This window comes from Moschus berezovskii, chromosome 9, assembly GCF_049115385.1.
Source record: "Moschus berezovskii isolate FMDL1 chromosome 9, NW_MosBer_1.0, whole genome shotgun sequence".
NCBI lineage: Eukaryota > Metazoa > Chordata > Mammalia > Artiodactyla > Moschidae > Moschus > Moschus berezovskii.
In genome coordinates this window covers 44,202,144-44,415,000 of record NC_142468.1, presented here as the reverse complement: position 1 = coordinate 44,415,000, position 212,857 = coordinate 44,202,144, and the positions used below count along the sequence as shown (strand labels likewise).

The 212,857-nt window shown below is 37.2% G+C and overlaps 2 protein-coding genes and 1 pseudogene across 4 annotated transcripts; all 3 read left to right on the top strand.

Moving 5' to 3' along the window:
* Positions 1–5,609: 5,609 nt before the first annotated feature.
* On the top strand, positions 5,610–76,945 carry SPPL2A (signal peptide peptidase like 2A). 3 transcript variants are annotated; one of them, XM_055435612.2, is made up of 16 exons: positions 5,610–6,027; positions 35,558–35,673; positions 35,984–36,166; positions 37,101–37,190; positions 37,660–37,793; positions 41,508–41,659; positions 46,125–46,221; positions 47,003–47,104; positions 49,162–49,243; positions 49,778–49,852; positions 53,528–53,584; positions 53,778–53,831; positions 54,274–54,376; positions 58,925–58,999; positions 60,726–60,886; positions 73,329–76,945. In XM_055435612.2, the coding sequence occupies exons 1-16, from the start codon at positions 5,625–5,627 to the stop codon at positions 73,401–73,403; spliced, it is 1,959 nt and encodes a 652-aa protein (XP_055291587.2). In that variant the 5' UTR covers positions 5,610–5,624; the 3' UTR covers positions 73,404–76,945. The 3 variants fall into 3 exon arrangements, with proteins under 3 accessions (XP_055291587.2, XP_055291588.2, XP_088695730.1); XM_088839604.1 differs by having other exon boundaries at positions 5,813–6,027; positions 35,554–35,673; XM_055435613.2 differs by lacking the exon at positions 53,778–53,831.
* A 15,610-nt stretch (positions 76,946–92,555) lies between these two features.
* TRPM7 (transient receptor potential cation channel subfamily M member 7) lies at positions 92,556–197,531 on the top strand. Its single transcript, XM_055437479.2, has 39 exons — positions 92,556–92,687; positions 109,921–110,000; positions 114,646–114,684; positions 116,518–116,716; positions 118,972–119,185; positions 121,521–121,645; positions 122,431–122,602; positions 123,754–123,928; positions 125,218–125,341; positions 125,763–125,835; positions 127,612–127,712; positions 140,483–140,617; positions 143,009–143,062; positions 146,169–146,309; positions 146,603–146,737; positions 147,309–147,589; positions 148,625–148,853; positions 149,941–150,096; positions 150,174–150,317; positions 154,716–154,844; positions 156,413–156,691; positions 161,034–161,208; positions 164,747–164,873; positions 165,929–166,113; positions 166,767–166,899; positions 167,573–168,288; positions 171,379–171,446; positions 173,688–173,784; positions 175,715–175,785; positions 176,956–176,990; positions 178,814–178,839; positions 182,957–183,007; positions 183,096–183,161; positions 183,779–184,062; positions 184,183–184,265; positions 184,418–184,623; positions 187,442–187,493; positions 187,595–187,701; positions 196,042–197,531. The coding sequence occupies exons 1-39, from the start codon at positions 92,685–92,687 to the stop codon at positions 196,170–196,172; spliced, it is 5,601 nt and encodes a 1,866-aa protein (XP_055293454.1). The 5' UTR covers positions 92,556–92,684; the 3' UTR covers positions 196,173–197,531.
* Positions 197,532–205,758: 8,227 nt separating this feature from the next.
* Positions 205,759–206,561, top strand: LOC148776441 (large ribosomal subunit protein mL42 pseudogene; annotated as a pseudogene).
* The last annotated feature ends 6,296 nt before the right edge of the window (positions 206,562–212,857 follow it).

The following is a 212,857-nucleotide window of genomic DNA, read 5'->3' as shown; positions in this document are numbered from 1 at the left end:
TGTGCGTATATAACATAAATATATTACCACCACCACACTCAGTTACTGGCTTGAAATTAGGTATTTAAGTCCTCAACTCGGTTCCTTTTTTTCCTCAAAATTAATTTGGGTACTCTAGTTCTTCTATATTTCCATATAAATTTGTAATTGACATCCTATTTCAACAACCACCACCACAATCACCCAGCTGTGATTTTGACTAGAACTGCATTATTTCTAAAGGTAAGTTTAGAAAGAACTGACATTTAACAGCATTTTTATTTTTCCAATCCACCAGCATCATATAGCTCCCTATTTAACATTTCACAGTGATGTTTTATAGTTTCTGATGTTTCAGTCTTGCTCATCTTTGCCAATTTATCCCTAAGTATTTGATATTTTTTGATGCTATATAAATGGTACTTTCTATTTCAATTTCTAAATATTTATTTCTAGCATAAAGAAATACGCTTAAAAAATAAGAAAAAAAAATAAACACAGTTGAGTTTTTTATTATTGATATTATAGTGTTGATATGGTGAGGTACATTGATTAATTTACAAAGAATGATTAGGTATATTGAATTAATCTTGCATTTTTTGCATGAGTCTTAATTAGAAATAAAGTATCATTCTTTCTATTGCTGGACTCAATTTGCTAAAATTGTGTTAAGGTTTTTCGCACCTATGTTCATAAAGCATATTGGTCTATAGTTTTCTTTTAACATCTTTCTCGTTTGGGTATTAGGGTATGCTGGATTCAAAATATGAACTGGGAAGTATTACCCCCTCTTCAAGTTTTTTAAAGTGTTTGCATAGAATTGATATTATTTCTTCCTCAAATGTTTGGCAAAGTTCACTGTTGAAGCCACATGAGACTGAAGTTTTCTTTGTGGGAGGGCTTTTGATGACAAATTCAATTTTTTAAAAAGATCTATTTCTTTTTGAGTAGTTTGTTTTTCAATGAGTTTCCCTATTTCACTTAAGTGGTCAAACTTATTGGTATAAAGTTGTTTATAATATTTACATGTTATCCTTTTAATGTTTTTAGTATCGTTAGTAATATTCCTTTTATCATTCCTGATAATTTGGATCTTCCATATTTTAGTTTTTTCAACTCATCGGTTTTCTCAAAAAGCCGGTCATTTGGCTTCACTAATTCTCCCATTTTTGGTTTGTCTCTTTGTTTACCATTTTGTTGATTTCTGCTGAGATATTTTAATTTCCTTTCTTCTGCTCACCTTAGATTTAATTTGCTCTTCTTTTCTAGTTTATTAAAATAGAAGTTTAGGTCATTGATTTTAAATGTTTATCAGTTCAGTTCAGTCACTCAGTCATGTCCAACTCTTTGCGATCCCATGAATCACAGCACACCAGGCCTCCCTGTCCATCACCAACTCCTGGAGTTCACTCAAACTCATGTCCACAGAGTCAGTGATGCCATCCAGCCATCTCATTCTCTGTCATCCCCTTCTCCTCCTGCCCCCAATCCCTCCCAGCATCAGACTCTTTTCCAGTGAGTCAACTCTTCGCATGAGGTGGCCAAAGTATTGGAGCTTCAGCTTTAACATCAGTCCTTCCAATGAACACCCAGGACTGATCTCCTTTAGGATGGACTGGTTGGATCTTCTTGCTGTCCAAGGGACTCTCAAGAGTCTTCTCCAACACCACAGTTCAAAGGCAACAATTCTTCGGCGCGGAGCTTACCATTTTATTATAAGTGCTACAAATTTCTTTTAAGCGCCCCACAACTTTCGGCATGTCATGTTTACATTTTCCTTTAGTTCACAATATTGTCTTAATTCCTTGTGATTTCTTCTTTGGTTCATGGGTAATTTAGAAAAGTGTGGTTATCTTCTAATTATTTGAAAATCTTCACAGTATCTTTCTGTTATTAATTTCTAATCTAATTATGTATAGGCAAAGAACACACTTAGATTATTTCGAACTTTACTGAGATTTGTTTTATGACCAAATGGTTCCATGTAGACTTGAAAATCATATGTGTTATGCATATATTGGGTGCAGTGTTTTATAAATGCCAAGTAGGTCAAATTGGTTAATAAAGTTGACCAAGTCTTCTGTATTTACTGATTTTCTGCCTACTCATTCTTTCAGTTATTGAGAGAGAGGGTTGAAATCTTTAACAATAATCGTGGATGTGTCCATTTATTTCTTTCAGTTTGTTTAGTACTGGAGAACAGTGTTTGCTTTTTAATTTTACACCTGATTCTAATATGCAGGCAGCTGTAAGGGGTGTTGCTCCATAACCAATAGTTCTCAAACTTCAACATGCGTCAGAATCGCTTAGGGTGCTTATTAAAACATGGATGGCTAGGCCCTTCTCTCAGTCTCTGATTCTGCAGGTCTGGATGAATTCACATTTCTCACAGTTCCCAGGTAGTGTTGATACTGTGTTCAAGTTGATATTGCCTCAAATGTTCAAGAGGCCATGTTTTGAAATCACCGAAGAAGCCAAAGTTTCTCAACCTTATATTCAAATTAGAACCACCTGAGGAGTTTTAAAAATTATGATATACAGGCTACATCCTGACCAATTAAATATAAGATCTGCATGGGGTAAGGGGAGTCGTGGGACTCAGACATCAGTATCCTTTAAAGCTCTCCTGTGTGATTCTATTAAAAATAATCAAGATTGAGAATCACTGTGTGTGTGTTAGTCGCTCAGTTGTGTCAGACTGTTTGCGACCCCACTGACTGTAGCCCACCAGGCTTCTCTATCCATGGAAATCTCCAGGCAAGAATACTGGAGTGAATTGCCATTTCCTTCTCCAGGGGATCTTCCTGACCCAGAGATCCAACCCGGGTCTCCTGCATTGCAGGGAGATTTTTTTACCATCTGAGCCACAGGGAAGCCCTGAGAATCATTGCTATACTACAGCAATGATCTAGATTGCCCAGGGAAGTCTTTGGGGCTCATGACCAAAATGTCATCAATGCCCTCTGAGTAAAAAACACTGTGGAAGTACCAGGAAATTACAGGTTGTATGAATGATCTCTAGTGAAGTAGGGTAGGAGACAGTGTTAGCTCCTCCTCCTTTGCTTCACCTAGAACATTTGTAAAATGGGACCTATAGTTCCTGTCCATTTCCTAGAACACAGAAAGATTCTGACGACCAATAGCATTCTATCTTTTGTCATTGGGAAAAAAATTTTTATTAGTTCAATATATTTTGAAATTAAAACAATCTTTAATTAATGATATTTATTTTCCATAATGAGTTTTTATACATAGTTTATTTAGAGAAGAAAAATATTGACTAAAATTTCTCCAACATAACTTTAATCCTACCTGACACTTCCAAGGAAGTTAACTGTGTAACAGAGGTATACTCCAAATCCTTTAACAGTCATTCCAATAGTAAAGTTATTAACTCTTTTTAAATTTCCATTAACCCTTCCATTTTCCTTCATCATGCACAGGGACTTTGACCAACGAGAAAAAATTCTGGCAGAAGAATTATGACAAACAGTGCTAGCACTGCAATAGCACAGCCTTCTATTTTTTTCTCCTCCTCTCCTACTTTTTTATTTAAAAAAAAAATGGAGTAATTACAGCCAAATTACAAATCCTGTAATTTTTACAATACTTATATGAGACAGTCAGACAGGTTTTACTGTCCATATCTTTCAGCTGAAAAAAACTGAAGCAGGTAAAAGAGAGACTGCACAAGAACTAGCCTATACCACAGGTTCTTTGAATGCAGGTACAAAATTTTCCCCAACTGAGAGGAAAGAAAAATGGCATAACTCCAGACAGGAAAACCAGAGATTTTCAGATAGCCTCGGGAGCCACTCTGGAGATTCATCAGGCAAAGGGCCATTATGGGCAGAAGGGAATATTTAGAGATGAAGTCATCTAATCATAGTCATTTTGCAAAAGGGAAATCTGACTTGCCCTAGACAGCTAGAAAATGTGAAGAGACTCAGATTGACAGACAGGAGACCTGAGTTCCGGCCTCACTGTGCCACTAAGTCTCAGACTTAGCCATTAACCTACAGATATTTGCAAAAGAATGTCCTACAAACATTTCAAACTCAAGTTGAAAATTATTTTTTCCTCCTCTCCCATCCCCAGTCTCTTCCACCTCTTGTGATGATCATCTCAATAAAAGACCCAAGGCAGGGTCCTGAGAACCATCCCTCTCCTCATCTCCCATGTCCCCTCAGTTACACCAAATCCTGACTGGAGTCTTGGATCCACCACCTCCTTCTCCTTTCCAGTTCTTCTGCCACTTCTGTCTCAATTCAGGCCCTCACTACCCCTACCTGGGTTAGGTTATTGGTGGTGGTGGTGGTGGTGGTTTAGTTGCTAAGTTGTGTCCAACTCTTGTGACCCCACGCACTGTAGCCTGCCAGGCTCCTTTGTTGTCTAACAGTTCTCCTGGCTCCTACTATTGCCCTGTTTCAATCCATCTGCCACTCTGTCTGCCACCACAGTGAGCTTTTAAACAGAAATTGTCCATCACTGCACTTTCTACCACCAACTAGCTGAAGCCTAAAATTCCAAGCAGGATTCTCCCATCTATTTGTGATGTGGCCTCTGCCTTCTTCTCTCACTTCATCTATCATCACCCATAACTTCAGCCAAGCCTGAGTTTTGCAGTTCTTCCAATGTCACCTTTGGCTTTGACACTAATGGTTCACTCTTCCTGGAAGTCTCCCCCTTCCCCTACCCATTGCCTGGCTAAAATTAACTCAGCCTTCTAGACTCAGCTTAAGTTGAAATTTTTCCTGGCACCCCTTTAAGTGTTCCTTTGATACTCCCATAGCATCTTGTGCAAACAAAAGAGTCATTAGTCACCTTGAACTATTTGCTCACACATCTCTGTCCTTCCCTAAACCCTGAGCTGTGGGATGGCAGGGACAGCACTGTATTCAGTGTTTGGTGTTGAATATTCATCCAACAAATGTCTGAGGACCAACTTTATGCCAAATGTTGTAATGGATAGAAGACCGAACAAATCAAAGATACTCCTTTCTATCAAATGGGAATCAATATCATAAATAAATGAAGAAGTAAATAAGAGAATGCAAGAGTGAAAAGTGCTATGCAGAGAATTTAAATAAATCATGCAATATGACAGTGACACTTTAGATTATGTCAAGAAGTTCCGTCTGAGAAAGTGACATTGAAGCTGCTAAGTGAATGCCAGAGTGGGTATTCAGAGAGAAGAGCATTCCAGCTGGGAGAACTACCAGTACAAAGACCAAAAGAAATAAAGGGGGCCCACGCGGCTTAAAGCAAGCATGGGAAAAATCATGAAGATGGGGTCACAGAAGAAGGCAGGGACGATGTTATATAAACGTCCTCCTAGTAGAGTTTTGATTTTGTTCCAAGTGTGACTAGGAGTGACATGATCTGATTTACATTTTCAAAAAGATCTCTCCAGGGCAGCTGGGTGGATAATGGTCTGTGGGGAGTGGAAACTGAAACCAGTTTGGAGGAGAGAAACATCAGTGGCCTGGATCACAGCGATTTGGGAGAGGGTGACCCGATTTGGGACATAGCATGAGAGTGCCTAGGACTGCGGAAGAGCAGAAGAATTAAGACTCAGCATGTAGGAGTCTGGCTCGAACACCTGGGTAGTTACTGGGGAAGAGAACAGACGCTCCGCGGCTTCAATGAAGAAGGCCTTGAAAAAGTCCCTTCGCCTGCCCGGACTTGGGAACAGTTCAGGTCAGGCAGCTGGAGAGAGACACACCCAGACACGCTGCCTATGCCCGCCAGCGTCGGGAAGCTCCGAGCCCGGCGGGAGGCGCGCGCCGCCGCGGACTCCACACGCCCCGCGGGGGTTTCCGCGTCCTCCGGGCGGGGCCGGAAGAGGAAGTCGGCGCTGCCTCGGCGGCCCCGCTCCAGGTCCAGCCTGTCCCGCCCGGCCACCGAGGCAGCGGCGCGACGGGATCCGGAGCCTGCCCCGCGGAGCCTCGCCGCGCCGCCCGGCGCCTGCCCGTCAGTCCGATGGGTCGGCAGACGCCGCTGCCCCGCGCCGCGGCCGCCCTGCTCTGGGGTTTCCTGCTCCCTCTGGTAAGCGGGGCGGGAGGGCTCTCCTGCCTCCCCGGGGCGGGGCCCGGCCCCCTCCGCCTCCTCCCCTCCCAGCCTCCCCCACCCCGACCCTGCTCCCGGTCGGCCTCCCTTCTCCGTCTCCTGCGCGGCCTGCCGGGTTTTTTGTCTTTCTTCCCCTGACTTACTCGCCACTCCCCCTCCTTCCAGCCCCCATTCGCGTCGTTTGAGATCTCCCAATTGGAGAAGGAAATGGCAACCCACTCCAGTGTTCTTGCCTGGAGAAACCCAGGGACGGGGGAGCCTGGTGGGCTGCCGTCTGTGGGGTCACACAGAGTCGGACACGACTGAAGTGACTTAGCAGCAGCAGCAGTACCTATCCCAGAGAAAGCTATCTGCCCAGCCCCTAATACTATTTTGACCTTGATGCTTCTCTGTAGGTTTTCGCCGTTCCAGGCTATTTTTAATTGACCTCTGATTTTATTGTCCAGCCTTTCCCGCGCCTCAAGCCCTAACTCTGAAAGAAGGAAAAATAGTATAGACTGATGCCTGGATGTTTAGCGGTTCAAAGACTGCGCTTTAGTTTAGTTGCTCTTCCAACAGATTCCTCCGCCCCCCGCCCCTCCATTGTTTCTGCTTCTTCATAGGGTTCATTTAATTTCATTCTGGGGTTTTTTGGTAATATAATAATTCAAAATAATTTTTTAAAGAACACACCGGAGTAATTCTTTTAGTGGTTTTCAGTTCTCTGCCTAGTTTAAAGGCAAGGAGAGCCAGTTAAGTAACAGTAACAAATATGTGTCCTCAAGTTTGTTTTAATAATTAGAGAAACGCTAGGAAAGGTTGGGGGCGGGAGGAGAAGGGGACGACAGAGAATGAGATGGCTGGATGGCATCACCGACTCTGTGGACATGAGTTTGAGTGAACTCCGGGAGTTGGTGATGGACAGGGAGGCCTGGCGTGCTGTGATTCATGGGGTCGCGAAGAGTCGGACACGACTGAGCGACTGAACTGAACTGAATAATGTCTTAAAATACAACACCAAGTAGTTGGAGCTTCAGTATGTGGTTGGGCAGGGCACCGGTGTTTTCTGTTTCGGTTTTTGTTTCTTGTAGATTTCCCGCAGGGAGTTTCAAGTTGGAAGCTTTTATGAGCTTTATGTAGAATTGCTGTGGTGTATGTCTGTCTAGTTCTTTCCATTAGAATGTGTAACTTTTCTGAAATAGTGTATTTTGCTTACTCTCCAGTTTAAAAAATTACTACTATTCAGTGTGAAAGTGTCTTTAACATTTATTGAAAAACCAGATTTAGAGCCCGAAGTGTCCTTGGTGTTTTCTTAACTGCTGGGCAGTATTAGGAACATGAGTGAGGGAGTGTATCTAAAAATTGTTAGGGATGGCATGTGGGGAGTAGGATGTAAAGAGAATAACAAAGTAGTAGTGTTGGTCTGAATCTTTGAGATGTTGTTTACTTTGTAATTAGACGTGTCCAAAAGTTAATTCAAATAGTATGTATATACACATAAAACTATAACCTAGGTATGAAATTTTTTAGTGGTTTTGCACTCATTTTTATTCGAACTTCTTAAACTAATTATAAAAATATATACATGTGTATAAATTCCCACCTATCCTTTCTGAATACAAATTAATAATTAAACTAATAGTAAGTACATCTGTTGCTCATAAACTCACATTGAAATTCTTTTTTAATTAGTTTATTTTAGTAGAATAATTACTTTACAGTATTGTGATGGTTTTTGCCATACATCAACATGAGTCAGCCACAGGTATACAGGTGTTGCCCCCACCCTGAACCCCCCTCCCTAAAATTCTTACTAAACTCACATCAAAATTCTTATTAAAAGCTTGAATGCCTCTCACAAGAAAAACGTAAACAAGCTTTTCATTTAATTTCAAGTGCTTCACAAGTCTAAAAGTTTGTCCCAGTTCTAAATTGTAGCTAGTTTGTCTCTCCCATATTCCAGATGTTATTCTTTTCATATTACATATATGTATTTTGTCATATTTCAGTATATTAACCTTTGAGTTCAGTACTCTCTGGTTGCAGGGTGGTTATGGGGACTTCATAACATTCTTTTACTCCACAAATAGTGTACACCTCTTATATATATGCAAGGAGCTCTGCTGGTAACTGTAATAAACTTGACAGTATGTTTTTAAGTTGAAAAGATCTGTTTTAGTGCCAACTAGTAGTATTGATTTTCTGTTTTCTTATTTATTTCTCAGTGGATTTGTTTTCTTCTTCACTTTTTCTTCCTTTGATTTCCTGAAATGATCTCTTGTTCCTTTCCTTTTCTGAGGAACTCAAATAAATCTCACATCCTTTTTCTCAACAGGGAGCTCTCTCTTCTGTTTGCTGGATACCTAGTTCCTTTTCTTCTCTACTTTAACTTTAATTGTTGTTATTTTAACCATTTTCTCCCTGATGCCTTTGTTTACTCCTCTTCCGGACTTTTACAGCTCTGGTGGCCTCTCTTGAGTTCATTTGAATGAATGATGCCAGCTTAATAATTTCTTCTTTCTGGGCTTTTGAAGCTGGCCCAATGGGGCGTTTTTTCTCTTGGTCCTGTTAGAACAGGGTCATCATCCTCTTCTAGAAGCAGCACTTCATCTCCCCAAAGTGTCATATCTTTGTAGAAGAGGCAGAGGGTTTAGTATTGGAAAGGCCCTTCAACATCTGAATGACCTTACTGTGTGTCTTGCTCAAGCTACAGCACGTCTGGCTGTTTTAATGACTTCTAAACCCGTTAAACATTTGAGTCTAGACATGAAAAGAGTGCCTGGCAGGTAGTTAATTCTCTCTTGTCTTTGCCATAATTCCATATTCCAACATCCATTGCTAGCCCTGACTGTCTCAAAGTTCTGTTTCAAAGAGAATGAGTGAAATGTAGCCCGGATCTGTTTTCTAAAATTGTTTGAAAGTTCTCTGAAGAATCCTGAGTCTTTCTCATAGTGTCTTATAAAAGTTCTGTTCATGTTTTCATTACTTCAAATACTTTGAAGTGTCGTATTGATCTTGGGTGGTCTCAGCCTGCAGTAACTTGAGGCAGGATCTCCATTCCTGGCCAGAAATGGAGGTTGGTCAGCAGAGAGTGCTGCTGCTAGACCTGCACTAGGGAGAGTCCTACCACAAGACCACCAGAGCCAGGGGCCAGTGGCAAGGCCCTGTCCTGTCAGCTGTGTACAAATGAATTTCCACATAGAAACGGAAAGTGGTGAAACAAGTGAATTGTTTACTAGGAGGAAAAGGGTACCTGGACACACAGGCGGGCTGAGAGTGTCATGCCCTCGTGGTGGTTTGAAGCAATTTTATGGGGCATTTCTTTTGGGTTTCCTTTGGCTAATTATCTTGCTTTCCCTGGTTCTGAGTCTGTATTTGGTATATCTCAGGGTCCTCCCATGTGTCCATGTGCATCTCTTAGCCAAGCTGTTGCTGCTAAGTCGCTTCAGTCATGTCCAACTCTGTGCGACCACATAGACGGCAGCTCACCAGGCTCTGCTGTCCCTGGGATTCTCCAGGAAAAAACATGAGTGGGTTGCCATTTCCTTCTCCAATGCATGAAAGTGAAAGTGAAGTCGCTCAATCGTGTCCGACCCTTAGCGACCCCATGGACTGCAGCCCACCAGGCTCCTCCGTCCATGGGAGTTTCCAGGCAAGAGTACTAGAGTGGGTTGCCATTGCCTTCTCCACTTAACCAAGCTGGATTCTAGCAAAGTGGCCTATGGGTAGTTGACATCACTTAAAATGGGGTAGTGGCCCCTCCCTTTTTGACCTCCAAAGAGCCTTTCTGCACATGTGTTGTCACAGAAGTCTCCTTGACTTCGAGAAAGCGGAATATGGGATCTTTAATTCTTATCTAGGTAGGTCCCAGCCTCCTCAGTCATCCTGATTTTATGGAGTTTCTGTCCACAGGGGAGAAACTATTCAGGCGGGACCCATCTGTCTCCTTCCTGAAGTGATCATCAGGATCTCTCACAGAAAACTCTCTTGCTGTAATCTTCCTTCCTTTGATATATTATACCAACTCAAAGAATCTTCTTTAATCCCTTCTCTGTCAACTTCCTAAGGAAAGTAGTTGTGTTCTGAAGGGAATGGCAATCCACTCCAGTATTCTTGCCTGGAGAATTCCATGGACAGAGAAGCCTGGTGGGCTACAGTCCAGGGGTTCGCAAAGAGTCGGACACGACTGAGCGACTAACATACATACAACATACATACCCAACCTATCAGAGACATGCTTAGCTGCTGCAATGAGCTGAATTGTGTCATCCCAAAGTGCTGGAGAAGACTCTTGAGAGTCCCTTGGACTGCAAGGAGATCCACCCAGTCCATTCTAAAGGAGATCAATCCTGGGTGTTCATTGGAAGGACTGATGCTAAAGCTGAAACTCCAATACTTTGGCCACCTCATGCAATGAGTTGACTCACTGGAAAAGACTCTGATGCTGGGAGTGATTGGGGGTGGGAGGAGACGGGGACGACAGAGAATGAGATGGCTGGATGGCATCACCAACTCGATGGACATGAGTTTGAGTGAACTCCGGGAGTTGGTGATGGGCAGGGAGGCCTGGCGTGCTGTGATTCATGGGGTCGCAAAGAGTCGGAGACGACTGAGCGACTGAACTGAACTGAAAGTTCATATGTTGAAGCACCAACACCCAGTGTTGATAGTATTTGGAGACGGGACCTTTGGGAGATAATTAGGTTTAGATGAGGTCAGAGAGTAGGTTTCTTGTGATGGTGTTGGTGCCCTTATGAGAGAAGACACCAGGAAGCTCACTGTCCCTGCATTTCCAGAATATAGCACCTACACATACATCTCCTTAGCATCTCAAAATAATCCTGAGAGGAGTTTCCGGAAGATTACAATTTGTCCTCGACCATATAGAAAGTCACCAAAAAGAGGACTAGAACCCGGGCTTTCTAGACATCTTTATATATTTTTCCGCTAAGTTATTTTTGTTTTGTTTATCAAAAATAGATCACAGGACTGATTGAATAAATTTGTGAATTTATTTTCATAAAAAAGGTCTAAAGATAGGAGGAGTCATGTTTATTATCTGTGTAATCATTTTTTATGATTACATTTAAATTTTATTAAAAATTTCCCTGCAGTTGAATCTGTTATTAGAAATCTAGACCATAAAGTCTTCAGGTGTGGACACTTACCCCAAAATACTAAGTAAAAAAAAAAAAAAATTGATTACCTGTAGGCCAGAAATTGCCAAACATTACCATGTCTTGTGGACTTAAATCAGCTTGATTTATGGTTGGCCTTTTAGGCATTTGAGTTTATGAATTCTAGTATAAATCATAGTTTCTATAATAGTTAAGTAGTAATATTACTTAAGGAAAACCAAGGAGAATTCTGGATCTAGGTAACAAATAGGATAATAGCCCCATGAAAGAGAAGTTTTACCTGACTGATCCTCTGCTGTCTCCCACAACACCTCATAGACTGCAGAGTATTGAATGGATGAAATGGTTACTTTGTTACTTCCCTGCCCCCTGGTACATCTTAGCCTGTTACATGTCCCCAGATTCTGCAAGTCTAAGGAATGGTTCTGGGAATCTGCTTTCCCCATGGTGGCACACAGACTTTTCTGATTCTCTGTAAATCTCTGTTGGGTGCCCAAGCTTCCATTGAGCCACTGATTAAGTAATTAAGATTTCACGTCATCTCTGAGGACCTTGGGCTACTCAGTTTCAGTGCATCATTTCCATAAACCTTGAATCCTGGAAGTAGTGGAAAGAACATAAGATTGTCTTGATGATAGGATTTATTAGGGAGGAAAGAGGCATAATAGTGAGTTAGAACATTACTTAGATCTGACTTTGGAACATCTATCATTCAGACACATAACCTCAATTCTGCCTTTCCTGCAGAGGTCATTTCAACTCTTACTGTATTGCTGTTAACCTGAAACTCATAATCTGTGTAAAGAGAGAGTAGTTTGTAAAGAAAATGATACCTTCTACATTGCTTTGATATAAGGGTAATGTGTGGATGACTATTATTCCTGAGCATTTAACATTCAGTGATTACATTGTAACTTTTCATCTTTTGGTTTAGAAATAAAATTTTTTTTAAATTGCTAGTTCTCATTTTAAATAAATTCTGTTTCTTAGCAAAACTTGCTTCAAAACTCCAGCCCTCATATGCAGTATCTAAAATTAGAGGAATAGTTTAATTTGTAGATTTTATGAAGAAAGATTGCAGGGGGAGTTAATGTAAGAGTTAGTCACATTCACACATTGTTCTTTCAAACCAGAGGATTAAGTATGTCTAATCGATAGCAAAACAAATAATGTGAAACAGGTTTAATTGACAGACCGTGGAGGTGGGTGGGGGAGTTGGGATCCAGTGATACACATGCATAAGATTTTTGAGTGAACTTGTGGGTGAAATGGTGGAACTGCTGGCCAAAACATGAGCATTGACTCTACCAGCGTACTGCAGTTATAATGAAACTTTGACCTCTTAAGAAAATTCCTGGGAGGACCCCAGTAACATCTGGAAACCTGGTGAGTTTCACTGCTGTACATGATGAGATCTGTAACCACATACTCTGTAGACAACATCAGAGCATCACTTGGAAGCTTGTTAGAAATGCATAATCATCACCTCCTCCTAAGACCTGCTGGATCAGAATTTGATTTTAATAGGACATTAAATTCAGGAAGCACTGATCTATAATAAAGGATAGGAAATTGCTGCCCAGATTACAGCATAATCTTTAGGCAAAAAGAATCATGCTTGACTAATCTGTTAAGTCTTTTTGTTGTTATTGTTCACTCCCTAAATTGTGTCTGACACTTTGTGACCCCCATGGACTGCAGCATGCCAGGCTTCCCTGTCCTTCATTATCTCCCAGAGTTTGCTAAAGTTCATGTCTACTGAGTCAGTGATGCCTCCACCCATCTCGTTCTTTGTTGTCCCCTTCTCCTCTTTGCTTCAGTCTTTCCCAGCAAAAGGATCTTTTCTAATGAGTCGGCTCTTCGCATCAGGTGGCCAAAGTATTGGAGCTTCAGTATCAGTCCTTCCAATGACTGCTGCTGCTGCTGCTAAGTCACTTAGTTGTGTCCAACTCTGTGCGACCCCATAGATGGCAGCTGACCAGGCTCCGCCGTCCCTGGGATTCTCCAGGCAAGAACACTGGAGTGGGTTGCCATTTCCTTCTCCAATGTGTGAAAGTGAAAAGTGAAGGTGAAGTCGCTCAGTCATGTCTGACTAGTAGCGATCCCATGGACTGCAGCCTACCAGGCTCCTGTGTCCATGCGATTTTCTAGGCAAGAGTACTGGAGTGGCTTGCCATTGCCTTCTCCGTTCCAATGACTATTCAGGGTTTATTTTCTTTAGGATTGACTGTTTAGATCTCCTGCTGTCCAAGAGACTCTCAAGAATCTTCTCCAATACCACAGTTCAAAAGCATCAGTTCTTTAGCACTTAGCCTTCCTTATAGTCCAACTCTCAACATCCGTACATGACTACTGGAAAAACCATAGCTTTGACTATACAGAACTTTGCAAAGTGACATCTTTGCTTTTTAATGTGCTGTCTATTTTTGTCATAGCTTTTCTTTCAAAGAGCAAGTGTCTTTAATTTCTTGACTGCAGTCTCTGTCCCCACTGATTTTGGAGCCCAAGAAAATAAAAGTTGTCACTATTTCCACTTTTTCCCCATCTGTTTGTGTGAAGTGATGGGACTGGATGCCATGATCTTCATTTTCTGAATGTTGAGTTTCAAGCCAGCTTTTTCACTCTGCTCTTTAACTCTCATCAAGAGGCTCTTTAGTTCCTCTTTGCTTTCTACCATTAGAGTGGTATCATCTGGATATCTGATGATATTTCTCCCAGCAATGATTCCACCTTGTGCTTCATCCAGCCTGGCATTTCGCGTGATGTATTTTACATATAAGTTAAATAATCAGGGTGACGATCAGATTAGTCAAGCATGATTCTTTTTGCCTAGAGATTATGCTCTAATCTGGGCAGCAATTTCTTATCCTTTATTATAGATCAGTGCTTCCTGAATTTAATGTTCTATAAAAATCAAATTCTGATCCAGTAGATCTTAGGAGCAGGCCAAGACAAGGAGTACAGCCTTGATGTACTCCTGTCCCAATTTGGAACCAGTCTGTTTTTCCATATCTGGTCCTAAATTGTTGCTTCTCAACCTGCATACAGTTTTCTCAGGAGGCAGATAAAGTGGTGTGGTATCCCCATCTCTTGAAGGATTTTCCAGTTTTTTGTGATCACAGAGTCAAAGACTTTATCACAGTCATTGAAGCAGATGTTTTTCCAGAATTCCCTTGCTTTTTCTATGATCCAGTGGATGTTGGAAATTTGATCTCTGGTTCCTCTTCCTTTTCTAAATTCAACTTGTACATCTAGAAGTTCTTGGTTCACGTACCATTGAAGCCTAGCTTGAAGGATTTTGAGCATTACCTTGCTAGCATGTGAAATGAGTGCATATTTTGCAGTAGTTTGAATATTCTGTGACTTGCCCTTCTTTGGGATTGAAATGAAAACTGACCTTTTCCAGTCCTGTGGCCACTGCTGAGTTTTCCAAATTTGCTGGCATATTGAGTGCAGCACTTTTAACAGTATCATCTCTTAGGATTTGAAATAGTTCAGCTGGAATTCCATCACCTCCACTAGCTTTGTTCATAGGCTTTTTAAGGGAATTAAATATATACAAGAGTAAAAGTTAACACTGTATTTTTCAGAGCTTGATCTTGATCAAGTGAAAATGGACCAATTGGCAAACCGAAAAGATGGCATGGATTCATGGTGGTGTAAATTTTTAGCTAGAGAATTGTTGTTTTGAAAGGAACGTGTAAAGACTTAAATTTGGAAAGTAGGTCCAATGCTGCTAGATGCCTTTTGAAGGAGAAAGATAGAAGGCAAACCAAATCTGTGAAATGCAGTCAAAGAAGAATCCTCGAACTGTGCTGTTAACTTGGACAGGAATAGAAGGGCCTGTGTCCTAGATTAATATTGGGCTGGTGAGTCAACATCAGGAGACCTTGTGAACAGAGGCCAGGAATACAAATGCCTGTGCTTGGGACTACCAAGAGATTGGAGTATAAAGCATGGACGTAGCCTCAAGAGACAGGGACATGAAGGTCAGCGCAAGACCGACTCAGTGTAAATACACAGATGAAGTACAGCTCTTTCTATATGTCCTTTTGTTTAAGGTCTGATTGGTCTGGGAAAATGGGGAGATAGTGTACCTGCAAGATGTGAGTATAGTGTACTCCATTACAGTTGGGTTATTTTTTTAGACTTTCAGTAATCATTTGACACTTGTCATACCAAAAGTTATTTAGGAGAAAAATGGTCAAAATAGGCAACTATAACATTAAGATAGACTTGGTCTTCCCTGGTGGTCTAGTGGTTAAGAATCCACCTGCCAGTGCAGGAGACATGGGTTCAATCCCTGGTCCAGAAAGATCCCACGTGCCATGGAGCAGCCGAGCCTGTGCACCACAACTGCTGAGCCAGTGCTGTAAATCCTGCAAGCCTACTGAGCCCACGCCCCCTAGAGCCTGTGCTCCACAACAGGTGAAGCCACTGCAGTGAGAAGCCCGAGCACTGCAATGAAGAGTAGCCCCCACTCACTAGAGAAAACCCACAAGCAGCAACAAAGACCCAGTGCAACCAATTAAAAATAAAGAGTTAAACACTGTTTTGAAAAGGTGATATGGAATATGATTGAAGTCAAGTGATCTGGATAAAGTAAATTTGGCAATGTTCATGAACAACAGACATCCCATGAAGTTTTATGTGCGATAAATTTGAATCAGGAGAACAGGAAGTACTGCTTTACTGGTTCACACTGTGGTCTAGTAAACTTGTTTCCCTTGCACCTGAGCTCGAGCAAGATGTGGAATATAAAGACATGGATGTGAGATTGATGATTCAACAGCCATGAAGAACACTTGACTCCACTACTGATGGTTGTAAGAGCTGTCATTAAGACGGAAGGTTTGGGGTGAGCATTTAGGAGCACTTGTCATAGGGAAAGGAATTCCATGAAACTCTAGAGTCCTAGAAGTGGGGTTACTTGGAAGAGTATAAGGAGAGCTGGACTGTAAAAGCAGAGCACCAAAGAATTGATGCCTTCAAACTATGATGCTGGAGAAGACTCCTGAAAGTTCCTTGGACAGGAGGGAGATGAAACCAGTCAATCCTAAGGGATCAACCCTGAATAGTCATTGGAAGGACTGATGCTGAAGCTCCAATACTTTGGCTATCTGATGCGAAGAACTGACTCATTGGAAAAGACCCTAATGCTGGGAAAGATTGAGGGCAGAAAGAGAAGAGGGCATCAGAGGATGAGATGGCTGTATAGTATTAATGATGCAATGGACATAAACTTGGGCAAGCTTTGGGAGATGGCGAGGGACAGGGAGACCTGACGTACTGCAGTCCATGGGGTCACAAAGAGTCATGCTTGACCGGGTGACTGAACAACAGCAGCAAGGAAAAGATAAGTTCGAGTTTGGGATATTTAGGATGTGGGAGGAACTAGTTGGGTATTAGAGAAATTTGAGTAGTGGTAGGAGACCCATTTCCAGTATCATGGCAGAAAGGGAGTTAACAGCTAATTCAGAGATATATGTGGCCAATATTAATACTGGAGGGGGATCTAGCTGCCTGAAGGCACTTGAAGGACAGCAGAGTTGAAAGATGGCTGGTCTGGGTTTTAGAGAGCTCTGTTCTAATCTGGCCCCCAAGACCACTTGATTTTGATCATTTTGGACCTGTTTGAGCTATGAAATAAAGGGACTAGATTTTGTTACCCTAAATCCCTTCAAGCTCTTGATTCTAAGCTTTTTACTAAGAGGATATTTTCATTACTGGTTGAAAATATAAACATTTTTTAAGAGTTGCATAAAGTCACAGAAGACCAGCCCACAATTGATTACAAAGGAAAATTCAGATGTTTTGAAGCAGTCTCTAACTGGCAATATGTAAAGGAAGGTATCCTTCCACCATAGGGTCTTTCTCAGGTGATCTAGTACTAGCACGGGTGGACCACAAATCTCACCTGATTTGGTATTTGTAATGTTTGAAGGGACACTGTGTTTCAGGCCTGTATGCTTCCCAACGTATTTGGCCGACAGTGATGTGGGTTCTGCCAGTTGTCCCTTGAACTACGTGGTTTTGAACTGTGTGTGTCTGCTTATATTTGGATTTTTTTTTAACTTGGATTTTTTTCTCAATACGTATACTATGCTTGTGATCTACAGTTGGTTGAATTTGTGTGGAAGCAAATCTGTGGGATATGAACATACCTGGATTTCGTTATCTGTCCTGGAACCAATCTCCCTCAGTTACTGAGGGAGGGCTGCACTCTTCTTCCCTTATTGCTTTTGCTGCTCAAGGTTGAGTCAATACAGCAGCAGCAGCAGGATCACCTGGGTGGTTGTTAGAAATGCAGAATCTCAGATTCCACCCAGAACCACTGAATCAGAATCTGCATTTTAATATGATAACTAAATAATTTGTATGCACATTAAATCTTGAGAAGCACCATCCACATAGCTTTGGTTTTGTGATTGTTGTTGTTGTTTAGTCACTAAGTCCTATCTTTGACTCTTTTTGCAACCTTTTGGACTGTGTAACTCACCAGGCTCCTCTGTCTAGGCAAGAATAGTGGAGTGGGTTGCCATTTCCTTTTCCATACAGCTGTGGTACTCAAACTTTAACAAGCGTCAAAATTTCCAGAAGGGCTTATTAAAAGTAAACTTCTCAGTGTTTCTGATTCAGTAGATCTGGAATAGGGTCCAGGAATTTGCATTTCCAGCACCCTGAAGTGAAAAGTGAAAAGTATTAGTTGCTTGGTTGTGTCCGACTCTGCAACACCATGGGCTCCAGTCCACCAGGTTCCTCTGTCCATGAAAATTCTCCAGGCAAGAATACTAGAGTGGGTAGCCATTTCCTTCTCCAGGAGATCTTCCTGACCCAGGAACTGAACCTAAGTCTCCCACGTTACAGGTGAATTCTTTACCATTTGAGCCACCAGTGAAGCCCTTCCAACAGCCTAGGAACTACTGAAGCTTTTACTGGAGACTCTGTCTTTAATCATATTCTGTTTGTGATTATCTGTTTCAGGTTTGTTTTTAATCTTCCCAACAAGACTATAATTGCTTATTTAGTGTTTCTTTGGGTGAGGGGGCAGCTTTATTGAGGTATAATTTATATACCAAAAAATTCACCCACTTAAAGTGAATGGTTCAGTAGCTTTTAATATATTTACAGATAGGTGCAACCATTACTACAGTCAATGTTAAAACATTGACATCACCTCAAAAAGAAACCAAATAGGTAGAGCACAGAGGATTTTTAAGATAGTGAAACTATTTCTTTTTCCATGTGATAGTGTAATGGTGGATGCATGTCATTGTACATTTGTCAAAACCTATAGAATATAAAACACCAGTTCAGTTCAGTCGGCCAGTCGTGTCTGACACTGCGACTCCATGGCAGCACACCAGACTTCCCTGTCCGTCACCAACTCCCGGAGCTTACTCAAACTCATGTCTATCATGTTGGTGATGCCATCCAACTGTCTCATCCTCTGTCGTCTCCTTCTCCTCCCACCTGCAGTCTTTCCCAGCATCAGGATCTTTTCCAGTGAGTCAGTTCTTCGCATCAGTATTGGATGTTTCAGCTTCAACATCAGTCTTTCCAATGAATATTCAGGACTGATTTCCTTTAGGATGGACTGGTTGGATCTCCTTGCAGTCCCAGGGATTCTCAAGAGTCTTCACCAACACCACAGTTCAAAAGCATCAATTCTTCAGTGCAAAGCTTTCTTTATAGTCCAACTCTCACATCCATATGTGACTACTTAGGAAAACTGTAGCTTTGCTATGAAAAACCATTACTACAGTCAATATTAAAACATTGACATCACCTCAAAAAGAAACCGAAAAGGTAGAGCACAGAGCATATTTAGGACAGTGAAATTATTTCTTTTTCCATGTGATACTGTAATGCTGGATACATGTCATTATATATTTGTCAAAACCAATAGAATATAAAACACCAGGGGAGACTGTAAATGTAAACTATGGACTTTGGGTGTAACAAATTGTCAGTGTAGATTCATAGATGGTAACAAATGTTAATAACAGAGGTTGGAGGGAGGCTATGAGTTTGTGTGGTAAGCAAAGATGTAGGAATACCATACTTCCTGCTCAGTTTTGCTGTGACCCTAAAGGTGATCTGAAAAATAAAGTCCATTTTAAAAAAAGGAAGAAAGAAAGAAACTTCATATTCTGTAGCTGCTGCTGCTGCTGCTAAGTCACTTCAGTCGTGTCTGACTCTGTGTGACCCCATAGACGGAAGCCCACCAGGCTCCCCCGTCCCTGGGATTCTCCAGGCAAGAACACTGGAGTGGGTTGCCATTTCCTTCTCCAATGTGTGAAAGTGAAAAGTGAAAGTGAAGTCGCTTAGTCATGTCCGACCCTTAGCGACCCCATGGACTGCAGCCTACCAGGCTCCTCCATCCATGGGATTTTCTAGGCAAGAGTACTGGAGTGGCTTGCCATTGCCTTCTCCGATTCTGTAGCTATCAGTCCCATGCTCACCTTCTACCAAGCCCTGCTGCTGCTGCTAAGTCGCTTCAGTCGTGTTCAACTCTGTGCGACCCCATAGATGGCAGGCCACCAGGCTCCCCCTTCCCTGGGATTCTCCAGGCAAGAACACTGGAGTGTGTTGCCATTTCCTTCTCCAATGCATGAAAGTGAAAAGTGAAAGTGAAGTCACTCAGTCATGTCCCTACCAAGCCCTAAACAACCACTAATCATCTTGTATTTCTCCTGCATGGTATAAGTACATAGCAAGGTGCTAGATATATTATTAATAATAACAGTTACTGTTTATTATGAACTTAATATGTGTTAACAGTTGCACGATCTAACTTAATCATTGTGACAGCTCTGTGAGATCTGGACATTTTTGTCATATCAAAGCTGAAGAGGGAATTCCCTGGCAGTCCAGTGGTCAGGACTTGGTGCTTTCACTGCCAGGGCCCATGTTCAGTCCCTGGTTGGGGAACTAACATCGCTCAAGCCATGCACCGCACCCCCCCGCCACCAACAACCTAATGATGACACCCAGAACAGGTTAAATGACTTGTAACATAGCCAGTAAATGGTGAACTGCCATTCTATCCCAGACCTATACTTCCAAAAACACATGGAATCTATTGTTGATAAACTGAATATTCAAAGCTGTATAATCTCTATGAGAAACTTTACTGAGCTATTAAAATGTAGTGGAAATGCTTAAGTTATTTGGGTATATCAGCTTGTTCAAGAAATTTACTGCACGTTCCATAACCAATACTAACTATTCTACAATTATGTGTGGGTATACTTTCCTCTCTTATACTAATCTTCCACTAAAATTTGTATTTTGCCTTAGTAATTCCTGTATCACTGAGTTTTGCTTATGTCAATAGTAGTTTTCTACCATCATAGGAAGATTGTAGTCCCTCTGTAGCAATAAATGTTACTCATAGTTAGACATCTTTGTATTTTCTTATACTTTTAAGCTTTTTAAAAAATCCATTAGCTTTTGTAATTATAAAAGTAATGCTGAATATCATACATATTTTTACATACATACATACTACACCATATTTTGTGTAAAAGGAAATAGTGTATATGTATCAATATGGAAAATCTGACATATAAAATTTAAATTTTATGGCTTAAAGTCTTAAATATAAGACATGATACTTTAATACTCTTATGAAGAGCACATAGACAAAACATTCTCTGACATAAACTATACCAATGTTTTCTTTGGTCAGTCTCCCAGGGCAATAGAAATAAAAGCAAAAACAGACAAACAGGATCTGACAAACTTATAAACTTTTGTACAGCAAAGGAAACCATAAACAAAATGAAAAGATGAACCTATGGACTGGGAAAAAGTATTTGCAAATTAAGTGACCTGCAGAGGTTTAATTTCCAAAATATACAAATAGCTCATGCAGCTCAGAAACATTAAACAACCCAATTGAAAAATGGGCAGAAAAGCTAAACAAAGAATACGTGTAGGCTACATGATGAGGAACGGTGGGCTGGAAGAAGGACAAGCTGGAATCAAGATTGCCAGGAGAAATATCAATAACCTCAGATATGCAGATGACACCACCCTTATGGCAGAAAGTGAAGAGGAACTAAAAAACCTCTTGATGAAAGTGAAAGAGGAGAGTGAAAGTGTTGGCTTGAAGCTCAACATTCAGAAAGCAAAGATCATGGCATCTGGTCCCATCACTTCATGGGAAATAGATGGGGAAACAGTGGAAACAGTGTCAGACTTTATTTTTTTGGGCTCCAAAATCACTGCAGATGCTGATAGCAGCCATGAAATGAAAAGACGCTTACTCCTTGGAAGGAAAGTTATGACCAACCTTGATAGTATATTGAAAAGCAGAGAGATTACTTTGCCGACAAAGGTCCATCTAGCCAAGGCTATGGTTTTTCCCGTGGTCATGTATGGATGTGAGAGTTGGACTGTGAAGAAAGCTGATCGCCGAAGAATGGATGCTTTTGAACTGTGGTGCTGGAGAAGACTCTTGAGAGTCCCTTGTACTGCAAGGAGATCCAACCGGTCCATTCTAAAGGAGATCAATCCTGGGTGTTCATTGGAAGGACTGATGCTAAAGCTGAAACTGCAATACTTTGGCCACCTCATGCGATGAGTTGACTTACTGGAAAAGACTCTGATGCTGGGAGAGGTTGGGGGCGGGAGGAGAAGGGGACGACAGAGAATGAGATGGCTGGATGGCATCACTGACTCTGTGGACATGAGTTTGAGTGAACTCCGGGAGTTGGTGATGGACAGGGAGGCCTGGCGTGCTGTGATTCATGGGGTCGCGGAGAGTCGGACACGACTGAGCGACTGAACTGAACTGAACTGAACATACAATCACATGAAAAGATGCTCAGCATTGCTAGTTATTAGAGAACCGCCAATCAAAACTACAGTGAGGTACCTTTTTATCCCAGTCAGAATGACCATCATTAAAAAGTCTACAGATAGCAAATACTGGAGGGGATGTGGAGAAAGGGGAACCCTCCTACACTGTTGTTAGGAATGTAAATTGGTGCAACCACTATGGAAAACAGCATGGAGGTTCCTCAAAAAACTAAAAATAGAGTTGCTATATGATCTTGCAATCCCACTCCTGGACATATATCCGGAGAAAACTATGATTCAAAAAGATACATGCAACCCAATATTCATAGCAGCACTATTTACAGTAGCCAAGACATGGAAGCAGCCTAAATGTTCATTCACAGATGAATGGATAAAGATGTGGTACATATAAACAACAGAATACTACTCAGCCATGATAGATTGAAGCAGTGCCACTCTATCAGGTGGACCTAGAGATTATACTAATTAAGTCAAAAAGAGAAAGACAGATACCATATGATATCACGTACATGTGGAATCTAAAATATGACAAAAATGAATTTTTATCTATGACACAGAAACAGACTCACAGACATAGAGAATAGACTTGCTTAGCAGAAGGGGTGTCAAGGAGGAAAGGACTGGGAGTTTGTAATTAGCAGATGCAAACTACTATTTATAGGATGGACCACAAAGTCTTGTTGTATAGCACAGGGAACTATATTCAATATCCTCTAATAAATCATAATGAAAAAAAATGTATATATGTAGAACTGAATCACTTTACTGTACAGTAGAAATTAACTCAGTGTTGTAAATCAATTATACTTCAATAAAATAAATTTTTAAAAATAAATTTTAGAAAAGCTACACAGTAATATATATAGTATGATCCCATATGTGTAAAACAAACAATGTATATCTTTGAGATCTGTCTATCTTTCTGTCTTAAATATTCATAGATAGTATCTGGAAAGACATAAGAAAAGCCATTAAGGGGTGACTGTGGACAGGATGGCAAGAGAGGGATTTCATACCTTTTTGTTTTCTTTGATTGTGTTTTCCTTTTTAAATTTTCTCTTTCCAGTCTTTTTACATCTTCATCCTTGCTTTTGTTTTGCTCTTATTTTGTTTTTTAAACAGGCTAGTGTGTCTCTCTCTCTGTCATTCTTTAAGTTTACATAAATGTAAAGGTCCGTCTAGTCAAGGCTATGGTTTTTCCAGTGGTCATGTATGGATGTAAGAGTTAGACTGTGAAGAAAGCTGAGCGCTGAAGAATTGATGCTTTTGAACTGTGGTGCTGGAGAAGACTCTTGAGAGTCCCTTGGACTGCAAGGAGATCCAACCAGTCCATCCTAAAGGAGATCGGTCCTGGGTGTTCATTGGAAGGACTGATGCTGAGGCTGAAACTCCAATACTTTGGCCACCTCATGCGAATAGTTGACTCATTGGAAAAGACCCTGATGCTGGGAGGGATTGAGGGCAGGAGGAGAAGGGGACAACAGAGGATGAGATGACTGGATGGCATCACCGACTTGATGGACATGAGTTTGGGTGAACTTCAGGAGCTGGTGATGGACAGGGAGGCCTGGTATGCTGCGATTAATGGGGTCGCAAAGAGTCGGACACGACTGAGCAACTGAACTGAACTGAACAGGTACATGTAGGGAGCTTTATTTTTATGAAAATAGGAAACATTGTAAATATCTTTCTGGAATTTGCTTTTCTCACTATGGATATGTATTTCTACAAGTAGATCAAGTTCTATCTTTTTGAAGCTGTGTACAATACATACCATAATGTAATGGATCCGTATCTGTAGAAGATGTTGTTTTTTGTTTTTGCTATAACAGATAATATTTCAGTGAATATCCCTGTACATTTATCTTTCTACAATCTTATGCATTGTGTGATAATAATACAACTGTAGGATATGAATCAGAGAATTATATATATTAAAAACATTTGATTGGGGGGTGGGAGGAAGGCTCAAGAGAGAGGGAATATATATGCACATGTAGCTGATTCACTTTGCTGTAATGCAGAAACTAAACAACATTGTAAAACAACTATACTCCAATAAAAAAAGTTTGATAGATATTGCCAGTAGTCTGTTGTAAAGGTTATACCACTTCAGCAGCCTTAGACACAGTTAAAACCAAGTCCGTCAGTTCAGTCCCTTAATCGTGTCCGACTCTTTGCCACCCCATGGACTGCAGCACGCAAGGCTTATCTGTCCATCACCAACTCCTGGAGCTTGCTCAGACTCATGGCCATTGAGTTGGTGATGCCATCCAACCATTTTATCCTCTGTCGTGTCCTTCTGCTTTCATTCTTTCCCAGCATCAGGGTCTTTTCCAGTGAGTCAGTTCTTCACATCAGATGGCTAAAATATTGGAGTTTCAACTTCAGCATCAGTCCTTCCAATGAATATTCAGGACTGATTTCCTTTAGGATTGACTGGTTGGCTCTCTTTGCTGTACAAAGGACTCTCAAGAGTCTTCTCCAACAGCACAGTTCAAAAACATGAATTCTTCAGCCCTCAGCTTTCTTTATGGTCCAACTCTCACATCCATTCATGACTACTGAGAAAAATAATAGCTTTGACTAGTCGACAAAGTAATGTCTCTGCTTTTTAATAAGCTGTCTAGGTTGGTTATAACTTTCCTTCCAAGGAGCAAGCATCTTTTAATTTCATGGCTGCAGTCACCATCTGCAATGATTTTGGAGCCCCCCAAAATAAAGTCTGTCATGGTTTCTATTGTTTCCCCATCTATTTGTCATGAAATGATGGGACCAGATGCCATGATCTTAGTTTTTTGAGTGCTGAGTTTTAAGCCAACTTTTTCACTCTCCTCTTTCACTTTCATCAAGAGGCTCTTCAGTTCCTCTTTGCTTTCTGCCATTAGGGTGGTGTCATCTGCATATTTGAGGTTATTGATGTTTCTCCCTGCAATCTTGATTCCTGCTTGTGCTTCATCCAGCCTGGCATTTCATATGATGTATGATGTACTCTGCATGTAAGTTAAATAAGCAGGGTGACAGTATACAGCCTTGACATACTCCTTTCCTTATTTGGAAGCAGTCGGTTGTTCCATGTCCAGTTCTAACTGTTGCTTCTTGACCTTCATACAGATTTCTCAGGAGGGAGGTCAGGTGCTCTGGCATTTCCATCTCTCTTTAAGAATTTTCCACAGTTTGTTGTGATCCACACCATCATAGGCTTTGGCATAGTCAATAAAGCCGAAGTAGATGTTTTTTTGGAACTCTCTTGCTTTTTCGATGATCCAACAGATGTTGGCAATTTGATCTCTGGTTCCTCTGCCTTTTCTAAATCTAGCTTGAACATTTGGAAGTTCTCAGTTCATGCACTGTTGAAGCCTGCCTTGGAGAATTTTAAGCATTACTTTACTAGCGTGTGAGATGAGTGCAATTGTGCGGTAGTTTGAACATTCTTTGGCATTGCCTTTCTTTGGGATTGGAATGAAAACTAACCTTTTCCAGTCCTGAGGCCACTGCTGAATTTTTCCAAATTTGCTGGCATATTGAGTGCAGCACTTTCACAGCATCATCTTTTAGGATTTGAAATAGCTTAACTGGAAGTCCATCACCTCCACTAGCTTTGTTTGTAGTGATGCTTCCTAAGGCCCACTTGACTTCACATTCCAGGATGTCTAGCTGTAGGTAGGTGATCACACCATCGTGGTTATCTGGGTCATGAAGGTCTTTTTGTATAGTTCTTCTGTGTATTCTTGCCACCTCCTCTTAATATCTTCTGTTTCTGTTAGGTCCATACTGTTTCTGTCCTTTATTGACCCTGATGCTTGGAAAGAGTGAAGGCAGGAGGAAAAGGGGATGACAGAGGATATGATGATTGGATGGCATCACTGACTCGATGGACATGAGTTTGATAAGCTCCAGGAGTTGGTGATGGACAGGGAAGCCTGGCCTGCTGCAGTCCATGGGGTCACAAAGAGTCAGACACGACTGAGCAACTGAACTGAACTTGCATGAAATGTTCCCTTGGTATCTCTGATTTTCTTGAAGAAATCTCTAAGTCTTTCCCATTCAATTGTTTTCCTCTACGTCTTTGCATTGTTCACTAAGGAAGGCTTTCGTGTCTCTCCTTGGTATTCTTTGGAACTGTGCATTCAGATAGGTGTATCTTTTCTTTTCTCCTTTGCCTTTAGCTTCTTTTTCTTTTTCCTTTTTCACTTGCTTTTGGTTAAAACCAAATCCTGATTTAAATACAGTTCAGTTCAGTTCAGTCGCTTAGTCGTGTCCGACTCTCAGCGACCCCATGAATCGCAGCACGCCAGGCCTCCCTGTCCATCACCAGCTCCCGGAGTACACTCAAACTCATGTCCACAGAGTCGGTGATGCCATCCAGCCATCTCATTCTCCGTCGTCCCCTTCTCCTCCCGCCCCCAACCTTTCCCAGCATCAGAGTCTTTTCCAGTGAGTCAACTCGTCGCATGAGGTGGCCAAAGTATTGCAGTTTCAGCTTCAGCATCAGTCCCTCCAATGAACACCCAGGATTGATCTCCTTTAGAATGGACTGGTTGGATCTCCTTGCAGTATAAGGGACTCTCAAGAGTCTTCTCCAACACCACAGTTCAAAAGCATCGATTCTTCGGCGATCAGCTTTCTTCACAGTCCAACTCTCACAGCCATACATGACCACGGGAAAAACCATTGCCTTGACTACACGGACCTTGGTTGGCAAAGTAATGTCTCTGCTTTTTAATATACTATCTAGGTTGGTCATAACTTTCCTTCCAAGGAGCAAGCGTCTTTTAATTTCATGGCTGCAATCAGCATCTGCAGTGATTTTGGAGCCCAAAAAAATAAAGTCTGACACTGTTTCCACTGTTTTTCCATCTATTTCCCATGAAGTGATGGGACCAGATGCCATGATCTTTGTTTTCTGAATGTTGAGCTTCAAGCCAACCTTTTCACTCTCCTCTTTCACTTTCATCAAGAGGCTTTTGAGTTCCTCTTCACTTTCTGCCATAAGGGTGGTGTCATCTGCATATCTGAGGTTATTGATATTTCTCCCAGCAATCTTGATTCCAGCTTGTGCTTCTTCCAGCCCAGCATTCCTCATGATGTACTCTGCATATAAGTTAAATAAGAAAGGTGACAGTATACAACCTTGACGTACACCTTTTCCTATTTGGAACCAGTCTGTTGTTCCATGTCCAGTTCTAACTGTTGCTTCCTGACCTGCATATTCCAAAAGGAGCTTAGGAGAATTACTGGTTCTGATCTGTGACAGGTAAAGGTTAAAAAATTCAGCCTAGAAACAAGGAAGTCCTCAAAGACTAATGGGGTCTTGTCTAAAGGATACAAAGAGGAAGGTGGAAGAGGCCATATTTGCAAACTGACCAAATTGGGCATAACTTGAACATCAAAAAATTCCAAACAATAGATTCAGTAAGAATTTAACGGAAGATGAAAAAATCCTTAACAAAATTCTAGCAATCAGAATCCAAGAACACATTAAGAAGATCATACATCATGACCAAGTGGGCTTTATCCCAGGAATGCAAGGATTCTTCAATATCCGCAAATCAGTCAACGTAATACACCACATTAACAAACTGAAAAATAAAAATCATATGATTATCTCAATAGATGCAGAGAAAGCCTTCGACAAAATTCAACATCCATTTATGATAAAAACCCTCCAGAAAGTGGGAATAGAAGGGACATACCTCAACATAATAAAAGCTATATATGACAAACCCACAGCAAACATTATCCTCAACGGTGAAAAACTGAAAGCATTTCCCCTAAAGTCAGGAACAAGACAAGGGTGCCCACTCTCACCACTACTATTCAACATAGTTCTGGAAGTTCTGGCTACAGCAATCAGAGCAGAAAAAGACATAAAAGGAATACAAATTGGAAAAGACGAAGTAAAACTTTTACTGTTCGCTGATGACATGATCCTCTACACAGAAAACCCTAAAGACTCTACCAGAAAACTACTAGAGCTAATCGATGGTTACAGTAAAGTTGCAGGATATAAAATCAATACACAGAAATCCCTTGCATTCCTATACACTAATAATGAGAAAATAGAGAAATTAAGGAAACTATTCCATTCACTGTTGCAACGAAAAGAATTAAATACTTAGGAATATATCTACCTAAGGAAACAAAAGACTTGTACATAGAAAACTATAAAACACTAGTGAAAGTAATCAAAGAGGACACTAATAGATGGAGAAATATACCATGTTCATGGATTGGAAGAAGAAATATTGTAAAAATCAGTATACTACCCAAAGTAATTTATACATTCAGTGCAATCCCTATCAAGCTACCAATGATTTTTTCACAGAACTAGAACAAACAATCTCACAATTTGTATGGAAATACAAAAAACTTCGAATAGCCAAAGCAATCTTGAGGAAGAAGAATGGAACTGGGGGAATTAACCTGCTGGACTTCAGGCTCTACTACAAAGCCACAGTCATTAAGACAGTATGGTACTGGCATAAAGACAGAAATATAGATCAATGGAACAAAATAGAAAGCCCAGAGATAAATCCACGCACCTATGGATACTTTATCTTTGACAAAGGAGGCAAGAATATAAAATGGAGAAAAGACAGTCTCTTTAACAAGTGGTGCTGGGAAAACTGGTCAGCCACTTGTAAAAGAATGAAACTAGAACACTTCCTAACACCATACACCAAAATAAACTCAAAATGGATTAGAGAGCTAAATGTAAGACCAGAAACTATAAAACTCCTCGAGGAGAACGTAGGCAAAACACTCTCCGACATAAATCACAGCAGGATCCTCCAAGACCCACCTCCCAGAATATTGGAAATAAAAGCAAAAATAAACAAATTGGACCTAATTAAAATCAAAAGCTTCTGCACAGCAAAGGAAACGATAAGTAAGGTGAAAAGACACCTTCAAAATGGGAGAAAATAATAGCAAATGAAGCAACTGATAAAGGATTAATCTCCAAAATATACAAGCAGCTCCTGCAGCTCAATTCCAGAAAAATAAATGACCCAATCAAAAAATGGGCCAAAGAACTAAACAGACATTTCTCCAAAGAAGACATAAAGATGGCTAACAAACACATGAAAAAATGCTCAACATCCCTCATAATCAGAGAAATGCAAATCAAAACCACAATGAGATACCATTTCACACCAGTCAGAATGGCTGCTATCCAAAAGTCTCAGTTCAGTTCAGTTCAGTCGCTCAGTCGTGTCCGATTCTCTGCGACCCCATGAATCACAGCACACCAGGCCTCCCTGTCCATCACCAACTCCCGGAGTTCACTCAAACTCATGTCCACAGAGTTGGTGATGCTATCCAGCCATCTCATTCTCTGTCGTCCCCTTCTCCTCCCGCCCCCAACCTTTCCCAGCATAAGAGTCTTTTCCAGTGAGTCAACTCGTCGCATGAGGTAGCCAAAGTATTGCAGTTTCAGCTTTAGCATCAGTCCTTCCAGTGAACACCCAGGATTGATCTCTTTTAGAATGGACTGGTTGGATCTCCTTGCAGTACAAGGGACTCTCAAGAGTCTTTTTCAACACCACAGTTCAAAAGCATCAATTCTTCAGTGATCAGCTTTCTTCACAGTCCAACTCTCACATCCATACATGACCACAGGAAAAACCATAGCCTTGACTAGACGGACCTTTGTTGGCAAAGTAATGTCTCTGCTTTTTAATATACTATCTAGGTTGGTCATAACTTTCCTTCCAAGGAGTAAGCGTCTTTTAATTTCATGGCTGCAATCAGCATCTGCAGTGATTTTGGAGCCCAAAAAAATAAAGTCTGACACTGTTTCCACTGTTTTTCCATCTATTTCCCATGAAGTGATGGGACCAGATGCCATGATCTTTGTTTTCTGAATGTTGAGCTTCAAGCCAACCTTTTCACTCTCCTCTTTCACTTTATCAAGAGGCTTTTGAGTTCCTCTTCACTTTCTGCCATAAGGGTAGTGTCATCTGCATATCTGAGGTTATTGATATTTCTCCCAGCAATCTTGATTGCAGCTTGTGCTTCTTCCAGCCCAGCGTTCCTCATGATGTACTCTGCATAGAAGTTAAATAAGCAAGGTGACAATATACAGCCTTGACCTACTCCTTTTCCTTTTTGGAACAAGTCTGTTGTTCCATGTACAGTTCTGACCGTTGCTTCCTGACCTGCATACAGGTTTCTCAAGAGGCAGGTCAGGTGGTCTGGTGTGCCCATCTCTTTCAGAATGTTCCACAGTTTATTGTGATCGACACAGTCAAAGGCTTTGGCATAGTCAATGAAGCAGAAATAGATGTTTTTCTGGAACTCTCTTGCTTTCTCCATGATCCAGCGGATGTTGGCAATTTGATCTCTGGTTCCTCTGACTTTTCTAAAACCTGCATGAACATCTGGGAGTTCACAGTTCACATATTGCTGAAGCCTGGCTTGGAGAATTTTGAGCATGACTTTACTAGCGTGTGAGATGAGTGCAATTGTGCGGTAGTTTGAGCATTCTTTGGCATTGCCTTTCTTTGGGATTGGAATGAAGACTGACCTTTTCCAGTCCTGTGGCCACTGCTGAGTTTTCCAAATTTGCTGGCATATTGAGTGCAGCACTTTCACAGCATCATCTTTCAAGATTTGAAATAGCTCAACTGGAATTCCATCACCTCCACTAGCTTAGTTCGTAGTGATGCTTTCTAAGGCCCACTTGACTTCACATTCCAAAATGTCTGGCTCTAGGTCAGTGATCACGTTATCGTGACTATCTTGGTCGTGAAGATCTTTTTTGTACAGTTCTGTGTATTCTTGCCATCTCTTCTTAATATCTTCTGCTTCTGTTAGGTCCATACCATTTCTGTCCTTTATTGAGCCCATCTTTGCATGAAATGTTCCCTTGGAATCTCTAATCTTCTTGAAGGGATCTCCTGTTTTTCCTATTCTGTTGTTTTCCTCTATTTCTTTGCATCGATCGCTGAGGAAGTCTTTCTTATCTCTCCTTGCTATTCTTTGGAACTCTGCATTCAGATGCTTATATCTTTCCCTTTCTCCTTTGCTTTTCGCTTCTCTTCTTTTCACAGCTATTTGTAAGGCCACCTCAGACAGCCATTTTGCTTTTTTGCATTTCTTTTCCATGGGGATGGTCTTGGTCCCTGTCTCCTGTACAATGTCACGAACCTCTGTCCAGAGTTCATCAGGCACTCTATCAGATCTAGTCCCTTAAATCTATTTCTCACTTCCACTGTATAATCATAAGGGATTTGATTTAGGTCATATCTGAATGGTCTAGTGGTTTTCCCTACTTTCTTCAATTTAAGTCTGAATTTGGCAATAAGGAGTTCATGATCTGAGCCACAGTCAGCTCCTGGTCTTGTTTTTGCTAACTGTATACAGCTTCTCCATCTTTGGCTGCAAAGAATATAATCAGTCTGATTTCGGTGTTGATCATCTGTTGATGTCCATGTGTAGAGTCTTCTCTTGTGTTGTTGGAAGAGGGTGTTTGCTATGACCAGTGCGTTCTCTTGACAAAACCCTATTAGCCTTTGCCCTGCTTCATTCCGTGCTCCAAGACCAAATTTGCCTGTTACTCCAGGTGTTTCTTGACTTCCTACTTTTGCATTCCAGTCCCCTATAATGAAAAGGACATCTTTTTTGGGTGTTAGTTCTAAAAGGTCTTGTAGAACCGTTCAACTTCGGCTTCTTCAGCTTTACTGGTTGGGGCATAGGCCTGGATTACTGTAATATTGAATGGTTTGCCTTGGAAACGAACAGAAATCATTCTGTCGTTTTTAAGACTGCATCCAAGTACTGCATTTCGGACTCTTTTGTTGACCATAATGGCTACTCCATTTCTTCTAAGGGATTCCTGCCCACAATAGTAGATACAATGGTCATCTGAGTTAAATTCACCCATTCCAGTCCATTTTAGTTCACTGATTCCTAGAATGTCTATGTTCACTCTTGCCATCTCCTGTTTGACCACTTCCAATTTGCCTTGATTCATGGACCTAACATTCCAGGTTCCTATGCAATATTGCTCTTTACAGCACCAGACCTTGCTTCTATCACCAGTCACATCCACAACTGGTTATTGGTTTTGCTTTTGCTCCATCCCTTCATTCCTTCTAGAGTTACTTCTCCACTGATCTCCAGTAGCATACTGGGCACCTACTTACCTGGGGAATTCCTCATTCACTATCCTATCATTTTGCCTTTTGATACTGTTCATGGGGTTCTCAAGGCAAGTATACTGAAGTGGTTTGCCATTCCCTTCTCCAGTGGACCACATTCGGCTGTGGTCCATGTGATCAGATTAGCTAGTTTCCTGTGATTATGATTTCAGTGTGTCTGCGCTCTGATGCCCCCTCGCAATACCTACCATCTTATTTGGGTTTCTCTCACCTTGGGCGTGGGATATCTCTTCACAGCTGCTCCAAGAAAGTTCAGCCGCTGCACCTTACCTTGGATGAGGGGTATCTCCTCAAGACCGCCCCCCTGACCTTGAACGTGGAGTAGCTCCTCTCTGCCCTCCTGCGCCCGCACAGCCACCACCTATTGGACATGGGGGAGCTCCTCTCGGCCGCCGGCCCTGCCCTCAGGGGTGGGGTAGCTCCTCTCAGCCGCGCCTCTTTGCGTGGTAGGTTGCTCTGGGCCGGCTTCTCTCGCATCTGCGCCGCCGGGGCCGGCTTGTCTCTCACGTCTGCGCCGCCGGGGCCGGCTTGTCTGTCGCGTCTGCGCCGCCAGGGCCGGCTTGTCTGTCGCGTCTGCGCCGCCGGGGCCGGCGTCTACATGCAATAAATGCTGAAGAGGGTGTGGAGAGAAGGGAACCCTCTTATACTGTTGGTGGGAATGCAAACTAGTACACCCACTATGGAGAACAGTGTGGAGATTCCTCAAAAAACTGGAAATAGAACTGCCATATGATCCAGCAATCGCACTCCTGGACATACACACCGAGGAAACCAGAATTGAAAGAGACACATGTACTCCAATGTTCATTGCAGCACTGTTTATAATAGCCAGGACATGGAAGCAACCTAGATGTCCATCTGCAGACGAATGGATAAGAAAGCTTTGGTACATATACACAATGGAGTATTACTCAGCCATTAAAAAGAATGCATTTGAATCAGTTCTAATGAGGTGGGTGAAACTGGAACCTATTATACATAGTGAAGTAAGCCAGAAAGAAAAGCACCAATACAGTATCAGTTCAGTTCAGTTCAGTCGCTCGTCGTGTCCGACTCTCTGCAACCCCATGTATCACAGCACGCCAGGCCTCCCTGTCCATCACCAACTCCTTGAGTTCACTCAAACTCATGTCCACAGAGTCGGTGATGCCATCCAGCCATCTCATTCTCTGTCGTCCCCTTCTCCTCCCGCCCCCAACCTTTCCTAGCATCAGAGTCTTTTCCAGTGAGTCAACTCGTCGCATGAGGTGGCCAAAGTATTGCAGTTTCAGCTTTAGCGTCAGTCCTTCCAATGAACACCCAGGATTGATCTCCTTTAGAATGGACTGGTTGGATCTCCTTGCAGTCCAAGGGACTCTCAAGAGTCTTCTCCAACACCACAGTTCAAAAGCATCAATTCTTCGGCGATCAGCTTTCTTCACAGTCCAACTCTCACATCCATACATGACCACGGGAAAAACCATAGCCTTGACTAGAGGGACCTTTGTTGATAAAGTAATGTCTCTGCTTTTTAATATGCTATCAAGGTTGGTCATAACTTTCTACTAACGGATATATATGGAATTTAGAAAGATGCAAATGGTAACCCTGTATACAAGACAGCAAAAGAGACACAGATGTATAGAACAGTCTTTGGGACTCTGTGGGAGAGGTTGAGGGTGGGATGATTTGGGAGAATGGCATTGAAACATGTATGTTGTCATATGTGAAACGAATCACCAGTTCAGGGTCGATGCATGTTACAGGATGCTCGGGGCTGGTGTGCGGGGATGACCCAGAGGAAGGATAAAGGGAGGAGGGAGGTGGGAGGGGGGTTCAGGAGGGGGAACTCATGTACACCCGGGGCGGATTCATGTCAATGTATGGCAAAACCAACCAATATAATATTGTAAAATAATTAGTCTCCAATAAAAAATAAATAAAAATAAAATAATAAAAAAAAAGAATTTAACAGATCAGTCCACTTCTGCTGTCAGAATCCATTCATAGCCACCAAGTATTTAGCTGAATGAAAACTGCATTTCTTTTTTCCAGAAATAATTTCCTTATGTAACATTTTATGTAATCTGATGGCATGTTTGAAGAATTCCCTACACTTGCTTAGATCCATAAGCTAATGAAGTCCCAAGTATGCCAGAAAGCCCTCAAATCCCAAATGTTCACAGGAGATTTTAGGTAGGAGAGCATGGATTAGAGTATTTCTGTTTTTCTTAGATATTTAGATTGACTTCTGTGTAATTACCAAAATACAAATTTACAAAATTAGTAGATCAAAAATGGTCAAATGTCAGTGCATGCTTTAGTGGCAGAGGCTTAGTAGTACACCATCTTTAACTGCCAAACAGTCTTTTTTCTCCCTTTAGTTGTAGCGTAAGATTTTCTCAAAGGAGAGAGGAAGGATCTGGATTGATCCAAGTTTAAAGGGAATTGTGATGCGGAGTAGTATTCTAGTTATCTTGGACTCTTTCTTCATATCATAGGCTCCACTCCCACCCTCCCTGCCCCCGTGTACTGTGGTTATTCTTTTTAGTCACTTATTACCTCTTGTCCCTCTTCTTTCTCTGTAGTGGGAAATGAGGCATAAGGAAAGAACATTCTTCTAGATATTCTTTTTTCACTTTAAACTCTAGATTGGTCTTTTTGAATAGATTTTTTGCAGGGTCTTGAAAACTTGAGATTTCTAGTTTCTCTGGTTCATTTCCAAAGACAGCACTTAGAAGTTTACCCTACAATGCAGGAGACATGTGGAAGATCCCACATGCCACAGGGTAACTAAGCCCCTGCACCACACCTACTGAGCCCATGTGTGGCAACTACTAAAGCCTGCATCCCTCAAGCCTGTGCTCTGTCACAAGAGAAGCCACCGAACGAGAAGCCCACCCATTGCAACTAGAGAGTAGCTCCAGCTTGCCACAACTGCAGAAAAGCCTGCCCAGCGACAGAGACCTAGCACAGCCAAAAATAAAAGGAAAAAAAAATTTTTTTTAAAGTTTACCCTAGTAACTCATAGAATATGGAAGGTAAAATAGGTTAAGGGATTTCAGGTGCATTGTCTTTTATAGAATATGAATAATGAAATAATAACTCATAAGAGATTAGGAAGTAAAGTTTCAGGGTGTGAAGGGAGTATCTAAGTTATAACATCATAACAAGATTCCTCCCTGGGATATGGCCCTTATAAGAAGGGCCATTAAGAAAGTGACTTCCTTAAAGAATGTTGTCTGAGCAACCATGTACAGTTTTACTATTTCCTCAAAGAAGAAGAAGTTCATTGGAGGACCTTACCCCTTAAGGAAATGTGGTCAAACCTGTGTATAAATAGCTTTATTAAAATCGTTGGTTCTTGGCAAGCTGAATCATTGCCACTGTGAAAATTATTGTTTGTGTCCTAGACAGCTGCTCATGAAGCAATCCTCCATGCCTCTGGAAATGGCACGCCTTCACCATCTAAGGACTACTGCATGCTATATAACCCTCACTGGACATCTCTTCCAAGTACCTTAGAAAATGCAGTAAGTAAATCACAGTTTCTATTTATTTATAACAAAATATTGAATGGTGAGAATGAGTGGTTATAATATTTCAGTGTGTAACCTAATTATAACATTACAATTAATAAATATTCATTGCTTTTGCTTTAGTATTTTTCTCTTTATGAGAAAACAAGTTAGAAGATTAAGAAATACCTACCTCAAAGCCTGATTGTCATCAAATGTTTCTAATTTAAAGGAACTTTGTGTTAAACCAATGTTGATACCCTCTTTGAATGCCTTTAGGGTGAAATATGATATATATAATATTAAAGATGTTTCTTCTTTCCAGACTTCCACTAGTTTGATGAATCTGACTACCACACCACTCTGCAACGTTTCTGATATTCCTCCTGATGGAATAAAGAACAAAGCAGTTGTGGTACAGTGGGGAACCTGCCATTTTCTTGAAAAAGCCAAAATTGCACAAACAGGAGGTGCTGAAGCTTTGTTGGTTGCCAATAACAGTGTCCTAGTAAGTTATTAAACTATAATAACTTCTTTTGAGTTCTTGATATCAAATTTTACAGAAACTGAACTATATTCTTTGTGTGTCGTTTGGGGCTGAGTGTTTTGGGGGTTTTTTTGGTTTTGTTTTAAGTTTTTTATTGGGATGTAGCTGATAAACAAGGTTGTGGTAGATTCTGAACAGTGAAGGGTCAGTTCAATTCAGTCGCTCAGTCATGTCTGACTCTTTGCGACCCCATGAATAGCAGCACCCCAGGCTTCCCTGTCCATCACCAACTCCCAGAGCCTACTCAAACTCATGTCCATCACGTCAGTGATGCCATCCAACCATCTCATCATCTGTCATCCCCTTCTCCTGCCCTCAATCTTTCCCAGCATCAGGGTCTTTTCCAATGAGTCGGTTCTTCACATCAGGTGGCCAAAGTATTGGAGTTTCAGCTTCAGCATCAGTCCTTCCAATGAATATACAGGACTGATTCCTTTAAGATTGACTGATTGGGGTCTCAGTCATACATATACATGTATCCATTCTCTCCCAAATTCCCCTCTCATTTAAGCTGCCATATAACATTAAGTAGGGTTCTCTGTGCTATAGGGACTGAGTTTTGAGTAATCTGATGGTAGTATTCTTAAACATTCTGGTTATAATAGGTATTTAATTGGAAAATTTTGTTTCTTTTCCCCTCCTAAAATAGACAAGATATGTTAGGAACGTGTGTGTGTGTGTGTGTGTGTGTGTGTGTGTGTAAAATATCAGTTTAAACTTATGCTGAAAAGATTCCAGTTTGAATCCTTTTTAATATTATAATATTAAGAAAGAAAACATGAAACATTGTTTTATAACTTTAAAAAGATATTTGTATTTAATGAATAATTTGTACTTTATTCTGTAAATACACTAGTAGTTCATAAGTTTTCATAGTATGTTTTTTTTCTTTTAGTTTCCTCCCTCAGGGAACAAATCTGAATTTCTTGATGTGAAAATATTGATTGCATTTATAAACCACAAAGACTTTAAAGATATGAAGCAGGTAAATTAATAATTATCTGTTAGATAAAGTTTATAAATAGTACAATTTTGAACTTTAAACCACTGATATTTAAATTATTATATATGTTCAATTTGCTAGTAAGATGGAACTTGCTAGTCTTATTCAAGTCTTATTCAACCCCTCCCCATTTAGCACAAGGTGTTTCAGAGTCTTGATGTTTGAGAGGATATTTCTTTGTTTCGACCTTTTTAAAATCTTTGTATCATGTCATTTATCTTAATCTTAAATCCTTGAACAAAATGTCAATGTGTGAAACACCACACTTTGCTTTTAATAAAGCAAACCTCATTATTTTGATGAGACAATATTATGTTGTCAAAATAATTCTGTTATTCTTGACTGTCTTATATATCCTGTCCATTCCAGAATGAAATTGGGATATTGGTGCCATACTCTATAGTAAAAAGAAAATGAATTCCAGTGTATTAACTGTTATTTTGCATTTCAGACTCTCGGAGATAACATTGTTGTGAAAATGTATTCTCCATCGTGGCCTAACTTTGACTATACTATGGTGGTTATTTTTGTAATTGCTGTATTCACAGTGGCATTAGGAGGATACTGGAGCGGGCTAATTGAATTGTAAGCTTAATTAAACTTCATTGTTTTTAAGATAAGTGGTTAAAAAATTATTGTCTTTGATCATTTTATCATGTAACAACACTTAAAGTTCTACTTGTTCTCAGAATATAGTGCTGACAACGTTAGATTGCAGGTTTGTGCTCACATAGATCTTTAACTTTTCACTGAGAAGAAAGGAGTTGTAGGTTCCTCTTGTTCTTCTGCTGGCAAGGAAACATTGAAATTTCACCAAAGGCTCTTAAAATGTTATATTACCGCACCCAGAAAAGGTGGAGATACTTAGCATCCTAATGTACCTATTCGCTTAGATTGGAAGAAAATTCCTTAATTGAATCATTACAGTGTGACCTCACCATTCTATTCAGTGCTTTAGGAGTTGGATATTAATTCTCATGTCCATATTTTAAATATAGAAATTTCAAAGGTCGTGAAGTTTGGATTTGTCTATTTAATAACAACCTAAACCCAGTGTTCTTACAGTTATGTACCTTTTGCTGTAGATTAAAGCAGGCAGTGTAGTTTAGAAGAATCGATTCATTTTCATAACTGAGTAAAAAATTGTGCTCAAAGCATATTATTTTGTGCATAAAGGACAATATGTTCACCTTGTGAATTGATCTATAGATTCCACTAAAAAGGGCTTATCTGACGCCAGCTAAAGCTAATCTTACCTGTAATTTCTTAAAATACTAAAATTTGATTGACTTACAGTAAATCTAACAAGCATAAATTCCTAGAGTATTGAGCTTAAAATATTTTACATATTTGGAAAACACATTTCAGCATGTGTTAGTCACATGTCTTCACATAAGTAAGCATTATATTTTTCACTATTAATCTTTATAATGCCTAGTATGGAAGATCTCCAAAATCATTTTCTAGATCATATGGTAAAATGTTATAATTTCTGAAAAGCTACTGATTCATTGAAAATGTTTTTCCATTTAATATAGATTCTCACTGTACTTACATTATTGTAAATTGTTTCTTTTCTAGAGTAGTGCTGCTCAAGCTGTAATGTGAATACAAACTGTCTTGAGATCTCATTCAGTTCAGTTCAGTTGCTCAGTCATGTCCGACTCTTTGTGATCCCATGAACCGCAGCACGCCAGGCCTCCCTGTCCATCACCAACTCCCGGTGTCCACCCAAACCCATGTCCATTAAAAATTTTAAAAATTCAGATTTAGTAGGCTTGGGGTGAATGCTGAGATTCTGCATTTTTTAACAAACTGGTCCATGGACTTTGAGTTAGCAAGGCAAGCTTAATGTACCTGTCAGGACAGGCTCCTCCTCAAGAAAATTGGAGGTGGGAGAGCAGTACATACAAGTTGACTTAATCATAAAACATGATGATGGAGAAAAACAAAAAAATGTACTGCCTTCAGTAACTAGGTTGGGAGAAGAGATATCTTTTACCTGCAGAGTTAAGGATTTTGAAATTGAAGTGACCGATTCTAAAAGTAGGATAAAGATAGGAAAAACTAAGTGTGTATGTTGTGGGTGGGAGTGACAGTATAGACAAAGAGTTTTAATCAATGATAAAATGGGAAAAGTTTCATAAAAAGTAGAATTATTGATATAAGAACCGTTTACAACAGCATGGCTGGATTTTGAGGGTATTACTTATGCTAAATGAAATAAGTCAGACAAAGATAAATACCAGAACATCTCATTTATGTGTGGAATTTTTAAAAAAATGAACTCATACATGCAGAGGACAGATTGGTGATTACCAGAGGTGGGAAGGTGGAGGGTGGGAAAAGATGGGTGAAGGTGCTCAAAAGGTACGGACTTCCAGTTATAAAATAATTAAGTCCTGGTGATGTCCAACATAGTGACAATAGTTAATGATTCTGTCCTGCATATTTGAAAGTTGCTAATAAAGTAGTTCTTAAAAGTTCTCATCACAAGAAAAAAAAATTTTTTAATTATGTGCTGGCGGGTGTGAACTAAACTTATTGTGGTAATCATTTTGCAATATATACAATTATCAAATCATTGTGTAGTACACCTGAAATTAATGTTATATGTCTTCTATATCTTAATTTTAAAAAATAACACAGGAACAATTATTTAGCAAGTAAAGAGAGTTAGACTGAAATAGAAGGGAAAAGAGAATATGGCTCAGGGAAGGAAAAGTTTACCAGAACAGGACCTCATAACCCAGAATTAACCTGCCAAATGAAAGATGTACTTTATGCAAAAAGGAAAAATGCCTAGATTCCATATAAAGACTTTTCAGTAGAGAGTTAAACTCCTGTTATAATGAGCCCTCATATAACTGGTGAAGAAGAAAATGGCAGCCTACTCCAGTATTCTTTCCTGGAAAATCCCAGGGATAGAGGAGCCTGGCAGACTACAGCCCATGGGGTGTCAAAGAAGTCAGACGCAACTGAGCAACTGAGCATGCATGCATATGACTGGTCCTAATCATAAACTCAAGATGGCAGGAAAGAAAGCTTAGCTTCCTATTGCCTGTGGCTCTTGACCTGATTTGAATACAGTTTTTTATAAAAAGATGAGTTGTATTATTTTAACATGATATAAACCTAGAATATATTTTCCTTCAATAAATTACCTGCTATAAACTGAATATGAATATATACCCTTTTGGTTATTGTGCCTTATGTGGGTTCTGTGATAGAAATGTCCTTAAATAAATGTTTGCAATGGATACTGTGTGTTCCTCCTCAAACCTTCTCCCTGCTCCATTCCCAGGCAGCCTCCCTAGAGTCACAGATGCGTAGAATAGTAACCATCCTGATACGCAGTTTTCTGATAAGAAAGTGGCATGTTGATAAATAAGCAGTTTAGCAAATGTACAGGTTGATAGAAATAAATCTTTTTTTTTTAACCTAAAGTTTATATTTAGCCCAGACCTGCTGAAAAGGATCAGGATATATGAAAAAGAAACAGGGAACACCATTTTACACTTGATCTTAACCTAAAGGCCAAGAAGCGATCGGGAATACCATTTTAGTAGTCCAGAGTTGAAGGGACTGGTGCTGGAAGAGTACGTTAGTGGCTTCTGTATAACTGGGAAGAGACAAGATGACAGAACAGAAGCTGACTGTTCAATAAAAGAAGCTTGTGACCCTTTCCTCTTCAGCTCCTGTGTCAGCCTTTCACTAGTTGTGTGACCCCAGAATGGGTATTGGGAGAATTAGAAACAATGTTTTGCTACCTTAAATCAAGGTAGGACAAAGCTATGTCTTGAACTTCTTTTGAATCCTTCATAATATGTTGATGAGCACCAAACAGACTTAACGGTAAATACTGAGCTGACTGATAGAATAAGTTAGTGTTTTACATTGAAGAGAAACTAAAAGTAGTTTACTATCTGCAAGTTGGTAATATTAAGTGTATAAAAAGAATTGGTTTTTATTTGAAACATTACGTCAGTGTAGTTTCCAAATTAGATAATATAAACATCACCAAAAACATTAATTTTTTATGTAGTAAATGTCTTCTGTTTCAACAGTTTTGTCTCCAGAAAAAATTAGTTTCATAAGTTAGTGGTTAATAACACACCAACTCTGAAGGGTAGAGTTATAGAGTTTTTACTTCTAGATTAAGTATTTCTTCATGGTTTATAAGTTTTTAAGTATATTAACTTTGTAATCAGAAACAACTTTAAGTTAGTATTACAGATAGATTTTTTAAATTTCTGTACTTGGCAGAGATTGCTGAAGTTTCTGTGTGTGTTTATGCAGGGAAAACATGAAGGCAATGACAAACACTGAAGATAGGGAAATGAGGAAAAAGAAGGAAGAATACTTTACTTTTAGTCCGCTAACAGTTATAATATTTGTGGTCATCTGCTGTATTATGATGGTCTTACTTTATTTCTTCTACAAATGGTTGGGTAAGAAATCATTTTTTATTTGCTACTTTTTAGCGTATAATCTTTTCATTTACTTTGCCAAATTTATCTTTTCCTTTAAGGCATTCAACTGGAAAACTTAAGTGAATAATTAAAAAGTGATATTAACTTTTTAAACTGTCAAAAGTGTTAGGTCCCTATTACTCTGGGATTAAAAAAAAATTCTGATTTAAAATATGCTGTTACTCAAAATAAGAACACTTCTTCATGGACAACCTGAAAGAATTGCTACGGTCCCCAGGTTTTCCTCTCTGCAGACAAAGCATAATAGACTGGTATCTAAGGAGCAGACTAAGGATTTCTTGATAGCTATATACAGTTATATGAAATCTAATAGAAGATTATTAAAATTATGAATTTATTGCTTCTGTTTACTCCTAAAGTGTGATTGGTCCTTTCTGTCAGTTTGCAAATCAAAATGTTGTAGTATTGCTTAAATTTTGTTTTACTTGTGTGAACATTTAAGATCATACTACATCTAAAAACACACAGGTACTTGCTTGTAGTCTAGAGAGTAAATGATACTTTTTCCTTTAGGAGGGAAGGGGTCATGGCTTGCCCATCCCCTGAACACTCTAGTTAGTGTTCTGATAAGATGGAAATTTGCCATTTGTGGCCAACAAGTAGCAGAAAGAGAAGGGAGCCCAGGGAAAAAGAGAGTGTGCCTAATGAGAATTAACAAAAATCCTTTGTGAAAACCACCACAGGCTACAAAATGTTTCTTTAGAGAATAACAGTGTAAGTTTCTGGAGTAGAAAACTGAAGCCTCTGGTTAGTTTGACCTTAGTTTTCAATTTCTCCTCTCCTATGGTAGCAGTTTTAAAACTATACTTATATATATTTCCAATTAGAAAAAATTATTCTTGGAATATCACTCATATTTCAATATGTTGTTGGGAGAGTGGATACTAGTGTGGTATTTGTATTATGTCGTCATTGCACAGCTAATTTTTCTGTTTTAAATTCTCAGCCTTCAATTGTGTGTCTGACCCTCAGTTGATATATTTAGTGGTCTTTGATAGAACAAAGAGATTTCTCTACTTTATCCTAAAGCACGTTTTAGTTTTTGGTAAGGGATTTCCTTAAACTCATCACTATTTAAAAATTGACCCTGTTGTAACTGTAATTTTCAGTGTAGGAGGAGGAAGATCATTAAACCTCATGGTTATCCCGTGACATGGGGTCTAATTATGACTCTGACAATGGTGTGTGATATTGTGAAATTTAATATACTTTCAAATGGTTCCTTATGGCTAAAATTGATGCCATTTCTTAATATGTTCAATGTATTAAATTGCTAAGATTCTCCATGCCATTTTATGTTAAGTCATGCTCAAGAAAATAACTAAAGATAGTTATATTTACCAAATTCTGTCTTATGCCAAATCATTTTCTTAGGTATAGTAGGACACTAAAACTCTGGTATGGCTTCCACAGCATGACTTCCACTAGAGTTTAAAATCTTGGTTTGGAGATCTTTGGTGGATGACTAAACAAACTCAGCTTGGCAATCTTTGATTATCAATCTTACTACTTAGATTGTCATATATATGCAATAATAACAAATAATAAGCAAATGAAAAAATAATTTGTCCAAGATCACCAATTAGAAAGTGGTTAATTTACTGCCCCTTATTTAGTGTCTCTAGTTTGCTGTCTTTTCTCACATACAAAACAAAGTTACAGTTTTCTGAAATCTAGTGGAATTTGCAAAATTCAGTAAAAATGTGTATTTCCGTTGTAAAATTTCGAGAAATTTCATGAAGCAATACTTTTAGAGCATAATAATTTCTTCCTGTTTTTAACAACAGCAAGATCAAATGTTTTTAATTTTAAGTAATTTTCAACCAAGTATAGCTGATATAGAAAAACATTTGTGAATTTTAATACCTTAACATCATATCTAGACAATGAGGTTTGTTTAAGTGGATTTGGTTTTACCACATATAAAGTTATTAGAGATGAATTTCCCATAGGAAAATATAGACATCATGATTAATGATGATTGGGAGTGATTGGGGGCGGGAGGAGACAGGGACGACAGAGAATGAGATGGCTGGATGGCATCACCGACTCGATGGACATGAGTTTGAGTGAACTCTGGGAGTTGGTGATGGACAGGGAGGCCTGGCGTGCTGTGATTCATGGGGTTGCAGAGTCGGACACGACTGAGCAACTGAACTGAACTGAATGATGATTAATCATCAGTCATTAATCATGATTAATAATGATTAATCACCATCTAAAGTAGGTGGAAATTCTCACCTTTAAGCTTTTTAAAAATATTTTAGGGACACATGTATACCTATGGCCGATTCATGTTGATATATGGCTAAAACCACCACAATATTGTAAAATATTTATCCTTCAATTAAAGTAAATAAATTTTTTAAAAAGTAAAACATTTCCACTAAAAACATAAATAAAAAGTATTTTAAGTGGTTTATTAATTCTTCCATTTAAATACAAATGTCTACAACTCACTTCATAGGCATCTTTAACAAACATGTGACTGAATCATTGAATGATAAAATGCACAGCTACTAACATAAATCCTAGCAATGTTTTCTTAGGTCAGTCTCTGAAGGCGAAAGAAATAATAGCAAAAATAAACAAATGGGACCTAATAAAACAAAGCTTTTACATAGCAAAGGAAACCATAAACAAAACTGAAAGACAGCCTATAAACTGGAAGTAAATATTTGCAAAAGATGCAACCAACAGGGGTTAATATCTAAAATACACAAACAGCTCATACAATTCAATATAAAAAAAACAAACAACCCAATCAGAAAAAGGGCAGAAGACCTAAATAGACATTTCTCCAAAGACAACATACAAATGGCCTATAGGCACATGAGAAGATGCTCAACATCACTGAGTATTAGAGAAATGCAGATCAAAACTACATGAGGTTTCATCTCACACCTCTCAGAATGGCCATCTTCAAAAAATCTACAAATAATAAAATTTTTGAGAGGGTGTGGAGAAAAGGGGACCCTCCTATCACTGTTGGTGGGAATATAAATTGGTGTGGCCACTATGGAAAACAGTATAGAGGTTCCTTAAAAACTAAAAATAGAGCTAATGTATTATCCAGCAATTCCACTTCTGTGTATTTATTCCAAGAAAACAAAAAACTAAATAGAACATATATATACATCCTTGTGTTCATTAGGGGCTTCCCTGGTGGCTCACACAGTAAAGAATCTGCCTGTGTTGCAGGAGACACAGGTTCAATCCCTGGGTTGGGAAAATTTCCTGGAGTAGGAAATGGCAACCCACTCCAGTATTCTTGCCTGGAGCATTCCATGGACAGAGTAGCCTGGTGGGCTACAGTCCACGGGGTCACAAAGAGTTGGAGACAACTGAGCAGCTAATACTTTCTTTCTACTTCTGTGTTCATTGTGGCATTATTTACAATAGCCAAATTATGGAAGCAACCTAAATGCCCATCAATAGCTGAATGGGTAAAGAAGGTATGAGATATATATATAATGGAATATTACTCAGTCATTAAAAAACAATGAAATAATGCTATTTTTGCAGTAACGTGGGTGAACCTAAAGATTATTGTGCTAAGTTAACTCAGACAGAAAGGCAAATATGATATCATGTATGTGGAATCTAAAAAATAATATAGATCAGTTTATTTACAAATTAGAAAGACAGACATAGAAATTTACAATTAAAGGAGAAAGGGAAGGAAAAAGTAGCAGTATAGGATTAACAGATATACCCCACTATCTATTATAAAGATAAACAGTGGGTATTATATAGCACAGGGAACTACATTTAGTATCTTGTAATAGCCTATAATTGGAGAAGGCAATGGCAAGCCACTCCAGTACTCTTGCCTAGAAAATCCCATGGATGGAGGAGCCTGGTAGGCCGCAGTCCGTGGGGTCGCTAAGGGTCGGTCATGACTGAGTGACTTCATTTTCACTTTTCACTTTCACACATTGGAGAAGGAAATGGCAACCCACTCCCGTGTTCTTGCCTGGAGAATCCCAGGGATGGGGGAGCCTGGTGGGCTTCTGTCTATGGGGTCACACAGAGTCGGACACGACTGAAGTGACTTAGCAGCAGCAGCAATAGCCTATAATGGAAAAGAATCTGAAGCTGTACACCTGAAACTAATTCAGTATTATAAATCGACTGTAATGGTAACATTTTTTTAAAAAGAAAAAAAATTGCAGAGCTAGCTTCAGCCCATAAAGAAATCCTAGTAGTGTGTAGTAGAACTGAAACAACACATGAAATACCACCCTTAAAGCTCAAGATCTAATTATGTTCAGTCTGGTAACCAATTCAGATTATGATATGGTCACTGCATTGAAAGAATAAGAAAGCTAAAGAGCCAATATGAACTGTATAAAAGTGTTCTTACCATGTTTCCTTATTGTGTTTCCTCTGTTCTCATATAATTTGGTGTCTTTTTTTCTAGTTTATGTTATGATAGCAATTTTCTGCATAGCATCAGCGATGAGTCTGTACAACTGTCTTGCTGCACTAGTTCGTAAGATACAGTGTGGACAATGCACGTATGTATCTCTTGTGAGGAAGCCCATAATATTGGTTTTTGTAATTTAAAACAATAAAAGGAAAAATAGGAGCTTTGTTGTAAACCTGTGAAGTCCAATATACATGTTGCTATTTTAATTAAAAATAATTAAAATTAAATAAAATTTAAAAAAAAATAAAAAAATAAAAATCAAATTTAAAATTCACTTGCCCAGTCCCATTTTGTTTATTTTTCTCTGGTAGCAACGATGTGTTACATGGAGCCATCAAACCTCCTTCTGGCCTCCCTTGTGATTGATGGCATGTGTTTGTAGAATGGATAGCTGAGGTTTGCAGATAGCTGGACAGGAATCACCTTTGATTTAAAATGTATGTGGCCCCATAATGATGGAGACCCTGTTCTGTAATCAGCTGAGCTAGTTCCAATAAAGTTAAGCAGGTTTGAATCCACTTTGTGCCTGTCTTTTCACTGATAATAAAGTTAGCTATTTTAAAATGCAAAAATAGATAAAATTAAAAATTCACTTGCCCAGTCCCATTAGCCACGTTTCAAGTGCTAAATAACCACATGTGGCTAATGGCTGTGGTATTGGACAGCACAGATATAGAGCATTTTCATCAACAGTTCTATTGAACTGGTGAATATTTTATTATGTATCATTCATTGTAGTTAAAGTCAAGGCTTTAAAATTGAGGTTTCAAAAACTTTCTTCTCACTGTGGCAAACATTCATTTGTTACATTAAGTGAACATTGTATTTCATCTTTAGGGTAAATTAATGTATTTCAAACTGTCTTTTAGGTTTACCTGTCGTGGCAAGAGCATTGAAGTGAGACTTATTTTTCTCTCTGGACTGTGCATAGCAGTAGCTGTTGTTTGGGCTGTATTTCGAAATGAAGATAGGTATGAATACTCATTGTATTTCCTTTTAGGTTAGACTAAGGATGGGTTGTTTCATATCTTGCCTTGATAATTGTTCATTATGGATTTTTTTCCCCCCAGAACATCCTAGTCTTGAAACATGCTAAATACTAAAATAAAGAAATCTTGTGCTAATGGATTTGAGGTTGTCTAGAGAAGGAAATATAAACTAGGATTTAAACATCTAAACTGAAATAGGCTCCAAAAATACACTTGTTTATGGTATAGCCACACAGTGAAGTTCAATGCAGCTGTCAAGAATGAAGATTTCTGTGAATTGATATGCAGTGATTTCCAGGATATATTTTTAACTGAAAAAAGCCAAATATGCAAGAATATCTAGTATATGCTACCTTTCATGTGAGAAAGAAAGAAATATAAGATAATATATAGGTTTCTGTCTATTTGCAGGAAGGATAACCAGAAATAATTTTAACAGTTTATTAATAAAATTATTAAAACCCCAAAGGATTTAATGGCCCAAAATTTGGGAGGAGAGTTCATACAATTGTAGGCAGCCCCAAGTATGATAATCAGTTGGTAATTATTCATGTTAGTTGTCAATTACTGGTCGAGTTTGATATTTAGCTCTCATTTCCTTTATGCTTTAGCTATCTGGATGTATATTAACATCGTATCCTTTGTTATGAGCTACCTTTCTAAAAAAAGACATGTTAAAATCAAAGATTAAGGATAAATATGTACTTTTGTCTGATATACTTTCTTCTGAAGCAGGCTTTCAACTTTTTCCTAGTTCAGTATTATTGATTATTCTTAATTCAGTCGCTCAGTTGTGTCCGAGTCTTTGCAACCTGTGAACCGCAGCACACCAGGCCTCCCTGTCCATCACCAACTCCCGGAGTCCACTCAAACCCATGTCCATCGAGTGTATGATGCCATCCAATCATCTCATCCTCTGTCGCCCCCTTCTCCTCCTGCCCTCAAACTTTCCCAGCATCAGGGTCTTTTCCAATGAGTCAACTCTTCGCATCAGGTGGCCAAAGTATTAGAGTTTCAGCTTCAACATCAGACCTTTCAATGAACACCCAGGACTGATGTCCTTTAGGATGGGACTGGTTGGATCTCCTCGCAGTCCAAGGGACTCTCAAGAGTCTTCTCCAACACCACAGTTCAAAAGCATCAATTCTTTGGCTCTCAACTTTCTTGATAGTCCAACTCTCACATCCATACATGACCACTGGAAAAACCATAGCCGGGAGTTGGTGATGGACAGGGAGGCCTGGCGTGCTGTGATTCATGGGGTCGCGGAGAGTCGGACACGACTGAGCAACTGAACTGACTAGACAGACCTTTGTTGGCAAAGTAATGTCTCTGCTTTTTAACATGCTGTTTAGGTTGGTCATAACTTTCCTTCCAAGGAGTAAGCGTCTTTTAATTTCATGGCTGCAATCACCATCTGCAGTGATTTTGGAGCCCAGAAAAATAGTCAGCCACTGTGTCCACTGTTTCCCCATCTATCTGCCATGAAGTGATGGGACTGGATGCCATGATCTTAGTTTTCTGAATGCTGAAGTTTAAGCTAACTTTTTCACTCTCCTCTTTCACTTCATCAAGAAGCTCTTTAGTTCATCTTCACTTTCTGCCATAAGGGTGGTGTCATCTGCATATCTGAGGTTATTGATATTTCTCGCGGCAGTTTTGATTCCAGCTTCCTTCAGCCCAGCGTTTCTCATGATGTACTCTGCATATAAGTTAAAAAAGCAGGGTGTCATCTGCATATCTGAGGTTATTGATATTTCTCGCGGCAGTTTTGATTCCAGCTTCCTTCAGCCCAGCGTTTCTCATGATGTACTCTGCATATAAGTTAAAAAAGCAGGGTGACAATATACAGCCTTGACTATTCTACTCGAACAATAAAATATGGAGACTGTAACAGGTTTTTCTGTTGTTACAACTGCTACTTAATAGTTGAATAGTCAAATCATAGCAATTGAACAGTATTGCTTTAGTGATATGTTTCTTTTGAAATGTTCCACTTAAAAATAACTGAGTAAAACAATAATTTATTTTGATTTTAGGTGGGCTTGGATTTTACAGGATATCTTGGGGATTGCTTTCTGTCTGAATTTAATTAAAACACTGAAGTTACCCAACTTCAAGGTAAAGTAGACTACTTTGCTAGCTAAAGTATTGTTTTCTTTTTAAAACAACTTTATTAAGGTATAATTTACATATAATTAAATGCACCTATTTTAAATGTACAAATTATTGAAACTTTACAAATATGTAACTTTGTAACCACTCTCCCAATCAATTATAAAATATTTCTTACCTCATCAGAAGCTCTATCATGCCCTTTATCAATCAGTCCTAATCCCCATCCCAGGAAACCACTAATTTTCTACATAAAATATTTTTACTCATTCACATAGTATGCCATATTCATATAATCCGTAGAAGACTAAAATAAGGAAGAATATTTCTTTGCTTCAGTGATTCTTTTTTAAAAGAGTGGGTTGAAGCAGATAAAATTTTAGTGATTTATAGAATAAAACTACAAATAGTAATAAACATTAAATGCCTTAAAAAATAGTGTTTAAATGTATGTTACATGTTTATTTGTATTTGTAAAATAGTATCTCTTAATTTAAATATGAGAGGTTTGACCTTTAAATTTGTTTCTTTCTTCAACAGTCATGTGTGATACTTCTAGGCCTTCTCCTCCTCTATGATGTATTTTTTGTTTTCATAACACCATTCATCACAAAGGTATGATATTTTTTAAATGCATAGGAAACATACTAAATGATTAGAATCTTAAATATGTTCTTAGAGTATTTATTTTCCAGATATTTACCATTGACTGGGTTCTAATTTTCTTAAGAGAATTGTCATTGAAATTGGCCTTTTAATAGAGGATATTTTTAAGGCTTTACACCATTTTGCTTAAAAAAAAATGCCTCCTGATTGATGTAAACATGAGAATATCTATAAATTTTCTTCCTACACATTTTAAAGTAACTTTTCTTCCTATTATAAAACAATAGATATTTGCTGTAGATAATACAGACAGCAAAAAAGAATGAAAAGATGTCATTGCTTCTTTCATTTCTGTAACCCTAGTGTGAGACTAAGAAAGAGCCCAACACTGGAAGTCTAGAGACCTAAAGTGTAGATCTGTAACTTTATAACCCTGAGCTGCTAGTCACGTAGCCCTCAGTTTCCTAATCATTTGAGTGAGGGAGTATTGCTAGCATTCTATCCTCTGTTTCCATCAGTAGAATTATTTTGGTTGTTTCTGCCAGAATCCAACTTTTCTATATGAAAGAGGTCCCATCTATTCAGAATATGTGCGAAGGCCAGGGAGGGCCTGTCCTCAGGAGAAACTAGACCCAGGGGCACATACTCTTCCTTCCTGCTTCTGTCCACCTTTTCATTATCTCAGGCTGTCTTTTTCCATGAGGTTAGAATCGTAGCAACTTGAAACTCCTAGTTCATCTATTCCCAGCTATACCACTAGCTCCTCAATAAAATCATGGTGCTTAGAATAAGGGAGAGGTGCTGGGTGAGTGTGGTAGTCCTTCATTATTGGCCCAGTTTTTCTACCTTGTCCCTATTCCTATCTCATGAATGTTATTAATTATTGCTTAATTCTTCTACCTTGTCCCTATTCCTATCTCATGAATATATTACTAATTATTGCTTAATTCTTCTACTTTTCCCACTTTGAGTCTCACTTTCTAACTTTATATCATTTTTTTATCCTTTGTCACTTTCATATATTTAGTATTTTATAATGACTGCTTTTTCCCCTAGTAGTTCTTTGTTCTTTAACCTCTGCTGTCTGTGAAATATCTGCATTTCTGATATTGGCTATGATGGCATAAGACAAACATATGCAGGGGGAGCTAAAATTGCAACTAGGTAACAAATGTAGTTAACTGTCCTAAAATACTAGTACCTTTCCATGCTTTAATGGCGAACCATGTGGCTCATTGACTTAATTTGCAATGGTAACCTAAAAAAGCATAGAACTAGTATTAGGAATTATAGCAAAAGCTGTTAATTTACTAAAGCGTATTTTGAAGTTTGGTCTAAACTTGTTCTGGCTTGTGTCAATTTATTTGGTTTAAAAATGTTTCTATAAGTCACTCCATCACAGATCTCATAATGAAAATAAAGCACTCTCTCTGCAAAACCATTCCCATAGGTTAATGGGTAGTCAAACCATATGACTACCCATTTAGGCTTCTCTGGTGGCTCACACGATAAAGAATCTGCCTGCAATGCAAGAGTCCAAGGTTTGATTCCTGGGTCGGGAACATCCCCTGGAGAAGGAAATGGCAACCCACTCCAGTATTCTTGCCTGGAGAATTCCATGGGCAAGAGGAACCTGACGGGTTACAGTTCACTGGGTTGCAAAGAGTTGGACATGACTAAGTGATTAACACTTTCATATCATATGACACTTGCATTGCACAGTGAACATAAAAGCTATAACTAAACTCTTTTCTAAAAATAAAATTTCCATTATGTTTTAACACTAGTATCACTTTATAAATGCCAAACTTGTCTGCCAGCAAACTGTGTCCATTCTGTACACATAAAAATGTCAAGATTTTAAAGGTATATATGGTAATAGTAAAGGTGTCTTTGAGTCTTCTTTCTTCTGTGCTTAGGGAATTTTTCTTCTTTTTTTCCATTTTTGATCCCACTGACTAGAAATGTGACTTCTAGTAATCTGATCCAATGGAAAAGATTGACGTGTTCTTTGGAGTTCATTCTTGTAGAGTTACCTTAACACTGTCTTCTCAGTCTGGTTTGTTAGGCAAATCAAAATGAAAATCAGATAAATGATTTCTGATTTTTGTGGTTTTCACTGAAAATATCAAGAATTAAATATTAGACATTCTAAATAACTTCTTGACCCTGGTATTAGTAGATTTTTAATGAGTTGGCAGGGCAGGTAGCCATAGGAGTACAGGTAGTAAGAACCTGTCTTTTTTTTTCCTTCATCTATCACCATACTTGGTATAGTGTCTTGCAAACAGTAGTTTCTCAGGTAGATATCTTTGAATGTATGAGAGGATGTCAGTAATGGTCTTCAGTTAAATGTTTTAAATAACAATTTGAAAATGAACCAAAATAAGCTCTTTATCTGGAAATTGAATCACATCATGGGAGTTTCCTGTAAACAACTGTATTTAATATTAGTTTATTTTCATAAATTCTTGTGATTTAACCCTTCTGTAACCCAAAGCTTAACATGAGGAAAAGATTTCTGTAGCCAAGGAACTTATTCTTTTTTCTACTCAACTCAGGTATCAGTGAAATCCTCTTGAAAATAAACTCAAGTAATTTATTCTATGCTCCCCACCCACATGGAAAATAGTATAGCTAATCAATAAAATTCTCCTAAAAATTCAGCATTTGTTTATCTTCCCATGACCTGTTTGGGGCATTATTTTAAGTGTAAGATGGGTGCTCATATAGTCTTAGCTTGCTGCATTTAAATGTTTCCCCTCTCCCCAGTAGACTTTACTGTCAGGAGAGAACTTTTTAATGAATTTCTCACACAGCCCACATAAAAAGACCTTAGACATGCACAGGGAAAAAATTCTGCTAAGGTTAATGTTTTGATTGGTGCATTAAGAGCAGGCAAAGCTGAAATTGGGCGAGAGTCAGGATAGAGAAATGTTCTCAAGTTCTTTAGGGCTTGATCTTTTCAAATTTGGCTTCATTGTTATTGTGATGAGTAGACAGAAGGTTAAATGTATATTTAAATAATGTCATCAATTTATTACAAATCTGTATATAAAAAAAATTCAATATTTTCTGTCCCTGTTCATTGTTATTGCTAAAAATGACTAATGACACATAGTATATGGCATAATATAAGTAAAAGCACTTAAAATGTGTAGCCCATAGAAGAAATGCTAGATGTTAGTTGTCAGTATAAATCAGTGCTCAAACCTTCAGTTGAATAATTTTTGTGTGGCTTATCTTAAGTTTCTCTTATTTGTTGAGCTCTAATAAAGTGGAGTAGCATGCTAGGTGAAATTTTTTTTAGATAACTCCAATTTTTGCTATCTTCGGAGACCATTTTAGGGAAAAAATCAGTCTACAGATGACTTTCCATCAGCTTACGGTAGGCCATAGCCATGGCAGTAGATCATGAATGTGTGTGTGTGTCCGACTCTTTGCAACCCCAAGGACTGGGGCCCACCAGGCTCCTCTGTCCGTGGGATTTCCCAGGCAAGAATACTGGAGTGGGTTGCCATTTCCTTCTCCAGGGGATCTTGCCGACCCATGTCTCTCGAGCCTGCTGCATTGGCAGTCAGGCTCTTTACCGCTAGCGCCACCTGAGAAGCCCTAGGTCATGAATACTGGAAGATTGTTCACTTTAAGTGATTGAACAATTTCTTTTACCTTTCTTAATTTTAGAATGGTGAGAGTATCATGGTTGAACTTGCAGCTGGACCTTTTGGAAATAATGAAAAGGTAGGGGTGGCAATTAAGTACAGATGACTGCCAGTGTATTTGTGTGTCCAGTTAATAATTTTGCCTTCCTGTGTAAGTCATTGGTCATGTAGTGCATGTTAAGGTATTGTAAAGCTTTGTTTCTCACAAAATATAGCCCTTTTGTTAGTTATTCTAAATTATTAAATACCTATTGACTTGGGTTTCATCCTAGAATGATGGAAACTTGGTGGAAGCCACTGCTCAACCATCAGCTCCCCATGAGAAAGTAAGGATTGTATTTCAGATATGTTCACTGGACTTTAAATCATACCCTCTCAGACAAGACTCTTCTTTGGGGAAAAAAATCCAGATTGTAAAAAAAAAAAAAAAAATCTTTCAAGACCTGAGTCCTCTGTTTTTGGTAAAAAGAAAAGAAAAAATGTTAGATATGGGGATACTGGATTAATACTCTTAACCCTACATGTGTGTTGGGTTTTGTTTTTCCATAACTACATATCTATGTCTTTTAAGCTATACATTCAGAGTATATATATGTTTAATTTATGTTCTCTGATTTCACGCTTTCTTTCCCCTCATATTTCTAAAATGTTAATTTTAAAACATTAAGTTATTCTAACGTCAATCCTTCCCTTTCTTAAAATGTGGGTAAAGATTCCTAAGAGGTTTATTGGTGGTCTCTCTCTCTCTTTTTTTTTTTGTAATTACAGTTACCAGTAGTCATCAGGGTACCAAAACTGGCCTATTTCTCAGTAATGAGTGTGTGTCTCATGCCAGTTTCAATATTGGGTTTTGGAGACATCATTGTACCAGGTAAGCAGTTGTTTGTAACAATTTGAATGAAAATAGACTGATGATTTATAATTGTCAGATGTGCAGTATCAGATATCAAATGTTAAAAGTTACCTACTCTTTAAGTATTTCTGCTAATGCTAGAGCTGGGATCAGTGACAGGAATGGAGAAAAAGTGTTTTGATGGGTACAAGATAAAGCCCAGATAGTAACAACCAAAGTATATCTCCCATGGCTCAAAAAATGCCTTAGAAGCAGTAACTAGAAGCAATTTGACCTCTTCCCCAAGAAAGTATATCATAAATCCCCTTTAAAAGTTGAGTTTAATAATGCCAAATATATTATAATTTCTGTTACTTATGTTTTAAAACCATAGTTATTTGTTTAAATTATTTGAACTAAGCAAGGTTGTGATATAGAGGAAAATAACATAGAACAACAGCGTGTAGGGCACTATAATACCAAAAAAATACAATGTGTGGTGGAATTGATTGCCTTCTCCTAGAATGTCTGCTCTGACAGTTACTGCAGTATCTTCTTCACTAGGCTACCTATAGAATAAACTTAATCCCAGCCCAGGAATAATATAGTATTCAGTTCAGTTCAGTCGCTCAGTCGTGTCCGACTCTTTGCGACCCCATGAACCACAGAAAGCCAGGCCTCCCTGTCCATCACCAACTCCCAGAGTCCAACCAAACCCATGTCCATTGAGTCGATGATGCCATCCAACCGTCTCATCCTCTGTTGTCCCCTTCTCTTCCTGTCCTCAATCTTTCCCAGCATCAGCATCTTTTCCAATGAGTCAACTCTTCGCATGAGGTGGCCAGAGTATTGGAGTTTCAGCATCAGCATCAGTCCTTCCAATGAACACCCAGGACTGATCTCCTTTAGGAAGGACTGGTTGGATCTCCTTGCAGTCGAAGGGACTCTCAAGAGTCTTCTCCAACACCACAGTTCAAAAGCATCAATTCTTCGGTACTCAGCTTTCTTGATAGTCCAACTCTCACATCCATACATGACCACTGGAAAAACTATAGCCTTGACTAGACAGACCTTTATTGGCGAAGTAATGTCTCTGCTTTTTAATATGCTGTTTAGGTTGGTCATAACTTTCCTTCCAAGGAGCAAGTGTCTTTTAATTTCATGGCTGCAGTCACCATCTGCAGTGATATTTGAGCCCCCCAAAATAAAGTCAGCCCCTGTTTCCACTGTTTCCCCATTTATCTGCCATGAAGTGATGGGACTGGATGCCATGATCTTAGTTTTCTGAATGTTGAGCTTCAAGCCAATTTTTTCACTCTCCTCTTTCACTTTCATCAAGAGACTCTTTAGTTCTTCAATTTCTGCCATAAGGGTGGTGTCATCTGCATATCTGAGGTTATTGATATTTCTCCCGGCAATCTTGATTTCAGCTTGTGCTTCCTTCAGCCCAGCGTTTCTCATGATGTACTCTGAATATAAGTTAAATAAGCAGGATGACAAGAGATAGCCTTGACATACTCCTTTTCCTATTTGGAACCAGTCTGTTGTTCCATGACCAGTTCTAACTGTTGCTTCCTGACCTGCATACAGGTTTCTCAAGAGGCAGGTCAGGTGGTCTGGTGTGCCCATCTCTTTCAGAATTTTCCACAGTTTATTGTGTTCCACACAATCAAAGGCTTTGACATAGTCAGTAAAGCAGAAATAGATGTTTTTCTGGAACTCTCTTGCTTTTTCGATGATCCAGTGGATGTTGACAATTTGATCTCTGGTTCTGCCTTTTCTAAAACCAGCTTGAACATCTGCAAGTTCACGGTTCACGTATTGCTGAAAGCCTGACTTGGAGAATTTTAAGCATTACTTTACTAGCGTGTGAGATGAGTGCAATTGTGCGGTAGTTTGAGCATTCTTTGGCATTGCCTTTCTTTGGGATTGGAATGAAAACTGGCCTTTTCCAGTCCTGTGGCCACTACTGAGTTTTCCAAATTTGCTGGCATATTGAGTGCAGCACTTTCACAGCATCATCTTTTAGGATTTGAAATAGCTCAACTGGAATTCCATCACCTCCACTAGCTTTGTTCATAGTGATGCTTCCTAAGGCCCACTTGACTTCACATTCCAGGATGTCTGGCTCTAAGTGAGTGATCATACCATCGTGATTATCTTGGTTGTGAAGATCTTTTTTGTACAGTTCTTCTGTGTATTCTTGCCACCTCTTCTTAATATCTTCTGCTTCTGTTAGGTCCCTACTATTTATGTCCTTTATCGAGCCCATCTTTGCATGAAATGTTCCCTTGGTATCTCTAATTTTCTTGAAGAGATCTCTAGTCTTTCCCATTCTATTGTTTTCCTCTATTTCTTTGTATTGATCACTGAGGAAGACTTTCTTATTTCTCCTTGCTATTTTTTGGAACTCTACATTCAAATGGATATATCTTTCCTTTTCTCTTTGCTTTTCACTTCCCTTCTTTTCACAGCTATTTGCAAGGCCTACTCAGACAACCATTTTGCTTTTTTGCATTTCTTTTTCTTGGAAATAGTCTTGATTCCTGTCTCCTGTACAATGTCATGAACCTCCCATAGTTCATCAGGCACTCTATCTATCAGATCTAGTCCCTTAAATCTATTTCTCACTTTGACTATATAGTCGTAAGGGATTTGATTTAGGTCATACCTGAATGGTCTAGTGGTTTTCTCCACTTTCTTCAATTTCAGTCTGAATTTACCAATAAGGAGTTCATGATCTGAGCCACAGTCAGCTCCCAGTCTTGTTTTTGCTGACTATATAGAGCTTCTCCATCTTTGGCTGCAAAGAATATAATCAGTCTGATTTCGGTGTTGACCATCTGGTGATGTCCATGTGTAGAGTTTTCTCTTGTGTTGTTGGAAGAGGGTGTTTGCTATGACCAGTGCGTTCTCTTAGCAGAACCTTAGCAGAACCAAATATTAGCCTTTGGCCTGCTTCATTCTGTACTCCAAGGCCAAATTTGCCTGTTACTCCAGGTGTTTCCTAACTTCCTACTTTTGCATTCTAAAATAGTATAGAAGTAATTAATAATGTTTCTCAGTCAACTGGTAGTGTGTCCTTCCTCACTTTTCTTACTGTCCCCTTGTGTACTGATGGGCTGTGCCTAGGTAAAGAGTACTGGCTCTTCTAAAAAACCCCTGCCACTGACATAGTAAAGCTAGATAGAGAAACAAATAGTGTTGCCATGTGAGGTGCATGGCCAAGTCCAGTGTAGCAGCTCTCTTAGGCCAGTGAGTCTCCTTTCATGTAATTGATAAAGTAGGGAATGCTTTCTATTAAGTAACCTTAAAGTTCTGAATATGTTTAAACTTACCCTTCTCTTTACCAGTCCCGCACCATGTGTTATTAAAAGCACATAGCACAGAACTGGTAAAAACAATGTGCTAGCTAAGACAAATTATGTTTTCAATGGCTTAAGAAAATGTTATATTAAACATTTTCCTAAGCCATTTTCCTAAGCCATTAAAAAAAACATAATTTGTATTAGCTAGCACATTGTTTTCACCAATTCTGTGCTATGTGCTTTTAATAACACATGGTGCGGGACTGGTAAAGAGAAGGGTAAGTTTAAAGATATTCAGAACTTTAAGGTTACTTAAATATCAATAACCTCAGATATGCAGATGACACCACCCTTATGGCAGAAAGTGAAGAGGAACTAAAAAGCCTCTTGATGAAAGTGAAAGAGGAGAGTGAAAAAGTTGGCTTAAAGCTCAACATTCAGAAAACTAAGATCATGGCATCCAGTCCCATCACTTCATGGCAAATAGATAGGGAAACAGTGGAAACAGTGTCAGACTTTATTTGGGGGAGCTCCAAAATCACTGCAGATGGTGATTGTAGTCATGAAATTAAAAGACGCTTACTCCTTGGAAGGAAAGTTATGACCAACCTAAACAGCATATTAAAAAGCAGAGACATTACTTTGCCAACAAAGGTCTGTCTAGTCAAGGCTATAGTTTTTCCAGTGGTTATGTATGGATGTGAGAGTTGGACTGTGAAGAAAGCTGAGGGCTGAAGAATTGATGCTTTTGAACTGTGGTGTTGGAGAAGACTCTTGAGAGTCCCTTTGACTGCAAGGAGATCCAACCAGTCCATCCTAAAGGAGATCAGTCCTGGGTGTTCATTGGAAGGACTGATGCTGAAGCTGAAACTCCAGTACTTTGGCCACCTCATGTGAAGAGTTGACTCATTGGAAAAGACCCTGGGAGGGATTGGGGTCAAGAGGAGAAGGGGATGACAGAGGGTGAGATGACTAGATGGCATCACTGACTCGATGGACATGAGTTTGGGTAAACTTCAGGAGTTGGTGGTGGACAGGGAGGCCTGGCATGCTGCAGTTCAGGGGCTCGCAAAGAGTCGGACACGATTGAGCGGCTGAACTGAACTGAAGTTTAAAGAAATCAGCATATAAAATTTTGTCCGGAATTTGAGGTACTTTAATGTTCTAATGATGCTAAAATGAATGTTAAATACAATCCAACATGTACTTTTACCATAGTTAACAACTGAATTTGTATTGCTATTGTTATTTTAAGAATGTAATGTGAAATTTTTTTTAGGCCTGTTGATTGCATACTGTAGAAGATTTGATGTTGAGATTGGTTCTTCTATATACTATGTTTCCTCGACAATTGGTAAATTTTTGTTTTTTCTTTTTGTTATATTGAGTTGTATCATCTGTAGAAAAAGGTCTAAAAGTAACGAGTCCTGGATTCTAATTCTTCACCATTAATTAATAAGATGCTTTTTCCATCAAAAAGAAATAGTTTGCTACCTATATCACAAGGTTTTTGATGATTGAAAAGGAAATTATATATGAAAGATTCTACACATAAAAAGCTTACTAGAGCATATGGCACATAGGTAGTTGATACTAGTATAATACTAGGTTTTTAATAAATACTGTATAATATTTACATATTAATATAAATAAACTTATGGGCACAATAATACCTGGGACAGCAGAAGTAGTTGTTACTTGTCTCACTTCTTTTATGGAAAACAGACAAGAACAAGCAATAAGCCAAAAAATACTTTTCTACTTCTGAACATATCAAATATATATCTCAAAATCCATATACCAATATTCTTTATTCTTAGGTAAATGACCTGCACCAGAGCAATTTAGATACTGTTCTAGAAAGGTTTTTAATTCCACAGTGGAATTAAATCTTATAAATGATAAGTGTACATCAGCAGTTACAAAAGGGTTTTTCTAGAAATAGTTACTCTGACAGCAAGAAAGAACAGCTAAGTGAGTGAAAGGATGAAGAAAGGGGGGAAAATTATAAAGAAATAATAAAAGCAGTCAGGCCATGAAGTACGATACTCCCTGAAGGCATTAACATGTTAGCGTGCAGCACTAGTCAGTGTGATAGAATAAAGAAACATTCAGTGAAAAGACAGAAAAGACTGTAAACCAGGACAACTCAGTTAACTTCACTGGTCCTCCATTGCCTCACTTTACTTCACTATTCCTCCATTGTAACTTTGGGCAACTCACTTCACTGGTCCTCTATTGCATCATCTATAAAACGAGAAGGTGGACTGCATTATCCATAAAAGCCCTACTGGTTCCAGTTTTCTGAGATCCAATGTTCATAACGAGACCCGGAGTCATTAATAAAAGTTCACATGAAGTTTGATATGCAATTGTTGAAGACCACCAGGAAGTATATAATCAATATTAGAAAGATTCTTTCAGACAACCTTTGGTACCTGTAGGCAAGTGGAGTGCGGACAAGACAAGAGCCCCGAGCCCAAGTCACAGCGGTTTTTATAGTCTCAGGTTACATAAGCACCTATTTTTGTAGCTGGCAGAAGCTCATTGGCTAGTTCATGCGTGCACAGAAGCTCATTGGCCAGTTTATACGTGCGGGGTTTTCTCTGGGGGATTTCCCTTTTTCTTCTGATTGGCCCAATTTTGGCACCGGTGGGATTTTTCTAGGGAGGAGTTTCTTAATCTTGGCTCCACCCTATCTCCAGGAAATTGAAACTTAGGCCTAAGTAAGATCTCAGGCCTATCACGGCTACTCAGATGTTAGGGCTCCTAACAGGGCAACTTAACATCCTTAATAGTGGCAGATAGCTGAGACTTTCTTGAATCATTATCTTTATCAATGATTAAGGATTAATTATATTATTAATGATTAATTATAGTGGAAATACTAAATAGTTTCCATTTTTCAAAAGCTCTGTAGAATGTTTTTCTTGACTACTCTCTAGGAAAATAATGAAATTATGAAAAGAAGTCATAGGGCAAAAACATTCTGAGAAATATTTGAAAACCAGTACTTCAGTGAGGGAATTAAAATCCACCTTTGATAGCATAAAAATGACTGATACTTGATATTCTTGCAGCCTATGCCGTTGGCATGATTCTGACATTTGTTGTTCTGGTGCTGATGAAAAAGGGGCAACCTGCTCTCCTGTATTTAGTACCTTGCACACTTATTACTGCCTCACTTGTTGCCTGGAGACGTAAAGAAATGAAAAAGTTCTGGAAAGGTAACAGCTATCAGGTATGTGCTTATATCTTGGTTACCAAGTTGTAACAGTGCCTAACTTTGGTTGGGAACTGCTTGTATATATCAAAGCTTTATATATTTATTGTCAAACTTTTACATGCCTAAAAGTTGCCTTGAATTTATCAGAGTGTCCTAAGTGTCTTTCCACCACTACCCCCTTACTTGTTACCTGCTGCATCATCACTTCTCATCCTCACTGCAATCTGATGCCAAAATTCTGGTGACTCAAGGTATAAGTACCAAGAAGCATGGGAGGGCATCAGGGAAAATCAAAACAGCATTTCAACATGAGTTTTCAGAATCCACACAAAAGTCGACTTCATGAAAGATAAGAGCCATGTTTAAGTACTAAATTTTGATGCTGACACCACTAGCTATTTATAGTAAGAGTCCTCAGGTTTTGCAGATAAAAAGTATACTGTCTCCAGCATCTAAATGGGCCTAACCAAATGGAAGTGGGCACTCATTTCAGGTTTAAATGGATCAAGACTGCCTTTTCTGTAAAATTCCTACAACAGAGAATATCCAGATAGCAGAATCTATCATGATTGTTTCTTCATTGAAGTTAAAGCCCTTTGTTCTTTTCCTAAATGTTATCAGTATTCCTGTAAAGTTTGTTTGTTTGCATTGAAATTAAAGAGAGTTGGGAAACTCTAGCCTGTTGAGGTCAGGGTCATGGCATTGATTCCTTCATGAGGCAGTTAACTCTGCTTTGCCCTAGTACAGCAAACTATGTTCCACTATCTACTCTCATGCTTTTGTTTCAGTGATGGCATGAACAGAACTAAAGATACTTTGGGTAATCGCTGTAATTCCATTAGTAGATAAACAGTTCAAAGTTCATATCCATCTTGTGGTTGGTTCTAGTGTCATCTTTATTTAACAAGAGGTGATTCGCACATTAAGTTAGACTACTATTAACATAACTGAAAAAAGTACCAGCCTAGAATTCTTTGGGGTAAGTCTTGTAATTTCTTTGAGATTAATTCCAGTTTCTCAACTTGTATTTATACACATAGAATTAGTTTATGGCCACAAGGTCCTTGACTCAACTAATAAGGTAGCTTGTAACTTTCATGAAGATGATACTCACATGGAATGTTTTATAGATTTTTTTCAAAAGTATGTCCTACAGCACAAACTCTAATACTAGTTTTGAAAGTCATATCCTAAGAGGTGCTCTTTGTCGTCATTTAAAAAAAAATAGTTGTGTGTTTATTCATTTAGCAAATGCTTATTGAGCAGTTCTGTGAGCCAGATACTATTTTAGGTGCTGATGATAAAAGATGAGCAAGTAAGAAACAAGCCTACTCTCATGGCCTCTTGAAAGTTAGGGTCTCTTGGAGGATACAGATAGAGTCACTAACAATAAAGTGTGATGAATGTATTAGTTATGGCAGGGTACCTTGAAGACTAGAAGTGGGACACCAGTGCTTATGGTTTTGAGACAGTCAAAGGTGATGTGGGAAGGGAAGACTTCTTAAAAGAATGTTAAGTTTATGTTGAAACTTTAAGACTGAGCCTTGAGTTCCATGTTGAAAGAACCATGACTTCAAAGGCTCAGAGGGAAGAGCTTTGACAGATTTAGGAACCACATGACAGTTAGAGTGGCCATCCTATTGAATAAGAGTAGGGGAATGCAGAAAATGGAAACTGGAGAAGGAAGCAAGGGAAAGAGGCTGTATGGACTTATAAGCCACATTAAAGAGCTTGGACTGTCTCCCAAGAACACTGGAGACCGTTTAAGAGTTTTAAGAAAGCTAGAAAATGGAATTGTAGAATTGTAGAATGGAATTGTAGAATTGTAGAATGGAATTGTAGCATGTATATTATCATAAGTGACCAGTCCAGGTTCAACGCATAAATTTTCCTCTGTTCAAAAAAAAAAAAAAAAGAGTTTTAAGAAAGCTAGAAAATGGATTGAAAGAAGGCAAAACTTGAGGCAGCTATTACAATGAAAAGCTGTAGTAGCCAGAATTAGCACGGTGCTGAGACTGAGACAAGTGAACAAAGTCAAGAGAAATTTAGAAGCATAATAAATGCGACCTGTTGATAGATTCAGGTAGGGAGAAGAGAAGAAAGTAGAATCCAAGGTTTTTGGCTTGGGTAAATGAGTGGGTTACCCAAGAAAGCTGATCGCCGAAGAATCGATGCTTTTGAACTGTGGTGTTGGAGAAGACTCTTGAGAGTCCCTTATACTGCAAGGAGATCCAACCAGTCCATTCTAAAGGAGATCAATCCTGGATGTTCATTGGAAGGACTGATGCTAAAGCTGAAACTGCAATACTTTGGCCACCTCATGCGACGAGTTGACTCACTGGAAAAGACTCTGATGCTGGGAAAGGTTGGGGGCGGGAGGAGAAGGGGACGACGGAGAATGAGATGGCTGGATTGTATCACCGACTCTGTGGACATGAGTTTGAGTGAACTCCGGGAGTTGGTGATGGACAGGGAGGCCTGGCGTGCTGTTTTTCATGGGGTCGCGGAGAGTCGGACACGACTGAGCGACTGAACTGAACTGAACTGAGTGGGTGGATAGTGATATCATTCACTGAGATTAAGAAGGGCAACAGATTTGAGATAAGATGATGAATTCAGTGTTGGAAATTTCAAAATACCTAGGGGACTACCAGGAAAAGAGAAATCAGCAGTTGAATAAACATCTCCTGATATGCAGGAGATAGGCCTAACTAAAGACAGAAATTTGGGAGTGTTACTAGCATACTCTGTGAGTGAGTGAGAATGTAGAGGGAAAAGAAAGGACTCAGGAAAGAACTGTGACCAAGAGATTTCTACTTTTAGGGGCACTTATCTTATTAACTGATTATGAGGTAAATCAGGAGAAGGAGGATGAGCAACACAGGAAAACTTTGTTTAGCGTTGGCATTAAGTCTTTTTTAAGTTAGAGTTTAAATTTGGGACAGCTAGTGAGAGCACATGGTACTGTCTTATGAAATTAAGTATGTTTGCTGTTATTTTCATCACCAGTATTTCATTTTTACTTGTAAATTTTTCTTTCTCCTTTAGTACAGCTTTAAGGGTGCTATGGTTTATTATAAGCACCTTTCCTCCTTTCTCTTTCTATGCTGTTTATTGAGGAGAAAGGAGATGCTAGGTAAGAATGGACTTCAACCAAGGGATGCATTTATATTCCCTATGAATAAGTGCTCTGCCCTGCTACTGCTGCTAAGTCACTTCAGTCGTGTCCGACTCTGTGTGACCCCATAGACGGAAGCCCACCAGGCTCCCCCGTCCCTGGGATTCTCCAGGCAAGAACACTGGAGTGGGTTGCCATTTCCTTCTCCAAGTGCTCTGCCCTGGACCATCTGAATTTTACTCTTAAAAATCGTGACTTTGAAATGATGATTCTCCTTCATAGCAGCTACTATAAAGTTTAAGATCATTGGAGCTAGACCCAAAGCCGTAGTAAATACCCCGGAAGGGTGGACTCCAGGGCCTTCACTGTAAGAGGTAGAAGCTAACTAATATAAGTGATTGTAGGAGAATCCATTTTAAAGAGTCTGAAAAGTTAGGACAGTTTTGGTTATACACTTCTCACTTGTAGAGTGGTATCATAATTTCATTGGAGAAGGAAATAGCATCCCACTCTAGTATTCTTCCTGGAGAATACCATGGACAGAGGAGCCTGGTGGGCTACAGTCCATGAGGTCGCAAAGAGTTGGACATGACTGAGTGACTAACACACACACACATCATAATTTCATTAGGTAAGACATTCAGAATACAAATACCACATAGTAATAAATAGCATGGAGTATGGTGCCAGACCATCTAAGTTTGAAGTTTTGTTAATTATTAGTAATGTGACATTAGGCAAGTTACTTCTCAGTGCCTCAGTTTCCTCCAATGTAAGATGGGATAGGAATCAGCCTACCTCACAGTGTTGTTGTGACAAATGCAAACTGCTTAGCACAGTATCTGGCACATCATTAGCACTATAAATGTATTTGCTATTATTATTTGTATGAATTGAGTTTTTTTGTTTTGGTTTAATTTGTTGCTTTGGTGATCATCTTTCACTTCATTAACTGGTTTCCATTTTCCTGTATTGAATATTAAAACTTTGGATCTTTGTTAAATCTGCTTTCATAACTTACTTGTAAAAGGCCATCACAAGCCTCAGAGAAAAGATTTTGTTAAACATGGTCATTTTCCCACAGTTCACTAAATTTTAAAATATTAAGAATGGACATTTGCTGACTGAACTGAGGGCTTCCTTCATGGCTCAAATGGTAAAGAATCTGCCTGCAATGCAGGAGGCCCGGGTTCGATCCCTGGGTCGGGAAGATCATGTGAAGAAGGGAATGGCTGCCCACTCCTGTATTCTTGCCTGGAGAATTCCATGGACAGAGGAACCTGGTGGGCTACTGTCTATAAAGTCACAAAGAGTCGGACACCACCACACACACAGCATTTATAAAAGTTATAGAATGTAATGCCTTCTGTTAATATGAAAAAGAAAATCTCTCATTCCTTTTGCTTAACCTTTAAGGTCCAAGTTAATTTAGCTTGAATGTTGTTATTTGTGGGAGACAGTATTATTATAGACTTCGGCATCAGTTCTGGCAAGTTAATCTCTAAAGACTCCTCCTTCATCAAGTGAGGTTGGATCTACAGGCAGGTAGGAGAATCTAATCTAAAGAGATAAATTAGCCCAAGGCTTTGAAAGGCAAGTGGATGTTGAAATCAGATAAAGCTGGCATAGGCTTTGGAAGTAGAACAGGGAACCTCAACAAGTCTGGTAAAATAAAGGGAGGCTATGTCTGAACCTTGTTTCCCTGGTGGCTCAGAGGGTAAACCGTCTGCCTGCAATGCAGGAGACCTGGGTTCGATCCCTGGGTCAGGAAGATCCCCTGGAGAAGGGAATGGCAACCCACTCCAGTACACTTGCCTGGAAAATCCCATGGACAGAGAAGCCTGGTAGACTACAGTCCATGGGATCACAAAGAGTCAGACACGACTGAGCGACTTCACTTTGACTTTCATGTTTGAATTTAGTGTAGGAGAAACCTGAGGGTCAGACCTGAAGAAAACTCTCAGGCAGTTACTGGCTCATCTCTTTGGCTAACAGTTCACTCTTCTCCCCTACCTCCATTGTCTGTTTCCGGAATATCTCTTATATAACTCCCAGCTCAAAATCTGCCATCTCTAACCAGATACCCAAGAGTTCTCCATTTGAAATTAGGTTCACCTTTCCCCATACTTTCTTTAGACTTTGATGTTAAATACTTATTAACATCTGCCTTGTAGTGTAGATCTTTATGAAGGAATGCCTCCCCAGGTAGCGCTAGTGGTAAAGAAACTGCCTGCTGACGACGACATGAGATATGAATTCAATCCCTGGGTCGGGAAGATTTCCTGGAGTAGGAAATGGCAACCCATTCCAGTATTCTTGCCTGGAAAATGCAATGGACAGAGGAGCCTGGTGGGCTACAGCCCATAGGGTCACAAAGAGTCGAACATGACTGAGTACACACACCCTCACTAATTAGCTCCTAGGTGTTAGGAACCCACAGTGCTGATAAAACTGTTTTATACACTGTAAGTTCTCAGTCTATGTTTATTGATATTATTCATGCAAAGTGATTAGAATGTTCAGTCCTTAATTCACTGATCTTTTTAATCACTTGTGTGTGTGTGTGTGTATAAATTTCTGGATTGTGTCTTCAGTTCAGTAAGTTCAGTTCAGTTGTTCAGTCGTGTCCGACGCTTTGCGACCCCGTGAATCACAGCACGCCAGGCATCCCTGTCCATCACCAACTCCTGGAGTTCACTCAAACTCATGTCCATCGAGTCGGTGATGCCATCCAGCCATCTCATTCTCTGTCGTCCCCTTCTCCTCCCGACCCCAATCCTTCCCAGCATCAGAGTCTTTTCCAGTGAGTCAACTCTTCGCATGAGGTGCCCAAAGTATTGGAGTTTCAGCTTCAGCATCAGTCCTTGCAATGAATACCCAGGATTGATCTCCTTTAGAATGGACTGGTTGGATCTCTTTGCAGTCCAAGGGACCCTCAAGAGTCTTCTCCAGCACCACAGTTCAAAAGCATCAATTCTTCAACGATCGGCTTTCTTCACAGTCCAACTCTCACATCCATACATGACCACAGGAAAAACCATAGCCTTGACTAGATGGACCTTTGTTGGCAAAGTAATGTCTCTGCTTTTTAATATGCTATCTAGATTGGTCATAACTTTCCTTCCAAGGAGTAAGCGTCTTTTAATTTCATGGCTGCAATCAGCATCTGCAGTGATTTTGGAGCCCAGAAAAATAAAGTCTGACACTGTTTCCACTGTTTCCCCATCTATTTCCCATGAAGTGATGGGACCAGATGCCATGATCTTTGTTTTCTGAATGTTGAGCTTCAAGCCAACCTTTTCACTCTCCTCTTTCACTTTATCAAGAGGCTTTTGAGTTCCTCTTCACTTTCTGCCATAAGGGTAGTGTCATCTGCATATCTGAGGTTATTGATATTTCTTTTGACAATCTTGATTCCAGCTTGTGCTTCTTCCAGCCCAGCATTCCTCATGATGTACTCTGCATATAAGTTAAATAAGCAGGGTGACAATAAACAACCTTGATGTACTCCTTTTCCTATTTGGAACCAGTCTGTTGTTCCATGTTCAGTTCTGACTGTTGCTTCCTGACCTGCATACAGGTTTCTCAAGAGGCAGGTCAGGTGGTCTGGGATTCTCATCTCTTTCAGAATGTTCCACAATTTATTGTGATCCACACAGTCAAAGGCTTTGGCATAGTCAATGAAGCAGAAATAGATGTTTTTCTGTAACTCTCTTGCTTTCTCCATGATCCAGCGGATGTTGGCAATTTGATCTCTGGTGCCTCTGCCTTTTCTAAAACCTGCTTGAACATCTGGGAGTTCACGATTCGCATATTGCTGAAGCCTGGCTTGGAGAATTTTGAGCATGACTTTACTAGCGTGTGAGATGAGTGCAATTGTGCTGTAGTTTGTGCATTCTTTGGCATTTAGCAGCCTTCAAAAAGTTACCAGAATTGTTATAAGGTATTATAAAAGTATGACACTTTTTAAATACTAAACTAGACTTATATATCTCTACAGTCTTTATATATAACCATTTTGCAAGTGCCGAAAGTTTTGGCTCTGTTTGAAAGAATCAAATGTAAAGCAAGTAATATAAATTAAAATCAGAATCTAGGGTGATGGCACATTTGTTTATGCTGCTATCATTTGGTTCATTCTAATCCCTGATATTAGAGTTGAGTGTAAGAGTAACAGATGACACCACCCTTGTGGCAGAAAGTGAAGAGGAACTCAAAAGCCTCTTGATGAAAGGGAAAGAGGAGAGTGAAAAGGTTGGCTTGAAACTCAACATTCAGAAAACGAAGATCATGGCATCTGGTCCCATCACTTCATGGGAAATAGATGGGGAAACAGTGTCAGATTTTATTTTTTTGGGCTCCAAAATCACTGCAGATGCTGATTGCAGCCATGAAATTAAAAGATGCTTACTCCTTGGAAGGAAAGTTATGACCAATCTAGATAGCATATTAAAAAGCAGAGATATTACTTTACCAACAAAGGTCCGTCTAGTCAAGGCTATGGTTTTTCCTGTGGTCATGTATGGATGTGAGAGTTGGACTGTGAAGAAAGCTGATCGCTGAAGAATTGATGCTTTTGAACTGTGGTGCTGGAGAAGACTCTTGAGAGTCCCTTGGACTGCAAGGAGATCCAACTAGTCCATCCTAAAGGAGATCAATCCTGGGTGTTCATTGGAAGGACTGATGCTGAAGCTGAAACTCCAATACTTTGGCCACCTCACGCGACGAGTTGCTTCACTGGAAAAGACTCTGATTTGGGGAAGGATTGGGGGCGGGAGGAGAAGGGGACGACTGAGAATGAGATGGCTGGATGGCATCACCAACTCGATGGACATGAGTTTCAGTGAACTCTGGGAGTTGGTGATGGACAGGGAGGCCTGGCGTGCTGTGATTCATGGGGTCGCAAAGAGTCGGACACGACTGAGCGACTGAACTGAACTGAACTGCATTTTGGACTCTTTATTTGTCTATGATGGCTACTCCATTTCTTCTAAGGGATTCTTACCCACAGTAGTAGACATAACGGTCATCTGAATTAAATTCACCCATTCCAGTCCATTTTAGTTCACTGATTCCTAAAATGTCAATGTTCATTCTTGCCATCTCCTGTTTGACCACTTCTAATTTGCCTTGATTCCTGGCCCTACCATTCCCAGTTCCTATGCAATATTGCTCTTTACAGCATTGGATTTTACTTCCATCACCTGTCACATCTACTACTGGGTTTTGTTTTTGCTTTGACTTCATCTCTTCATTCTTTCTGGAGTTATTTCTCCACTCTTCTTCAGTAGCATATTTGGCACCTATGGACCTGAGGAGTTTATCTTTCAGTGTCATACCTTTTTGCCTTATCATAAAGGAAAGTTATGACCAACCTAGATAGTATATTAAAAAGCAGAGACATTACTTTGCCAACAAAAGTCCGTCTAGTCAAGGCTATGGTCTTTCCTGTGGTCATGTATGGATGTGAGAGTTGGACTGTGAAGAAAGCTGATCACCGAAGAATTGATGCTTTTGAACTGTGGAGCTGGAGAAGACTCTTGAGAGTCCCTTGTACTGCAAGGAGATCCAACCAGTCCATTCTAAAGGAGATCAATCCTGGGTGTTCATTGGAAGGACTGATGCTAAAGCTGAAACTCCAATACTTTGGCCACCTCATGCGACGAGTTGACTCACTAGAATAGACTCTGATGCTGGGAAGGATTGGGGTCGGGAGGAGAAGGGGACGACAGAGAATGAGATGGCTGGATGGCATCACCGACTCGATGGACATGAGTTTGAGTGAACTCCGGGAATTGGTGATGGACCGGGAGGCCTGGCGTGCTGTGATTCATGGGGTCGCAAAGAGTCGGACACGACTGAGCGACTGAAATGAACTGAACTGAATATTCAGTAAACAGTGGGTTTGTCTCTGCTTAATGTCACTAGTGCTTCTAATTATTTTTAGAAGTCACAAGCTGTAACTGACAATTCAAAATACAGAGATACTTAGAACAGCTCTGCTGTAGTATCAGCCACTCTCCAGTTACTGCAGCAACATGAGCACTTTCATCAGACTGTTTCAGGAGATTGGTTCACAGCTATCAGTAAATGCTGGGTTATCTGACCCAATTTCAGAGGACATCTTTCTAACTTGAGCTTGCTTATTTACTATGAAAAAATAATTATTCATTATGACAAAACAATTTACATGAATTTTGCCAGTTAATTTTATTACCTATATTAATTTTTGTTGTTTTTAAAAGCCTGTCTCAAGTTTGCACTTCTCTGTTTCTATACTGTTTTTATTGAAAAGTCAGTGATGAAACATAAATGCAGAGTAGAGATATTACTTCTCAATAAGTTGGTTTTACAAGCTTTTTTTTTTTTTAATATATCTCTTTCTTTAGGAATTAAATTATAATGCCAATGAGGTACCAAAGGTTTAGGAAAGAAGAAGCATATTATAACTTAGAGTGTGTAGACTATTATTTCATTAGGTGACAGTGGATCAGGATCAGCAGGTCTTGGAGAAGAAAGAGTGTTTCCCCACCATCCATTCTTCAGTTCTTTGTCCCCACAGCTCCAGCCTCTTACACCCAGAGTGTCTAAATTGCCAGAAAAAAATGGGTCTAAATATATCTTATATGCTTCTTCTTTCCCTCTCTCATTTAAATTGTTCGTAAAATCAGCTCTTCAACAGCTTCATCTTTTCTATTACCTATCTTGATTTGGGATTTGATCCCTCACTCCAGAAGTGCTATGAATATGCAACTACTATAATCTCAGGGATATCTTTGGCAAATAGAGGACCAAAAAACTGATTATTTAGGGGCTTGAAATGACTCATAGAATATAAGCAGGTTTGGGTTTTATAAGCTGACTCCATCAATTGAGGCAGTTGTCAGCTGAAAGCTTCAGCTCATGTTTGTCTTCTTTGTCTGGCAAGTTCCAGAGACCCCATTTGGAGTTATTCTTTTCTCTGCTTCCTCTTCCAAAACACACTGAAGCTTTTAGACTCCGTTTTTAAAAATAGGAATAGTTATCTTGCTTGTCTTCTACTTCTTGATGAAGGAGAAGGGAAAAAGTACATCAGTTCAGTTCAGTCACTCAGTCGTGTCCGACTCTTTGCAATCCCATGGACTGCAGCACGCCAGGCTTCCCTGTCCATCACCAACTCCCAGAGCTTACTCAAATTCATGTCCGTTGAGTCAGTGATGCCATCCAACCATCTCATCCATTGTTGTCCCCTTCTCCTCCAGCCTTCAGTCTTTCCCAGCATCAGGGTCTTTTCCAATGAGTCAGTTCTTTGTTTGAGATGGCCAGAGTATTGGAGTGTCAGTTTCAGCATCCGTCCTTCCAATGAATATTCAGGGCTGATTTCTTTTAGGATTGACTGGTTGGATCTCCTTGCAGTCCAAGAGACTCTCAAGCATCTTCTCCACCACCACAGTTCAAAAACATCAATTCTTCGGCCCTCATCTTTCTTCACAGTCCAACTCTCACATCCATACATGACTACTGGAAAAACCACAGCTTTGACTAGAATTTGTTGGCAAAGTAATGTTTCTGCTTTTTAATATGCTGTCTAGGTTGGTCATAGCTATTCTTCCAAGGAGCAAGCGTCTTTTAATTTTATGGCTGCAGTCACCATCCGGAGAAGGCAATGGCAACCCACTCCAGCACTCTTGCCTGGAGAATCCCATGGATAGAGGAGCCTGGTAGGCTTCAGCCCATGGGATCGCTAAGAGTCGGACACGACTGAGCGGCTTCACTTTCACGCTTCACTTTCGTGCATTGGAGAAGGAAATGGCAACCCACTCCAGTGTTCTTGCCTGGAGAATCCCAGGGACAGAGGAGCCTGTTGGGCTGCCGTCTATGGGGTCGCACAGAGTCGTACGTGATTGACGCGACTTAGACGAAGCAGCAGCAGCAGTCACCATCTGCAGTGATTTTGGAGCCCGAGAAAATGAAGTCTGTTTCTGTTTCCATTGTTTACCCATCTATTTGCCATGAAGTGATGGGATTGGATGCCATGATCTTCATTTTCTGAATGTTGAGTTTTAAGCCAACTTTTCACTCTCCTCTTTCAGTTTCATCGAGACTCTTTAGTTCTTCTTTGCTTTCTGCCATAAGGGGTGGTGTCATCTGCATATTTGAGGGTATTGATATTTCTCCTGGTGATCTTCATTCCAGCTTGTGCTTCATCCAGCCTGGCATTTCTCATGATGTACTCTGCCTATAGGTGGAATAAGCAGGGTGTCAATATACAGCCGTGACGTACTCCTTTCCCGATTTGGAACCAGTCTTTTATTCCATGTCCTGTTCTAAGTGTTGCTTCTTGACCTGCATACAGATTTCTCAGGAGGCAGGTCAGGTGGTCTGATATTCCCATCTCAGAATTTTCCACAGTTTGTTGTGATCCACACAATCAAAGGCTTTGGCATAGTCAATAAAGCAGAACTAGATGTTTTTCTGGAACTCTCTTGCTTTTTCGATGATCCAGCAAATGTTGGCAATTTGATCTCTGGTTCCTCTGCCTTTTCTAAATCCAGTATTTAAATTTAATCACTAATCTCAAAATCTTTGACAATCTTCAGAAAGACATGAAGTATTTTTTTTCTATTTTTAGGTAGTTTTATATGAAGAACAGAGTAAAAACACTGAAAATATTTAAGCAGTTTCTTCCTTTATTCCCAAATATGATAAGATTTGTATGAGAATATGAGAAGAGTTGATGAGATCATTTGAGAAAAGTTTTAGCTGGTAATTCTGCTAAAATAGTCTATAGTAAATGTATTATTCTTGATTTTGTTTTTAGATATCATTTGACCTTTAAGTACTTTTAATTTCTTTATTCTTAGTAGAAATTTTTTTCATACAGTCTTTTAAAAATTTCATATGTCATTTTAAAGTTATCCTATGGTCAATATTCAAGGCATCAACCAGGTTACATTGTCCCTGAACCAGCATAGTGATTTGTGGAACCAGTTTTAGTTTTCCACCTCCAGGAGTGGACACTGCTTGAAACAGTTCCCTAAGCATCAGGAATATCTTGTGGTGGAGTCTCCACTGTCACAGGGCAATATTAATATTTGGAAATGGAAGTAGTGGAAGATCCAGAGAAAGCACTTATCAGATTGGCCCTGAGTCCAATGATTAGGCTTCCTGAAGGAGTTGTCACCCTGAGCATGTCCTGAGGAACATGGCTGTGGAAACAGTACATTGCTCCAAAAGGAGTGCTTGGTTCAATGGAACACTCTGTCTTTTTTTAAAAAAAACTGGGAATCCTTTTGCCAAATTAGTGACTGGGGGCAAGTTGAAAATTTACATTTCCTAACATCTTTTATTTACGCCTAGATGATGGACCATCTGGACTATGCAACAAATGAAGAAAACCCTGGGACTGCTGGTGAACAGATTGTCCAACAATAATATCATGTGGACGTGCAATCATGTATCAATTGATTTTCTACAAATAGAGTTTGACTTTTTAAATTGACTTTTGAATTGACAATCTGGAAGAAACTTCAATGATATGCTTGCAAATATGTATCTGTAAGAGCTGGTACTGACAATTACATGATAAATAATTAAAATACAATTGCTTTTAACTCTCTTAAAGTTGTGCCTTCACATTAAATAAAAGTATATGGTCTGTGTAATTTTCAGGATGAATTATATATAGTATATTTTTATAAAAAAAAAAAAACTCTTCACCCACCCCTGTACTTGTCTTACTGAAGTCTGTTTCTTTCAACTCTAATGATAGATAAAAGTATTTGTCAAAGTGAGTTTCTGAGCAGATTTTACTGTAAAGAATTATGCAAACTTTATGCCCTATAGAACTAACTGTTTAAGATCATTCAAGAAGGCAGTTCAGCAGTGGAATTTTGCACCTTTTATCACTGCAGAGGTTAGAAATATATGATTTGGGAATATAGATAAAAGTGTATTTTTGTAGCATAAGTTTTTAAAAATCCCAATCCTTTTTTAAACTTGAGAACCTAAATTACTTCAGATTGCATATGTATGATATTAGAATATTTTTCCAATTATAGGGAAACATATAAAATTAGTCATTTGAAAGGAAACAAAAATTGAAATCCACATTTTTCAGTGGTCTTCTGTTTCCTTGAAGATGTAGCTTAAATTTCTAAACTAACCTGTAATTCTGCTATGGTATTTCTGATCTCTGAAGTTTGGATCTGCTAATGTTAAGATTAAGAGTTAATATTTTGTAAAAATTATTTTTCTTAGAAAATTATATATTAATACATATGACTCATTGTTTGAGTATTAATATCTCTAATAATCCCTTTCTCTACCTTTCCTCCCCTAATCTACTCTTTTCCCCATAGTAGACCACTGTTAGGTTTTTCAAATTTGGGTGAAGCATGGTTTACTAATATACAAACTGTGCTTCAGAGGAAAGAATTGGAGACAGAAGACAGGAAATCAGGTGTTACTCTCATTAATGACAAAGTTTGAGTAAATTTTATTAGCTCAATGCAATTGTATCTCAGATTTCTCATCTGCAAAATGAGTATGTTAGACCAAGTAATCACTCTGGTACCTTCCAACTTGAAAAGATTTTCTCATTCTTTCTTCAAACTCATATGTGAACTTGAACATTATCCTGTGAGTCATAGGTCAAATTGTCTATTTTCTTTTTTCTTAAGAAATCCCCAAGTGAAAATTGATTGCAAAGACAGCAAGATTTTGTATTTCTCTGTAAATAATGTATAAGATATGTGAACACATCTACAATTTTTCATTCTAAGGCCAGTTTAACTGATTAAAAGATAAACTTAACACCTTTCAAAAATGGATCAAACCTTTGATGTTTGATCTATATTTAGCATTTGAGGGAATTAGATGCTTTTGATTCATTGATATCTTCCCAGATTGTTAAGTTACTGAGTAATTTAGATATAGAAGCTCCCTTTACAGATATAGTAGCCCTTCTTTCTACTTAATAGACTTATGGGTCACTTGGTTTATGGCAAATGACAAATAAGAATCTGACAAGTAAGAGTTCATGTTGATTTTGCCTACATAATATCAAGTTTGAATTTTTTCCAAAGAATCTAATTGATTTGGCAGACTCGGATAGAGAGAACAGATTAAGTGCCAGGTGAAAGCTCCCAACTATATTTTCATTTATAATATCAATAAAATGTTTGCCAAAATACAGCTTTTTTAAGTAAAATTATCTGCACTCTTAGTCCAGCTTTAGGATGGTCAAAAACTTCGACCACATTTTATGAAGAATGTTACAGAAAATTTTATACCTAGAAACCTGGAATTTTAGTTCTTTGATACAAATTCTACTTTATCCAACCACTAGTAAGAAGGTAAAATCGTGTTCTAGTTTGATATTTAAATCTTACTGATTAAATAGAAAAAACAAAAAGTGAAATTCCTTGAGTTTCTCTGTCTTCAGTATCAAAACTTAATCCTTCTAGCAACTGAACTGAAAATATTTATAAAAATTACAGTAAAGTGCAGAAATATTTTATTTGGGAAATCAAAATATGAACAGAGGATAGGAAAGATGAAAATTTGCCTTAGAAGACTGTATCATTTCTTTCTCAAACTGTAAAAGTAGATGATTTTTACTTCAGTTCAACAAAGGTCAGTATGAGTTTTGTGGGAAAGGACTACAATATTCTGCTACGTTGTTTTCTTCTAGCTTGTAGATTTTTTTTAGATTAGCAATATCTTATTAGTAGACTCAGCAATTTATTTTTCTTTTGAAGGAAGAGTTTTAACCCTTCTGTTGGCATTCACTGATTTTAGTTACATGTTTATAGAGATTTTGATGAAATGGTACATTTGTAGTAAATACAAATGAGCTTCTCAGTTTTCTTTTGCTCTTTTAATTTCTGCCTTGTGTGCATACATGCTAAGTCACTTCAGTCATGTCCGACTCTTTGTGACCCTATGGGTCATAGCCCACCAGGCTCCTCTATCCATGGGATTCTCCAGGCAAGAATACTGGAGTGGGTTGCCATGCCCTCCTCCAGGGGATCTTCCCGACCCAGGGATCAAACCTGCGTTTCTTGTGTATCCTGCATCAGCAGTCAAGTTTTTTACCACTAGCACCACCTGGAAAGCCCAATTTCTGCCTTAGGTATAAGCAAAATTTATTTTCATATTTGAACTAATTTATTTAATATTTGTCTCTAAAATTTCAATCTAATCTCAGTTAATGAGACTTCAAAAATAAAAATTGCTTTTCAAACTAGTGCATTATACTAGTTTGAAGGCTTTGTATTTTCCCTTTGACAAGGGAAAATGCTGAATTTATTCAAGATGATGCCAGATAACCAGTTTTGCAGTTTAAAAATTTGTTGATGTTTTCAATGCTCTATTTACCTCAGAGGGTAACTCTGAAGGGGATAGGGGAGGGTAATGAAAATAAAATCTTGAACAAAAGTCATTTTATGCTTCCTGTAAGAAAGATACTCTGTAAATTCAGGAGATCTGAATCAAATTACTGAACATTTTGGAATTTGAAAGAAATTATGTAGTACTTATGATTTGATCATAAGAGTATTACAGTAGCCATATTACAGTAAGATTATGAATATCCTTGTTTAATGTTTCCATAATTAAGGACAGCTTTTGTATCTAAGAAAATGTTCACTGGGGGAAAATTTTTTAAACTAGGTTTTTTAGAATAGTCCTACATTTTTGGCAATTAAGGGACAACTAAAAGAAAAAATGTAGAATATTTAATGTCATCATGTATTTCTTTGATTAGGCATAAACTGTATCATAAACAACTGCTTTTCCTTCAGAATATGGATTTTTTTTTTCAGTATCTAAAATTTACCTGGTCAGCCTATAGGATTTCCCAGTGAGACAAGTCAGTATAAATAGGTGGATTTTGCCCCTTTTATACCTTCTGTTGTCTTTTTATCACATGGGAACCTATTTTAAAATATATGGTTGAATTTTTACTTCTTAAATGAAGTTTTGAGTGTGGAATTCTTTTCTTTAACCCTTTGATATGTTAGTGTAAATTAGTACTTTTATAACACTACTAGGCTTTATTTTTTTATGGAACATGATTTAAAAATTTTTGAAGTGTTAATTTGGCAGTGCTTTAAATCTCTACATTATGTGCCAATACTGACAAGAAAAAGTTTTTTAATGTATTGAATTCACTATGTATTCAATAAATTCTATTTTAAAATAAAATTTGACTTTGTTTTCATTTGAAAAATAATTGAAAATGAACTGAAAGCTACTAGATCATGTTCACATAAGATAAAAATCATAATAATCACGAAAATGTGTAGTTATTTTAATTCCAACAAATTATCCATAACCTAGATACCACAAATATCATTTAGTAGAAATTTATATTGATATATAATGACCCTTAATAAGTATTTATTGAATTGATGTATGTATAGACTGTTTTTTAAACCAAGAAATTATCATACCCTTTGTAATGAATATCCCGAGCATTTGCAGCTTTGCTGATATTCTTACAAGTTACTAAGATTCCTGCTGCCATTGTACTGTTTTTTGTTTTAACTCGCATATGGATGGCCCAGATATATATGTCTTGACCACATGTTAAGGAGTCCTATCCCCTCTATACATTAAAGTCTCTTCAGTCATGTCTGACTCTTTGCCACCCCCATGGACTGTAGCCCATCAGGCTCCTCTGTCCAACGGATTCTCCAGGCAAGAATACTGGGGTGAGTTGCCATACCCTCCTCTAGCGGATCTTCCTGAGTCAGGGATAGAACCCATGTCTCTTTACACCCCCATGGCAGGCAGTTTTCTTTACCACTAGTGTCATCCGGGAAGGGATTATGTTTTGTTCCACAGGCCCATATACCTGAAAAGATACATAAGAAACTGGAAATAGAGGCTGTCTTTAAGAAGAGAGGGAGTATGATGGCTTGAGCACAGCAGTGAGAGGGAGAATTTATTTTTCACCGTATACTCATACCACTTACAGTTTCCGTCATATATATATGGAGTCCTATACCAAGTTCAGTTCAGTTCAGTTGCTCAGTCATGTCCGATTCATTGTGACCCCATGGACTGCAGCATGCCAGGGTCACAGAACAAAATTCTCTGGAAGTGACCAAGCCCCATAGCAGCTGTTGCCGTGAGCCTTAGGATCTAAACCAGCCGGTTCCCTAGCCCCATACTAGGTAAAATACCCACCCTCTAGCATCCTAGCCAATCACCTAATGTCTCCCTTCCAGTAGGAATTTTTTGTCTTGAGGCTATAAAAATTGACTACTGACCTGTGAAAGGGGTTGGCTCTCCCTTGAGCCAGCCCGCTGTTCTAACTGTCTCTCACTCATAAACTTGATTTTTCTCTCATTCTGCCTCATGTCTGGAAATTCTTTTCCAACCCATGCACAGACCCCGACAATATACATCTATTAAGATTCAAAATACAGATCAAAAAATACTGAATTACTCTCCTCTTAATAGGTATTCATACTAATAGATGGTTAATAAAATACTCATATCATTTCCTTTAGGTACTAAGCTTTGTAAACAGTATAATGTATAGTGGAACTTTCAGTCGCTCAGTCGTGTCCGACTCTGCAACCCCATGAATCACACCATGCCAGGCCTCCCTATCCATCACCAACTCCCGGAGTTCACTCAAACTCACCTCCATCGAGTCGGTGATGCCATCCAGCCATCTCATTGTCTGTCATCCCCTTCTTCCCCCAATCCCTCCCAGCATCAGAGTCTTTTCCAGTGAGTCAACTCTTCGCATGAGGTGGCCAAAGTACCGGAGTTTCAGCTTTAGCATCAGTCCTTCCAATGAACACCCAGGATTGATCTCCTTTAGAATGGACTGGTTGGATCTCCTTGCAGTCCAAGGGACTCTCAAGAGTCTTCTCCAGCACCACAGTTCAAAAGCATCAATTCTTCAGCGATCAGCTTTCTTCACAGTCCAACTCTCACATCCATACATGACCACAGGAAAAACCGTAGCCTTGACTAGACAGACCTTTGTTGGCAAAGTAATGTCTCTGCTTTTTAATATGCTATCTAGGTTGGTCATAACTTTCCTTCCAAGGAGTAAGCGTCTTTTAATTTCCTGGCTGCAATCAGTATCCGCAGTGATTTTGGAGCCCCCAAAAATAAAGTCTGACACTGTTTCCACTGTTTCCCCATCTATTTCCCATGAAGTGATGGGATCAGATGCCATGATCTTAGTAAAGGAAGAAATATTTAACCAATTATCATGTTTTTATTTTTTACTATTTTGATTTTTGGGTCACGCCACGCAACATACAGATCTTAGTTCCCTGATTAGGGATAGAACCTGTCCCCCCTGCTGTGGAAGCATAGAGTCTTAACCACTGGACAGCCAGGGAAGTTCCCCAGTTGTCATGTTTTTATCTTAAAATTTATGTTCTTTACAAATTATGCTTATTAGCTTGAAATTCATTTCGCTTTGCTAGAAAATAGCAGTAGAACTTAGTTTTTTAAGCTCATTCCCATTTCTATAATTGCATGAAGACTCTAGAATCGATATCAGAAATTTTCAATATTTTTTATCACCCTTAACCAAAAGTCCCACAAAAAATTAAAGCAAAAGTGGAAATTCCCTGGTAGTGCACTAGTTAGGACTGAGTGCTTTCAATGCAGGTCCCAGCTCAGTCCCTGGTCAGGGAACTAAGATCCCATAAGCTGAGTGGCAAGGCCAAAAAAAAAAAGCAAAAATAAAAATAATGTATCACTGAAGGGCCTTAACAATGGAAAACAATGTCCAATTCCAGGCAACACTGATGATAACACAGTATTCTCGGTAAAAATTTGGAAATTTCAACAACCTGCATATGAGCTCTTAGAGTAGACACTTTCCCCTTGCAGCAATAGCCAGATTCAGCAGAATTCAAGAGAGAGAGCTCTGTAAATGAGAGCAAGGCAGTAATTCTTAACAGCTCTCTTAGGAGGTTGGGGTAAATAGTTCTTACCCCTGACCGAAAATTACTATTTGACCTGTTATTATGTTAAAAACAACATTCCAATTTAGACCATAGGGTCACCTCTCTAGCTAAGTGGGAAAGGTTGCGTTCTAATTAATCAGTTCAGTTCAGTTCAGTTCTAATTAATAGTTACCTACTAATAGATTCTGCTAGCTTTAGAAAACCAAGTAATTATTTTTACAAATGAATTACTCACTTGAATCTTCAGTTGAATCCTCACTTATTATTTTCTCTATAAAATCTACTGCAGCCCCTTTCAGTGCAGAGAAATAAAACAGACAAATGGAAGGGCCAAGTCCTCTCCATACGCTTCCAAATATCTCTCAAAGAATTCTAGTACGCATCATCCCCACTGCCAACAACTCAATTTGACTCAATTTAATTAATCTGTACTGTAACAGACTTTAAGTTGGTCTTCCAGATGTTAATGTCACTATCAATTCCCCTTCCACATCATAGCCAGTGATCTTTCTAAGATGAAAATCTGATCATCTTAGAAATCAAGTGTTTTAAAAAAAACCTTTAATAGCACCAAATTTGTTTCAGAATGGTCTAGTTTCCTAGTCCAGGTTTTCTAGTCCCTGTTCCTAACTCCCCTATGCCTTGTGCCCAGTTGTGTCCAACTCTTTGGGACACCATGGACTGTAGCCTGCCGGACTCCTGTCCACAGGATTTTCCAGGCAAGAATCCTGGAGTGAGTATTTCTCAGTATTTCTCCCTCCAGGGGATCTTTCCAACACAGGAATCAAATCCATCTCTCCTGTGTCTCCTGTATTGCAGGCAGATTGTTTACCCTCTAAGCCATCTGGAAGCCCCTTTTCTAACATAATTTCCCATTAGTTTCCTCTCCTTCATTCCTGCCCCTTACACTCTCCCTAAAAAGCTCTTCTGTGCACAGTCCCACCTTTCACACTCAGTCATCTACATACCCTCCAAATGTCAGTTTAGGTGTCACTGGAATGGAAAGAGATAAATGTGGAAAGACAAATACTATTCCTTTACGGAGTTCCATTATAAAAGGAAGGAGAGAAATGGGTCAAGAAAGAAGTTTGGAATGGGAGTGGGGTGTTGAGAAGGGGAGAGATAACAGCATTTTTGAATGTTGATGTTCAGTTCAGTCACTCAGTTGTGTCTGACTCTGCGACCCCATGAACTGCAACACGTCAGGCCTCCCTGTCCATCACCAACTCCCGGAGTCCACCCAAACCCATGTCCATTGAGTTGGTGATGCCATCCAACCATCTAATCCTCTGTCATCCCCTTCTCCTCCTGCCCTCAACCTTTCCCAGCATCAGGGTCTTTTCAAGTGAGTCAACTCTTCACATCAGGTGGCCAAAGTATTGGAGTTTCAGCTTCAGCATCAGTTCTTACAATGAATATTCAGGACTGATCTCCTTTTGGATTGACTGGTTTGATCTCCTTGTAGTCCAAGGGACTCTCAAGAGTCTTCTCCAACACCACAGTTCAAAAGCATCAATTCTTCGGCGATCAGCTTTCTTTATAGTCCAACTCTCACATCCATACATGACCACTGGAAAAACCATAGCCTTGACTAGACAGACCTTTGTTGGCAAAGTAATCTCTCTGCTTTTTAACATGCTATCTAGGTTGGTCATAAGTTTCCTTCCAAGGAGTAAGCATCTTTTAATTTCATTGCTGCAATCACCATCTGCAGTGATTTTTGAGCCCCCCAAAATAAAGTCAGTCACTGTTTCCACTGTTTCCCCATCTATTTGCCAGAAGTGATGGGACCAGATGCCATGATCTCAGTTTTCTGAATGTTGAGCTTTAAGCCAACTTTTTCAGTCTCCTCTTTCACTTTCATCAAGAGGCTCTTTAGTTCCTCTTCACTTTCCACCATAAGGGTGGTGTCATCTGCATATCTGAGGTTATTGATATTTCTCGCAGCAATCTTGATTCCAACTTGTGCTTCTTCTAGCCCAGCGTTCCTCATGATGTACTCTGCATATAAGTTAAATAAGCAGGGTGACAATATACAGCCTTGACGTACTCCTTTTCCTATTTGGAACCAGTCTGTTGTTCCATGTCCAGTTCTAACTGTTGCTTCCTGACCTGCATACAGGTTTCTCAAGAGGCAGGTCAGGTGGTCTGGTACTCCCATCTCTTTCAGAATGTTCCACAGTTTATTGTGATCCACACAGTCAAAGGCTTTGGCATAGTCAATAAAACAGAACTAGATGTTTTTTTGGAACTCTCTTGCTTTTTTGATGATCCAGCAGATGTTGGCAATTTGATCTCTGGTTCTTCTGCCTTTTCTAAAACCAACTTGAACATCTGGAAGTTCATGGTTCATGCATTGCTGAAGCCTGACTTAGAGAATTTTGAGCATTACTTTACTAGCATGTGAGATGAGTGCAATTGTGCAGTAGTTTGAGCATTCTTTGGCATTGCCTTTTCTTGGGGAGAATGTTGATAGGGATCCAATAAAAGGAGATATTTTGATGATGTTTGAAAGAGATTGGAGAATTAACTAAGTTTATATACTTAAGTAGACCAGAGGTGATGGAACCTAGTGTCCAAGTAGAAGGGCTTGCATTAAATAGGATTATGAAAGGTTCGTCCCCAGTAACTGAAGATAAGGTGTAATATTGAATTGAACCAGGGCTGTGATTTAGTCAAGGAAATTCCTGAAACCAAAAGAGGAACAAGGGAATGAATTTAGGATGTGTGTGAAGGAGTGAATATAACTTATTAACCACAAAATTTAAACTGGGTAAAGAAGAACATGAGGATCTGAGGCACAGTGCGGTGGGGTGGTGGGGTGGTGGTGATGGTTGTAAATAATAGTGAAAAGGTGTTAGGATAAATGCAGGTCCCTATAATAATTGTAGGTCCCTATAGTGTTGAATGATTGTTGAGATTGGGATAGCAGAAAAAGTTGAATATATGGCAGTGGTAGTCCAGGTAAATTGATAGAAATGGAAATTATGAGGAATTGACAATATTGGTAATGATAAGTTCAATGTAGATTTCCCAGGTAAAATACAGGATGCCTATTTAAATTTAAGTTTTAGATTAAAAAGTGGATGCTTTTTAGTATACGTATGTTCCAAAGTATGCTTAGAATGGGTTTATTTTCATCCATTATGCTGATCTTGCCATGGGTCCCTTCAGCCTAGTAACCTCTGTTTTTCAATTGGGGAATATTTTCTTAAATTAGTTGGTTATTCCTTCCCTTCATTTTCTCTGCTTTTTTCTTTCTGGAATCCATAATTATATTGATTTTCTACCTCCTGTCTTACTTTTCTTCTCAAATATTCTACCTTTTGTCTTTTTGCCCCGTTATCTGGAAGATTTCCTTAACATCTAATCCTTTTATTGAATTTATTTCTGCTATCATGTTAAAATTTCCAAGAGATCATTATTTGTTTTTTGCTCTCTGGCGTTTTTTTTTTTTTTATTGTATCTACTGCTGTTTCATTAGTGCTGTATATTCTCTTAATGCTCTGAAAATATTAATAGGGTTTTTGTTTGTTTTTGAAATTGTCCCTTGTGTATAACCACCAATTACTTTTTCCAGTTCCATTTTTGTGTGTTATATCTTAGAAGCTTTCTTCAAAGAGAAGGTAATCATTAGTTTTCTGCTCAAGTTTAAAATAGTATGATACTAAAAATACAGTTGGACACTCTGAGCACATAAGTGGGTTTATTAAATGACAGTTGCATTATAGGATAATCTGGCTCTGCTATCAGGAAACCCCAACAGCAGTATGTTCGAATGTTTTCTCTTGGGGCTGATCAGAAAAGTGTCTTCCAGTCTCCTGGAATCATGTGGTAGGGAAAGTGTTGAAAGTCTCAGCATTCTACTTGCATTCACTCAAACACCATTTTCAGTGTGTTACTGATACACATCCTCTATTTTAACGGATATCATTCAAGTCAGAGACCTCTGTTTTACTCTCTACAAAGAACAAACCTCGTTTTTCTTCCAGAGCCAGGGGGAAAAAAAATTGCCCAGCTACATGAAATAGAGGAGATGTGTGACTCTTCGTGAATGATAGGATTAGAAAATAACAATTTTGTAATTCCAAATGAAATAATTGGTTTAGGCAATGATTATCAGATGAGAGGAGGGCTTAAGGTGTCAGCACCTGAAATCATTGATAAAGGGTCGGACATGACTGAGTGACTTCACTTTCACTTTTCACTTTCACACATTGGAGAAGGAAGTGGCAACCCACTCCAGTGTTCTTGCCTGGAGAACCCCAGGGATGGGGGAGCCTGGTGGGCTTCCGTCTATGGGGTCACACAGAGTCGGACACGACTGAAGTGACTTAGCAGCAGCAGCAGCAGCAGCATTACTAAAAGGGCTTCCCTGACGGTAAAGAATTCGCCTGCCAATGCAGAAGATGCAGGTTTGATCCCTGGATTATCAAAATCCCTGGAGAAGGAAATGGCAAACCATTCCAGTATTCTTGCCTGGAGAATCCCGTGGACAGAGGAGCCTGGTGGGCTACAGTCTGTGGGGTCACAAAGAGTTGGACACGACTGAGTACAGCATGGCAGCAGTAAGCAGCAGCATTACTAAAAGTGTGAGAACTAGACATTACATGGTGCAGTGTGAAGCAGAAAGCACCATGAAGTGTTCTTGAAAAAAAAGATTACCTGAAATCTCATCGGATCTAGAGTATGAACTTCTAACAATGGGAAATATTAAGGATGAAGAACTTAAATGATGCTCGAGGGAGGAAACTTACAGAATATGCAACATTCTCAAGAACAATTGAATTGGCTCTTGTAATAAATCAGTAGCATAGAAGAGAAAAGTGTGAAACAAAGAGCTGCATTAAATTAGAAGAAACTTCTGTACCGTGACACCCAAATCTCACATTTATTGAATTGGGATCCAAATAAGTTGGATCCCAATTCAATAAACCAACTAAATAAGACATTTGTGAGTCAATTGGGAAAATTTGGTTATGAACTAGATATAAAATGATGTCAAATAATTACTGTTTTTTTTCAATGTGATAATGGCATCATGTCCATAGCATATATGCATATGCTCTAACTGAAGAAGCCTGATTTTCACCATCTCAATTATTCAAGAACTATTTATTAAATATCTATGATATGCCAGGCACTGTAATAAGCTTTTGGGGTTAAAGATTAATATTTGAAACATTCCCGGTATTTTTGGTGCCATTTTATAAGCTTTCCTCTTACAAAACAAGTTAATTATTTTGAAAGAATGTCTAAGAAAGAAAATCCATTAATCCTCAATTCAAAGTACAACAAAATTTCTTGGAACTGGTTTAATCACTCTGCTTATACAAACAAAGGATTTGCCAAACATTTATGACGGTCTAATTTAAATGACAAGGAAATTGTACATAAAGTAAACATTTCATGTATTGGCTCTCTTTTTAATCGTTTTAATACTTCAATCAATGTTAATTGCTTTAATTCATATGTTGCCCATGTTCTTCAACTTTGAGTCACACTGTTCCCTTCTCAGTTGCCCAGGGACTTAATGCTGGTGACAAAACTGTTCAGGGAGAAGTCAGAGTGTGATTAATGTGAAAACAATTATGTAAGCCAAATATTTGGACCTAGTGAAGTAAACTAAGAATCTTGATTAGCTGATTAATTAGTTTGAGGAAGAGATTTTGTGAAAGACTGAATCATATATAAACTGATCTCTATTACTAGTGACAGATTTCTCAGTTGTGTTTTACTGCCACAAGAGGTAATACAGCATAAGGGTTAAAGACCTAAACTCTGGACTTAGACTGTCTTGGTTGAAACCCTTACTCTGCCTTGTGTTTCAGTTTCCTCCTCTGTACAATAGGGATGAAAATAATAGTATCTAGTTCATAGAGTTCAGAGGACTTAATACACGTTGAGTGAATAGAGCAATACCTGAGATATAGAAACCACCCAACAAATGCTCACTATTCAGTGTTCGGAAGTAAGGACTCCTGATGCTTTCCAATTGTTTTACTATGGAACTTACTTTTACTTATCTGCATATAAACCTCTATATTTATTTGTGTTGATGTCAAGGTAAAACATGTTTAAAATAATTGTAGGAAATCATGAAACCTGGCTAGTGTCAGAGATAGTCATCATTTATAAACTGTACTACTTATTGGTCGCTTTAGATGTAACTTACAATAAACTTACAGCATTCCAAAAATATTTTTTTTCTAGGTTAAAACTAAGCCTCTTTACTATTAAATACCTGAAAGCCACAAAGAATCTGCTAATGTTTAAAATAGTTGCTTTACAGTTGCCACATCCCGACTGTAGCTATTGATGAATTTAAATCAACAAAATGTGCTTCTGAAAGTTTCTAAATGTAAATTGAACACCAAATATTGTATAGATTTGTTAACAAATTTAAATTATAAAAACAAAGATGAAATCGTGAGCTAATCATTGACATTATTTGGATTGACTGAGTTTTTGTTTTTGTTTTAATCCATTTCTCCTCTTTACAGGTTGGGAGCTATATAATTTATTTCTTTTCTCTCGGTTCTTAATTTTTTTAATGTACCTATGAAACTGGAAGTCTAAAACAGAATGGCTGTCTCTGTTTCCTTCCAAAACAATGAAAGAGCTTTGAAATTATGGTCTTCAGATATTTTTGTTTGCATATCACTTCAAATAAATTTGAAAAGCTACTAGGGATGGATAGGTTAACTATACTTATTGTGGTGAACATTCTGTAATGTATACATATATTAAATCATTATGTTGTACTCCAGAAACTAATAAAACATTGCATGTCAATTATATCTCAATAAAATATGTTTGAGTGTAAAAAAGCACTATGTAACTCACATATTTTATCATAATTTAAAATATTTGCAATAAATGTAATTAACAAAATATTTAAAATTTAGAAACTTTTAAATATAAACTTTATCACTTGGATTTTAAATATTATTTGATACTCATCACCATTCACTTAAGAAAAGTAAACTCTTCTTCAAACTTAGAAAAAAAAATTTTTTTTGGCCTTGCATGCAGCATGTGGAATCTTATTTGCCCCACCAGAAATTGAACCCATGCCTCTTGCATTGGAAGTATGGAGCTTACACACTGGACTGTCAGGGAAGTCTCCCAAATAGGAAATTTTATGTTATTCTTTTTTCTGTCCTTGACTTGTGTTTCTATTCTACTTTCCCCATATGATTTTTTTAAAAATTAATACATTTTATCTTTAGAGTAGGTTTACATTTATAGAAAAATTGAGTGAGAAAGTATAGAGAATTCTCTTACACCCCTTTCAAAACCCTCCCCCTCCCCCAAGTTTCCCGTACTATTAATATTTTGCATTAGTGTTGTACATTAGTCAAAACTGATAAGCCAATATTGATACCTTATTATTAATTAAAGCTCATTATTTACATTGGGATTCACTCTGTGCTGTATATTCTATGGGTTTTGACAAATGTATAATGACATGTATCCACATTACACTATCATACAGACTAGTTCATTGCTTAAACATGCCCTGTCCTCCATCTATACATCCCTCCCTCTCTCCTTTCAAACCTCTGGCAATCACTAACTTTTAAACATTTCCCTAATTTTGCCTTCTCCAGAATGACACGGAATTGGAATCATACAGTTTGTAGCCTTTCAGACTGGCTTCTTTCTCTTGATAAATATTTGTTTCCTCCATGTCTTTTCATGGCATGATAATTCATTTCTTTTATCACAGAATAATATTCTACTGTGTGGATGTACCACAGTTAGTTTCTCTGTCCGTTTAATGAAACACATCTCGATTTCTTTGATTATTTGGCAATCATGAATAAGTCTGTTATTAACAACTATTTGCATATTTTTAAGTGGACAAAAGTTTTTTACCTCATTTGGGTAAATATCAAAGATCACAATTGCTTGATCCTATCAAAAGAGTACATTCAGTTTTTGTCATACTATCTTCCAAAGTGTCAGTACTATTTTTCATTCCTGCAGCTCCACATTTTTTGCCAGTAAGTGGTATTGGTTGTTGGGAGGTCTCAGTCCCTTGTCACATGTACCACTTCAGAGGCTGCTTGTGTCTCTTCATGACATGGCAGCTGGTTTCCCCCAGAATCAGTGATCTAAAAGAGTCAGGGGGAAGCCAAAATGTCTCATATGGCCAAGCTTAGAAGTCACACATTGCCATTTTCACAGTATTCCATTGATTATACTGATCAGTCCTATTCATTGTGGGAGGAAACTACACAAGAGTGGGAATACCAGGAAATGAGGAACATTGAGGGTCCTATGGGAGACTGACTAACACAGCTACTAAAACATTTATCTTTAGTATGAGTTAGGCTTGTATCCATCTCTAGTCCCACTAGACCAGTGTTTCTCATCCTTTTTTTCATGATCACTCCACTATGGAGTCTTTCTAGACATGTTTTTCCTAATTCCATGCTCCCTTCAAGAAATGTTAATGTTTCTTTATGTACTGTGTGTATATCTGTGCTAGATATATCTGTGCTAGATACACATATATAAAGTAATATTTTTCACCACTCCCCCAAGAAGCAATTTTCACTACCTTGAAGGAGGTGACGTCATCCCCTCTGAGATTGAGAATGTATGCACTAGACTGAAAGCTAAAAATCTAAGAGTTGGTACAATACCAAACCTTTACATCTTTTTATATTTCATGAACTTCACTTGATGTTTTAAATACAGTAGTAAATGTTTAATTGTTGCAAATAACTGGGCAAAGATAGGGAGGAGAATGAGTATGTGATCCAGTGAGAGTGGAAAATACAGATGCCATTGACCAAAATGGAAACAGAGCCTCTATGAGAAAGAAGAGAGAAGAGAACATTTAATGAACTTTTTCTGAAATATTGCATTTCTCCATCTTGTTCAGCACTGAACATTGAATAGGACTGTTCGTGATATATTCTTAGGAATTCAACACTTTTTTTTTGGAATGAATAAATTCATCCAGCAGAATTGACAGCTCACTGAAGGTCAGCATATGTGAACTTCAGGGCTGTCTGATCACCTGTAAACTAAACTATAGAATTTATTTTCAGTAGTTCAGTTAAGGTATCGGCTGGAAAAAAAAATCACAACATAAAAGTAGAGAATTAGGTTTTATTTGAGGACATTAATGAGTACTATAGCCTGGAAACAATCTCTTTGACAGCTCCGAGAAACTATTCCAAAAAGGAAATGGAGGAGTCAGGTTATATTGGAGTTTCTTCTGAAAAAAATAAGTAACTTAACATCAAAATATTACTACTAATTACAAAAAACAGACATCTTAAGTTAAGCATCCTATGTATGGGAAGATGCAAGAGTCTGGGCTCATTGAAGTAATTCCTTTGATCTGCATCTGGAGCCAGTATCCTGTCTTTCTCTATCCTGAATTCCCCTCAGAGCACAAGGTGGTAGTGGCTGATGGCTTGATCCATGGGCAATATTCGTTGTTTACTGATATGGAAGGCAAAATTTCTAACTAGACTAAATGTTCCAATTCACCAAAAAGTTTTGGAGATCAAGTATCATGGGGCTATTCTTATTTCCTTTTCTAAAAAAAAAAAAAAATTATTTGACTGGGCCAGGTCTTAGTTGTGGTATGCAGCGTCTTTGATCTTCACTGTGGCGCTCAGGATCTTTAGTGGTGGCATGGTCAGCATGTGGGATCTAGTTCCCTGACCAGGATTGAACTTGGGCCCCCTGCATTGGGAGCACAGTCTTAGCCAAACTTTCTATACCAGCCAAGCAAGGGGACTTTGGTGTACAAAAAGGCCAGAGACACAAAGACCAAGGAGAACAAAGCATTCTTTTTTTTTTTTGATCTCCTGCTTTGTTTCCACTTTTTAGATTATAAACTCCCTAAAGGCAGGAAGTATATAGGCCCTGCTGAGATCTAGATGATAAACATTTAGATCCCTTCCCCAAGAGGTTGACAATCTAGTAGCAAGGATAGGACATGTTTTAAAACATTTTTTTAACTCTGGTCCCACACAATAAGGTATCTCAGATGGTTAAGAATCTGCCTGCAATGCAGGAGACTTTGATTTGATCCCTGGGTCAGAAAGATCCCCTGGAGAAGGCAATGGCAACCACTCCAGTATTCTTGCCTAGAGAATCCCATGGACAGACCATGGGGTCGCAAAGAGTCAGATACAACTGAGCGACTAACACTTTGTACTTTCTTTTTCTACATGATAAGGCATACCTTGTTTTATTGTATTTAAAAAATACTGTTTTTTTTTAACAAATTGAAGGTTTGTGGCAACACTGTGTTGTCAGATTGTCAGATGCTTAATATTTTTTAAGGAATAAAGTAGTTTTAAATGAAAGTATATGCTTTTAAAGACACAATGCTACTGTATACTTAATAGATCATAGTATAGGGTAAATACATCTTTTATATGCTCTGGATACCAAAAAAATTGTACGACACAGATTATTGCAATATTTACCTTATTGCAACTATCTGGAACGGAACTTGAAATATCTCCAGGGTACATTTGTACTTAAAGCTTGTTCACAAATATAGAGAAAGCCTGTTAGGAAAAACAATGGTGGATCAATTTTGTTGAAGAGAAGTGCCTACTTCAGGGACTTCCCTGATGGTCCAGTGGCTGACTCCAAGGTCTCAATGCAGGGGTGCCCAAGTTCCATTCTTCTTTGGGGAACTAGACCTCATGTGCTGCAACTAACAGATCACATGCTGCAACTAACAGTTCACATGCTGCAACTAAAGATCCTGCATACTGCAACTTAAGTTTCCACATGCCACAACTAAGAACTGGTACAGTCAAATAAATAAATAAATTTAAAAAAATATTTAAGAAAAGAATATTCTACTTCAGTGAATTGAAAGTTGTAGCTATGCTGGCTGAAAGAAGCCAGATTCCTCTCATCCCTCAAAAGTACATAGGGCATAATTTCATTACATAAAACTCTATGCTGGATAAGGGCTTTCCAGGTGGTGCTAGCAGTAAAGAAATGAAAGTCGCTCAGTCGTGTCCAGCTCTTTGGGACCCAATGGACTATACAGTCCATGGAACACTCCAGGCCAGAATACTGGAGTGGGTAGCCTTTTCCTTCTCCAGTAGATCTTCCCAATCAAACCTGGGTCTCCCGCATTGCAAGCGGATTCTTTACCAGCTGAGCCACAAGGGAAGCCCAAGTAGTAAAGAACATGCATGCTAACACCAGAGATAAAAAAGATGCAAGGTTCGATCCCTGGGTGAGGAAGATTCCCTGGACTAGGGCACAGCAATCCACTTCAGTATTATTACCTGGAGAATCCCATGGGCAAAAGAGTCTGGTGGGCTACCATCCTCCATGGGCTCACAAATAGTCGGACACGATTTAGTGACTGAGCACTAGAATTTGCAATCTTATCTATAGTGACTGAAAGCAGATTAGTAGCTGTTAAGAGTGCTTCCCCAGTGGCTCAGCTGGTAAAGAATTGGCCTGCAACAGCAGCAGACCCCGGTTCTATTCCTGGTCCGCGAAGATCCCCTGCAGAAAGGGAAAGGCTACCCATTCCAGTATTCTGGCCTGGAAAATTCCACGGACTGTATAGTTCGCGGGGTCACAAACACATGACTGACTGCCTTTCACTTAAGAGGCGGTGATGGGGAGGGACAAGATGGAGGAATTGAGTGGAAGGAAATTTGGGAGTAATGAATATATTCAGAGTCTTGAGTGTGATGATATCCTGGATATATCAATATGTCAATACTCATCAAATTGTATATTTACGCATAGGTTATTGTAGGTCAATTATTCCTCAAGAAAGCAGTTTTTAAAAGATTTAACAAAGAATCAGATCACACAGGATCAGACACAGGAACTCCTGACGCTTTTCTGTAGTATGAAAAGCAACATTCAGTAAATTATCCCTAATTGTCAAACCTGGGCTGGCGCAAGAGCAAAAGAAAGAAAACCTGCAGTCTTTGGTTTAGGTGTGTGGTGTATGCGTGCCTGTGGGTGATTTCTGAGGAAGGAAAGGCTAGTGCCCACAATTAAAGACAGAATTTTTGCTGGCAGAAACAGAAGAAGCTAGAGGAAGAACATGATTTGGGGTAAGAAAATTTTGGATTTCGGACTAGGAGAGAGTAACTTCTAAGGCCTCCACCCTCGCTGAGGCACAGCCAAAGGGCTAGGGAAAGCTGCTCAGAATGCAGACAGAGGCCAGGCCGAGTGAGCAGAGATGAGACCTTGTCGCAACTCCCGCCAGGGTCCCAGAGGTCTGGAACCTTAACCTCAGCTATCGCTTCCTTAAGTTCCACTCTCCAAGCTGAGACAGACGCTTGTGGAAGTCCGGCCTACGTAGCCCACGCAGACCTGGGGAGAACAACCCACCCAACTCGGCTAACACGGGGCGGTGGGGTCGGGCGCGCGCCCGGCGCGCTGAGACGCGGCCTGGAAACCAGGGGGAGCGCGCGCCCTCCACGTGACCCGGCCCGCGGGCGGCGACGCACACGACGCGCCCCTCACGTGGTCTGTCTCCAGCCCCGTCGCCGGCGGAGGCGGGCGCGGGCGCGTCCCTGTGGCCAGTCACCCGGAGGAGTTGGTCGCACAATTATGAAAGACTCGGTTTCTGCTGCTAGCGCCGGAGCTGAGTTAGTTCTGAGAAGGTTTCCCTGGGCTGTCCTTGTCCGGCGGCCTCTGCTGCCGCCTCCGGAGACGCTTCCCGATAGATGGCTACAGGCCGCAGAGGAGGAGGAGGTGGAGTTGCTGCCCTTCCGGAGTCCGCCCCGTGAGGAGAATGGTACTGGACCCACTCAGGCCCCAGTGGGGTAATGGCCCGGGGGTTGCGATCAGGGGGGCGGGAGGACTCGGCTGGCAAGTGTGTGAGCGGGGCCGCTCCTCCTGGGGCGAAGGATCTCGGATTTGCGTTGAGGCTTCCCAACTTGCCCTGACGGGACGGGAGTGCGGTTCTTTTCGCGGGTGAGGGGCAGGAAGCAGGTAGCAAATCTGGCGCCACAGCTTGTCGCGAGAATCCCCTGAGCGGAGCCCGGGCTCCGGGGAGGGCCCCTCGAGGCGGCAGAGGCGCGAGCCGGGGAGGACCTGGCGCAGCTGAGCGGCCGCAGCGCGCCAGACGCAGCGCTCAGCCTCCAAGCTCCGCATCTCCCGGGAGCGCGTTCCTCCTGGCGCTTGTTGCTGGCTGATAAGGGAGCCAAATGCTCTGCTCAAGTTCCGCAAGGAAGGGGAGGGAGGGCTGAGAGGGAACAAAAAAGGGATAGAGGATACGGGTTTGGAGCTGTGCCTTGTTTGCTGCGCAACGTGTACTCCACAGGTACATTTTTGTTTAGAGCCAAAGAGGAGGGATTTGACGATATTGACCCTAGCTCTGATTTGGAATTTTCTTTAACATGAATTAAGGATTTTTATTGGGCTTCCCAGGTGGCTCAGTGGGCAAGAATCCGCTTGCCAACGCAGGAGACGCAGGTTCGATCCTTGGGGTCAGGAAGATCCCCTGGAGGAGGAAATGGCAACCCACTCAAGTATTCTTGTCTGGGAAATCCCATGGACAGAGGAGCTTGGCGGGCTACAGTTTATAGGGTCGCAAAGAGTGCGACACGACTGACCGACTAAAACAACAATAAGGGTTTTATTGGGGCGCTGCTGTAGGTACGCGAGGCGATGCGTTGTCTGGGTTTGTGTCGAGCCACCTCATCCGTTGCTGTAGAGAAGGGTTGGTCGTGTTTTAAACCAAAGGTGCAGAGAGGGATGCGGCGCATTGCAGCTTTTTGAAAGAAGTTTTTGTTAAGGCCAGGAATAAATTAGAAAATTTCTTCCAAAAAAGTCATTTAGATCAGGGACTTGAAAGAGCGGGTAGGTGTTCCTGGTCAGTACTTGAACTAGATAGGCTTCAGGCGAACAACTCTCCCTCTGCTGGAGTCTGGCAGGTATACTTTTCTCTAGAAACTAATTCAAGTGCCATACAAAACTGAAACCACGAATATAGTTATACTTTGACTAAACAGTACATCTTTCCATTATTTTCCACCTTTTTGGGTAAATGTAAAGTCAACATAAAACGTCATTTTACCTTTTTCCATAATTTTTAAAAGAAGGATTTAAGTTCATCTACCAGCACTAAACTTTAACATTTATTAGTTAAGTGGATTTTAAGGGAAGCTTTTATTTTTTTGGTGGGGGGGAGTTGAATCAAAGTGGTTTTTATTTTTAAAAAATCAAAGCATTAATACTGATTCTTCAGTGATGTGTCTCATTTTCTTAGATGGTAAATAGCATACATTGAATATATCATTTAAGTATTTAGAAAAAATTTAGATACATTGGAAAATGGAAATGAAGGTGATTCATCATCTTCAAAACCGTTGCTTCTTCCTGTTTTGTTAAAGCAACCAGATGACTTTATTTCTAGTAACTTTCTAGTGAAAGTCAATTTCTTTTACTTCAGGTGCTGTTCTTAAGTCCAGCCTCTTAATGTCTTGCCGTTTACGTACCTTGAAATGCAGCTTTCAAAATTTAAGATGTGGTCTGAGTTTTTCTTGTGTTTGCTTTGTTTCCACTTATATCCTGTCTTTTATATATGTGTATATAGCAAATGCACTATCCCAGACAACCTGTTTGTATGCAACATTGTTGTTTCTACAGGGAGAAATTCTCACTTTAAAATTTGACAAGAATCTAGTTTTATTTTTTATGTTGCTTGGGTCCTGACATTTGTTGAGTCCTGTGATTTTCCCTACAATTTCCAATTGTAATGAAACCTTAGGATAACCTAAGACTGAGGTTCTCCAATAATGATAATTTGTTGAGCCTCCTGAACTTTAAAGTCAACGTTGTGACCTGGAAGTTTCCCTAAGTATGTTGTAGTTATAATTCCTATTGTAAAATCTGTTTAAGACTTCTGTTTCTGGCAGTCATTTTCTTCTCTGACACTAAGAGAAAGTGTACAAGAATGTTCTGCACTGCTTTAAAACTAATCAGCCAAATGACCACAAAATAAAAAAATACCAAGAAATACAAGTTAAATTGGTGTGGAATAAAATTTCTTATGAAATTAAAAACTATGGTTATTAGAAGTATTTGTTTTATTCATTTGGTTAACACTTAGTATTTACTATATTCTAAGTACAAAGAGTCGGATATGACTTGAAATGACTTAGCACGCACCACTCACAAGCACTGGAGTGGCAGAGATGTGACAGACAAGTTTCCTACTTTCAAACCACTTACATTCTGGTTATTTATATAAGAACTAACTACCTGTCTGTTGTCAAAGGAAGATGCATACGTACTTCACAAAACAAATACTTAAGTGTCTGCTGTGTTGCAGATTCTATGATACTCTGTCTTGAAGGGCAGTATAGATATGCAAAAAAGCAAGAGAGTTCAGTTCAGTAGCTCAACCATGTCTGACCCTTTGCTATCCCATGAACTGTGACACACCAGGCTTCCCTGTCACCAACTCCCAGAGTGTACTCAAACTCATGTCCATTGAGTCGGTGATGCCATCCAACCATCTCATCCTTTTGTCCTTTTTCCCTCCTGCCTTCAATCTTTCCCAGCATCAGGGTCTTTTCCAGTGAGTCAGTTCTTCGCATCTGGAGGCCAAAGTATTAGAGGTTCAGCTTCAGTCCTTCCAGTGAATATTCAGGACTGATTTCCCTTAGGATTGACTGGTTTGATTATTGTGTAGATTACTGTGAAAGTATAGGGTAATCAGACAGAAAAGAAAGTCTGGGTAGGCTTGCAAAGGAGCTAATAGTAAAGGTGAGTCTTGTACCGTGTGTGCTAAGTTGCTTCAGTCATGTCCAACTTGTTGTAACCCCCTGAACTGCAACCTGCCAGGCTCCTCTTTCCATGGGATTCTCCAGACAAGAATACTGGAGTGGGTTGCCATGCCCTCATCCAGGGGATCTTCCTTACCCAGCGATCGAACCAGTGTCTCTTACATCTGCGTTGGCTGACAGGTTCTTTACCACTAGGGCCACCTGAGATGAGGCAATAGTAATTAATTAACCTGGAAGTAGAAGAGATGTAGAATTGGTGGTTTTAGTTTAAGGGAACTGAGCTTTAGAAGAGAAGAAGCATCCATAGTTCATCTGAGATCTATTATACAAGTACTGTACATAGTTTAGAATGGGTAGAGTATGAGATGATATAGTGTACTAGTGAGAGTATTATGAAGATAGGCAGGGACCAGTTTTCTAAGGGCAGTGTATGTCAGGAAGAGAAGTCTTGATTTTATTCTGGAGATTAAGGATCCACTGAAGGAACAGTATGGAAGGTGAATTGCTGTGTGTTTAAACTAAAAACTGAGATCATAAGAAGTCTTTAGCAAGACTCTGAGTGAAATATTTAGGACTTGAAATAAAGAGGATGGAAAGAAGGAACCAACTGAGGTGTTTAGTAGGAGTTAGAATATTCAGAACTTGGTTCCCTCGGGGAAGGGTGTTTGTGTGTGTGTTGGCAAATGTCAGTAGTAAGAACCAGACATAAAATGAAAACGTGAAATAGTTGAAGTCATTGCTTTAATATGTGCAAAATGTAATGTTTAAGGGCAGTACTTAAAATGTGTATTTTTTATTTTGATTTTTAAATGAAGATCTATTGATGCAAAAACCTCTTTAAGATTTACTTTTGAGTTTTGCCAGTCATAGATATTTTTGATACAGTGCTCTGACATTCTCTCTTTCTTTAACATTCTAATGTGGGAAATTTGAAACATATAAAGGTGTAATAGTAAAATGAATCACCATATATCCCTGACCCATTTCAACAGTTTGAAACATGTGAATATTGTTTCTTCTATTAACTCTCTCATTCTCCATCAACTGGATAGTTTAAAAACAAATCCCAGACATGTTCCATCTATAAATACTTCATTATGTATATCTGTAAATCCACAGTACTGTTGTGCTGAGTCATGTTTGACTCTTAGCTTCCCCATGGACTGTATCTCACTAGGCTCCTTATCCATGGTTTTTTGCAGGCAAGAATACTGGAGTGGGTTGCCATTTCCTATTTGCAGGGATCTTCCCAACCCAGGGATCGAACCTGAGTCTCTTGCATCTCCTGCATTAGTAGGTGGATTCTTCACCACTGTACTTCCTAGGAGTCTCTTACAGTACTATTAACACTCTCAAAATTAATAATTCTTTAATATCAGTAAATATTCAACATATTGCCTTAATTCTCATTTTTCTCCCCAGTTGATTTGTTTGAATCAGGATCCAAAGAAGTCTACACAGCATTTGGTTTGATAAATAATTCTGTCTCTCTATCCCCCTGCCCACTGCTTTTTTTCCTGTCTTGTGGTTTACCATTTAATGGGGGAGGAGAATGCGTTTCCTTTGCCCTGCAGAATTTGTCACAGTTGGGATTTTGTAGCATGTATCCATGTGTCATCATGTAGCATGTTCCTTTCTCCTCTGTATTTCCTGTGAACTCGTGGTTAATCTTAAAACTCTTAGATTCTTGTTTGATGTTTGGTAATCCTAAAGGAGATCAGTCCTGGGTGTTCATTGGAAGGACTGATGCTAAAGCTGAAACTCCAGTACTTTGGCCACCTCATGCAAAGAGTTGAATCATTGGAAAAGACCCTGATGCTGGGAGGGATTGGGGGCAGGAGGAGAAGGGGACGACAGAGGATGAGATGGCTGGATGGCATCACCGACTCAATGGACGTGAGTTTGAGTGAACTCCGGGAGTTTGTGATGGACAGGGAGGCCTGGCTTGCTGTGATTCATGGGGTCGCAAAGAGTCGGACAGACTGAGCAACTGAACTGAACTGACGATTACTTAACAGGTAGTGAAGTACTTTGTATTGAATTACATTAATAGGCACATACTGTGTGGCGGTTTTTCTCTTTTGGGTGTTAAAGATTATCTAGTGGGTTGCTGTTGTCAGCTGCTTGATCTTTTAATTGAAGTTTCCCATCATATGTTCACATAATAGTAGCAATTGATGATTATTGCCATTGCTTAGTTATTTCATTGTGGATTTCTCTCTCTCCTTTTTGGCAGGGGTTGGCAGGGGGGGCGTCCAGCAAGTGATTAAATTGTACAGTTTTTTGGGTGGTGGGTAATAGCTTTTTAAATGCCTGTTTTAAGTTTGGTGCCTGGAGACAAACTTCAGAGTGGTTGAGATTTGTTTAGAATATGAGCAACATTTGGCTATCTATCTATGGGAATTTGAACTGAGTCATTTATGTGAGTTAATATGTAAAAAAAACTTAGATGTGTGTGACTTTTATAGTGTGCTTTGCGAATTATTAGATTAGTTTGAATATGAGGAAAAAGTGTGGCTTGGAGAAGTGGACCTCTTCTAGTTTATCTTTATAGAAACAATTGGTTTAATTTGGCTTAAGTTCATACATTTAGATATTTTGTTCACCCTTTGGTTTGGTTCACCTTGGATTTAGAAAATTATTCTGAATCTTTTGGGGGAACATGTATTTAGTTTCCTGACCATTTAAAGGTTTTAGAACTCTGTTAAAGAAATTTTAGATATGGAGGTAAGCAGTTCTTTGAAACTGATAGACATGCCTATTCACTGAAGCATTTTTTGCCAAGTCACGCTCTTTTACGAGCATCACTGTTACTGTGTCTGTGAGAGGCAGATGATAATCTTTTTTCTACTTGACCCCAGGAGCAGTACTTGGATTAAAGTCTGTGAAACACTGTTTGTCCTTCCTTGCGTCATGAAAACATGTTCGTAACACCTCAACTATCCCATGTACCACACTTCTGGAAACTTCAACCTTTAGAAACCCAACTCCTCATAGAAGGGAAAAAAAGATTTTGAGCCAAGCCATTATCAGAAATATGGCAGCCTTGAGCCCAGAGTTCACTGGTTGAAAAATATGTGCACAGTGAAATTTAATAAGCTTAGTTACCTGCTTTCCTCTGACAGTTTGGTAGTACACTAGAAATGATAGAAGTTTTCTGGGAAGCAGACTGTTACTGCAAGGAGGAGACTGGAGAAACATTCACTAGAATAGAGAAATAGGACTGTAAATTACCCTTTAGTATGTGAACCAGTTCTTCCTTGTTTTTGAGTATTTTACCATACCCAATACTTGGAAGGGCTTCCCTGGTAGCTCAGGGAATCTGAGAATCTGCCTGCAATGCAGGAGACCTGGGTTTGATTCTTAGGTTGGAAAGATCTTCTGAAAAAGAGATAGGCTACCCACTCTGGTATTCTTGGACTTCCCTTGTGGCTTAGCTGGTAAAGAATCTGCCTGCAATGTGGGAGACCTAGGTTTGATCCCTGGGTTGGGAAGATCCCCTGGAGAAGGGAAAGGCTACCCACTCCAGTATTCTGGCCTGGAATATTCCATGGACTGTATAGTCCATGGGATCGCAAGGAGTTGGACACAAATGAGCCACTTTCACTTTCAGTTTCTTTCACATTTTTAATACCTGGAAGATATTTTACCCAGAAGGTACTCCTGACTAAAAAACCTGTGATAGGCTTTAGACAAATTTTCACAATATTAACTGGCATGTATTAGCATATTAGCATTTTGGAGAAGGAAATGGCAACCCACTCCAGTATTCTTGGCTAGAGAATCCCATGGACAGAGATGCCTGGTGGGCTACAAGTCCATGGTGTCACAAAGTCGGACACGACTAAGGGACTAACATTAGCATTTAGCTGTCATTGTTCTAAGTGCTTTGAAAAAGTGAAAGTGTTAAAGTTGTGCCTGACTCTTTGTGACCTCATGGACTGTCGCCCACCAGGCTCCTCTGTCCATGGCATTCTCCAGGCAAGCATACTGGAGTATGCCTTTGGATGCCTTTGTAGTGTTGCTACATAGAGTATATATACTATGTTGTGGTCCTTTGGTGGTCCTGAGTTTGATACATATAGAATTATGTACATCTTTTTATGGATCTTGGTTTTTTATTGAAGTATAGTTGATTTAAAATATGGTACTAGTTTCAGGTGTACATAGTGATTCAATATTTTTATAGATTATACTCCATTTAAAGTTATTATAAAATACAGGATATAGTCCCTGTGCTGCACAATATATCCTTATAACTTATTGGTGTTTTTTTTTTTTCATTTTAATGAAATTAGGTTTTAGAGGTTAAGTCATGTTGATACATGTAAGGTTTAGTTTATCCTTTTGAGCTGCTATATATTATTCCATTGTAGGAATAAACTGTATGTTATCCATTTTACTGTTCTTGGGCATTTAGGTTGTTTCCAGTTTTTTATTAATGATGTAACATTCTTGTGTATATCATGAGAATTTTTCTAGGAAGTGTATAAATAGAATTGCTGGGTCACAGGGTAGGTGCATCTTCAACTTTGTAGGTATTGCTGGAGTGTTGACTAAAGTAGTAGTGCAGTTTCCACTCCCTCTGCTGCTGCTACTGCTGCTAAGTCACTTCAGTCGTGTCCGACTCTGTGTGACCCCATAGACGGAAGGCTCCCCCTTCCCTGGGATTCTCCAGGCAAGAACACTGGAGTGGGTTGCCATTTCCTTCTCCAATGTGTGAAAGTGAAAAGTGAAAGTGAAGTCGCTCAGTCGTGTCGGACCCTTAGCGACCCCACGGACTGCAGCCTACCAGGCTCCTCCATCCATGGGATTTTCTAGGCAAGAGTACTGGAATGGCTTGCCATTGCCTTCTCCGTCCACTCCCTCTAGAACTGTGTAAAAATTCCCTTTCTTTTTTCCAACATCTTTGCCAGCATTTAATTGCTTAGGTTCTTCTATTTTGCCCGACTCATGAATGTAAAGTAGTTCCTCATTGTTCTAATTTGCATGTCCCTGGCCACGAATAATGTTGTGTGTCATTTCAGGTTAAAAGTTTTTGGCTATGGTTACTTTCCTTCTGGTGAATTCCCTTTGCTCAGTTTTCTAATGAATTATGTATTTCTTCTTTATTTACTTGTAGAAGTTCTGTGTGTAGTCTAGACAGTATTTTTTGTTGTTTGTTTTTTGTTTTATGAGCTACAAATATCTTCTCCAGTCTCTAGCTTTTTAAGTATTTATTTTGTTAATGGTGGACTATTTACTTATTTTTAGGTTGTTTATGTATATTGGTTTTTAGTGTAATAAGTTGTCAGTATTTTCTTTGTAGCCTGAACTTTCTCTTATCTTGAAGTCATAAAGCTATTTATTTATTTTTGGTAGAAGTTGTAAAGTTTTGCTTTTTCACATTATGACTTAACCCATCTAGTATTCAAGTGTAATGGATTCTAGTGTAATGGTTCGTATACATATAATAATCATACTGTCTCCTGATTTGTATTGCTCTCTCTGAAGTCGCTCAGTTGTGTCCAACTCTTTGCAACCCCATAGACTGTAGCCTACCAGGCTCCTCTGTCCATGGGATTCTCCAGGCAAGAATACTGGAGTGGATTGCCATTTCCTCCTCCAGGGGATCTTCCCAACCCAGGGATCAAACCCAGATCTCCTGAATTGCAGGCAGACGCTTTACCCTCCGAGCCATCAGGGAAGCCCATTGCTCTCTCTAGCACGCACCAAGTTTTCTTAAGTGCAAGTTTCTGTTTCCGAGTGATTTATTCCATTGTTCTGTTTGTCTTTTTTGTCAATGTATTTATTTGGATTTTTTAGTAATCTTAGGTGTCTACGTAAAATTTCTTGACTTTGTGTAAGAAATTAAATTTTTTGCCAATGTATTTATCATCGTTTTTCTCATAAAACAATAAGTTTTGATCCCTTTTCATTTTAATAAAAATTCTTTATGGTAAAATGATAAATTGTCCTGAGTAAGACTTTATTTAGAATACCTGAGAAATAAATTACTGCTGTTTTAGCTAAATTAAAGTTGGTCACTTTTTAGACTCAATGTCTGATCTTCAGTTATTTAATATGTTGGACTCCATGGAATGACACAGTGGCAACTGCTCATACTTACCTTTATCAGACATTTTCTATCCTTTAAATTGGGGCAGTACTGGAGTGGTAAGCAGGTAGAGTAGCAGTCTCCATGAGGTCAGCAGGGCAGCAAAACCAACGGAAAACAAGATTAAATGTAGAAGTTGGACTCTGTTTGCAAACATAATCATGGTATGAATCTGATTCTTTTTATTTATTTTTGGCAAAAGTCTAACAATTTATTGGAACAGACTAGAAAAGTAGTCACTAAAATTACAAAAACAATTTTTAAAAAAACTTTATTTTATATTAAAAACAATTAACCAAGTTTTATTTTTTAATGTGTAAAACTTTACCAACTGTTTATTACTTTACAGAAACTTCTCAGCAGTGTCTTTAAAACCTGTTTGGAGAGTTCACATCTGTTATCTAATTAGTTAAGTGATTGGCAGCCTTTTAAGCATAAGAGCAGAGCTCTAGAGTAGGGGCCTGTCTGAGTGCCAGGTCTCCTACAGAGGAAATCAAAGAATACCAACATTATGCCAACATTTTCAACATTTTGCTTCAAGCTAGCCTTAAGTTTTCTTTGTCATTATGCCTTTGCTGACGGACATGTTGTCCGGTGTACAAAATTACCACAGAACTCAGAATTTCTAGATCTGTAGTGTCACTTTTTAAAGCTATTGCAGTTTATTAGTTGGGAAGCTTCCTTTTAATTTGATTGGCTTTTCTTTTGAATATGGGTCATATTTTCCTGTTTCTTCTTATATCTAGTAATTTTTTATTATATCATAGATGTTGTGAATGTTATCTTGGAGACTGTGAGTTCTGTTTTAGTCCTCTGAAGATTATTGCTTTTCTCTTTTAAAGTAGTTGCTACCGATTGAATGTTTGTGTCTTCCCAAAATTCAGTGTTGATGTTATTTAACAAGACGGGGCTTTGGGAAAGTAGTTAGAGGAGGTCATGAAGGTGGGGTCGTGATACAAAGAGACGCGAGAGCTTGCTCTCTATCCCCACCTTGTGAGGACACAGTGAAAAGACAGCTGTCTGCAATCCAGGGAGGGGGCTCTCAGACAGAGACCTTACTGGCCCCTTGTTCTTGGATTCCAGTTTCTGGAACTTGGAGAAAATGAATTTTGGTTGTTGAAACCAAAGTTAAGTCTTATGGTATTTGTATGGCAGTCAGAGCACATTAGGATAGTAGTTGATTAACCTGACTGTACTCAAATTCCAAACTCTGACTCCTTCAATGGGCAATAAAAATATCTATTCAGTTAGTTACTCTATTCTTAACTGACCTGCTTGGAATCTGCCCCATGTATGCATGCTTCATGGGTCAGCTAGATTTCAGCAGTGTTAATATGCAGCATTTAGGGTTCCCTTTTTTTGTGACTCTGTCCTGTGCAGGACTTTTCCCATCACTTTCCAGCTGCTGTTGTAACCTTGAAGTTTGTATTCTGGTTCTTCAAGCCAGTAAAACTATGGAATTTCTATTGCAGTTTTAGCTACTTAGTAGGTATGCAGTGGGGCTTGTCTTAGCCATAAAATAGGAAACTCACTCAGTACTGTTCCTTTATTCTGAGTACAAACTTCATCTGATTCCTTCCTGCTTTTGGTTGCCTGTTCAGTGCTGCTAAGTAGTTTTGTTTTGTTTTTAATTTTTATTTTATCCTGAGTTTATGGTTATTATCTTTGGAGCATTAGTCCAATAGAAGCTCCATAGCTGGAGGCTCCTTTCTAATATTAATATATAGAATTGTTGAGTGTATTTACTTGTAAAAATAGATTGATTTTCAATGTTACCTTGAAGTAGAACTTTTAAAGCGATCCTTTTTTTTTTTCCCCCTCAATATTCACTATCAGTATATAGTCAAGAAGGGTGTGCTGGTACTGATTTGTTTGAAGAGTAGGATGTGGTTAGTAGACTTATTTGTAATCCATTCTAAAGGAGATCAATCCTGGGTGTTCACTGGAAGGACTGATGCTAAAGCTGAAACTCCAATACTTTGGCCACCTCATGCGAAGAGTTGACTCACTGGAAAAGACTCTGATGCTGGGAAGGATTGGGGGTGGGAGGAGAAGGGGACGACAGAGAATGAGATGGCTGGATGGTATCACTGACTCGACGGACATGAGTTTGAGTGAACTCCAGTAGTTGGTGATGGACAGGGAGGCTTGGCGTGCTGTGATTCATGGGGTCACAAAGAGTCGGACACGACTGAGCGACTGAACTGAACTGAACTGATGCTCCTTACTGCTAGGAGACAGATAGGAAGAATTTATAATTGAATTTTGAAGCATTGTTGAGATATGACTGTGTGTGGGGCATTTTGCTAAAAACATGGATCATAATCTTCAGAGCAACTTTGTGAGATAGGTATGTTATTCTATTTTATGGGTGAGGAAACAGAAGTTCAGACACTTAAGGTTGCATTAATAGATTAAGCAACAATGAACAGGTTATTCTGAACTCCATAATCTGATCTCTTTTACCACTGAAGATCACGTTTCCCTCTTTTGCTAACATTCTGTGGTTATAGTTGGTTTTTACTTTACCTAGAACATGTAAGTTTAGGAATTTTCAGATTTGTGTTTGTAGTGTGCCATCTTTTGGTAAAATACAGTAATGCAGTCTAGCAAAAGAAGTATAAAATTAGGAATTTTTATATGTATTTATAATCCAAGGCACATTTTATTGAATACTTGATGGTAGAGCAGAAGCTCAGAATTTCAAAAATTGTCGAAACCTATTGGGAATGATTTGCCATTATCAGCTGGGATATGTCACTGTCAGGCATAGGAAGCCAATCCCTAATGTAATCAATGAATGCCATAAATGACAAAACTGGTATGTATGGGGAGAATATATTTACATTTGGTGTTTACACAAACAGGAAAGGTGGTAAACCCTTGAAATAAACTTGGTGAATAATGAAGGAGGGGAAGCTGTGATAGTCTTGAAGCATGGTAATGTTTTTGTATGTCTCTGTAGGCACAAAATTTGATAAAAATTTGTGAGCATCAGAGTGACACTATTTAAGTGACTTAGCCAGAGGGTTTGCTAAAGTTTTGGTTGGATTTGTCAGTTATGGACTACTATGCAAGATTTGAAGTTGTGAAGAGATAGTACTGGCTGTTTGTTTATTATTTTTAACAAGAATGATAAAATGAAACTAACTATGAGTACATTTGTACTAGGTCCTGAAATTTAACAGTGTTCCTGTTTTGGTAGTTTTGTATTTTATCATATTAGACAAATGAGTGCTGAAAGAAAGTGAAAGTGTTAGTCGCTCAGTTGTGTCCCACTCTTTGCCACCTCATGGACTGTAGACTCCTCTGTCCATGGAATTCTCCAGGCAAGAAGACTGGAGTGGTTAGCCATTCTCTTCTCCAGGGGAATCTTCCTAACACAGGCATTGAACCTGTGTCTCCTGCATTGCAGACAGATTCTTTACCGTCTGAGCCACCAGGGAAGCCCCAAATGAGTACTAGAAGGGACTCAAGTGTTTTAGATTGTTGGTGATTGAAAGTGATCATTTCTGGGGAAAAAACTAGGTATATGTACTCAAACACTAGATATATTTTTCCTCAGTTATGTTTGGATTTCATCCATATGGCTTATTTAATGTCTTTTCTATTGAAATACCTGCAGAAAAAAGTAACTTCGTTCATGTACATCTAAAACTCTTTAGCCCCATCTTGTTTTTCTTCTTTAGAAAGCAACTCTTAATACAAGGGTCTACTGGGATTGTTGGCCTGGTAGAAGGGACACTAATAATATCCAAGAAACAATGCAGGGGAAGAATCTGAAGGACATGGCATATACATGTTAGATTGAATTGGCTCAGTGGAATTGTGAGATTTTTTTTGTGGGAAGCTTTTGTGAGATTTAGAGTATGGGTTGGCAAACTATGCCATGTATACTAAATCTGGCCAAAGCCTGTTCTGGCCAAGGCCTGAGCTCAGAATGGTTCTTATATTTTTTAGTGGTTGAAAAACAAATCAGTATGTGATAGAGGCAGTAAGTGGTCCAAAAAGCCTAAAATATTTACCATTTGGCTCTTAATAGAAAATATTTGCTGATTGCCCATATAGAGTATAGCCATACTTCTCTAAGTGCAAGTCGCTCAGTCGTGTCCGACTCTTTTGCGCCCCAATGCCAGAATACTGGGGTGGGTGGCTATGTCCTCCTCCAGGGGATCTTCCTAAACCAGCGTCCCTTACCTTTACTGCGTTGGCAGGCAGGTTTTTTACCACTAGTGCCACTTGGAAAGCCCACTATTGTGAATGGAGTATTCTATAAGTTCCATGTTTAAATCTCCTCTGTTCTTTCTAGTTTTCTACCTAGTTATCCAATCAAGAAAAAGAGGAGGGAGGGAAAAGGGGGATGTAGATTGTACAAGATTGCATTTCTTAACCTTTATCTAAGCCATATATTTTCAAGATCTCACTAAGATGTTTTCCTCTTGACGAAACTCCTTAAGAGGTCCATTGTATTGTTAATTAATAAATTTGCTCATGTTGTGTTAACTTTTCACCCATCTTTCATTCATGCTGTAGGCTTTAGGCCTGTGCTTATGAACTGCAAATAATTTAGTTTTTAAAAAAGCATATAGTTCATACTGAAGCAATCTGAGTGTTTCTCATGCTTGTATTTTGCCACTGTTTCAGTGTGTTATTTGCATATGTTAAATGTTTAGTTCTAGAATCTGATTTTGATGGACTTCATTACTGTATCATGGGACTGAGCTGCCTTTTTGTTTGCAAATAAGCTCACAGAGAGAAATTCCAAACAAATCTTTTGTCTTGCTTTAACAACCAGTAAAAATACAGCAGTAAGTACAATCACTGAGCGGTTCTCCCCACCCCAGAACGGTTCCAGTTTTTCTAAAAGAGAGAAGCAACCCTTTAAAAGATAAATCACAGTATAATTTTAATTATTATAAACCCATTTTTATAATTTAAAATTTTATTTATTAATTTGGCCATGCCAGATCTTAGTTGCAGCACTTAGAATCTTCAGTTGCAGTGGGTGAAATCTAGTTTTCCTGGCCAGGGATTGAACCCAGGCCTTTTACATTGGGACACAGAGTCTTTAGCCACTGGACCACCAGGGAAGTCCCTGCATTAAAAAATATATATATATATATTTATTTTTGGCTGTGCTGCATCTTTGTTGCTGAGAGGGCTTTTCTTTAGTTGTGGCGAGCAGGGGCTACTCTCTAGTTGCGGGCTTCTCATTGTGGTGGCTTCTCTTGTTGCAGAGCACAGGCTCTAGGGCACATGGGCTTTCGTAGTTGCAGCACGTGGGCTTAACATCTGTGGCACTCGGGCTTTAGAGCACAGGCTCAGTAGTTGTGGTGCACTGGCTTAGTTGCTCCGTGGCATATGGGATCTTCCCAGACCATGGAGAGAACTTGTGTCTTTGGCACAGGCAGTCGGATTCTTTACTACTGAGCCACCAGGGAAGCCCCCTGCGATTTTTAATAATAGAAGAGGAGCATAATAAAAATTTCATGAGTTTAAAGCAGTAAGTTAGTTATAGTAAAAATTCAACCTCACATCATCATATTTTAGAACAGCCTACCAAATGATTATTTTTAAAGTTACAAACAGAAGTCACATGAATAAATGTTTTCCAGTCCAGATGTGCTGCCTACCTTCAGTGTACTATGGTTCTGGAGTGGAAGAAGGGTTTAGGATAGCAGTAATATATCAGCAATCTAACTGACATGGCCAGATCTTTTGGTTGTCAGGACAGTGCTCTCACTGTGATCCTGGGGATGGTTCTATTCTGCAGTTGCATAAGGCGGTAGAGGGGATGGTGATTGCATATCTTAAATAGTGTAAGCCTCTTTGGTGGGCAGATGTGACAGAACTTTTGTTGCTTCAGTTTTCTGAGTGAAATGGGAAGTAGGTCATCAGTTGAGAATAAGAATAGTGAATGAGGGTTGGAGATTTGAGGAGAGGAGGAGATAGTGTGAAATCGTACAGGAGAAGGAGAAAATGAACCAGGGAAATGCGGTGTGACTATTGGGCATCACTAAGGGATGTTTGAGGTTTTAAAGTGAAATCAAAGGGTGTTGTTTTGTTTGTTTTTCCTGTAATCATATTAAGATAGAATAGATGGGGAGTTGGATTGCATCAGGATTGGGTTTGCCAGGGATATTCCTAGTGCAGTAAAACTGAAGAGAGTCCTATTTTTTTTTCCCACGAGAGGTATGTAGGTAAAGCAGATTCTTCAAAGGAATACCAGACTTTAGTTAGAATAAGAAGGTGGTGGAGGGACTGTGCTAAAAGAGCTTTAGAGTGTAGGACAATTTGCTGATGAAGGGTCATGGGTTCTAGAGGGCATTCTGTGAGTTTTAAAAAATTTATTTATTTACTTTTGACCGTACTGGGTCTTTATTCGCTATGTGCAGGCTTTCTCTAGTTGTGGCAAGTGGGGGCTACTCTTGTTTGAATTGCATGACTTCTCATTGCACAATGGGCTCTAGGCACTTGGGCTTCAGTAATTGGAGCTGCTAAGCTCTAGAGCACAGGCTCAGTAGTTGTGGCACACTGACTTAATTGCTCTATAGAATGTGGGATCTTCCCAGATCAGGAATCAGACCTGTGTCCCCTGCATTGGCAGGTGGATTCTTAACCATTGGACCACCTGGGAAGTCCCCATCCTGTGATTTCTGTAAATAGGGGATCATGGTATAATTTGCTCCTACTTAAGTGAATCTATTTAAAGGAGAACCATTGACCTAGAAAATGGACATTTTGAATGGAGAGACAGAATTTTGCAACCAGAATTAGATTAAAGGATATACCAAGGTTTATGATTAGAATATCTAAAGGATTTGAGAGGAACCTGCAAACTCCACCATCATAATTCTGTCTAGAATATCTCTTCTCCTAGGGGCTTCCTTTTTTTTGTTTGTTTTTGATTTGGCCCCCTGGTTGGCTTATGGGATCTTATTTCTCCAACTAGGCTTGTACCCTCTTCAGTAGAAACTCCCCTACCTAACCACTGAACTGTAGAGGTTTCATTATGGAATATAGGCTCTTCCTTGTTGTATTGTCCTGGTAAGAAAGAGGCAGGTAGAGAAGGGAAAAGAGATTTTGATAGAGCGCATGCTAATATCTATATTTAATATATAATATCTATAGACATGAAGTATAATATTTAATATTTTCTATATATCTAATATATGTGTTGTATGGAGGATGATGCTCAAGATCTTTAATCTACTCAGTCCTAATTTATGGAGTTTCACCTTTTTCAATATATAATGCCCCATCTCTTTCTAATCAGTCACCAGTAGGAGGGTACAGAGGCTAGGGATCCAAGCAAAAAGTTAAGTAGTGCTATAAACAGTAATTTTTAAAAACCTTTTAAACTTGAAATTGTTTCAGATTTATAGTAATTGAAGGAAATGTGTTAATCTTCCACTGTGATCCTAGATTTGTCTTATTCTCCCTATTAATTTTTATGCTATATTCATTTTAGCACTGTCATATTTAAGATTGTTCTAACAATCTGGTGAATCAGACATTTGAAATCATGTAGTAACCTGTACTATTCCTATTGCTGTTTAGCATCTCTTTTTTTCTAGTATTATTTTTCTTTTGATTAGAATTTGCTTAATGTGTTTTTCGGTGCCTCTGCCATTAGCCATTCCATGCCCCTGTGCTTTACATATTTATCTTAGAAATAGAATAGAATATATCTAGGGATTTTTTTGGCTGTGTTATGTAGCCTGTGGGATCTTAGTTCCCAGACCAGGGCTCAGGGGACCCAACTTGCACCCCCTTCAGTGGAAGCACAGAGTCTTAGCCATGGGAATGCTTGGCAAGTCTCTGACAGTCACTTTTAATTGGCTGTAAAATGATCCACTTCCCAGGATCATACCAGCCCCTTTTGAGGTTTTTGGCTCTGCATAGCACTGTTGATTTAGTATCTGCATAGTACTGTTGACTAGTAATCTCAATCTCAGTGGATTTAAATGGGAATGATTCTCATATTTTAGGTGTGCTGTCATCAATAAACACGTTATATGTAATAAATACTTAGTGAACTAAAAATGGAATTATTTTTTATGTATTTCTTATTAAATTTTTCTTTGTAATATTAATTGATTAGTTTATAAACAGTCTTTTTAAACTTTCTGTTTTAGTCCCAGAAGTCCTGGATAGAAAGCACTTTGACCAAGAGGGAGTGTGTATATATCATACCAAGTTCCAAAGACCCTCACAGGTAAGTATTCTTCTATTTATTCTGAATTCTTCTTTAAATTTAGATGTAAATTACCTAGCTATTTATTTATTAAAAACTAAAATTATTAATTATTTGTAGTTACTGTTGGGAGAAGGAAATGGCAACCCACTTCAGTATTCTTGCCTAGATAATCCTGTGGACAGAGGAACCTGGTGGGCTGCTGTCCGTAGGGTCGCAAAGAGTCGGACACGACTGAAGCAACTTAGCATGCACGCATGCATTGGAGAAGGGAATGGCAACCCACTCCAGTGTTCTTGCCTGGAGAATCCCAGGGACAGAGGGGCCTGGTGGGCTGCCATCTATGGGGTTGCATAGCGTCGGATACGACTGAAGCGACTTAGCAGCAGCAGTTACTGTTAATTTTTGTGTTTACTGTTAATCTTTTAGGATTAGGAGGAGATAGTATTAGCAAGATATCAGCATTCTGCAGTTCTTAATGACATTTCACAACATGAAACCTCTCATTCAGAGTGTTCTTCCTTCCCTGATCTTCCCCCATATCATACTAGTGTATTACAAAGATCAAATAGTTAAGTCTCTTTTTTAAAAATTTGATTTATTGATACTGAGAACTTAAAAAGTTTATGTATCTGTTACGCATCTACTGAGTACCCAACACTATAGTTTATACTGAAGAAACCACTATGAACCTAATGGTTGTTGTTTTTGTTTGCCAATATATAGCTATAGATGAGCACCTATTGGAAAACCCATCACCAGAAATTTGTTGGCATCTCTGATTGTCCTCTGGTCTTAAAAATGGCATTGATAATAGAAAAAAATTTAAGTAAAGGACATGAGTTAGAATTCAAAAAAAGGATCTCTTGAGGTATTTATTAAAGAAACATTTTTCCTAAATTGTTTCTTTTTTCTGAGACCGAAAAATAGCAAAAAGCTTAAAAGGGTACATCAAAGATATACTTACTTCCTGGACTACAAAGCACTTTTCTTCACAGGCACTTAGGACAAATTAATTGAAAAAGGTGTTTACCAGGGTTTTTAGTCATCTTACCACTCCTGTGTCCTATTAAACCTTGTTTTCTATGAAGTTATCTTCTCTGCAACTTTCACTTCCATTTGATATATGGCTCTTATGAAAATACAACCAAGTAAGCAATCTTTTATTAACTATTTTAAGTTACAGCATGTGTGTGTTCACTCAGTTGTATCTGACTCTTTGCTGCCCTACAAACTGTAGCCCGCCAAGTTCCTCTGTCCATGGGATACTCCAGGCCAGGAGTACTAGAGTGGGTTGCCGTTTCCTTCTTCAGGGGATCTTCTCGACCCAGGGATCGAACTGGTGTTTCCTGCGTTGGCAGGCAGGTTCTTTTACCACTGAGCCACCTGGGAAGCCCAGTCTTTTATTAACTGATGTCTATTAAGTTATAGCACCTGTCCCTATTATTGTGACATCATAGTGAATTCTTGGTAAATATTTGTTGATTAGAATTTCTAAATATTTTGTTTGTGTATTACATAAACCTTCTGTTTGAAATTCAACATTTCTTTTTATATTAATGGCAAAAAATTTTATTTTGAGTATCTCTCTCTTTTATACAAATTTTCATTATAAGAGAAATGTGCATGATAAGTTTTGCAAACTTGAGATGCAGAAAATTGGCTCAATATTCAGAGTATCAAAACATGAAGACAGTCATTAATAACTTTTATTGCACCTATTTTTAATCTTTACTCAGTGCATAGCTTTTGTTCTAAAATATTGCTAAATTCAATCTATATGTAAAACGTTATATCTGTTTTTTTTTTAACAAAATGTTATAGTAACTTTATTTTTCCATAATATCCCTTTAAGAGTAGTAGTTAATACTTTGCTGGTGTGTATACAATTCATATATGTATCCTACTTTTGGGCACTAGTTTTCAATTTTTAGCCTATTAAAATTAGGTCGTGATGGAGATCTTAGTGGATAAACTTATTTTTGTGTTTCAAGTTTTATTCCCCCTTTGTATATGTAACGCCAAAAAACTTTCCAAAAGATTAAAGAATATGTACATTGGCACCAGTAGTGACGAGAATGCCTGAATATTGATTAATGTTAGCCATCATCTTCAAGAAAGTGATTAATAGAAAATTATGTATTAAATTTGCATTTATTTGATCACCAGTAAGAAAACATTTTTTGTATTCTTTAATAATCCCCCAATTTTTGGTAATTTCTGTAAATGTCTTCTTAGATCATTAAAATAGATAACGTTAATGTCTCTTTCAATCATTCTGTGATTTATCTGAATTTCATACTAGTTATTAAAGATGGGTTTTGTTATAAGATCATTTTTTTTTAACCAGAGAGCACCAATAACATTTCCCAGGTCACACTGTTCTTTGTTCTTAATTGTTGCATCCTTACTAATTATATATCTGGATCATAATTTTAATATTCCCTGATTGATGGACATTTTAGCTAACCTGTTTTTCTTTTTTGCTATTAGACAAAAGTATTCTGTAATGAATAACTTTATTTTACACATATTCTATAGATATTTTTAACCTTTACTCTTCAGTTCAGTCGCTCAGTTATGTCCGACTCTCTGCGACCCCATGAATCACAGCACACCAGGCCTCCCTGTCCATCACCAACTCCCGGAGTTCACTCAAACTCATGTCCATCGAGTTGGTGATGCCATCCAGCCATCTCATTCACTGTCGTTCCCTTCTCTTCACGCCCCCAATCCCTCCCAGCATCAGAGTCTTTTCCAGTGAGTCAACTCTTTGCATGACGTGGCCAAAGTATTGGAGTTTCAGCTTTAGCATCAGTCCTTCCAGTGAACACCCAGGATTGATCTCCTTTAGAATGGACTGGTTGGATCTCCTTGCAGTCCAAGGGACTCTCAAGAGTCTTCTCCAGCACCACAGTTCAAAAGCATCAGTTCTTCGGCGATCAGCTTTCTTCACAGTCCAACTCTCACATCCATACATGACCACGGGAAATACCGTAGCCTTGACTAGATGGACCTTTGTTGGCAAAGTAATGTCTCTGCTTTTTAATATGCTATCTAGGTTGGTCATAACTTTCCTTCTGAGGAGTAAGCGTATTTTAATTTCATGGCTGCAGTCAGCATCTGCAGTGATTTTGGAGCCCAAAAAAATAAAGTCTGACACTGTTTCCACTGTTTCCCCATATTTCCCATGAAGTGATGGGACCAGATGCCATGATCTTTGTTTTCTGAATGTTGAGCTTCAAGCCAGCCTTTTCACTCTCCTCTTTCACTTTCATCAAGAGGCTTTTGAGTTCCTCTTCACTTTCTACCATAAGGGTGGTGTCATCTGCATATCTGAGCTTATTGATGTTTCTCCCAGCAGTCTTGATTCCAACTTGTGCTTTTTCCGGCCCAGCGTTCCTCATGATGTACTCTGCATATAAGTTAAACAAGCAGGGTGACAATATACAACCTTGACGTACTCCTTTTCCTATTTGGAACCAGTCTGTTGTTCATGTCCAGTTCTAACTGTTGCTTTCTGACCTGCATACAGGTTTCTCAGGTCAGGTGGTCTGGTATTCCCATCTCTTTCAGAATTTTCCAGTTTATTGTGATCCACACAGTCAAAGGATTTGGCATAGTCAAAGAAGCAGAAATAGATGTTTTTCTGGAACTCTCTTGCTTTCTCCATGATCCAGCAGATGTTGGCAGTTTGATCTCTGGTTCCTCTGCCTTTTCTAAAACCTGCTTGAACATCTGGGAATTCACGGTTCACATATTACTGAAGCCTTTAAGTTTGAGAATCTACATTTTTCATTTTGATGAGTATTGCCAAATTGCCCTCCATTTGTACTCCTACCAGCAGATATAAGACTACTTTCTTCTATATTCTTAACCAAGATATTGTCTTAAAGTATTAAATAATTTTCTTCCAGTCAAATATCTTTTCACATGTATGTTTTTACTGTGAATTATCTGTTCATAGGGACTTCCTAGGTGGCTCTGTGGTAAAGAGTCCACCTGCCAATTCAGGAGATGCAGGGGACATTGGTTCAATTCCTGGGTAAGGAAGATCCCCTGCAGCAGGAAATAACACCACTCCAGTATTCTTGCCTAGGAAATACCATGGACAGAGAAGCCTGGTGGGTCACAGTCCAGGGTTTGCAGAGTGTACACGACTGAGTGACTGAGCACACATGCCTACATCTGTTCATATATTTTCCCATTTTATATTGATTTGATAAATATATATTATATTAGGGAAGCTAATACATTTTTATATTATATATTAGGGAAGCTTTATATATTATATTTATATTTAATATAATAATTATAATATTAGGGAAGCTAACCTTTTCTCTATAAATATTTTTTCTCAGTTTATCTTTGGACTTTTATTAGTGATGTGTTTTTGCCCCATAAAAAAATTTTTTTTTATAACTTTTTAAAAAATTAAAAAAAAAAAATCTGTCTTTTGTGGTTTCTCGGTTTCATGACACAACTAATTGTATTTAAAATATGAAAACTGAGTTTTTAAAAAAGGTACAAATGACCTAAGATATCTCTTGAAAAATATATAATATTCCTTTGTTTTGTACTTTTTTAAAATGGATTATTATAGTTTAGTTTAAATGAGAAGAAAAATGATTTTCCCTTTAAGTAATAGATTTACCTTTTTTTATAGATGCCTTCCAGGATGTCAGATTTGTCAGCAACTTGTCAGGTAAGTATCATAACAATAACGGTATTGCACAAATTTTGGAAAATAAAACTAGTATATTAAAAAATCAGAATACACTGGGATAAAATTTACAGGCCATTATGTTTAAGCGTTACTTAACTCACACTTGGGAGGTAGAGGATTAGGCAGAGTTCCTTGAAACTCAAGTGCAGGTGCCTGAGTAGAGTGCTTAAGTTGAATATGAATTAGCTGGGTAAAGATTGAGAAAGGGGATTTAAAGCAGAGAGAACAGTTTGTGGGAAGGTCTGGCAGTGAAAGAGATTCTGGTTATGTCAGGAAACTACAAGCTATAGAAGGTATTAATAAGATGGATATTGAAAAGATCTGAGTCTTGAGAAATAAGTAGGGCCAGATCATTTGAACTTTTTATATACTATGCCACACAGTTTTGATTTCATGTTAAAAAAATATAGGGAAGTAACATGCTTTGATTTTCTCTTTTTTCCCCTCGATAAGAGCAGTTGGCATTTTGAGGAGATTGGATTGAGAGGAAAAAATAGTTTGGAAGTTTTTAGAGTAATTCTGGCAAAAAATGAGAGCTTGAATTAAGATACTACCTATGGTGATGAAAAGAAATAGGCCGGATCAATCAGATAAACTCAGTAGGATTGGGAAGATTTGAGGATGGTACCTAAGTTTCTTACTCGGGCAACTAATTAAAGAGTAATGTTGTTCTTTAAGATGTGATGAAGGAATGTAAGAGAAGAAGAGCAAGGTCTCCGGTTGGCAGGCTAAGAGCAGAAGTTCATAGAAAGAGTTCATTTACATATACTGAATTGTTTTACCATATCCAGGCCTATTCATTCTTTCCTCTAGATGGGTAGTTCCGTCTGGCGTCTGCACTCAGGCTGAAGAGCTTCCTTTAGCTTTTGGTATAATGCTGGTATACTCGATGGACATGGGTTTGGGTGCACTCTGGGAGTTGGTGTTGGACAGGGATGCCTGGCATGCTGCGGTTCATGGGGTTGCAAAGAGTCGGATGCAACTGAGTGACTGAACTGAACTGGTATACTGGAGATGAGTTTTCTCAGCTTGGTTTATCTGAAAATATGTTTATTTTACTCATTTTTAAAGGATGTTTTCCCTGAATATGAAATTTTGAGTTTACTCATTCCAGTGATTTGAAGATACCATTCTATTGTCTTCTGGCTCTTGTTTCTAGTTGGAGTCAGCTGTCATCAGTGCAGTGGTGTCTGTGTGTAATGGGTCTTTTTTCCCTCTGGCTGTTTTAAGGATTCTTTTCCCTATAATTTTGGTTTTTAACAGCAGGCCTGTGATGTGCCTGAGAATGGTCCTCTTTTTCCTTCTTTTTGAATAAATCTTGAATAAATATCTGCAAGTTCATGTTTTTCACCAAATTTTAGCCACTATTTCTTAAAGTCCTTTTCTGCCCCTTCTCTGTCTCTCCTCCCTCTAGGACTCTGGGTATATTAGGTTGCTTGATATTTTCTGCAGGTCACTGAGGCCCTGTTTTATTTTTGTTTAATTAAAATAATTTTTTCCCATTTATCAAATTAGATCATTTGTGTTGATCTGTCTTCAGGTTCACTAACATTTATACAATCTCCAATGCTGTTTTGGCATCCAGGAAGTAGATGTCTCAAACTAAGTTTATTAATAGAAGCCTGAATCATCAAATACTAATGTATTTAAAGTATTTTAATGCTATTGTGAACATATTAACTTACTGATATCCTAAAATCAGAAAGTCAGATTATTTTCATATTCTTCAAAAGTTCCTTTATTTTCATACAGTTTTTCATTGACTGTTTTTTTAAAAGGTCTTTCAAAAGTTTTATTATTTTTTTCCCTTAGGTGTTTTTGTGGTCGCTTGGTCAAGCAACATGCTTGCTTTACTGCAAGTCTTGCCATGAAATACTCAGATGTGAAATTGGGTGACCATTTTAATCAGACATTAGAAGAGTGGTCTGTGGAAAAACATACAGAACAGAGCCCAACGGATGCTTATGGAGTCATAAATTTTCAAGGGGGTTCTCATTCCTACAGAGCTAAGGTATGTTGTGTATTAGAGTATCTTACTTCATTTACCTTTTAATTAATTCTAACTCTTTGCAACTCTATGGACTGGAGCCCACCAGGCTCCTCTGTCTATGGAATTCTCCAGGTAAGAATACTAGAGTGGGTTGCCATGCCCTTCTCCAAGGGATCTTCCTGACCCAGGGATCAAACCCATGTCTCTCGAGCCTGCTGCATTGGCAGTCAGGCTCTTTACCGCTACCTGGGTAAAGGAAGATTCTTTACCATTTGAGCTACCCAGGAAGCTGGTTAATTAAATAATGTATGTTTATTATCTGACAGTTTATATAATAGTGTGTCAGAAAATTAGTTTTAGTCATTTCTTTATTTTGAAGTTCTTTGTATTGGTACACACAAATATAGAATTATGTTTTGGTGCATTGAACCTCTTTTAGTTTCATTTACTATTTTACTTTCTCTTTGTTCCCTTTTTTTATCTTTTAGGTTACATATTTTTAATTACTGCTTTTCTTCTTTATAGCATCTTATTTATATATTTTTTGGTTCTGTAGATTTATTTTATAAATACTATAAAATACATCTTTAACTGGTTACTGTTACAGATTAGTACTTTTACCAGTTCCTGGTCAATGCAAGAACCTTTAGAATACTTGTGACTACATTTATTTCCCTCATGACTTACGTGCTTTTGTTGGCATAAGTTTTATTTTTTTGTGTGTGTGTATTTTAAAAACTCCCAAAGTGATCGTTCTCAGTGGATCAGAGGTAAAGAATCTGCCTGCTAATGCACACAGATTCGATTCCTGATCCTGGAAGATCCCACGTGCCATGGAGCGAAGAAGCCCACGTGCCACAACTATTGAGCCTGTGCTTCAGAGCCCAGGAACCACAAGTACTGCTCCCACATGCTACAACTACTGAAGCCTACATGCCCTAGAGCCAGTTCTCAGCAACAAAAGAAGGTACCATAGGGAGAAGCCCAGAGCACTGCAGTGAAGAATAGCCCCCGCTCGCTTCAACTAGAGAAAGCCAACTCAGAACAAAGATCTGGCACAGCCAAATATAAATAAATGAAAATCTTTAAATCCCCAAATAATAATTTATGATTCATTTAGACTTGTCTACATTTTACCTTTTAAGTTGCTGTGCCTGGTTCCCTCCCTGCCTTGATGTGCTAAGCAGTGTCATATGGTGGGCCTGTCTCTCCATGTTTTTCTGTTCTCTTGGATCCTGACACCACAAGTTGTCACAGCTTTGGTAGCTTACAGATGTCTTAATAACAGGGGTTGTTAATCTAGTTTCTCTAGTTCCCAGGGGCAGAGTTGGTCCAAAACAATGTAGTCCATCATTGTTGAAATGGAATTCCTCGTTTATTACTAGCATAATCTGTTTCTTTTTTTATTTTATTTATTCAGTCATGACTGTGATGGGTCTTCATTGCTGCATGAGGGCTTTCTCTAGTTGCTGCAAGCAGGGGCTACTCTTTTTTGCAGAGCATGGCCTCAGTAGTTGTGGCACACAGGCTCAGTTGCCTCACAGCATGTGAAATCCTCTTGGACCAAGGATCAAACTCAGTCCCCTGCACTGGCAGATGGACTCCCAACCTCTGGACCACCAGGGAAGTACCATAGTCTGTTTTTTAAATTTATTAACTTTAGATTATTTTCCAGCACTACTTAATGTACCCAAGTATAATGATGAGTTAAACAAAGCTAATGCTTAAAAATGTATAGAAGAAATCTCATTACAAATCATTGTTAAGGGAATCTGGAGTCTTCTCAGTTTTACATAATTTATGATATTTTGGGATATTTTTCCTTGGTGTTTGATCTCTGTTTGTAAAGGAATGGATAATATATTGTTTTGGAAAGAACCTTTATTACAGAAGATTAAAAGTGGTCCCCCCCCCAACATCTGAGTATTATAGATTTGATATGAATATTTTTTATTTCTTCTTACAAGGCAAGAAATACTGTGGATAAATCTGTAAACCAGATGAATGGTTATGGTAACTATATAATCAAAAAAAGTAACAAATTTACGTCTTCAAGTTTGAAAATTAGAGTGCCATTATTTCTCTAGCTGTTACAGAATGATTTTCCAGCTTTAAAATTGTTTGTTATTGCTTATTCTTACGAGTGTAAATATATTACAAGTAGCCAATGAAATCTATTTTATACAAATCTGATGCAAATAAAGTTTTTCTTAAGTCATATGATGCTGCATTATGAAACTTATGAATTATTATTTTTTAAAAATCTTTCTTGTTAGTATGTGAGGCTATCATATGACACCAAACCTGAAATCATTCTACAACTTCTGCTTAAAGAATGGCAAATGGAATTACCCAAACTTGTTATCTCTGTGCATGGTGGCATGCAGAAGTTTGAGCTTCACCCACGAATCAAGCAGTTGCTTGGAAAGGGTCTTATTAAAGCTGCAGTTACAACCGGAGCCTGGATTTTAACTGGAGGAGTAAACACAGGTAAACAGTAATAAAATTGGTATAATTTTTATTTGATGTGTTTGTAAATTTTTCATAATATCAGATATTTGAAAAGTCAACACAGTATAAATGTATACTAGTCTTCTGTTAAGTAATGTATAGTTCTTAAGTATAAACGCTAACTGAAAAATGAATTTGGTTTTTGTTTGTTTTTTAAAAGAATGATATGCTTTATCATTTACTTTTTTTTTATTAAGACTTTATTTTTGGCTGTGCCTCGTGGCTTGCAGGATCTTAGTTCCCTAGCCTGGGCCATTGTGATGACAGTGCCAAATCCTAATCACTGGACCGTCAGGGAATTCCCAAGAATAATGTGCTTTGGAGCAAGGGTTTGCAAACTATGGTTCCCTGCACCAAATCCAGCCTACTCCTTATTTTTGTAGATAAAGGTTTACTGGAACACAGCCACATTTGTTTTTGTATGGTTTTGTATCACACTTCTGTGCTATAAAAGCAAAGGTGGATAGTTCTTGGACTGTATGTCTTGCAAAGCCTAAAATGCTTAAAATTTGGTCTTTTATAAAAAGTTTTCTGACCTCCTACTGTATAGCAAAGTGTTATTCGTGTCACTTTGTGACTGCTGGTAAATTGAGAAAAGAATGGCAATTCATTGCCTAGACAGTGGTAAAAAATAGCTTTTGAAATTAATTTTTAATATAATCTTATATTCTAAGTCTTTCTTATCACATACACAGTTTGGATAGAAGGTAGGCAAATTAATTTTAATATCAAAAGTAAAACATAGTTATTATTTAAATTAGTTTGCAAAAATCTATTTCATTAACAGCCACTGTTTTTTGAACCTTATTGTGGCACTCTTCTAGCCACTGAAAATATATCATTACACAAAATATTTGCCTTCATGGAGCTTATATTCTAGTGGGAAAGATGTAGAAAACAAGCAGATAACTAAATGTATAATAAATTAAATAATAAGTTCTTTGGGAGACACATAAAAATTAGAGGAGGGATAGTAAGGGATGGTCAAGGAAGCTTCATTCGTAAGGTAACTTTGATTAGAAGTGGAAGGAAATGAAGCAAATGAGATTAAGAATAATGTGGGACAGAGCATTTAAAGGAGAAGAAATGGAAAGTATTGGAAAAATAGTAAGAAAGGTCCAGTGTAGCTTAAGTAGAATGAGGAAGGACTGCTGGGTGATGAGATTAGAAAGTTACAGGTGAGTGGTGATGGTGGGGTCGACATGGGGTTTGTGGTGAATATCAGGAGCAACAGACAGATCATCATATAAGGCCTTTCAGGCCATTATAAGCACTTTGACTTTTAATTTGAATTAGAAGGGGAGGTTTTAAACAGAGAGTTGACAGGAGCAAAGATATCTTGAATGATGGTTTACAGATAGACTATAAACAGGCAAGGCAGCAATTGGAAGAACAGTGAAGATGCTATTTCAGTAATCCATGTGAGGAATGAGATCTAATGTGTTATAAAAATCTAATTGAGTGATGCGTTGATTTGCTAGGGCTGTTAAAACACCACAGACTGGGAGGCTTAAACAAAAGAAATTTATTTTCTAATAGTTCTGGAGACCCAAGATCAAGATGTTAGCAAGTTTGGTTCCTCCTGATGCAGCTCTCCTGGACTTACAGATGGCCATCTTTTCGCTGTGTCCGCTTGTGGCCTTTCCCATTGCATGTGCACCTCTGGTGTCTCTTTTTGTGTCCAAATTTCCCCTTCTTAGAAGGACACCAGCCAGATTGGATTAGGGCCTACCCTAACATCCTCATTTTCACACGATACCCTAAAGGATCTATTTCCAAATACCGTCACATTCTAAGGTACTGGGGTTAGAATATCAACATAGGAATTTTGGGGAGGATACTGTTCAGTCCATAACAAGTGGTAATGAGAAGTTGTGTGCTCTTTTGAATTATTTTTTCTGTATACTTTCCTCCCAATTTTTGACTCAGTTGGAAAACTGTTGTAGTTTTTTGTGAGTGTGTGTGTTTTGCTTATAGTCCTGAGCCATACTCTTCTTTTTTTTTAGATGATGTATAGAGCAGTAACAAAAACTACAGTTAACATGAGGAATCTAAGAGAGGAGACTAGGCCTAACAACATGGTAAAAGTTAGTTTTACGTGTGTTTCAGGCAGTTGTAGTGATTTGACATTGTGGGTTTTTTTTTCTTTTTCGTCCTTGTGTTTTCTTTTGAAAGTTTGTCTTTTGGACTTCGTTGCTTTTTATCTTGTATATGTAAAAAAAACTGGCACCAGTTGTAACGTTACTGAGAACAGGATTGTTTTGAACACAATAAAGACTTTCAAATAAAGTGAATTTTAATTTTGTATGAACAGGTGTGGCAAAACATGTTGGTGATGCCCTTAAAGAACATGCTTCCAGATCATCTCGAAAGATTTGCACTATTGGAATAGCTCCATGGGGAGTGATTGAAAACAGAAATGATCTTGTTGGGAGAGATGTAAGAGTGTTCTTTAAAATTTCTTTTATTTAAGCTTATGTCGAAACAAAATTAGAGCAAGAATAGTGCAAAGTCAACCTAAAATATTCATGATCATACTACAGTCCTTTTGAAAACACCATCATAGATGAAAAAGTTGTGATTATAGTGTTAGTACATTTTGTTTCTGCCTTTTTTTGTATAACTATTTCACAGCTTTTCCATATCATGCCAGTCTGTGTAATTAAGTTTTTAATGATTGCTTGATGTTAAGAATTAATTGTATTGTCTGTGAAAGTAGTAATCAAATGCTGGTGTTTTATTCAAGTAGGTTAAAGACTTGCGAATTGGTTGTAGATATTTTTTCAAGAGATTATTAAAAAGGAATTAATTATAATGATCATTTTCAAATGAAATTAAATTTCTAACATCAATTTTAAAGATTCTACTTATGACTGGAAAAGTAGCAATATGACATTTAACTGCTTTTATTCAGTGTCCTTTGTATATTGCACTTTATTCTCTAATAACCTGAGAGTTTCTTAACATTGTTTATTTATTTGCTTATTTGCTGCTGTTTGCTTTGCATACGATGATGAAATATGATATATTCTGCAGTGAGAGCCAAAATATAATTGTTTGGTTTAACCCATTATTGAATAATCTTCAGCTGCTTAAAAGCTCATGCGTTCTGATACATTCTTTTATATTTTATATTTTTGCCTTTACAGATTATTTCAAAATTTGTTTTTACTTTATGTTATATTTAATCCTACCCACTAACTCTCATGTTTGCTGTTGTTTAGGTGGTTGCTCCTTACCAAACTTTGTTGAATCCTTTGAGCAAATTGAATGTTCTGAATAATCTGCATTCCCATTTCATATTGGTGGATGATGGCACTGTTGGAAAGTATGGAGCAGAAGTCAGACTTAGAAGAGAACTTGAGAAAACTGTTAATCAGCAAAGAATTCATGCTAGTAAGGGCATTTACAAATTTGTTGTTAAAATTATTCTGGGCTGTATTAATTGCTAGCAGCATTCTATGAAAGGTAGAATGTTCTTTAAGTCCTCATTTTGTTAGTAGCCGGATGACATACAAAACAACAAAGAGTAACTGACCTTACACAAAATAAAACCTAGGAAAGGAAGTTTGAGATTAAACAGGATACTCAGATATCAAGGCCAAAGCCACAAAAGTTCATTGGAAGTTTTGTTGCTACTGTAATCCCATTGCATCTCAAGGAATTCAGACATATTCTTAATGTATGATGTATTCCAGTACATGACTTTGAAGCTCAGGATTGAAGAGGAAAAACATACTTTATTGTGAAGTTAGAATCACTTTACTTAAAGTAGATAACACAAGTAGGTATCACTCTTTGGTAGATAAGTCTTAAAAGTTGGTATTCTTGACACATGTCTTCTTTTCCAACCATGGTCAAACTCTCTGGTTCAACGTCTAGATTTTTATTTCAAAAAGAAGAAATTTTATAATTTTAGGACACCAAGAAGGTGAGCTCTATGATGAAATGAAATGTAAGTACAAAAATTACAGAATAGTATTTTCAGATTATGATGGAGTCATAGCATCTCCTTAAACTTAGGAATGTTTTAAACTTTGCAAATATCTATATTTTGGATTTTTTCACTAGGTATTCACTAAATTTCTTTTCTGTTACTCTTATAGAGGTCTTGGATTTTATTGATCTGTTTATATAATCCTGATTCTGTCATTAATTTCTGTACTTATGCCTCAATGCATTTGGAATAAAAAAATGATTAAAAATAGAAACATTGGAAGTTCAACTCATGCCATATTAAAAAGCAAACTGAAAACCAACTTGGTGTTTTAATTTCTAATCAAGAGTCAAAGTAGTGAAATATGCAAAATAGTTATTGCTTTTCAGTGAATATATGTTCCAGTGTTATATATTGAATTTTCTAATTTTGTTACTTAGACTTAAAAGTCAGTATAAAAGTAATTTTTTTAGTATTTTATTTATATCAGATTAATTCAACAGTCTTTTAAGAAATTTTATTTTGGCTTTTTATTGTTTTTGATTGAGAAAAAAATAAGATTAAATTATTGAATTTTGCCTAATGTAATTAATCCTCTTACTTTTTTAAGGAATTGGTCAAGGTGTTCCTGTGGTGGCACTTATATTTGAGGGTGGGCCAAATGTTATCCTCACAGTTTTAGAATACCTTCAGGAAAGTCCTCCTGTTCCAGTCGTTGTATGTGAAGGAACAGGGAGAGCTGCAGATCTACTAGCATATATTCATAAGCAAACAGAAGAAGGAGGGTAAGTGTATGATTACAACATTTTTTTTAATAATTTCATGTAAAGAGGGCTGTGGGGGCTTCCTAAGTAGTGGAGTGGTAAAGAATCTGCCTGCCAGTTCAGGAGACAAACGACATGCAGGTTTGATCCCTGGGTCTGGAGTAGGAAGTGACAACCCACTCCAGTATTCTTACTGGAAAATTCCATGGACAGGGGAGCCTGATGGGCTACAGTCCATGGGGTCGCAAAGAGTAGGACACAACTGAGCACCCTTGCATAAAGAGGCTTTTGGCTTCTAGAATATTAAATTCATTTTGGTGTTTTATGAACATGAAAATACCTTCCTAAGTGATAAGGAAGAGGCCTGTCTGACACATTATTAGAATGAATTAAAATATAACAGTCTTTGTTGTGGACAATTTTGCACAATCTGTTAAATATACAGAGGCACATATCTTTTGACTTGATACTTTTATTTCTGGTAATTTTCCTACAGATGTACACATGTGAAGTAACTTACATAAAGTTATGCATTACAGTGTGGTTTGTAATAATAAAAGATTGGAATAATATAGAGCATATATCAAGGGGACTAGATAAATAACATGGTACATCTGCACAGTGGAATAGTTTGCAGTTATGTATGGTTTTAATCTGTTTAGTATACTTGAGAAGATTAACAATATGTATGTAGAAAAAGGAAAATGTACAGTAACATATATTATGGTGCCTTTTATGTGGGAGAAAAGCAGAATAATTGTGTGTATGGAAAGAGATCCTGGAAAGTTACACAGAGTAATAGTGTTTCTTGAGAGCAGTTGAGATGGAACGGACTGATGGAAGACAGTGAAAAGGACACTTTCACTATGAATTTTCACATCTTTATATTTTATATCAAACTTTTGAGCCATGTAAATATATTCCACTTTGAGAAAAAGAAATTAAAATGCAAATGTGCTGATATTTAACACATTTTGGTGAAATACTGCTTTACACATCAGAATATCTTAAAATTATACAAAATCTTATAGAATGTGAGTACTGATCTTAACCCATGCCTTGTAAAAAAAATAGTTGGAAATAATTCAAAGAGAAATATCACTTCATTTTCCATTTTTCACCCTTTTGATTTGCAGTGGGAGTCTAATGAAGCAGATTTCACTCACGGTCGAGTATTTAATTTTTTTTCCCAAGTACTTAATACAGTACCTTTAAATGCCTTGCCTGTCCACCAGTACTTGATGATACTAGATTCTTCAAATTACGGAATTTGAAATCAGTGGATTAAGTTGTGTTTCCTCTTACTTCAGGAATCTTCCTGATGCAGCAGAGCCCGATATTATTTCAACTATCAAAAAAACGTTTAACTTTGGCCAGAGTGAAGCAGTTCATTTATTTCAAACATTAATGGAATGTATGAAAAGAAAGGAGCTCGTAAGTAGATTTCATCAGAATAAGCCTTTTTATTTCATTCAGAGCACATTCTAAACTAGAGAAATACTTTAAAAAAAATTAATTTTTGGCCACCCCTGTGGCTTGTGGGATCTTAGTTTCCCAACCAGGAATTGAACCCAGGCCCTTGGCCATGAAAGCATGGAGTCCTAACCACTGGACTATAGGGAGAATTCTCATTTAGAAAAATATTAAAGGTTTGAATATACTTGAATTTTATTTGGTAAATGATACAGATTCTTAATTTTCTGGATTTTTATTATAATGGAATTATTTCCAACCCCCCAAAATTGTATATGCCATGTAGTTTGAAATTACTTTGTGATTTATGTGTCATTTATTTGCTTTATGCCTTAGCTTTTAAAATGTAAATGCATAATATTATGGATTAATCTTTAAATAGATCACTGTTTTCCACATTGGATCAGATGAACATCAAGATATAGATGTAGCAATACTTACTGCACTGCTTAAAGGTAAGGTTTAAAATTTATTTAAGTCTTTCATTTACAGTCTTTTAAAATAAATTAGGGTTTTTTAATTTGAGAATTAAATTTTTCAATAATTTTTCTTTGTAAAAGACATAGCAGTCACTTTCTGTGACAGTAAATTCGCTTTTGTCTTTATATTATGTAATTTTTTAAAAAATTCAAGCTAGGATTTATGCCATCAGGCCTGTAATCTTGTTAAGGATGTATAAAATGTGTCACATTTTTAATTGGCTGAAAAATAAGTGTTTAATAAGGTATTAATTGTTGGAAATTAAAGATAGCATTCTTAAATGTGCGATTTTTATTAGGAAGGAAAGTTTGAAAAGAAAACTTGTATCTTCTAGGACTGAAGGGTTATTATACATTCATTTGAATTGTTTTTCTCTCATTATCTTTCCAAAGGCATCCAACTGATAAACAGTATAATAGTGAGATATCTTTTCAAGAATTAGAAACTAAAATGTTGTTCCATCTAAATACCTGACAGTATGGAATGAGGTAGCAGAAGCAGAGGAAGAGGGTGTTGTCTTATCATTCACAAGAATTTTGCAATTGTTAGGCCATAATAAATTGCCAATAGATCAAACATTTAAAAAATAATAATATAAATATAACATGTTTACATCATCTAAGATGACCAACCTAGATAGCATATTAAAAAGCAGAGACATTACTTTGCCAACCAAGGTCCGTCTAGTCAAGGCTGTGGTTTTTCCCGTGGTCATGTATGGATGTGAGAGTTGGACTGTGAAGAAAGCTGATCGCCAAAGAATTGATGCTTTTGAACTGTGGTGCTGGAGAAGACTCTTGAGAGTCCCTTGGACTGCAACAGATCCAACCAGTCCATTCTAAAGGAGATCAATCCTGGTAGTTCATTGGAAGGACTGATCCTAAAGCTGAAACTCTAATACTTTGGCCACCTCATGCGACGAGTTGACTCACTGGAAAAGACTCTGATGCTGGGAGTGATTGTGGGTGGGAGGAGACGGGGATGACAGAGAATGAGATGGCTGGATGGCATCACCGATTCGATGGACATGTGTTTGAGTGAGCTCCGGGGATTGGTGATGGACAGGGAGGCCTGGCATGCTGTGATTCATGGGGTCGCAAAGAGTTGGACACGACTGAGCAACTGAAAGAAAGAAGAAGAAGAAAGATCATAAGTAATAGGAGGCCTGGAAACCAAAAAGGGAAAGGTCAATAAATGTGATTTCATATGTATAAAAAATAATAAGAGAACACTAATATTTGCTATATATATCTTTCTGTGAACTAGCTACTCTGCTTTAGTAGTTTATGTTGTTTACTCTTGCAACAGCCCTAAGAGTCAGATTTCCTATTTTCCTCATTTTATAGATGAGATAACGAAGAACAGGAATGTGGAGAGATCACTAGAAGGTGTTAAAAATTAGTGATAAGCAGATGAATAGTCCCTGGAAAAATGACTCCGAATTTATATAATAGATATTAGCAGAAATGTGGAAATTTGGAAATGACAGATGTTAAAACAAAGAAACCCTATAAATTGGGGGTGGGGGGGAAGCTTTTTATCCTCCTACTGGGTATTTGTATACTCCTGATGGATGGTATAACATTTCTGGAATTTATTTTGGCAGTGTATCAAAAACTTTATATATATCCTTCTACATAGCAGTTTGACTTCTATAAATTCATCCTGTTAAACATGTGCACAAAAATGTACTTGCCAAAAAATTCAAATAAGTTAATTGAACTTGTCAACTGTTTTCTTTATTCAATTAGGCACTAATGCATCTGCATTTGACCAGCTCATCCTTACACTGGCTTGGGATAGAGTTGACATTGCCAAAAATCATGTTTTTGTTTATGGACAGCAGTGGCTGGTATGTAAATAATGTATATGAGCAATGTAATTAAGCTAAATTATAACACAGTGTTTGCTGAAACTGTGACCTGACTTGACATTTTACTTGTCAGCCAAAAGTTCAAAATTAGTGTAACTAAACACTTCTGCAGCATCCAGATCCATTTAGAATTTAGTAAGTTCCATTTTCCTCTTGATAAAAACTGTGTTTTTTAATAAGGTATAGATCTCTAAAAATTCTATAACTTGCATCTATGTTTGTCAGGAATGTTTTCCTGCAATTGCCTTTTCTTGTGGCGTCCTTGTCTAATTTTGGGCTCAGAGTAATGTTGGGCTCATAAGATAAATTTGGAAGAATTTGAGGATTGGTATTAATTCTTCTTTGAATGTTTGGTATAATTTACCAGTGAAGCTGTCTTGTCCTTATTCCTAATTAGTCTGTTCACAATTGCTATTTCATCATGATTCAGTTTTGGTAAGTTTATGTTTCTAGGAATTTAACTGTTTCTTCTAGGTTGTCCAGTTTTTTGGCATATAATTTTTATGTTAACCTCTTATGTTTCTTTATATCTCTGGTATCATTTGTAACATCTTTCATTTTTTATTTATTTGAGTCCTCTGTTTTTCTTCTTGAGTCTAGCTAAAGGCTTGTCAATTTATTTTTTTTATTGGAATTATAATTACACTGTTGTGTCAGTGGAAGCTATACAACAAAGAGAATTAGCCATTATGCACACATATACCTCCTCCCTCTTGAGCCTCTCTCCCACTCCCCCCATCCCATCCCTCTAGGTCATGACAGAGCACCAAGCTGAGCTCCCCGTGGTATTCAGCAGTCCCACTACCTATCTGTTTTACACATGGTAATGTATATTTTTTTAATTGGAAAGTTATGACCAACCTAGATAGCATATTAAAAAGCAGAGACATTACTTTGCCAACCAAGGTCCGTCTAGTCAAGGCTATGATTTTTCCCGTGGTCATGTATGGATGTGAGAGTTGGACTATGAAGAAAGCTGATCGCCAAAGAATTGATGCTTTTGAACTGTGGTGTTGGAGAAGACTATTGAGAGTCCCTTGGACTGCAACAGATCCAACCAGTCCATTCTAAAGGAAATCAATCCGGGATATTCATTGGAAGGACTGATGCTAAAGTTGAAACTCCAATACTTTGGCCACCTCATGTGATGAGTTGACTCATTGGAAAAGACTCTGATACTGGGAGGGATTGAGGGCAGGAGGAGAAGGGGACGACAGAGAATGAGATGGCTGGATGGCATCACCAACTCAATGAACATGAGTTTGAGTGAACTCTGGGAGTTGGTGATGGACAGGGAGGCCTGACGTGCTGTGGTTCATGGGGTTGCAAAGAGTCGAACACGACTGAGAGACTGAACTGAACTGAATGTATATTTTTCAGTGCCACACTCCAAAATTCGTCCCACCTTCTCTTCCCTCTGTGTTCACACATGTCTCTTTTCTACATTTGTGCCTCTATTCCTGCCCTGCAAATAGGTTCATCTGTACCAGTTTTCTAGATTCCTTATATATATGTTAATATACAGTATTTGTTTTTTGACTGATTTCACTCTGTATGACAGACTCTAGGTTGATTCACCTTACTAGAAATGACTCAATTCCATTCCTTTTTATGGCTGAGTAATATTTCACCATATATATATAGCACATCTTTTTTATCCATTCATCTGTCGATGGACATTTAGGTTGCCTCCATGTCTTGGCTGTTTCATATAATGCTGCAATGAGCATTGGGGTACAAATGTCTATTTGAATTATGATTTTTCTCTCAGTATATGCCCAGTAGTGGTATTGCTGAATCATATGGTGGTTCTATTTTCAGTTTTTTAAGGAATCTCCGTACTATTCTCCATCATGGCTGTATCAGTTTACATTACCACCAACAGTGCAAGAGGGTTCCCTTTTCTTCACACCGTCTCTAGCATTTATTGGTGGTAGATTTCTTGATGATGGTCATTGTGACTGGTTGAGAGGATACTTCATTGTAGTTTTGATGTGCATTTCCCTAATAATTGGCTTTTCAGGTGACACAGTGGTAAAGAATCTGCCTGCCAGTGCAGGAGATGCAGGTTCAATCTCTGGGTTTTCAAGATCTCCTGAAGGAGAAAATGGCAACCCCAGACAGAGGAGTTTGGCAGTCTATAGGGTCGCAGAATCAGAGACAATGGAGCATACATGCACAGTTGCTTTGTTTGCAGTTATTTTCCTCCATTCTGAGGGTTGTTTTTTTGTTTTTATGGTTTCCTTTGCTATACAAAAGCTTTTAAGTTCCAAATGTTTGGGCTTTCAATTTTATCTTTTCGAAGAACAAGCCCTAGTTTCATTATAGTTGTCTTTTCAATCTGTTTCATTTATATCTGTCTAATCTTTGTTACTTTCTTCCATCTGCTGACTTTGGATATCATTTATTCTTTTCTGTTCTGGTCTCTTGAAGTATAAAGTTATGTTATTTGAGACATTTTTTGTTTTATCACTGTGAACTTTGTTTAGAATTACTTTTGCTGTATACCATAAATTTTTGGTATGTCATATTTTCAATTTTGTTTGTCTCAAGGTATTTTTTTATTTCTATTTTGATTTTTTCTTTGACCCATTTCTTGTTGAGTAGTATGTTGTTTGATCTTTACACATTTTAAAATTTTCCAGTTTTCTTTGTCTGATTAATTTCTAGTTTCATACTATTGTGGCCAGAAAAGATGCTTGATATGATTTCATTTTTCTTAAACTTATTAAGGCATGTTTTGTGGCTTAACATTGTCTGTCCTATAAAATTTTCTATGTACACTGTAGAAGAATGTGTATTTGTTGCTTTTAGGAAGGAACTTTCTGTATATCTGTATTAAATTCTTGAGTCTGTTTTGTCATTTAAGGCTTGTGATTTCGTACTGATTTTCTATCTGAATGATCTATCCATTTATGTAAGTGGCTATTATTTTGTATTGCTGTCTGTTTCTTCCTTTAAGTCTGTTACTATTTGCTTTATGCATTTAGATGCTTCCGTGTTAGGTACAAAAATATTTACAAATGTTGTATCTTCTTGTTGAATTGACCACTTTAACATTGTGTAGCATCCATCTTTGTTTCTTATTACAGTCTTTTTTAAAACTCTCCTCTGTCTGATATAGGTAAGCTTTTGTTTGGTTTCCATTTGCATGGAATATCCTTTTCCATTTCTTTACTTTCAGTCTGTTTGCTTGTCTTTACATCTAAAATGAGTCTGTTATAGACAGCATGTAGATAGGGTCTTAACATTTTTATTCATTTAGCTACTCTTTGTCTTTGAATCGTTGAAGTTAATCTATTTACATTTAAAATAATTATTATAAGTATGTACTTACTGACATTTTGTTTACTGTTTTCTGGCGTCTTTGTAATTCCTCTCTGTTCCTTTTTTTTCCTCTTGCTCTCCTTTTGTAGTTTGATGACTTTCTTTAATGATAGGTTTATATTCCTTTCTCTTAATCTTTTACCTATTTACTGTAGATTTTTGCTTTGTGGTTACCATGAGAGTTACAGATAATAACTTACATATCTTAACAGTCTGTTTTATGTTAATAACCACTTCTTTGATCCCATTCTAAATCTTAACATTTTCATATTACCCTTCCTGTTTTGTTCTTCATGTCACATTTTACATCTTTTTACTGTGTTTCTCTTAACTAGTTACTGTAATCATGGCTGTTTTTACTACTTTTGTCTTTTAACCTTTATTCTAACTTCATAAGTGATTAATTTACTACTTTTACTATATATTTACCTTTCCATTGAGATTTATTCTTTCATATGTTTTCTTATTACTAAGTACCACCTTTTCTTTTCAGCTTAAAGGAACTCCTTTAACATTTCTTGAAAGGCTGGTTTAGTGGTGATAGACCCCTTTATTTTTCACTAGTTTGGAAAAGTCTTTCTCTCCTTCAATTTAGATTAAGAATTTTTGCCAAGTCTCAATGGCAAGCCACTCCAGTACTCTTGCCTAGAAAATCCCATGGATGGAGGAACCTGGTAGGCTGCAGTCCGTGGGGTCGCTAAGGGTCGGACACGACTGAGCGACTTCACTTTCACTTTTCACTTTCCACTTTCACACATTGGAGAAGGAAATGGCAACCCACTCCAGTGTTCTTGCCTGGAGAATCCCAGGGACAGGGTAGCCTGGTGGGCTTCCGTCTATGGGGTCACACAGAGTCGGACACGACTGAAGTGACTTAGCAGCAGCAGAGTATTCTTCATTGGAAGTTTTTTTTTTCAGTTCTTTGAATATATCATGCCGCTCCCATCTAGCCTGCAGAGTTTCTGCTGAAAAATCTTCTGATAGTCTTATGGAGGTTCCCTTGTTTGTTACAAGTTGTTTTTCTCTTATTGCTTATAATATCCTCTCCTCATCTTTAACTTTTGGCATTTCAGTTATGTATCTCTATGAAGGTCTCTATTAGTTTCAGTTCAGTCGCTCAGTCATATCTGACTCTTTGCAACCCCATGAACCGCAGCACGCCAGGCCTCCCTGTCCATCACCAACTCCCAGAGTCCACTCAAACCCATGTCCATTGAGTCGGTGATGCCATCCAACCATCTCATCCTCTGTCGTCCCCTTATCCTCCTGCCCTCAGTCTTTCCCAGCATCAGGGTCTTTTCAAATGAGTCAGCTCTCCGCATCAGGTGGCCAAAGTATTGGAGTTTCAGCTTCAACATTAGTCCCTCCAATGAACATCCAGGACTGATCTCCTTTAGGATGGACTGATTGGATCTCCTTGCAGTTCACCTTATTTGGAACTCTCTGAACTTTCTGTATCTGGATGTCTGTTTTCTTCTGATATTAGAGACATTTCAGTCATTATTTCTTCAAACATGATTTCTACCCCATTTGTGTCTCTCTTTTTCTGAGAAACTTAAAATGTTAGTCCATTTGATATTGTACCGTAAGTTTCTTAAGCTAACTTAACTTTTTGAAAAATTCTTTTTGCTACTCTGGGTGAATTCTACTGCTTTATCTCCAAGTTGACTGATCCCTTTCTTCTGCTTCATCTAGTCTGCTGTTGAACCCTGTTAGTGTATTTTTCAGTTCAGTCTTTTATTCTTCAGTTCTTTGACTTCTGGTTGATGCAGTCCTAGATTTTCCATCTCTTCACTGAAGTTCTTGCTGTGTTCATTGTTCTCCACAGTTTGGTAAGCATCTTTATAATAATTACTTGGAACTCTTTCTCAAGTAAATTCCTCACCTCCATTTCATTGTTTTTTCTTACTCTTTCATTTGGAACATATTTCTCTGTTTTACTTGACTCTGTACTGGTTTCTATACAGTAGATAAAATAACCATCTCTTTTAATTGTGGTGTTTTCTTTTTTTTGTCATGTGGTGTGTGCAGAATCTTAGTTTCCTACCCAGGAATCCAACCCACACCACTGGAAGCATGGCATCTTAATCACTGGACTGCCAGGGAAATCCCCCAGCTATTCTAGTGTTGAAGAGGTGGTCTTGTGTAGGGGATGAACCTTGTCCGTCAACGTTGCCCCAGCTTTTTGTTCTGTCTCAAACATTTCTGCTTCTTTAAGCAGTGTATTATATTTTTATTAGCTCCCAGTAGTTGAGAATGTGCCAGTACCTTTTAGTGTCCCTAAGGGGAGTGGTTTAGCATCCAGATTCAGACTGATGGAACCCAGCTGCTCAGACAACAACTTTTGAGAGAAGATCTTAGAAAACTGAATTCAACAATATACTGTAATCAGGTGGGATTTATTCTGGAGATCTACAAATCAGTCAGCGTGATATATCACAAAAAATGAGTGATAAGGGCTTCCCTGGTGGCTCAGTGGTAAAGAATCTACCTGCCTGTAGAAGAGATACAGGTTCGATCTGTGATCTGGGAAGATCCCACAACTAAACCCATGCATCACGACTATTGAGTTTGTACCCTCAAGCTCGGAATCATAACTACTGAGCCCATGTACCACAGCTATTGAAGCCCCATGTTCCCCAGAGCCTGTGCTCTTCAACAAGAGAAGTCACCACAATGAGAAGCCCACAAACTACAATTAGAGAGTAGCCCCCACTCGCCACAACTGAAGAAAAGCCCATGCAACAGTGATGACCCAGCACAGCCAAAAATAAGTAAAATTACCTTAAAAAGAAAGTGAAAGATAAAAATTGTGTAATCAATTCAATAGATGCAGAAAAAGTATTTCACATAATTCTATATCTATTTATGATAAAGACTCAACAGAGTAGGTATGGAGAGAATGACCTTCAATATAATAAAGACATATATGACAAACCTACAGCGAACATCATACTCAATGATGAAAAATTGAAAGCTTTTCCTCTAAGATAAGGAATAAAACACTCTTGCTGCTTTTATTGAGCATAGTGTTGGAAGCCCTCACTATAGCAGTCAGGCAAGAAAAAGTAAGAAAAGGCATATAAGTTGGAAAAGAAGTAAAATTGTCACTCTTTGCTGATGACATGATACCGTATATAGAAAACCTAAGGACTTCATCAAAAAACTGTTAGAACTAGTGAGTTCAGCAAAGTTGCAGGATACAAAATCAATACGGATAAATCTATTGTGTGAAATGCTGGACTGGATGAAGCACAAGCTGGAATCAAGATTGCCAGGAGAAATACCAATAACCTCAGATATGTAGATGACATCACCCTTATGGTAGAAAGCAAAGAGGAACTAAAGAGCCTCTTGATGAAAGTGAAAGAGAAGAGTGAAAAAGTTGACTTAAAGCTCAACATTCAGAAAACTAAGATCATGGCATCCAGTCCCATCACTTCATGGAAAATAGGGAAACAATGGAAACAGTGAGAGGCTTTATTTGGGGGGGCTCCAAAATGATTGCAGATGGTGACTATAACTGTGAAATTAAAAGATGCTTGCTCCTTGGAAGAAAAGTTATGACCAACCTAAACAGCATATTAAAAAGCAGAGACATTACTTTGCCAACAAAGGTCTGTCTAGTCAAAGCTATGGTTTTTCCGGTAGTTATGTATGGATGTGAGAGTTGAACTATAAAGAAAGCTGATCGCCGAAGAATTGATGCTTTTGAGCTGTGGTGTTGGAGAAGACTCTTGAGAGTCCCTTGGACTGCAGGGAGAACCAGTCCATCCTAAAGGAAATCAGTCCTGAATATTCATTGGAAGGACTGATGTTGAAGCTGAAACTCCAATACTTTGGCTACCTGATGCGAAGAACCGACTAGGAAAGACCCTGATGTTGGGAAAGATTGAAGATGGGAGGAGAAGGGGATGACAGGTTGAGTTGGTTGGATGGCATCACTGACTCAATGGACACGACTTTGAGTAACCTCTGGGAGTTGGTGATGGACAGGTAAGCCTGGCATGCTGCAGTCCATGGGGTCACAAAGAATCGGACACGACTGAGCGACTGAACTGACTGAACTGATTGTGTAAAAATCTCATTCGCAATTGTATCAAAAAGAATAAATTACCTAGGAATAAATTCAGCCAATTTACCTCAATAAATTTGAGGTAAGACTACCTCAAACAAAAAATGTTCTGCACAACAAAAGAAGCCATCAACACAATGAAAAGGCAGCCTACTCACTGGAAGAACATATTTACAAATCATAGATCTGATAAGTGACTAATATCCACAATACATAAGGGACAGCAAAAACAAACTAAAGATAAAAATCAAACAAAACCAAAAAACCCAACTGAAAAATGGAGAGAAAATCTGAATAGATATTTTTCCAAAGAAAGCATGCAAATAGCCAATATGTTCATGAAAAGATGCTCAGCATTATTAATCATTAGGGGAATGCATATCAAAACCACAATGAACTATCACTTCACACCTGTTAGAGTAGCTATTATTAAACAGATTTTAAAAAGATAAATAACGTGTTGATGAGGATGTGGAGAAAGGGAAATGCTTGTGCACAGTTGTTGCAGCTACTATGAAAAATATCATGGAGGTTCCTCCAAAAATAATTGAGCTACCATATCCAGTAATTTCACTTCTGGGTATTTAGCTGAAGAAAAAGAACAAAAAGATACCTGCACTCTCATGTTCATTGCAGCAGTGTTTAAACAGTCAGAATAAGGAAACACTTAAGTGTCCATCAGTAAATGAAAGGATTAAGAAATCGCATGTGTGTGTGTGTGTATAAAGGAATATTACCCTGTTGTTAAAGAGAGATGGAATCTTACCATTTGCAGCATGGATGGACCCTGAGGGCATTATGCTAAGTGAAATAAGTCAGAGAAAGACAAATACTGTCTGATGTCTCTTATGATAATGGATTATATATGGAATTAAAAAAAAAAAAGCTCATGGATACAGAGACCAGATTGGCAGTTGCCAGAGGCAGATGTAGGTGGGGGGCAAAATGGGTGAAATTGATTCAAAGGTTAAAAAGAAAAAGAGAAAGTGTTCTTTGTACAAGAAAACTCACTATAGTGTTTTCTTGAATGTTTAGACCACTTTCTTCTGCAGCCTTCTCCATCTTAAGTAAGTAGCACAACAGCGTCCCACTTCTGAGACAAGAAAGTTTAATTTTTAACTTTTCTGTTAAAACAATTCCTTTGGTAAATCTTTCATCTATTTTCCCATTTTATCATCCTGATCCAATCTACTATCACCCTTCTTCTGTATTGTATTGTTTTAGTAGCATCCTGTTTGGTTTCCTCATTCTCATTCTTTTCTCTTGTTTTGCAGATAGACAGTGTATCATACTATATTTACCCAGACCACAGTCCAGAGTCCTTATGATGTCTTGTAAGGCTTAACGTTGTCCACACCTTTACTTTTCATCATCTACTCTCTTAGCTTACCTGTTACCACTGTTCCCATTGCTCTCTATTTTGTAGCCATGTTGGCCTTGTTGCTCTTAGAACATATCAGGAATGCTCCTGCTCTCTATGTTTTGTCCTTTCTGTTTCCTTTGTTTGGAACATTATTCCCCTAGATGCCTTCCTGGGCTGGCAACTTCTTATTTTTCTGGCTTCAGACGAAATGTCTCCTTAGTTAGCTTTTACTGTTCACCCTTTTTTAATAGCAGTCCCCTTTGACATCATTTTGTATGTTTTTCTCTGCCGTTTGTTTCTATAGTATTTATCACCTGATCCATAATGCATTAAAGCTATTTGTTTGTTTATTGCTATACTCCCAGAAGTAAATTATGAAAGCAAGAATATTTTTTCAGTTTTGTTCACTGCTATCTTCACAGCCTATGGTATAGTAAGTGCTTCACAAATTTTTGTTAAATGTCTGAATCAGTAGGAAGCTTGATAAATTAAATGTTCATCCATATCTTGGAATACTATCTAGCCTTTACAGAGGATGAGCTAGATCCTTTCTATCTACATAATGTAAACAGCAAATTGCAGGATGGTATGCATAGTGTGATCTTAATTGTGGCAAATTCTGTTTATAAGTGGCAAATTCATACATATCTATGTATCCTGTGTGGTCAGGAATTTTACTGGAAGCTGTGAATGGAATGTATCTGCAGAGATGAGCAAAGGAGAGACAGTTTCATTCATATCATTTTATGGTATTTGATTTTTTTTATCATAGGAATATATTTTCTCTATAATAATAATTAAAAATTATTTAGTTGCTTCCCCATTTACAAAACTATAGAGGAAGAAACTGATGTTAATCAGCTGTGATTAAACTCCAGCAGTAAACCAACCTTTCATTCCCTTGCATAATTCCCTTTAATTCCCTTGCATAATTTCATTGGATTTTTTTATCTTCTCAGATATAAAGGCTTAAATACAGCCTTTACCTTCTTTTTATATTTATCTCAAATATTTGTTCTGCATAGTATTATCTATTTGATTTTATGCTTGTGCTGTGTGCTTAATCACTAAGCCATGTCTGATTCTTTGTGACCCCATGGACTTATAACCCTCCAGGTTCCTCTATCCATGGGATTTCCCAGGCAAGAATACCAGTGTGGGTTGCCATTCCCTTCTCCAAAGGATCTTCCTGACTTAGGGATCAAACCTATGTCTCCCTTATCTCCTGCAATGGTAGGCAGAATCTTTACCACTGAACCACCTGGGAAGCCCGATTTTATGCTTCTTCACCCTGAACATAGTCTGCAGGAAGTTGTTGTACTTTTTTTACTTTTATTTTTGTTAGGAGTTCAGTATGCATTGAGTATGTAAACAAATTATGTTTTACAGACTTTTTTTTTAACTAAGGCTTTTTTCTTAGGTGTGAAAATAATGGCAGGCTTTGTTACTGTTCTAAGTCAATGATTATAAACCCAGTTGGCTAGAATACTTCTTTTTTAAAACAAAAACTTTGTTATACCTTTTTTTATTACGTGGAAAAGAAATTCGGTAAATACCTACTACACAGATTGTTTTGAAAAATACTATAATTCCCTAATTATATTGAAGATAGGGAAATGAAAATAATTTATAGTAGAAACATTTCAAAAGAGCAAATGTCGTTAATGTTAGAATAAGTTAATAGCAAATCAGATTTGTATGTGATAAAAGAAAGTAGTAATCTTAAACTAACACAGGAATAACATGCTATGATAAGATACAGACCGTTAATATATAAGAAAATGAATAAGTATTACTTTCTTATAAGTTGTGCCTTGTTTTTAAGTGCAGTGTCAGAATATATTCCTTGTTATGAGGGAGAATTGAATGGTGAAAAATGATCACAGAAAATATCTTCCATCCATCCATCATATATAAAGGCATTAATTAATATTTAGTCTGTATACTTAAAAAGATTTTGGAGACCATGCCCTTTGCAAAATAATAGAAATCAATGATAGATTGGATGAAGAAATAGTACTAGAAGCTGCTGTAAAGAGGTTATATAGTTGTAAACTTTTCTTAAAATTTATTTTTAATTGGAAGATAATTGCTTTACAATGTTATTGATTTCTGTTCTATAGTAGTGTGGATCAGCTACAAATATACATATACTCCCTCCCTCTAGAGCCTCCCTCCCACCCTCTCCCTCCATATAGTAAATTTCTGAAGACAGAATCAGAATAAGATTTAAAAACAACAGGTGAAAAAAGCTAATGATTTGGTATTGATTTTCATCACAGAGTTTTGTTTTATTATATGATACAAAATATTTAAAAATATGCAGAAGCAATGGGATATTATTAAAATATTAATATAACAATAGTATTAAAAATACTACTATTATTTTTAATGGATTTTAGAATGATTCTCAGTGAAATTTCTCTATTTGTGTCTCCATTAATTTTAAGGTATTTGATTTAGAGTCTGTTGAAGTCTCTAAAAGAGTCTGTAAACAATTACAAGTGTTGAAAAGTTGTTAGTCACTTAGACGTATCTGATTGTTTGCAACCCCATGGACCTTAGCCCACCAGGCTCCTCTGTCCATGGAATTCTCCAGGCAAGAATACTGGAGTGGGTAGCCATTCTCGTCTCCAGACTCAGGGATCAAACCTGGATCTCTTGCATTCAGACAGGTTCTTTACCATCTGAGCCATCAGGGGAGTGCCACAAATACTGATACAGGTGTTATATTAAACTACAGTGCTGCATGTTGTGTTGTTGTTAGAGATGTGATTTTTCTCTAATGGCGAATGGTTTCTGTTAAAATTCTAAAGAAAACTAAATATAATCTTGCCTGACTTATTCAGTAGTTGTATTTTTAGAAAGTCTGTGATGATACTTTGTGTTTATATATAAAGCAAAATTATTGGAGTTTCATTTGTTAGAGTCTAACAGGATAATTCTTCGGTGATCAGCTTTCTTCACAGTCCAACTCTCACATCCATACATGACCACGGGAAAAACCATAGCCTTGACTAGACGGACCTTTGTTGGCAAAGTAATGTCTCTGCTTTTTAATATACTATCAAGGTTGGTCATAACTTTCCTTCCAAGGAGTAAGCGTCTTTTAATTTCATGACTGCAATCAGTATCTGCAGTGATTTTGGAGCCTAAAAAAATAAAGTCTGACACTGTGGTGTTGGAGAAGACTCTTGCGAGTCCCTTATACTGCACGGAGATCCAACCAGTCCATTCTAAAGGAGATCAATCCTGGGTATTCATTGGAAGGACTGATGCTAAAGCTGAAACCCCAATACTTTGGCCACCTCATGTGACGAGTTGACTCACTGGAAAAGACTCTGATGCTGGGAAAGGTTGGGGGCGGGAGGAGACGGGGACGACAGAGAATGAGATGGCTGGATGGCATCACCGACTCTGTGGACATGAATTTGAGTGAACTCCGGGAGTTGGTGATGGACAGGGAGGCCTGGCGTGCTGTGGGGTCGCGGAGAGTCGGACACGACTGAGTGAACTGGACTGGACTGAACTGAACAGGATAATAGAAAGTTGTGTGAGATACAAGTGAGATTATCCGGCATACTGTATGATTTCTGGTGTCTTTTGACCCTGTCCACTAAATGTAGTTGTGGCCCCTAATTATTAAAATGATTCCTCTAAAAAAAACCTTTCCTAAACACTAAAAATCATTGCTCTAAGGTATTTTCCCCCAAATTTACTTGATGATGGATTCTTTCTTATACCTCTACCCCCTTGTAACCCTTGATCTTCTGCAGAATATTCTTTTGGGAATACTACTCTAGATAGGTCTGTTATCTATTTCCAATATAGTTTAGGTCCTAGCCTTCTAGATTTTGCATCTTTTAAATTTTGTTTTAAATCTGTTCAGGAATAAATATGTGTAAATCCTAAGGACGTGCATTTAGAACTGTTTGTATAATCAGAATGTGTGAAACATATTTATTAATTTTGATGCTGTTTTAGGTTGGATCCTTGGAACAAGCTATGCTTGATGCTCTGGTAATGGATAGAGTTGCATTTGTGAAACTTCTTATTGAAAATGGAGTAAGCATGCATAAATTCCTTACCATTCCTAGACTGGAAGAACTTTACAACACTGTAAGTGTATGTTAAATTTCTTTGTGGACTGTTTTATCGTCTTTGAAAAGTGTCATTTTACTTGAATATATTCATTCCTATTGGTAAAACCTTTAGTATTTTGCTAGACACCCTGAAAAAATTATACCCAGTCTTTGTATAGATTGTTTATGACAATCTGAGACCCTTTCCCTGTCTCTGGAGACCTCCTCTGTTACCATAGCTACATAGGAAAGAGATACAGTGTTAACAACCCTTTCTTTCACCTCACCCCCCTTTTAAAACTTGTAAGATCAACTTCTTAATCATAGAGCCATTGTATTTCTTCTGTTTCTTGGTGGTCATTTGTTACACCAAATTTCTTTTCCTTTGACTAATGGAGAAATTACACATTGCTTTTTTCATGTCTCCTTTTTGTTGTTTCTATTTATGATTTTGACCTTGTGGTATCTACTGTTAGCTTACGTACTGTTTTTCATTTTTTTCTTTTAAAGCGCTCCTGAAAACTTAATTATTCCCTTTACAAAGCTTTTCTGATTATGTTTCAAATTTCATGTCACTAACATTCAGAGGTAAATAACTACTCTTCTTACAATTTTTCATTACCAATAGCACTATACCTTGAGGAGTATTATGACCAAATCCTAGCTGTCTAACTTTGACTTCTCTGCTAAGCTGTTTCCCTTTATTCATCAGTTTCTACCTCTTTATCTCTGCCTTTGCATTCTTAATGTCTTTGTACTATTCAATCATTTCTAGTCTTTACTACTTCAATAATCTAATCTCCTTGTCTATCTTCAAATCTTTAACCCAAATATTCTTACAGTCACATATTTTATCATAGTTTTCCCAGTTTAAAAACTTTTGATGGCTCCCCGATATGTATAGAATAATACTTGGGCCTTTAGACTAATTTTCAAAGCTCTCCAGCTTTTGAAATTTTGCCTCAGCTATTTCTGTCACTCAGCCTTTCAATTCCTATCTCCCATCTTCCTATAGAGTAGCTGTTTCAGCTACATCATTTACATACTGTTTCCCTCAAATGTAAGCTTTTTTAGAAAGCATTTACTGTTTACACAGTGCTGGTCTGCATTTTTCTTCCAAACCACTTACCCAGTTACTGGATTTTATTCTTTGTTTAAACTTATTTCAAATGCCAAGGCATTGGTACAGTAAACCCCAATATCATAGTTTGTTATGTACAATTTTATCTTCTACTGTGGACTGTAAATTTCCTTTGAGTAGGGATTATATCCCCCCCCACTTTTTCCCTTTAATAATGTCTAGCACAGTCAAATTGAACTTTGTTGGCATTCTGCTGTCTCTAGCGAACAGACGTAATATTAAACGGATTATTCACTGTGCTGAAGTAAGGTTTATTCCTGAAATGTAAAGCAAGTATACAACAGTAAAAATAAAAATTGATCCAACTAGCAAGGCAAGTAATGTTTTAATAGTATAACTCAAAGTTATCAAGATAATAGTTAACTTTCAGCATCAATTATTGATAAGATTATTTAAAGTTTAAGGGATTATATATACCATGATAAAGCAGTGGTTCTCAAACGTTTTGGTATCAGGGTCCTATTATATATAAATGGAAAAGTAGGTTGAATTGATTACTAATAACCTCATAAAAATTAACTGTAACACAGAGAAAATTTTCATTTGAAAAATTTGGTGGGAGAAAATTTTCATTTGATATTTCTTTTAAACATCTGATTTAAAGTATTGACAGTAAGTTTCTTGATTTATGCTGCATGGAATTAATTGCAGTAAATTTTATATAGATGAGGGCATTTCTAAAAAGTTTAGAATATATTTTTGGCCCTCTTATCTCAGTCTTGATGAGAGAGATAGTAGTGGGTATTTTTTCAAAATATAGGATACCCTCAAAATAAGATTACGTAAAAATGAAACTTGAGTTTAGTCTACTGTAATATTTCATTTAAATAGAATTAAGATAATAGGGAAAAGACAGCATTTGTAAATGTTAAAGGTTTCTTACCCAAAATATTTAATATATTGCTGAAACTTGATGATTGATGACAGAAACAGAGATGGACATTTTAACAAGAGGAAGGAGAATGTATGCTTCTACTATCAGTGAAATATAAATTAAATTTAACATATAATTGTTAAGCTTGCAGTGTTTGCCTGACTTTTAGAAAACAAAAGCTTTTGTGTTTTTGCATAAATAAATGTAAGAACATAAGAAATTATACATCCTGTTTAAGGTAGATATGACAGTATGAAATGGGTATATCTTTTTCTTTGTTCCATTTTATGGACAGATTTTCTATAACTCAAAAACAGTGTGATTTGTGTAAGAACAAAAGTCCTGTAAGTAATAAAAAAAAAGTTATTTTAGAAGAAAAATAATAGTTTGCTCTGATTTTCTTTTCGTTAAAGAAACAAGGCCCAACTAATCCAATGCTATTTCATCTTGTTCGAGATGTCAAGCAGGTAAGAGATTATTTTTGTTTCTGAAAAGCGTTATTTTAAAATCATTTATACTTCATTTGTTTCTAAAAACATTTCTATACATCTTAAAATCAACAATAAGATCACTTTTTTTAAGATCAAAATAAAATGAGAGATGAATTTGTGATAACATAGGTATAGAGAACATAATATATTAGATATCAAGAAAAATAAAGTTTATGAAATTAAGACCTGAGCTTCTGGTCATCCAGGATAGAATATGATGAATTTCATCATGCTTATTTGTGCTTAAAGGATGATCGTTGATAGGATGTATCTTCTTTCTCTGTGTTCAGAAGAAATTTGTTCCCTGGACATTTAAAGGACATTGAATAAAGACATTGGGAGAAACACTGATTGGTGATCTTCAATGGCAGATTTACAAATAAAAAGGCTGAAAATGCTCTCTATCTTTCTCCCTATGTCTGTCATCGTCCGTCCCCTCCCCACCCCGGCCTATTGCCACCATCTCTCCTCCTTTCTCCCTCTCCCCCTTTTATATTTAGTATTGGTAGTAATTGCATATGTAATGTTGTTATGTGATCTAAAGCCATTCTGTGGTGACTAAATTTGATACACTGATATTTCTCTTCTCTTCTACTGGATTCTCTGTGAGTTAATAGTTTTAAACATTTATTTTTAAAATTTATAACAGTTTAAACTATTAATGTCCAACAGTTTTATTTCACTTGATGAAAAAGTACTTGTATTTAGTTCATTGAATTATTTTTAAAGCTTCTGCATGAAAATGCTCTATGTCCAAAATCCTTCACTTTTCACTTGCTAATAAGTGTGAGTGTGGATAGAAGTGTCATTTTCTGTGTTGTGTAACATATCTAATAAAACTGACATAGAAAGAACTTTTAACTTAAAATGTTTTACTTTAATTCATTTTCTCCCACATGCTTATCTTTATAGTTTTATTGAAATGTGTTTCACATACCATAAAATTCATCCACTTAAAGTGTATAGTTCAGTGACTTTTCTGTATGCAGGGTAGTGCCACCTTTACCACAGTTTTAGAGTGTTTGCAGTAGTCCCCTAAAGTAACTTCATATCCATTAGCAGTCTCTCCTCATTCCTGTTCCTTCTTTACTCCTTATTTCTGACTTCACCCTAGACCACTGTTAATCTCCTTGCCCTCCCTATGGATTTTCCTGTGCTGGACTGCTGCTGCTGCTGCTGCTAAGTCACTTCAGTCGTGCACTAATTTTTGTTTGTTTAAGTCGTTAAAGCTTCTTTTTTATTCTCCCCAGAAAGCCTGAGTAATGAGGGAGACCTTCAATCCAGGGATTTCTTAAGCACATTTGCATTGTGATTTTCTTAGGTGGTTTAGCAGAGCTATAGATTCTGTAAATCTCACATATGAGATTTGTTATGTTAACTACTTTTACTTTGATGACTGTAGTAATTAGCCCAATTTTTCTACTTCCGTAAGTGAAAAATCCTAAAGTACAAGCAGTAACTGAGTATATTCTGATTCAAAAAAAGTTTTATAAGAGCTGTTTGTATAGTTTGAAAAATTGATTATCCTTTTTTTAGGTAGCTCACATTATTTTCTTTAATTAATTTATTGAAAATATTTATTTTATTTGTTTGGCTGTGTTGGGTCTTAGTTGTAGCATGTGGCATCTTCATTGCACTCTGAGGGATATTTCATTGTGGCAAGTGGACTCTTAATTGTGGCACGTGGACTTAGTTGCTCTGTGGCATGAAGGATCTTAGTTCCCTGACAAGGGATTGAACTGCATCCCCTGCATTGCAAGGCAGATTCTTAACCCTGGACCACCAGGGAAATCCCTATTTTTCTTAATTTAAATATTTCCTATTCAAGTGAATACATAACGTAAGGGTATTTGTCAGATTTTTAAAAAACAGACTAAAGTATCTATCATACATGACATCTTCAGTCATAAAACATTTTGAGATTGCTTGCTGCTGCTGCTAAGTCACTTCAGTCGTGCCCGACTCTGTGTGACCCCATAGATGGAAGCCCACCAGGCTCCCCCGTCCCTGGGATTCTCCAGGCAAGAACACTGGAGTGGGTTGCCATTTCCTTCTCCAATGTGTGAAAGTGAAAAGTGAAAGTGAAGTCGCTCAGTCGTGTCCGACCCTTAGCGACCCCATGGACTGCAGCCTACCAGGCTCCTCCATCCATGGGATTTTCTAGGCAAGAGTACTGGAGTGGCTTAAGATAAAATAAAAACAAAAATCTTGTATTTAAGGTGAAAATATGTTTTTATTAGTTTTTAAATTGGTGACCTAAATAACATAGATGTCTAGAAATTAGAAACTTCACAGGTGTACCTAAAATAATAAGTATAAGCATTTTTTAAAGTACTAAGTTCATAAAATTACAATTAGGGGGATGGAAGAATGTTGACTATAGTAGGGCAGAATTGGTTAATATATATAAACTAACTGGTGATTAAACCCTTTTAAGATTATTTAATGAAATTCACCAATACTTCTTTCTGAGACAGTCTTTCCAAACTCAAAAATGGTTTATGTTCCAATTTGTAAATTGATGCCTTAAAAAGATGTCTTAGCTGTGAATAGTGTTGTCAGTGGTAGTTGAATTTTAGTCAAGGCTATACAAATTTGTGTAATCTATAATATAGCCAATATAATTTTGGTTTAAAAATAGTAATAAGTATTAATGGTCCCAACTGAAAATATTTATAGCATTATTTTTGCAGGAAAATACAACTTATGTGCCATGGTGAGATGGAATATTTAGCACTTAGAGCTTTCTTTGCCTCTTTGTGAAGTATTAGTACAGTGGAGAGATCAAATTATCTTCCTACTGTAAGTCATACTCTTGTCCTGAGCCACACTGTTGGGACCTCAAACTTCAGAATCTGTTCTGAAGATTCAGAATCTGTTCTGAACTGAAGAAACTTCTGTTCTTATAAAAGCAAACAGAAGCAAGTCACTCTTTTCTGTAAAGGTAGCTGCTGGCAACTCCAGCTTTCTGTAGCAAGTAAACATTTGTTATTTTGGAGAAAAATAGACATGTTGCTAGGTGTGGCTTGGAAACATTGAGAAATACAATTTTGCCTTTTTAAAACTAATGTTTTATTTCCAGGGGAATCTTCCTCCAGGATATAAGATCACTCTAATTGATATAGGACTTGTTATTGAATATCTTATGGGAGGAACCTATAGATGCACCTACACTCGGAAACGTTTTCGATTAATATATAATAGTCTTGGTGGAAATAATCGGGTATGTAATATTTGGGGGAAGTCTATAGATATGCTTTAAAATGAGCTTATAAAAATTAACTCATATTAGAATGGTAAAAGTATTGACAGAATTGTCTTAAAAACAAGATTTTCAACTAAGAGTACTTAGAAATATTTTGTAATTGAAATCCTAAAGAAATCATGTTGGGTTTTTTTTTTTGGTGTATGTACAGACACATTTATATATACATGTATATGTAAAAATTGATTTTTAATTTTTATACCATAACAGTGTATTTAAATCTGTAAAAACTAATAAACTTTTGCTTTCAGAGGTCTGGCCGAAATACCTCGAGCAGCACTCCTCAGTTGCGAAAGAGTCAGGAATCTTTTGGCAATAGAGCAGATAAAAAGGAAAAAACGAGGCATAATCATTTCATTAAAACAGCACAGCCTTACCGACCAAAGGTATTTTTGTTTAAATATTACCTGTTCTGGCTTTTGGATTTTATTCTTTTTAAGTTACTTGGTATCATGAAACAAAAAAGTTACTTGTTTTAGTAAGAATTATCTTTTGTTTTTAGATACAGTATTGTATCCTCAATTTTTCATTTTCCTATATACCAAAAAATAATATGAGGTAATAATTCTTTTTCATATTTAGCTATGATAATCAAAATTTTTAGACGTTTTGGTCAGTGTTTAACTGTCTTCTTTTATTCCATGTTTACTTGATTAACAGCATTCAAGACAAAGGTGGTACCAAACTTTTCCTTCATTAGAACTGTGTTTTATCAGATGTTAGTGGAAATATTGAGGCCCTTTCTCTCAACTTGGAAAACTTTTACAAAGACAGTTTTGGGGAATAACATTTCTATAAAATGAATTTGAATCGTAATAAAAATCAAATATATAAAATTCTATTTTCATTTGTACATTTATATGAAAAATTGAATAAAGGACATTTTATTAAAATTCTCACATGAGTATCATATGGCCTTATTTTAATGAGCCTTATAATATTTATTTCCTCTTGAAGATTGATACAGCTGTGGAAGAAGGAAAGAAGAAAAGAACCAAAGATGAAATTGTAGATATTGATGATCCAGAAACCAAGCGCTTTCCTTATCCACTTAATGAACTATTAATTTGGGCTTGCCTCATGAAGAGGCAGGTTATGGCCCGTTTCTTATGGCAGCATGGTGAAGAATCAATGGCTAAAGCATTAGTTGCCTGTAAGATCTATCGTTCAATGGCATATGAAGCAAAGCAGAGTGACCTTGTAGATGATACTTCAGAGGAACTGAAACAATATTCCAAGTAAGTTATGTTTTATCATTTGAAACATTTTAAAAATACAAAATAGATGAGGTTTAAGTAGAGATTATAGTGCCATGCTAATTGGGTATGTGTATATATAATTTTATTGGTAAAATTAGGAGAAATCCACTTTCTAAATGTTTAAGTCTTTTTTTTAAAAAAATTCAGAGACCTAGGCATACAAAAAAGAGGTTATTATATCGTTTACAATTCAAGAGTTAAATATTTCAGCAAGAAAGAAGAAATGCCAGAAATGTCAGTTTACTAATTAGTTGCACATAATAGCAATTAGATTAGGTAAACTTCCATTTGAAGTGGTAGAGTAAAGAAGGAAGGAAGGTTTAAGCTGTTTTCTAAGGAAATAAATTTAGTTCAACTGGAAAGGCATTTCATGTGGTGGAGCTACATGTGTAGAAGACTGAAATAATTCAGGGAAGTTTTACAGTTTACTTAGGGGAGTAATGGAATAGTAAGCTAGAACGGTAGTTTGTAGTGATAGAAAGCTTTATAATAGAGAATAGGACCTCCCTCCCCGCAAATGGACTCTCTTTGGAAGAAAATAGGAGTTATTATGAAAATAGCTAAAACAGAGATCCTGTGATCAACTCACCAGGGATTTAAGATTAGGATATTTTTCATACTAGGTTAGTCCATATTGACATTCTTTTTCTCTATTGGGTACCAACCTTTTCTACTATTTGAAATATTATATAGAGACTTTTTGAACAGAGCATCTGAACATTGTCAGGTTTGGTTTCCTATGAGTCTGTAGGTTTATTTCTGTGACCAGGGGAAAGTGCTGTGGAGTCACATTTTCAGTCTCGTTCCTAGTATTATGACATATTTTAATACTTTGTAATTTCCATAGAGTAGTGGATATCTGAAAACATAGGGCTATTCTGATGCCTCATAATTCCCCAAGTGTGTCTGAAAATATTTTAAAAAATTGGAACATGTAATGAATGACCCTGAAGATAATGGTTTAAAACTGCAATTTGGTAATTTGAATATGTTTTGGCTTTTATCTTTTGATAGTGATTTTGGTCAACTGGCAGTTGAATTACTGGAACAATCCTTCAGACAAGATGAAACCATGGCTATGAAATTGCTCACTTATGAACTGAAAAATTGGAGTAATTCTACCTGTCTTAAGTTAGCAGTTTCTTCAAGACTTAGACCTTTTGTAGCCCACACCTGTACACAGATGTTGTTATCTGATATGTGGATGGGAAGGCTGAATATGAGGAAAAATTCCTGGTACAAGGTATACTTTGGAAATAATTTAATATTAAGTATGTGATTAGATAAAAAGAATAGAGGAATTAGCCCACCAGTAGAGTAAAATGTAAGGGCAAGTAAGAGTTGTGGTGTTGGCATTTTATTGTAAGTGGCATTAAATGGCCTCTTTTTTCCCCCTTCACTCTGAATTCTTTTCAGATGTGGTGTATAATGATTATTTTCCCAGTTTGAGCCAGATGCATGATTGCAACAAATGGGACTGGGAGTGTTGGCATTTATATAGCCCTGTGCAGCCATGAAAAACAGTTGCTGTTTTATGAAAAGATGATTCCTAGATTCTAGAATTCTAGATCCTGGCCCATATCTACTAACTTAATAATCTATTACTTTTCATTTTTACTTCACATGTATTAGATCTGCTTGGTTTTTATGGTCAAAAATTTGGGTAAAATATTAACTGGTACTTTCAGTCTCATTATAGTGAGAGATTTTGCTTTAAACTTTCCTTTTTGTATGTCTTAAATAAGGCACAGAAATATGGAAGGCAGAGATCATGCAAGAAGTTTAATCACGGACCATTATAAGTGGATAATAAATACTTATCATACACTAAAAATAATAGTGAAAGATTAACCTTGATATACAGTTATCAAAGAAACCCAGATACACAACTATAATTTCTTTGTGCTTTTAAGATTTTGCAAATAATACAAGTTTAGAAATAAACGTCTTTGTTTGTAGGATACAACTTGAGTAATCATGTTATGACTTGGAACACTTGCAGAGAGATTTAGGGTAAAATTAAGCACATAGCAATTTCATAAAGCTTGAATTGTATTTACAACAAAAATGTATTCTCTGAACAAATTGTAATCTGATTTTTTAATGGGACGAGTCTATATTAATTATTAAATTTTTTCTATACCCTTGTAGTACTCAAACTTGGGCCTCTTTATATATAAGTGAAAAGTGAAGTTTTTTTTTCCCCTACAGAACCAGGGGCAAAATGGCTAACTAATAACCAGGATTTTTATACCTTTTTATTGCTTTTATTATATTCTTGAAAGTCATTGGTTTTAAAATGTGAACTTATCTGTTTCTAAAATTTTTAGGTCATACTAAGCATTTTAGTACCACCTGCCATATTAATGTTAGAATATAAAACTAAGGCTGAAATGTCTCATATTCCACAATCTCAAGATGCTCATCAAATGACAATGGAGGATAGTGAAAACAACTTTCAAAACATAGCAGAAGAGATTCCCATGGTAAGGAGGGAAACAAAATTAAAGTAAATGTAAATTTATTGTGAGAAAATGTACCATAAATGTTATTTTTATTTTAGGAAATATTTAAAGAAGTAAGACTATTGGACAAGAATGAAGGGAAGAATGAAATCGAGATACAAATAAAATCAAAAAAGCTTCCAATCACACGAAAGTTTTATGCCTTTTATCATGCACCAATTGTAAAATTCTGGTTTAACACGGTATGGTTTCTTTTTATCGAAGTATAATTGATGTACAATAATATATGTTATAAATGTGTAATATAACAATTCACAGTATGATCCATTTATAGTTATAAAATACGGCTGTATGTCCCATGTTGTATAGTATCTGCTTGTAGCATATTTCATTTTCTGTAGCTTATCTTATACCTAATAGTTTGTACCTCTTAGTCCCCTACCTTTATGTTGCCCCTCCTCCCTTTTCTCTCTGCCCACTGGTAACCACTAGTTTGTTCTCCATAACTGTGAGTCTGCCGCTTTTTTGTTAAATTCACTGGTTTGTTGTATCTTTTGGATCCCACATATACATAATATCGTGCAATTTTTGTTCTTCTGTGTCTGACTTATTTCATTTAAAATAATACTAAGTCCATCCATGTTGCTGCAATTGGCAAAATTTTTATTCTTTTTTATGGCTGAATAGTAACCCACTCCAGTGTTCTTGCTTGGAGAATCCCAGGGACGGGGGAGCCTGGTGGGCTTCCATCTATGGGGTCACACAGAGTCGGACACGACTGAAGTGACTTAGCAGCAGCAGCAGCAGCAGTATTCCATTGTATATATTTACTACGTCTTTGACCATTCATCTATTGATGAACACTTAGGTTGATACCATATATTTGCACTTGTAAATATGCTGCTATGAACATGGGGTGTATGTATCTTTTTGAATTAATAACATGGTATGGTTTAAAATAGTATGAGCAAAATAGATTTTTTTTAACCACATTAAAAATCAGTTTTATTAATATAAAATTCAAACATGGTCTAAGTAAATCTTTAACAATTCACCTATGATCCTCTTATCAAAATATAGATTATAGAAATTCAGAAGAATTCTTCTGATAGGCTAATGTGAGAATTGTGATTTTTATGGCTTATAGAAAAAAAGCTAGTTATTTAATAAACATGGATATACAGTAATTTTATAACCTCTTATGGAAGGGTTAGCTATATTTTTCTTAGTTTTTGATGAATATGTATTTGTTTCAAACATGCCAACTAATATTCATGACTTCTATTGATTTAGGGAATGTTTATCAGGATTTTAATGAACTACCATCTTTTTATCCTTAAAAGCAAATGGACACAGCTACTTAAATTTAGAGTGATTCTCTTTCTTTAGTACAAAGAGTAAGTCCCTGAACACTTAACTAATAGTCATCTATAAGAATGATTTAAATCAACAAATGTCATCTCCATTTAGATTTTCATTATACATTTTACTTAAATGATTGCCCCCTAATACAGAACTTCTTTTATCTCTGAGGCATCAACAGTCAAACACATGAATTTACATTCACACTAGAAAGAAAGGCATATTATGTAATTTGGGAGTTATATTACTTTCAAATAACCTCAAATAATACTAGTATAAAAAAGATAATGATAATAGTTATACCTGTCTCAACATCAATACCAACAATAAATTGGATCAATATCTGTGATCAGTACCAACAAATAACTTTTACAGGTGCTTCAACTTTAGATTATTTTCTATAATATTCTCATTTAGAGTAGTGCTAGAAAAGTTATTGATTTTAGTGCTTTCTACTGTGTTTGCTGATATTTATTTAGATTTGATTTTTGATTGAGTACTTTTACATTTTTTTCATCTTTCAAGTTTCTTTCCACTATGAACTCTTTGGCTGTTTTCTGAAGTATATACTTAGGACTGTCTTTCATCACTTACCACGTTTGCAGGGTTTCTATGATTTTGAGTGAGGTAACAGCTTTGGTAAAAGGCTCTGTCACATTCTCTGTATTTGTACAGTTCTTTCCTACTATGTTTTTTTTCCTACTTTTCTATGAATTTTGTTATTTTTTGTGAGCCAGTTAAAGGCTTTGCCACATTCTTTACATTGGTGAGGTTTCTTCCAGTATGAGTTCTTTGATGCTGAGTAAGATATGGATGCTGATCAAAGACTGCAACATTCTGTACTTTCATAAGGCTTTTCTCTGCAGTATGAATTATCTGATGCTGCTTAAGATTTGAGCACTGGCTAAAGGCTTTGCCACATTCTTTACATATGTATGGTTTCTCCCCAGTGTGAGTTATCTGATGTCTAGTAAGTTTTGAGCACCATATAAAGGCTTTACCACATTCTTTACATTTATAGTTTTCCTCTAGTGCGAATTTTCCTGTGTCTACTTAGATTTTTTATAAAGACTTTCCCAGATTTATTACACTTGTAATGTTCCTCTCTAGTGTGAATGATTGATTAAAACCTTTATCACATTCACTACATTTGTAAGTCTTCTCTCCATATGAATCCTCTTATATGTAGTAATATTGAGCTTTGATAAAAGACGTTTTTATATTTATTACTTTTAAAATGGTTTTCTGAAGATTCAGTGCCCTGATGTTTTCATAAGATTTGAGTCTTGGTCAAAGTTATTGTCTGATTTACTGCAAAGATTGTTTGTCATTTCATATTAAATGCTGTTGTAGTTTTTGAATAACAGAGCTCCTGCTTAAGATCTTACACAATTTATTGCAGTTTAAATTTCTTAAGTTGACAGCTTTCCTGTTTTCCCAGCAGCATTTTTTTGAAACAAATCTTCCACACCTACTTTCTTGGTCATCAGAACCTGGGTGTCATAATAAGACAAAGCTGGATATATGGGCTATTGTCTTTATTCTCTTCACATCTTAGAGATCCTTCTTTTGTGCACAAAAGGTGACCACATGTCTGGCTGGCAGTAAGACCCAAGGAGACCAGGTCCCGGTAGTTCTCTAACGTCACGTTCCTGTGTAATTCCCAGTGATCAAAGTCCAGGCATTCCCTCTCCTCCTCTTCTTCCTCCTGTTCTGTGTTATTTTCTCATCAGTATTATATTGAGGAATCACACCAGCATCTTGAGAACATACCTTCAAAGGGGTCTGCACTTTTCCCTCTCTGGCTCCCATCACACCCACAAGCCAGACTTTGAAAGCTGACTTTGAAATGCTGAAAAGGCCAACCTCGCCTGTCCTTTGTCTCAGGAGAGATTCAGGAGTTTGGGTTTTGGGGGGTATGAACCAAGGTGATGCCATCCAACCATCTCATCCTCTGTCGTCCCCTTCTCCTCCTGCCCTCAATCCCTCCCAGCATCAGGGTCTTCTCCAGTGTCAGCTCTTTGCATGAGGTGGCCAAAGTTTTGGAGTTTCAGCTTTAGCATCAGTCCTTCCAATGAACACCCAGGACTGATCTCCTTTAGAATGAACTGGCTGGATCTCCTTGCAGTCCAAAGGTCTCTCAAGAGTCTTCTCCAATACCACAGTTCAAAAGCACCAGTTCTTCGGCGATCAGCCTTCTTCACAGTCCAACTCTCACATCCATACATGACCACTTGAAAAACCATAGCCTTGACTAGACGGACCTTTGTTAGCAAAGTAATGTCTCTGCTTTTTAATATGCTGTTTAGGTTGGTCATAACTTTCCTTCCAAGGAGTAAGCATCTTTTAATTTCATGGCTGCAGTCACCATCTGCAGTGATTTTGGAGCCCCCCAAAATAAAGTCTTGACACTGTTTCCACTGTTTCCCCGTCTGTTTGCCATGAAGTGATGGGACCGGATGCCATGATCTTTGTTTTCTGAATGTTGAGCTTCAAGCCAACTTTTTCACTCTCCTCTTTCACTTTCATCAAGAGACTTTTTAGTTCCTCTTCACTTTCTGCCATAAGGGTGGTGTCATCTGCATATCTGAGGTTATTGATGGAAGCAAGGAAAGTGATGAGAAAATTCTCAGACACAGTTGTTCAGGGGTTAAAGAATCTGGGTTTTCCTCTGAAATAAAATGAAATGATTCTTCAGAAGTTATTTTACATTGTTCCTTATTATCTCCTTATAATTTTTCTTGTTAAGAGTCTGAAAGGTGGGATGTTCTTTTACCTAGGAAGAATGTTTTTCATTTTTGTTTCCATTTCTTGGGATTCATCCTCTGTGACCAGGAGCTAAGAAAATACCAGTTGTCTTTCTTAGGAGTACTACTTGGTTGGGAGAAGGAGGAGCTAGGTAGTATGCATTTCTGAATGATGGTGATGAAGTTCTGTAGTAAGTTTAAAATGTTATGGTACTTTAGATATAAGTGAAATTATGTAGACTATGCTGAGAACATAAACCTGGTATTATAAAATTCTTCCTATAGGAAGTACTAAAAAGTTAAAGTTTAGAATAATACATTTATACCTTGGGGACCATTTATAAATGATTGGTTGATAAATGCAATGTCTTTATGGAAAAAGAGTTACCTCTGAAACTTTTCTAATGATTAAAGCTGGGAGATACTTCACAGGGACTAGTTTAGTCTCTTTTTGTGTGTATGTTTAGAAATTTTCATAGTAAATTACATTTTATAATAAATTTTATTCATATCCTTTTTTTTTTTTACTAGTTGGCATACTTAGGATTTCTGATGCTTTATACATTTGTGGTTCTTGTACAAATGGAACGATTACCTTCAGTTCAAGAATGGATTGTTATTGCTTATATTTTTACCTATGCTATTGAGAAAATCCGTGAGGTATGTCTTCAGTTTTTCCTATCAGTAACTTAGTTTGTAATTGGAGGGTGTTTTGTTTGTTTTGGTTATGTGTATGGGTATTGTAGGTGTTATTCATAATTTCAGTAGGTGATGATGTTATTAAAGTGTAGAATGTTTTGTTTTGCTATTCTAAAAGTGATTGCCAAAGAATAGAGATTAGTGTGTTGTTAACTTTGCCCTAATTACAAAGATAGTGATTGTCTCAGAAAGCAGATTTGATTTTTATTTCCTCAACATTCATATTTATGATCTTTGCCACTCTCAGAAGTTTTAAATATACTAGCCAATCAGGTAGGTAAATTATAAGTAGTTTCTTATTTTATACTCCTCTAAAGTATCCTGTGGACTTCCCAGGTGGCACAGTGGTAAAGAATTCTCCTGCCAGTGCAGAGTTGGGAAGATTCCATGGAGTAGGAAATGGTAGCATACTCGAGTATTCTTGCCTGGAAAATTTATGGACAGAGAAGACTGGTGGGCTACACAGCCCATGGAGTCACAAAGAGTCAGTCTGAGCGACTGAACAAAGTGGACTATATTGCCCATTAAATTGTCATTTAGATCCCTGTGTCTATCAATAGAGTTTTCAATGTAAAAATGTAAATTTTCTAATACTCTGAGGGGGGGAAGTTTTAAAAATCTTTTTGCAACTTTCTGTTTATGTTGTTTTATAACACACTTATTTAAATACATCAGAATTATTTCATGTCTCTGTTTTACATTTAGAGAATACATGAAATTGCAAAAATAGAAGGCATTGTACTTCCCTCCCACTTAGGTATTGTAGGACTTTATCTTATTAAATAACTTACTATGCATTTTAAATTCCTTTGAGTGCCATGGCCACTGTATTTATGAAATCTATTGTTTTACTAATATGTTTAAAGAAATTAAATTTTAAATGGTAAAAGCAAGTTGCAAAGAATTATTTTAAATGTATAATCATAAAACAGCTCTGCAAGAATTCATTAGATAATAATAAAAGTGGTTGCCTCTAGTGGGAAGGGGAATCAGTTGGCTAGGGGATAAGAATGGGAGACTTTTCAATATTTATGATTCACTATGATTTTGAAGCTGTAAATGTATTACCATTTTCCACATAAAATTTTTTTTTTAATTTTATATCAAGGAGAAGAGCTAACTATAGCAATTTAAACCATTGAGTTGTTTACTTTCTGCAAATAAGGCACTTTGGAAGATCCTGCTTGAATGTCCTGGTGTTGTTTCGGTGAAAAATAGAACAACTTTTCAAAAGTATCTCACATTCCAAGCCTAGGGATCTTTGTTCTAATCCAGAATTTACAGTGTCTTAATTGGATGACCTTGGTTGAACAGGTTATTTATTTGTGGGTCTTTCTTCCCCCCATACACAGAAAATGAGGATAAGAAATATGTCTCTGATATCTTACTGAATTGTTTTGGTGATCAAATACCAAGACAGTTAAAAAAACTTTGAAATATTAAAATATATGTAAAATTTTGTTGTGCTATTATAATTGAATTTTGTTTTAATAGGAAGAAATTGATTATTATTATTTTTTAACCTTTAGATTTTTATGTCTGAAGCTGGAAAAATAAGCCAGAAGATTAAAGTGTGGTTTAGTGATTACTTCAATATCAGTGATACAATTGCCATAATTTCTTTCTTCATTGGATTTGGACTAAGATTTGGAGCAAAATGGAACTTTGAGAATGCATATGATAATCATGTTTTTGTGGCTGGAAGATTAATTTACTGTCTTAACATAATATTTTGGTATGTGCGTTTGCTAGATTTTCTAGCTGTAAATCAACAGGCAGGACCTTATGTAATGATGATTGGAAAAATGGTAAGTTGAGAGGTGTCTGGTAATACTCATGGGTTTATTGGTATTTTTTCTTAGAATCATAAAAATGTTACTAATATAGTTTTACTTGAATCAGAGAATAGATAGTTCATGTTTATTTGCCTCATATTCGAAATAAACCATTTCTTAGGATGTTAACTTTTGAAGAAACTGTTTAATAGAATAAGGTTACAAAATCTTATTTGTTTTATCTTGAAATACTTTAATTTTTAAATGCTACTTTTAAATGTTAGGACTATTTGAAAAAAATATAAATTTGCCAGGTCTAACCTATGAATTTCTTTTCATCTTTACTGCCTCCACACTAATCCAATCTGTCATCATCTGGTACCAGCAATAGTCTAGTAATCTGTTTATTCATAAGCACTCTTTCCCGTCTTCAATCTATGTAATAGCTAGAGTAATATTTCAGAATGCCAATCTGAACATGTTACTTCTCATTCTTAAAAAAAAATGTTTTTTTGATGGTTTTCCATTACTCCTAGAATCAGTGAAACGCAGAAGCCCTGCCCAGTTTGACTGTTGGTTTCCTTCCTTTCTTCCTCTCTCTCCCTTCCTTCCCTCCCTTTAAATTTAGAAATAATTACAGATTTACATGCAGTTGTAAGAAATAAGATAGAGCAATTCTGTGTACTCTTTACTTAGTTTCCACCAGTAGTAATATTACCTTGCGTTCTTTCTGAACCTTACCCTTACCGTTTTTGACCTCTTGCCTGTGCTCTAGTCACACGTGCCTTTGTCATTTTTCTTTAACAGAGCCCCTACCAGAGAACCAAGAATAGCTCTTTTTTTTCCTGTGTAAAATGGTCATCCTCATCTACACTTGTATCCTTAGGTTTTTTGAGTAATTAGTTTTATTCTTCAGATCTTGACTCTTAACATGATTTTTTTCAGGAAGAATATTTTGTCTTTTTCAACTAGATGAAGTTTATTAACTGTATAATTTTATGGCACCCATGTTCTTCCCTTCACAATATTTATCTGTGTCTAACTTTATTTTAAACTACATTTTTATTGGATTATTTACATTCTCCTGTAGACTTTAAATTCACTGGAGTAGGAACTTTGGTGTTGGTCACCTTTGTGTCTATAGTACTTATCACAGTCCCTGTCACATAGTAGAATCTGCTTACTAAATATTTGTTGTTTGGATGGATAAAGCCATTTCAAGTAGGAAAAAAACAGTGTAAAAATAGTGAACATTAATTGTACTTTAAAAGGTTGGTTCTTAAGATTTTTTTCTCTGATTTTTATATCCTTAGCAGATTATGCATTTAAAAAACAGTAAAAATTCAACAAGTAGTTTTTAATGTTTATTATATTCTCACTGCTATGCACGACAGTGCAAAGGTATTAGGATATTGTCCCTGAACTTTGTGAACTCACATTTTTCTTTTTTTGACTTTATGAGTCCTGTCATTATTTTTAACAGTTACATAATCTAGCTTGAGGAGCCTGTCCTACATAAGGGATTTTAGGAAATATGAGATACTAGTAAACTATCAATGTGATTGATTGATTAATGAGTAGGGGATATACGGATTCATGGAAAGAGAAAAGTCTGTGGAGGTTTTTCTTATAAAGCAGTGAAATGTGAACTGATCTTCAAAAGCTTGAGATAGATGGGAATAAAAAGGAGCAGCCTGTCTGGAACTTCTTTTGTGATAAGGTACAGTTTGTTAGCACATTGGATAGAAGAGAGGGAGTAGCTTCGTGTATATAGAACGTTGAAAAGTAGGACTTTAGAGAAGAAAAATACAGGGAAATCATTGAAGAATCTTTCCCCTAAATTTTGATTTTTCTTTACCATAAAAGAAGTATGGCAACATTTTTCTGTCTTTTGGAGTTACTTTTCAGTGTGTGGATGTTGAAAGCAGGTAAGTCAGGTTGTTTGTTAAGATGATTTTTAACCAGAGTGTCAGTCTGAAAAAGTCTTGCAAGGATTTGTCATGTGCAACTCCAGTTTACCACACTAATCTTGTCCCTTATTAATGTACTTTGCAAGATAATGGTCACTAAACAAATACCGTCATGGTTTATATCTTTAGATAACTCTTTCTTCCTCTATTTAATGATCCAGACTATTTTTAAAATTTATAACCAGAATGTCTTATCTTTTCCTGATATAATATGCCAACTATTTTGCTCTTTCTCATAGGCTTAACCAACTGGCAGATTCTGTTTTTTAAATATAGATTTAATGTGCAATTTTTATGCATTGAACTGAAAAAATCTAAAATGTATTGGGCCTACTCTTGCCATAAATAGCTTTGAGATTTTAGTGGTGTAAAAGACAGACTTTATTGTGTTGCTTTTGTGAAAGTAACTTCTTTCCTTGTTCTGAAATTACTATTCAAAATTTTAGCAAGAGCAGACAGACTATCCTCCAGAGAGAGTCAGTGTTAACAGTTAGATGTAAACCTTTCCATTCGTCAAGACGTATATAGGGGAAAAAAGACATGTATATGAATACATGTGTTTATTTGTGTTAAATTTCACAAATGGGCTTATATATTATTCTTTTTCTCAATTCCATTAAAATATCTACCCCCTTTATAAAAATCTGTTCCTAGAATTTTTGAAACCATTTTCCTTAATCTTAGAAGATTGGTCTTCTAGATTAAATTTATCTTCTAAGTAACCCTTCTATGTAATCCAATACAGGATTACCTGCATTGCTTTGCATTATGAAAACATAATTTTTATGGTATTTGAATATAGAGTTTTATTATTATATTTGCTTGTTCACACTATACTTTTTCCCTCTAGGAGAGTATATCCAGTTCTTTCCAGTTAAAAATTACCAGTTTACTATTTATTACATTAAAGGAGTATTCACTATTTATCATTTTGCATTATTTCATGAAGTAGTGGTATTTCCAGGAAAAGTAGGGGAATCAAGATTGTCACATAGGCTTTACATGAAAAGGTGTGAAGTCCAGAGACCTCTGAATCATCAGCCAGTACACCTTGTATAATTTTAGAATATTCAGGTTTGGGTTTTGATTTGGGCATTTTCTTTAATTACAGATATATATTTGGATTTCAAATTATAGCAAATGCCATGAATAATGTTTTGATAAATTATTTGCCTTTTAAAATCTTTTATCCCAAGATTTGTTTATTGAAAGCATACATTCTCTTAGTAGTGCTCTTAAATGGTTAACTAAGATATTATTTAACTATTTTATAAGTAAAAAAACTGAATCTTGGGAGAGTGTATTAGAATTCTTTGATTCTAATTCTTTGATTCTGACTTAATGTTAAAAGGAAATTTATTAGCAGATCTAACAATTTTAAAGCTAAAGGATCAAGACTAAATGATTATATTTAAGTAAATGTTTTATAATTTCTCCATCTGTTCTAGATTTACTGTCCTCTTTACTTTTCACAGTCTCACCTTCCATTTCTACTTTCACTGTATACTTGTTCAAAACATATGAACATGTTATAGTAACTTACTTTAGGCTAATTTATTATTGCAATTATTGTTAGTTCATAATAGATTAAAATACAGATTTGTTATACATGTAGTCTCTTAAATGGGGTTTTCCCCTCAGATTATTTTCTGTGGATGAATATTACTACATATTGCTAGAGTGACACTACATTCACTTTTTTATATGTAAGTGCTGAATACATGTGCACATAATAAGTGGATAGAAATTAAAGTTTTCTTATTTCATTTCACTTAATTATTTGAATTCCTGAGTAATGATGTCAAAATTCACATTGTGATTTAGCAATAAAAATTGTTTTTTAATGATTTATTATGTGATAGCTCAGTTAGGCTCTTTTTAATTTTGTTGAAATTAAGTAATTGCAAACCATCTGACTTGCAAAAGGGTTTGTTAACCAGATATGGGGGTCAGTTCTTTTTTAGACACACATACTGATAATTCAGTTTATTGTTGTATTTACCTCTTAGAAGGTTTTCACAGCCCAGGAGACAAGGCACCCTGATAGAGTTCAGGATGGAAGAACATTCACGGAAGTTGATTCCTTGCATCTGCCCATTATGTCTACACTTCTTTAAAAGGCTTCATGGACATGAGAAAGGCAGACTCCAGTTTGAGCCTGTGTTATGGTTCAATATATAGAAGATGCTTATGACTTGCCTGATGTCACAGATCAGTTTTTATATAATTTCCTTTATGTTCAGGTTTATATAGCGATGAGATTTCCTGAATGCTACTGCTAGGAATAAAAAGAAACTCAAAGATTCAAATTATCTATTGGAATGTTAGAAACTCTTTTTTAAGATGAAGAATTATCTGTGTGTATAAATCCCCATGTATTTTAACAGTGTTCATTTTTTTAACAGGTGGCCAATATGTTCTACATTGTAGTGATTATGGCTCTTGTATTACTTAGTTTTGGTGTTCCCAGAAAGGCAATACTTTATCCTCGTGAAGCACCATCTTGGACTCTTGCTAAAGATATAGTTTTTCATCCATACTGGATGATTTTTGGTGAAGTTTATGCCTATGAAATTGATGGTAAGGATTTAATGTGTACAAATTTATCTTATGTTAAAGTGAACTCCGGGAGTTGGTGATAGACAGGGAGGCCTGGCGTGCTGTGATTCATGGGGTTGCAGAGAGTCGGACACGATTGAGTGACTGAACTGAACCGAATACTGTGTATTTTCACAAATTAAGGTGTTACAACCTTAGCCTTCCCACAATACATTAGTTAATCTCAGAAGAAACATAAACATTAATTGAAAAAAGTATTTTAGGATTTTTTTTAGTTGCAAATAATGGAATTTAGGCTAAACTGGCTTACACAGTAAGGACATATATTAACTCACATAACAGAAAGTGCTAGAGTGTCTTTGTGATTGGTTAACTGATAGCTAAGGACACCTGTTCTCTTTCATCCCAGTGCTCTGGAATCAGTGTCTGATTCAAAAAGGGTTTCCTTTACAATTTTAAGACTCTCTCACTAGCAGTGGGAGGAAAGAGACACTGTTTTCCATAGTTCTCTCCAGGGGGAAATGTCCCGTTTCCAAGCTGCTCCATATTAAACCTGTATTTTTATCTCATTAGCTCAAATTGGCTTCAGGTTACCTATGTCTAAACGAGGCAAGCATAATGGAATTGATTAGTTGATTGTATCAATATATACTATTGAATTTTAAAATTCACCTTTCAATACATACTCTGCATAGGGTTATTCTGTTGTTTTAAAGAGGGTTGTGGGCCTTAGGAAGCGTTTCTATGAACAAAGCTAGTGAAGGTGATGAAATCCCAGCTGAGCTATTTCAAATCCTAAAAGATGATGCTGTGAAAGTGCTGCACTCAATGTGCCAGCAAACTTGGAAAACTTGGCAGTGGCCACAAGACTGGAAAAGATCAGTTTTCATTCCAGTCCCAAAGATGGGCTGTGCCAAAGAAAGTTCAAAATACCACACAGTTGCACTTAATGTCGTGCTTACAAGGTAATGCTCAAATCTTTCAAGCTAGGCTTCAACAGTCAGTATGTGAACCAAGAACTTGCAGTTGTACGTAAGCTGCATTTAGAAAAGGCAGAGAAACTAGAAATCAAATTGCCAAAATCTGTGGGTCATAGAAAAAGCAACAGAATTCCAGAAAAATATCTTGTTTCATTGACTATGCTAAAGCCTTTGACTCTGTGGATCACAACAAAATGGAAAATTCTTAAAGAGATGGGAATATCAGACCACCTTACCTGCCTCCTGAGAAATCTGTATGCAGGTCAAGAAGCAACAGTTAGAAATGGACATGGAACAATGGACTGGTTCAAGATTGGGAAAGGAATGCATCAAGGCTGTATATTGTCACCCAGCTTATTTAACTTATATGCAGAGTACATCATGTGAAATGCCGGCTGGTTGAAGCACAAGCTGGAATCAAGATTGCCAGGAGAAATATCAATAACCTCAGATATGCAGATGACACCACCCTAATGACAGAAAGCTAAGAGGAACTAAAGAACTTCTTGATGAGGGTGAAAGAGAAGAATGAAAAAGCTGGCTTAATACTCAACATTCAAAAAACTAAGATCAGGGTATCTGGTCCCATTACTTCATGGCAAATAAATGGGGAAACAATGGAAACAGTGACAGACTTTATTTACTTGGGCTCCAAAATCTCTGCAGACGGTGACTGCAGCCATGAAATTAAAAGATGCTTGCTTCTTGAAGGTAAAGCTATAATCAACCTAGACGATGAATTGAAAAACATAGACAACACTTCGCAGACAAAGGTTAAAGGTCCGTGTAGTTAAAGCTATCATTTGTCCACTACTGATGTACAGGTTTGAGAGTTGGACCTTAAGGAAGGCTGAGCGCTGAAGAATTGATGCTTTCAAATTGTGGTGTTGGAGAAGACTCTTGAGAGTCCCTTAGCCAGCAAGGAGATTGAACCAGTCAATTCTAAAGGATATCAACCCTGAACATGCACTGAAAGGAGTGGTGATGAAGCTGACGCTCCAATACTTTGGCCATCTGATGCGAAGAGCTGACTCATTGTAGAAGACCCTGATACTGGGAAAGTTTAAGGGCAGGAAAAGGGGGTGACAGGATGAGATGGTTGGATGGCATCACTGACTCAGTGGGCTTGAGTTTGAGCAACTCCAGGAGGTAGTGAAGGTCAGGGAAACCTGGCATGCTGCAGTCCATGGTTTTGCAGAGTTGGACACAGCTGAGCAGCTGAACAAGAAGACAACTTGAGAACATAGATGATAATGCAAACTTTCCGGGATGTTCTTCTGACCTCCACATTGAGTTACAGAATCTTATTTTTGTTAGTTTGCTTGTGTTCTGTCTTGCTCTTTCTCTTCCATCTTACTTTACTCCTCCCTCTCCCTATTCCTGTGTTGCTCTTTACCCACCTATTTATAGGTGATTGGAATAGGGGATGGTAACATAGTTGTCACCAGTTGTTACCAGATGTTGATTAAAACAGGTTTTACCAGTCTGGTAAAATTTTGTGTTTAATGGTTTCCTTTTTGGTTTCTTTTCCAGGTTTTTATTGTCTGCTTTTTTTCTGATGTGGTTCTAGTTTAGTTATAAAGCATTAGATAAAGTTTCCTGCATTCTTTTTCTTGGATATTTGCTTCATCAAACTAATCCGGATAGAATAGAAATAGATTTGAAAATTTTTTAAGAGTGAAAGGACTATATGCATCATTTGCCCATAAAACCATTTATTTGAAAAGAATGATACAGCCATGATGAGAATTTCAGTGGTGTATATTTTTTTAATGCATACAAGCACTTCCCTGGCACTCCAGTTAAGACAGCCCTTTTTCTGCAGGAAGGATAGGTTCGATCCTTGGTTGGGAAACTAAGATCCTGCATGCTGCAAGATGAGGCCAAATTTAATAAGTAAAATGCTTAGAAAGTACCAGGTGCTAAGTGTATTATAAATACACTTATAAATATTTGTATAAAACTTGTCACAAATTGATGATTATTTAATTTTAATTCTTCCATACTTGAATTTACTTTATTCCTCATAACTCTGTGGTAGGTATTAGAGCTCTTCCCTTCCTTAATCCAGATATGTTATAGCTTCAGAAACATTCCAGGTGGAGGCAATAAAAAGCAAGGAATTAAAATCTAATCATTGTGTATTTGAGAGACACTTTAACCATTCCTTCAACCCTGTTTTGTGGAAGGATAAACTAAACTCAGTAATCTTCATGTTTGCAAGTGTACTATGAGTTTATCGTACTCTTATGGTTCAGTTATTTTTCTTATAGACTGTGTGGCTGAATTTCAGAATTTTATTCTCCTTAATGCTCCTCTGGCTAAACCCTACCTTGATGGGTAGACATAATATGGAAATACACTTTCTTGTGTGGAATAGAGTGGTAAAATAGTGCCTGCATCCCTCACAGAATTCTTCTGTGTTTATATGGCTTCCTGCCCAGAAACTTTTGCTAGAATCTGTGAAACAGATTTATACATAATTAAAACTTCCTTCAAACAAATATACACCAATACTGACTAGAAGCAGTTAACTGCTAAATTACTGTGTTTTAATTCTTTTTTCTCTCTCTCTAAAGTTTGTGCAAATGATTCCAGTATCTCTCATATCTGTGGTCCTGGGACATGGTTGACTCCATTTCTTCAAGCAGTCTACCTCTTTGTACAGTATATTATTATGGTCAATCTTCTCATTGCATTTTTCAAGTAAGAATTTTACTCAGCTGCTTATTATAATGAGATCATTTAATATACAGTTTTCTTTTTGAAGGAACTATACAAAATTTTAAATACGATGATTATATTGAGGCTTTAAGCTACTAAGAATTATTTCTGACAATTAAAAAGCATGCTTTTTCAAAATCAGTTCTAAGTTTGAGACTGTACCTTTCAGCATTCCATTCTTTTATAAATTTAATATTTATTTGGAATTTATTACTTAATGGTCAGGGAATACATGTACAATATACAGAATAGAAAGGCAAATAGAAAATTCTTCAGTAATCCCATTCTTAATATTTTGATGTACATCTTTTTATGAACATATATGAGCCATTTTTTTTCTTTCTAAAACAATGTTCTTATAGTTTTGTGTACTATTTTTAAGTAAGCAGAACATGAATTTTTCCTACATTAATAAATACTCCTCTCCAGTTTTTATTGGCTGCCTAGTATTCCATGATATAGACCATGATTTTTAAGCTAGTATGTTTTATTGCTCCATTTGATTGTTTATAATTTTTTCTTCCCCAAGACCACACTGTGGTTAAATTTTTGATCAGTCCTTATGTATTTCCTTAGAGCGTTTTCCTGAAAGTAGAACTATTCAGTATATTTATATTTTGGGCTTCTTGCATGTAAGTAAAAATCTGCCTGTTTCCCCAAATCTGTGCTAATAGGAGGTGTTATCTTTTTGATGGTTGATTATTTTTTATAGCACATAAGAGTCTTATTTTATTTGCAGTTAGTGTGTTACTTCAGTTTGAATATTTTCTTATGTTTTTGTCATTTATATACCATTTTAAAAGCTTAAAATCAAATTTTCTGCCTATTTTTTGTTGCTTTGTAATCAACACCCTCAACAATATCAATATGTTTATGTTTTTGCTGCATGTTTTTTCCAGTTTCTCATTTGCCTTTTAGTCTTTTCTATATTGCGATACTCCTTTGAATTCTTGTTTAGAACATAATTACAGTAAAATTTTAGTACTTCAGACTTTAAAATGTGCTTACCTAAGTTTGTTTATTCTTTGTTATTTAAGCAATGTGTATTTGCAAGTGAAGGCAATTTCCAATATTGTATGGAAGTACCAACGTTATCATTTTATTATGGCTTATCATGAGAAACCAGTTCTGCCTCCACCACTTATCATTCTCAGCCATATAGTTTCTCTTTTTTGCTGCATATGTAAAAGAAGGAAAAAAGATAAGACTTCGGATGGACCAAGTAAGTAAAGTATATTAAGGCAAATGTTTTAATCACATGCCAGTATTATACCAAAAGATAAATATTAATTTTATTCAGAAGACTTAATTGGTTAATGTTATTGTAAAGGCTTTTGGATTTGCCTAAGCATAAAATACTTTTAAGTGCAATATGGTTATCTGTAAAAGTAAATTTAGTATTAATCTTGCTTTTTGATATGGCATCTCAATTTAGTTTTCTTAAAATGCTAATATAAACTGTAACACTTGCTCTCCTGCAAACCATTTTGACTGCTACATAAACAATAACACTTTTAGTATATTTGTACACTACATGAAATGTAGTCAAACTCTGCCTAAAATTTTACAGTGACTTTTTATTCTGCCAATTCAGTTTTTAAATTCTTCTACCTGAGTATGTGAGGGAGAGGTGAGAGAGATAGATGAGAAAGGGTGTTTCACAGGAAAAGGAAATTAGAAAAGGAGGAAATACCAGAAACTCTTCTGCTGACATCATACTGTGAGTGAAGAAAGAAGTAGAAATGACTTGTCTATGGCTTCAGAAACAGTAAGTTTTTTAGTAAGAAAACAGTTGGAGATGATTTACATAATCTTATGAACTCTTCAGCTAAAGTGTATCTTGATGTCTTTATTTTTTTTCTTTTCTCTCCATAGAACTTTTTTTAACAGAAGAAGATCAAAAGAAACTTCATGATTTTGAAGAGCAGTGTGTTGAGATGTATTTTAATGAAAAAGATGACAAATTTCATTCTGGGAGTGAAGAGAGAATTCGTGTCACGTTTGAAAGGTTCAGAAACTCTTTAACTGATTTTATGTCAGAGTGGGTTCTGTTAGTTACATTTCTCTTACAAGGTCATTGTGTGATTTGTGTTTGCCAAACAAGTTGAGTAATGGTTTTACATTACATATTGAGAGACAGACCAGTTGTTTACTTCATGTAAGTCAGTCAGTCTCTTAATGTTTTTGGACCCTTGTTACAAGGGGGCAGAAAAGAGTTAATATTCTTTACTAGTTGGTGGAGAAAAATTATTACTTAATTATTTTAAATAATTATGTCTTAATTATTATGTCTTTAATTATTTAGAACATTTGTTTCTTTCCATTAGCTTTGCTACATTCTAAAAGTGTATGGTGTTTGTGTAGTTACAGTAATGGTAATAGTAGTTCTATATATATGTAGCTGAATACTCTTGTGTTACTCTGATGTGGGAATAAATAGCCTGTGGCACAAAAGCGTGTTTTGAAATCTTGTATTTTTATTACAGTAGGATTAGCACTGGATTTTTCTTAAACATAAGGTATGCCTTGTTATAAATGAATAATTGTACAAGATTTTATATCTTACCTTGTTTGAGTGTATGTAAAATTTATTTTTATCAATATCATTTATTAAGATTACAGAAATAATTTCTAAACCATTAATTTTTAACATAGGTAAAATGCCTGTGTTTCTATTACAGAGTGGAACAGATGTGCATTCAGGTTAAAGAAGTTGGAGATCGTGTCAACTATATCAAAAGATCATTACAATCATTAGATTCTCAAATTGGCCATTTGCAAGATCTTTCGGCCCTGACTGTAGATACATTAAAAACACTCACTGCCCAGAAAGCTTCAGAAGCTAGCAAAGTTCACAATGAAATCACACGTGAATTGAGCATATCCAAACACTTAGCTCAAAACCTTATTGATGATGGTCCTGTAAGACCTTCAGTATGGAAAAAGCACAGTGTTGTAAATACACTTAGTTCCTCTCTTCCTCAAGGTGGTCTTGAAAGTAATAATCCTTTTCTTTGTAATATTTTTATGAAAGATGAAAAAGATTCCCAATGTAACATATTTGGTCAGGATTTACCTGTAATACCCCAGAGAAAAGATTTCAATTTTCCAGAGGCTGGTTCCTCTTGCAGTGCCTTATTCCCAAGTGCTGTCTCTCCTCCAGAACTGCGACAGAGAATACATGGAGTAGAAACCTTAAAAATGTTCAGTAAAAATCCAAAACCAGGCAATTCATCTAACAGTATACCACATCTATCATCCCCACCAACCAAATTTTTTGTTAGTACACCATCTCAGCCAAGTTGTAAAGGCCACTTGGAAACTGTAACCAAAGATCAAGAAACTGTTTGTTCCAAAGCTGCAGAGGGAGATAACATAGAATTTGGAGCATTTGTAGGTAAGTTTGGAAAAACTGATATTTGTATATCAACAGTATTTTTTTTTAATTATGATTATCACCATAGAAATAAAAATAAATTGCCAATTAATAAAAGTATGTAATTGTGTGAAAAGTGGACTATCTTTTCATAGACTATAGTCCTGAAGTTTTTAAAGGAATCAGAAGTAGGGGAAATAGGTTGAATTGGGCTGTAATAGTTATATTAGCACATACCTCTTTGGTGCAACTTACTATGATAGTGATGGTGTAGAAAACTTATTTGTACTCTGTCTTTTGAACTTGAGGATAGTCTCTTAATAATCAACTTTAATTGAAAGAACTTGAGTGATTTGTAAGTTTCAAATACAAAGGGAAAGAGGAAGCTAAAAGTAACTGGCAAAGAACAGTGTTTTATAAATAGGATGACCATATAGTTTTTCATTCAAACTAGTACACCTTTGAGAATGAAAGGTTAGTTCAGTTCAGTCGCTCAGTCGTGTCCGATTCTTTGCGACCCCATGAATCACAGCATGCCAGGCCTCCCTGTCCATCACCAACTCCCACAGTTCACTCAAACTCATGTCCATAGAGTCGGTGATGCCATCCAGCCATCTCATTCTCTGTCGTCCCCTTCTCCTTCCACCCCCAATCCCTCCCAGCATCACAGTCTTTTCCAGTGAGTCAGCTCTTCGCATGAGGTGGCCAAAGTATTGGAGTTTCAGCTTTAGGATCAGTCCTTCCAATGAACACCCAGGATTGATCTTCTTTAGAATGGACTGGTTGGATCTCCTTGCAGTCCAAGGGACTCTCAAGAGTCTTCTCCAGAACCACAGTTCAAAAGCATCAATTCTTCGGCGATCAGCCTTCTTCACAGTCCAACTCTCACATCCATACATGACCACAGGAAAAACCATAGCCTTGACTAGACGGACCTTGGTTGGCAAAGTAATGTCTCTGCTTTTTAATATGCTATCTAGGTTAGTCATAACTTTCCTTCCAAGGAGTAAGCGTCTTTTAATTTCTTGGCTGCAGTCAGCATCCACAGTGATTTTGGAGCCCCCCAAAATAAAGTCTGCCACTGTTTCCCCATCTATTTCCCATGAAGTGATGGGACCAGATGCCATGATCTTTGTTTTCTGAATGTTGAGCTTCAAGCCAACCTTTTCACTCTCCTCTTTCACTTTCCTCAAGAGGCTTTTGAGTTCCTCTTCACTTTCTGCCATAAGGGTGGTGTCATCTGCATATCTGAGGTTATTGATATTTTTCCCAGCAATCTTGATTTATTAGAACTATAGGGAAAGCTAAGATTCTGCTTGAAAAATTTTTATGGTCAACCCATTTATGTACCCAGAGGAGAGCATTTCAGAAAGGAATGATTCAGTCTTATACCTCACCTCAAATAAAATCAGGACTGAAAATATATATCTTTTGGCAATAATAACATGTCAGTGACCTTGATGGAAACTGTTTTGGTGAAGGAAGTGATGGAGGGAGAAGCCAGATTATAATGAAATATAGTGTGAATGGGAGGAGAGAAAGTAAGGTACCAGTGGAAAGGGGGCTTCTCAAAAACTTGGCAGTTAAGGCAAGAAGAAAGAAATAACTAATATTTTGGTTTGTATAGGGCTTCCCTTGTAGCTCGGTTGGTAAAGAATCTACCTGCAGTGCAGGAGACCTGGGTTCGATCCCTGGGTTGGGAAGATCCTCTGGAGAGGGAAATGGCAACCCACTCCAGTATCCTTGCCTGGAAAATCTCATGGACAGAGGAGCCTGGTGGGCTGCAGTCCATGGGGTTGCAAAGAGTCGGGCACGACTGAGCGACTAACACTTAGGTTTAAGGCTTTATTTGTTTCATTTTTGATGATAGTTTGTTATTTAAATGTTGACATCATGCCGCTGAAAGGAAAAGGTGAAGAGAAGATGCTTTATAGAGCTAACCAGATCCCAGATATGTGTAGAATGTAGTGTTTTAACAGCCTTCCTTTTAGATTATTAAAGATAAAAGTATTTAAGAAAGAATTCTTAGAAAACAACTTGAGTTGTTTGTGGACATAACCAGAGTGTTTCAAGGATTGAAGAAGGCCCTCTGTCTCTTTGGGTTTGAATTTTTCCATCAGGTGACTTCTTAGCCTTGTCTTTAACACTATATGTGGCTTCCCAGCCTAGGAATTTACCTAGTCATGGAAAATGTATAGAGATGGTTCAGAGAATATGTTACATCTATGTGAAGTCTCCACGTTAGGACCAACCCCATGATTTATCTAGGTACTGAGCATGCTGATCTTTACTGCTAGACTGAGTTCACTGTGGTTTATAGAAACGATTTTTCCTACATTAAATATATCCCATTTCATTCTTTAAAAACACATTTTAGTCTGTTTGTTAATATATTGCCACTGGGATGGATATGTGTAGATACAGATGTCCTTATGTTTGATGTCTGTATTTATATGTAATATGCATGTGTCATATGTATAATAAACATCTTAAGATATAATGCTTTTTTATTGATAATAAAAGCTTCCCTGGTGACTTAGACAGTAAATCTGCCTGCAGTGTGGGAGACCCGTGTTTGATCCCTGGGTCAGGAAAATCCCCTGGAGAAGGGAATGCAACCTACTTCATTGGTCTTGCCTGGAAATTCCATGGACAGAGGAGCCTGGCAGACTACAGTCCATGGGGTCGCAAAGACTGAGCGACTCACACACACACACACACTCACACACACTCTGATAATAAAATGATTGTTCCCCCCTTCTTTTAAATTTTAAGCAATTCACTTCATATCACTTGTAGGACTCTTAGGGTCCTATTACTGTAAACTGAACAGCTCATGTTCTCCAGCCTTTTAACAAATATTTTCACTATCAGGAAAGCTATAGAAAACTGCAAAGCCATCAAAACTACTTACAATACAATGTAAATCATGTGTTTGAATAGACTAGGCAATCAGATTATTTTGATAGATCAAAATAAACAAGTACTTTTTTTTAATTTTTATTTTTATTGGAGGCTACTTATTTTACAATATTATATTGGTTAGTTTTGCCATACATCGACATAAAATAAGCAAGTACTTTTTATTGTAATCTTTCTCCCTCTTTTAAGGACACAGAGATAGCATGGATTTACAGAGGTTTAAAGAAACATCAAACAAGATAAAAGAAATGTTATCTGTAAGTAAATCCTGACAGCAGTGCAATTTATTTGGTTGTTTTGGGGTTTAGTTCAAAATAGAATTAAACATGTTTTTCAGTAAAAACAGTTTTAGCAGAGACCATCCATCATCATGATGATGTGAAATACTTAAAGCTCAGCAGACATATTTCTTTTCCTCCTGTATTTCCTGCCTCTGTTAATAATGTCAGCATTCTAGTTTATGAGGGCAAAGTTGCACTCTTACTTCTCCCTTACAATCAACAGCCAAGACTAATTGGTTTTGCTTCCTAAATGTTTTTTTAGTACTTCTGCTTCTCTCGATCGTTAGTAGTAGTTACCCTGATTTAGGCTGTTATTCTCTAACTTTTTTTCATTGAGCTCTTAATATATCTTTAACAAGGTATTACAGCAGCAGTTGAAAGAATTTATCACCACACTCTGATGGCATCATTTTGCTGTTATGAAGTACTTATTATATATGGGAAATCATTTAGGATAAATGGACATTACCTAGTGGGAAACAGTAAATGTTAGGGTTTCCCCACAGATTGCACCTTTTAACAGTGACCCTATTAAATAAAGCTGAAGTATGCTGAAAATTTGTAAGTGTGCAGATTGCTTCCTGCTGAAAACAAAAATAAGTTTCTGTGAGTGGCAAGAAAAGTGGTGACTATGTTTTCAGTTTAACAATTTTGAGTAATCTACTTAGAGAAAAAGAACTATGCTAATATGAGTTCTAGCTCATTTTTGTCAGAGACTTTGAGTTCTTAAACATTTGTGGGTTACATCCCTTTGAAAATCTAATAAAAACTTTAGATCCACTCCAGGAAAAAATGCACATATATGTTTGTGCTTTTAAGGTATAGAATTTTACAGATACCTGAAATTCACTCATCAGTCCCATACTGGAATTTCTGTCAAACATGGTTCTATAAAATTGATGTGTCACTGAATCGAAGAGTATATCAAGGAAAATACTTAAGCAAAACAAAAACAAAAAATAACTAGAACTGGTTCCAAAATAAGCAACTAAAATCAGAAAGGAAATTAGATTTGCTTTGTGACAAAAGGAAGGTTAACACTTTTTGTTGGCTAAGTAAATCAGCTGTAATGTGAAGAATGTGAAGCATCAAAGGTAGAAAAGTTTAATTTTCTTGAGATATTTTAAATTTGTTAATGAAAGTAATAGTTTATTTTGGTAGTAACATTTTAAAACACGTTGTTTCTGAGGGGTGGTAGAGGTTTGGAAGTATTTTAAAGTACCTAATAGTGTGACCTCTGTTTATAGCTAAAAAGAAACAAAATGAATATATCAGCTTACCCTCATTAGTTTAATGAAATTCATTAGTTCATCTGGAAAAATGATTAGGTAAAAAAAAAAATGAGGGGGAATTAGTTGTTAGATACTAAAATATCTATACAGGTGGTACAGTTGAAACATGAATATTTAATGAAACATTTTGGTGACTCTGAAATAACTCTTCTACAAGTTAGAATTTAGTAAGGGTAAAATTAGAAATCAATGAGAAAAGGAATGCTTTGTCAGTAAACACACAAATTGAACAACTGGGTAGAAATTTGGAAACATCTGTTTCATATCACTTTATAAACTCAGTGAATTCCAGATTTAATATAAAAATTCAAATCATTAAAAAACCTAAGAAAATAGAAATATTAAGTCAGTAAGTCAGGAAGACTCTTTAAACAAATATTAAGGGAAAGATGTAGAGAGATGAGTACTTAAAAATGTGAAGCATAGAGAAATCTTAAAAAAATAGAAATCTGACAAATGAACAGATAAATCTTTGGTATACAAATAGCTTATACAGTTCAATAAGAAAGCTACTGAAAATCCCCCAAATAAATTTCCCCTCCACTTCTTTACCCTCCAAATTGTTGTTATCACTTTTATTTTTAGTGTAAAATAGTAGTTTTTTTCTTTTTTAGGTTAACTGATAATGTTTTATTATTTTCCAAATTGTTTCCTATTTTTCCCCCAACTTTTTTATGAACCTGTATTACTATGGAAAAGGATTCATTCAGGTGGATTTATGAACAATAAGCAAGTAGGTTATTTTGATGGCAGTTTTTGAGATTGATATTGAGGAAAATAATTGTAACTTGTAATATACTCTTTGGAGTCCAGGTAGATTAAAGCATATTGAGCTAAATAGATCCAGAGACTCTTATACTACTTAGAACAGTGATTTGAAAGTTAGTTAAATTGTTTTAAAATTGTGTATGTGTACCCTGTGCAGAATGATATTCCTCCTGAAAACACTTTGAAACATGTGAGTTCTCATGCTGGATTTACTGAGTGTCACAAAACTTCTATTCCTCTTCATTCAGAACAAGGTGAGTGTTTTGACTACGTGAGTTATATTAAATAAAAGGTATTTTATGTATGTCACACACCTGAGCAGTGAATGTTTCAGGAGTCAGAAAGTGAAGATTCTGGTCCATCATTGTTGCTCTCAACCTTGAATAGAACATAATCTTAACATTCTAATAGTTTTTGTTTTTTAACCAATTGTTTAGTCCTAAAAGAAATGCAGACTTACCTTTTACAAATATGCTGATTTTAACTTTTACAAATGGATCTGCTCTGTTTTAATCTGTATAGTCATTTAGTCAACTTGTTTTTCTGATTTAATCTTTAAAAATAGCTAATACATTTATTGATTCAAAATTAAAATACACACAAGCACTTTGAAAATCGTTGTCAGTTTCTCACTTTAGCCACATATGTAACTACTGTTATTTTTGTTTTTCCTCCAGAGTTTCATGCTTATATAATCATATGTGACAATAAGTCTTTTCTACCTCTCATTTTTAACACAAAAGGTAGCATACTATACACGCCCTGTACCTTTAATTTTTTATCTAAAAGTCAAATGACCTGGAGATATTTCCATATCATGCTTTTTTTTTTAGTCATAGTTATCAATATTATATGCATATAAGTTTATTGTTATCTAACTTTTCAGTTAGGTACATATAAAAATCTTTTTAAAATTCCTTAAGAAAAGCAGTACTACTATATCCCCCTCACCATCATTTCTCCTTTCTCTTCAAGTTAGGTTTACTCTAGGAGTGCAGATTGGTTCAACATTCAAATATAGTTAAGGCATGATGATAATAAATTAAAGGAACAAAATTATCTGATCATCTTAATAGCTGCAGAAAGGCTGACTTGGATGAAATTCAATATCTGTTCATGATTAAAAACTCATAGCAAATTAAAAATAGAATGGAGTTTCCTTAATCGAAGTAAAAGGTATCTTAACAAAAATTTACCACAGATACCATACTTCATAATGAAATATTAAAAGCCCCAGAAGGGAAACAAGGATTCTGGCTTTTATAATTTCTATTTAACATTTTAGCCAAAGGAAGAAAAGGAAGAAAAATAAATGGTAGAAGGATTGAGAGGGAAGAAATAAAACTCTTATTTTCAGATAACTTGGATGTTATTATGAACATTAGAATGCCTGTAGTTTTACATCCTCATGTTTCAGTTTTAGGCAGTATCTATTGACCTCCCACTAAAGAGGACAAGGGCTAGAATTATAGCAAGAATTTGAAATCGGGCCAAATGTCCATTAATTGTAGTTTGGTTAAACACATTATTGTATGTCCTTTGTATGAAGTTCAATGTAGCATCCAAGTAGAATAGAAGAATCTTCTGTGTACTAGTATTGAAAGATCTCCAAGCTTAAAGTTCAGAAACCAACAACAGGGACTTCCCTGGTGATCCAGTAGTTAAGACTCCATGCTCCTGATTGAGGAGGCCTGGGTTTGATCCCTGATCAGGGAGCTAGAGCACACATGCCCTTAGTTGCATGCTGCAACTAAGACCTGGCACAGCCAAATAAATATTTTTAAAAACCAACAACAACAAAAAAAGTCTATAAATTAATTTTTTAAAAAAGTCTGAAGATACATGATTAGCATTTATGTTTAAATAAAAAAAAGGAAAGGCAGGGGTATATATACAAACACAAAGTATCTGGAAGGACACACGAGAAATTTGGAAACAGAAAGAGCAGGGTTTTTTTTTTCATACTCTTGTTTCATATTGCCTATTCACAGACAGACTGAATAATTTGGATATCCTGTCAAGAGACCCATGGGCCTCGGGTAATTATGTTTAGCAGTGTTAAGGAAAGGATACTTATCCTTGGAAATTTTTATATTATGCCTTGAAATGCTTGTGTTTCATTAGTTGGTATTAAAAGTTTGTTTTAGTTGTAAAACTTTTTTGTTTTTTAAAACTTTCTCTTAGTGGAAAGTAGCAGTAGAAGGTCATCTACAGAAGAAACTCATGAAGTAGATTCCAAAGCAGCTTTGCTACCGGTTTGTACATTTCAATTAAACATATGCATAGTATAAAATCATATTTATTAGAGAAGAGCTAAAACATGGTGATATTTTATTTGAGATGATGTGTAGCTTTTACAAAAATGTTTTTAATTGAAGGATAGTTGCTCTACAGTGTTATGATGGTCTCTGCCATGCATCAACATGAATCAGTCATAATTTCTTATACATATCTGTCTATCTCCCCTGCCTCTTGAGCCTCCCTCCCTGACCCACATCCCACCCCTGTAAGTTATCGCAAAGTGCCAGGCTGGGCTCCTTGTGTATAGCACCTTCCTGCTCTAGTTACCTATTTTACACATTATAGTGTATATATGTCAATGCTACTTTCTCAGTTCATCCTACCCTCTTATTCCCCCACTGTGTCCACAAGTCTGTTCTCTACATCTGCACCTCCATTTCTTCAATACTATTTTTCTAGATTCCATATATATGCATTAATATATGATACTTTTTTTTCTCTCTCTGACTTACTTCACTCTGTATACAATGAAATAATACTCAGTCACAGTGTAGAACATAGCTTATATTTAGATGGAAAATGTGTTAAACATTAAAAATATGGAAAATACCTTTGAATTGACCTTGAGAGACCAGATAGAATTTGAAGAGATTATAAACAACTTAGAATTTTCCAAAATGATGAAATATATGATGATTCAAATTCAGGAAACATGAGTCCCAAACTGGGGAAGTAAAAATAAATTGACACTTAGAAATGTAAAACAGCAGAATAAAACCCACCACATACATTCACAGTATGCCTGTTACTAGTGATTTCTTTGTCACAGTTTGCATGATTTTTTTTTTCTTTATACTTTGATGTATTTTTCTTTTGGCAGTGAACACATTTTTTTCCAGAGTCATAGAAACAGATGTGTATTTTAAGAAGAGAAAATTGTTAACTGACGATTATAGGAAGTAACACTTGTAAAATTATTTATTCTACCTTGTGGAATGGCGTTATGGTAGCTTTTATAGCCATTTTTTATTCTATTGTCTCAGTTGTATAAACAAAATTCATGTTAACTTCTCAGCCCTTTATTCATAAAACATATTATAGGATACAAAGCAGAGATAAACAGTTACGCTTTGTCTAGAGACTTTTTCTTTTAACTTTTCATTTGTGTTTGTTTCTGTCTAAAGGACTGGTTACAAGATAGACCATCGAACAGAGAAATGTAAGTAAGCCTTGTCTCACTGTTAGTGTGTAAAGTACTCCAGTTACTGAATGTTGTCTTTTTTCTGCTCTTTGCATAATCATCTTTTTAACACTTCTTGCAAGTGTTGATGATTATTTATTTTGGGATCTCCTCTCTTTACATTGAAAAGATTGGGGAATCATTTATTGAGTCAATGTATGTGTTTATGATTTTATATAATTATAGTATAATTATGGGCATATTGTTACAACGCGCCTAAAATTTTCCTTATGATAGAATTATGATTTTATTATTTAGTCCTGTTTCCAAGTTGCTTGCAAAGACCTAGTTTGACACCTTAGTTTTGACACCTTAGTTAATTTCTCTGCCCATTGTTCCAATCAACAAGTCTTTCTTCTGCCTTTGGAAAGTACTTGAGCAGTAATACATAATTAGAGCAGTAATACACAGTGTACCTTAGAAAGCCTGCATGCAGGGAAATGCCCTCGAAAGCTGATGTGGTAATCCAGAACCAAAAGTAGAAACAGAAGACCATCTGACAAGTAGTCATCCCCAGAAAGTAAAACATTTCAGTACAGATTAAACATAAGAATCAAAGATAATCTATGTGTTTCCCAGCCTGGAAATTAGTATTTTAGGATTCCAAAGGACATTAAAGTAATCTTCTTTTGATACCTGTTTGATATCGGAAGCATGCTTAAGAAGGGAAGCCAGTTTGAGGGAAATTATTATATATTATACAGTGTTTACCGTATTTCCTTCTCTGTATAGATGCGAGTATATAGAGAAGAAAATAAACCAGATGTTACATAGGTATGCAGCTGGTCAAATTTTGGAGATATCCTGGTCCTGACTGGTACTTGAAAGACCTGTTTATAATGAAACCTCTTCAGAGAATAAATGTCTTGTAACTAGAACTGTAGGGTGTAAGTACAGATTTGGTACTTAAAGTTGATGTTAATTCAGCTAATGAGAGAACACTGACCCAGAGAAGTACCCACAAAGGTAGAGTTGGCAGTACTCTTTGGGTGCTTTATCCATAGTAGAGAAAGGGCTAATGCTCAGTCAGAGTATTTCCTGTAAGAAAATATTTGTGTTATTAAGGTGAAAATCAGACATCAGAATCAGAATGTAAAAGGTAGAAAGAGATTACCAAGGTCTTCTACTCTACAGGTCCTTTCAGGATCTAGTCCTTTAGTCCTGAGCAAAGCACATAACTGTATAATGGGAGAACGAAGCTTCTAATCCGTTTTCTTTATTCCAGTCCACTCTTTTCCAATATACCTGTCTCTCTAATCTGTACTGTAACCTGTGGGATTAATAGAACCTCCACTTGGTACCAATATATGTTGTTATAAATAAATTATGTTCAACACTGGAAAGAAATTTTTTTCAACTTTAGCAGTTGAGTTTTGCAAAATGATACCTAATTACTGTTCTTTCCGTTCTTTGCCTATCAATTCTGGTGAATTTTTAAGTCTTGCAAAGTCATTTCAAGGCATTGTGTAAAAGTACTGGAGTGAACCTCCATAAAAGAGGAGTCATGGAATATTACTCTGTTGGTCCTCAACCTTCAGTTTGGCTCCAAACTACTACTGATATTTATGTAGCTTTGAATTGGAGGTATGAGTTATTGATAATGGGTTTATACTTATCTGTGTGTGAATTTGGTGCTAACTTAAGGGAAATGGCAAATGTTCAAACGAAAATGAATCTGAATCTCAGAATTATTTTAATAATGTTATATTAAGAATTTATAATAACTTCATAAAATAAAGTTTTATTGTAGCCAAAACTAAAGCTGTAACTTAACTTATTATATTTTTTGGTGTTTCCTTAAGGCCGCCTGAAGAAGGAACCTTAAATGGTGAGTGTGTAGTAAATATAATGTGAAAAGCTAAGGATTGTATATAATATATTTTATTTTAGCAAATACTAACTAACATTGTCCTAGATAAGAAATATTAGGCTTCATATTTGAAAAAAGCCAAGGAAGTAGAATGGAGAAGGAAATGGCAACCCACTCCAGTGTTCTTGCCTGGAGAATCCCAGGGACGGGGGACCCTGGTGGGCTTCTGTCTATGGGGTCACACAGAGTCAGACAGGACTGAAGTGACGCAGCAGCAGCAAGGAAGTAGAAAGTTGTTCCCTCAATTCATTTCTCTTTATTATATGTGTTTAACAAATATGGTAACTCACCATGTGAATGATGATCTTTTTGCAGTCTTCCCACTTCCCTTCTTCCTTGCTGCCCAGGCTGCTTCTTGCTTATATTCCCTGTGTTACTGAATAGTACTCTTTCATTCAGCTAGGTGAAACCTGAGAGGAAGGTATTCTTGACCCCCTTGACCTTGCTCTCACAAAGTCCTATTATATTTACCTCTTAAAACATTTCTGGAATCCGTCTTCCACTGTACATCCTGCTGGTGCTTTCAGTTCAGACTGTCATCATTTTAAAATCCTTTTATTGATGCATATACAGAAAATATATAGTAAGTGAGCAATCCCATGTAATCAGCACCCAGATCACAGAATACATGTTGTCAGTATCTTACCTACTGTATCATCTTATAACTTCTGCCCCTTAAAAAACACAGATTGATTTTATCTGTGTGTATGTACATGTTTATCTATTTTTCTTTATTTTATGTATATATGTTTGTGTATATATATATATATAAAATATATAAATGGAATCTTACAGTGTGTACTCTTCTTTTGTGTCTGACTTTTGTCCTTATGAGATTCATAAACATTGTTGTTATGTAGTGATGGTTTGTGCATTCTCACTACTATATAGTATTTTATATGAATATATTCAATTTATATATCAATTCTACCATTTGATGGGTATTTCAGTAGCTTCCAGTATATGGCTAATATTGATAGCGCTGCATGAGCATTCTTGTTCATGTTGTTTGGTAAATGGGATGTATTTATTTTCTTTGGGGATGTACACAAGAGTGGAATTGCTGGTGGTAGGGTGCACGTGTTCATATTCAGTTAAGTTCAGTTCAGTCGCTCAGTCGTGTCCGACTCTTTGCGACCCCATGAATCACAGCACGCCAGGCCTCCCTGTCCATCACCAACTCCCGGAGCTTACTCAAACTCGTCCATTGAGTCGGTGATGCCATCCAGCCATCTCATTCTCTGTCGTCCCCGTCTTCTCCCACCCCCAATCCCTTCCAGCATCAGACTCTTTCCAGTGAGTCAACTCGTCGCATGAGGTGGCCAAAGCATTGGAGTTTCAGCTTTAGCATCAGTCCTTCCAATGAACACCCAGGATTGATCTCCTTTAGAATGGACTGGTTGGGTCTCCTTGCAGTCCAAGGGACTCTCAAGAGTCTTCTCCAGCACCCCAGTTCAAAAGCATCAATTCTTCGACGATCAGCTTTCTTCACAGTCCAACTCTCACATCCATACATGACCACAGGAAAAACCATAGCCTTGACTAGACGGACCTTGGTTGGCAAAGTAATGTCTCTGCTTTTTAATATGCTATCTAGGTTGGTCATAACTTTCCTTCCAAGGAGTAAGCGTCTTTTAATTTCCTGGCTACAATCAGCATCTGCAGTGATTTTGGAGCCCCCCAAAATAAAGTCTGACACTGTTTCCACTGTTTCCCCATCTATTTCCCATGAAGTGATGGGACCAGATGCCATGATCTTTGTTTTCTGAATGTTGAGCTTCAAGCCAACCTTTTCACTCTCCTCTTTCACTTTCATCAAGAGGCCTTTGAGTTCCTCTTCACTTTCTGTCATCTGCATATCTGAGGTTATTGATATTTCTTCCAGCAATCTTGATTCCAGCTTGTGCTTCTTCCAGCCCAGCGTTCCTCATGATGTACTCTGCATATAAGTTAAATAAACAGGGTGACAGTATACAACCTTGACGTACTCCTTTTCCTATTTGGAACCAGTCTGTTGTTCCATGTCCAGTTCTAACTGTTGCTTCCTGACCTACATACAGGTTTCTCAAGAGGCAGGTCGGGTGTTCTGGTATTCCCATCTCTTTCAGAATGTTCCACAGTTTATTGTGATCCACACAGTCAAAGTCATATTCAGTAGTTACTGCCAAATAGGGTTTCAAAGTGATTGTGCCAGTTTGGGCTCCTTTCCAGTGTCTTTTCTTTTCTACCACCAAAATGATTCTTTTAAAAAGATCTGATCTTGTCACTACTCTGCTGCTGCTGCTGCTGCTAAGTCGCTTCAGTCGTGTCCGACTCTGTGCGACCCCATAGACGGCAGCCGACCAGGCTCCACTGTCCCTGGGATTCTCCAGGCAAGGACACTGGAGTGGGTTGCCATTTCCCTCTCCAATGAGTGAAGGTGAAAAGTGAAAGTGAAGTCGCTTAGTCGTCTCCGACTAGTAGCGACCCCATGGACTGCAGCCTACCAGGCTCCTCTGTCCATGCGATTTTCTAGGCAAGAGTACTGGAGTGGCTTGCCATTGCCTTCTCCATTGCATTTTTATACTATTATTGGATAAAATCAGCATCTTCTCATTTTTAAAGTATTTTAAAAGTTTTATTTATTTTTGACTGTGCTGGGTCTTTGTTGCTGTGTGGGCTTTCCTCTAGTTGTAGAGAGCAGGGGCTGCTCTCTAATTGTGGTGCATGAGCTTCTCATCATGGTGGCTTCTCTTGTTGTGGAGCACAGGCTTTAGGATGTGTGGGCTTCAGTGGTTGCAGCATGTAAGCTCAGTAGTTGCAATTTCTGGACTCTAGAACTCAGCTCAGTAGTTGTGGCATACTGACTTAAATTCTCCGTGGCTTGTGGGATCTTCCCAGATCAGAGTACCCATGTCTCCTGCATTGGCAAGCAAATTCTTTACCACTGAGCCACTAGGGAAGCCCCCAGTGTCTTTTCTTAATGTTGCATTTTTGGCTTTTAACAATTTGGTATTCCCTGCTTCTGTAGCTTTACTTCCTACTGGTGTGCCTGTACTTTTGCTCATTAATGTAAGATCTTGGTTGCATATCCAGATACTTGGTTATAAATCCAAATCATTTGTATGACGACACATACCTGAAGAGTTAGAATATTTTGGAGTGAGATCTGCGTAACTCTATGTTTGAAAAGCCACACAGGTGATTCTGATATATGGATTGGTAGGTAGGTATGTAGCTAAATAAATAGGTAGATCGTGTTGAAAACCACTGTTCTATTCATATTAAACAGGTTTCTTTTCTCAAGTATAGCAAATGTTGCCCTGACCATGCCACACCTTCCAAACTACTCGCTTTTCCTTTTCTCTGAGACATTCTTCAACCTTTCTTCAACCAGGAGACATTTGGTACCTCTCCTCTACAGTCCTATACTCTGTGTGTATGAGAATATGCATACACACACTATATTTTATACAATTTATCACACAGTGTTATAACTGTTAACTGACTTCCTTCTCCTGTAAGAATGTAAATAAAAAAGAACCTATTCTTGCACTTATATTCTAGAAATTTCTAGAAGCTTAACACGTGGTAGGTTCAATGTGGTCTCCATCTTTCTCACTACAGTTAAGTGAAGTCCTCACAGAAATTAGCACAACATTGTAAATCAACTGTACTTCAATAAAGAAATAAAATTTAAAAAAAAATTGAAGTCCTCAAATATATCTAGAGATGGAGGAAGCGGTTTTTTTGTTACATTTCACATTTGCTCATGGTCAACCTGCTAAAATGGTTACAGGGCTATGTCTCCACACCCGGAAGATCTGACACTTCTCGTTTTGAGTAGGGAGTAAGGGAAGAATGTAGTTTATGACAGGAGAGTGTGAACTGTCATATGCTTTTTCTGTGCACAGTTATCACTAATCTGCCTTATCTGGCATAATAAAATATGGTAATGAACAACATAATTTATCACTTTTTTTATTGCAGAGAGCTTCCCTGCAGACAGCTTGGAATGATTAAATGAGAATGCCTGAGCAAAAGTTTATGCTGTATTATTTTTAAAAGGGTCTCATTTGTTTATTTGCTGTTTTAGGTCTCGCTTCTCCATTTAAGCCAGTTATGGATACAAATTACTATTACTCAGGTTAGTAATAATGAATATTAAAAACAAAATTTAGTAATGCTTTGAGCTTTGGGGGATTTCATTATTTCTCTCTCATTTTTTTATGCAGCTGTGGAAAGAAATAACTTGATGAGGTTATCCCAGAGTATTCCATTTACACCTGTGCCTCCAAGAGGTAAAACCAAGAAGTAAAATAAAAGGAGAAATAAACCCTTAATTAATATGTGGGTTTAAACTGTAATATAGAACATAGGTGGTGACAGAAAAAGGAGAAATTGCATTAAGAAGTGTTAACTTCATGTAAGTTTTAATCAGCCTGATTATAAGAGTCAGGTATATTTAAATAGACGAAGGCATCAGAAGTATTGATTTTTCTTTATTTCTGACATATCCAGAAGCAGATGTGTATTTTAATTCAGAAAAGCTCTTGATCATAGTTTAGTAATGAAAGCACTGATAAATTGATATCACAGGATTTGTGGAACAGATCTAACCTCCTGTCTGAAAGTTTAGCTTACAAATGCTTAGAAGTCCAGTTACTTTCTAAAAATTTTTCTCCAAAATGTTTGTGATTTCAAAAATGCTTATCATTACCAAATACATGTGAATTTAGAGATATTAGATCTTGGTTTCTGAATATTTCTTGTCCTTAAACTTCTTTTATAAAACTACAATCTGGTCCATCTCATCTTCTATTCCTTACTTAATCTTAACCAAAGATACCTGACAATTTTTGCTCCATACTTTTTAGAGTCATATTTTGACCTTAAAATGTGTCCATTCATCTTGCAGGTGAGCCTGTCACAGTGTATCGCTTGGAAGAGAGTTCTCCCAACATACTGAATAATAGCATGTCTTCTTGGTCACAGCTGGGCCTCTGTGCCAAAATAGAATTTTTAAGTAAAGAGGAGATGGGAGGAGGTTTACGAAGAGCTGTCAAAGTACAGTGTACTTGGTCAGAGCATGATATCCTCAAATCAGGACATCTTTATATTATCAAATCTTTTCTTCCTGAAGTGGTTAACACATGGTCAAGTATTTATAAAGAAGATACAGTTCTGCATCTCTGTCTTAGAGTAAGTGCTGGTGAATCCTTACAGTGAAGCATTGTTTGAGCTTCTTGTTTTCACTGCTAAAGTATAATTAATAAGGTCTTAATGTCAATGTTGAACAAGGGTTTCTTTTCTGTTCTGTAGGAAATTCAACAACAGAGAGCAGCACAAAAACTCACATTTGCCTTCAACCAAATGAAACCCAAATCCATACCATATTCTCCAAGGTAAATCTTTATAAATTTCTGAGATCTTTTAGTGGATAGCATTCTCTTTTGACCTTCATTATGGATGCTAAATTTCATTATTTACCCATTTTAAAGATTGATTAGAATTTTATTAACAAAACTACTAGTAATATCTATAACTTTCTCATAAGGTTCCTTGAAGTTTTCCTGCTGTATTGCCATTCAGCAGGACAGTGGTTTGCTGTGGAAGAATGTATGACTGGAGAATTTAGAAAATACAACAACAATAATGGTGATGAGATTATTCCAACTAATACACTGGAAGAGATTATGCTGGCCTTTAGCCACTGGACTTATGAATATACAAGAGGGGAGTTACTGGTACTTGATTTACAAGGTAAATTTATTAAAATATTGCTGAAAGGAAATTATGCATTAGGTTCTCATCTATTGAATATACAGAAATCTGCTTATCCATAGATATGTAAAATCTTAGGTCAGTAAAAGCTGTTAAAAAAGTGAGTCAGTAACGGCCATAGTATATAGCTATCAGGGCCCTGAAGAATAGGGTCTGGCTATCTTAATTGTTTTTATCTAGGCAATGCAGATGTTTTAATGAGCAAAAACATGTGAAATCCTCTATTTTACTCATAGATCTATAGCCTTAGTGTTTAAAAGTATACAGATTGTTTCTTTAAAACAATAATAAGTAATCTTTATTGTTTCTGGAGTTCATGCTATCTATTACTGTCAACTGAACTACCCAAATATTTAGTGGATTTAAAAAAAAAATCCTTTCACTTTTTTGGTTCAAGAATTTGGGGCTGGATTATCTCTGCTGTCCCCTTGGAGAATTTGAATGGCTGGATACTAGTTTGGACAGCTTGACTGGAGCCAAATGTTTTAAGTCTCTGTTTAAGACAGCTGAATTCCTCAGTTCTCCACCCAGTGATTTCTCTACATGGCTCACTAGCTTGGACTTTTCTTATAGCGTGGTTCAGTTCAGTTCAGTCACTTAGTCGTGTCCGACTCTTTGCGACTCCATGAATCACAGCACGCCAGGCCTCCCTGTCCATCACCAACTCCCGGAGTTCACTCAAACTCATGTCCATCGAGTCGGTGATGCCATCCAGCCATCTCATTCTCTGCCGTCCCCGTCTCCTCCTACCCCCAATCCCTCCTAGCATCAGACTCTTTTCCAGTGAGTCAACTTGTCGCATGAGGTGGCCAAAGTATTGGAGTTTCAGCTTTAGCATCAGTCCTTCCAATGAACACCCAGAATTGATCTCTTTTAGAATGGACTGGTTGGATTTCCTTGCATGGTAGTTTGGGGTAATTAGACTTTTTATATGACAGCTGGCTTCTCCAGAAAGAAAGCAGAAATTCTTATGTTAGGCCCAGAATGGGCCCAGATCCCTTCTGCCACATTTTACTGGTCAAGGTAAGCTCTAAGGACAGATCAGATTTAAGAGGTAAGGAATAGATTCCAGCACTTGGTTGGTGGAGCAGCATGTATACTAGAAGGGAAAAACTGATTGTAGCCTCTTTGTAGACAGATTCTTTCATATATGTTAAAAAAAAGAAGAAACTATGGCTGGAAAGAGCAGTGATTTGCTTTTTTCCTAAAGAGTAGTTTTAGTTTCAACTGTTAACACAGATCAGAATTCAAGTCACCTAAGAACAATTGTTCAGAACGTTTATCACTTGATGACTTCTTTCATTATGTAGATATAATTACAAAAGATTTATTGACAAGCCAACATTTGCTATTTCAATACCAACTCAAGAAAGAAAAATGTATAAAAATAGCTGTTGTTTTTTCAGTATTTCATTTTACATAAATGATTAAGTGGTGTGTATATAGTGAAAACTCTGATATGTTTTATTAGATGGGCCAGTCCATTTTCAAGTGTGCCTAGGAAGTGAGGCCAAACTATAAATATTAGTTAAGAAGTTTTAAAGTTAGAGAAAAAAAGAAAAAGATGGCAGTTACTTTTACTAAGCAGGGTAATTTTGATGTTCTCTATAAAATTAATGTTATGGAGCCATTTTTAAAGAAAAATATTTTAGATAATTACTACGAACAACATAGAAATGTATAAAGAACAGAATGCTTCCATCTTTACTGTTTCTGTACTTTTGTGAAGACAAATTCACGAATTTTTTTCCTTTAATCATTTTGTGTTGTAAATTTTCTCCAACTAGAATCATGCTATATATATGTGTGTGTGTATGAGTATGTGTTTGTATTTCACTTGTGTTTTTTCCTACCTAACAGTATGATAAACATCTTCTGGGTTATTACTGATAAATTTGAGTCTTTCCTTTTAACAGTTGTGGTATGAAAGCATAGCATGATTTAAATCCTCTATTGTCACACAGTTACCCTATTTTTTAGGTTTAGAGAGTGCAATTTTAAGAGTGCCTGCCATATTAACTTTTCCAAAAGGTTGTAGGAATTCATACTCAGCACTATGCAAGCACTCATCACTGTGCCCATTTCTTCATCTGTTCAGTATGGAATATCTTTGCTAATCTGAGAAGAAATTAGTATCATATTTTAATTCTAGATTTTTCTGTTGTGAAATTCTAACCATTTTATTAGATTTCATTCTAATGGGTAAAATATTTTATGATTGTTCAAGTATCAGTAGTTATTCTTTCTTTATGTGAATGAATAGGTAAGACTGAAGAGATTTAATCTCACTTTTAACACCTCTGGAGAGGACTGGAGGTGAAGAAAAATGTTCACAATCTTATTCTTTATATAATCTGAATCTTTTTTGAGCCTGGTGTATTCATATGTTAGTCTGTGATTTTTAAAAATCTGGGATACTTTTAAAATGGCTTATAGATCTTGCCTTCATGTACTTAATTGTTTTTTGCTAACTAAGGTGAAACAAGGGCAAATTGTAAATAAGGAGATATTTACTTGCAACCTTGGCCTTGTTGCATCAGAAACTGGTGTAATCAGGAACTTTTGTTGTCTACCTACCAACTCTGACATTTAACTGTTGTTCATGTTGCAGGAACTGTACTTGTTGCTAGTGCAATGTTGAGGTCAAAAGAGAAAAACTATACTCTTTTGAATAGCTTAACATTGTGTAATGGTTGATGATACTGTAGAATCTCCTGTGACCTTTTTATTATGTATATATCAGTATTTTATATCAATTACATAATATGAATTGTCTTCTTTGTATATACATATAAAGGTGTGGGTGAAAGTTTGACTGACCCATCTGTGATAAAGGCAGAAGAAAAGAGGTAATAAGTTTTAGTAATTTCATGAAGATCTTTTTATAATTTCAAACTCTACATTTCTGTTTGTATCAACTTACTTTTTCTTTTAACTACCAATTCCACAGATCCTGTGATATGGTTTTTGGCCCAGCAAATCTAGGAGAAGATGCGATAAAAAACTTCAGAGCAAAACATCACTGTAATTCTTGCTGTAGAAAACTTAAACTTCCAGGTAAGCGTTTTCTTAATCAGTGTAAAGTATATAAATTGTTAGCAGAGTTAGTTACTGCAGAACTTCATAAGGCCAGAAACATAAATGAATTTGAGCTTTCTTTCATTACTTACAGAAATACAGAGTTCATTCTCTTGATATATATTTATTATGTGTCTGGTGGATGCTAGAAATTGTGTTAGATTTTGATGATATGATAGTGAATGAGGCAAACATGGTCCCTGCTCTCAGTGGAGTTTAGTCAAATCTTAAATACTAAAAGATTAACGGAGAATTATAGGACTATCATAAATATCAAGGAGAAAAAAGAGACCAGGTAAACAGATCACTTAACACAAACTTAAAGGTCAAGGAATGCTACCTATGGAACCAACAGATTTGCCTAAAACTGAAGGATGCATAGACTTTCAAGTTGGCCTGGAGAAGAGTTGGGAAAAGAGTATTTCATGAAACAGAAAAAAGGAATTGCAGATACAGTTTCTCATGATAGTAATTTCATCTTTATACTTGAGAATTACAAGTTATTATTGAATTGTAAGTTGTTTCACAGACCAGTGGTTCTCACTCTTTAGTATGCATCATCATCCCCTGTGGAACTTTTCCAAAATTACAGGTGCTTGGCACTTGCCCTGGACCTGTATTTCTGAAAGTTCCTCTCATTATGACCAGTAATGTAATAATGAAGAACTTGGACCTGGGAGCCAGACTCCAGGTCCTCAAAGAATATCTGCATCTTAGAGGCTTGTAGTTTTTTGTTTGAGGTTTAAATGAGTTGGTATTTGTGAAGTACTTCTGGAACAGTGCCAGGCACATAGTAAGCATGTTACTACTACTGTCTGTAATTTTTTTATTTGTTCATGTTAACAGATTCAGAAATTATTTATTTTTGTATATTGACCTTGTATCCTGCATTCTTGCTAAACTCACTTAGTTTTAGGCTTTTTGATTTGGTTTAGTTTTTGTTTTTTGTTTGTAAATTCTGTATAGACGGTAGAGACAGTTTTGTTACCTCCTTTGCAATTTGTATGCCTTTTATTTATTTTTCTTGACTTTTTTCACTGGCCAGGAATTCTAGTACAGTGTTCAGTATGAATAGTGGGAGTAGACATCCTCTTTCGTACCTTATTTCTTGAAGATGCTTATCCTAAATGGACATTGAATTAGTCAGATGTTTTTTCTGCATCTATATTTTTGGTTTGATCATTTGGTTTTTCTTCTTTAATTGGTTACTGTTACATTGAATTCTACTGATTGTCTTTTAATGTTGAGCCAGTCTTGTATTCCCAGGAAAAACTCCACTTCATCTTGATATGTTATTTTTGTGTGTGTTCATTTGTGTTTTCAGATTGTATATGGATTCAATTTTCTAATGTTTTGTTGATGATTTTTATATCTATGTTCATGAAGAATGTTGATCTATGAGATTTTTTTTTCCCCCTTGTACTGTCTGTCTTGTTTTGTTTTCAGATAATACCTTAAAAATAAGTTGGAATTATTTACACCTCTTCTGTTTTGGGGAATAGATTGTATAGAATTGATACTATCCCCACTTCAAATGTTTGATGGAATTATCTAGCAAAACCATCTGTCTGAAGTTTTCTTCATCAGATACTTTTTAACTTAAGAGTTTATTTTTTTTAGATAGATACTAGTATTTTGAGTGAGTTTTAATAGTTTGTGTCTTTCAGGGGATTGATCCATTTTATTTGTTTTGAGAAATAGTTAATAATACACCTGTGTAAGTTTAAGGCATACAGCATGGTGGTTTGATTTACATAAACTATGAAGTGATTTTACCACAATAGATTCAGCTAGCATTCATCTTTTCATATACATAGAATAGAAATAAATGAAAATATTCTTCCTCGTGGTGACTCTTGGTATTTATTTACTCTCTTAACAAGTTTCCTATGTATCGTGTATCAGTGTTATAGTCATGGTATTCTACATTATATCCCTGCTGCTGCTGCTAAGTCACTTCAGTCGTGTCCAACTCTGTGTGACCCCATAGACGGAAGCCCACTAGGCTCCCCCGTCCCCCTAGTGCTCATTTATTGTGTAACTGAAAGTTTGTACCTAATGACCGCCTGCTTCCAGTTCTCCCTCACGTCACCCTCCACCTCTGGTAACCACAAGTCATCTCTTCCTGTCAGCTTCCATGTATAAATGAGATTGTACAGTATTTGACTTTATTTGATTTAAATTGGCAAATTTATGGGCATAGTGTTAATGATACAATTTTTTAAAATGTCTGTGGTGATTCTGGTGAATCCTCTCTTTCACATTATGGTATCGTATGCTTTTTGTTTTCAATCTGGCTAAAGTGTATCCGTGTTATTGGTACTTTAAAAGAACAAGTTTTTGTTTTCATTGTTTTATTCTATTATCTGTTGTCAGTTTCTTTGATTTTTTTTTTTCTCTATTATTTCCATTTTTCTGCTTGCTCTGGGTTTAGTTTGTTTTTTCTCTAGTTGGGGTAAAAATTTAGATTATTGAGACTTTTTTCCTAACAAAACATTTTAGTGCTATAGATTTTCCTGTACGCATTGTGTTAGCTGCATTTCATAAATTTTGTGTTAAAAAATACAGAGGGATATGTATTATTTTTGTTTTTAATTTTTTAAATATAGCTTATTTCCCTTGAGATTTCCTCTTTGACCTGTAGATTATTTACAAATGTCTTTTTTAGTTCTCAAATGTTTGTAATTTTTCCTGGTAAACTGATTTCTTGCTTAATTCCATTATGATAAGAGAACATTCTTTGTATGAATTCAATTTAAAGAAAAATTTTAAATCTTATAAAGATACTGTCTCTAGTGAATGAATGTTATACTTCAAGAGAATATTCTTTTGTTGGATAAAGTATTTGATTAATGTTAATGAAAGAAAGTTTTTTGATAGTATTGTACTGCTTTTTTATATCCTTGCTGATTTTCTACTTACTTTATTACTTAGAAAGGAGGTCTCCAATTGTGAATTTGTCTTCTTTTCTTTCAGTTTTCTCAGTTTTTCCTGCATATATTTTGCTCTTAGGTATACACTGATTTACCAAGAAGTTAAGACTGCTTGGTGATTTAATTTTTATCATTATGTAATGTTATGGTAATTTCCCTTGTTCTAAAGTCTACTTTGTCTGATATTAGCATAGCTTTTGATTGGCGGTTCCATCAGATATCTTTTCCTATTATTTTTTCCTGTATATATTAACTATTTTTAAAGTGATTTTTCTTATAGACAGTGTAAAGTAGTTAGTTCCTAGGTTTAATCTGTTTTTCTTAAATCTAACAATTTCTATCTTTTCATTGCTGTTTCAGACTCTTTTACTGTAATTATTGGTATGGTTAGGTTTTTATCTGCTGTTTTATTGTTTTCTGATTGACGTCTCTGGTTTGTTTTGTTGTTGTTCCCCCTCCCTTTTATTTTAGTATTCTCTTCTTATGTTTTTTGTTGTTCTTTTTTTAGTGGTTGCTCATAGTTTCCCTTACCTAAGAATGTATATTGCTTTCATTCCTGAAGGGTATTTTCACTGGATCTGGAATTTTAGGTTGACGCTTATTCTGTCAGCACTTAAAAAATGTTCTGCTGTCTTCTGGCCTCTATAATTTCTGATGAAAACTCCACAGTCATTTGAGTTATTCTTCCTTTTTACATGATGTATCATTATAATGTATCTCATTTCAAGATTTATTGTTTATTTTTGGTTTTGAGCAGTTTGACAGTTTGATTTTATGTCTAGTTGTAACTTTCTCTGAGTTTATCTTGTTTCAGCTTTACTAATCTTAAGTTTTGGGGCTTCCCTTGTAGCTCACTCGGTAAAGAATCTGCCTGCAGTGCAGGAGACCTAGGTTCGATCCCTGGGTTGGGAAGATCCCCTGGAGAAGGAAATGGCAACCCACTCCAGTATCCTTGCCTGGAAAGTCTCGTGGACAAAGGTGCCTGGTGGGTTGCAGTCCATGGGGTCACAAAGAGTCGGGCATGACGGAGTGACCAACAACAACAACAGTCTTAAGTTTGCAAATTGATGGCTTGTGTCAAATTTGGGGAGTTATTAGTTCATCAAATATGTGTTCTGCATCAACCTTTTCATCTGTTCCTGGACTCTCATAAAAAGAATGTTGGACCTTTTGATAATTGTCACCCAGGAACTTGTGACTATGGGGACTAACTTAAAAATTAATTTTTCTCTTTTGTTCAGATTAGATAATTTCTACTGATCAATGTACACATTCACTGACTCCTCATTCTTTCTTTATTCTGCTATTAAGCTTTGCACTGAATTTTTTATTTCACTTACATTTTTCAGAACTATAATTTCCTTTTGGTTCTTTTTGTGCTGACTATTTCTCTTCTGAAAACTTGTTTTCCTTTCATTTCAAGTCTTTTGTCCTACATCATGGAGTATGGTTATAACAGTAGCTGAAGTCTTTAAATCTTCTATCTGGGTTATCTTGGGATTGGCATCTCTTGGTTGTCTTTTTCTTGAGAATCTTTTAAATGTTTCTGTTATTTGTATCTCTAGTTTAGAATATGTCCAGGATATCTAGAATATTATGAGATTTGAGATCTTATTAAAAATCCTTAAAGAATTTTGAATTGTTGAATCCTCTTGAGATTTTTGGTATTATTATGCAACCATTTCAGTTAAATTCAAATCATAGTCTGTCTTTTGTGTGACTGTGAGTCCAATGTCGGTTTGGTTTTTAAAACCTTTGCATTATCAGCTTTCTCTGATGTGTGTCAAACAGGGTCAAGTATGGAACATGAACAAAGGTCTGCACCATAGTTTAATTCTCAAAGCCTATGCCACGCTGTCTTTCTACATATGTGCCACTCAGGGGGTATCAAGCATAAGTCGAGGGTGTCTCTCCATTTTCCTCTTCTCCATGATTTCTTCCATACTTTGTGATTCCCGAGGGCCTCTTTTTTTCTTTTTTTGGTACGCTGACTAGAAAGCCAGGATTTTGGCCTCCCAGTGCTATCATACACTTTCTGTAGTTTAGTCCATTTCTGGTGCTGGCAGTAATACTTTTTGGATCATAGAGGTAGGTACCTATTCTCAGTTCTTCTGGTCAGAGAGGTTTTTTTCTCTTGGAGTTGTGGGTGCTTTCCCTGCTTCTACCACTGTAGGAATGCCTCTTCTTAACTACGGCTTGTCTTAGGTAAAGGGCAGAAGAGCAAAAAGAAAAATTAAAAAGAGCATTCCCCTCAACATTTTCCATCCCACAGGTCCTCCTTCCTTATCCTCAGGCTGGAAAGTGTTGGAGCTTTTTTGTCCACATTCACTGTACGTTTCTATGATTGAGCTATCTTCAAGTCTAAGCCTAAAAATAAGAGATGGAAAAAAAAACCAAAAACAGGAAATTCACCACCATATAGATCATTCTTCAAGTTCAGATTTTCCTTCCTGTATATCTGCTATCACTTTTCAGAAGTCTCAGGTAGTTGCTTTATATATCATGTAAAAGGTTATAATCAGTGAAAGAAAGAAAGAATGGAATATGCTTGTCTATTTTAACCAGAAGTGGACATACAGTGGTGAATTTAACAGGCAGCCCAAATACAGTTTTTATTTGGTTTTTGATACAATGCAATTTTTAATAGCATATCTGTTTTTTAAATTATCATTATAAGCAGGATTTCATAGCTTGATAGGGACATTAAAAGCAATCCAGTCCAAATCCATTGTTTTGCAGAACATAAAATAAAAGTTTACATGATTTGCCCATGGTTACACCATTAGTTAACACTACAGTTGTGAATTGAATTATAATTATGTTTCTGTCCATTGTTCTTTGTGTACAGTTCAGCTGCAAATTAATTTGCATTCCTTAAGGCCTAATGCAAAGTCTTGAATTTAAAGTTTATCAAAAATTGTTCATACTGTAGTAAGTATGTATTTGGATCATTGAAATAGACTGTTGCTGAAATTAAAATTAACAGTTTATATTCTGAGTGTTAGTTACCTCTTTTTAATTGGAGTATATTTGCCTAACTGTGAGTGTAAGTTCGGTTTTATATGGAAATAAATGTAGTTGGGTTTATGGACAACTATGGCTTAAAGTATAAATTTGATACTACTCCGTTAAATTGTTCAATTCTGCAACCATTGTCATATGTGTCTGTAATGTCAAGTTCATCCTATCCCATAGCTATATATGCTGTTCCCATGCTATTAATACCAAATTTACGTGAAAACTAACTTTTTTGCTGAGCTCCTGTTTCTATATTCCCTTTCTTTCACTGTTACTTGAATTACCTTTTTTTTTTTTAATGGGAGGATAATTGCTTAACAATGTTGTGTTGTTTTCTGCCATACAACAACGTGAATTAGCCAAAAGTATACATATATCCTTTCCCTTTTGAGCCTTCCTCCCACCTCTCCCTGATCCCATCCTTCTTGGTTGCCACAGAGCACTGAGCTGAGCTCCCTGTGTTATATAGCAGCTTCCCACTAGCTATCTGTTTTATACACGGTAGTGTATATATGTCAGTGCTACTTTTTCAATTCATCCCACCGTCTCCTTCCCCTGCTGCGTCCACAAGTCCGTTGTCTGTCTGTGTCTCTGTTCCTGCCTTGCAAATAAGTTCATCAGTGCCATTTTTCTAGATTCCATGTGTATCCGCTATGTGTTTTTCTCTTTCTGATATACTTCACTCTGTATAACAGGCTCCAGATTCAAGTAACATGTTCACTTCAGAATTCTTGACTTTCATTTCCCTTCCCACAAAACTCTACTTCCTTGTCTCATTAATGGTTACCAAGTTGGTCAGGCTCAAAACCTAAAAGCTAGCCAGTTCCTTTTTTCTCTCACTTTTCATAACCAATCTATCAAATTCTGTCTGCTCAAATTCTGAAATCTCCCTAGAATTTATCAATTTCGTTTCATTGTCATTGCCACTATTTTGTTTCCTAGATTCTTACCCATTGTCCCCTAAGAAGACTTCATGTGACAATTGGAATGGTCATTTTAAACAAATTTGATTATGTTACATTCATCCCTTAAGACTGCTTAATACCTTCCAGTGGATTTTACTGTAATCTGTACTTAGCTTTGCTTGTGTCCCCTGAATCAGAGATCAGCAGACTTTTCTGTAAAAGGCAAAAGAAATAGGGACTTCCCTGGTGGTCCAGTGGTGAAGACTCCACACACTTCCAATGCAAGGGGCATGGATTCAGTCCCTGGTTGAGGAACTAGGATCCCACATGCTGCATGGTGCAGCCAGGGGAAAAAAAAGCAAAAAAAGTATGTATTTTAGGCTTTGCGGGATATGTGACTTCTGTCACAGCTACCCAGCTCTCCTATTGTAGTACAGAAATGGCCATAGACAATCTGTAAACAAATTTGTATGATTGTATTCCAATAAAACTATTTACAAAAACAGGGCAGACCAGATTTGGCCTACAGGCTGTAGTTTGACAACTATTGGTCATTAACTGTTGCTTGACTTCATTTTTTCCTAGTCTTTCCCTCCTTGCAAGCCATGATGCTTGTCATTTTTGGAACACACCAAGTCTATTTCCTTTTTATAGTCTGTAATCAACTTCTCTCTGCATAGAGTACTCTTCTCCTTGGGACTTTGATAGGTCATTTCTCAATTTGATGTTATTGTTCAGTCGCCAAGTCGTCTGACTCTTTGCAACCATATGTACTGCAGCACTCCAGGCTTCCCTGTCCTTCACTGTCTCCCAGAGTTTGCCCAAGTTCACGTCCATTGCATTGGTGATGCCATCCAACCATCTCATCCTATGTTGCCCACTTCTCCTTCTGCCTTCAGTCTTTCCCAGCATCAGGGTCTTTTTCCAGTGAGTTGGCTGTTTGTATCAGTTGGGCAAAGTACTGGAGCTTCAGATTCAGCATCAGTCCTTCCAATGAGTATTCTCAGTATTTCTCAATCTTCAAGTCTTTACTCGTATGTTATCTCCTACAGCTCTTCTGCCCAGCCCTGTCTAAAAGAATCACCATATACCACCTCCCACTTGAACCTCTTCACACTGTTTTCTTCAAGGCACTTGTTACTGCTTATAATTCTGTTATTTTTCTGTTTGTTTTTCTTCACCCTTAAGAACATAAGCTCCATTAGAACAGGGACCTTTTCTGCCTTGTTCAGTGCTACATTTCTATACTTACATGAGTTAACTCATAGGCAGAACATAATTATTTGTTGAATGATTTCATTTTTATGCATATAAGTCTTATGACTTTTGAATTTATAACAATATTGTGAAAAATAGATCTGGCATGTTTAGAGGGAAAATGATTTAGGACATGTTCTTAATTTTCTTTTTCTAAGCAATACTGACTCTTTTTTTCTTTTTTTTTGTTGGGGTTGTGAATATAGATCTGAAGAGGAATGACTATACACCTGATAAAATAATATTTCCTCAGGATGAGCCTTCTGACTTGACTCTTCAGCCTGAAAATTCCACCAAAGAATCAGAATCAACTAATTCTGTTCGTCTGATGTTATAATATTACTGAATCATTGGTTTTGATTACACCTCACAAAAATGTTACTGTGTCACTTTTCCATTAGGAGGAAATTGTTTGATAATACAGAAAAGTGTGTGCTGAATTTAGCACAGTTAAAAGGTCAATATTATTTTGGCCCAATTAAACTAGTCAGTCAAGAATTCCCTATATGATACAGCTGGCAGCTGTTAAATTTTAAAGGTAAAGAAAAATTAGTATTTATAACTTTTTAAAGGGCTCTTTTTAACAGAGAATTTCATTTGACTTTGTTCTGATGAGGGTAATAACCCTCTCTTTGTGTGGTGCAATACCATTAACCAAAGTTAGGTGTCTGTGCAGATTTTATTGGCAGCTGGTTTACTGCCATTCAGCTAGTGAAATGAAGTCACCCAGTCTTTTGGTTAAATGGCAGTCAGATAGATGTCTTCCTCGGTGTGTTTTAGTGTGTTCAGTGATAATGTCACTAGTGCCCAACGAGATGCTTGTTGGCCATGGGAAAGGAGAAGGCTTGTTATATAATTCTAGATCTACAGGGAAGGGCTTCTGTAGGAAGCCCAGGCTGAAAACCATTTTCTAAGAGGGACTTTATGAATCAGGGTTAGGCTTCTATTTAAAAGATAGAGCCAGTTTTTTGTTAAATAGAGCCCAAATTGTGCAAAAGTATAATTTTTTAAAAGTCATTGTTTTCTCAAGTCATTGTTAAATAGAAGAAAGCCATGTTAGATTGCTATAACCTAAATATATCAAAGGAAAAACTTAACTCACTGTTCAAGAGAAGTTACCTTGAGAGAAAAGTTAAAGTGCTTTTTTCCTATCATATATATAGTGACAACTTGGAAGTTACATACTTCTCAAAAGATTTTATGGACCAGTATATCAAATCAGAATGTAAACATGAATTCTTGCATATATTTAAAATTGTGTAGGAACATTTGAACATGAATATTGTTTGTGGTACTTAAGAAATTGAATTGGATTATCATTATGTGATGTTGGGAGATTGCAATGCAACTTTATGCCAATAAAATGTAATTTAACTGCCCCAGATATTGTTGAATGCTCAACAATAAGAAAAGCTTTTCATCTGTCTAAAGTTCTGTGCTTTAATTTTTTTTTCTTTCTTTTTTTTTCCCCCTAGGTACTAATTTTAATTTTTATTTGGGAGGGAGCAGTGTAAATCTTATTTGTATTCAGTAGTGTATCTCATAGATACAGACAAGGCAAAAAGAGATAAGCTGTTCAAATAGTGTTTAATATTGATGAGGGGGGGAGAAAGAAAATGTATTAAAAATATACTATATACATTTTGTATATCATTAAATCTTTAAAAGAAATTAAATAAATTTATTCTTGTTTACAGATGTTTTACTGAGTTTAATCATTCTGAAAAATAGTATTTTCAGTGTCAATTTTCTCAGAATATCAGTTTGTTTTTTAATGAATCATCTTGTACACCTATACTTTTTGATCTCCTGTACAGTGTTTAAAGGGATCTTGATTTCTTTGTGTCTTCATTTTTGGATCTGTTTCTTGTTATGTCCGAATATCCACATAATAACAGTAGTTGAACATTTATTTAGTACTTAATATATATCTGATAATACTCTAAATACTTGACATATATTAACCCATTTAATCCTTAAAACAATCTTACGAAATAGGTGTTATTGTTATCCTGTTATCCTGGCATTAAGTAACTTTTCTCAGATTCTTATACTTAGTAAGGAGCAGCACTAGGATTTGAACCCAAACAGGCTTTTATCTACATTCTTCAGCCCCATGGTATATTTATTGACTTTCAGGTATAATAACTACTGATGATTTCTGTTGCAATCCCTAGTCACTTTTTGGAATATATCTATTCATTAACTTTTTTGACTAATTCTAGAAAGTAACAGTTTACCTGAAAACTGCATTTCTCATTCCAAAGAAGTGTTGTTTTCAGATTACTCAAGTTCATCATTATTACTTTATGGTCTAAAAGTGTCATTTGCTTTCATCTCTTTGATACTTCTCAGTCTCATCCTTCTCAAAACAGAACTCCACCTCTTTACCAAATTACTTCATAAAACATCTTCTGCAAGTGTTCTCTAATAATATGCCTTCCTCAGTGTGGTGGTATAAGCGAGCTACTATTATTTTAAAAGTAATGCATGTTGATTGTATTGGGACATATAGAAACAATTTTAAATGTAAACAAAAATATAAAATTACCCTCCTTTTCCACCTTTAAGTTGAACTATGTTGTTTTCATAGTCACCGTCTGTCTTTTTACCCCCATTAGACTACAATTCACAAAGGAAAAGAGACCCCTAAAATTTTTCACTCCTTTAACACCCCTCCCTACTTTGTATACTGCATGCTTTGTGATAGACATTCCATAAAATTATGAGTTTTTAAATGTTTTTCTACAATATCAAAATTTCTCTAGGAAGATATATCAAAATGATAAAATCTTATGTATTTAAGCAGTCAAAGCAAGAGGACCCAATAAATAACTGTTATCACGTATAGGATATATCACATTATTTATTTGCAGGAAGGAGATGTATCTATGAGCAGGGATTTTTGTGATCCTCCTCATTTATCATATCTGTTCTGATTGTTTCCTTGGTCGTTTTCACAAAAAGCATCTGTCTTTGAGGAACCCAGATATTCAGATCTGTCACAGTTACCACGTAGTTAAATAAATAACTCAGTAATTACGTATTAGAGTAAACTATACAACCACTGTGTGTCTCTCTCAGATTGTCTGTGTTACCAACCAAGAGATGTCTTATTTTTGTATTTCCCTTAGAGCCTTGCTGGAGCTTATAGCAAACAAAATATAGGTATTAAATAAGTACGTGTTGAAGAAGTACCACAGAATATTTTCAACATTAGATGATCTGTGAGCTTTTTCTTAGAAAAAAAATCCCAGGTAAAGTTCTGATTCTCTCTAGAATATGTTTTCCTTCTAGGTTTATTGGAATTCCTCAAAGCAGAGTTTTTTCTTGGGGTCCTTGATTCTACTTTAGTGGATATGAGAGGGGCTGGGAGAGGTTATTCTTATTATTCTTCAGAATAATATTACTCTTCAGAAAAGTTACAATACATATACTAGTTTACAATAAACAACACCGTTTAGTAGGGTACTTTCTGTAGTGCACTGTCCTAACCCACAGTTAGAACTTGCCTGTTTTTTACTTGGAATTTCTATGAAGTCCTGAATTATGGAACTTGACTTTCACTTTAAATGTTTTAGTATGTGTTTCTAAAATACCAGAACTATAGTATATTCACATCTAAAAATTTAACAGTTACTTAATATCAGAGAATGTAATCATTCTCAAAACAAATTTTAAAAAATAATTTGCTTGAATCAGGACTCAGATAAGCTTCATATATTGCAGTTGCTTGATTTGTCTTTAAAGCCTATTTTAATATATAGGTCTCTGCTTCCACTTTTTTTCCAGTTTATTTTTCAAAGAACCAGCTCTTTTCTAAAAAGTTTCCCACATAAAAGGTTTTGTTGATTATTTCCGTAGTTGTCTTTTTATGTTTCCTGTTTAGTCCATAAACTAGTTGTTACGTATAGAGACTTGGTCACATGCAAGATTGATTCTCTGACAAGAATGCTTCACTGGTGGCATTGTGTACTTCCACTAGGAAACACAGGTCTTACTGTCTTTTGGTTGGTCATTGCCTAGATGTCTTCAATAGATCAGTGGTTCTCAGTGTGGACCACAGCCCCTGACATTCCCCATGACACTTTCTTTGGCCTACAAGGTCAAAACTTTTCATAACTGTAAGTTATTATTTGCCTTTTTCAATGTGTTCAGTTGTATAGTTGTTGCAAAATCACTGAAGGATAAAAATGCTGCTACCTTAGCATGAATCAAGGAAGTAGCACCACACTGAACTAGTTGTTTGTTACAGTCTTCACCATCATGCCAGTTTTTTTTTTTAAATCCATTTCATTTCAAATGTCACTGATGAAGGAATAAGTTAATTTTTAATTATTTTTTACCTTAAAACATGCCTTTAATATTCTGTGGGGAAAAATGAAAAATAGGCAGAGTACTTCATAAGGAAATGTGATGATTGTTTTAGAGAAAGGCAGTTATGCAATTGTGTGAGTTACGAACTGGACTAGTCACTTTTTTCATTGAACATGTCTGCTTGGAAGAATAACAGACAAACTAGGGTTCTTCACACTTGAGTGTTTGGTAGAAAACTCACAGTACTTACTAAAATTTGAGCTTTCAAGAGAAAGTTGCAGTTTTGGAAAACTTGCCTCTTAACATGGTAGCATGACAACATCCCTATACTTTTCCAATAAAATCAGTGCTGATTTAACAATTTATTTTTTATAGTGTATAAAGAAATGTGTCCACATTTGGTTATCTGCAAAACAATCAATATCTTCCAGATGCTGTCTGCATGGATTTCAAAATGGTCCATGAGTTGAAAAGGGAGTAAAACTCTAGCAGGGTAGAAGTTTACAGAATTCCAGATTCTACACTGCAGCTGACCTTTAGGAAACCACCATTTGTCCATTTTGGTATTGTTTCAAATATTAATATCCATGTGTTCAGTCATGGCCGACTCTTTGCAACCCCACGGACTGTAGCCCACCAGCCTCCTCTGTCCATGGAGTTTTCCAGGCAAGAATACTGGAGTGGTTTGCCATTTTCTACTCCAGTGATTATCTATGGCTGTCTAAAAAGGCTATTAAAATGTTCCTTCTCATTCAAAACTAGACAAATGAAGACAATGTATTGTGGCATATAGATTAATAGAATTGAGAGTCCAGAAATTTGTGGTTAATTGATTTTCAACAAAGGTGCCAGAGCAGTTTGATAAGGGAAGAATAGACTTTTCATGAAATTGTTTTGGAACAGCTACCCACATGCAAAAGAATGAAGTTGAACCCATACCTCACATCATATACAAAAGTAAACTTAAAATGGATTGCAAACCTAAACTTCAGAGCCTAAATCTTGAAACTCTTAGACAAAAATGTAGGGGTAAATTTTTGTGACTTTGTGTTCGATGATCGTTTCTTAGATATGACACCCAACAGCAAAGGCAACGAAAGAAAAATGGACAAATTGAGATTCATCAAAATTTTTAAAATTTTATGCTTCAAAGTACACAATCTGCAGTGAAAAGACAACTCTTACGGTGGGAGAAAAATATTGCAAGTAATGTATCTGGTAAAAGATTTGTGTACAACACAACAATAAAAATACAGCTCATATGACAAGGTAGTTTTCATCTTTGGTGTATGTTTATACTCAATAGAAATGGAAATATCTACACAAAACTTTGTACACGGATGTTCATAGCAGTTACTGATAATAACCCAAAAGTGGAAACAATGCACATGTCCATTAGATGAGTGGATTAATAAAATATGATATATCTAAAAAAATATTCTCTGGCTATAAAAAGGAAGTATGATATATCCTACAACATCCCTTTCAATTCTGGAGCTACTGTGTATGCACACAAAATGAAGCTGGATAGACTTGGATTCTTACTCTGTCGCTTACTTCATGATTAACCAGCTGATTGAGCAAGCCTCTCGGACAGTGTTTGTCCCATACTGTAAAGATTCAGTGAGTTACTGCTGCTACTGGTCAGTCAGTAAGTCATGTCCGATTCTGCAACCCCACAGACTAGAAAACCAGGCTCCATGGGGTTCTCCAGGCAAGTTACTGGAGTTGGTTGCTATTTCTTTCTCCAGGAGATCTTCCCAACACAGGGACGAAACCTGCATCTCCTGCATTACCAGGCAGATTCTTTAACTGAGCCAGCCAGGAAAGCCATGTACTCAGCAAACAAAAGTACTCAAATAATAGGTCTGTTCGTGCTACCCTTTTTTCTTGGAAGTTCCAAGAAAGAGAAGAGGGTATGATGGAGAATCAAGAACATTCTGAGAGTGATTTTTTCTTTATAAAGGAACTTACTATCTTGCAGATTCTTTTGATAGTGTAGTCAAAATAGCAGTACATGCTTAAAAGGTATGTGTGTGTGTATAATGTGCTCAAAGTGTGTAAGTTTTTTCCATATTCATCTCTTAACATTTGAAGCGTTTTAGGTTACCCTTTAAGACTTTAAGAGTGAGAATAGGAAAAAGAAAGTCAGAAAACAAGTGTAAAACTAAAACATCAAGAAAATTCAAGTAAAATAACCATAAAAATGCTTGGTCATGTACTAGTACAGGTGTACAAAAGTCAGAATAACTGTTCTGTGGGAAGAGTTGGAGCCACAGAGAATAAATATAAGTAGTTAATAGATGGTGAACTATATATATGAAAGTGAAATGTGTATTTTATTCACTATTAAATACCCAGCACAGCGACTGGCACAAAGTAGATTTACAATAAATATCTTCTAGATTAGTGAATGAGATATAGTGACTATTTAATAAAGCATTCCAGATTAAAAGATTAGAAGAGAGGAAATAAGTGAGAAAACTACATAATAAATTGCATTTTGGTTACTCTGTAAGTAAGAAGCAAAAATAAATATACAAAGGAAAAAAACACCAGATTGACATAAGAATTTTTTGGCCTGTCCTATAGTATTTGGGAGACACAAAGCAACATGAAGACAAAGGGAAGAGTTTGAACCAAGTTATTTAATGGTATTCTCAGAAAATGTACAGTTTTCTTGGAAAATATTAAGGATAAAATCAGAAAAATAAGGTCTAATTCCTGCTGCAGTAGTGCATATTCTAGAGTTGAAATGATATAGGGCATGGCTCCTGCCCAAGAATGACACAAATTTTGAAATGTTCCACATTTCCCCTCAAGCCCTGGCCATTCCCCTCCCCTCCCCCCCCCCCCCCCCCGGCAGATTTCCATTGCTCCTAGGAGAAGCCCAGCTCCTTCAGGGCTCCTTGGGTCATGGACTTGCCCACATGATGGCAGCAACCACCACTGAACTAGGGAAAAGCCATTGGTTGCAACTGAGATGTGACACCTGTTCACTTCATGTCCAGCTCTCCAACTAAAGCAACTGGGCACACACACTGCATAGGGCTACTCCCACACAAGGATACACCAGGAAGACTGGGATAAGTAACGTTTGATTTCATAGAGAAAAACAAAAAGAATTCGAAGGAATATGTTCCAAACAAAAGAGCAAAATAAAATCTCAGGGGGAAAAAAAACTCTAATGAAATGAAGGTGAGTAATTTACCTGATAAAGAGTATTTTAAAGAAATGGTCATTAAAATGCTCATTGAACTGAGGATGAGATGGTTGGATGGCATCACTGACGTGATGGACGTGAGTTTGAATAGGCTCCAGGTTTGGTGATGAACAGGGAAGCTTAGTGTGCTGCAGTTCATGGGGTTGCAAAGAGTCAGACACGACTGAGCAACTGAACTGAACTGAACTCAAGAGGAGAATGGAGGAACTCAGAGCTTCAACAAAGACTTAGAATATAAAAGGATGAACCAATCAGAACTGAAGAATAAATAGCTGAAATGAAAATTATACACTGGAAGTCATTAATAGCAGATTAGGTGATACAGAAAAATTCACAAGTGACCTGGAAATTATATAGAACAGTGGGAATCACCCAATCAGAACAGAAAAACAAAAATTTAATGATAATTAAAGGGACTTCTGGGACAACATCAAGTGTACTAACATTCACATTATAGGGATCTCAGAAGAAGAAATGAGAGGAAGGGCCAGAAAATGTATTTCATGAAATTATGACTGAAAACTTTCCAAACTCAGCATACCCAGGTCCAGTAAACACAGACTTTCCCAAACAAGATGAACCCAAAGAGACATCAAGAAATACCATAACTCAGGATGGCAGGAATTAAAGAGAATGTTAAAGGCAGCAAGAGAAAAAGAGTCAGATCTGAGGTATCCCCAGTAAGGCTATCAACTGATACTTCAGCAGAAACACTGCAGACCAGAAGAGAGTAGCATGATATATTTAAAGTGGTGAAAGGAAATAATGTACAACCTAGGATACTCTACCCAGCAAGATTATCATTCAGATTTGGAGAGAATATCCCTGACAATCAAAAACAATGAGTTCATCATCACTAAACTGGCCTTACAGGAAATGTAAACAGGGTATTATTCTTTAAGAGAAAAAAGGCTGTAATAAGAAATAAAATACATGAAAGAAAAAATCTCAGTGGTAAGTGAAAATAACAATAAAGACAGTGGATCTGCCAATGAAATAAGCTGATATGAAGATCAAAACACAAAACTGTAAAATCAACTGTAACTACAATATAGTGGGCTTCTCTGGTGGCTCAGACGGTAAGAGAATCCACCTGCAATGTGGGAGACCAGAGTTTGATCCCTGGGTTGGGAAGATCCCCTGGAGGAGGGCATGGCAACCCACTCCAGTATTCTTGCCTGGGGAATCCCCTGGACAGAGGAGCCTGGTGGGCTATAGTCCATGGAGTTACAAGGAGTTGGAAACAACAAAGCACAGCACAGCACAATAAACAGTAAGTGGATAGACCTAAAGATGTAAATTATGACATTGAAAACAAAATGTGACAGGGAGTGAATTTTAAAATGTTGTGAACTGAAATGACATAGTTTTTAAAAAGTAGGTATAGATCAATATATGTGAAATTCATGATAGGCACAGATCAAAAATCTGAAATACATATGTGAAAATTAAAAAGAGGAAGCCAAACATAAAAATCCTTAAGCCACAAAAAAGAGACTAAAAAAAGAAAAGAACTATAAAAATAACCAGAAAAGTAACAAAATGGCAATAAACACTTATCTATCAATAATCACTTTAAATGGACTAAACACTCCAAAAGACACAGAGTGGCTGATTGGATTTTAAAAAGGCCGAACAAGACCCATGTGTATGCTGCCTACAAAAAAACTCACTTCAGAGCTAAAAACAGACTGAAAATGAAGATGTGGAAAGAATGTTCCATGCAAATAGGAAGAAAAAAAGCTACGGTAGCAGTACTCAAATTAGACAAAGTAGACTTTAAAACAAAGTCTGTTTTCTATAATAAAAGATAAAGGGATCAATCAAGAAGAGGCTGTTAATTTGTAAATGTGCACCTGTCTGCACTTAATATAGTAGCATCTAGGTATGCAAAGCAAATGTTAACATACCAAGAAAGAAATTGACAGTAATACAGTAACAGTAGGGAACTTTATCACCTGATTTATATCAATGGATAGATCATCCAGTCAAAAAAATCAATAAGGAAAGATTGGCCTTAAATGACATGTTAGAAGAACTTAACAGATATGTACAAGGTATTCCACCCCAAAACAGCGAATACACCTTATTTTCAAGTACATGTGGAACTTTCTCCAGAGTAGATTACATTCTAGGCCATAAAACAATTAGCAGTAAGTTTAAGAAGACTGAAACTATATCAAGATTCTTTTCCAGTTACACCAGTATAATACTAGAAATCAAGAGAAGGAAAAATGGAAAAGCATACAGAGACTAAACAACTTGTCCCAAAAAAAGAAGCCAATGGGTTGATGAAGAAATTGAAGGGGAAAACAAATATCTTGAGACAAATAAAAATAAAAACACAACTTCCCAAAATCTATAGGAAGCAACAAAAGCTGTTCTAAGAAGGAAGGTTATATTGCTAACAGGCTTAACTCAAGACATAAGAAAAATCTCAGAGGCAAGATGGCAGGCTTGCGGTGAGCAGTAGTCAAGAAGCAGATTTTAAGAACAGTTTCTCTTCAAATCATTTCATATCACCTGACAAGCATCTTCATTCCATGGCAGTGGCAGCAGTAAAATGGGCAATGTCAAGCAGAACTAGCTTGAAACATTATTTTCCGGTTCAAAATGGAACCTTATATTGTGTTTGTCATAAATCTACATAGTCTTCTCTTCCAGATGACTATAATTTCAAAGTAGACAATTTTGTGATATCTGATGGCAGGATAATAGTATGCTATCACCCTTCCATGAACATCCCATATAAACACACAAAACCTATGCCTCAGCCAGATCCTGTACATAATAATGAAGAAACACATGATCTAGTGCTGAAACCAAATTAGAAGAAAAAAGGGAACACTTTCAGCAAGGACCCATGATAGAACAACTTAGCAAAATGTTCTTTACTAAGCACCATTAGTATCCTCATGGAAAGAATCATAGACGTTGCAGGAAACCTAATCCTCCAAATGACAGGCGATACTGAGGTTTTCAGGATCCAAAGGGAAATGTTATCCTTAATCTCATTTGCCGTTTGAGAAAATACAATTGGGTATGCACGTGTGTGTGTGTGCTCAGTCACTTCAGTTGTGTCCAACTCTTTGCAACCCTGTTGACTGTAGCCAGCCAAGCTCCTCTGTCCATGGGATTCTCCAGGAAAAAATGCTGAAGTGGGTTGCCCTACCCTCCTCTGGGGAATCTTCCCGACCCAGGGATCAAACCCAGGTTTCCTGCATTGCAGGCATATTCTTTACCCCTGAGCCACCGGGGAAGCCCATAATTGGGTATATCACTAATATATCGTAAAATCATAATAAAATGTCTTCACATACAAAAAAGAAATAAGAAAAAACTCAAATAAGTGACCTGATTTAGAACAAGAAAAGTCCAAAGTCAACAGAAAGAAGGAAATAATATCAGAGTGGAAATACATAAAACAGCAAAAAAAAAAAAACAAAACCAAGAGCTGAGTTTTTGAGAAGATAAGCAAAATCAATAAACCTTTAGCCATACTCATTAAGAAAAATGAGAGAGGGCCCAAATAAAACTAGAAATGAAAAAAGTTACTAATGCAACCAGAATCACAGATATATGAATAATCAGCTATATACCAACAAATTGGACAGCCTGTGAAAAGTGAATAAATTTTTCAAAATATACAATCTTCCAAGACTAAACCAAGAAGGATATAAAAAATTTCAACAGACCAATTTCTAGTATTAAAATTGAATCAGTAACCAAAAAACTTCTAACAAAAGTCCAGGACTAGCGAGCTTCCCAGAGGAATTCTACCAAACATTTACAGAATAGTTAATACCTTTCCTCAAACTATCAAAAAAGCTGCAGATTAGAGAACACTTCAGACTTCTCCTATGAGGCCAGCATTACCCTGGTACCAAAACAAAAGACACTTCAAAGAAAACTACAGTCCAATATCCCTAATAAACAGGCAAAAATCCTCAACAAAATAATAGTGAATGAAATTCAACAATACACAAAAAGGATCATACATCAATCATGATCAAGTGAGATTTATTCCAGGGATACAAGAATGGTTCAGTATCCATAAGTCAGTCATTGTGGTATGTCACATTAACAATACCAAGACTAAAAATCACATGATCATCTCAATAGATTCAGAAAAAGATTTTGACAAAATTCAACATCCATTCATAATTTAAAACTCTGGATCATGGAGAAAGCAAGAGAGTTCCAGAAAAACATCTATTTCTGCTTCATTGACTATGCCAGAGCCTTTGATTGTGTGGATCACAATAAACTGTGGAACATTCTGAAAGAGATGGGAATCCCAGACCACCTGACCTGCCTCTTGAGAAACCTGTATGCAGGTCAGGAAGCAACAGTTAGAACTGGACATGGAACAACAGACTGGTTCCAAATAGGAAAAGGAGTACGTCAAGGTTGTATATTGTCACCCTGCTTATTTAACTTCTATGCAGAGTACATCATGAGGAACGCTGGGCTGGAAGAAGCACAAGCTGGAATCAAGATTGCCGGGAGAAATATCAATAACCTCAGACATGCAGATGACACCACCCTTATGGCAGAAAGTGAAGAGGAACTCAAAGGCCTCAATCAAAGTGAAAGAGGAGAGTGAAAAGGTTGGCTTGAAGCTCAACATTCAGAAAACGAAGATCATGGCATCTGGTCCCATCACTTCTTGGGAAATAGATGGGGAAACAGTGGAAACCGTGTGAGACTTTATTTTTTTGGGCTCCAAAATCACTTCGGATGCTGATTGCAGCCATGAAATTAAAAGACGCTTATGGGAAGTTATGACCAGCCTAGATAGCATATTAAAAAGCAGAGACATTACTTTGCCAACCAAGGTCCACCTAGTCAAGGCTATGGTTTTTCCCGTGGTCATGTATGGATGTGAGAGTTGGACTGTGAAGAAGGCTGATCGCCGAAGAATTGATGCTTTTGAACTGTGGTGCTGGAGAAGACTCTTGAGAGTCCCTTGGACTGCAAGGAGATCCAACCAGTCCATTCTAAAGGAGATCAATCCTGGGTGTTCATTGGAAGGACTGATGCTAAAGCTGAAACTCCAATACTTTGGCCACCTCATGAGACGAGTTGACTCACTGAAAAAGACTCTGATGCTGGGAGCAATTGGGGGTAGGAGGAGAAGGGGATGACAGAGAATGAGATGGCTGGATGGCATCACCGACTCAATGGACACGAGTTTGAGTGAACTGTGGGAGTTGGTGATGGACAGGGAGGCCTGGCGTGCTGTGGTTCATGGGGTCGCTAAGAGTCGGACACGACTGAGCGAATGAACTGAACTGAACTGAACTGAACTGAACAAAGGTGAAATAGAGGAAACATACTTCAACATAATAAAAGTCATTTATAATAAACTTACACAGTTAACATCCTCTAAGATCAAGAACAAGAGAAGGATGCCTACTCTCAGCATTTCTATTCAACATGATATTGGAAGTCCTTTCCATAGCAATCAAACAAGGAAAAGAAAAGGCATTCAAATTGGAAGGGAAGAAATAAAACTCACTATTTGGAAATGACATGATAGAATGGAATATTACTCAACCATAAAAAGGATGAAATTTTGCCATTTGCAACAACATGGATAGACCTGGAAGGTATTGTTCTTAGTGAAATTGGTCAGAGAGAGACAAATACGGCATGTTTTCACTTACATGTGGACTAAAAAATAAATAAAACAGACTCACAGATACAGAGAACGAGCTAGCAGTTGGTTACCAGAGGAGAGAGGGATGGAGGAAAGGGCAAGACTGGTTAAGGGAATTAAGAGGTACAAACTATTATTAGATGTAAAATAAGATACAAGGATGTAATAGCACAGGGAATATAACCAATATTTTATAATAACTTTTTATATATGAGTATAATCTGTAAAATATCAGGTCATAGAATTCCCTGGCTGTCCAGTGCTTAGGACTTGGCAACTTTCACTGCTGTGTCCCTGGTTCAGTCCCTGGGCAGGAAACTTAAGATCCCACAAGCTGCTCACTGTGGCCAAAAACAAATCACTGTGTTCTATACCTGAAATTAATATGTCAACTACACTTCATAAACTTTTGCTCACCTCTGTATCTTTTATTTCATGTCTTCCTATTTCAATCTTGTACTTCATTTTTTAAATGAAGTATACAGATTTAAATACTTGCTGAGAAGTGTTTAAGTGTGACTTAATCTTTTTAAGTGAATTAGAATAAAATTTTGTTTAATATGTAAAGAGTATTCAGGGGAAGGTGTAGTAAAGCATATTTATCTCACCTTTTGGGGTGAAGTTATATATTTTAAATTTTGACATTGAAAAATAATTTTAAGTGTGAGTAGCCCTTGCTATCCTGACTTTCACTATATTATCTCAGAAACTAGATAAACTAAGTTTTCACACAAACTCATTACAAGCCATCCACAGGTTCAAAACTAAATAGTTTGGGATAATACAGTATCCTTTGGTATTCAAACTCTGGATCCAAATACATCAAGGTAATAAGGGCTACTTGTATATTTATTGAAATATGTAAAGGAAACGTAGAACATAAAAACAATGTACAGCTTCCAGAAAGTTAGAAGAAGGGAAATATGGGAGAGGAGAAAAGAGGAAGTTTTAAAAAAGGTACTCCATCCTTTCACTCTTCTTTGCTTGGTTCATGTCTTGATGTAACAGTAGCTCTCAGTCTGGGAAGGGAGACTCCCCAGACCACTAAGGACTTGGCAGGGTGTATGCATACACTTGGAAGGGCCAGCTGTGTGCACTCACTGTGTCCAGGTTGTGGCTGTGGCCCTCCCTATCCCGGACTACAGTGAGGATGGATGCTGCGCACAGGGGTCTAAACTGGCTGTTGTGTGAGAATGTGTGTGGACATCTGCTTTGAATGTCCTCAGCCCAAGGTGGGCACAGACATTTGCAAGGACATGAAGGGCACAATTTGCAGGACAGACCTGTGTTTTTTGGACTCGTCACATGACACAATGTGAGTGGGCATTACTGGCCTCTGTCAGAACACCTGCAGTCTATCCAAGTGTCACAATTCTACTCCCATACTTTTCTATAGACTATTCTCCTTAGAAAATCCACTAAGGCATTCCTACAGTTGCCGACAGCCTTATCCCACCCCCACACTTGAACGCTCATTCTCAGGTTAAAAAGCTATATTACTTATGTTTCTGTAGCAGTTTAGTGAACTTAAAGCAATCTGAGAAAAGAGACGCACACAAAAAGTAATCCATCAAAATGAGAAGCAGAAAATAACAGGTAAAGCCTGCTTACTTTCTTCTTTCCATTATTCATTCACACTTTGATCTAAAAAAAAAAGCCATAGTTGAGACCAATCTAGTTAGGCTTCATATTGTGGGGCAACAGAGACTTCACGTTGGCTATCAGAGAAGCAGAGTAAGTAAGAATGGTGTCTGTGTGTAGTGTAATGGGATGGGGATGGGGGTAGTAGCAGCAGCAGGAGATAAGTTGCATGCAGGGAAGCTGACCAAATAAGGAAACAGGATAATGGGAGCCTGTGATACTGCAGTAGCATGAGTACACCTAGCTCCCAGATCTTGGTTTCTAAATGCTATTCTCTTCTAACAGGAACCAGAGCTCTCTGAGAAATGGCTGACTTCAGGACTGGTACAGAGGTAGTACAAGGTAAGTGTGGAAGATCTTGCTGTGTTAAAAAGTAAGAAGGTGCTCAAAGAGTCAAGTAGGTACAGAAAACATTTTGAAGGGCCTCCTGCTGGCTAATCTTGAGACTCTTTGTACATCAAAAATAAATGATGATAGTAACAGATTCTAGTCCAGTGAATTTTAAAGTAGAAATTTATGAGTCCACAAAGATGAAAACTTTTTAAAAATAAATAAGGAAAAGAGAAAACTTCCCTTTATAGTAGAGGACCAACTGATGAATATAGTAGAATTATGGCATTAGAAAATCACCATTTGGCAACCCCTGTAGTGTTTTAAGCCTTCCCTACAAAACACTGATTACATAAAGGAGAAATAACTGGAAATTCCCTGATGATCCAGTGGTTAAGATTTTGCACTTTAAAACTGCTGAGTGTTGGTTTTAATCCCTGGTCAGGAACCTAAGATCCCACAAGCTACACAGTGCAGCCAAAAAAGAAAAAGGAAAAGTAACTATGATGGAGAAACCTGGCAGGCCCCATTTTATTTGAGTGATTTAGAGTTAACATTGCCAGTGTTGGGACAGATCAAAATTGTGTTGCACCTAATATCTAATGTGAGGCAGTAAGAAAACATTGTCTAACTCAATGAAACTAAGCCATGCCATGTGGGGCCACCCAAGACAGACAGGTCATGGTGGAGAGGTCTGTCTGACAGAATGTGGTCCACTGGAGAAGGGAATGGCAAACCACTTCAGTTGAGAACCCCATGAACAGTATGAAAAGGCATAATGATAGGATACTGAACGAGGAACTCCTCAAGTCCGTAGGTGCCCAATATGCTACTGGAGATCAGTGGAGAAATAACTCCGGAAAGAATGAAGGGATGGAGTCAAAGCAAAAACAATACCCAGTTGTGGATGTGACTCCGGGAGTTGGTGATGGACAGGGAGGCCTGGCGTGCTGCGATTCATGGGGTCGCAAAGAGTCAGACACGACTGAGTGACTGAACTGAACTGAACTGAAGAAAACATCACTTCTGTGATATTTGTATGTTACAAATGCATGAAGTGAATCTGATCATGAGGAAAATCAGACAAACCCAGATTGAGGGATATTCTTCAAAATACCTGGTCAGTAATCTTCAAAAGTATAAATTCTTGAAAGTCAGGAGATTTATAAGAACTGTTTCAGGTTGAAGGATCCTAAAGGGACTTGACAACAAAATGCAGTATGTGATCCCAGCTAAGCCATGCCTGGACTCTGACCTACAGAAACTGAGATGATAAATAGGTATTATTTTAAACCACTAGGTTTTTGGTAATTTGTGACTAATCCATAGGTGATTTTACTCAATGAACATAGATACAAAAATCTTGAACAAAAGATTAGCAGACAGAACCCAGAAATTCATGAAGATGATACCGTGTCACAAATAAGATAGATTCTGAAATGTCATGCCCTCCTCCAGGGTATCTTCCCAACCCAGGGATCGAACCCAGTTCTCCCATATTGCAGGCAGATTCTTTACTGTCTGAGCCACCAGGGAAGCCCAAGAAATAGAAAGTGAGTTTAATGTATGACCATCATCAATAATTAACCACCATAACAGAATAAAGAAGATAGAATCTCATGATTACCACAAAAGACACAGAAAAACCTCATCACACTCACAATCCATTCATGATTGCTACTCTCAAAAAATAAATTATGCCTTTAGTAAGTGTTATTTTTAATGGTGAATTATTTAATACTTTTCCTCAGTTCAGGAATGAGCTATGGATACCTACTATCTCACTTTTATTCAGCATTTTACGAGAGGTGCCAGCTAGTTTGAAAGATAAAAAATAAAATGCATAAGA

Bases quoted from the DNA above. Each gene is read 5' to 3' on its own strand.
- SPPL2A (XM_055435612.2), top strand. From the start codon at position 5,625: ATGAAGAAGGCCTTGAAAAAGTCCCTTCGCCTGCCCGGACTTGGGAAC. The intron at 37,191-37,659 runs GTAAATTAATAA...TTTGCATTTCAG, and splicing joins ACTTTAAAGATATGAAGCAG to ACTCTCGGAGATAACATTGT. The intron at 37,794-41,507 runs GTAAGCTTAATT...GTGTTTATGCAG, and splicing joins TGGAGCGGGCTAATTGAATT to GGAAAACATGAAGGCAATGA.
- TRPM7 (XM_055437479.2), top strand. The intron at 150,097-150,173 runs GTAAGGAGGGAA...TTTTTATTTTAG, and splicing joins TAGCAGAAGAGATTCCCATG to GAAATATTTAAAGAAGTAAG. The intron at 187,702-196,041 runs GTAAGCGTTTTC...TTGTGAATATAG, and splicing joins TAGAAAACTTAAACTTCCAG to ATCTGAAGAGGAATGACTAT.